This window comes from Aquarana catesbeiana, linkage group LG03 (genome assembly GCF_042186555.1).
Source record: "Aquarana catesbeiana isolate 2022-GZ linkage group LG03, ASM4218655v1, whole genome shotgun sequence".
NCBI classification, from domain to species: domain Eukaryota; kingdom Metazoa; phylum Chordata; class Amphibia; order Anura; family Ranidae; genus Aquarana; species Aquarana catesbeiana.
The window spans coordinates 634833099-635121456 of NC_133326.1; the positions used below are offsets into that span (position 1 = coordinate 634833099).

General features: G+C 44.3%; 2 protein-coding genes and 8 non-coding genes across 11 annotated transcripts; 8 read left to right on the forward strand and 2 right to left on the reverse strand.

The window, feature by feature from the left end:
* Positions 1-23175: 23175 nt before the first annotated feature.
* On the forward strand, positions 23176-131088 carry LPAR2 (lysophosphatidic acid receptor 2). Of its 2 annotated transcripts, none has more exons than XM_073622510.1 (3): positions 23176-23317; positions 81403-82155; positions 128130-131088. In XM_073622510.1, the coding sequence occupies exons 1-3, from the start codon at positions 23311-23313 to the stop codon at positions 128426-128428; spliced, it is 1059 nt and encodes a 352-aa protein (XP_073478611.1). In that variant the 5' UTR covers positions 23176-23310; the 3' UTR covers positions 128429-131088. The 2 variants fall into 2 exon arrangements, with proteins under 2 accessions (XP_073478611.1, XP_073478612.1); XM_073622511.1 differs by lacking the exon at positions 23176-23317 and adding an exon at positions 65437-65629.
* Positions 131089-145381: 14293 nt separating this feature from the next.
* Positions 145382-167513, forward strand: UBL5 (ubiquitin like 5). Its single transcript, XM_073622512.1, has 5 exons — positions 145382-145533; positions 150173-150236; positions 164491-164574; positions 164689-164726; positions 167227-167513. Exons 2-5 carry the CDS (start codon positions 150181-150183, stop codon positions 167268-167270), a joined length of 222 nt encoding a protein of 73 aa, XP_073478613.1. The 5' UTR covers positions 145382-145533; positions 150173-150180; the 3' UTR covers positions 167271-167513.
* Positions 167514-228150: 60637 nt separating this feature from the next.
* Positions 228151-228222, forward strand: TRNAH-GUG (transfer RNA histidin (anticodon GUG)). Its single transcript has one exon. It is a non-coding gene; the product is annotated as a tRNA-His (tRNA).
* A 2523-nt stretch (positions 228223-230745) lies between these two features.
* TRNAV-CAC (transfer RNA valine (anticodon CAC)) lies at positions 230746-230818 on the forward strand. Its single transcript has one exon. It is a non-coding gene; the product is annotated as a tRNA-Val (tRNA).
* A 10544-nt stretch (positions 230819-241362) lies between these two features.
* Positions 241363-241434, forward strand: TRNAH-GUG (transfer RNA histidin (anticodon GUG)). The gene has a single exon. It is a non-coding gene; the product is annotated as a tRNA-His (tRNA).
* A 986-nt stretch (positions 241435-242420) lies between these two features.
* TRNAV-CAC (transfer RNA valine (anticodon CAC)) lies at positions 242421-242493 on the forward strand. Its single transcript has one exon. It is a non-coding gene; the product is annotated as a tRNA-Val (tRNA).
* Positions 242494-259322: 16829 nt separating this feature from the next.
* On the forward strand, positions 259323-259394 carry TRNAH-GUG (transfer RNA histidin (anticodon GUG)). The gene has a single exon. It is a non-coding gene; the product is annotated as a tRNA-His (tRNA).
* A 10909-nt stretch (positions 259395-270303) lies between these two features.
* Positions 270304-270375, forward strand: TRNAE-UUC (transfer RNA glutamic acid (anticodon UUC)). Its single transcript has one exon. It is a non-coding gene; the product is annotated as a tRNA-Glu (tRNA).
* Positions 270376-270694: 319 nt separating this feature from the next.
* TRNAM-CAU (transfer RNA methionine (anticodon CAU)) lies at positions 270695-270767 on the reverse strand. Its single transcript has one exon. It is a non-coding gene; the product is annotated as a tRNA-Met (tRNA).
* A 2919-nt stretch (positions 270768-273686) lies between these two features.
* On the reverse strand, positions 273687-273759 carry TRNAK-UUU (transfer RNA lysine (anticodon UUU)). Its single transcript has one exon. It is a non-coding gene; the product is annotated as a tRNA-Lys (tRNA).
* Between the last annotated feature and the right edge of the window lie 14599 nt (positions 273760-288358).

A 288358-nucleotide genomic window follows, 5' to 3' on the forward strand; every position in this document is an offset into this window, starting at 1 on the left:
GCCACCTTCTGAGCATGCCCCCTCAGGGATTGGCTGGGATCTCATAACATATTTAAACGTCTCACTTTGCCTGCTCCGCTCCTACCGTATGTTCTGGATCTTTTCAGAAAGCAAGAAGAAGCAGTCGAGTATGCAGCCTGTGTGATCAGCCCAGATACTCCACTGATTACAGAGGTGCACAAAAAGAACTAAATTTACCTGACAGACTAGCACCTAACTAGGAGGGTGCTACATAATTTGAAAATGCATTTCTAAAATGTCAAATCGCACATCAGCGTGTTCAGGTGCCATTCATTTCAATGGCACCGAAAACTGTGGTGCGATTCTACCGTGATTGTTGCGTGACAAATCGCAATTACGCAAACCAATTTATGCGATGTGTGTCACCCATAAAAGGTCTTCTTTTGGGCGACATGCGTCAAACTATATGTTTTGTGCAATTGCAGCATGATCTGTCGCATGACAATTGCGGCAGAATCGCACCGCGTTTTTAGGTGCCATTGAAATGAATGGCACCTGAACATGCTGATGTGCAATTTGACATAATTTGTATTGTTTTCTGGATAATTTGTACAAACAAGAGGTTATCATACAGAATGTGTCAAATAATGCTTATATGGCGTGTCCTGGCCATGGAAGAGTGAAGACGTACTTCCTCTCGCTCAGTCTCACCGCCGCACCTCATCACCGCAAAGGGAGAGCAATCTTACCCCATCCGCCGCTGTAGATGTCGCAGAGGAACCGGACATCCTCACAGCCTTTGAGGAACGACCGCACGCGACAAGGACAGCTTGATTTGTTCCTCTCCAGACCCAGTGGGAGAAGCCGCGAGGCTTTAAAGATGGCGCCGACAACGATGGCCGCAAAAATCCCCAAAGCCTCACAACACACCGCTCCACGCGGGAATCAGACGGCAGGCTCACCCATACCATCCCCTGCATCGGTGAGTGAATCGATCCCCCCGACCTCCCCAGAAGCTCCCTCCACACCAGATAGTGACTTAGAAGCCCCTGACCCCCTGGATGGACCTGACATCAGACGCCATATTTGGTCCTTACCCACTAAAGCAGACCTAGAACGCTTTGCTGACAGGGTAGAGAAGGCCCTGAAGGAAGACATAGCACAACTTAAGGCTGACACAACTCACTTAGGGGGCAGAGTGGAATCCTTGAAGCAGAGGTTAGAGGAAACACTTCCAGTTATTACCATGCTGCAAGATAAATGTGCTACACAAAGTCATCAGATTGAGGCCTTACTCCGTCAGTTGGACGACATGGAGAATCGCAGCCGCAGAGCGAATATAAGAATCAGAGGCCTACCTGAAGCAACTGGGGCTAAAGACATTATTCCTACACTGGAAGGGATCTTTAGAGAGATTTTAGAACTGCCTGCCACAGCTACCATTGAAATTGATCGGGCACACAGAGCCCTGAAGGCCCCCTCCCAAGATGTTAACAACCCAAGGGACATTATATGTAAACTGCACAGATATACACTTAAGGACCGTATCATGCAGAAAATGAGGGGAAAGCCATACTTCGACTTTGATTGCGCACGTTTGGCCTTTTACCAGGACATCTCGAGGCGCACTTTGCTACAACGCAGATCTCTTCGCCCTCTATTGACAGCTATCCAAGATGCGGGTCTAAAATACCGTTGGGGCTTTCCCTTTTTTCTTCAAGTCACAAAGGAGGACAGAACCGTGACTCTCCGTACCAAAGATGATCTACCGAACTTTCTGTCCTCTCTGGACCTAGATCCAGTGGACTTTCCGGATTGGAGGAGCTCGCTAGAATTCCCTACGGCCAAACTACCAACACTCCAACCATGGCAACCCGCCAGACGCAAGAGCCGCAGACGGGATCGCAGACGGGATTGCAGAAGACATCAGTCCGATACCTCCACTGGCCATGACTTCACTAAGGACTAGTGGCACTATCTCCAGAGATAAGAAAGAGTATCACTCAAAAGATGCATTTGAGACACTAGTCCATAGATGATGTGGAGCTGAGTTCATTTTTGATAATCTCGCTCTCTAATTAAACCACGTTTAGCTGTATGACGCACTGTTCTGCAGGCGCTGTTTGCACTTTAATTACCCACGATAGATCCCTTTATTCCCTATTCCTCAAAAATTCCCCTCCACAACAGGTAACATACCTGCTCCCCCCATATATTGTCAGATGCGGTGAGAGGAGTTGGAGGCCGCTCCGACCTCGTTCGTTGTTGGTCCACGTTTCCCCCCGTAGGCCACCCTTCTAGTTTTAGGGTATTGTTCCTTTTTGGGATATGGAGTTGTGGTCTGTACCCCCCTCCCCTAAGGGGGACGGGGTCCTAGACACGACTCATAGATGTTATCAATGTTCAAGCGGCTATGACCGCTTTGGTTTTACATTTATCTCACGTTTCTCTTTTTTCCTCCTTTCCTTTATCCCTGCTCTCCTTTTTCCCCTCCCATCCCTTCACAGGAACAATAGGTTGCCTCGTTGTCCACGCTGGGCGTATCGTCGAGTTCCGCACCGCACCATCACTCCTTCCACTTCATGGCCACTCTACAGGTAAGCTCTTATAATGTTAGGGGACTCTGCTCTCCACATAAACGGAGTAAACTTTGGAGAGAACTCAAACGTTTGAGGCGGTAGTGAAAGGTGTCTCTGACACTTTGAGCTACTACTTCAGAGAGAATTTGACGGAAGAAGTGAGTGAGAGGGTTGTGTGGGAGGCCCACAAGGCTGTAGCACATGGAGAATTGATCTCTCAGGGATCTAGACTAAAAAAAGAACGGCAGGCTGACTTTCTGAGACTATACACTGCGCTCCAAAAGGCGGAACTTCAGCACAAAGCGAATGGGAACCCTGAAGCGTTAAAGCAACTTACTGATTTGCGGGAGCAGTTCCGTCATTTTCTAGATAGACAGACCAAGCAACAGCTCCGTTATACGTCGCATAAATATTATGAGCATGGTAACAAATGTGGACGAATGTTAGCACGGGCACTTAGAAAACGACAGGCTCAGTCATGTATACATAAACTACAATTGGGGAGACAGTGGTTCAATCCTCCAAGATCGCCTCAGGCTTTAGAGACTATTAAGCCAAATTATACAACTTAGACTCAGAGACCCCCTCTACTGCGACAGAAACCAGACAACATGCGATACAAAAATATTTGTCCTCAGCCGGTCTCCCACCACTCACAGAAGACCAGTCCTCAGCTTTAGAAATCCCAATTACGGTGGCGGAGATTGGGGCAATGGTGGAGTCCTTGCCCAATGGGAAAAGTCCTGGCCCAGACGGGTTCAATAAAGACTACTATAAGTCCTTCTTTCCCTTGTTAGCTACACCTATATGTAAATACTTTAATGCCATAGCAGGAGGGGCTGTAATCCCTTCGGAAGCGTTACTGGCACACATTACGGTGATACCAAAGGAGGGCAAGGATCCCGCCGTCCGTCAGAGCTACCGCCCCATTTGCCTCCTTAATTTAGATATAAAACTCCTAGCAAAAATTTTAGCTAATAGACTCAAACACATTGTACCAAACATTGTCCATCCCGACCAGACAGGCTTCATAACCGGTAGAGAGGCCAGAGACAACTCCCTTAGAGCAATACAACTTATACATTGGGCACACACCCCTCCAGATCCACAACCTTACTTGATTTTATCCACTGACACAGAAAAAGCGTTCGACCGTGTTGATTGGTCATATCTGACAGCGGTACTTACATCATTAGGATTAGGCCCACGAATGCTGACATCCATATTAGCATTATACGCTACACCTTGCGCACAGGTCAAAGTTAATGGGACTCTCTCGTCTCACTTCCCCATTGGCAACGGCACGAGGCAAGGGTGTCCTCTTTCACCCCTACTGTTCGCCTTAGTACTGGAACCTCTTCTCCGATCTGTGAGATCCAATCAGAACATCAAGGGACTAAAGGTGGGAAATATGGAGCACAAGCTATCGGCATATGCCGATGACATTTTGTTCCACCTATCAGACCCCCTGATCTCGCTGCCTAACCTAATGCAGGAACTGAAGATCTTTGGATCAATATCTAATTTTAAAATCAACCTCTCTAAATCAGAGAATCTGTCTATATGCTTATCTCCCCAATTGACAACAAACCTTCAGGCGGCCTTTCCCTTCACTTGGACCTCGTCCCATTTAAAATACTTAGGCATACGACTAACTGATCGTTTTGACACCCTGTATATGACCAACTACCCACAACTTTTGTCCACGGTGAAGGACGACCTCTCACGGTGGACGCTGACTGCCTTTACGTGGCTCGGTCGCGTAAATATCATAAAAATGAATGTTTTACCCCGCATACTGTTTTTTTTACAGATGCTACAGATCCCCCTACCCAGAACATTTTTTGACCAGCTGGCCAAAATGCTCTCAAATTTCATCTGGAACTCACGAAAGCCCAGGATAGCTCTGCGCCTGTTAAATCGTCCAAAGCGAGCGGGAGGTCTAGGTATCCCAGACATAAAACGCTATTATCGCGCTGTAGCCCTTCAGAGAATCCTGAACTGGCGTTTCCATACAGAATCCAAACTCTGGGTCATCTTAGAGAAGTGCCTGGCTGGTAGAAATTTGGCTTACGCTCCGTGGTTGACGCGGGAGTGTAGGGGGCTTTCTGAATCAACTTCCCCACTGACGACTCAGGTGCTGTCGGTCTGGGACAAAACAAATCTATTGCTGAAATTAGCTCCCCCTATATCCCCGCTGGCTCCGCTGGGTGGATTCCAATGGTTCCCTCCAGGTGAACAAATGGCATTTTTTGAGCCATGGCTAGATGATGGGAACGCTAGCTGCGGTAAATTCATGAAGGATGGTAAACTCATGAGCTATGAAAGCTTACCAGTAGGAAACAAGGGCCCACAACTCAATTTTTGGAGATACAGGCAGTTGCACCACTTCTTTGAGAAACATATCCATCTGATTAGAGACCCGTCTACACCCACTTCTTATGAACGTCTCTTCACAGATGAAGAGTCAGTTCCTCACATGGTGTCAGAACTGTACCAACTATTGGGAGAGGCGGACCCCCACCTGAAACCCACATACATTCGTAAGTGGGAAGCTGATCTAGGACATGAACTTACAGATACACAACTACACCATCTTTATTATATGACACATTCATCCTCCGTAGACTCCCGTACTAAAGAAACGAATTATAAAATAATGTCTCGCTGGTACCGTGTGCCAGCAGATTTAGCCCGCATTTACCCCTCGGTATCGGATCGCTGTTGGCGAGGTTGTGGGCACAGGGGAACTCTTTTACATATATGGTGGACCTGCCTCATAATTAAGCCCTTTTGGGAAGATGTAAAAGAACAGATTAAAAACTATATTAGGACTGGAGGTTCCTTTCTCTCCCCAGCACTTCATATTGCATATACCCGCATCTTCACTTAGACAATATAAAAAAAGTGTACTACCACACCTGCTGAATGCAGCCAGACGACTACTCCCAATTTATTGGAAGAAGTCCAACATCCCTACAAGGGAGCAGGGGATTGCAGGGGTGAATGCAATACGCGAGGCTGAGGAGTGGATAGCGACTTGCCGAGGTTTGCGGGAGAAATACCTAGCAATATGGGCACCCTGGAATGACTTTTCCCCAGACCCACGCTGGGTCCCTTCCAGCTTAGATGCAGCTTTATTAGAGTTAGCAGATCCCTCACTAAAAGCTCGTAGATCAACAAGTGCTGAGAAGTAGAGATACCAGAATTTGAGTAGCTGTTGTGGACTGGCCCTAACTGATGTGACGGATGCCTGTACTGTGGTGCGCCTGGCGTGGACACGGACAACACATCTCGAAAGATCATGGGTATGTCTAGCTTGTTCCATCCTGCTCCCCCCTTTCCCTCCCTCCCCACTTTCTTTCTTAATTCTTTTCTGTTTATCCGTTTTATTTTATAACAGTGGATTGTTTTATTGACACTAAGTTGACGGACAGTGAGACCCCCACGTGAAGCTGCCCCTTGGGTAGCGTAATTACAATAGTCCCTATCTGACATGCATACTGTTATCACTTAACGGTCCCTCCATGCGGGATGAGGGTGGAGGGTGGTTTGATGGAGGCCTTAGGGCCCCCCCCCTTCGCCTCACCCGTGGGCCAAAGGATAAGTTATTTGATGGTTAGATAAATGACTTACCTTTCCAGCTCAAAACTAACTCATGCTCTCAAAAAGGGTTCCAGTGAGCTGATAGATTATATGGCGGTTTTAGTAGCCTTAAAAATACTAGAGGGTCTCCCCGTCCGACACACGTTACTAGACTACTTGATACGTGGTCTGAGATAGTAACATTTTGACCATATTTTGACCTACATGAATCAAGTGGTTCATATGTATACACTCGACCCTGCTAGGTCGATTCCACAAACGTTTATTTCTCATGGATATGTCTTGTTCCTCCTTTTTTTCTTTTGTTTTCTGTTCGTGCTTGTTTATGTCAAATAATAATAAAATAATGATTACAAAAAAAAAATAACGCTTATATTGGAAGAATGATAAATACAGTATGTGCGGTTCATCTGATTTGACATTTTGACAGCGGGTTTTGAAATCACGGGCAGAATCGCGGCGATTCTACCTGCGATATAAAACGCCTATGTGTGAATGGAGTCTCACTCATTTACCTGTGTGTGTACTCTGATCTGTCCTGCTAGAAAGCTGGGCTGTGTGTAGGTATAATTAAAAAACCCAAAACGCTAACATTGTATATTTGGACCCTTTTAGTCTGGTAATATACCAATAAATATATATATATATATATATATATATATATATATATATATTTAATAAGTTAAAAAAAACTGTTGATCCTGACAAAAATCTAGTCATCTGATAACTTTCCCTTAGCAGGGGAACAGTGTAACTGATAACAGTGCTGCACATTGTTCCCAACTCTCTCTGAGACTACAGGACATGATATGTAGAAAAGGAGATGGGTGGAGTTCTGTAGTCATATCTTGTTTCTGTTGTCCTGATAGTGTGCAGTGAGTGTTGTCACACTAGAACTTTTTTGTACTAATGTACAGTACTGTGCAAAAGTTTTAGGCAGGTGTGAAAAAATGCTGTAAAGTAAGAATATCAAGTCAAGTGTATGATTAACCAATTATACCAAGTAGATGAAAAGTCAGACTCCAAAATTGCACTGAAAATCGCGCAACTTTGGAGTTGGCTAGTGTGAACCGAGCCTTAGCCTAGGTGAGAAACAGCCAAACTCTGCTACTAAGGTGAGGTTGTGGAAGACGGTTTCATGTCCCAGGTCAGTGGTCCATTAGGGGCGCACGGACGCCGCCCCCCCATCCATGCGTCCGGCCCCCTAATCGACATGCAGGGCGCCAGACGCATGGATTGCAATGAGGGGGGTGGTTTTTTTTTTTTTTTTTGAAGCACATGATTAGAGCCAGAGGCTTTATTAGGCTTCAAAAAAGGGTGGGCTCAGAGCACAGAGCACTGCGCTCCAAGCCCATCCAGTTCTGTGACAATAGTGAATAATATTCGCTATTTTCACACTGATTCTCCTCCCGGCCAATCAGGAAGCGGTTCTGAGACCCGTTTCCTGATTGGCCTAAAGGAGAAGCATTCTGATCGGCCACCGAGGAGGAGGGAGGAGACAGAAGCCGCCATGATGCCTGCGGAGAAGAGCAGGGGAAGCCGCACGTGATGTAGAGGAAGAGAGCAGGGGAAGGAGAAGCCGCTTGTGATGCCCATGATGCTGAGGAGGAGAGCAGGGGAAGGAGAAGCCACCTATGATGCCCATGATGCCGAAGAGGAGAGCAGGGGAATGAGAAGCCGCTTGTGATGCCGAAGAGGAGAGAAGGGGAAGGAGAAGCCACCTGTGATGCCCATGATGCCAAGGAGGAGAGCAGGGGAAGGAAACGCCATCACCCGAGTGAAGCGCTGCCCGCCATAGATGAGGTAAGTGCTCTGGTACTGCTGATGACCCCACCGGCTGACCGGACCGGAGGGTGAGCACTGTTTGCCCCCCCAAAAAATTTACCACCAGCTGCCACTGTCACAGGTCATGTACCATGGTAAGACTAAGCACAGCAACAAGACATATGGTAGTTATGCTGCATCAGCAAGGTCTTTCCCAGGCAAAGATTTTAAAGCAGACTGCAGTTTCAAGATGTGGTGGAGAAGCTCTTTTAACCACATCAGCCCCGGAAGGATTTACCCCCTTCCTGACCAGAGCACTTTTTCCAATTTGGCACTGCGTCGCTTTAACTGCTAATTGCGCGGTCATGCAATGCTGTACCCAAACTAAATTTGCGTCCTTTTCTTCCCACAAATAGAGCTTTCTTTTGATGGTATTTGATCACCTCTGCCGTTTTTATTTTTTGCGCTATACACGGAAAAAGACCGAAAATTTTGAAAAAAAATGATATTTTCTACTTTTTGTTCTAAAAAAAATCCAATAAACTCAATTTTAGTCATACATTTAGGCCAAAATGTATTTGACCACATGTCTTTGGTAAAAAAAATGTCAATAAGTGTATATTTATTGGTTTGCGCAAAAGTTATAGCGCCTACAAACTAGGGTACATTTTCTGGAATTTACACAGCCTTTAATTTATGACTGCCTATGTCGTTTCTTGAGGTGCTAAAATGGCAGGGCAGTACAAAAGCCCCACAAATGACCCCATTTTGGAAAGTAGACACCCCAAGGAAATTGCTGAAAGGCATGTTGAGCCCATTGAATATTCATTTTTTTTGTCCCAAGTGATTGAATAATGACAAAAAAAAAAATTACAAAAAGTTGTCACTAAATGATATATTGCTCACACAGGCCATGGGTATATGTGGAATTGCACCCCAAAATACATTTAGCTGCTTCTCCTGAGTATGGGGATACCACATGTGTGGGACTTTTTGGGAGCCTAGCCGCATACGGGGCCCCGAAAACCAATCACTGCCTTCAGGATTTCTAAGGGCGTACATTTTTGATTTTACTCCTCACTACCTATCACAGTTTTGAAGGCCATAAAATGCCCAGATGGCACAAACCCCCCCCCCCCCAAATGACCCCATTTTGGAAAGTAGACACCCCAAGCTATTTGCTGAGAGGCATGTTGAGTCCATGGAATATTTTATATTTTGACACAAGTTGCGGGAAAGTGACAATTTATTTATTTATTTATTTATTTTTTGCACAAAGTTGTCACTAAATGATATATTGCTCACACAGGTCATGGGCATATGTGGAATTGCACCCCAAAATACATTCTGCTGCTTCTCCTGAGTATGGGGATACCACATGTGTGGGACTTTTTAGGAGCCTAGCTGCGTACGGGGCCCCGAAAACCAATCACTGCCTTCAGGATTTCTAAGGGTGTACATTTTTGATTTCACTCTTCACTGCCTATCACAGTTTTGGAGGTCATGGAATGCCCAGGTGGCACAAACCCCCCCCAAATGACCCCATTTTGGAAAGTAGACACCCCAAGCTATTTGCTGAGAGGCATGGTGAGTATTTTGCAGCTCTCATTTGTTTTTGAAAATGAAGAAAGACAAAAAAAAAATTTTTTTTTCTTTTTTTAATTTTCAAAACTTTGTGACAAAAAGTGAGGTCTGCAAAATACTCACTATACCGCTCAGCAAATAGCTTTGGGTGTCTACTTTCCAAAATGGGGTCATTTGGGGGGGGTTTTGTGCCACCTGGGCATTCCATGGCCTCCGAGACTGTGATAGGCAGTGAAGAGTGAAATCAAAAATTTACGCCCTTAGAAAGCCTGAAGGCGGTGCTTGGTTTTCGGGGTCCTGTACGCGGCTAGGCTCCCAAAAAGTCTCACACATGTGGTATCCCCGTACTCAGGAGAAGCAACAGAATGTATTTTGGGGTGTAATTTCACATATTCCCATGGCATGTTTGAGCAATATATCATTTAGTGACAACTTTGCGCAAAAAAAAAAAAAAAAATTTGTCTCTTTCCCGCAACTTGTGTCACAATATAAAATATTCCATGGACTCGACATGCCTCTCAGCAAATAGCTTGGGGTGTCTACTTTCCAAAATGGGGTCATTTGGGGGGGTTTGAACTGTCCTGGCATTTTATGCACAACATTTAGAAGCTTATGTCACACATCACCCACTCTTCTAACCACTTGAAGACAAAGCCCTTTCTGACACTTTTTGATTACATGAAAAAATTATTTTTTTTTGCAAGAAAATTACTTTGAACCCCCACACATTATATATTTTTTTAAAGCAAATGCCCTACAGATTAAAATGGTGGGTGTTTCATTTTTTTTTTTCACACAGTATTTGCGCAGCGATTTTTCAAACGCATTTTTTGGGGAAAAAACACACTTTTTTACATTTTAATGCACTAAAACACACTATATTGCCCAAATGTTTGATGAAATAAAAAAGATGATCTTAGGCCGAGTACATGGATACCAAACATGACATGCTTTACAATTGCGCACAAACGTGCAGTGGCAACAAAATAAATACATTTTTAAAAGCCTTTAAAAGCCTTTACAGGTTACCACTTTAGATTTACAGAGGAGGTCTACTGCTAAAATTACTGCCCTCGATCTGACCGTCGTGGTGATACCTCACATGCATGGTGCAATTGCTGTTTACATTTGACGCCAGACCGACGCTTGCGTTCGCCTTAGCGCGAGAGCAGGGGGGACAGGGGTGCTTTTTTTTTTTTTTTTTTTTTTCTTTATTATTTTTTTGCTTTTTTATCTTATTTTAAAACTGTTCCTTTCATTTTTTTTTTTTTTTAATCATTTTTATTGTTATCTCAGGGAATGTAAATATCCCCTATGATAGCAATAGGTAGTGACAGGTACTCTTTTTTTAAAAAATTGGGGTCTATTAGACCCTAGATTTCTCCTCTGCCCTCAAAGCATCTGACCACACCAAGATCGGTGTGATAAAATGCTTCCCCAATTTCCCAATGGCGCTATTTACATCCGGCGAAATCTAAGTCATAAAATGCTCGTAGCTTCCGGTTTCTTAGGCCATAGAGATGTTTGGAGCCACTCTGGTCTCTGATCAGCTCTATGGTCAGCTGGCTGAATCACCGGCTGCATTCTCAGGTTCCCTGTTGAGACAGGAGAGCCAGAGAAAAACATGGAAGACGGTGGGGGGGGGGTCATTCTCTCCCACTGCTTGTAAAAGCAGTCTAGAGGCTAATTAGCCACTAGGATTGCTTTTACATGAAAGCCGACCGCTGGCTGAAAAGAATGATACCAAGATGATACCTAAACCTGCAAGCATCATTCTGGTATAACCACTCAAAGTCGTGAATGGTGTACCTGAAGACAAAAAAAAGGTTAACAATAAAGCACAGTAAACGGTAAAGTATAAAAAATTGCATACCTGAAAAGCAAACCATGATAAAACATAATAACAATGAAACATTGCAGAATAGAATACAGTAAAAAAGAGCAGAACAATAGAGAGAGAGAATAGAGAGAGAACAATAAAACGACAACTATTATTTTTTATTTTATATTTTTGTTTGTGTTTTTTTTTTTTTTTTACACTTTTTTTGTAACTGTAACTTTTATAACTGTAACCGGTTCCAGGTTCGGGTCTCTCAAAATGCAATGGCATCTTGGGAGACCCTGTGAAAGTGTGCCTAGTCTGTGCAATGCTGTACTCTACGCTAATACTCAACTAGTGAATGGTAGCGTTCAAAACATTCACCAATGCAAAGACCAGGATTGTCAGGACAGGAGGGACAATAATAGAGGGTGTCACGCCTATATCCGCGCTTGCTGCAGACACAACATCTTTTTTGGGGGGGTTCGTTGGGTAGGGGTACTCGGGAGGACATAAAAATGCCTCTCATGCAGCCGACTGCATTTGGTTGGGGATGTGAATGGGGGAAGTACGGGCGCTGCAGAAGTGGTGGGTTCCCAATTAGGATTGGCGAATGCAGCAGGAAGGGCATTATGGGCACGACGGGCCTGTATTTGTCTTCTTGGTGGCAGCGGGACACTACTTGTGCTTGCCACCTCACCAGCTTGAACTGCACTTATGGGACTCGCCACGTCACCAAGTGTTACTGCAGTGCTGGTTTGACTACGACCGGGGTGTACTAGTCCGCTGGCGCTTGCCAGTTCACCAAAACGCTACCAAAAAAACTGTTAACGATCGCAGGGATCAGGCCTGACTCTGCGAACGCTGCAGTTATGCGTTTAGTGTTTTGTAAGTGACAGTGATCGATCGATACTGCACTTGGGTGGGCTGGGCTGGGCTGGGCTGGGCTGGGCCGGGTGGAGGGGCAAAACGCAGGTGCTAGCAGGTATCTGGGCTGATCCCGCTAACACTACGTTTTTGGGAACCCTAAACTGCTGGGGACGCCAGTATAGATCTGATCGGATCAGATCAGATATTAATCAGTTCAGATACTATACCACTAAGGGAGCTGTACAGTGCGTGCGTGGGTGTTAGCGGTACTGGCACTAACCTGACGCTGCCTGGGGCTGGTGCTTGCCAGTTCACCAAAACGCTACCAAAAAAACTGTTAGCGATCGCAGGGATCAGGCCTGACTCTGCAAACGCTGCAGTTATGTGTTTAGTGTTTTGTAAGTGACAGTGATCGATCGATACTGCACTTGGGTGGGCTGGGCTGGGCCGGGCAGAGGGGCAAAACGCAGGTGCTAGCAGGTATCTGGGCTGATCCCGCTAACACTGCGTTTTTGGGAACCCTAAACTGCTGGGGACGCTAGTATAGATCTGATCGGATCAGATATTGATCCGTTCAGATACTATACCACTAAGGGAGGCGTATGCTGCGTGCGTGGGTGTTAGCGGTACTGGCGCTAATCTGACACTGCCTGGGGCGACGCATATCACCGCCGGGCGATCAGGGGGCTAAACCTTTATTAGGTAATAAACGGCGGGTGCCCTGACATTATAAAAAATAAACGAACTAACCAGCGTCAACCGTAACAGTTATACGGTGATCAGTGGTGAAAGGGTTAACTAGGGGGCAATCAAGGGGTTTAAACATTTATTAGATAGTATATGGGGGTCCCTGTCGCTATAAAACGCTGACGGTGAACCTAAATATTTACGTCCCTAACTAGCGTCACCAGCGTCACTAATACAGCGATCAGAAAAATGATCGCTTAGCGACACTGGTGACGGGGGGTGATCAAGGGGTTAAAACTTTATTAGGGGGGGTTAGGGGGGTATCCTAGACCTAAAGGGGGCCTAACACTCACTGCCCTAACACTGTAACTGTCACAAACTGACACCAATACAGTAATCAGAAAAAAAAAAAAAAAACCTGCTTGGTGTCAGTTTGTGACAGGGGGGGGGTGATTGGGGGGGGATCGGGGGGCGATCAGGGGGGGGATCGGGGTGTTTTGTGTGCCTGGCATGTTCTACTGTGTGTGTGTGTTTGGTGCACTCACATTACAGTCTTCTCTCCTCGGCCCGGAACGGAAAATACCGAGCCGAGGAGAGATGACATCATTTCCTCTGCCTCTGTGTACAATACAGAGGCAGGGAAATGATCCCATTGGCTGAGAGCGATCGCGAGGGGGGGGCCACGAATGGATGGCCTCCCCCTCACCACCGATTGCCGGGGGTGATTTGCCGACCGCCGCAGGCACCGGGGGGGGGTCCGATCGGACCCCCCACCCGCGGGCAGGCAAGTCCTTTTGCCTGCCCGTGCCGCTCTGTCGACGTACATCGTCGTGCGGCGGTCGGCAACTGGTTAAAGAAGCACAAACAAAACAGGCAGCATTGAGGAAAACAGATGCAGTAGTTGACCAAGGAAACTCAATGCAGAAGATGAAAGACACATTATGCTTACTTCCCTTCGACTTCGACATCGGAAGATGTCCAGCAGTGCTATCAGCACAGAGCTGGCGGAAATCAGTGGGACTCAGGTACACCCATCAATCCAGAAAACTCTGGCCAAAAGTGGTCTTCATGGAAGAATTGCGGCCAAAAAGTCATACATCCGACATGGAAACAAGATTAAGCGACTCAACCAAGCATGAAAACATAGGAACTGGGGAGCAGAAAAAAGGCAGCGGGTGCTCTGGACTGATGAGTCCAAATGTGAAATATTTGGCTGTAGCAGGAGGCAATTTGTTGGTGAAGGGCTGGAGAGTGGTACAATAATGAGTGTCTGCGGGCAACTGTGAAGCATGGTGGAGGGTCCTAGCAAGGTTGGGGCTGCATTTCTGCAAAAGGAGTTGGAGATTTGGTCAGGATCAGTGGTGTCCTCAAAGCTGAGAATACAAGCAGATACTTATCCATCATGCCATACCATCAAGGAGGAGTGAGATTGGCCCTAAATTTATTCTGCAGCGGAACGACCCCAAACATACAGCCAATGTCAATAAGCACTATCTTTAGTGTAAACAAGAACAAGGAGTCCTGGAAGTGATGATTTGGCCCCCCACAGAGCCCTGATCTCAACATCATAGTCTGTCTGGGATTACATAAAGAGACAGAAGGATCTGAGGCAGCCTACATCCACAGAAGATCTGTGGTTAGTTCTCCAAGATGTTTGGAACAACCTACCTGCCGAATTCCTACAAAAGTGTGTGCAAGTGTACCTAGAAGAAGTGATCCTGTTTGGAAGGCAAAGGATTTCTCTTCTGTTCATTTATTTTCCATTTTGTTAATTGATAAGAATAAACTATTAACATTTCTATTTCTGAAAGCATTAAAAACGTATGCAAAGTAGTGTACACACATTCGTAGAACTTTTATCAAATTCAATAGTAGCAACATAGGCGTGCGCAGGGGGTGTGTCGGGTGTGCCTGGGCACACCCTAATCACCCTGTGTGGTGCAGATTTCCCCTGCTGATAGTTCACCAAAGCCCCTAAACAGGGCTCCTTAAAAGAATTGTAAAAAAAAAATAAAAACCTACTGACACCATCCACTGCCCTACTGAAACCAACCTCTGCCCTACTGACAAGTCCCCTGCTCTACTAACACTGTCCATGTTTTATTACATTTGAGGTGCACACCGTAATGCAATAGGCTGCGCACACCTATGAGTAGCAACATGCAACCATTATCTTGGTAATCATCAAGTTTAAATCTGACACAAATGTTACACCTTAACCGCTTGCTGAGCGTCTCACGTAGGCGTAGGGCGAAAGAGCAGCTCCCCTGTGCCGGACCACATATCTAGTACGTGATCCAGCTCTTCCGGGTAGGGGACACGCACGCATGCCACCGCTGCACCACCTGGGATTAGTCACAGCACAAGCCGATCAGCAGGTGCCGGCCAAAGGATGACCGCCGGCACTCGCTGATCGGCGAGGAGGAAGACCAGGACAGAGCTCTGTCAATGTAAACGACACAGAGCTCTGTCCTGTCAGCGGGGTTGTGCCTGTTTTTGTATCCCTGCAAAGCAGGGAATAAAAACCAGCACATCCCTTAGTAAAAGCAGCTCACAGTACACACATAAACACTGGTTAGGCACACAGTTAACACTTTGATCGCCCCAGATGTTAACCCCTTCCCAGCCAGTGTTATTAGTACAGTGACAGTGCATATTTTTAACACTGATCACTGTATTAGTGTCATTGGTTCCCACAAAGTGTCAGATTGCCTGCCATACCATCGCAGTCTTGCTATAAATTGCTGATCGTCACCATTACTAGTTTAAAAATAAATAAAAAATTCCATAAATCTATCCCATAGTTTGTAGATGCTATAACTTTCGTGCAAACCACTTAATATACGCTAATTGGGATTTTTTTTTACCAAAAACATGTAGCAAAATACATACTGGCCTAAATTTATGAAATTTTTTTTTTATTGGATATGTTTTATAGCAGAAAGTAAAAAATATTTTTAATTATCGGTTATTTTTTATTTATAGCACAAAAAATAAAAAACCCAGTGGTGATCAAATACCATCAAAAGAAAGCTCTTTTTGTGTGAAAAAAAATTGATATAATTTTAATTTGGGTACGGTGTTGCATGACCGCGCAATTATCAGTCAAAGTAACTCAGTGCCAAAAAAGGAAAAAATGGCCTGGTCAGGAAGAGGGGGTAAATCTTCCGGACGTGAAGTGGTTATAAATGCTTTGTTTATCTGTGATTGACCCAGAGGACATCCCCCATGCTGCTGATAAAGGGTATAGTATATTGATCCCCCAGTATATTAGTTTTAGATCAGTTTAATTTTTAGTTTTTATACGAATATTTGTAAGTTATTTTTACTGTGTACTGTAAGTAAACCTTGAATCCGGATTTGACTTGTGCAGTAATTCATTTTTTCCTCTAGATGTCCCCAGTCTTCCAGGTTGAATGAAGGCTGGCATCATCCAACCCCACTTCCTTCAAGACCAGCCTGTCATGGACTCGCCCATGGGGGAATCATGCCATCCTGGGCTCAGAACCCTACTGAACTGAATGGCACATACAAGTCATTCCAAGGGTGCCGTTCACTGGAGGAGAACACCCCCACCACCAATAAAGGGAAAGAAACATTGACTTCACCAGACCAGCCAGAAGATCCCTTAGTCCTCTGGATGCCATCTGCTGGAGATAAGTCAAATATGTTGAATATTTAAACATAGGCACCCAAATAAGTCTCTTCCCTTCCTCCTGCGGTGCAGCGCTGGGTGCTCGCTGTCACATGGCGGCGGAGGAGAGTGCTGGGACCGGCGTAACCTCCATCCGCACAGACCTGAAGCCTACATACTCCTTGCACTGGGGGGGCGGCCACGAAAAAGTGAATATGGGAGAGGGGCTGTTATTCAACTTTACTGTAAGGGCTCGTTAACACAGCAGGCGGTAAAAGCAGGTCGTTGAGCTGCGGTATTACCACCTCCCTGACCGCCCACTAGAGCTGCAGAATTAATCGTTAAAAAATCGTGATCTCGATTCAGCCCCCCGACAATCTTTATTGCAGAGTTTGAAGATTTTTTTCATATAACAAGTGGAGAGACTTATCTGCTCACTCAGCTGTCAAAAGAAAACATCCGGGCAGTCTGCCAAGTTTTTTACATGAAACATTGTAACTAACTCTTCCTTCTTAGATCAAAGGGATAAACTTCTGTGTGAAAAAAAAAAATCCAGGCAGTCTGCCAAGTTTTTAAACAATGTGTAAATGCAGGAAGTTTAACCACTTAAAGTCTAAATCTTTTTCTGACACTTGTTTCTTAAAGGATCACTAAAGATAATTTTATTTTTTTTTAAATAACAAACATGTTATACTTACCTCCACTGTGCAGCTTGTTTTGCACAGAGTGGCCCCCAACCTGCTCTTCTGGGGTCCCTCGGTGGCTGTCTCGGCTCCCCCCCACAAGGACTCAACACTTTCAAGCGAGCTCCCTCGCATGGTGTTTAGTTCTTGCGGGCGCGCTCCTGTGATGCATCTGGCGGCCATAGCGGCTCACTGTATCACTCGGCCCCGCCCCCCCGGCGCGCCGCATCATTGGATGTGATTGACAGCAGCGCGAGCCAATGGCTGCGCTGCTTTCAATCCATCCACTGTAACCAATCAACGGCCAGGCTGAGCGGTGAAGAGGATGTCGGGGGTGAGTGCGGGATTTTCGAGGGGTCAGGTAAGTAAAATGGGGTGGCTGGGGGGGCCGGTATTGTCGGATGCTTTTTCACCTTAATGCATAGAATTCATTAAGGTGAATAAACTTTTACCTTTACAACCCCTTTAAGTTAAAATCAAAATTTTTTGCTAGAAAATTACTTGGAACCCCCAAACATTATATATATTTTAGCAGAGACCCTAGGGAATAAAATGGCAATTGCTGCAATATATTGTCACACTGTATTTGCCCAGCGGTCTTTTCAAACGCAATTTTTTGGGAAAAAATACACTTCAATGAATTAAAAAAAAAAAAAAACGGTAAAATTAGCCCAATTTTTTTTTTTTTTATGTGAAAGATGATGTTATGCCGCGAGAATCGTGAGTGAATCGTGATCTATCTTCTAAGCAAAATTCTCGATTCTCATTTTAGCCAGAATGGTGTAGCTCTACCGCCCACCTCAACAAGGAAGTGCAGTCACTCTGAGCTGTACACATGGTGGTTTTACCTCTGAAAAGGCCAATCCATCACACTACAACCACGCTCCTTGCACACGGTTCCAGAGCAGGGGTGGGGGGGGGGGGGCATTCACAGCTGTTCTGCTTTTTCAGGGTTAAAGTGTTACTAAACCCATAAATGTAAAGTCAGTCTGTATATGGAGTAAAGCATGCTTGTTATGCTCACTGTGGAACCGAAGGGGTTAATCCTCTGCATTGTGTAAAAAGACTGTTTGATCCTGTCTTCTCTGATCCTCTCCTTCTTCCACTGTCCCCAATCCATCTCCTGACAGTACAGAGTCTTGGGGGCACTTTGCACATGCTCAGTTTGGTGTGAATTGCTAGAGAGGTTTTTTGTTCTTGGGAGGGTGCATGTGATCAACACTGTCCAGACAGAGGGTCAGGGGTTCTGAAGCATCATAGGACAGTCAGAGGAGAATGAAAACTCCTCCTACAAGCTTTAGCCAGACACTAATAGAAGTCACAAGACTGCTACTGTTATATACTACTGATGAGAAAAGGTATTTAGCAGTTTATATTTACTAAAATAATTGCATTTCCATGTTCTGTGTACTGTAGGAGACCAGATATAGTGAATGCAGGGTCCTGGGTTTAGTAATGCCCTGTACACACGATCGGACATTGTTCGGACATTCCGACAACAAAATCCATGGATTTTTTTCCGACGGATGTTGGATCAAACTTGTCTTGCATACACACGGTCGCACAAAGTTGTCGGAAAATCCGATCATTCTGAACGCGGTGACGTAAAACACGTACGTCGGGACTATAAACGGGGCAGTGGCCAATAGCTTTCCTCTCTTAATTTATTCTGAGCATGCGTGGCACTTTGTGCGTCGGATTTGTGTACACACGATCGGAATTTAACTGATCGGATTTTGTTGTCGGAAAAATTTATAGCCTGCTCTCAAACTTTGTGTGTCGGAAATTCAGACGGAAAAAGTCCGATAGAGCCCACACACGATCAGAATTTCCGACAACACAATCCGATCGCACTAAAATCCGACCGTGTGTACAAGGCATAACACTTTAAAACAGGCAGTGAGGAGGTGACATACCACCTCCAAGTCACCTGTCAGATGCCCTCTGAAAAGCGATTTGCAGGGGCTGCCGATCTTCCCTTAGTGCAGCAACTCCCAACTGCACGGAACTCTAGCAATGATCTTTACAGCCGACTTCCATTGGTCCAGCTTGGCACAATATAACTGTCCATATTAGGTATCCGGATGAAGCGATGGGGAAGCTGACAATCACTGTAATATTCAGTAGCATTATATACTGTACAGCGATCACTGCGATCTTTTCCGAGTCCTCTGTGAGCGTCTTCTCCGCTGAGCACAGGGGGTCACTTGCTCAACACCTTCACCATTCATAGAACTTGTATTTATTTTTTTTCATTGAATACAAGGCATCCTCCTATTGGACAAGGTGGAGACCGTAACATCACCGTGCCTCCTCTCCACCTCATCCAATTAGGGAATGCCTTGCAGTCATTGAAAAAAATACAAGGTGTTCTATAAATGGTGGAGAAGCCAAGCGATCGCCCCCGTCCCCCTTGTTAGGTGTAGAAGCCGCTCACACAAGACCCGGAATATGGCAGTGATCGTTGGATGTAGAGTTGAACACTGTGGTGATTTGAAGCTTCCACAGCGACCCCTCAGGTAATAGGGATCTCCGTACTTCTATTGTGTAAAGCCGTGGAACTATGCGATTAACCTGTTGCTGCGCACGTAACACATATGTCCACATAAAGATTCCAGAAGATTTACCCCCCTTCATGACCAGGTCATTTTTTTCAATACGGCACTACGTTACTTTAAATGACAATTGCGCGGTCATGTGACGCTGTACCTAAATAACGTTTATGTCTTTTTTCCCCACAATTAGGGTTTTGTTTTGGTGGTATTTGATCACCTCTGCATTTTTTATTTTTAGCTCTAGAAACAAAAACAAAAAAACGACAATTTTGAAAACACGCAATATTTTTTACTTTCTGCTATAATACATATCCAATAAAAATTTTTAAAAAAATCGAATTTCTTCATCAATTTTGTCCAATAATCCCAAAAGTTCTAGTGTCTACAAACTATGGGATAGTTTTTATTTTTTATTTACTAGTAATGGCGGCGATCAGCGACTTATAGCGGGACTGTGACAGTGCGGCAGACAGTCGGGACACTAACACTTTTTTTGGGGACCGGTGACAACAAATACAGTGATCAGTGCTAAAAATATGCACTGTCACTTCACTAATGACACTGGCAGGGAAGGGGTTAACATCAGGGGCGATCAAAGGGTTACCTGTGTGCCTAGCCAGTGTTTGTGTACTGGGGGAGAGCGCGCTCACTGTGCACTCCCTGTCAAAGACAGCTCTCCCTCCCCCACTAAGGCTGCATTCACACCTGAGCATTTTGTAACTTTGAAGCTCAAAAACGCTGGAGGGGAAAAAAAATCAATGATTCTCTATGGAGACGGTTCACATCTCTGCTCCAAGTCGCCTGAAGCCAAACGCCTGAAGCGCAAAGCTTTTTTTTGTCACTCAAATCGGGCAGTTGTCATTTTGGATCGAGTAAGGCCCCTTTCACACTATTTTGAAGTCGCACAGATATAAACGGTTCTCATTGGAAATCATGGGGTACGACTTGTTATGCGACTTTGCAGTGCCAAGAAGCAGGACAAGTCGTACCCCATGATTTCTAATGAGTACCGTTCATATCTGTGCGACTTCAAAATAGTCCCTGCACTACTTCGGTCCGACTTTGATGCGACTTGAGGGCCATAGACCTCAAGATTTCACAGGCATTGCTTCAAGTCGTGGCAAAGTCGCAGCACCAGAATGCACCTACACACATCAATAATGCACCGGACCCCAGTACAGTGAAAAAAAACACCAGGAAAACAAAGAAAAAAAGCATGTGGAATGCATCCTGGAAACGCATCAAAAACGCACAGCAACGCATTCAAAATGCGTCAAAAAGGCGCATGCAGAAACTCACCAGGAATGGATCTGTAGGATGTTTCTTGTGGTGTGTACCAGCCCTTGGTACACACCACTCAAGATCCGTTTCTGCATTGCGTGTTTTTGGCACGTTCTTGATGCGTTTCCAGATGTTTTTTTTTCTTCTTTTTTTCCTGTTTTTTTTTTTTTCACTGGGGTGTGGTGCATTTTTTAAGCATTTTTGATGCGTTTCAGTGCATTCCGGTGTGTTTTTGATGCATTTTACTGCATTCCAGTACAGTTCAGTGCAGGAAAATGCAATTTCCTCTACTTTTTTTTTTTTTTCTGGGACTGGAACTGACTGCACTGGTGTGAACTATGCCATTGGAAACCATGTAACCTACTATCCATGCACTTTTGATGCAGAAGAAAATGCACTGTAATGTGAACTGGCCCTTAGAACCATTTTAAGACCCTTTTCACACTGGGGTGCTTTTCAGGCGTTTTAGCGATAAAAATAGCGCCCGTAAAGCGCCTCTCAAGCCCCCCCAGTGTAAAAGCCCGAGTGCTCTCACACTGGGGTGGTGCTTGCGGGACGGGTAAAAAAGTCCTGCAAACAGCATCTTCGGGGCGGTTTGGGATCGCAGTATACACCGCTCTCAAAACGCCCCTGCCCATTGAAATGAATGGGCAGCGCTGCTGAAGTGCCTAAAAAGCACTTCGGCAGCGACTCAACAAGGGCGCTTTTAACCCTTTCTTTGGCCGCTAGCAGGGGTTAAAAGCTCCCTACTATCGGCTGAAAAGTGCCGCTAAAACGACGGTGAAGCGCTGCTAAAACTAGCGGTGCTTTACCGTTAACGCACCCCCCGCCCCAGTGTGAAAGTAGCCTAAGAATGCGTGACTGGCGTTTCTGAAACGCACAGCAAAATGCGTGTTTTCTGTGCGTTTTGTCCAGGTGTGAACGGAGCCGCACTGTTCTGGTGACAACCCAAAATTTGGGATTTTCTTTCATTTCCCATGATAACGGTAAGACCCCATTCACACTTATGCGACTTGTCATGCGACTCTGGACTCTAAAGTCCCATGACTAGTCGCCCCCCTCCTAATGTTTTTCAATGACAACCGTTCAAAGATGTGCAACTTAAAGTCACAGCAACTTTAGAAAGTTTCCTTCACTACTTTGGTCCGAATTTCACGCGACTTGAGTGCCACAGACTGCGATGTAAACCCTGGAAAGTTGCACCCTATTGTCACACCTCCCAACATTCTGAGATGGGAATGAGGGACACCTACTAAGGGCGTGTCCTATGTAGGCATAGGACACGCCCCCCTGCCACACCCCCTTAAAGGAGAATTAACCAAAAAAAGGTTAATTAAATCCACAAGGCGTACTTTTACCACTACTATTCCTTTATATTGGCTTTTGAAATCTACAAAATGCAGCAATTTAGAAATTGGATGAAAGATTTAGCACTGGGGAACAATTTTTGAAAGAAAAAAAAAGTGATTTTTATATACAACTATAAGGATCAGACCAAAATGAGGGACAAATGAGGAGGAATGAGGGACATTGCTCCAAATCAGAGACAGTCCCTCCAAATCAGGGACAGTCCCTCCAAATCAGGGACAGTTGGGAGCTCTGCCTATTGTTATAAATGTGATAGTTGTGCTGCATTATCATTGGTCGAAGCCAAAGTCGTATCCAAGTCGCAGTCATCCACAGTCGCCTATAATTTGCACTCCAAAGTGGCACAGACTTCGGAGTCACACAAGTGTGAATGGAGCCTTAACGGGACAAATGGCTGGAGAGTGAATCTCCCTAATGGAGGGGGGTCACAGACAATAAAAACCTGGCAGGGGTTCCAATCCCTCTCCACTCTGTCCAATACTAAAAACAAAAAAGTTTTGTCTTTATTTATTCTTGGAGTTCAGCTTTCATTCTGCAGACCTCTGCAGGACTTTAGATTGTAAGCTCTTCCGGCAGGAAAGTCCTATTTGTATGTAATCTCTATGAGCTCCCTATGGAGTCCAGTCCTGCAGCTGAGGCCCCGCCCACCCATGCAGCGTGCACAATGTTTAGAGATGCTGAGTGAGGTAGAGGAATGTCCCCCCCTATAAGGAATGATGGTATCCGCCCCCTCTCCATCCCGCTCCGCTCCTGGCACTGTACCATTGTCACACACGAGGGGGGGAGCTCAGTGCACGGCTCTGTAATCTGACTCGTTGTAAAGCGGCTCGGCCCCTCCCACCTCTCCAGCTGATAGTCTCGGAGGAGCGGAGGAGTCCCCGGACTTTTAGTATTGGGATCCCCGGACTAGTGAGCCGAGATGTTCGGTGAGTACTCCGCCTCCAATCACTGTCTATGGGGGGGGGATCGGACATCCGATCGGATCCATCCTCCTCCTCCTCTTCTCTGATACTTTACACTTCTTATTGTTACTTTGTATTGGATGTCTCCTATTCCATCCTATCCGGGCATTGTTATCACTATGGACCGATATTCACCTACACTGATCGATCCAATGTCTCCTGATTGCCTGTAGTGGGAAAATACAATTGTATTATATATTGATCTGGATGTGTGTGATCTATAGAACAATATGATCGGACGATCGGAAACACGATGGGAACTATGCGAAATCACAATTTTTTTTAGTTAATTTTTTTTATACCTGCAATGGTGGCCATACACACATCGATCGATGCGTGATTCCATCAAATCCATCAAACAATGGAGTTCGCCTTAAGCCCGCGTTCACACTTGTGCGCCACACGTGAGTCGCACGCTCAGATTTGTACGGCTCAAAGCGCAAAAAAAATGGTGCAGGACACTTTTTTTTTTTGGCCGCACCGGAATCAGATTGGATGTATGTGTGTGAACGCCCAATGCGATCTGATGCAGACGACAATCGCAATGCGTTTCGCGAGCTGTTTTTGTTGTTAATTTTAACCCCCTCAGCAGATCGCATGGGACGTTTCAGTGCAGTGCGGGAAAAGCACGGGATTGGCTGCGTTTCACCCACATTGCATATAGGGCTGGTTCACGCCGCAAAAAAAAACGCACTCAAGATCCGTTCCGGATGCATTTTTGCATGCGTAAAAACTACATTTACTGTTGCAGAATTGAGAAAAAAAAAATTTCCATCCTGCTTCTACGAATTTTCTGGTCACCGCAGTCAAAGATGAACGTCCACCAGCCGCTTCACACCAGATGCAGTCCAATGCGTTTTTTTTTTTTTTGTCTGCATCAAAAATGCATGGACAGTAAGATTATATAGGTTCCAATGGCATCGTTCACACCCGTTTTCAAAGTATTTTGCTGTGCACCCTGTATTGAATGTCAGCGCGTGTCATAACGCACATCATGATGTGTTCATGGAAAGACGCATAAAGCGGGAACGCAGGGGTGTGAATCCGGTTGTAGACGTCATTCACTTCAGGCGTATTTTCTGCATGGAAGGCAGGTTGTTGCTAGCGTAAAATATGCGTCTAAGTATTTGTGTTTAGATGCCTCTAAACGCACAATTCTTTTATTGATTTTATGCATTTGCATGCGTTTACATGTATTAACAAGTGTACACGTTTAACAGATCATTCACACCGCAATGCATGCACGCTGCCGTCCATTGCATTTTTTATAATGCATTGGCGTGTGCAATGTTTTTTTTTTTTGCCTTGAAGTGCGTTGCACATATGTGCGTGTTTTGCGTGCATTTGAACACTTTGGGGTTTATTTACTAAAACTGGACAGTGCAAAATCTGGTGCAGCTCTACATAGAAACCAATCAGCTTCCAGTTTTTTGTCAAAGCTTAACAAAGAGCTCCAGCCCCCCCCCTCAAAAAAAATACTGTAGCTGCTGACTTTTAATCTAACCTCCCTGGCGGTATGATTATGTCAGATTTTTGATGCTCAAAGCGGTACAATTGTTTTGCATGGAAATTTGGCGTTTTATCTTGTAGGCCTGTAATTAGGAATAACTCACTTAAATATGTCTAAACGAGTCTAGTGGACATCCCGGGTATGATAAAGTTTGAAACACAAAATCATAAATTATAATATAATAAATAATTATAACAAATAATAATAAAAAAAAAAAATATTCAATAATGTAATCAAATCAAAAACACTGAAATTTGCTCAGTTGCAGATTTTTCGCTTTTTTTACTTTCAGTGGTTTTTTTTGTTTTTTTTTTTCTCAGAAACAAGTTTATTATCCCTTTCATGACTAAGCCTATTTCTGACATTTGGTGTTTACAAGTTCAAATCTGTATTTTTTTGCTAGAAAATTACTAAGAACCCCCAAACATTATGTATATTTTTTTTTTTAGCAGAGAGTCTAGAAAATAAAATGGCGATCGTTGTAATATTTTATGTCACACGGTATTTGTGCAGCGGTCTTTTAAACGCAACTTTTTGGGGAAAAAGACACTTTCATGAATTTAAAAAAAACGAAACAGTAAAGTTAGCCCATTATTTTTTTTTTTGTATAATGTGAAAGATGATATTACGCAGAGTAAAGAGATACCAAACATGTCACGCTTTAAAATTACGCACACTCGTGGAATGGCGACAAACTACGGTACCTTAAAAATCTCCATAGGCGACATTTAAAAAAAAAAAATAACAGTTACCAGGTTAGAGTTACAGAGGAGGTCTAGTGCTAGAATTATTGCTCTCGCTCTGACGATCACTGCGATACCTCACGTGTGTGATTTGAACACTGTTTACATATGCGGGCGCGACTTCCGTATGCGTTTTCTTTGCTGCGCGAGCTCGTGGGGAGGGGGGCGCTTTAAAAAATTTTATTATTTTTTATTTCATTTATTTTTATTTTTTTACATTGCGTTTTTAAAAAAAAAAAATAAACTTGATCACTTTTATTGCTATCACAAGGAATGTAAACATCCCTTGTGACAGTAATAGGTGGTGACAGGTACTCTATATGGAGGGATCGGGGGTCTAAAAGACCCCAAATTCCTCCTTTGCGCTTCAAAGTGTTCAGATCGTCAAACGGCAATTCTGAATACTGTATATTTTTTAAAAAATCCATTGGCAGTCGAGTAAACAGGAAGTGACGTCGTGACGTCACTTCCGTGTTTACAGAGAGAAGACTGGCACGAAGCTGTTTCCGGCTTCGTGCCAGTCTGTCTCTAGCTGCCGGAAGTGGCGGATCGAGGATCGGGTCTCCCTGGTGGGACGGGAGGCCCGGTCAGAGCGGCGGGAGGGGGGATGTCCCCTCCTGCTCCTCCGGAATAACAACCGAGCAGCTTTTAGATTCCAGTTTCTACTTTGAGTGTTTGATGATGGATCTCCCCACTAATCACTATCGCTCAATTCTGCGAGTGATTCTAATTTATTATCGCTTTTTTCTAGCTGGTCTAGAACCGCTTTTGATGTAAAGGGACGGTTTTGGTTGCTATGGACAATCTCCAGTTTCCAGGCAGAAAGAACAGTTTTTATAATATAAAACTGCATGCAGGGCATTGGAGAAAGGGACAAAGGGGAGGTGAAATAAATTGATACAGTACTGTAATCTGTAAGGCCCGGTTCACACTGATGCGAGTTCATAACGAATGCGATGCGTCAAAAACACTTTAAATTCGCATGTCATCCCTAAAGTCATTGTTTTCAATGACGGTCGTTCACATACATGCGTTGCGATTCCTCTACGAATGCGATGCGATTTAAAAAAGGGTCTTGTGCGAGTTTACTGCGTTGCGAATTTAGTCTCCATAGACATCAATGTAAATCATTCTTGAATCACATTGATGGTTCACATATGTGCCAATTCCACCACACTACTCCCCACAAAAAACAGGAAGTACACAGGAAGTTAACACCTTTTTATTTTTTTTTACACTGATTCCATTGGCTAGAATATCAATCGCAGCTATGTCCAACTCCTGAAATTCGCGATAAATTCTCACCTCACAAAGGACAAAAAACGGAACAAAGTCACAGCGCATCAGTGTGAACCGGGCCTAAGATTTCAGTGTACTGTATATGTATTGTGTGTTTTTTACTTTTTGAATTTGGCGCCGTTCTCCGTCCCCGTGAGTCACAATGCTCGCAGGGAACGGAGCCCGGCGCTGTGATGAATCGAGCGGATGACGGCTCGCACACACAGCGGGTGACATCGCAGGATGCTGAGGACAAGGTAAGTAACTTTGCCTGGATCCTGCGATGCGATTCCGAGTGTGGCTCGGGGGTTACCGCTTTTGGTACTGAAAATTCACCACGAGCCAGACTCGGGAATACCGCTAAGGAGGTTAAAAGGATAGTTCCCCTTTACGAACAAACTGCCTATGCAGATAAGGGATGTCTGTAGAAAACAAAGCATGCAGCTCTGACTAAAGATGAATAATACCCTTGCTATAGGTGTAGGCCATTTACATACCTTATGAAGCCTGACTGGAATACTTCCAGGACATTGCTGAGTACTCCCAGAACGTGGCTAAGTGAGGCCTAGTCGTCACCGCTCACCTCCACCACCACAGGAGTGAGCTCTTTCTCTGATTCAAACCCCCTCACATGTCCTTTCTCTCCCCTGATGGCAGTAGCTCTGTGCTCAGCAACTTCTGTGTTGGTGGAGGTGAGCAGTGATGACTAGGCCTCACTTAGCCACATCCTGGGAGTACTTAGCCAAGTCCTGGGAGTACATAGCCACGTCCTGGGAGTATTCCAGTCAGGCTTCATAAGGTATATAAATGGCCTACACCGATAGCAAGGACTTTATTCATCTTTAGTGAGAACTGCACAGTTTATTCTTATTTACAGATGTCCCTTATCTGCATAGGCAGTTTTGTGGTAAAGAAAAAACTAAATAAATCAACCCCATTGCGCAGTGCTTAAAAAAAAAAAAAAAAAATAGCGCACGCCGTACATATTTCCAGCAGCGAGCAAATGTGATGCACCGCAACACGCTGGTGTGAACTGCATTCATAAGGAAACTATTCTTTTTTGGTTGCCATGTTTTGGGAATGCGTTTAGAAACGCATCTGGTGTGAATATACACCCAAGATCTGCAGATATATCATGGTGTCCTACTTTGTTTGTACACCACTAAACGCGGTAAATGTAGGTGACGGTGTGTGTTTGGCCCTATTGATTCCTATAGCGGTGCATAGAGAACTGTACGCTTTGTGAATCTAAAGCGGCATTTTTGATGCTTATGTGAATGAGCCCCTAGGTTTCATTCACATGGGCACATGCGTATTTTCTGCGTCTTGCTAGCAAAGCTAACAAAGGATCCTGCATAAAATACGCACCTAATGTACTTGCATTTAGATGCATGCAGTTCTTCTAAAGACTCGCGTACGCACAGCGATATGCATGGCCCTGGACGCAGCGTCTCCTACTTTTTTTTGTCTGCCGCTAAACGCATCCCACATTTTCATTTGTAGACTTAGCTGTGTGTGTGGCCCTATCAATTCCTCCAGTGCTGCGTTTTAGATGCGTACAAAACTATTCGCTGTGTGCATCTATGGGACGTTTTACGATCGTGTGAATGAGCCCCTTATGCATACATCATACGGAATGACAGAGCCCAGCCTCTGCAGATTACATTCACCAGCAGCAGGTCACCCCACCATCCCAGGTTCATGTCGGTGTCACATTCCTAACATGTGTCCGCTATGTTCCCCTCCACACAGCGCCCAATGTTAGCGGCCAATAAGAGAGCCAAGTGACGCTGCAGAGGGGCTGCGCTACTTGCGTCTCTCAACAATGGCCAAGAACAACAGCGGCATGTTTTGTCTCCCGGAGAGACGGCGGTGTCCTGCTAAGATCTGTGCCGGTGGATGTGCTGCTCTCTGGAATATTTTCCGGAATCTTGGAGGGGAGCGGTGTGGTTCTTGGCCTCGAGATGATTTGCTTTCATTGGAAGCGGCTGCCTTCTAAAGAGGAAAAGATTCCTCATCCGTTTAATCGGGGCTAACATGGGAATATCATTTCATAGTTTTGATGATGCTGAACAGGTCCTTGATCGGTGCAGAGCACATCCCGCCTGCTACAGGATTTTTATCCAGCCCACAGCTAGGGTTAGTGGGGTTTAGATCAGTGCTTTGATGTTAAGGAGGACTCTGATGGGGACCCTGATGTAAGGAAGGAATGTGATGGGGGACCCTAGTGTAAGGAAGGAATGTGATGGGGGACCCTGGTGTAAGGAAGGAATGTGATGGGGACCCTGGTGTAAGGAAGGAATGTGATGGGGGACCCTGGTGTAAGGAAGGAATGTGATGGGGACCCTAGTGTAAGGAAGGAATGTGATGGGGGACCCTGGTGTAAGGAAGGAATGTGATGGGGACCCTGGTGTAAGGAAGGAATGTGATGGGGACCCTGGTGTAAGGAAGGAATGTGATGGGGGACCCTGGTGTAAGGAAGGAATGTGATGGGGGACCCTGGTGTAAGGAAGGAATGTGATGGGGACCCTGATGTAAGGAAGGAATGTGATGGGGACCCTGATGTAAGGAAGGAATGTGATGGGGGACCCTGGTGTAAGGAAGGAATGTGATGGGGACCCTGATGTAAGGAAGGCATGTGATGGGGGACCCTGGTGTAAGGAAGGAATGTGATGGGGGACCCTGGTGTAAGGAAGGAATGTGATGGGGGACCCTGGTGTAAGGAAGGAATGTGATGGGGACCCTGATGTAAGGAAGGAATGTGTTGGGGACCCTGATGTAAGGAAGGAATGTGTTGGGGACCCTGATGTAAGGAAGGAATGTGATGGGGACCCTGATGTAAGGAAGGAATGTGTTGGGGACCCTGATGTAAGGAAGGAATGTGATGGGGACCCTGATGTAAGGAAGGAATGTGATGGGGGACCCTGGTGTAAGGAAGGAATGTGATGGGGACCCTGATGTAAGGAAGGAATGTGATGGGGACCCTGATGTAAGGAAGGAATGTGATGGGGACCCTGATGTAAGGAAGGAATGTGATGGGGACCCTGATGTAAGGAAGGAATGTGATGGGGACCCTGATGTAAGGAAGGAATGTGTTGGGGACCCTGATGTAAGGAAGGAATGTGTTGGGGACCCTGATGTAAGGAAGGAATGTCATGGGGACCCTGATGTAAGGAAGGAATGTGTTGGGGACCCTGATGTAAGGAAGGAATGTGATGGGGGACCCTAGTGTAAGGAAGGAATGTGATGGGGACCCTGATGTAAGGAAGGAATGTGATGGGGGACCCTGGTGTAAGGAAGGAATGTGATGGGGGACCCTGGTGTAAGGAAGGAATGTGATGGGGACCCTGGTGTAAGGAAGGAATGTGATGGGGGACCCTGGTGTAAGGAAGGAATGTGATGGGGACCCTGGTGTAAGGAAGGAATGTGATGGGGACCCTGGTGTAAGGAAGGAATGTGATGGGGGACCCTGGTGTAAGGAAGGAATGTGATGGGGACCCTGGTGTAAGGAAGGAATGTGATGGGGACCCTGGTGTAAGGAAGGAATGTGATGGGGGACCCTGGTGTAAGGAAGGAATGTGATGGGGGACCCTGGTGTAAGGAAGGAATGTGATGGGGACCCTGATGTAAGGAAGGAATGTGATGGGGGACCCTGGTGTAAGGAAGGAATGTGATGGGGACCCTGATGTAAGGAAGGCATGTGATGGGGGACCCTGATGTAAGGAAGGAATGTGATGGGGGACCCTGGTGTAAGGAAGGAATGTGATGGGGGACCCTGGTGTAAGGAAGGAATGTGATGGGGACCCTGGTGTAAGGAAGGAATGTGATGGGGACCCTGATGTAAGGAAGGAATGTGATGGGGGACCCTGGTGTAAGGAAGGAATGTGATGGGGGACCCTGATGTAAGGAAGGAATGTGATGGGGACCCTGATGTAAGGAAGGAATGTGATGGGGACCCTGATGTAAGGAAGGAATGTGATGGGGACCCTGATGTAAGGAAGGAATGTGATGGGGACCCTGATGTAAGGAAGGAATGTGATGGGGACCCTGATGTAAGGAAGGAATGTGATGGGGACCCTGATGTAAGGAAGGAATGTGTTGGGGACCCTGATGTAAGGAAGGAATGTGTTGGGGACCCTGATGTAAGGAAGGAATGTGTTGGGGACCCTGATGTAAGGAAGGAATGTGTTGGGGACCCTGATGTAAGGAAGGAATGTGTTGGGGACCCTGATGTAAGGAAGGAATGTGATGGGGGACCCTGGTGTAAGGGAGGAATGTGATGGGGGACCCTGATGTAAGGAAGGAATGTGATGGGGACCCTGATGTAAGGAAGGAATGTGATGGGGGACCCTGGTGTAAGGAAGGAATGTGATGGGGACCCTGGTGTAAGGAAGGAATGTGATGGGGACCCTGATGTAAGAAAAGAATGTGATGGGGACCCTGATGTAAGGAAAATGATGGGGACCCTGATGTAAGGAAGGAATGCCATGGGGACCCTGATGTAAGGAAGGTGATAGGGATCCTGATGTAAGCAAGGAATGTAATGGGGGCCCTGGTGTAAGGAAGGAATGGGATGGGGACCCTGGTGTAAGGAAGAAATGTGACATCGAACCCGATGTAAGGAAGGTGATAGGGACCCTGGTGTAAGAAAGGTGATAGGGACCCTGGTGTAAGGATGGAATGTGATGGGGACCCTGATGTAAGGAAGGTGATAGGGACCCTGATGTAAGCAAGGAATGTGATGGGGACCCTGGTGTAAGGAAGAAATGTGACATCAAACCTGATGTAAGGAAGGTGATAGGGACCCTGGTGTAAGGAAGGTGATAGGGACCCTGGTGTAAGGAAGGTGATAGGGACCCTGGTGTAAGGAAGGAATGTGATGGGGGACCCTGGTGTAAGGAAGGAATGTGATGAGGACCCTGGTGTAAGGAAGGCTCAGATCATGACTTTGGTGTTAAGGAGGGCACTGATGGGGACCCTAATTTAAGGATGGAGACTCTGAAGTAAGGAAGGATACTGATGGTGACTCTGATGTAAGGGGGGGCTCAGATCAGGACTTTGATGATAAGGACTACTCTGATGAAGACCCTAATGTAAGGGGGGGACTCTGATGGAGACTCTGATGTGAGAAGGCCCTCTGTTGGAGACTATGATGTAAGAATGGACACTGATCTATGAGGAGACTCTAATAGAAACTCTGTACAAATGGGCTCTGACTTTAATGGACACTCTTATATAAAGAGGGGCTCTGACATAAAGGGGGCTCAGATGGGTACTCTGATGTAAGGAAGGACTCTGATAGGGACTCTGATGTAAGGAAGGACTCTGATGGGGACTGTGATGTAAGGGGGATTACAGATGGCTACTCTAATGTAAGGGGCGACTCTGATGTAAGGAGGGACTCTGATGGGGACTGTGATGTAAGGGGGATCTCAGATGGCTACTCTAATGTAAGGGGCGACTCTGATGTATGGGGAGGGCTCTAATGGAGACTCTGATGTAATTGGGGACTTTAATAATGACTCTGATGTATGGAAGAACTCTGATGGGGAGTCTGATGTAAGTGGGGAACTCTAATGGGGAGTCTGATGAGGATGTTTGTCTGCTTGTAGTACATATTGCAATTGTGCAACTTTATGTACAACAGACATTGGCACACTTCTTCTGGCGTTATGGTGCGTCTGTAAGTGACAGGAGCAGCACCCACCTCTACTGCTTGTAGCTTGTCATGGTTTTTGGCGCTCAGCTAGAACTAAACTCCCTGAATTGTATACCAGGCCCCCTATAGGAGGCGCTCATTGTCGGGGTTTACGCACCCTTCATCCTCTGACCACAGAGCTGAGAACGCCCTCCTATCATGGTCTCGGTATGTCTGGCACAGAGGAGAAGAGGTCCTCTAATTAGATTTGATGTTCTCGAAGTTTGTAGAATGCGGGAAGTGCATCCAAAGTTTGCTCGGGGGTCTCCCCGCTGACCGCTCTTTTTTTCTGGACTTGCGCAAAGTTTTTGGCTGTGAAGCTGTTGATGACTTTGCTTAAACCTCGGTACAGAGCGTGTTCTGATCTCTGAGTGTCTGGACTGGAACCCATGACATCAGGAGGGGACCGGCCAACAAGGCCGACTGTCTCCACACTCCTACAGTGCTTTGAGGAAGAACCGTATCATCACCCCTGAGGTCAGCCAAGGCCACCTTCTATAGGTCTCCAAAAGATCTACAAGCAACTGTTGTTTTTTTTTTTTATGACCTCACACAAGGACAGTTTATCAGTACAGTGGGGGATCATTTTGTGTATGTTTAGGGCCCCATTCACACTTGCAAATGGGGTTGTTTGCAGTTACCTACTGGAGAGTAAGCAGAGCTCCCTGCAATTAGCGGTGAGCGGGAAGCCCATTGACAGCAATGGAAGGCTGACATTGCACACAGTAAAGCTGGCTATACATTATCAAGTTTTTTTTTTTTGTTCAATTTCCGTTAGATTTACCTTCAACTATGTAGTGCAAGGATCTTCCTGATTGCATACAAATTGAAAGTGTTTAGGTTTGACCTCCATATTATATGGTTTTGGTAAATCTAAAGGAAAATTGTACAAGAAAATTGTATAATATATAGCCAGCTTTATTTGCGGCTGTTCGCATACAATCAGACATGCAGCCATAACTTGCAGATGATCATCCCTGGACACAGACTGCCTGTGTTCCATCAGATTAGGCGACCCGTCAAATGTCGTAACCAAAGTGACGTTCCGTCGCGGCCGTCTTGGTACACCCCGCACTCAGCCGCAGTAAGCCTACACTCTGAAATCGCCACCGAAATCTTGCATTTCACACTTATTTTTACCACTAAACTCAGCTTATATAAATAGTAGCATGAGAGATACGATAGCAGCGGGTGACGTCCGCTAGATAGCTCCTTCCCGGTACGCGTTATGTCCTACTGGACTTCGTCAGCAAGGACCTTTGCTGACGAAGTCCTGTGGGACGTAACACATGCAGGGGAGGAGCTATCTTTGGGTGTTCCAGTCCATTGGAGTGCTGGTTACCATTATCATGTTGAGGATACAGGCTCGTTTGACCTTCTGTTGTTATCTCAGAGGTCCATCGGATCTGGAAAGTGCCCAATTTTTATCAGCTGGTGGAGGTGGTGTCACACAGGAATCTGCAGTATTCATCACTAGGTTTCTTCATCTTCTATACTGGGACTTGTAGTTCCTTTGCATTTTACATTGTGCTCGCCGACTCATTATTTTACCATTGCGCTGCACTTATTTTGTTTTGTATTAATTGATCAGTGTATTCTGACAGTGGAGGATATCTCAATCCACCTCACCTGTGCAAATGGGGGAACACATTAGTATTTTTTTGTTTTCGATTAGCACACAATTAACCGATTCAGGACCGCCCCATGTACATTCACTGCGGCAGGGCGGCCCTTAAAGTGGAGTTCCACACAAAAATGGAACTTCCTCTTTTCTGAACCCTCCCCCCCTCCGGTGTCACATTTGGCACCTTTCAGGGGAGAGGAGGGTGCAGATACCTGTCTAAGACAGGTATTTGCACCCACTTCCGGCATAGACTCCCATGGGAGTCTATGCCTCTTCCTGTCCCTCCGCGCTGTCTCCTGGGAAACACACAGCTCCCAGGAGATAGCGGGGACCAGTTACGATGCGCAGCGCGACTCGCGCATGCATAGTAGGGAACCGGGAAGTGAAGCCGCAACGCTTCACTTCCTGATTCCCTCACCTAGGATGGTGGCGGCAGCTGCCGAGAACCAAGCGGGTTCTCGGCGTCACCTGCCGACATCGCTGGACCCTGGGACAGGTAAGTGGCCATTTATTAAAAGTCAGCAGCTGAAGTATTTGTAGCTGCTGGCTTTTAATATTTTTTTTTTTTGGCGTCTTTAGGTGGACCCCCGCTTTAAGCGCAAAATCACGTACCTGTACATGGTTTCTTTCAAAGGGCTCTGGGGCGCGTGCGCACGCCCCGCCGGAGTCCCTCTCCCACACAGCGGGAGCCAATCCAGCGAACCCGGCAATCATTCAGAGAGAGGCAGAACTGTGGTCTGCCTATGTAAACAAGACAGATCACTGTTCTGCTAGTAAGAAAGACAGAGATCTTGTGTTTCTGCTAAGCAGGAACAGAGATCTCTGTCATTCTTCAGTTAAGCCATTCCCCACACAGTTAGAAAGCACTCCCAGGGAACACAGTTAACCCTTTGATTGGCCCTGATGTTAACCCCTTCCCTGCCAGTATCATTTGTACAGTGACAGTGCATTTTTTTTTTTAGCACTGATTACTGTATTGGTGTCACTGGTCCCCAAAAAGTGTCACTTAGACGCCTTTCACACTGGAGGAGTTTTTCAAGCACTTTAGCGGTAAAAACAGCGCCTGTAAAGCGTCTGAAAAATGCCTCATCTGCAATCCCAGTGTAAAAGCCAGAGTGCTTTCACACTGGGGCGCTGAGCTGGCAGGACGTCAAAAAAAGTCCCACAAGCAGCTTTTTTGAGGCGCTTTAGGAGCAGTGTATACACCGCTCCTAAAGCTCCCCTGCCCATTGAAGTCAATGGGCAATGCCTGCAAAGCGCCGTGGCAGCGGCGCTTTTAACCCTTTATTCGGCCACTAGTGGGGGGGTTAAAAGCCCCCCCGCTAGCGGCCGAAAAGCACCTTTAAAATGATGGTAAAGCGCCGCTAAAACTAGAGGAGCTTTACCGCCGATGCCCCCATGCTGTCAGAGTGAAAGGGCTCTTAGTTTTAGATTTGTCCGCTGCAATGTCGCAGTCCCGCTAAAAAAAAAAAAAAAAAAAAAAATCGCTGATCACTGCCATTACTAGTAAAAAAAATATTTCAAAAAAGTCCCTAATTCTATCGCATAGTTTGTAGACGATATATAACTTTTGCGCAAACCAATCAATATACGCTTATTGAGATTTTTTTTTTTTTTTACCAAAAATATGTAGCAGAATACATATTGGTCTAAATTGATGAAGAAATTAGATATTTTATTTTTTTATTGGATATGTTTTATAGCAGAAAGTAAAAAATATTGATTTTTCAAAATTGTCGTTTTTTTTTTTTGTCTATAGCGCAAAAATAAAAACCGCAGAGATGAAAAAAAATCCCACCAAAAGAAAGCTCTATTTGTGGGGAAAAAAGGACATAAATTTTAATTGGGTACAACGTCGCCCAACCGCGCAAATTGTCAGTTAAAGCAACGCAGTGCAGTATCTCAGGAAGGGGGTAAAACCTTCCGGGGCTGAAGTGGTTAAGGTTAGCTGGAGGGAACACACTGCACACATACACAGTTTAAATGGCCTGGAGCAGCTGCTAGGGGGCGCAATAAAGTAAAATTCAGCCTGTTGTGCGTTTGGGAGGGTGGAGCGGTATGGGGGACCAGAGATTTTTTCTGGAAAGGACCCAAAACAGCAGCAGCTCCTCCAGCAGGAGGAGCTATTGTATGTACCATTTTAGAGCTATGGTATGTACTATCTATTAGGCTATCATGTGCATTGAGAAGCTCAAAAAAGTTTGTTAAGCTACAGTTTTCAGGAGCAAAAACACGGTAAAAAGACAAGCGCGTTCATGCACGTTCCTGCGTTAATGCAGTCTATTGGCCAGAATTCATTAGAATGCATTATCACGTGCTAACGATGAGCGTTCCTGCGCACTAATACACGTTTTTTCACGTTTGAGTGTTTTTTAGACTCAAAAGCTCCTCTCCTGAACGCACAAGTGATGGGGGTTTTTTTTTATTTCTGCCTGTAAACTTTCCAGCCACTAAATTCCTGAAAGCGCCCATAGTGTGCATGGACACATAGACTAACTTGGAGTGGAGTTACCAGGCAGAGAAAGTAAAAGCTCAAAGCCGCTCAAGCACCTGTAGGCGTCATCTTCTAGGAGCTGCAGTGGGCATGAGGCAGCAGGTTGAACAAAAAAAAACTCTCAGCTCCGGTCGGAGCCGCTGTACCATACAAGGTTAGTACAGCGATCTCCCCGCTGAGCTGTTGTGTTCTGATAGGGGGGTGACAACCCCACCCCCAGAACACTCTGATCTGCGCTCTCTGTCATTGGCTGAGAGCACTGATCAGGAGTCGGTCGGCTTCTGGTTTTCCGGCATGCTCGTCCGAAATAAACACGGGTCGGTTTTCTTTAGACTGGCCGATGTCTCCCGTCATTCGACCCGTGTACCCGGCTTAAGGCTGGCCATACATTATACAATTTTCTTGTAGATGTACCAAAAGTATGTAATATGAGCTCAAACCTAAACATTTTTAATTTGTATGCAATCAGGCAGGCCCTTGCACTAGGTGTTGAAGGAAATGTAATAATGTATGGCTGGCCTAACGGCCCATACATACTAGAGCTGCACGATTAATCGTTAAGAATCCAAATCGCAATCTTTTTCCCTTCCCGATCTTCAAAACAGCATGTCACGATTCTTTCGAACACGTGCAGAGAGTTCTCACAGCTGGAAGGAAAAAATAAAAAATAAAAATAAATCCAGGCAGCCTGCCAAGTTTTATCACAACCCACTAATAAGTAGAAAAACAACAGTGTGGGTCCTTAAGCGCTAAAAACTGGCACTCCCTACAGCAATCTTTTATTGCTGGCGCCCATTGAGCGCTGCATGTTTGTCCATTTAATAAGTAGAAACAAAGTATCTTTTCATCAAAGGAAAGAACTCAGGCGTGTAAATGAGGGTGTTTTAACCATTTAAAGACCAAATCTTGTCCGACATTTGTTGCTTACAAGCAGGGGCGTTGGTAGGTGGCAAAAAGACCAGAGGCTTCAGCCCAAAGTCAAAGGCCAGCACAGTGGGGGGTGGGGGGATGGGCGGGTGTTTCTAGTGGTGCTGGGTTTTTTGGCTGGGCGGTAGGCAGGGGCGGACTGACCATTCGGGCACTCGGGCAGTGCCCGAGGGCCCCATGCCACTAAGGGGTCCCATCAGGGTTGCCAGCCTCAATAAAACCAAGGACAGTATGTAAAAATCTGTGTTTTTTTTTTTTTAAATCCCAAGGTTATACAGTAGCTGTCCCGCCTCTCCAGTACCTTTTCAGTGTGTGTATGTGTATTCTGTGTGTGTATATTGTGTGTCTGTGGGTGTATACTGTATGTGTGTGTGTGTGTATACTGTGTGGCCCCATAATCTATTGCCTGGGGGCCCCATAATCTCCTATTGCCCCGGGGCACCATGAGTTGTCAGTCCGCCCCTGACGGTAGGGTTTTGTGGCGGGGGGTATGCTCACTTGCTGGTTGCTGCCGGGCTTACCAGTGCCCATCAATGCTGACCACTAAACTGACACACACTGACCTACCTGACACACACTGACCTACCTGACATACATACACTGACCTACCTGACACACACTGACCTACCTGGCATACACTGACCTACCTGACCCACACTGACCTACCTGACACACGCTGAACTACTTGACCCACACTGACCTACCTGACACATACTGACCTACCTGACATACACTGACCTACCTGACATACATACACTGACCTACCTGACATACATACACTGACCTACCTGACATACATACACTGACCTACCTGACATACATACACTGACCTACCTGACATACATACACTGACATACACTGACCTACGCACTGACCTACCTGACATGCACTGACTTACATGCATTGACCTACCTAACACACACTGACCTACCTGACACACTGACCTACCTGACATACACACACTGACTGACCTACCTGACCAGGAGGAGACAGACTTCATGTGTCCAGGTCCTGCAGCAGCAGCTCAGCCGTGGTGCTGGTGTGCGAGGCAGCCAGAGGAGAGGAGGAGAGCCGAGCGGGGATCGCTGTGGCATGGCACCCGCATTGTAATTCCTGCCTTCTGGAGCCTTCTTCCTGTTCCAGTCACAGTGAGCTGGGAAAGGACTGAGGTTGGAGGAGTGCAGGCTCTGGGAGGCGCCGGGGATGCTGCTCAGGGTGGCGGTGTCTTCTCTCTCTCTCTCTCTCTCTCTCTCTCTCTCTCTCTCTCTCTCTCTCTCTCTCTCTCTCTCTCTCTCTCTCTCTCTCTCGGGCTCTTCCCTGTTTGATCCTGCTGCTCTGCACTCCACGCCGCCACTGGACCAGCGGCGGGACGCTCCAGTCCAGGAGTCGCAGGCCAGGCCCCACAAGCACTAGCGCGGAGGAGGAGGAAGTGCAATCCTCTTCCGCTTTGATTGCTGGACAGTGTGGGCACAGTGGGCAGGAAGGAAGTTGCGGCCGTGACGTCACTGGTTTCTAGCCGCTAGGCGGCTCTGGCAACCACTGACCAAGAGTAGAGTCAGGTGGAGGCAGGGGTGGAGCTGGAGCCGGAGCCGTGCTACCACGGCTCAGTCCGCCGCTGTCCCCTGCATTGTGGACCGGGACAAGAGACTCGGGGCTATGGGCCCCAGACTCGGGGCTGTAGCCCCAATAGCCACCCCCTAGCGACGCCTATGCTTACCAGTAAAAATCATTATTTTCTGCTAGAAAATAACTTGGAACACCCAAACATTATATATATATATATTTTTGCAGAGACCCTAGAGAATAAAATGGTGGTTGTTGCAATATTTTATGTCACACCGTATTTGCGCAGTGGTCTTTCAAACACAATTAAAAAAAAAAAAAAAATACACTTTAATGAATAATAAAAAAATATAAACAGTAAAGTTAGCCCAATTTTTTTGTATAATCTGAAAGATGTTACACCGCGAGAACTGTGAGAGAATCGTGATCTTTATTCCAAGCAAAAAAATCGTGATTCTCATTTTAGCCAAAATCGTTCAGCTCTAGTACACATGATCCGAAAATCGTACGAAGAATACCGCTTTGGAAGTGATCGTACGATAATCGGATCGTTAGTACAGAGCTTTCGAGAGCCGATCACGACAGTTCGTCTGATATTATCCGATTGGACAGACGCGAAATGTTTTTCTCGTACGATACCAGATCGTATGATTTTCGTTTAATCAGTACAGTTGTCGTCCGAAAATACAATAGAAATACACTACAACCGTTTCTGGAGTGATGGGCAGTTACAAAATGTACCCCTGTTACAATGAAGTCTCCCTAGGTTGTTAGAATTGGGGGTCTTAGTTTCCTCTGATGGGGAGGGTTGGGGAGCTGAACTGCAAGTATTATCCTGTAGGATTGCACATGGTGTCTATGAGCTTTATTAATATGTACCCACTTTTGGTGGGAGGGTCGGGACTGTGTATATCTGTTTGGGCAAGTATTGTATGGTGTGTGTGTGTTTTTTTTTTTTTCTGTCTTTTGTTGATGTGCACTGGATTTCTACTGTAACCGGTGGCTGATTTCCGCAATTTGTGGCTGTTGTTGTATGTATACTATAAAACTTAATAAAAAGTATTTTGCAAAAAAAAAAAAAAAAAAAGAAATACACTACAAAACATGACATCACTTCTGATTTTTTTATTCTGTCGTACGAGAATTTTCGTCACTTTAGTAACCTCTCCATTTTCGATATGCGACTAGCATGCAAAAAAAACCAAAAAAAAAACGGACGATCTGTCGTCCGATTTTCGGATCATGTGTACAGGCCATTAGGCTGGGTTCACACCTCTGACAGAAGCGGGTCGTAGCAGGAGTCTGGTGCGTCCCCGTTCTCCTTTTCAGGGACGATTTAGGGCCAAATTTTTGCCTGAAACCAAGCCAAAGACGCACAGCGTTCCTATGCAAGCCGCTCCGCACTCAGCCACAGCGGAGATATGTGAAACGGCTCCATAGAGAGCCAATCACAATCTCCTGTCATGCGAATTGGACGCGGGGAAGCCACATCCACTTCGCATAGGTGTGAACCCAGCCTTAGATGTACTATTCATTAGATGTAGAACTGCATAGTGTCGGAAAATCTTCCTGAGTGTATCGTGGTGCCATTGAGAACGAATGCTGCTGTAAAGCATGAATGCAATGTGTGTTGCATTAATGCAATACGATAGATTGATTGGCCAGTTGTTCAGTATTTACATAAGTAAGTCTTCTATAATCTATAGTGTGTATGTAAGTGAGGGGGAGAAGAGGAAGGAGTGAAGGCAGACACCTCTCTGGGAAATCACAGGCGGTCAGACAGAGTTTTTAAACACATCAGTTCTCTATTTCCTGAGATCTGTCAGCTACTGGTATCTCCATCTGCTTGTATCTTCCAGCTGTTGTGGAACTCTATGGCCCAGCTTGCCTTGATCTTCTGGTTGAATGGTGATTGAGGGAGGATCCATTACCATCCATATATACACACAGCAGGGTTGTATAGGTGTCACTGCCCCTCCCACACTTGTCTGCTCACCATTTGCTGATGATAGAAGTTCTCATGTAAACAGTTTCATTTGTTCCTGGTTATTGCTTTGAATATACACACAGCACAGAGTGAATGCACATCAAAGAATACCACATACATTGCCTGGGGGGGAGGCTCGTTACCAGCAAACCACATTACCATGGTGCTTTGAGTTCATCCCACGCTCGGTAATAGGGAATTGCAGGCAAGCTGCTAGAGATCCTCATATGCACCCCCCACTGGCCTTATTCAGTAGAAATATTCTGTTCTTAAAGTGTTTGTTAATCTTTGTTAACCTAAAAAAAATGGATCCTCTTCCTTTAAAGAGAAGAGAACCTTCCCGAAAAACAACCATCTCTGCCGCATTCCACCAATCAGGCCTGTATGGTAGATTGTGACCAGACGGAAGCCACTCTTCAGTAAAAGGCACATGACAAGCCAACTGGAGTTTGCTAAAAGGCACCTGAAGGACTCTCAGACAAAATTCTCTGGTCTGATGTACCAAAGATTGAACTCTTTGGCCTGAATGGCAAACATCATGTCTGGAGGAAACCAGGCACCGATCATCACCTGGCCAATACCATCCCTACAGTGAAGCATGGTGGTGGCAGCATCATGCTGTGGGGATGTTTTTCAGCTGCAGGAACTGGGAGACTAGTCAGGATCGAGGGAAAGATGAATGCAGCAATGTACAGAGACATCCTTGATGGAAACCTGCTCCAGAGCACTCTGGGCCTCAGACTGGGGCGAAGGTTTATCTTTCAACAGGACAACAACCCTAAGCACACAGCCAGGATAAAAAAGGAGTGACTACGGGACAACTCTGTTAATGTCCTTGAGTGGCCCAGCCAGAGCCCAGAATTGAACCCGATTGAACATCTCTGGAGAGATCTGAAAATGGCTGTGCACCGACACTCCCCATCCAACCTGATGGAGCTTAAGAGGTCCTGCAAAGAAGAATGGGAGAAACTGCCCAAAAATAGGTGTGCCAATCTTGTAGCATCATACCCAAAAAGACTTGAGGCTGTAATTGGTGCCAAAGGTGCTTCACCAAAGTATTGAGCAAAGGCTGTGAATACTTATGTACATGGGATTTTTTTCGTTTTTTTATCTTTAACCACTTCAGCCCCGGAAGGTTTTACCCCCTTCCTGACCAGAGCACTTTTTACAATTCGGCACTGCGTCGCTTTAACTGCTAATTGCGCGGTCATGCAATGCTGTACCCAAACGAAATTTGCGTCCTTTTCTTCCCACAAATAGAGCTTTCTTTTGATAGTATTTGATCACCTCTGCCGTTTTTATTTTTTGCGCTATACACGGAAAAAGACCGAAAATTTTGAAAAAAAATGATATTTTCTACTTTTTGTTCTAAAAAAAATCCAATAAACTCAATTTTAGTCATACATTTAGGCCAAAATGTATTCGGCCACATGTCTTTGGTAAAAAAAATGTCAATAAGTGTATATTTATTGGTTTGCGCAAAAGTTATAGCGTCTACAAACTAGGGTACATTTTCTGGAATTTACACAGCCTTTAATTTATGACTGCCTATGTCGTTTCTTGAGGTGCTAAAATGGCAGGGCAGTACAAAACCCCCACAAATGACCCCATTTTGGAAAGTAGACACCCCAAGGAATTTGCTGAGAGGCATGTTGAGCCCATTGAATATTCATTTTTTTGTCCCAAGTGATTGAACAATGACAAAAAAAAAATTACAAAAAGTTGTCACTAAATGATATATTGCTCACACAGGCCATGGGCATATGTGGAATTGCACCCCAAAATACATTTAGCTGCTTCTCCTGAGTATGGGGATACCACATGTGTGAGACTTTTTGGGAGCCTAGCCGCGTACGGGGCCCCGAAAACCAATCACTGCCTTCAGGATTTCTAAGGGCGTACATTTTTGATTTTACTCCTCACTACCTATCACAGTTTTGAAGGCCATAAAATGCCCAGATGACATAAAACCCCCCCAAATGACCCCATTTTGGAAAGTAGACACCCCAAGCTATTTGCTTTGAGGCATGTTGAGTCCATGGAATGTTTTATATTTTGACACAAGTTGCGGGAAAGTGACAAATTTTTTTTTTTTTTTTTTTTTTTTTTGCACAAAGTTGTCACTAAATGATATATTGCTCACACAGGCCATGGGCATATGTGGAATTGCACCCCAAAATACATTTAGCTGCTTCTCCTGAGTATGGGGATACCACATGTGTGGGACTTTTTGGGAGCCTAGCCGCGTACGGGACCCCGAAAACCAATCACTGCCTTCAGGATTTCTAAGGGCGTACATTTTTGATTTTACTCCTCACTGCCTATCACAGTTTCGGAGGCCATGGAATGCCCAGGTGGCACAAACCCCCCCCAAATGACCCCATTTTGGAAAGTAGACACCCCAAGCTATTTGCTGAGAGGCATGGTGAGTATTTTGCAGCTCTCATTTGTTTTTGAAAATAAAGAAAGACGAGAAAAAAAATTTTTTTTTTTCTTTTTTCAATTTTCAAAACTTTGTGACAAAAAGTGAGGTCTGCAAAATACTCACTATACCTCTCATCAAATAGCTTGGGGTGTCTACTTTCCAAAATGGGGTCATTTGGGGGGTTTTTTTGCCACCTGGGCTTTCCATGGCCTCCGAAACTGTGATAGGCAGTGAAGAGTGAAATCAAAAATTTACGGCCTTAGAAAGCCTGAAGGCGGTGCTTGGTTTTCGGGGTCCCGTACGCGGCTAGGCTCCCAAAAAGTCCCACACATGTGGTATCCCCGTACTCAGGAGAAGCAGCAGAATGTATTTTGGGGTGTAATTTCACATATTCCCATGGCATGTTTGAGCAATATATCATTTAGTGACAACTTTGCGCAAAAAAAAAATAAAAAAAATAAAAAATTGTCTCTTTCCCGCAACTTGTGTCACAATATAAATTATTCCATGGACTCAACATGACTCTCAGCAAATAGCTTGGGGTGTCTACTTTCCAAAATGGGGTCATTTGGGGGGGTTTTGAACTGTCCTGGCATTTTATGCACAACATCTAGAAGCTTATGTCACACATCACCCACACTTCTAACCACTTGAAGACAAAGCCCTTTCTGACACTTATTGTTTACATAAAAAAATAATTTTTTTTTGCAAGAAAATTACTTTGAACCCCCAAACATTATATATTTTTTTTAAAGCAAATGCCCTACAGATTAAAATGGTGGGTGTTTCATTTTTTTTTTTCACACAGTATTTGCGCAGCGATTTTTCAAACGCATTTTTTGGGGAAAAAACACACTTTTTTACATTTTAATGCACTAAAACACACTATATTGCCCAAATGTTTGATGAAATAAAAAAGATGATCTTAGGCCGAGTACATGGATACCAAACATGACATGCTTTAAAATTGCGCACAAACGTGCAGTGGCGACAAACTAAATACATTTTTAAAAGCCTTTAAAAGCCTTTACAGGTTACCACTTTAGATTTACAGAGGAGGTCTACTGCTAAACTTACTGCCCTCGATCTGACCTTCGCGGCGATACCTCACATGCATGGTGCAATTGCTGTTTACATTTGACGCCAGACCGACGCTTGCGTTCGCCTTAGCGCGAGAGCAGGGGGGACAGGGGTGCTTTTTTTTTTTTTTTTTTTTTTTTTTCTTTATTATTATTATTTTTTTATCTTATTTTTAAACTGTTCCTTTCATTTTTTTTTTTTTTTAATCATTTTTATTGTTATCTCAGGGAATGTAAATATCCCCTATCATAGCAATAGGTAGTGACAGGTACTCTTTTTTGCAAAAATTGGGGTCTATTAGACCCTAGATTTCTCCTCTGCCCTCAAAGCATCTGACCACACCAAGATCGGTGTGATAAAATGCTTTCCCAATTTCCCAATGGCGCTGTTTACATCCGGCGAAATCTAAGTCATAAAATGCTCGTAGCTTCCGGTTTCTTAGGCCATAGAGATGTTTGGAGCCACTCTGGTCTCTGATCAGCTCTATGGTCAGCTGGCTGAATCACCGGCTGCATTTTCAGGTTCCCTGTTGAGACAGGAGAGCCAGAGAAAAACACGGAAGACGTTGGGGGGGGAGGGGCATTCCCTCCCACTGCTTGTAAAAGCAGTCTAGAGGCTAATTAGCCGCTAGGATTGCTTTTACATGAAAGCCGACCGCTGGCTGAAAAGAATGATACCAAGATGATACCTAAACCTGCAGGCATCATTCTGGTATAACCACTCAAAGTCGTGAATGGCGTACCTGAAGACAAAAAAATGGTTAACAATAAAGCACAGTAAACGGTAAGGTATAAAAAATTGCATACCTGAAAAGCAAACATGATAAAACATAATAACAATAAAACATTGCAGAATAGAATACAGTAAAAAAGAACAGAACAATAGAGAGAGAGAATAGAGAGAGAAAGAACAATAAAACGACAACTATTTTTTTTTTATTTTATATTTTTGTATGTGTTTTTTTTTTTTTTTTACACTTTTTTTTGTAACTAACTTTTATAACTGTAACCGGTTCCAGGTTCGGGTCTCTCAAAATGCGATGGCATCTTGGGAGACCCTGTGAAAGTGTGCCTAGTCTGTGGAATGCTGTACCCTACGCTAATACTCAACTAGTGCATGGTAGCGTTCAAAACATTCACCAATGCAAAGACCAGGATTGTCAGGACAGGAGGGACAATAATAGTGGGTGTCACGTCTATATCCGCGCTTGCTGCAGACACGACATCTTTTTTGGGGGGGTTCGTTGGGTAGGGGTACTCGGGAGGACATAAAGAAAATGCCTCTCATGCAGCCGACTGCATTTGGTTGGGGATGTGAATGGGGGAAGTACGGGCGCCGCAGAAGCGGTGGGTTCCCAATTAGGATTGGCGAATGCAGCAGGAAGGGCATTATGGGCACGACGGGCCTGTGTTCGTCTTCTTGGTGGCAGCGGGACACTACTTGTGCTTGCCACCTCACCAGCTTGAACTGCACTTATGGGACTCGCCACGTCACCAAGTGTTACTGCAGTGCTGGTTTGACTACGACCGGGGTGTACTAGGCCGCTGGTGCTTGCCAGTTCACCAAAACGCTACCAAAAAAACTGTTAGCGATCGCAGGGATCAGGCCTGACTCTGCGAACGCTGCAGTTATGCGTTTAGTGTTTTGTAAGTGACAGCGATCGATCGATACTGCACTTGGGTGGGCTGGGCTGGGCCGGGCGGAGGGGCAAAACGCAGGTGCTAACAGGTATCTGGGCTGATCCCGCTAACACTGCGTTTGTGGGAACCCTAAACTGCTGGGGACGCTAGTATAGATCTGATCGGATCAGATATTGATCCGATCAGATACTATACCACTAAGGGAGGCGTATGCTGCGTGCGTGGGTGTTAGCGGTACTGGCGCTAACCTGACGCTGCCTGGGGCTGGTGCTTGCCAGTTCACCAAAACGCTACCAGAAAAACTGTTAGCGATCGCAGGGATCAGGCCTGACTCTGCGAACGCTGCAGTTATGTGTTTAGTGTTTTGTAAGTGTCAGTGATCGATCGATACTGCACTTGGGTGGGCTGGGCTGGGCCGGGCGGAGGGGCAAAACGCAGGTGCTAGCAGGTATCTGGGCTGATCCCGCTAACACTGTGTTTGTGGGAACCCTAAACTGCTGGGGACGCTAGTATAGATCTGATCGGATCAGATATTGATCCGATCAGATACTATACCACTAAGGGAGGTGTACGGTGCGTGCGTGGGTGTTAGCGGTACTGGCGCTAATCTGACGCTGCCTGGGGCTGGTGCTTGCCAGTTCACCAAAACGCTACCAAAAAAACTGTTAGCGATCGCAGGGATCAGGCCTGACTATGCGAACGCTGCAGTTATGCGTTTAGTGTTTTGTAAGTGACAGTGATCGATCGATACTGCACTTGGGTGGGCCGGGCAGAGGGGCAAAACGCAGGTGCTAGCGGGTATCTGGGCTGATCCCACTAACACTGCGTTTTTGGGAACCCTAAACTGCTGGGGACGCTAGTATAGATCTGATTGGATCAGATATTGATCCGTACAGATACTATACCACTAAGGGAGGCGTATGCTGCGTGCGTGGGTGTTAGCGGTACTGGCGCTAATCTGACGCTGCCTGGGGCGACGCATATCACCGCCGGGCGATCAGGGGGCTAAACCTTTATTCGGTAATAAACGGCGGGTGCCCTGACACTATAAAAAATAAACAAACTAACCAGCGTCACTCGTAACAGTTATACGGTGATCAGTGGTGAAAGGGTTAACTAGGGGGCAATCAAGGGGTTAAAACCTTTATTAGATAGTATATGGGGGTCCCTGACACTATAAAACGCTGACGGCGAACCTAAATCTTTACGTCTCTAACTATCGTCACCAGCGACACTAATACAGCGATCAGAAAAATGATCGCTTAGTGACACTGGTGACAGGGGGTGATCAAGGGGTTAAAACTTTATTAGGGGGGGTTAGGGGGGTATCCTAGACCTAAAGGGGGGTAATACTCACTGTCCTACCACTGTAACTGTCACAAACTGACACTATGCAGTAATCAGAAAAAAAAAAAAAAAAAATACTGCTAATGTCAGTTTGTGACGGGGGGGGGGTGATTGGGGGGGGATCGGGGGGCGATCGGGGGGGGATCGGGGGTGTAAAGTATGCCTGGCATGTTCTACTGTGTGTGTTTGTGTTGTGTGGACTTACATGTCTTCTCTCCTCGGCGCTGGACGGAAACTGCCAGACCGAGGAGAGATGACATCACATCCTCTGCCTGTGTGAAACTATACACAGGCAGAGGAGGATTCCCATTGGCTGGGAGCGATCGCGAGGGGGGGGCCACGATCGGATGGTCTCCCCCTCGCCTCCCGACGCTCCCAGTCAGATGCCGACCGCCGATGGCACCGGGGGGGGGTCCGATCGGACCCCCCGCCCGCGGGAGGCAGATCACGTACAGGTACGTGATTCTGCCTGCCCGTGCCATTCTGCCGACGTATATATACGTTAGGCGGTCGGCAAGTGGTTAATACATTTTTAAAGACTTCAAACAAACTTTTAACATGTTGTCATTATGGGGTATTGTTTGTAGGATTTTGAGGAAAATAATGAATTTAATCCATTTTGGAATAATAGATGTGCCAAGCTTGTAGAATCATACTCAAAAAGACTTGAGACTGTAATTGGTGCCAAAGGTGCTTCACCAAAGTATTGAACAAAGCCTGTGAATACTTACTGTATGTACATGGGATTTGTTTTCCTTTTTTCATTTTTAATACATTTTCAAAGATTTCAAACAAACGTCTTTCACGTTGTCATTATGGGATATTGTTTGTATAATTTTGAGGAAAATAATTAATTTCATCCATTTTGGAATAAGGCTGTAACATACCAAAATGTGGAAAAAGTGAAGCGCTGTGAATACTTTCCGAATGCACTCTATGGGACGTGCCTTTTCTACACTGTTTTCCAGTGTGATGTGGCCCTAATGCACACAGTGTATCATTTTTATATCTCAAAGGAGTCTGAGAAGACCTGGGACACGTACCCTATGTGATGGGGTCTAGCAAAACCCTTAAAAAAACCCTCTCAAATCTTCTTGGTGATTACAGACAACCAATATGCATCCTACAAGACTTGTGTTCTTACTGTGCACTGTTTGTATCCAGTATTCCTGATTTCCCGAACAGCCCACAGATTCTTTAGTAATCGCCATGTGGCTCTCATGGTAGAAATTCCGTTTTTTTTATTTGGCTGATTCAATGACTGAGTACGGCTTAGTTCTTGTTGCTGTGGATGACACCTTCACTCTTTCTTTATTCCGCATTTAATAAAATTGGAGACTGGCCATAGTGAGACCCCAGCAGGAGTCAGAGAGGGGGATGGAAGCAGGAACAGCCTCCAGCTTAGACTAAAATGACTTCCTGCGGTGCTCAGGGTCCACCAATCTCATCCTGAATACAAATGAATGTGTACTCAACCTGTACCCCTGCGGTGGGTGCGGCTGATTGTCACCATTACTGATTGTTATCAGCACAACAGGATTTAAATGAATAACCCAATACACTGATAATTAATGCTGCTCTCTCATTCCTTAACAAAGGATGCAAGCCGCGTACCTGGATTTTGCAAGAGCCTTTGACACAGTTCCCTACACACACGGTTAATGTGTAAGGTAAAGTCTACAGGCTTGAAAAAATCAGTTTGTAAATGGATGGAAAACTGGCTAAAAGACCGAATTCAGAGAGTAGTGGTTAACCCTTTCAGCCCCGGAAGATTTTACCCCCTTCCTGACCAAAGCACTTTTTGCGATTCGGCACTGCGTCGCTTTAACTGACAATTGCACGGTCGTGCGACGTTGTACCCAAACAAAATTGACGTCCTTTTTTTTCCCACAAATAGAGCTTTCTTTTGGTGGTATTTGATCACCTCTGCGGTTTTTATTTTTTGCGCTATAAACAAAAAAAGAGCGACAATTTTGAAATAAAACGCAATATTTTTTACTTTTTGTTATAATAAATATCCCCAAAAATATATATAAAAAAACATTTTTTTCCCCAGTTTAGGCCGATGTGTATTCTTCTACATATTTTTGGTAAAAAAAAAAATCGCAATAAGCGTATATTGATTGGTTTGCGCAAAAGTTATAGCATCTACAACATAGGGGATAGTTTTATGGCATTCTTATTAATTTTTTTTTTTATTATTCGTAATGGCGGCGAGCTGCGATTTTTATCATGACTGCGACATTATGTCGGACACTTTTGACACTATTTTGGGACCATTGTCATTTATACAGCGATCAGTGCTATAAAAATGCACTGATTTCTGTGTAAATGACACTGGCAGGGAAGGGGTTAACCACTAGGGGGCGATGAAGGGGTTAAGTGTGTCCTAGGGAGTGATTCTAATTGTGGGGGGGAGGGGCTACCTAGGAGATGACAGCGATCGCTGCTCCAGATCACAGGGAGCAGTAGATCTGTCATGACACAAGGCATGACAAGGCGTTCTACCTCTCCACATCGCAATCGCTGGCCACCGGAGAACATTGAGTTCTCGGGACCCGCGGGCATGCTCCCACGGTGTGTGGCAGGCACACGCACCCGAAAGGCAGCAGATTTAAAGGGACGTACCTGTACGCCCATTTGCCTGCCTGTGCCATTCTGCTGACGTACATCTGTGTGAGGCAGTCGGCAAGTGGTTAATGATTCTTACTCTGAATGGTCTGAGGCTATCAATGTTGGGACCCTTAGGGCACTTTCACACTCACAGCGCCTGGGCACTGGCGGTAAAGCACCGCTATTTTTAGCGTCGCTTTACCGTCGTTTTAGCAGTGCTTTTCGGCCGCTAGCTACCAGGCGGAAAAGGGTTAAAAGCGCCGCTTTGCCAGCGCTTCGGTGGCTCTGCCCATTGATTTCAATGGGCAGGGGCGCTGTAAGAGCGGTGTATACACCGCTCCTAAAGCACCTCAAGGAAGCTGCTAGCAGGACTTTTTTTGGTGTCCTGCCAGCACACGGCTCCAGTGTGAAAGCCCTCAGGCTTTCACGTTGGAGTGACAGGAGAGGTGCTTTTGCGCCTGTAAAACGCCGCAGTGTGAAAGGGTTCTTACTTTTTTATTTATTTATAAATCATATAAGGTCTGGGATTAAAAGTACTATTTCAGTATTTGCAGATGACACTAAGCTATGCAGTGGAATAACGTCCTTACAGGATGTCTCCGATTTAAAAGGCGACCTCAGTGCACTGTCTAATTGGGCAACTGTGTGAGGTTGAATGTTGAGAAATGTAAAGTTATGCACTTGGGGGCTAAGAATACACATGCATCATACATGCTAGGGGGAGTACAACTGGGGGAATCTATGGTGGAGAAGGATCTGTGAGCAAAATTCTTTCTTGTATTAAGAGAGGTATGGACCCCAGAGAGAGATAACATTTTGCCCCCCCTGTACAAATCATTAGTAAGACCTCTACTGGAATATGCAGTTCAGTTTTGGGCACCAGTTCTCAAAAAGGATATCGGGGAACTGGAGAAAGTGCAGAGAAGGGCAACCTGATAAGAGGTATGGAGGAGCTCATCTATGAGAAAAGATTAGAGGAACTAAATCTATTCTCTCTTGACAAAAGGAGATTAAGGGGGATATGATTAACATATACAAATACATACGTGGTCTATATAGTGAACTTGGTGTTGAGTTATTCACTTTAAGGTCATCGCAGAGGACAAGAGGGCACTCTTAATGTCCAGAGATGTTCTGGCCAGCTTAGTAGATTGCTTTAAAAAAAGGCCTGGAAAATGTACATAATATAACTGGGTACTAACATTTATAGGTAAAGTTGATCCAGGGAATATCCGATGGCCTCTCGGGGGATCAGGAAGGAATTTTTTTCGCCTGCTGTAGCAAATTGGATCATGCTTTGCTGGGGTTTTTCGCCTTTCTTTGTATCAACCGTCAGTATAGGATTGTGTATATGTGTATGTATGATATTTTTTTTTAATTGGTAGAACTGGATGGACTTGTGTCTTTTTTCAACCTGACTAACTGTCCTGTCTAATAGTTCACGTTAAAAAATGGGGGTTTAGTTTGCACACATTTGCAAATATATGCATAAGGTTAGATATTCTGTAATTTTTTTTTTTTTTTGCTTGAAATGGTAGACTTATGGCTCTGGAACTTTAGGTAGACTTGAATGGAATTTCAATAGAACAGTTGGCCATATACAGTTGTGCTCATAAGTTTACATACACTGGAAGAATTTATGATTTCTTGGGCATTTTTCAGAGAATATGAATGATAACACAAAAACTTTTCTTTCACTCATGAGGTTAGTGTTTGGCTGAAGCCATTTATTATCAGTCAACTGTGTTTGCTCTCTTTAAATTATATTGGCAACAGAAACTACCCAAATGACCCTGATCAAAAGTTTACACACCCTGGTGATTTTGGCCTGATAACATGTATACATGTTGACACAAAGAGGTTTGAATGACTATTAAAGGTAACCATCCTCACCTGTGATCTGTTTGCTTGTAATGCAGTGGTTCTCAATTCCAGTCCTCAGGACCCACCAACAGGCCAGATTTTAAGTATTACCTTGGGGAGAGGCAGACTAGAATACTGCAACCACTGAGCAGCAAATGATATCACCTGTGATGTATTTCAGTTATCTTGCAAACCTAGCCTGTTAGTGGGTCCTGAGGACGGGAGTTGAGAACCACTGTTGTAATTAGTGTGTATAAAAGGTCAATGAGTTTTTGGACTCCTGACAGACCCTTGCATCTTTCATCCAGTGCTGCACTGACGTTTCTGGATTCTGAGTCATGGGGAAAGCAAAAGAATTGTCAAAGGATCTATGGGAAAAGGTAGTTGAACTGTATAAAACAGAAAAGGGATACAAAAAGATATCCAAGGAATTGAGAATCCCAATCAGTAGTGTTCAAACTCTAATCAAGAAGTGGAAAATGAGGGGTTCTGTTGAAACCAAACCACGGTCAGGTAGACCAACTAAAATTTCAGCCACACCTGCCAGGAAAATTGTTCGGCATGCAAAGAAAAACCCACAAATAACTTCAGGCGAAATACAGGACTCTTTGAAAACATGGGGTGTGGCTGTTTCAAGATGCACAATAAGGAGGCACTTGAAGAAAGATGGGCTGCATGGTCGAGCCAGAAGAAAGCCGTTACTACGCAAATGCCACAAAGTATCCCACTTACAATACACCAAACAGCACAGAGACAAGCCTCAAATCTTCTGGTACAAAGTCATTTGGAATGATGTGACCAAAATTGAGCTTTTTGACCACAACCATAAACACTACATTTGGAGAGGAGTCAACAAGGCCTATGATGAAAGGTACACCATTCCTACTGTGAAACATGGAGGTGGATTGCTGATGATTTGGGGATGTGTGAGCTACAAAGGCACAGGAAATTTGGTCAAAACTGATGGCAAGAAGAATGCAGTATGTTATCAAAAAATACTGAAGGAACATTTGCATTCATCAGCCAGGAAGCTGCGCATGGGACATTCCAACATGACAATGATCCAAACACAAGGCCAAATCGACATGTCATTGTCTACAGCAGAATAAAGTGAAGGTTCTGGAGTGGCCATCTCAGTCTCCTGACCTCAATATCATTGAGCCACTCTGGGGAGATCTCAAACGTGCCGTTCATGCAAGACAGCCCAAGAATTTCCAGGAACTGGAGGCTTTTTGCCAAGAGGAACGGGGCAGCTTTACCATCTGAGAAGATAGAGTCTCATCCACAAATACCACAAAAGACTGTCATTGATGTTAAAGGGGGCAATACATGGTATTAAGAACCGGGGTGTGTAAACTTTTGATCAGGGTCATTTGGGTAGTTCCTGTTGTGATTATGATTTAAAAAGAGTAAACACAGTTGAGTGATAATAAATAGCTTCAGCCAAACACCAACCATGAGTGAAAGAAAAGTTTTTGTGTTATCATTCATGTTCTCTGAAAAATGGCCAAGAACTCATAAATTCTGCCAGGATATGTAAACTTATGAGCATATGAGCACAACTGTACATTGGGGGTTGGATTGTGTGCTCAGGAGTGGCATTTGAACAGCCAAAGAAAAGTTCAGGATTGATCTTTACAGCTTGTTGGTTTTCTGCAACAAAAGGGTTCCCCATTTGGCCTGACCTCTAACCTTAACTTAACTCTTTTACTGACCATAACATTTAGCTAGAACTTTTTTTTTTTAACCATTGACTGAATGAAGGGAAGTTTAGAAATTCTGTACATTTTTTTTTTTTTAAATGGTAGACTGATGGCGCTGGCATCTTTAGGTAGACCTGAATGGAATCGCTAATTGAATGGTATCCCAGATGTATTCAACAGGTTTCATGACAATATACTTTTCCTGAACCAATATCACTCGTATAATCAGAATTTTGTTCATCTTCTGTCATTCAGATTCAAACATTGATTTGACCCAAGTAATTATTGGAAATGAATGTTCCGAGAATGAACATTTTCAAACCAATCTCTACTGGTGCAAGGCCAGCTTGGCTGGGCTTATGTACTATCCTTGGTAAGGGCTGTTGAAGGAGTTGAGGAACATCAGATAAGAATGTTGTCTTAGCTCAACCTCTTGTTGTTGTTAATATCAGCGGTGGTCAGTTAGATAAACACAAGAGACAGAGATCTAGGTCTGGTTTTAGTTATCCGATACTTGTTTTTATAGTAGGTCAGGGGATCTTTGTGGAGTTGTGCGTTACTGAAAGATGGGCTGAGCAGGACTTACTGGCACTTATTCTGCACATTCCAATGCTTTGTTCGGCTGTTGGTTTTATAGGATGGCTTCTTAAGCCTCTAATTCTTCCTCCCTGCTGTCAGGGATTTGTCCTGATCTTTTATTATTTCCTGGCTGTAAAACTTGATAACTTCAGCCTGGTTTGGATTAACCAGTAATGGAGTAATATTGTTATCTGTTACTGTTTGTACATTGGAAGACGGGTAAGTAAGGTTATTTTTGATAAGAAATACCCCAACGTGTATATTACTTGGATGGTAGCCATAGGAAGGCAGATTAGTCCCAGAGAACAGTGAGATTGTCCTCAGGGGGGGCATTTGAACTCCAAAGAAAAGTTTAGGCTTGATCTCTGCAGAATGTTGGTTTTCTGCACCAAAAGTGTTCCTCACTTAACCTGACCTCTAACCTTAACTTAACCCTTCGACTGACCCTAACATTTAGCTAAAACTTTTTTTTAGCCATTGATTGATTAAATGAAGAGAAGGTTACAAATTCCATCATTTTTTTTTTTTGTTTAAAATGGTAGATTGATATCTCTGGAACCATAGGTAGATACTTTTTTTGTTCTGTTGGTGTATTATACGAAATGGTATTATCCCAATGGGGCACCAGTTCAAGGGGCTGCTCCCACCAACCAAGGAATTGGCAGAGAGACCTCAGAATGTGAAAGTAAATCTGAAGATCAAATGGTCACGGTATCTGTGCTGATGCTGAGTACTCGTGAAAATGCTCCGATACCCAAAACCGATTTTTTTTATTTATTTATTTTTTACGGTGTGATTTCAGCCCATACAAAATTAATGGGCGCAAATCGCACTGCAAAGAATTGCATGCAATTTCAACAGGAATTTGGTGCGATTCCTGTCCGATACGCATGCGGTTTCCCACACGCTGTGTAAACCCAGGCCTGTCATAGTAATTTCAGCCTGGGTTCACAAAGGAGCGGTGGGGGGAAACGCATGCGCTTTGGACTGGAATCGCACCGCATTCCTGTTCAAAGCGCATGAGATTCTTTGCACTGCAATTTGAACCCATTTGTTTTGTATAGGCTCAAATTTCACTGCAAAGGTATCAGTACTTGGTATCTGCGAGTACTTGACCGAAAGTATCGGTACTCGTACTTGCCGATAAAAATCCGGTATCGGTGCAACCCTACACTAAGGCGTTACTGTCCAAAATAAGGTTTTCCACGTTAATATGTAATAAACACGAGGGTTATGTAACAGAATGTATCTGATACTTTAACAAGTGGTTATTTGAGTTACTGTTGTCTTTCTATGATCTGGTTATTTGAGTTACTGTTGTCTTTCTATGATCTTCAACCATTCTGTCCATTGTCTTCTGACATCAACAAGGCATTTTCCTCCACACATTTTCCGCTCACTGGATATTTTCACTTTTTCAGACCATTCTCTGTAAACCCTAGAGATGGTTGTGCGTGAAAATCCCAGTAGATCAGCAATTTTTGAAATACTCAGACCAGCCCATCTGGCACCAACAACCATGCCACGTTCAAAGTCTCATAAATCCCCTTTCTTCCACATTCTGATGCTCGGTTTGAACATCAGCGAGTCGTCTTTACCACGTCTAGATGCCTAAATGCATTGAGTTACTGCCATGTGATTGGCTGATTGTTACCAAGCAATTGAACAGGTGTGTAAAGTTGCCAGTGAGCGTATATTTGTAAATGTGGGAGACTCAATGGACCACATGGTCTTTCTCTGCAGTCACTCTTTTATGTTCCTCTGTTTAGCATACTTGGATACTCTTCATACAGCTGAATCCTCTATCTCTCGCATTCACCACCTCTTTTACCTGGACACATTCCAGTTAGATTTGGGATTTGCTTTGAATTTGTCTTCACTGCAGCAGTGGGCAGCTTCCAGTCACCCCATTTGAATAGTTAGATGGACCTCTGTCTATCACATTATTGCAGAAACAGATCCCCATGCTTCTCACAAGACACTCTACTTAACCTACAACCAGCAGAGATGACCCAGTGGCAACCCACCTTGATGACCTTTGTCTTGACAGTTGCAAAACAGACAATAGCAAAGGCTTGCTTGTCTGATACGTTATGGATATCTGAAGTTCACTCTCGCATGCAATGGGTCCTAGTCAACGAAAAGCTTACGGCTAAATTGCAAGGAACCATGGCAACATTTTAGAGTTTGGGACCTCTGGGTGTCTTATTTTCTTCTTCTTGCCCTCTAACTTGGCTGGAGTCTCTGGGCTGGACTGAGGTCACCCCTCGACAGTCTCTACCCAACCCCTCCTTTCTTCTCCCCTTTTTTCTGCCCCTCACTTTGATCCTTTTCTTCTTCTCCTTTCTTTCTACCTTTACTATACAATGCTCATTGGCAATACTCTTGCTGGGACCAGGTGCCTACACAGATACGAGCTCTAACATGGTCTGACACCATTAACTGTTTGTTTTTGCTCTTTATACAAATGTTTACGAGGTTGGCAAGCCTTCTTTTGCATTGTATTTGTTCTAGCATGCTTCCGTGTGCAGAGCTGTGTATCTACAAACCTCCCTGTAGTAGAATAGTTTAGATTTGGTTCATGTTTTGGGACCTAAAATGTGTACACTATTTTGTCAAAAGTATTGGGATGCCTGCCTTTACACGCACATGAACTTCAATGGCATCCCAGTCTTAGTCCGTAGGGTTCAATATTGAGTTGGCCCACCCTTTGCAGCTACAGTGCCTTGAAAAAATATTCATACCCCTCTAAATTTTCCACATTGTGTCATGTTACAACCAAAAACGTAAATGTATTTTATTGGGATTTTATGTGATAGACCAACACAAAGTGGCACATAATTGTGAAGTGGAAGGAAAACGATAAATGGTTTTCAATTTTTTTTTTACAAATAAATATGTGAAAAGTGTTGCGTGCATTTGTATTCAGCCCCCTTTACTCTGATACTTCTAACTAAAATCCAGTGAAACCAATTGCCTACAGAAGTCACCTAATTAGTAAATAGAGTCCACCTGTGTGTAATTTAATCTCAATATAAATACAGCTTTTCTGTGAAGCCCTTAGAGGTTTGTTAGAGAACCTTAGTAAACAAACATCATCATGAAGGCCAAGGAACACACCAGACAGGTCAGGGATCGAGTTGTGGAGAGGTTTGAAGCAGAGTTAGGTTTTAAAAAAATATCTCAAGCTTTGAACATCTCACAATCCATCATGCAAATATGGAAAAATATATGGCACAACTGCATACCTACCAAGACATAGGCGGGCAAGGAGAGTATCAATCAGAGAAGCAGCTAAGAGGCCCATGGTAACTCTGGAGGAGCTGCAGAGATGAGAATCTGTCCACAGGACAACTATTAGTCGTGCACTCCACAAATCTGGGCTTTATGGAAGAGTGGCAAGAAGAAGGTCATTGTTGAAAGAAAACCATGTAAGTCCCGTTTGCAGTTTGCGAGAAGCCATGTGGAGGACACAGCAAACATGTGGAAGAAGGGTCTCTGGTCAGATGAGACCAAAATTGAACTTTTTGGCCTACAAGCAGAAAGCTGTGTGGCGGAAAACTAATACTGCACATCACCCTGAACACACCATCCCCACCGTGAAACATGGTGGTGGCAGCATCATGTTGTGGGGATGCTTTTCTTCAGCAGGGACAGGAAAGCTGGTCAGAGTTGATGGGAAGATGGATGGAGCCAAATACAGGGCAATCTTAGAAGAAAACCTGTTAGAGTCTGCATAAGACTTGAGACTGGGGCGGAGGTTCACCTTCCAGCAGGACAACCACCCTAAACATACAGCCAGAGCTACAATGGAATCAATCAGATCAAAGCATATTCATGTGTTAGAATGGTCCAGTCAAAGTCCAGACCTAAGTCCAATTGAGAATCTGTGGCAAGACTTGGAAATTGCTGTTCACAGACGTTCTCCATCCAATCTGACAGAGCCTGAGCTATTTTGCAAAGAAGAATGGGCAAAAATGTCACTCTCTAGATGTGCAAAGCTGGTAGAGACATCACCAAAAAGACTTGCCGCTGTAATTGCAGCGAAAAGTGGTTCTCCAAAGTATTGACTCAGGGGGGCTGAATACAAATGTACACCAAACTTTTCACATATTTATTTGTAAAAAAAATTAAAACCATTTATCATTTTCCTTCCACTTCACAATTATGTGCCACTTTGTGTTGGTCTATCACATAAAATCCCAATAAAATACATTTATATTTTTGGTTGTAACATGACAAAATGTGGAAAATTTCAAGGGGTATGCATACTTTTTTAGGGCACTGTATAACAGCTTTAGCCCTTCTGGGAAGGCTATCCACGAGGTTTAGGAATGTGTCTATGGGAATGTTCCAGAAGTCCATTTGTGAGGACTTGGACTCAGGAACTGATGTTGGACGAGAAGGCCTGTCTCGCAGTCTACACTCTAATTCATCCCAAAGGTGTTCTATCGGGTTGAGGTCAGGACTCTGTGCAGGACAGTCAAGTTCCTTCACCCAAACAATCGCTCAAACATGTCTTTATGGACCTTTCTTTTTTGCACTGGTGCACAGTCATGTTAAAACAGGAAGGGACCATCCTCAAACTGTTACCACAAAGTTGGGAGCATGAAATTGACCAAAATGTCTTGGTATGCTGACGCCTTAAGAGTTCTTTTCTCTGGAACTAAGGGGCCAAGGCCAACCCCTGAAAAGCAACCCCACACCATAATTCCCTCTTCACCAAATGATTTAGACCAGTGCACAAAGCAAGGTCCATAAGCAAATTTGGGGTGGAGGAACTTGACTGCCCTGCACAGAGTCCTGACCTCAACCCGATAGAACACCTTTGGGATGAATTAGAGTGGAAACTGCAAGTCAGGCCTTCTCGTCCAACATCAGTGCCTGACCTGACAAATGCGCTTCTGGAAGAATGGTCAAACATACCCATAGACACACTCCTAAACCTTGTGCACAGCCTTCCCAGAAGAGTTGAAGCTGTTATAGCGGCAAAGGGTGGGCCAACTCAATATTGACCCCTACGGACTAAGACTGGGATACCTTTACAGTTCATGTGTGTGTAAAGGCAAGCGTCCCAATATTTTTGACAATATAGTGCAAAATGTAAAAAAAAAAAAAAAAATACACACATATCTACTGTATACATATTTAAATAGTAAATAATACTGCGCTATCCAAATAAACAAAGTGACCGAAAAGCAGCAATTTTTCTGTGAGACACACACAGCCTTTGGAATACAGTATACATGATGTATACATCTCTGGCATGGGGGCCCAAGTGAGAATAGAGGTAAAAGGGAACCCACTCCCAGAAAAAACAAAACCCCAAAAGTGGTACCTTGGGAGGGGGTGGGAGGAAAAGCAGAACTTCTCTTTTTAGGTGAAGTTCTGCTTTAAAATGAATTCAAATACCCGTTGCCAAAAAAAACATCTCCAAACTTGCTGTGTGCGATGACATCACAATGCCTCCGCTGCACTGAAATCCAAGCAAGGTTGTGTGCCCTGCCCAATTTTCCCCTGTGTACTACAAAATACCTTCAAAGTGCCGACGTATATGATCAGGTGCCGGTCGGTAAGAGGCTAAGGTGACAATTCTGCTCCTTCTCAGTTGCAGCCAGGTGAGGGAGCATTGTCACCATAGAAGAGGAAGTGTGTTACTGGCAGGCTGACCTGGTGAAAATAAAGGGGGGAAAAAAGAAAACTAATGCAGGACACCACATCTAGGGCCTGGAAGTTACATTTTTTGTTCTTAGGGCTAGATGCACTTTAAAGTGAACCTGTGGGGATAATGTGGCACCCGTTATTGACAGACATCTCTAGGTGCCTCCACACCACTTCTTCCCCATATAAAGTGGTATTAACCTCTTGGCACCGGCCGCATGCATATATGCGGCCGCTCAGTGGGTGGGCCTTAATACTGAGTGGGAGCATATATGCGGCCCTGTTAAAACAACTTACCGCGCTGAGAGCGCTCTTCCTGCATGCTCCCAGCACGGTAGCCGACAAGGATCAGTAAGCTACCGATGCATACTTGTGATCGAGAGCTTTCCGATCATGTGACTACTGTGACAGCCAATCACAGCGGTCACATGACCTGAATGCCTGCCTCTGCCTCCCGGCTTTTAGAACTCTTAAAGGGCCGGGAGGTGGTTGGCCCGAAAGGGTTAAACCCAACACAGTGGTGTAGTGGATAGCACTCTCGCCTAGCAGTAAAAAGGGTCGCTGGTTCGATTCCCAACCACGACACTACCTGCCTGGAGATTGCACATTCTCCCTGTGCCTGCGTGGGTTTCCTCCGGGTACTCCGGTTTCCTCCCACAGTAGTACATGAATGTGAGTTGGGGACCTTGGATTGTGGGCTCCTTGAGGGTAGGGACCTATGTGAGTGTGTGATGTATGCGTGGAGCGCTGTGTAAATTGACAGCGTTATATGGGTACCTTTAAATAATAATATAATAGATGGGCATCTTAATGAGACACAATGTACAGGGATAGGGACAATTGTAGACCCACACTCACCCAGGATGGACTGATGTCTTTATTCAGCCTTACTAACTATGTAACATTTTTACTTTCTCCTATATTGAATCATTTAGTATGTGTTCCTTGTTGTTGTTAGTAACTTGAACATTTTCTATAACCGCACAGTTATTGAGATACACGATGACTTCGCTCACACACAAGCAGTTCACTCTGCATTCACCACACACTGCCTTTGTCGTGATTTCAGAGAGCGTTGTGATGTCATAGTGCGCATGTACAGGAGTGATGTCATCGGTTTCTTGTTTTACTGTCCCTAAGCTGACTTACAATGTTGTTAAAAACTTGTAAATAAGCTTATTTGAGATGATTGTATTTCTACCAATGATGAAAGAAAAAAATTGCGTGATCAATAACTATATGAGGAAAGACTGCCTATTTTCAGCAAACTCCTATGGGCAAAGGCCTATTGTGCCTAATGATGAATCCTTCCCTGCTGTTGGCACTCCTACTAACCAAATGTAAGGGCCCTTTCACACTGGGGCGGCGGCGCTTTACCGTCGGTATTCGGCCGCTAGCGGGGCGGTTTTACCCCCCGCTAGCGGCTGAGAAAGGGTTAAAAACCACCGCAAAGCGCCTCTGCAGAGGCGCTTTGCTGGCAGTATAGCCGCGCTGTCCCATTGATTTCAAAGGGCAGGAGCGGTGAAGGAGCAGTATACACTCCGCTCCTTCACCGCTCCGAAGATGCTGCTAGCAGGACTTTTTCCCCCGTCCTGCTAGCGCACCTCTCCAGTGTGAAAGCCCCGAGGGCTTTCACACTGGAGAGACAGCAGCGGCACTTTCAGGTGGGTTTGCAGGCGCTATTATTAGCGCAATAGTGCCTGCAAACCGCTCCAGTGTGAAAGGGGCCTAAGGCCCCTTTCACGAGATAAGCTCGCTCTGATCCACCTGTCCATTTTTCAGGCGAATCTAAGCGGGCCATCCATTGACTCCTATGGGCAGGCGGATGTCAGCGGAGATGTGTCCGCTGACACCCGCCTGCCATGTGATCCGCTCAAGACAGAAGTACGACGATACGTTCGCCATCCGTCTGGTGGATCGGATGGGATCTGATAAAAATGGACATGCTGTCCGTTTTCGTCCGATCTCTCCATAGGAATCAGCGGCGCTCTGACAGGCCCCTCCCCACTCAGTGAGCAGAGACGGACCTGTCATCCGCCGGCTCAGCGGAGATCAACGGAGCGATCGCTAGCTGAGTCCGCTGAGAGGATCCGCCCCATGTGAAAGGGGCCTCTAGGTAGGAGAGGGCGAGGGCAACAACCAGAAATGCATTACAGCACCATAGGGTTTTGGGGGGGCCCCTGGACATTAGAGGGGCAGATTGCTTGCTGGGAATTTTGGGAGGTATGTTTTTACAATTCAATTTTGGAATGTAATTTCCTCAACGAGAAGCACATTCACTGTTAGAAACTCCTTCAAGAAAAAAATTCCATCCCGCTCCTTTAAATTTTATTTTCACTGTGGTCAAAAATAAATGTCCATTTGACCCCATTAAGGATTAGAAAACTAAACAAACGTTCTTAAAATGAAAAATTTCAAACAAAATTCTGCTTCCAGCTGAACTAAACTCTCCCAATCATCATCATGAACTATTTTTAACCCTTATACCTCTTCCACACGAGGCGGATCCGCTCAGCGGAGTCCGGCAGCTCAGCAGGCGATCGCTCCATTGATCTCCGCTGAGCCCGCGGATGACGGGTCCGTCTCTGCTCACTGAGAGGGGAGAGGCTTGTCAGAGCTCCGCTGATTCCTATGGAGAGATCGGATGAAAACGGACAGCATGTGCCAAGACGGATGGTAAACGTATCGCTACAAGTCTGATTTTAGCGGATCGGATGTCAGACGGTTGTCAGTGGACACATCTCCGCTGACATCCGTCTCCCCATAGGAATCAATGGATGGCCCGCTCGGATCTGCCTGAAAAACGGACAGGTGGATCAGAGCGGGCTTGCCGTGTGAAAGGGGCCTTATACTGCTAGCATTAGTAAATGGATAGGAACGTATATACTATATACAATATTTTACTTGTTTTAAATTTCTTCAGTTGCTTTCTGGTTTCTGGCCTAGGCCAAAATGATGTCACATCCCAGAGTCTTTATGGCCATTTTTGTAATTTCTTTATTTATTCTCGTCATATACAACAAACAGGACACAGAGTAGACAGATCGCGTCATGATAAGTGATAAATTAAATTCATGAGAAATCATCAACAGTAAAAGACGTGTTTGTTAACATTTCCTCATTGGCAAAGTCATATAAAATTGAGCTTTAAGTTTCATCAAAAAATACCATCAGATAACGATTGTGAGTAGTTTTATTACTCCATTGTGACGTTATTTGCATGTTTGTTTCTTTCACCTGGAGTAGGGGAGGTTGGGTTTTCTCAGCTAAGCACACTCTTCTGCATGCATGCCTGAGCTAAGGGCAGATGGATTCCAGGAAAAACAATGCTACATTAATTATCTGCCCTTACTCAAGATGGCCACAACTAGAAATGCTAGAGGGTCTGTTTTTCAAGCTCCATGCACACTAGCTTAAAAAAAACGCTCCTAGCAGCAGCATGCTTTCAGGAGGGGTGCTTCTCTCCCACCTGCTGCTATGGATTTTGCAAGGGACCCCACAGCGTTTTTATTTTGGTGTGGGGTTCCCCTCAAAATCCGTACAAGACCCGAAGGTCCTGGTATTGATTGGGGAGGGACCCCTATGCAGTTTTAGGAAAAAAAAATGTTAAGGATGCGACAGCCGTCCCTGTTCCTACAACCTGCTTTCCACTGCTAAACACTGGCAACATGCTGGCACAACAACTACAAAACGGCGGCACAAAAATGCTAATATGAGCATTTTTTTTATCTAGTGTTTTTCAGTCATTTTTTTAAGCTCCTAGTGTGCATGGAGCCTCAGAGTTTATTTAGCGGCAGCTACGAAGCAAAGCTGTCATTAGGTGGGAAACAGCGTTGGATGCAGACCTCTTCTGTTTTTTTTTTAAATGCGGGTTGGCAGAGCGGCATTCATTGACGATGGATCTACAGGGGAACAATTTTTTTTTTTTTATAAAGGACTGGCTCCTGTCTTTATGTACACTATTTTTTTTTTTTGTGCATGAGTAGGGGTACTATGCACCCCTACTCATTCACATGGGGGCGCCACAATCTGGGTTCCCCCAGGGTTGTAGGGAGGAGGCCCTTGTCCCCATCGTCATGGGTACAAGGTGCTATGGGGGGGAGCACCCCTGCCCCAAAGCTTCCCCCATGTTGGTATGGTTCATGGGTGGGTGGGGCTCGCTACTCTCCCACCTTTTCTGGCCTGCCTCTCTGCACACTCAGATAAAGGTCTGCTATGGATTTTGAAGGGGACCCCAGAGCATTTTTTTTTATTTTTCGTGCGGGGTTCCCCTTAATATCAGTACCAGACCTGAAGGACCTGGTATGTATTGGGGAGGACCCCCATGCAGTTAATAAAAAAAAAATTTAATACCGACACTCTTTTGTTCACATTCAGCTGTCAGTGGGGAATCCCGCTGACAGCTGATGAGTCATTGGTTGTTAAGGACGCGGCGCCCACCCCTGCTCCTGCAACCCGCTTTTCACTGATAAACAGTGGCAACACCCTGGCACAACAACTGCAAAACGCTGGCACAAAAATGCTAATATGAGCGTTTTTTTATCCAGTATTTTTCTGTCGCTTTTTTTTTCTTAAGCTCTAATGCCCTGTACACACGATTGGACATTCCGACAACAAAATCCATGTTTTTTTTTCCGACGGATGTTGGCTCAAACTTCACACAAAATTGGTCGGAAATTCCGAACGTCAAGAACACGGTGATGTATAACCCTTACTACGAGCCGAGAAAAATGAAGTTCAGTAGCCATTGCTGCTCTTCTGCTTGATTCCGAGCATGCGTGGCACTTTGTGCGTCGGAATTGTGTACACACGATCGGAATTTACGCAAACGGATTTTGTTGTCGGAAAATTTGAGAACCGAATCTCAAATTTTGTGCAACGGAAATTCCGATTGAAAATGTCCAATGGAGCCTACACACGGTCGGAATTTCCGACAAAAGGCTCCCATCGAACATTTTCCATCGGAAAATCTGACCGTGTGTACGGGGAAGTAGTGAGCATGGAGCCTCACAGTGATTTCTCAACAAAATAAAGCATGGAGACATGGATGGGGAAGTTTGCTTTGTATGCAAAAAATGAATGAAATAGCCTTTTCAGTTTCTGGTGCTCAGACGCAGCAAGGTTCTGCTTTAGGAGGTACTCGTGCTTTAGCAGTATTGTTCTCAGGTTCCCTCTAAACAGTGTTCGCAAGCTTAAAGGGATTATTTCTACCCAAATATGCAGGCTAATCTGGCTTCCTAAGTAAACACACTTGTGCATTTCATGCTTTGTGTCATCCTCCCCTGGCAGGAGTGTGTTAACTGTAACTTGAGTAGGAAGGTATAAGGTATAGTCCTCCAGCAAGGTGAGGTCCTCCTTCCTGTCACACCTTGTTGGTGGTAGGTATTTGGTAGGAGTCATTGCTGGAGTTACAGGTAGTGGCTTGTAGATCAGAAGTCAGACGGTGTGCTGCAGAGGGGGAGGAGAGGCTGCTTTGGACTCATGGAAGCAATAAGGGAACAGAGGGCATCTACGGGCTGACATTGGCAGGAGTGTGTGGAGGTAAGATGTTTGGTCTTCTGGGCTTTGGGATTTACGGGAGACGGACATCTGACTGTAAAAAAAGGAAGCAGTAGATGTCAGGTAAAGGGTAGTACATTTTATGACATAGGTCATTCGGGAGGGGCAGGTATACGAAGGACAGAAATGAATAGAAACTGCAGGGAACAGGTTCAGAAAGCCCCAGCTATATCAGGAACTGAACCTTCTTGTCAGATGAGATCTTATGGAAAAGAGACAACAGGATCATAAAGTAATGTAGGATCAATATAATCTTATATAACCGAAATACGCATGACTTTAGGATGCTGAAACTTCATGAGATGATCCTGAAATAGACTCTACAGAAATGTTTTCGTATTCTGATTGATTTTCTCCTTTTGTTTTTTGGACTGGTTGCCTTTTATTCAGTTTATTACCCAATCGTTGAAGGTGGTGAAGGTGTCATTTACTGTACTGGTTGCAAAAGTCGCAAGGCCAGGCCAGCATAAGTGAAGAGCAGCCTACAGCCAGAGGTTGACTTTTTTTATAAAAACTGTTAGTTAAATAAGGAAAAGATTAGGGGTGCCCATGGACCAACCTGCATGTTTAGAAATCCAGACACAATCTGACTACCCTCAGGCTTCAATTTTGCATGGTGCGGGCATAAACACAACTTAACTCAGCTGACCCTAAAGAAATGTTTTTGCATACTGATTGCTTTTCTCTTTGTTTTCTGTACTGGTTGCCTTTAGTTCATTTTACTATCCAGTTGCTAAAGTTTCTTCCATTTCCTTTACTTTAATTTACCCAGTTTATTTTCTTACTATCCTGCTTGCAAAAGTTGCAAGACCTGGCCACCATAGGAGAACGCCAGCCTACAGCCAGAGGGACGGAGGTTGACTTTTCCGAAAACCAGGCTTATTTAATAAAGAAAGGCTTAGGGGTGCCCGTGGACCTCCCAAGGGTGTTTAGAAATGCAGATGCAATTTGACTACCCTCAGGCATCAACGTTGCATGGTGCCGACCTAAACGCAATTGATTGGATAAGCTGAGCATTCATATTTTATTTAATAGTGGTGGAGGGGTAGGAGTAATGCAGTGTAGGAAGAGGTTGCTAGTAATAAATATTTTAGTGGTGGCGTGGGAATAACAGGAACATGTTTTATAAAACTTATAATTTGCATTCCACCAGGAGTCACATGACCTGGCCAGCATAGAACGCCAGCCTACAGCCAGAGGGACAGAGGTTGGCTTTGCTGAAAACTGGGTTTATTTAATAAAAGCTAAACTTAGAGGTACCCATAGACCTCCAAGGGTGTTAAAAAATGCAGGCACAATGCGGTTCATTTACTAAAACTGGAGAGTGCAAAATCTGGTGCAGCTTTGCATGGTAGCCAATCAGCCTTTAATTTCAGCTCGTTCAGTTAAGCTTTGACAAAAAACCTGGAAGCTGATTGGTTTCTATGCAGAGTTGCACCAGATTTTGCACTTTCCAGTTTTAGCAAATCAACCGACCAATTTGTCTATCATCAGGCATCAATGTTGTATGGGGCAGACCTAAACACAATCGATTGGATCGGCTGAGGATTCGTGTTTAATTCTACTACCGGGTGGAGGGGGAGGAGTAGTGCAGTGCAGGAAGATGTTGCCAGTACCAAATATTCCAGTGGTGGTAGGGGAACAACTCCAGTAGAAGCTTGAACATGGTTTTTCCTAAATTTATAATCGGCACCCAAGAGTGGTTGGTCTATGTGCATCTGTTCACTCATAAATAAGAGGTTGGTGGCAAATACAGCCAACAGGTGACTGCCTTCTACTTTCTATGGGCAGCCCCAGTTTGGCAAATTGAACTGACCACAGTTGAGCTTACCTGCACTCTAGTGGATAGCACTCATATTTTACGAGTTATTCATAAAATGCAGGCCTGGAGCTGGTGATGTCAGTTGGAGCATTTCTGCATACCCCGTGATAGGATGGGAACTTGTTCACATGACCTGTCAAAGTAATTTACTCAACATTTTTATCCTCACATTCATTAAAGACGGGCGAGATGCAAAAGGCCTCCCTTATGTATTCACTTCACCTGTGCTCCCTTGCTCCTCCACAGCCGGTGCTGAATTCAACAATGTTTGGGTCTAGCAGTTGGCTGCTAGGCTTAGACACCATCACAGAGGAGCAGGTCTCATGACCCTTCATACCGGGAAGTGCTGGGTTTACTCATGGAGACGCGAGGAGTTGAGAGCAGCAATGTGACAGGGTATTTTTTTAAAAAGAGGTTCTGATGCACAATGTGTAATATATTCCAATTGTTTGTTTTTTTTAATTTTTTTTTTTTTTTTTTTTTTTTTTACTATAAAAGCAGCAGTGAGGCTTTGGCAGCATTTTTGGGTGCTAATGCATGGTCTAAGGCAAGGGTCTCCAAACTTTCTAAATAAAAGGCAGGTTTATTGTTCAGACTTTAGGGGGACCGGACTGTGGCCAGTGGAATTAGAAAATGTCCTGGCATCAGTGGGAATAAACCGTGTTCTATCTTTGGTATTATGGGGAAGAATAGTGCCCCATTGTTGGTGTCAGTAGATGGAATAGTATAATACCCCATTGTTTGTGCCAGTGCAGGAATTCTTGCCCTGCTGTTTGTGTCAATGGGAGGAATAGTGGCCAGATAAACGTAAGAAAAGGTCTGCATCCAGACAGTTTGGAGACCACTGGTATAAGGCATGATGTATTCTGTATATTTATTACATTGTGGACATTTTGGAATTTCTCTTTTAAGAGATACAACTAAAATGAGAGGTCCCAAAATAAATTATGTATTAAATACTAGTTTGTAGGAAATTTTAGAGAAGGATAACATTTAGAGAAGGGTAAAAGAAGGATCTGTGTTTCTTTAGCAACTAGTTTTAAGCCCATTGCAGGGCATTTACAAAAATTATCCCTTGCAGTGTGCCCATGCTGTAAGGGTAAATTGCTCATTTATATCTAGCAGAACAGTAAAAGGGAATATACTTGCCTGATCCACCACCCCACAACTAGATCGGTCCCTCCAGGTTCTACACCCTCACACTCTAGCAGTCTGCGGTCCTGACGACATCCTTAAGACCAGAGCAAGCTCCATAGCCCTGCTCTGGACATGAGGGCACTAAGGGACGGTCCAGATCATGCCAGGGGAATAGGGGGGGGGTCAGGTAAGAAAAACTGTTTCTCCTCTCCCGTGGACAAAACTATTTTGTTTTTTCTAGGCTACATTCACACTTGATGCTGGCCATCTAGATTTTCAGACGATAATATTCATAAGAAAATTCTTTGTATATTAGATGAATGGACGAATGTCGTTTGAAATTTCACTTGCATTTAACATTCGATTTGAAAATCAAAGTAATTTCGGAACAAAAACCACTTACACTGTCCCAAAATGTGTTCAATCCAGAAAAGTTTTCTATTCTGATCCTTCAAATTTTCCCTTCACTGTGGTCGAAAACGAACGATTTGACCCCTCCAATGAAATCAAACAAATGTTCTTAACTTCTTCACGCGTTCCTCTCGGCGTGTGGACCTTCAAGCCATATGCTTCCCTGTGTAAACCAGTTACCGTGCTGAGAACACGCTCCCTGTGCGCTTCCAGTACAATAGCCCCCGGATACCAGAAAGCTCCCGATGCATACTAGCGATCAGGAGCTTTCCAATCATGTTACCGCTGTGACAGCCAATCACAGCAGTCACAAGAAAATCTATACATGTATGGCCAGCATGAGCATCATGTTATCAAGCGTTTTTTAGTGTTTTTTTGGAGCAGAATTGCATGTTTTTGCAGCTTTGTCAGGAATTTATGTACTTTTTTTGAGCGACAGGAGTTTTGCTACAAGCGGCAGGACACTCAGATGGGAACAGGGGCTCTTAAAGCGGAGTTCCACCCAAAATTAGAACTTCCACTTAATTGCTTCCTTCCCCCTCCAGTGTCACATTCGGCACCTTTCAGGGGGGAGGCGGGAACAGGGACCTGTTTTTGACCCCACTTCTGGGAGACCGGTCCGCAGCCTGATCTCCCGGAAGTTCGGCACCCTCCTCCTTCAGAAAATGATCATACGCTTTGCGCATGCGCAATAGGGAACCGGACATGAAGAAGAGAGGCTTCACTGCCGGGTTCCCTTACCTGGAACGGCCGCGGCTGCACCCGACAGTCGATCCGAAGATCAGCTGGGATGCCGACATCGCGGGCTCCCTGGACAGGTAAGTGTCCATATACCCTGTTTCCCTGAAAATAAGACCTAGCGTGATTGTTGGTGATGGCTGCAATATAAGCCCTACCCCCAAAATAAGCCCTAGTTAAAGGGTAGGGCTTATATTGCAGCTATAACTGACAATCACGCTAGGTCTTATTTTCAGGGTACTAAAAGTCAGCAGCTGCAGTATTTGTAGATGCTGTCTTTTAATTTTTTTTCCCCCAAGGCGGAAACTCCACTTTAAAAACAATAGGTTTTTGCTTGTTGAGCATTTTGTAGTTTGTAGCTCGAAGCTCAAAAATGCACAAGTATGAATGGGGCCTAAACCTTGCAGTGCAGGTGGAGCCCCCAATGCAAAGGATCCTTTTTTTTTTTTTTTTTTTTTTTTTGCTTAGAGCTGGGTTTTACATTTCCCTTTTTTTACCTATATTCAAAAATGACTGCTAGGATGGAGCTGATTGCTATGGACCACGTTTCCTCTCACCTGATTATAGAGCCCCGCTGTGCCCTACTGCTGCAGATGCAGAGCAACAAGCTAGCCAAACCACCATTGAAGTGGATATAAATAGATGGACTGAAAAAGATGATTCACCTCCGTGGTCACAGAGAGGGACAAGAGCGTGTAGATGAAATAAATACTACTCTATGTTCATGTGAGTCAGTTCCTGATTCCAGCATAAAGTATAGACCTGTTGCTGCATTTAGGGTAAGCATGCTATTAAAAAGACACGCATGCATTGTCTGGAATAAACGAGGTTGTATGAAGATAATTGTATAGATTTAAAAGGCAATTTGCTTACAAACTTATCTCTTGTGTGTGAGCTACTAAGTGTTATGGCCTGTCTCCATAAAGATACTCGGGCTAGTATCATCTCATTAAGATTACATAGTAACCAAACAAGGTTCCTGTGTTGTTTTTTTTTTTTTTATAAGCTCATATTTAAAGCAAGCTAATTAAAGATTTAGCTGCCCAGGCGATTGTTCACTTTGCAGATTTTCTTCTCCCTGCCTCTCCTCTCATGGGGTATTATGGCAGGAGTATGAAAATGGGAATTGTCATTCTAATTAAAGTTGGCTATATATACTGGATCGAAGTGTGCTTAATTATGTGCTAGCTAGTGTCAACCCTAAGTTGCAGTTTGCAGAAACGCACTACAGTCCATTTAACATGGTTTCCTACAGTTCACATCTGTTTTTCAGCTGGTGCGCTTTTTAGAAGGGGTCAGGGACTTTTTTTCCTGCAGCAGATTGCTTTTGCGTGTAATAGACTTCAATGGACCCGCGCCAAAAGTGGTACATTTTTGATCCGTTTTTACATGTGTTTTTGCTTTTTTTTAATCTCCATAACAAACTGTGTATAGCTGGTTGTTGGGAAGCTGGCCACCGCGTCCTTTAATTGATGAATCATCTGACAGCTAAATGTAAAAACAAAAATTGCCGGCAATAAAAAAAAAAAAAAAAAAAATTGACAAAAAAAATGTCGGTTCCTGCCCCAATACATACCAGGCCATTTGGGTCTGGTATGTATTTTGAGGGGAGCCCCATACCAATTTTTTTTTTTTTTTTTTAAATTGGCGGATCCCCTGGAAAATCCATACCAGAACCTTATCCAAGCATGCAGCCTGGCAGGTCAGGAAAGGTAGGGGATGAGGGAGCACCCCCCCCCCCCGAACCATTACGTTCCACATTCCCTCAACATGGGGGAGTGCTTTGGGGCAGAGGGACATGTTGACGGGGACAAGGGCCTCATCCCCACAACCGGGGGTGGTACTTTCGGGCAGAGGGACATGTTGACGGGGACAAGGGCCTCATCCCCACAACCGGGGGGTGGTACTTTGGGGCAGAGGGACATGTTGACAGGGACAAGGGCCTCTTCCCCACAACCCTGGCTGGTGGTTGTGGGGGTCTGCGTGCAGGGGACTTATTCAGAATCTGGAAGCTCCCAGATCCCCCAACCCCCCCCCCCCAATTCACCAACAAAGTGTAAAATGTGGGTAAAGACACAACACAAGTTTTTGACAAGTCCTTTATTAAAAAAGAAAAATGTCATTCACAACGCCTGTTGCCACCACCAACCCGAAAAAAAAAAAAAAAGCTCCGCTCGTGCCAAAGGCTCCTGCCATCTGGCTTTTCCCGTCGTCTTGACAGTTCCTAAATAGCTAATAGCCACCAGGTGATGTCGTCAGGTGGTCCAATCCCTTGTGACATCATCAACCGGGGCCTGCTGGGCCGCCAACGTCACTGGGGCCGGGGCCCTTATCTATTTACTAATGCTAGCCGCATAAGGATTAAAAATAATCTATGTTGATTGAGAGAATGAAGTTCCACTTTCAAGAAAAGGACATTTTTGTATTTTTTCTTCTTTTTTTTTTTTTTTATCCCTAACCACAATAAGAAGGAAAGAAATGATGTATGAAACATATTATCTTCTCCCTTTTTGCCCCTCCCCCCTGAAATGTTTCAACTTTTCACTTTTGGAACATGGCACTCTAAAAACATTCTTTGGTGTCTTCTATAACATTTTTAGAATTTGTGGCTTAAAATGAATCTGTTTTAGAGACGTGTTTTAAATGTAAAAAGCATGTTTTAAACTAGTTTAGAGATGACATAATGATTGTAGTAGAGCGTGGTCCCGTGGGACATATGGGGAACATGCTTGGCCAAGGATTCGCTTGTTCAGCAGTGATGTATCCCTGAAAATTATAATGTTGGCAACTCTGCTATGGGGCAACAGAGACGGCCTCAGATAACCTTAGAAGAAAAGTACGGAGGGGAAAAAAAAAAGTTTAGTGTCTATTCATTGAGCTTTTTGAATTATATCCATGTTTAAAGTAAATTTTGATGGGATTTTATACCTTATCTTATAATTGTGATTGTGTGTAGAGATCTGAAGATTAGCCATTATAGGGGGTTTATCCCACTACAATAGTTCTGTCTAAAGCTGGTCCAAATTTTAGACGTTTGTAGAAAATTCATTGGTCAGAACATTCTTTCTTGCCAATTAGTTGAGTCAACTAATTTCACTTGAAAACCTTTAAAATTGCTGTGGAGATGCCCAAAGCTCCACCGGTACTTGAATGCGGTGCTTGGGACGCTTAATCAGGTGTTCCAGACAACCGTCCCCTGAGACCCAATTCAATGTATCTTCTGGAAGAGGTTATCCCGGAGGAAGTGGTGAGAATAGCATTCTCTATTGTTCCAAGCCCGTAAACTCATCCTGCTGGGATGGAAATCAATCTCACCGCCCACAGTCGCCTCATGGATAACACACATGGGGAACACCTTGATCATGGAAAGAGATAGAGATATATAGATAGATAGATAGATAGATGGATAGATATATACCAATACAGGGGAAGCCCAGGTAGATTTGACAGAATCTGGTCGCCATGGCTAGACACCCCTGGACTAAGCCTCAAGGAACTGATGATGTCCAGAGTCATGCAAGGTCTTACGGGAGGAGCCCAATAAGCTTGAAATGTTCAACACCAGCTGAAACATATGAGTGCATGTACCTCAGTATTTTGTGGACCTGAAGGTCCTGATTAAAAGATAAATGTAAAGAGCGCTAAGATGACCACGAAATGTAAATGTAACCATAATGCTAATGCATTGCTTGTACATTGGAAATGGTTTAAACTTGTTCAATAAACACCTTTTTGATTAAAAAAAAAACCTTTAACATTTGGTGCAGATCTCTATTTGAATGGAATCCCAGGTTCCAATAAAATATGTACAATTTTCGCAGATCGCAGTGCAAACTGTGAACTCGCACAGAAATCAGATCGCATAGATGAGAACACCAATCCGATTTTAGTGGGGGGGGGAGTCCTGCGCTTTTTTTCTGCGAATCAAATGCGAGTTTAGCTATACAACTGTATGGCTGAACTCGCACTGCACAGACATCGCATGTGATCGGCACCTGAATGTAATAGATCTTCAGATTGTGTGTAGCATTGCAAAGCAGGAATCGGAGCCTGTGTGTATATAATGAACAGATATGAACGCCCCCCCCCCCCCCCCCCCCCCCCCGGTACGTGTCATTACAATCTATACACAGAAACAAGGTTTTTAAAACATTAACATACATTGGTAAGATGGTTTAGGACAGACTGACTGTCTTCAGTGAATATCTAATAGAATAGTCTTTGAAAAGGCTATAAATTCCCTTTAACAATAATAAAATTAAGAAGCTTTGTCTCTGAGAGCTAATCTGTCACCTCCTTTGTGTAGATGATGTTATCTAGTCAGTCAGGTAACACTGCGGTTAACCTTTCAGTCATTGTCATTTGCATTTATATGGCTTAGATAAGTTATGGCTGGACGTGTGTTGTACTCAGAGACAAGACAATATGAGGCCGGGGACAGGGAGAGTGGCACAGGATGTGGTGGTACCAGTGACGGCTGGTGCTCAAAATTTTTTGGGGGGGTGCAAAAAAACAAAAAAATTCTGAAAAATATTGAAAAAAACCCATCAAATGCAGCCACTGTGCCCCGTCAAATGCAGCCACTGTGCCCCGTCAAATGCAGCCACTGTGCCCCGTCAAATGCATCCACTTGTGCCCTGTCAAATGCAGCCACTTGTGCCCCGTCAAATGCAGGCACGTCAAATGCAGGCACGTGTGCCCCGTCAAATGCAGGCACGTCAAATGCAGGCACGTGTGCCCCGTCAAATGCAGGCACGTCAAATGCAGGCACGTGTGCCCCGTCAAATGCAGGCACGTCAAATGCAGGCACGTGTGCCCCGTCAAATGCAGGCACGTGTGCCCCGTCAAATGCAGGCACGTGTGCCCCGTCAAATGCAGCCACGTCAAATGCAGGCACGTGTGCCCCATCAAATGCAGCCACTTGTGCCCGTCAAATAAAGCCACTGTCAACCCCCCCCCCCCCATTCCCCCCCGCTCGCTGACTGCCCAGCACTTACCTCATCTCGGTGTGGTATCAGGCAATGGGTGACGGCGGTGAGCTGTGGGATATTAGGATGAGCAGCGGGTCAGGCGGCGGCTCCTGTGTCCTCCATTTGTCTCTTCTTCCTTCTGCTAGGTGTCCAATCGGAGCTTTAGACCCGTGCCTCCTGATTGGCTGAGAGGCGGTTCAGTGTTAGAAAAGCGGATATTCATTCGCTTCTCAAGTCCACCTTTTTTTAAGCCTATTAGCCTCTGGCTCTAATCAGGTGCTTCAAAAAAACACCCCCGCCGCTGTAATTCAGGCGCCCGGCATCCGAAAAGGGGCCGGATGCCTGAATAGGGGGTGGCTACAGCGGCCATGGATAGATTCATACAATGCATGAATCTATCCATTCTACACAGAGTGGGTGGCGTAACAGAAAGGGCCGCGCCCGTGCGCCCCTAATGGACGCACCGCCACTGGGTTGTACTAATTGTAGGTTAAGAATTTTCATTAACCTACATACATTTCTCTTTTCATTTAGTAAATATATTACTAAAAATGTTTTATTTTTATATCGGTTTAATAAATTTAGAGCTGTCCTCTGCACAGATCTTTTCATTGACCATAAAATAATGAATCTCTGTTGTGGAGAATAGTACAGGGGGAGATTGTTGGTGATTTAACAAAAGACAACTGGGCAGGGCTGACACCACTCAGTCCACAACAATTCGGTGTGTTGTCAGCCCAATGCAGGGCTTAGGAATTAGGTGCATTGCTGGCAGATCAGTGGGTCTTTTCCTGTATATAAAAGTATAAGACACGGGGAAATGTGAATGTATTGCCAATAAGTGCACCGGATGTTTTTTTCTTATGTTGTCTGGTATAAGCAGAACATAATAATGACAGTGAAGTTGTAGCTTGAAGAATTGTCTGATGCGCTGCTGAAATCAGGACTATGACTTGTGATTATTAAGTCATTTATGGCCCCCCTGGCCTGTTCCCTTTTTTTGGATGTGTAAAAGGTAAGATGTGTAAAATCGGCAGATCCAGGAGACTGATAAATATACTCAGCGGCCACTTTATTAGGTACAACTTGCTAATACTGGGTTGGACCCCCTTTTGCCTTTAGAATTGCCCTAATTCTTCATGGCATAGATTCAACAAGGTGTTGGAAACATTCCTCAGAGATTTTGGTCAATATTGACATTATAGCATTACGCAGTTGCTGCAGATTTGTCATCTGCACATCCATGATGCGAATCTCCCGTTCCACCACATCCCAAAGGTGCTCTATTGGATTGAGATCTGGTGACTGTGGAGGCCATTGGAGTACAGTGACCTCATTGTCATGTTCAAGAAACCAGTGGTGAGATGATTGGAGCTTTGTGACATGGTGCATTATCCTGCTGGAAGGAGCCATCAGAAAATGGGGACACTGTAGTCATAAAGGGATGGACATGGTCAGCAATAATACTCAGGTAGGACGTGGTGTTTAATCGATGCTCAATTGGTACTAAGGGGCCCAAAGTGTGCCGAGAAAATCCCCCCCACCATAAGGCTCCATTCACACTAGCGCGTTTTTTTGATGCATTTTGCAGAAATGCACGGGAATTTTTTAACATGGGTTCCTATGGAACATGTTCACATCAAAGCCTTTTTGTTTCTCTGCATTTTTGGAAAGGGTCAGGGACTTTTTTTCATGCAAAATGCAGCGTTTTGCATGTAATAGAATTCAATGGACAAGCATCAAAAACGCAAGTGCAGCGTTTTTGCAGCGTTTTTGCCATTTTTTTTTTTTTAATTTTTTTTTTTAGACTGTAAAAAAAAAACAAAAGAAAAACAACAAAAGAAAAACGCAAATCGCGGCAAAACGCCGCAAAAACGCTGCTCAAAAACGTGCCAAGCATGAAAAAAAAACCTCCAAAAACGCCCAAAAGCAACATGCATAGGTGTGAATCGAGCCTTACACCACCACCAGTCTGAACCTTTGAAACAAGGCAGGATGGCTCCATGCTTTCATGTTTACGCCAAATCCTGACCCTACCATATAATTGTCGCAGCTGAAATCGAGACTCATTTTCCAATTTTGGTGATCCTGTGCGAATTGTAGCCTCAGTTACCTGTTCTTAGCTGACAGGAGTGGCACCAAGGTTTCAAGGTTCGATGTGTTCTGCATTCAGAGATGGTAATCTGCATACCTTGGTTCTCTTTCTATCATCACAAATGCCAATTCTCCTCTGACATCAACAAGTCATTTTTGTCCACACAACTGCCGCTCACTGGATATTTTCTCTTTTTCAGACCATTCTCTGTAAACCCTAGAGATGGTTGTGTGAAAATCCCAGTAGATCAGCAGTTTTTGAAATGCTCAGACCGGCCCGTTTGGCACCAACAACCATGCCACATTCAAAGTCACTTAAATCCCCTTTCTTCCCCATTCTGATGCTCGGTTTGAACTTCAGCAAGTCATCACCACCATGTCTAGATGCTTAAACGCATAGAGTTTCTGCCATGTAATTGGCTGATTAGCAATTTGTGTTACCAAGCAATTGAACAGGTGTACCTAATAAAGTGGCTGGTAAGTGTATATGCTACTTAATCATTTTGTAGATCACTGAAATCTCATATAAGCGTTAAAACATGCAGGTTTTGTTAAGGGCCTTTTCACATAGGTGGCAGAGCTATGGTTTTGACTAGAGGTCGACCGATATGGGTTTTTCTCTGGCCGATGCCGATATTTAGAAATTGCGGTGGCCGATGGCCGATGGCCGATATGTGATGCCGATTTTTTTGGGCCGATATATTTGGCCGATTTTTTTTTTTTCCCTTTCTTTTTTCCCTTCATCTCATAAAATCTAACAGTTAGACCCCTTTCACACTGGGGAGTTTTTCAGGCGCTTTTGGGCTAAAAATAGCGCCTGTAAAACGGCTCCCCTGCAGTCTCAGTGTGATATCCCGAGTGCTTTCACACTGAGGCGATGCGCTGGCAGGATGTTTAAAAAAAGTCCTGCAAACGGCATCTTTGGAGCGGTGTATACTGCTCCTCCACCACTCCTGCCCATTGAAATGAATGCGCACCGCTGCCGAAGCGCCTGCAAAGCGTTTTGGCAGCGGCGCTTCAGGGGCGCATTTAACCCCTTCCTCGGTCGCTAGCTGGGTTATAAGCGCCCCGCTAGCAGCCGAATAGCGCCTCTAAAATGACGGTAAAGCGCCGCTAAAACTAACAGCGTTTTACCGTCAACGCATGCCTGCTCCAGTGTGAAAGCAGCCTTAAGTAATACAGAAATTTTTTTTCATTTAAACATTAAACAAAACAAACCTTCAATCAGTTCACTTGTATGTATAATTTAGAAAAAAAAAAAAAACTATCTTAAATATTAAATACACAAAAACAGGTAATCAAAACTTTTGGACGAAAAAAAAAATGGGCTAACTTTACTGCTTAGTTTTTTTTTTTTAATTCATTACTGTATTTTTTTTTTTTTAAATTGCGTTTGAAAGACCGCTGCGCAAATACCGCGTGACATAAAATATTGCAACAACCGCTATTTTATTCCCTAGGGTCTCTGATAAAAAAAATATATATAATGTTTGGGGGTTCTAAGTGATTTTCTAGCAGAAAATACAGGATTTTTACCTGTAAGCAACAAGTGTCAGAAAAGATTTAGTCTTTAAATGGTTAAACTGAGAATTCCTACACGGAGTTCAGTCTATTGATAAAAAAGAACTTGAAGAGATACAAATGTATCTTCTTATCAGACTTGGCAGGCTGGCCAGAGGAGGAGAGAAGATAACTTTCAGGCAACTTGCATTGACTCTATTACAGAAGTCATTTGCAAGTCACGGCTGAAGTTACAATCGGCCTTTTTTATCAGCACAATCGGCCGATGCCGATTAAGTAAAAAACGCCAAATATCGGCCGATATATCGGTCGCCCTCTAATTGTCACAGCTGAAATCGAGACTCATCAGACCGGGGAACATTTTTCCAATCTTCTATTGTCCAATTTTGGTGATCCTGTGCGAATTGTAGCCTCAGTTACCTGTTAGCTGACAGGAGTGGCACCAAGGTTTCAAGGTTCGATGTGTTCTGCATTCAGAGATGGTAATCTGCATACCTTGGTTCTCTTTCTATCATCACAAATGCCAATTCTCCTCTGACATCAACAAGTCATTTTCGTCCACACAACTGCCGCTCACTGGATATTTTCTCTTTTTCGGACCATTCTCTGTAAACCCTAGAGATGATTATGTGTGAAAATCTCAGTAGATCAGCAGTTTTTGAAATACTCAGACCGGCCCGTTTGGCACCAACAACCATGCCACGTTCAAAGTCACTTAAATCCCCTTTCTTCCCCATTCTGATGCTCGGTTTGAACTTCAGCAAGTCATCACCACCATGTCTAGATGCTTAAACGCATAGAGTTTCTGCCATGTGATTGGCTGATTAGCAATTTGTGTTACCAAGCAATTGAACAGATGTACCTAATAAAGTGGCTGGTAAGTGTATATGCTACTTAATGATTTTGTAGATCGCTTTAAAATTAAAATTTGCAGGGTTTGTTAAGGGCCTTTTCACATAGGTGGCCGAGCTATGGTTTTGACCCCATTGGTTGCCCACCTGAATTATTACAGGTACTTGTATAGCGCTGTCAATTTACACAGCCTCGTCCCCCCACTACCACAATCTGTCCCTGCTTCTTCTGAGTCCAGTGATGGTCCTCTTCAACCTCTGGACAGCTACTGCAGATGCACAGGAGTTACGTTGTCCTTGACACTTGGATATTTTTTCATCATGCCGAAAATAGAGCTGCGGTGTACATTGCATTGTGCATTCACCTTACAGTATACACAAAAGACAAAAGTTACCAGGAGGTGTGGAAAAGGTTTTAGGGGGGGAAAAAATGCATATTTCTTCTACTGAAACTCATTAACTCCTGATGATTTTTTTTTTTTTTTTTTGCAGGACTTTATTTCTGCTTTAAATAGTATTTGCTTCCCCAACAAATCTTTTATGAATTTCACTCTTTTTACAGTAAGCTTTATCCAAAGCCTACTGGTAATACCCTCCAGAAATTCCTGGAAGAACTGGAACTTCCACCTGTCATCACACCATATGGAACTTATGGACAAGCCATTTACATGTGATGAGATCTCTACACAAATTTCCAGGACCAGATGGACTTCCAAACGGATGCTATAAAAAATGTACTATCTCCTAGTAGCCCCCTTGACTTTATATTTTAATCACTTGGGGAGTAGTGAGTATATCTTACCTACAGAAAATAGGGCCTTTTATTAGTGTAATACCCAAATTAAGTAAAGACTCCGCATAGCTATACAGTTGAGGGAGGACTCTACTGTTGCTGACTGCTGGAGGTTCTATTCATGCTGACTGCTAGGAGATCTATTGTTGCTGGGGGTATATTGTTGTGGGGGATCAATTGGTGCTGGGGGGGGGGTCTATTGCTTGCTGTATGGGTATTTCTTTTACTGTTTTACTTATCAACACATTCCATACAAATTACAAAATTATACTTGTTTCCAGTGACAGCTGGTTCTCAATATTTGGGGGGGGTACTGTAAACCCCCCACAGGAGACGGACGGCTCAGGTGCAGTGACCCCGCTCATCAGCAATGACAGTCCCCTCACCTGTTCACATGCAGATGCACACCATCCACGTCCTCCGGATGAGTCAATCTCCGAACACAGCAACTCCAGCAGTGGCGGCTGGTGGGTCAGTCTGGTGCGTCTCCTCCACTGCATCACGGCAGCCGTGCGTCTCTTCCCTCCTCCTACTAGGCCAATAGGATCGCTTCTCCTTTCGGCCAATCGGGAAATGGGTCTCAGGAACAGTTTCCTAAATTTGCCGGGAGGAGAATCAGTCTGACAATATCAAATATTCATTTGCTGTTGTCACTTGGTGGGCTCAGGGCGCAGTGCTTTGCTCCCGAGCCCACACTTTTTTGAAGCCTATTAGAGCCTCTGGCTCTAATCACGTGCTTAAAAACAAAACAACCCCATTGGAATTCATGCTTCTGGTGTCCCGCATGTAGATTAGGGGGCTGGACGCATGGATAGGGGGGTGGTACACCTGTGACCGTAATGGAGCGGCTGCCACTGCTTGTTTCTGTATTTCCTAAAAGGGGCGATACTGGGAGGTGGGTAGGAGGTGGAACCAAGAGACAGTGCTCAGAGGTGGGTAGGGGGCAAAGACAAGGGGACTCAAAAGTGGAGAGTACCTGCACCTATTCTCTGGGAAAAAAAAAAAAAAAGTCCTGGTTATCACCCTGTCACATACGTTTCTGGTGGAAACTACAAGCAGCCATACTTGCACACAATGCTCAGACATGGTCCACTGTTGTCATGATTAGGAAGCTGCTCCAGAACAATGATGTGCAGATGAAGGTGGAGCTGGTGCACGTAGACAAGAAGTGGCTTAAAGAGGCTGGAGGTGATCAGTAGCACTAAGATGCAAAAAATCTGCAGAAACAATGAACACAGTGTAAAAAAACATGGCAGTTGCCTAAACTAAATGTCATTATTTGGGGTTTACATCTTCTTTAACCTTTTTAATATGGGCATAAGTTTTTTCTGATATATGCATTTTTAAATCAAATTTGTAATGGCCAAGTGTTTAGCAGTCTTTTTACTAGTGTTCCTTTTTTTTTTCTTTTATTTCAGGTTTCTTCGAACCCATCAAAATGAAGCAGTGCTTTTTCAATGAAAGCATCTTATTCTTCTACAATAATAGCGGAAAAGAATTATCGACGATATGGAGACCAAAAGATGCTCTGGTGGTCGGATTGGGACTAACCGTGTGTGTCTTTGTGCTGTTGACCAACACCTTAGTGATAACAGCCATTATAATCAACAAACGCTTTCATTACCCTATCTACTATCTCCTAGGGAATCTGGCGGCCGCTGATTTATTCGCTGGAGTGGCCTACACTTATCTCATGTTCCATACTGGACCACGGACGCTCAGCCTGACTGTGAAAACATGGCTGCTTCGCCAGAGCTTACTGGACACTAGCTTGACAGCCTCTGTGGCCAATCTGTTGGCCATAGCTGTGGAGCGACACCAGACAATATTTACTATGCAGCTGCATAGTAAGATGTCCAACCAGCGGGTTTGCATCCTCATAGCCTGTATATGGCTTGCGGCGCTGTTACTGGGACTTATACCATCTTTCGGCTGGCACTGCGTTTGTGATATCCAGACTTGCTCACGGATGGCCCCCTTGTACAGTCGGAGTTATCTCATCTTTTGGGCGGTATCCAACTTGGTGGCCTTTCTGATTATGATGGTGGTATACATGCATATCTTTATATACGTCAAGAGGAAGATGGTGAGGATGTCTAAGCACACGTCATTCCATCCAAAATACCGGGAGACCATGTACAACTTAATGAAGACAGTGTTCATCATTTTAAGTAAGTACTGCCTTGTGATTGTTGAAGTTAAGTAGAAATAAACCCAAAACCCAATATATGTTGAGCAGGTTATTGACATTTCAAAAGAAACGTTCGATACTTGGACATCTGCAGCTATATTTGAAATAATAGCTGGGGATCCTGCTTAGAAGGTCCTTATTCATATTGTGGTGGGGCGAAGCTGTGCCACTGTTTTAATATGGTGGTCTGGGCCAGGTTTTCCAGGAAACGGGCACACTAATGATGCAGGTGTATGCTGTTTTAGGCTGGGTTCACACTGGTGCGACACGACAGCCGTCCTACTTTGGATCCGACTTTGCCCTGCGACATGAAGCCGGCATGTGTCCGACTTTCAATGAACGGGGATCCGACTTGGATCCCCGCCAATGCCGGCACTGTGTTTGGTATGAATCTTTAGGGGGGAACTCCGCGCCAAATTTTAAATAAAAAACCGGCATGGGTTCCCCCTCCAGAGGCATACCAGGCCCTTGGGTCTGGTATGGACCTTGAGGGGAACCCCCTACGCCGAAAAAACGGCGTGGGGGGTCGCCCCCAATCCATACCAGACCCTTATCCGAGCACGCAGCCCGGCCGGACAGGAATGGGGGTGGGGACGAGCGAGCGCCCCCCCCTCCTGAACCGTACCAGGCCGCATGCCCTCAACATGGGGGGTGGTGCCTTGGGGGAGGGGGGCGCGCTGCGGCCCCCCCACCCCAAAGCACCTTGTCCCCATGTCGATGAGGACAAGGGCCTCTTCCCGACAACCCTGGCCGTTGGTTGTCGGGGTCTGCGGGCGGGGGGCTTATCGGAATCCGGGAGCCCCCTTTAATAAGGGAGCCCCCAGATCCCGGCCCCCCACCCTATGTGAATGAGTATGGGGTACAGCGTACCCCTACCCATTCACCTAGGAAAAAAGTGTCAATTTAAAAAAAAAACACTACACAGATTTTTAAAGCATTTTATTAGACAGCTCCGGGGGTCTTCTTCCGACTTCGGGGGTCTCTCCGGTTCTTCTCCACGCTCTCCGGATCTTCTGCCGGGCTCCTCCGCTCTCTTCTGCTCTTTTGCCGCTCTTTTGCTAAAGCGGAGGAGCCCGGTCTTCAATCTTCTGCCTTCTGCCTTCTGCCTTCTGCCTTCTGCCTTCTGCCTTCTGCCCTCTTCTCCTGATGTTGACACGACGCTCTCCGGGGCTAGAATGCTCTCTGTGCGCTCTGCTCTGACTTATATAGGCGGTGACCCCGCCCCCTTATGCCGTCACAGTCCCTGGGCATGCTGGGACTGTGACGTTTTAGGGGGCGTGGTCATCACCCGATGACCACGCCCCCTAAAACGTCACAGTCCCAGCATGCCCAGGGACTGTGACGGCATAAGGGGGCGGGGTCACCGCCTATATAAGTCAGAGCAGAGCGCACAGAGAGCATTCTAGCCCCGGAGAGCGTCGTGTCAACATCAGGAGAAGAGGGCAGAAGGCAGAAGGCAGAAGGCAGAAGGCAGAAGGCAGAAGGCAGAAGGCAGAAGATTGAAGACCGGGCTCCTCCGCTTTAGCAAAAGAGCGGCAAAAGAGCAGAAGAGAGCGGAGGAGCCCGGCAGAAGATCCGGAGAGCGTGGAGAAGAACCGGAGAGACCCCCGAAGTCGGAAGAAGACCCCCGGAGCTGTCTAATAAAATGCTTTAAAAATCTGTGTAGTGTTTTTTTTTTAAATTGACACTTTTTTCCTAGGTGAATGGGTAGGGGTACGCTGTACCCCATACTCATTCACATAGGGTGGGGGGCCGGGATCTGGGGGCTCCCTTATTAAAGGGGGCTCCCGGATTCCGATAAGCCCCCCGCCCGCAGACCCCGACAACCAACGGCCAGGGTTGTCGGGAAGAGGCCCTTGTCCTCATCAACATGGGGACAAGGTGCTTTGGGGTGGGGGGCCGCAGCGCGCCCCCTCCCCCAAAGCACCAACCCCCCATGTTGAGGGCATGCGGCCTGGTACGGCTCAGGAGGGGGGGGGGGCGCTCGCTCGTCCCCACCCCCATTCCTGTCCGGCCGGGCTGCGTGCTCGGATAAGGGTCTGGTATGGATTGGGGGGGACCCCCACGCCGTTTTTATCGGCGTAGGGGGTTCCCCTCAAGGTCCATACCAGACCCAAGGGCCTGGTATGCTCTTGGAGGGGGAACCCATGCCGGTTTTTTATTTAAAATTTGGCGCGGAGTTCCCCCTCAAGAACATCTGAGCACAAGTCGCGTGCCAAAGTCGGATCATGCAAGACGGCAATCCGACTTTGATCCGACTTCAATGATAGTCAATAGACTGAAGTAGGATCAAAGTCGGACCAAAGTAGTACAGGGAGCATTTCTAAAGTCGGAACGACTTGTGTCGGACCAGTTAGGACGGCTCCCATAGGGAAACATTAAATTTCACACGTCATGCGACATGAGCTCCCAATGTCGGAGCGTTTGTCGGACCAGTGTGAACCCAGCCTTAATCTTGGAGCAAAAGTTAGAACTCAGGGCCCACCCTCCTGAAAGGGTCAGTGTGTAAAGGGAGCTGTGAGAGGCGCATGTCTGCATCGTACTGTCCAGGTCAGGACAGACAGGCCCGAGCCTGTGAAGGATGTAGCCACTGTTTGGCTGACAATTCTTCACCTGGCCTATACGATTTTTCAGTCAGTTTGTTGAGGGCCACCAACAGCTTGAATTTTGAAATTCAAACAGAGTATGGCCAGCTTTAAAGTGGCCATTTCAACCCACACAATGCAGTTTTGGTCCCTTGTTGTCACCATTAGGAAATGCTATGCAGCCTTTGCAAGAGTGCATGTAGTCAGCAAGTGGCTGCAAAGAGACTGCAAGCGATCAGTAGCACCGAGATGCAACAAAGGATGAAAAAAGGGCGAAAGAAGCATTATAATTAGGCGAAATGGCAATTACCTATGATATTTAATGATAGTAAGCTAAATGTTAGAGTTTACATCTACTTGTTTAGATTTTTTTATAGCTGCTTCCATCTACCTGGGGTGTTGGCATGCATGATAATAGGTTCAATTAAAAGTTACGAAGGTGTGGTGGGTGTATTATCCCGCTAGTCACCTTAGATTTCTCCTGGAGATTAATGTGATTCAAACACCAAAAGACAACTCTGTGCTTTACTTCATTATGTGTAATGGAGCCTTGTGTATGTTTGTATATTGTCACTGTTGAGATTATTGGACAGTTTACATTTGTCAAGGTGTATCTAAACCCAGGAACAGGTATGTTATATATTACAGCTTACCAGTAAGATGAGGTGGTCGTATTAGTTTTCTCTTTTTTTAAAGCCAATCTTCAGGATCATAGTCATAGGCGTGCGCAGGGGGTGTGCCAGGTGTGCCTGGGCACACCCTAATCACTAAAGGGTTGATTTACTAAAACCAGAGAGTGCAAAATCTGGTGCAACTGCTACCAACTTTGGTTCAATTAAGCTTTGACAAAAAAAAAAACTGGAAGCTGATTGGTTTCTATGTAGAGCTGTGCCAGATTTTGCACTCTCCAGTTTTAGTAAATCAACCCATATGTGCGGTGACAATTCCCCCTACTGCCCGGGCTTCCTCCCCTTTTGTTGCCCCCCCCCCAGCCCCACAGTGATTCTGGCTTCTCTCCCCCTGGCTGCTGTGGGGGATGTTTCAGGATGGAGAGCGGGGAAAGGGGCTAGTAAATATGTAATGTACCAGCCCCTTCCTTTTCTAAATTAACACAGTGAACACACGCTCACTGTGTCCATTCATAGCTGAAGCATAGTAAACATTTTTTTTTACTATGCTTCAGTTTGTGAATGAACAGGAAGCCACTTAGCACAGAACACTTCCCATTCATTCACTGCCATGTTCAGCTGAGGCTACAGAGAAAGGCATGTGTGTTTGAGCTTTGGGGTGCACACCCTAATGCAATAGGCTGCACACACCTATGATCATAGTAATCCCCTTTCTCCCTCTCACTGAATGCTAGTTTCAAAAAAAAAAACTTCCTAAATACCCTTTTTAACTTACCTTAAGGCCCCTTTCACACGGGCTGTCCAATCAGGTCCGCCTGTCAGTTTTGCAGGTGGACCTGATCGGACCCTCCAGTCTCTTCTATGGAGCAGTGGATGTCAGTGGACACGTGTCTGCTGATACCCGGCGCCATCCGATCCTGTCCGCCAAAAACAGATGGATGGTGGTCCTATTCCCTATATGTCCGGTGGATGTTTCCATTTGATTGCAGAGTGGGACCTGTCATCCGCCTGCTCAGCAGGGATCAGCGGAGAGATCCCCCACTGAGCAAGCGAGTTCCCCTTACCAGAGGTGCTCGTGTGAAAGGGGCCTAACTGCTTCCTGTCCATATATAAACATCCTGGATGGGAAGTGGTCATTAAGGATGAGCTCCGGCGTGTTCGCATGCTGCATGTGCCGAGCCCGCCAGGAAGTCTGCTCTGCGCTGTGCTAATCACAGGCAGTGAGACATTTCCCGATCTCTGCAGCCGCACATCGGGAAATGTCTCACTGCTTGTGATTAGCGCTGTGCAGTGCCTAGTTCCTGGCGGGCTCGGCACGTGCAGCATGCGAACACGCAGGAGCTCATCCTTAGTGGTCATACCAGGATCATGGCAGCAACTGCAACCATGATCCTGGTATTGTTTTTTTTAAAGCAATGGGCTTTCATATAAAAGTGATCCGAGCAGTTAATAGGGCTCTGAATGGGGCCCCCCGCCACTGTTCCCAGGCTCTCCCATTCCACCGCTGCTGCAAGCACTCAGGTCAGCTGTTCACAGAGGAGATCAAGGAACATCGTTCCTCCATCTCCTCTATGTCCTCTGTGACAAATGATGCTGGAAGCGACAAGGATTTAGTGATATTCGGTTTTGGTTCTATGTCTCTGTTTGATTAGCTGCCATGGAGCACAGAGGAGGGATCAAGGGACTAATAGACTCCTGATCTCTCCATAAAGAGTACCTGTCACTGCCCATGCCCAAACTATCACAAGGGGCATTGTTCACCCCTCGTGATAGCAATAATGTTGAATAATAAAAAAAAAAAATGTAAAAGAAAATTTATATTTAAAATTAGAAAAAAAAATTAACGTACTCCTATTTACGCATGAGGAATTGTCCAATTCCTCAAAGCTACCCATAAACCTGAGAGAATAGTCATATGCAAAGGCTAAAATTAACATTTTCAGTGGACATAATTGGGTATTCACTGTGAACATAGCTTCAGCTTATTTAATAAGCTAGAGGAACGTTCCTTTTTCTAACATGAACAGCTTCTATTTTAGTAAATTATCGTAAATGAATGCCAATATCTCTTTTGTGTGCAGTTTTTGAATAGAGGAAATGATCCGGTGAGCACTTCCCCAAAACTTCCCCTAATTACATGAATTACCGCACCTGAAAAGAATTGTCCCATAACCGAAGGTACAACTGTTGCCTGTATGCAAATAAGGGGGTTGGTTTACTAAAACTGGATAGTGCAAAATCTGGTGCAGCTCTTCACGGTAGCCAATCAGCTTCTAACTTCAGCTTGTTCAATTAAGATTTCACAATAAAACCTGGAAGCTGATTGTTTTCTATGCAGAGCTGCACCTGATTTTGCACGCTCCAGTTTTAGTAAATAAACCCCAGAGTGTATCTAAAACCAAAAAGGAAAAAAAAGCATTTATTACAGCTTACTGGTTCTTAGTGAATAAGCTGAGGATTCAGCAGGTGTGCAAACGATGTGTGATAGAGAATACGTATAGATACTGTATACTATCAGCTGAGCACTGAGGTAGCCAGAATGAATACTGGATGTGAATTCTGCCCGGACAGGTCTGTCGATGGTGTTCCGGGAACTTGCCGGGTGTACAGAAATCTGACTATTCCTGTGACCCAGATTTGGGCTTCTCTCCAGTGGAAATGGATGCCTGGCAGGTGGGGTGTGTGAGGAGAAAGGTGAGGTGATCTTACAATGAAATCAGCATGACATTGCTGTACACGGCATGCTTCCTGTTAGTAATCCCGGAGCGGCCCCATCTCCCAGCCTTTTCCGGGTCTGAATGGCTGATGACTAGGGTTGCCACCTCATCTCTTTAAATCCGAACACATATGAATTATACAGGTTCTGAGGCTAATTAAATGCAGATAAGGCACTAAGTGAGTTTAATTACCACCTCAACCAGCCACAGAACCTGTGTAATTTATGTGTGTTCGGTCTTAAAGGGATGAGGTGGCAACCCTACTGATGACAGAAGATTGTCTTGTGAATGCGGCGCTCATGGACGCAGTGGCTGAGGTGGAGAGGAGCTCCTAGACCAGCCTTGTTTAAAAACTGTGTGGAGCTCCCTTCTGAAATTTAATTGTGGATTTTATTCGCAATGACAGCACATCTTATCTATTGCATCTATCTATTGCGCTCAAAGACACGGATACCAGAAGCCTTTCCTGCAAGAAGCGAGGAGGCTGCCATTGCTGACATCTTCTGTTGCCTGGCTGTGGTGCTGGCCCTCTGTCTTCATACTTGTTCTGGGTGGTGACACAGAACATAGAGTACTGATGCCGAAAACTTTTCAGTATGAGGGTCACATTGTATATTTTACAAATATTTGCTGGCCAAAAACAATCCCCATCAGAGTCCCCACCTTAACCCCCACGTTCACACCGGCGTGACGTGCCATTTACAAATCGCACCTGAACTTGCATCTAATGTATTCTATGGCCCTGTCTTAATCTGTCCGATTTAAAAATAGTTCCTGCACTATTTTTCACAATTTCATTTGTGACTTGATTGACATCTGTGCATGAAATTGCACATATATCGGCAAGCTGCAGATGAAATCACACTGTCCTATGGCTTTAAAATCGCGCTGAAGTAGTGCAATTTCAAAGCCGCGTTTAGTGTGAATGGGGACTTGCAACAGGATCCCATTAGTGTCCCTGTTACATCAAGGTCCCCATTAGTGTCCCTCTTACATCAGGGTCCCCATTAGTGTCCCTGTTACATCAGAGTCCCTCCTTACATCAGGGTCCCCATTAGTGTCCCTATTATATCAAGGTCCCCATTAGTGTCCCTGTTACATCAGGGTCCCCATTAGTGTCCCTGTTACATCAGAGTCCCTCCTTACATCAGGGTCCCCATTAGTGTCCCTGTTACATCAGAGTCCCTCCTTACATCAGGGTCCCCATCAGTGTCCCTATTATATCAAGGTCCCCATTAGTGTCCCTGTTGCATCAGAGTCCCCCCTTATATCAGGGTCCCCATCAGTGTCCCTATTATATCAGGGTCTCCAGTAAGGTCTCCCCTTACATCAGGGTCCCGATCAATGTCCCTGTTACATCAGGGTCCCCATTAGAGTTCCCATCAGTGTCCCTGTTACATCAGGGTCACCATTGGAGTCCCCCTTTACATCAGGGTCCCCATCAGTGTCCCTGTTACATCAGAGTCCCCCTTTACATCAGGGTCCCCATCAGTGTCCCTATTATATCAAGGTCCCCATTAGTGTCCCTGTTACATCAGAGTCCCCTCTTACATCAGGGTCCCCATCAATGTCCCTGTTACATCAGGGTCTCCAGTAAGGTCTCCCCTTACATCAGGGTCCCGATCAATGTCCCTGTTACATCAGGGTCCCTGTTACATCAGGGTCCCCATTAGTGTCCCTATTATATCAAGGTCCCCATTAGTGTCCCTGTTACATTAGGGTCCCCATTAGTGTCCCTGTTACATCAGAGTCCCTCCTTACATCAGGGTCCCCATCAGTGTCCCTATTATATCAAGGTCCCCATTAGTGTCCCTGTTACATCAGAGTCCCCTCTTACATCAGGGTCCCCATCAGTGTACCTGTTACATCAGAGTCCCTCCTTACATCAGGGCCCCCATCAGTGTCCCCATCAGTGTCCCTGTTGCATCAGAGTCCCCCCTTATATCAGGGTCCCCATCAGTGTCCCTATTATATCAGGGTCCCCATCAGTGTCCCTATTATATCAGGGTCTCCAGTAAGGTCTCCCCTTACATCAGGGTCCCGATCAATGTCCCTGTTACATCAGGGTCCCCATTAGAGTTCCCATCAGTGTCCCTGTTACATCAGGGTCACCATTGGAGTCCCCCTTTACATCAGGGTCCCCATCAGTGTCCCTGTTACATCAGAGTCCCCCTTTACATCAGGGTCCCCATCAGTGTCCCTATTATATCAAGGTCCCCATTAGTGTCCCTGTTACATCAGAGTCCCCTCTTACTTCAGGGTCCCCATCAATGTCCCTGTTACATCAGGGTCTCCAGTAAGGTCTCCCCTTACATCACGGTCCCGATCAATGTCCCTGTTACATCAGGGTCCCCATTAGAGTCCCCCTTTACATCGGGGTCCCCATCAGTTTCCATGTTACATCAAAGTCCCCCCCTTACATCAGGGTCCCCATTAGAATCCCTGTTACAACAGAGTCCCCTCTTACATCACATTAGAGTTCTTCTTTAAATTAGGGTCTACATTAGGATTCCCCTTTACATCAGAGTCCCCCCTTATATGGGGGAGGGGGGGAGAATGTAGAAGCGTAGTCAATAGGCAGCCTCTCCTGACCTTAGTCTTCCATCTGTACACATTGAGGATTCGCCACTGACTTCAGCTGTGGATCAGATAAAATCATTGCCTGAAGCTGGGCATACACTAATACATTTTCAAATGAATGTTTGTACAAACATTCGTACGTAAATTCTCATTAGCACGTTCGATGACTTTACCAATGTCTTTAGAAGGTAACCCAGTTAAAGTTTCCTTTCCACATTCGATAATGGTGTTGAATGAACAAACAAAAACCACAAAAAAAAAAAACATCCTGCAAATTTTTTTCCTCACTGCGGTTTGAAGCGAACATCGTTTTGGCCCCATTCATTTAGAAAATTGAACAAACATTCTTAAAACAAAAATTTTCAAATACATTTCTACTAGTCTATGGCCAGCTTTTAATGATATTCACACGAGCATTTAGCACACACCGCAAATTGCAGTGACAAGAATCTGTGGGTTCCTGCTGCTGTGATGACCGGGTGTGTGCGAAGATTTGCACATGCTCAGCCCATACAATGCAATGACAGGCTGACAGCGGCCGCAACTAGTCATGATTGTTTGCACAGTCAGCGATTGCGATATATATATATATATATATATTCTATTTTATTCTTTTCTTTAGCAGAAGCCCTAAAGAATAAAATGGTGGGTGTTGCAATTTTTTATGTCACATGCTATTTGCATAGAGGTTTTTCACAATTCTTTTGGGGATAAAAAAAACACTTTAATGAATTTTAATGCAAAAAAAACACAATATATAACCCGATTTTTTTGGTAAAATACAAAAGATGTTACGCTGAGTAAACAGAAACCTAACATGTCACACTTCAAAATTGCGCACTCCTTTATCGTTCTCCCTGAACTTGTGGGACAGACTGCTGACAGCCCACAGGTTTAAGTCCCAACACACCCCATTGGCCCCTCTATTTGGAAATGCATTGTTCACTTCCGGGTCTCCAACCCCAAAATTTTTTGTGGTGGACCAATAAAGGTTTAATGCACATTGCAGATTTTTGTGACCACAGAGGTGCTTTGTCAAAATCAACCTTACAGGAGAAATATAACTTTCCAAATTCAGAACTTTTTCGCTTTACCCAGATAAGGCATTTCTTGGCGACATTGAATCGCACCTCTGATCTCACCACATTCACCCCAATGGAAAGCCTCTGTAGGAATTTTGATAAACACACTGGTCACATATCACAGATATATAATATCTTGACTTTATCTACCTCAAAACTGTACTATATGCATAAATGGGAGCAAGACATGGATATGGATCTGGACATGGAAGAATGGAGCAAAATAATACAGAATGCATCTAAGTCGCTTGTTAATACCTCCCTGATAGAGGCAAATTATAAAGTAATGATGCGATGGTACATGGTCCCAGAGAGGTTAGCAACCTTCGTCCCAGGGGCGTCCCCCCAGTGCCTCAGAGGATGTAATGTAAACGGCATTACATTACTGCCCCAAAGTGAGGAGATTTTGGATACGCACGTATAATCTTATATACTCCCTCACGCAAGTGAATCTAATTAAATCACCTCTGCACGCGCTGCTGGGACGCCCAGTGGAGGGGGCATCAAAGTCAATGCGTAGACTAATCACATTCATATTTGCGGCGGCCAGGATTTCAATAGCCAAGTCCTGGAGGTCTCACACAGTCCCCTTTTACTTACTAAAAGCCAAACTATCATGGATAATGGTAAATGAACGCCTTACGGCAATCTTGAAGGATAAGATCACTGGATTTAATAAAATATGGGATCCCTGGATAAGGTACCTTACTAATACGTAGGATGCCGGACAATTTTGGCATCCACGGCGTGGCAGGAGCGCATCCACACCACCTCCCCATCCCTTACCCCCTCCTACTGTCTCACTTTCCCCCCTTTTTTCCTTTCTATTTCTCTTTTCTCTTTCTCTTCTCAGGTTCTTTGCTAAGACTGTTTTCCTTTAACGGGTTGATGACTCGTTTTGAACTCAACCCATATAGTTGTGTAAAATATTATATAAGTCGTGTAGTACACATGCTACAATAATACTATAACTTAACAGTAGAGTTCTATACAGTTACTAAAGTCCTCATACTGATAATGAACATTGACACTTCCTTTTCCTAGTCTGGTTCCAGGGTTTAGCTGATAACAGGAACAAAAACGTTAGAAGCAAATAAATAAATATTGAATTGTAGGGACTGCACTTCCGCCTAGTCACAGCAAGCTCCCAGAGGGGTGACGGGCGGAGGAAAACAGTGCCATCTGCATAAGGTATAGTTCCTATGAACCAGGCTGGGACGATGTAACTAAGTTAAAGTACTACCCTGAGAGTTGTTATTCTCCCCTTTTGTTTTGTTTTCCTCCCCCCCCCCCCCTCTTTTTTTTGTTTTTCTTTCCTTAATTTTTTATCACAGTCAATAATATCTGTAGAAGTATGCTAAATAATGTTCCTGGCTTTTGTTTTATTTTCTGTAAATCCAAAACTGAATAAACACTATTGTTTAAAAAAAAAAAAAAAAATTGCGCACTCTTGTGGAATGGTGAAAAACTACGATACTTAAAAATCTCCATAGGCGACGCTTTAAAAATTTTTCACAGGTTACTAGTTTAGCGTTACAGAGGAGGTCTAGCGCTAGAATTATTACTCTTGCTATAACGTTGTGGCAAAACATAACATCTGTGGTGTGAACACTGATATATATATATATATAATATGTGTGTGTGTGTGTGATGTACGTATATAAGACCCCAGATCTCTCCTCTACCCTGGGAAGCACGAGATTTTAAAAAATAGATCTCATGCTTTTCAAAAAAAAGTGTTTACATCTAACCTAACCGAAAGTGACTTAAATGGCATCACATGCGGTCTTCTAGACCAGTGATCTCCAAACTGAGGCCCGGTGGCCGGATGCAGCCCTTTGCTTTTTTTGGGGCACTGATACAAGACACTATTCCTTCCACTGACACCATCAGTGGGGCACTATTCCTCCCACTGACACCAACGGTGGGGTGCTATTCCTTTCCCTAATAGTATTGTTTTTTCCTACTGACACCAGGACAATTTCTACTCCCAATGGCTATGGTTTGGCCCCCCTAAAGTCTGAAGGACAATAAACTAGCCCTGTGATTAGAAAGTTTGGAGACCCTTATCCTAGACCATCGAGCTGTATGATAACCCAGCGACACCGTTATATCAGATACTGGGCTCCCCGACCTCACGGGATAGTCTGAAGAGGCATCGGTGGGTGGGGGGGACATCCCTTCCCGCCACCTTTAAAAGCAATCCAGCGGCTAATTAGCAGCTAGGTTTGCTTTTAGATGAAAGATCATCTCCGCCTGAAAAAAAAAATACCGGGGTTATGGCATACAACTGCAGCCATAACCCCAGTATAACCACTTGAAACCAATCACGTACATGATTTGGTGACAAGTGGATATACAGTAAAAGTGTTTTGTTTGGTAAGTGTGCAGAAGCTAAACACCTAGTGTACAGGAGGCAGTGCGGGAGCATAAAGAAGAACAAACAGGAATAAGCAGGCCAGGTATGAGATGGGGACGGGCCAAGGCACGCTGTAATGTAGAAATGAGCACCAAGCCCCAGGCTCCACTTTTCTTATCGTTTACTTTTTTTTTAACATCCGTCTATCTTGCATTCATTTGTATGTAATATGATATGTGTGTCAAAGATTAAAGTTAGTGGATGTTTCCAGAGTTTCTCAACCATCAGACTGCAATTCAATGCCAGGGGTCACCAAGCTGAGGACAGGTCAAGATGATTCAGTAATATGAAGCAGATTGGGACTTACATGGTTGGATCAGCTGAGATCTGATCGGTTTTCCTAGTTCTGTCTATAGCCAGGTCATTCACACAAGCCTCCTGGGTTTGGTTATTTAAATTCAGCAGAAAATATCTGGGAAGTATGAAGAAACTTTGGGCCTCATGCACATATAGTGCATCTGGAAATTATTCACAGCGCTTCACTTTTTCCACATTTTGTTATGTTACAGCCTTATTACAAAATGGATTCAATTCATTATTTTCCCTTAAAATTCTACAAACAAAACCCCATAGTGACAATGTGAAAGAAGTTTGTTTGAAATCTTTGCAAATTTACAGCCTTTGCCATGACACTCAAAATTGAGCTCAGGTGCATCCTATTTCCATTGATCATCCTTGGGATGTTTCTACAACTTGATCTGGAGTCCACCTTTTGGTAAATTCAGTTGATTGGACATGATTTGGAAAGGCGCAAACTTGTCTATATAAGGCCCCACAGTTAACAGTGCATGTCAGAGCACAAACCAAGCCACGAAGTCTAAGGAATTGTCTGTAGACCTTTGAGACAGGATTGAATCGAGGCACAGATCTTGGGAAGGGTACGAAAAACTTTCTGCAGCATTGAAGGTTCCAATGAGCACAGTGGCCTCCATCATCCATAATGGAAGAAGTTTGGAACCACCAGGTCTCTTCCTAGATTGGCCTGCCTGGCCAAACTAAGCGAATGGAGGAGAAGGGCTTTAGTTAGGGAGGTGACCAAGAACCCGATGGTCACTCTGACAGAGCTCCAGTATTTCTCTGTGGAGAGAGGAGAACCTTCTAGAAGAACAACCATCTCTGCAGCACTCCACCAATCAGCCTGTATGGTAGAGTGGCCAGACAGAAGACACTCCTCAGTAAAAGGCACATGACAGCCCGCCTGGAGTTTGCCAAAAGGCACCTGAAGGACTCTTAGACCATGAGAAACTACATTTTCTGGTCTGATGAATCAAAGATTGAACTCTTTGGCCTGAATGGCAAGCGTCATGTCTGGAGGAAACCAGGCACCGCTCATCACCTGGCCAATACCACTCCTACAGTGAAGCATGGTGGTGGCAGCATCATGCTGTGGGGATGTTTTTCAGCGGCAGGAACTGGGAGACTAGTCAGGGTCGAGGGAAAGATGAATGCAGCAATGTCAAGAGACATCCTGGATGAAAACATGCTCCAGAGCGCTCTGGACCTCAGACTGGGACGAAGGTTTGTCTTCCAACAGGACAACGACCCTAAGCACACAGCCAAGATAACAAAGTAGTGGCTAGGGGACAACTCTGTGAATGTCCTTGAGTGGCCCAGCCAGAGCCCAGACTTGAAACCGATTGAGCATCTCTGGAGAGATCTGAAAATGGCTGTGTACCAACGCGCCCCATCCAACCTGAGGGGGAGCTTGAGATGTCCTGCAAAGAAGAATGGGAGAAACTGCCCAAAAATAGGTGTGCCAAGCTTGTAGCATCATACTCAAAAAGACTTGAGGCTGTAATTGGTGCCAAAGGTGCTTCAACAAAGTATTGAGCAAAGGCTGTGATACTTATGTACATGGGATATTTTTCATTTTTTATTTTTATTAAATTTGCAAAGATTCCAAAGAAACTTCTTTCACGTTGTCATTATAGGGTATTGTTTGTAGAATTTTGAGAAAAATAATGAATTTAATCCATTTTGGAATAAGGCTGTAACGTAACAAAATGTGGAAAAAGTGAAGCACTGTGAATACTTTCCGGATACACTGTAGATGCATAAAATCCCAACACTTTCCGGAACCCGGAGAGCTGCACGTGCTGCATATAGCTTTCAATATAAGTGAAAGGCTGCCTACAGCTGTGGTCAGGCAAACGGAGATGGCTTCTGCATTGGCATTTATCCACAGCATTTCTCCTTATATGTGTGCATGCATGGATAAATGCTAATGCAGAAACCAACCGCATTTACCTGAGCCTGGCCGCATATAGCCATTCACTTAAAGCGATAGTAAAGGAAAAAGAAAAGATAACAAGCATCTCTATACTTACTTGTTCTGTGCAATGGAATTACACAGAGCGGCCCTGAACCTCCTCTTCTTTGGTCCAGCTCCTGGCTCCTCCTCTCTGTCCAGTGCCCCCAGGGGGAACCTGCTTCACACAGGGGCACGTGTGCATGCTCGCTCCCAAGCCCCACTGCTTTGTCCATTGGCACAGACAAGAACACAGAAAACCTTGAGGCTGTAGAATCACTTTAAAGGGATGCCAAGATTTGGCGGGAAGGAGCTAACAAACCTGACTACATTAATGCAAACCATTACTTTATAAGAAATAAAGTTGGTAGTACTTGCCTTACTCCTTGGTCTGCCTCAACGCTCTGTTCCTCCGCAGGTCTGAAACCTACACCGTCAGTTTGCAGTCCATCTTGTACATGCGCTTTATCACATTAGACTCATCCTCTTGGGGGAAAAAAAACCTTTCCCCTGAGATCACCTGAAATCTAGAAAGATCTTCGGATGAAAGGAAGATAATGGTAGGTAATGTTGAATGGCGCATGCACGAGATGAGGCTCATACGTCACGCATCATACAACCTTATACTGTACTTAAGTTTTCCCCCAAGATCTCCCAGTATAGAAAGGAGACCTCCCTAGAAGACACTGGTGACATAGCTTTTCCAGGGGCACCAGTGGGGCTCTGCCTACATCACCAGTGTCTCACTATACAATGAAGTGGAAATCAATTCACTGTAATGTTAGTTGCACGCTATTTCAATTTTTCGCTTTGGTGGGGGAAGATTCACTTTAAAGACAAACTATAGCTAAGTTTTTTTTTTTCTTCTGATAGATGCCTATATACGAGGTGTGTCCAGAAAGTCATGAGAATGATATTTGAAAAATTATTTTTATTGCAAATATTTTACAATTGAACATTGTCCCCTGGTGAGTGTACACAACGTTCCCAGCGAGTTTTCCATTCTTTATAGCAGGGTTCTCTAAACTGTGGCCCTTTGCTAGCCTTTATCGGGCCCTTGGGGCACTATTCCTCCCACTGATATGAGGCATTATTTATTCCACTGATACCAATGATTGGATACTATTCCTCCTACTAATAGGGGCACTACTCCTTGTACTGACTCCAACCCTGGGATCATATTTATTCTCACTGATGCTGGGCCCGGGGCATTTTCTGGACATAATCCGGCACTCCTAAAACCTGAAGGACAATAAACTGGCCATTTGTTTGAGTTTGGAGACCCCTGCTTTATAGCATCCCTGGAAGTCTTCATGTGGCATGGCGTTCAGAGCCTGCATAACGGCTCTTTGGATGTTATCCACACTACCAAAATGGTGTACTTTCTTAGGTTCAGATCCTGAATCACGATTTCATGAACAATTGACTTGGTAATTCCCGTTTCCTCTGCAATCATTCTCATAGCGAGCCATCGGTCGAAAACAGAACAGAATGTGGATGCAGTGAGGTCTGTTCTCAACCGTGACCGATGGCTCACTATGAGAATGATTGCAGAGGAAACGGGAATTATCGAGCCAATTGTTCATGAAATCGTGACTCAGGATTTGAACATAAGTACAACATTTTGGTAGTGTGGAGAACATCCAAAGATCCTACTTGAAGACTTCCAGGGATTCTATAAAGAATAGAAAAATCACGGGGAGCGTTGTGTACACTCACAAGGTGCATACTTTTGAAGTACACAATGTTCAATTATAAAATTTTTCAATAATTAATTTTTTTTTTTTTTTTTTTTTTTAAATATCATTCTCATTTAATTACTTTCTGGACACACCTCGTATATCGCATATTTGAATTAGTACCAGCAAATTGGGTCATCATCACATCTCATCCCTATTTGTGTCACAGAAATACCATTGAAAATAATCGGTGGAACTTTTTGGGTGCTACAGAAATATATCACACGCATTACTTTATAAAAATAATCTTTTTATTGTCGCATTTATGCATATCTAAAAAAGTTTAAAAAGAACAAGAAAAAGGCAGAGCTTTGGCATGCCATTAACAATAATTGCTTAGTGTTCAACAATAAATTATAGCAATTAAAATGTCCACATGTTGCCCTTAATGCCCCACCCATCCGTAGTTTACAAATCTGAAAAAAGGACTCTTCAGTTATGCCAAGCTGGGTGTGATGATGGGTTGGGGTGGCATTTGACACATTTCTCAAATCTCCTGATCTGCTTCATCAGAAACTGTAGCAGCTCTATGTACAGTATGTGCTGAGCCATGCTTTAGGCTGGGTTCACACTGGTGAGACATGACAGCCGTCCTACTTTGGATCCGACTTTGCCCTGCGACATGAAGCCGGCATGTCTCCGACTTTCAATGAACGGGGATCCGACTTGGATCCCAGCCAATGCCTGGCACTGTGTTTGGTATGAATCTTTAGGGGGAACTCTGCGCCAAATTTTAAATAAAAAACCGGCATGGGTTCCCCCTCCAAGAGCATACCAGGCCCTTGGGTCTGGTATGGACCTTAAGGGGAACTCCCTACGCCGAAAAAACGGCGTGGGGGTCCCCCCAAATCCATACCAGACCCTTATCCGAGCACGCAGCCCGACCGGACAGGAATGGGGGTGGGGACGAGCGAGCGCCCCCCCCTCCTGAACCGTACCAGGCCGCATGCCCTCAACATGGGGGTTGGTGCCTTGGGGGAGAGGGGGGCACGCTGCGGCCCCCCCACCCCACAAAGCACCTTGTCCCCATGTTGATGAGGACAAGGGCCTCTTCCCGACAACCCTGGCCGTTGGTTGTCAGGGTCTGCGGGCGGAGGACTTATCGGAATCTGGGAGCCCATCCCGGCCCCCCACCCTATGTGAATGAGTATGGGGTACATAGTACCCCTACCCATTCACCTAGGGAAAAGTGTCAATAAAAAAAACACACACTACACAGGTTTCAAGATTAATTTATTGGGCAGCTCCGGTATCTTCTTCCGACTTTGGGGGGGGAGGGGGTATCTTCTTTCGACTTCTCCCGGTGTTCCGCCTCTTCTCCCGGGCCCCGCCGCTATCTTCTTCCAGCTCTATTGCCAGCGAGGGGCCCGGTCTGCTGCCGCTGTCTTGTCGCCGCTGTCTCGCCGCTTCTTCTCTTCATCTCTTCTTCCAATGTTGACACGACGCTCTCTCCGGCTAGAATGCTCTCTGTGCGCTCTGCTCTGACTTATATAGGCGGTGACCCCGCCTCCTTATGCCGTCACAGTCCCTGGGCATGCTGGGACTGTGACGGAATAAGGGGGCGTGGTCATCGGGTGATGACCACGCCCCCTAAAACGTCACAGTCCCAGCATACCCAGGGACTGTGACGGCATAAGGGGGCGGGGTCACCGCCTATACAAGTCAGAGCGGAGCGCCCAGAGTGCATTCTAGCCCCAGAGAGCGTCGTGTCAACATCAGGAGAAGAGGGCAGAAGATTGAAGACCGGGCTCCTCCGCTTTAGCAAAAGAGCAGAAAATAGCGGAGGAGCCCAGCAGAAGATCCGGAGAGCACGGAGAAGAACCGGAGGGACCCCCGAAGAGAAGAAGGCAGCAGACCGGGCTCCTCTGCTATAGCAAAAGAGCAGAAGATAGCAGAGGAGCCCGGCAGAAGACCCGGAGAGCGTGGAGAAGAACCGGAGAGACCCCCGAAGTCGGAAGAAGACCCCCGGAGCTGTCTAATAAATTACTTTAAAAATCTGTGTAGTGTTTTTTTTTGTAATTGACACTTTTTCCCTAGGTGAATGGGTAGGGGTACGATGTACCCCATACTCATTCACATAGGGTGGGGGGCCGGGATCTGGGGACCCCCTTATTAAATGGGGCTCCCAGATTCCGATAAGCGCCCCGCCCGCAGACCCCGACAACCAACGGCCAGGGTTGTCGGGAAGAGGCCCTTGTCCTCATCAACATGGGGACAAGGTGCTTTGGGGTGGGGGGGCCCGCAGCGCGCCCCTCTCCCCCAAGGCACCAACCCCCCCATGTTGAGGGCATGCGGCCTGGTACGGTTCAGGAGGGGGGGGGGGCGCTCGCTCGTCCCCACCCCCATTCCTGTCCGGCCGGGCTGCGTGCTCGGATAAGGGTCTGGTATGGATTGGGGGGGACCCCCACGCCGTTTTTTTCGGCGTAGGGGGTTCCCCTTAAGGTCCATACCAGACCTAAGGGCCTGGTATGCTCTTGGGGGGGAACCCATGCCGGTTTTTTATTTAAAATTTGGCGCGGAGTTCCCCCTCAAGATCATCTGAGCACAAGTCGCTTGCCGAAGTCAGATCATGCGAGACGGCGATCCGACTTTGATCCGACTTCAATGATAGTCAATAGGCTGAAGTAGGATCAAAGTCGGATCAAAGTAGTACAGGGAGCATTTCTAAAGTCGGAACGACTTGTGTCGGACCAGTTAGGACGGCTCCCATAGGGAAACATTGGATTTTACACGTCATGCGACATGAGCTCCCAATGTCGGAGCGTTTGTCGGACCAGTGTGAACCCAGCCTTAGACAAGTCAAGTGGCCAATCCCATTAAATCCTAATAGCCCATAGAGGTGGAAAGGGGTAGAACTAATCTTGCCACCTTTTCTGGGAAAAATTCCTGCCATGTGATCTCTTTCCCAATACTCCATCAAAGTGTGCCTGTCCCAGAACAAGCAAGGGGGGGGGGGCAAGTTTGTATTATCATGATGTGATTTAAAATAAATAAATATAAATGAAATAAGTAGTAAAGAGAAATACCCTACAAAATCAGATTAAAAAAACCCTTTTCAATATTTTGGTAAATTTGTCAAATTTTTTTTTTTTTTTTTTTTAGTATTGTGTTTTTTGATGTTATTTTTCAAAGAGATATTTTACAAGTGAGAAAAAAAAATGAATAAAAATAGCAGCTTTAGTAAATTTAACACTGGGCTGCTGATTGTGTTTAGTGTGTCCTAAAGCCTCATTCACAGGAGAGGCACACTCTACTGCCGTCCGTGGTAGATTGCTTTTCAGAGGGCTGTAGAGCACTGGCTGCCAGGCATTCAGGAGGCTATACTGTTTTATTTTATTTTCTATTGAAATCCTGCACCGCAATGGTGATCCAAGCATTTGTCTTATGCCCCGTACACACGGTTGGACTTTGTTCGGACATTCCGTCAACAAAATCCTAGGATTTTTTCCGACGGATGTTGGCTCAAACTTGTCTTGCATACACACGGTCACACAAAGTTGTCGGAAAATCCGATTGTTCTGAACGCGGTGACGTAAAACACGTACGTTGGGACTATAAACGGGGCAGTGGCCAATAGCTTTCATCTCTTTATTTATTCTGAGCATGCGTGGCACTTTGTCGGTCGGATTTGTGTACACACGATCGGAATTTCCGACAACGGATTTTGTTGTCGGAAAATTTTATATCCTGCTCTCAAACTTTGTGTGTCGGAAAATCCGATGGAAGCCTACACACGGTCGGAATTTCCGACAACAAGGTCCTATCACACATTTTCCGTCGGAAAATCCGACCGTGTGTACGGGGCATTACGGTTTCAGCGCAGCCCCATTCACTTGAATGGGTTGTGTTTGGCTGCGGGATTGCCTGCCAAGTGTGACATGCTGTATATTTCTTACCATGAAATAAAGCATCACGGGCAAGGCAATAAGTACTACCCCTCCGGCCACCATTGCACTGTTTAGCTGCATGAACCAATTGCCTACTGAATATCGGGTGGTATTGGCCAGTTAAATTAAAACCTTCTGTCATTCACCCTGTGTGTACAACAGCCGGTCCGACTGAAACTGGCCATTCGGCCGGCTTCTGTCAAAGGGGCATGACCAAAAAAGGCCTGCCGATCGGCATCTGATCAGGGCTCTCAGCCGATAGCTTGGAGCGCTGACCGGTGTGTTCTGGTGGCGGGAGCCTTACCGCTGTGTTGAAAAAAAAAAAAAAAAATGAATCATTTGTACTAGGCTTAAGTGTTTGAAGTTGCTGTTTTGACTCTTTTATTTTCCAATTATGCAAAGTATCTGCATTGGTATGGAAAGCACATAGTAAAGACAAAAATAAAAAGGACAATTAATAATAAAGAAAATAAATAAACAAATTAAATGGGCAAACTCGATGGACTACTCAGTCTTTTTCTGCTGTCACTTTTCTGTGTTTCTATGGTTCTTCCTCTGGTTCTTCTCTCTCTGCTGTCTTCTTCCTCTGCCGGTTCTTCCTTCAGTTCTTCTCCTGACGATAGCTCCCGCTGTTGTGTTCCCTCCCATAACTGCACAATTCTGGCCAAAATGAGAATCACCATTTTTTGGCTTAGAATAAAAAGATCACGATTCTCGCAGCGTAAAATCTTTCACATTATACAAAAAAAAAATGGGCTAACTTTACTGGTTCGTTTTTGTTTTTTTTTTTATTATTCATTAAAGTTTAATTTTTTCCCAAAACATTGCATTTGAACAACAGTGTGACATAAAATATAGCAACAAACACCATTTTATTCTCTCTCTCTCTCTCTCTCTCTCTCTCTCTCTCTCGATCTCTCTCTCTCTCTCGATCTCTCTCGATCTCTCTCTCTCTCTCTCGATCTCTCTCTCTCTCTCGATCTCTCTCGATCTCTCGATCTCTCTCTCTCTCTCGATCTCTCTCTCTCGATCTCTCTCTCTCGATCTCTCTCTCTCGATCTCTCTCAATCTCTCTCTCTCTCTCTCGATCTCTCTCAATCTCTCTCTCTCTCTCTCTCTCTCCCAACAAATGTCAGAAAAATTAGTGTTTAAGTGGTTAAACCTCCCTCATTTACACTCCAAAGTGTATTCCTTGGATGTAAAGGACAAATGCTTACAATGTTTATACTTAAGCTCCACTGCTAAAGAATGTTGTGATTCTTGGCAGACTGCCTTTTTTTTTTTTTTTTTCCTTCTTTTGATGGCTGTTGGCTTCACCAGAGCAGAGAGAATTCTCTGCATAGAATCGGGAAATACTTTGTCAAGATCGCAAGGGGGAAGAATTCGCAATAACGATTAATCGTGCAGCTCTAACATGGGGCATGGCCATCCAGTGACGTCATCTGGAGGCCCCGCCCCTTGTGACGTCACCGCCCGGGCACAGGAACGTTTTCCAAATTTCACACTGCACAGAGTAGCATTGATGTGAACTAGCATCGTTAAAAACATTGATTTATTTTTTTGTCTTGGCTTGGATACTTCTTGTAGTGCGACACCTCTTAACCGCTTTCTTGGTAAATGAGGGATTGGCAGCATGTCTTTGGGTAAGGGGTGAGCAGATTTTCCTTGGACTTATTTATAGGCTGTGAAATCAGTGATTCCATAGTGTTTGGTTGGAGCAGGTGTGATTAGGTGAAAAGTTTGCAATTGATAAGGAAAGTCTGAGATATGGGAAAGGGCTGTGAGGCCGTACAGGGAGGGGGATGGGAATCGCCACATGCGTAGAAGGCAGAAAATACTTTGTTTAGTGCAGGTGTTCAGATTGTGAAATGTATAGAGGTGGAAGGTAGCCGTGTCCTCAGCTTTTTACGTGATTCTCCTCTTACATGCCAGCATAGAGGCTCATTCACACCAAATGTATTAAACTGCATTGATCAATGCATGCTCAGCACAAGGACACTGATAGAAGAGCTCTTCTCTATGTGCCCCCTTCTTATCATACAAGTATGAGGCAGAAGAATACACCATCTTTGTTTTAGTACAACACATTACAGTGCACATCAGCACGTCACAATATGGTGGTTGGGCATGGAGTTAAAAGCTTATTTCACTTTTCCAACAAAAGTTTTTATGTGTTCAAGCATCCCCAGTAGATTAAAAATCACTGCGCAGGTTTTAAAAAGGGGCTTCTTTTAAATGTCGTACCTGTAGGATGTGTGTGGGCGTGGCCTCTCCCAAGCCTGCCAGAAAAACTCCTGGTGTGGGTGACCCATCCGCCCTGCCTAGATGCCAGGCTGTGCCATAGATCATTCTGTGAAAACTCCACTAACTTCGCTTTTATGTTATTAAGAGTTAGTACAGAGTTGGTACATGTAGTTCTCCTCCCGTCAGGGGAAAAATAAGAATCATAAAAGGAAAAAAAGGAAGGCCTCCACATAGCGCAGATCAAAACAACGTATAGTATTTCATAATAAAAAATTGGTACAAACATCACTCAAGATGCGTACATAAAATGTAATCACAGGAACTAGTAAAACAGGCGCAGTGTATGGTGCCTAGCAGACATGTACCAGGAATATTGTGGTTGAGTCCTTGTTCCCTGGATTGCAGTCCGATCGAATTGCTGCAAGTCAGGGCCGGTACAAGGGGGGGGCGGAAGGGGCGGATGCCCTGGGCGGGACTATTTAATGGAGGAAGAGGGGCGCAATAGAAGCGCCAGTGAACCGGTGTTGTAAAAATTCCTGCTACCTATGCACAGTTTACAACACCGGCCGCGCGAAAATTGATCATTTTTAACATGTGCCGAGTGCTCTCCTGCACCCGGCACAAGCCTGAGACCAGCCCCGCCCCGCCTCTCACTTCCCTATCAGGGTTTCTATCCCACATTGGAGGATCTACCCGTCAATCGCCGACAGCTGGCGCCTGATGGGTAGATCGAGATGCATGCAGAGCAGCGCAGCAAGCATCTGTAAGAAATGTTCTCTCTCTCATGTCACGCTGCTCCCCGGCGGCCCCTCCTCTCTTCTCGTCCTTCCCTATTTGCACCCTCGAAAGGGGTCTAAATATTCAACTTCACAAAAATCACTTTTAAATATCTTTTGAGTAGTTTTTTTGCACTTTCCAGCACAACCATTTATTATGCTCACCTTTGCCCTAGGTGTATATCTAGGGCACATTAAATGTTTTTAGCGCTGCACTTTTCCCCCCAACTATAGCATTGTGTATAAGTCACAAGTACCGGTAGGCCTGCTTGCCTTAAGGGAAAGGGACCTGCTATTAGCTATAGTGTCTGACCAGTTGTATGGGGTTTGACATGACATGCAGGAGACAGATCTTGCATACGGGGGGGACGGATCTTGCATACGGGGGGGACGGATCTTGCATACGGGGGGGACGGATCTTGCATACGGGGGGGACGGATCTTGCATACGGGGGGGACGGATCTTGCATACGGGGGGGACGGATCTTGCGTACGGGGGACGGATCTTGCGTACGGGGGACGGATCTTGCGTATGGGGGACGGATCTCCTGTAGATGAGATCCAACCCTATAGATAAAAACCTGTCCCCTGCAGATAAAATCGGTCCTCTTTAAATAATAATTGTGGCCTGCAGATAAGATCTGTGCCCCCGTAGATGAGATCTGTGTCCCCTGTAGATGAGATCTGTGTCCCCTGTAGATGAGATCTGTGTCCCCTGTAGATGAGATCTGTGTCCCCTGTAGATGAGATCTGTGTCCCCTGTAGATGAGATCTGTGCCCCCGTAGATGAGATCTGTGCCCCCGTAGATGAGATCTGTGCCCTGTATCCGTTGTGTCTGTATTACAATAATATAAGTAAGTGACAATGCAGACAAGTCACCAAGGGACAGAGACACTCCGTACCAGCCAGACCCTGACTAGTTATTGCTGCTGAAGACTGGATACATTGTACTGTTCTTGTCGTCACAGAGAACAAACAAGAGGAATGTTACATTGTCTTTAAATATGCAGCCTGTTACTACTTTAATATATTTCCAAGGATATGTTATTATACCGTGCCTTATGGGGCCCCTAAGAGGGCATTGGGCTCACTATGGATAAGATTTGTCTTTAATGTATGACTAAAGGCAAAACTATTTAGGTTTGGATTTAGTGGAGAGGGGATAGAACCCCTGTCAGGCTTTTAGTGTCTGTGTCCCCATTAGGGAGCTACGGTCACATTATACACTTTTATTTTATAACATCAGCATTGTAATAACAATACAAACAATAGTTATTTTTGGCAATCCAATATAAACTTAGGAAATCTCCTTTCATGTTCTGAGATCTGCCTGTCTGCTGGCCATCTAGTTCCACAACTTCCTTTGCCTGCATGCTTTGCAGGTTCTCTGCTGTTTACATTCCATTTCTGAGGACTACATATCCCATGGTACCTTGCTGCCTGCAAGCAGTGATTCCTGTACTGAGTCTGCCTCATGAAACTCCTCCTCTCAGCACCTCTGTAGTTCCGAATGCAGGCTCTGTGAAATGTGTGACAGATGACTATTACATGGAGCATTTACCAATCCTCATATGAAATATGGAACAGCAAATATGTAAAATGTGAAAGCCACCTCTATAATGCCTAATTTAGAATGCATGTTTCAGAAATGCACTACAGCTGTCAGGTCAGAGCAATATATTGATGGTGACGGACATGGCAAGAAACAGCGTGTCTTCCAGGAACATTTTGTATAGAATTCAAGGATGACGGGACAAGGAAATGAAGGAAGGGTTAGACATGCATACAATATGGGAGACATACGTGGACATAAATCGCGGTCTCAGCTGCTCTATCTCACATTGTTGTGAAGCCGGCTCCCCCCAGTGACTCGATGGGCCCTATAAAGGAGGCTCTCACTACAATCTCCTCCGATAAGACAAAAATGCAGAGCTGGGGAACAGTCACGCTACACAAATCTGTTCATTCAGCAAGATTCCGACTCCACTGCAACATTGAGGAAACGTTAAAGTGAACCTGACTATGGCCTACCTAAACAATGCATTCCATTTGTGTCCAATCAGGCAGGCTCTCCCATGGGAGATCTAAAAGAGTTTGTACAGTTAGGTTGGAACGTGTATGGTGAGGCCCCCCCGTTCACATCTCGCGATTTAGGATTGCGGGCAGAATCTCTGCGATCCCAAATTGCGTGGCAATCGAAGCACAACGTGCTGCACATGTTTGGGTGCCATTATCCTTCAATGGCACCCCAAACATGATGTGACTCTGTTGCGTCCTGAAAGCATCGCACGGCAGTTGCAGCAAACCGCACCTTTCAAAATCGCCTGAAGCTTCTCACCCGAAAAGGAGCAGGAGCTTCTTTTCAGGGGAGAAAAGCGTATAGGTTAGTCTATCCAAGTGAATGGGCTGCCCTATGTGACCCGCAACACCATGTGACAGTCGCCTGTCAAGAACGCTTGTTCCCGTTATGCCAAAGTGTGAAGGCAGCCTCAGACTTTGAGAGCCTTTTATTTTGATGCACCTGGAATGTAGTATGTAGCTGATTTAAAGTATTATTATTATTATACAGGATTTATATAGCGCCAACAGTTTACACAGTGCTTTACAATATAAAAGGGAGACAATACAGTTATAATATAATAAAATACAAGAGAATTGAGAGGGCCCTGCTCAGAAGAGCTTACAATCTAATAGGGTGGGGCAGGTGGTACAAAAGGCTGTAACTGGGGAATGAGCTGATGGAAGTGGTAAAAGATTAGTTAGAGAAGTTATAAGCTTTCCTGAAGAGATAAGTTTTCAGGAACCACCTGAAAGTAGCAAGAGTAGGGGATAGCCAGATAGGTGGAGGTAGCGAGTTTCAGAGGATGGGTGAGGCTCTGGAGGAATCCTGGAGACGAGCATGTCCTTTAACCACTTGCCGTAATTAACCCATTTTAAAACCTCCTGGACTTCAGGTAGTTAAAACAAGTTCATGGCTGCAGCTGCGGCTTTGAGCTTGATATCACTTTTTTTTTTTTCTGCCTGCTATTGGCGGTTCAGTAAAAGTGATCCAGGTGGCTCTACGGCCGCTCAATCACTTTTAGTGCTCTTCCAGGCGGGCCCCTAGCTGCTCATCTGAACTGTCCCAATACAGCTGGATGGAGCTGCAGCATTTTAACCAATCTTGCCTATTGAGTTTAATGAGGCAACCGTGTGCAATGCGCGCAATTGGGGTAGTTTGGCATTACAGGGTTGAATCAGGTGGGAACGCCTCCTCACCACATGTCAAATGCTCTTTAAAAAGCAGCCTGCACACAGATCGCTTTTCAGAGGACACTGCGTGCCCTCCATTTCAGCTAATCAAGCACAATATTTGCTTGATTAGCTACAGCGGAGACATGGGGGGGGGGGGGGGGGGATTGACAATAGTGTAAGTAAAGTGAAAAAATGAAAGCTGCTGCTTTAGGCATGAGCTTATTTTAAAGTGATTGTAAACCTTTTTTTTTTTTTTTTTTTTAAATGACAAACTTTCTACTTTTTCTGTGTAATGGTTTTGCTTAGAGCATCCCTGATCCTCTTCTTGGGTCCCATGCCGGCGCTCCAGTCTCCCCTCCCCCCCCCCCTCAGCTTGCTATGGGGGGCACTCGTGCGTGCTCTCTCCAGAGCACAGCTTGGCCCTGCCTCCCCCCCCTTGGCTGTGATCGACCTGCAGCTCCTGCCATTGTCTCTGTGCCAATGAGTAGGGAGAGAGCCAATGGTCTCATGCACATCGCAAATAACAAACTTTCTACTTTCTTTCTGTGCAATGGTTTTGCTTAGAGCATCCCTGAGCCTCCTCTTCTTGGGTCCCATGCTGGCGCTCCTGTCCCACCCCCCCTTTAGTTTGCTATGGGGGGCACTCGTGCGTGCTCGCTCCAGAGCACAGCTTCGCCCTGCCCCCCCCCCCCACTGGCTGTGATCGACCTGCAGCAGGAGCTACTGGATCCCGCCGCTGTCTCTGTGCCAATGAGTAGGGAGAGAGGCAGTGGTCTCATGCACATCGCTGGATCGAGATCAGGCTCAGGTAAGTACAAGTGGGAAATTGGGGGGGCTACATGCAGAAGGTTTTTTACCTTACCATAAAACCCATTGGGATAAAAAACCTTCAGCCTTTAAAGCCACCCGAAGTCCATGCTATTTATATACAGCCTACGGACAGAAAGTGGTTGGACTGAAAAATGTGAATTTACAACATAACTTCCTTTAAAAGTACAAATTGACCTTTACAACACGTTCTGCCGGGAATATAGTTTTTGCATTCTTCTGTTATATTTAAATAGGTTTTATTTCCGCAAGCTTCTTCACGTTTTGATGCACAATGCTAGTCCTTTCCATTCTCTTCACATTGTGCTGATTGTGAACTGTACACCCAGGTGGACTGCTGGGAAGCTTCTATGGTATTCGGGACGGCTGATGTACCTGGGGAGCAAAATACTAGTTCTAGGCTGTCTGTTCCGAGTCATTGACCTGAGAGCAGGAGGCAGATTAGGGGACAGCCAGGAAACAAGCATTGTTAGAAGCTCCTGCATTTCACTCCAAAGACATGCTGGTAGGTTAATTGGATCCTGTCTAAATTGTCCCTAATATGTATGAATGTGAGTTAGGGACCTTAGATTGTAAGCTCCTTGAGGGTAGGGATTGATGTGAATGCACAATGTATATGTAAAGCACTGCATAAATTGACGGCGCTATATAAGTACCTGAAATAAAAATAAAAATAACATTTCTGTTAGGCTGGGTTCACACTATGTGCGGGCAGGGGGTCCGGTGTGTCCCCATTCACTGTTTCAAGTCTGAATTTTTGGCTGAATTTGGACCTGAAATGGAGCCAAAGATGTAGCCCTTTGCTAGCCTTTATCCAGCCTGACACTACTCCATCCAATGACACTAATGATGGAGCATAATTCTTGTCGCTGACACCAACAATGGGGCACTATTCCTTCCACTGACACCATCAAATGGGGAACTATTCCTCCTATTGACACCAACAATGGGGCATAGTTTCTTCCATTGAGACCATAAATGCGGCATAATTCCTTCCATTGATACCAACATTGGGCTACTTTACCTCCCACTGATACCAATGGAAGGGCAAAATTCCTCCAACTGACACCAACGAAAGGGGCAGAATTCTTTCCATTGACACCAACGATGGGGCGCTATCCCTGCAACTGACGCAAACAATAGGGCACTATTCCTTCAACTGACATCAACGATGGGGTGCTAGTCACCAAAGATATGCCAGGGCATTTTCTACTCCCACTGGCCCTAGTCAGGCCTCCCTAAAGTAAACTGGCCTTTTGTTTAGAATGTTTGGAGACCACTGTTTTTAAAGAGGAAGTAAACTTCCTCTGCTGACATTTACCTATAGGTGAGCCTATAATAAAGCTTACCGTTTAGGAGATATTTACATTACATACAGCCAGTGACATCACTGGCACATGCATTTTGAAGGAACGGCCACTAGTGCCGTTCCTTCCGAGCCCTGTGCCGTAAATGGCGGCTGCGCGGGAGTGAAGTCATCGCAGCTCCAGCCAATCACAGAGCTGGAGCCCACAAACCCGGAAGCAAAGCAGGTGACAGTGGAACGGCTGCAGCGCTGACATTGTGGCGCTGGAACAGCTTAGTTTTTAGGTAAGTTTTACATAATGTGCTAGTATGCAATGCATACTAGCACATTATGACTTTACCTTGCAGGAAGAAAAAAATAAAATGTCCAGTGGTATACAAGTATACCTTTTTGTTAAAAATCATACTTCACCTGAACCCACAGAGCTTGTGATAGGGTTGCCATTATTATTATGCCAGGGAAAATGTAGACAAATGTGTCACTCATGGATCAATTATGAATGGTTGGCCCTGAACAGAGACCATATGTGTCACTACTTGAGCGATTGCGCGTGAGCAGCCGCTAATAGCTGCGGGAGAAGTCAGCCTCCAATTGCTTTCAGTGGGGCTTCCCACCTGCAGCTAATCGCAGGGAAGCCCCGCTGGTTCTCCTGCATCTAATCACAATTTGCCCCATTCGCAACTCTTCCACCAGGGACTGCATTGGACAGCTATTCCAGCACAGTCCCATCACAGGTAAAGACAAAATGCCTTTTCTCCTACCTGGCCCGTTCACAGTTCTGCGTTGCGGTGGTGTGGTACAGCATGCATTACTGGGGGGCGATACGTAGCCTCCTCACTGCCTGTATTAACCCTAAAAAGCACACTTGAATAGGTTGTATACTGTGCACAGTACCACTGGGGAGGAGTATATTTTTTCCTAAGGCCACATTAGGCCCGTGGTACAACCCAGTCTGCAGCTTAAAGGGGAACTAAACCCTCCTGTCCTTTTCAGGTAAAGAAGATGCCATCTTAGCTTCTGTTCGATCTACAACTGCCATGGTGCTGCATACAGTATGTGATCAGTTATGATACCAGCCATTTGATGGTTTGACAGTTTGGTTGGGAGCACAAGCAAAATGACAGTTATCGTTCCTGGCATTTTTTTTTAGGGCCAGCTCACACACGCTTTTTTTCTGCAGTAAAAATGCATGCACAGTGTTTTCCATGTATTCCAAGCCTCATCGAAGCCCCACTGAAGCCCCACCAAAGCCTGATTGAAGCCCCACCAAAGCCTGATTGAAGCCCCACCAAAGCCTGATTGAAGCCCCACCAAAGCCTGATTGAAGCCCCACCAAAGCCTGATTGAAGCCCCACTGAAGCACCAAGCAAAAGCAAGGTGTAAACTGGACTATAAGCTAACCATTTTATTTAGTGACCGGAGCTTTGACTGACATTCAGAGAGCTTTATCAAAGCCTGTCCAAAGCCTTGTTTAGAAGCAAGTGTAAACTAGCCCTTAAGAGGGGCAATTGGGGTGCAGTAAGAATATCTCAACCACCTACTTTTACTGCTTCTGACCCCAAGTGTCCTAAGCTCAGTGCCTTGGAATGGTGACTCAGGTTTTCTGATGGATTCTTCTATACTATACCAGTAGAGAATATGGGAGGGTACAGGTGACATCATTGCCTGATGTAAAGCCAAGCCCAAGTGTGTCGTCATAGAAGGTACAGCCATATATTATTACTATAGACTCTCAGCAACACCTTGACGTTCCTTCACTTCTCCATAATATGAAGTCTGCTCTCCATCCTTCATCATCCCACCCGATTACAGATATGGTTCTTTGTTTCTCAAAAAACTCAGAAGCATCTGAATCTGGCCTGAGACCAAATAGTTTTACAGAATATTCACATGAATAATGTGCCATGTCTACATTCTATATTAAGATTAAGCATAGGTCGTAGTTCTAAGTTTAGATTCTTGAAAGCGGACTTGGTGTCAGATGGATTCTCTTCCCATGTTAAGTGCAAGTGCTAAGTGATGTGTCAGGGTAACACGTCCAGGTATTTATTACCTCTCAGAGCTGAGAGTACTCCCCTGACCATGCCTTCATCTTCCTTTCTTCCTGAAATCTTTGTTCATGCATCATCTAGGGTCAGACTTTTTTCTTTCTTTTTTTTATTTTTTTTTTTTATAAATCTTTTTATTTATTTCCTTAATAAACAAGCAGACAAAACCAAACAAAACAACACATCATACAAATTGTGCCAAAATATAGATGCACGTTCAGGATCCAATCACATTGCATAGCATCCATCAATTCAAAGATAGGAAATAAAAATTTAAAAAAGTAGGGATGCAACGATACCATTTTTTTTTTTTTTACGAGTACCGATACTTTTTTTTTTTTTAGTACTTGCTGATATGTTTTCACTTCAGCTGTCAACAATGATACAAAGCATTGAAAAGTACAAAACAAATAAATAGATTTTTTTTTTAATTTTGCGGTTTTTCAATGTGAAATGTGTTAATATATGTTAATATATGTGTGTAAAAATATTCACTTACAAAGCAAATAAAAAAAGTTTTAATTGTTTATAAAATAGACGTGAAAACAAAAAAGCAGGAAAATAATTAAATAGAGGAGAATAGGGAGTTAATTAAGACTGATTAGAGTAAATGAAGGGTTTATAAGGGGTTAAACAGAGGAACATTTGTTCATCCCTTTGATCTGCAGATGAATAAACTGAAAGATACAAAAAAACAATGTGTCTTTTTATTTTAGTGTTTCAGCAGCTGAGCAATGTTGTTAATAAACATCGCCTGCTGCTTTTTTTTTTTTTTTTTGACAGTTACCTGACTTCTTTAACACTTCAGATGTCAACAGGGGAGACCCACTGACCGCTCTAAAAACCTAGTCTGAAAGTACCAATTTCAGGTACCGGTGCATTTGCACGAGTACCGATACTTGTGTACTCAGTATCGGCACCAATACCGATACTAGTATCAATGCAACCCTAAAAAAAAGTAATAAAATAATTAACGAAAAGGTATTTTAACTGAGCTGCGATCTAAGCCTTATCATTTGTCAAATTAAATATCAATCCACATCTAATATAGCAAAAGTAAACTTTAGTCCCTTTTATCCACAGTGGCCCCGAGCATCCTGTATATAGAAATATCTATATTATAATCAATAACCCCCATGGGCATTAGATGCCGTATACGGCTTGTCCAGCCACTTTGCCCACACTTTGTTATACTTACTTGGACAGCCCCTGTTAATGTAGGTATCTCTATACAGTGAATTAAATTATTATTAATAAATTATTATTTAACTGTTTCCAGTATAAAAGCGTAGGAGAAGAGGGTTTCTTCCAGTGTAAAGCAATAGTTTTTCTTGCATAAAATAATGTAGTATTAACAAACCCTCGCTCAGATACTGTAGGGAGAAAAGCCTCCAACAGACCCAACATACATACAGACATTGGGAACGGCAGAGGAGCAGAAGTAATAGAGTTCAACAAATCCACCACTTCCACCCAAAAAATGACTATCTATGGACAGGTCCAGAGGAAGTGTGTGAAATCCCCCTGAGCCGCTCCACACCGCCAGCACTCAGAAGAGCACACAGGATTTATCTTTTGAAGTCTGAGTGGCGTAATATTTGCTCTATGTACCAATTTAAATTGGATCATAAGGTGTCTCATGGATACCAGAGAGGGAAATCCCACTCACTCCTACAATTTTCCATGTCCAGATCCGGTATGTCTCGCATCCACCTAACTCTAATGCCCCGTACACACGGTCCGATTTTCCAGCCGAAAATGTTCGATGGGAGCTTGTTTTTGGAAATTCCGATCATGTGTACACAATTCCGACGCACAAAGTTCCACGCATGCTCGGAATCAAGCAGAAGAGCCGCACTGGCTATTGAACTTCATTTTTCTTGGCTCGTTGTACGTGTTGTACTGCACCGCATTCTTGACGTTCGGAATTTCCGACAAGATTTGTGTGACCGTGTGTATGCAAGACAAGTTTGAGCCAACATCAGGCGGAAAAAATCCATGGATTTTGTTGTCGGAATGTCTGATTGTGTGTACGGGGCATAACTCCTTACCGTGTCTTGCTACACACTACACTTCAGACACCTGCTGACGGCTTCCAGTTCCTCTTTAGGCCTCTCCGGCAGATGGGTTAACCCCTTCAGGACCAAAGTTCAAAAGATGAGATGGAGACTGTGATGTCACTGCTCCTCTCCACCTCATCCAATCAGAAAATGCCTTTCATTGAAAAAAAAAATGCCATTTTATGAATGGCAGAGGTGCAGAGTGAGCGACCCTCTTTGTCAGTGTGCAGAGGAAAAGCTACTCGCACAGGATCTGGAAAATTGTGGATCTTACTATTTGCAGCGCCAGCTACTACAGTGATTCATGGCATCCCCTTCAGGTATCGGATATGCATAAAAGTACAAAATTACTGCGCTTCCCAATAGCCCAAGCTGCAGTTCTAATTTCTAGGTAACAAAAATACATATAACAAGATAATCAACAGAACCGCACTAACAAATAAATTATAAGGATGTGAATAGACCACAAATTACAAAAAATATTGAAAAACTGATATCGCAAAATACAGCAAGTTTATAAATAGAAAACACACAGTGTATAATCCAACCCAAATTGTGATATCTAGAAACCATATGTGACTTAAAAAAAATGGATAATAAATAAGTGAATAAATAATAGTGACTAAAATAAGAAAAAGTCCTTGAGATCAGTTAAATCCACAAATAGTGATTAAAAGTTCATCAGCAAGCACCCAGTGAAAAATCCACCACCTGTAAAAATACGCGCTTACCAAAGGTAAGCTTTAACCCAGCTTATATTGGAGATCCACCCAGCGGGGACAACACCATCAGTCTCATCACATAGGAAGGACAACCGGAACTCTCCGTCCAGAGAAAACCGAATGGTCAGCAAGGGAAACCCAAGGAAATGAAAGATGCATTCTCCATAGTGTGAATCAGTATAAACAATTTATTAAAATAAAGGGTAATTGCACTTACTACAGATTGTACGGTTAAAAACATGTAACCATGAAACAGCCGGCCGGCCTGCATACACCCGTTCACAGTGGGATAGAAACGATGACGTCAGCGCGTCTGCCTTCCGACGTACGTTTCGTCCTAATGGACGTGGTCATAGGAACGATATGCATACTTAAAGGGGTTGTAAACCCTCATGATTTTTCACCTTAATGTATTCTATGCATTAAGGGAAAACTTTCTTTGCTACAGCTGCCCCCAGAGCCCCCTTTATCTTACCTGAACCTGTCGGTTCCAGTGATGAGTACGAGCCCAGCGGCTCCAGCCACTGTCTCTATCCTCATTGGATAGATTGATAGTAGAGCTGCACGATTCTGGCCAAAATGAGAATCACAATTTTTTTTGCTTAGAATAAAGATCACGGTTCTTTCACGATTCTCAGTGTAACATCTTTCACATTCTACAAAAAAATTGGGATAACTTTGCTTATTTTTTTTTTTCAATGTATTTTTCCTAAAATGCATTTTTGAAAGACTGCTGCGCAAATACAGTGTGACATAAAATATTGCAACAACCGCCATTTTATTCTCTAGGGCCTCTGCTAAAAAAAATATATACCGTATTTATCAGCATATAACACACACCTTAATTTTAAGAGGGAAAAAAAATGTACATTTTAAATAAAGAATTTTGAAGCAAAATAAGGGTCAGTGCCCATCATTGCAGCATGATAAGTGCCCATCTGCAGCCTTGCCCATCATTGCAGCATGATCAGTGCCCATCTGCAGCCTTGCCAATCATTGCAGTATGATCAGTGCCCATCTGCAGCCTTGCCAATCATTGCAGTCTGATCAGTGCCCATCTGCAGCCTTGCCCAATCATTGCAGTCTGATCAGTGCCCATCTGCAGCCTTGCCCAATCATTGCAGTCTGATCAGTGCCCATCTGCAGCCTTGCCCATCATTGCAGTCTGATCAGTGCCCATCTGCAGCCTTGCCAATCATTGCAGTCTGATCAGTGCCCATCTGCAGCCTTGCCAATCATTGCAGTCTGATCAGTGCCCATCTGCAGCCTTGTTATTGCCAAAATAGAGAGCTGTGTACTTGGCTCGGCTCGCAGTCCTGCCCAGTCCCATCCCTTGGCCCGGCTCTTATGATTGACATAACACCGGTCCAATGGCGGGATGTCAATGCTAGGAGGCGGGACTGGGCATGACTGCGTGCAGAGCCGAGTACACAGGAGATTCGTCTCTGTCTATTTCGCGCTCGTTCCCTCCTTCCCCTCCGAGGCAGCCGTTCAGCGTATAACACGCTCGCATGATTTTCCCCTGATTTTAAGGGGGGAAAAGTGTGTGTTATACGCCGATAAATACGGTATATAATGTTTGGGGGGTTCTAAGTATCCTAGCAAAAATGATTTTAACTTGTAAGCAACAAGTGTCAAAAAAGGTTTAGTCTTTAACCACTTCAGCCCTGGACCATTTTGCTGGCCAAAGACCAGAGCGTTTTTTGCGATTCGGCACTGCGTCGCTTTAACTGACAATTGCGCGGTCGTGCGACATGGCTCCCAAAACAAAATTGACATCCTTTTTTTTGTTGTTTTTGCTTTCTTTTGGTGGTATTTGATCACCTCTGCGTTTTTTATTTTTTGCGCTGTAAACAAAAAAAGGGCAACAATTTAAAAAAAAAAACGCAATATTTTTTACTTTTTGCTATAATAAATATCCCCAAAAAAATATATAAACCTTTTTTTTCCCTCAGTTTAGCCGATACGTATTCTATATATTTTTGGTAAAAAAAAAAATCGCAATAAACGTTTGGTTTGCGCAAAAGTTATAGCATCTACAAAATAGGGGATAGTTTTATGGCATTTTTATTTAATTTTTTTTTTTTTTACTAGTAATGGCAGCGATCTGCGATTTTTATCATGACTGCGACATTATGGCGGACACATCGGACACTTTTGGCACTATTTTGGGACCATTCACATTTATACAGCGATCAGTGCGATTAAAAATGCACTGATTACTGTGTAAATGTGTCTGGCAGTGAAGGGGTTAACCACTAGGGGGTGCTGTAGGGGTTAAGTGTGTCCTAGGGAGTGATTCTAACTGGGGGGTGGGCTGTGTGTGACACGGCACTGATCACCGCTCCCGATACATCAGCATTTCCCTGTTCTTCCTCTCCGTGAGACGATCGCGGGTATCCCTGCAGACATTGAGTCCGCGGGACCCGCGATCACACTCACGGAGCTCGCGGCGGGCACGCGCGCCCACAGTGCCGCGTCTTAAAGGGCAACGTACAGGTAATATGCCTGTAAGTGCCCTTCTGCCGACGTATATCAGCGTGAGCCGGTCGGCAAGGGGTTAAGTGGTTAAACTGACTTACTTTACAGATGGAAGTTCATCCCTTTTGATCTAAAGAACAAAATGTTACAATGTTTATAGTTATTGGCCTAAACTGATGAAGAATTTTTTTGGGGGGGGGGGGGTGTATTATAGTAAAAAATATTTTTTTTCTTTTTTCAAAATTGTCAGTCTTTTTTTGTTCATAAAAATACAAAAAATAGAAACTGTAGAGGTGATGAAATACCACCAAAAGAAATCTCTATTTGTGGGGAAAAAAAGCACGTCAATTTTTGTGTACAACGTCGCACGACCGCGCAATTGTCAGTTAAAGCAACGCCATGCCGTATCGCAAAAAAATGGCCTGGTCATTTAAGGGGGAAAATCTTCTGGGGCTGAAGTGGTTAAAAAAAAAAAATCCCCCTATAGTTTGCAATGATCAAACTACTGCAGGTCAATGCAGGCCATAGACAATGGAGTGCCGGAGGTTGTGTAGACGGTTCTCTTATTCTTAGACAACTGTGTAAACAGGAAAAAAGTCCCAGCAGGGGATCCCATCCCACTTCACTCCATCCATAATGGAAATTCTGTTTTTGCTCGGAGTTTACTATAGTAGTGTTTTATGGTACCCATCCAGATGATATCCTATGATAGATAGAGATGTCCTGCATCCTCAAATGTAAGCATTATGATGGATCTGTGTTTATATGGAATGAAATGCTGACTATGGTATTCTGTACAATGTCTGGGTTATAAAACAGAGTTGTGGCTGGTCTGCTTAGCGTATGTAGATGTGTAGGGATGCTATAAGCTGAAACATCTGGATTTTCGGAGCCTTTCTGCCTGTTAAGGATGGAATGACTGAAATGTTTGCACAGCTGGAGTCCTTTATACAAGTGTGAGTCAGTGTCACATCGCGGTGACACACGGGGACGCTCCCTGCAGGCTAGGCTGGACTCATGAGACATCCAGCTGCCACTGAATAAAGCCGTTTTATAGGAGAATATACAGCCATCGTATTACATTTCCATCATTTGGGTCTCACTTATAAATACTATTAAACTTTTAGTATATTTAATTGTTACCTGACCTTGTGAAGCCACCACCTCACTCGCATTACAGACTCTAGCTGTTTTGGCTGGGCTGTTGGCTGAACGTTTATGTTGTATTGTTAGTAGAGTCTTGTATTGGGATAGCCATTCATTATTGCAGAAAATTTTGAGCTTAAACAAGCCATAGATGATGCAGTTTTCTTTCCTGCAACCTTGGACTACCAGACCAAGGTAAAGGGGTTCCTAAATGGGACCCTGCTGGCTGACGCGTTTTTCGAAGGACCAACCTTCTACTTCTTCAGAGCCTGCTTACAAATGACCATTTTGTAACCAGCCGAGATTCATTCCTTCTATGGGGCAGGTTGGTTGTACTGAAGTCTATCCATCAATCATTGTGTTTTTGGAAAAGAAGAAAGAAATGGCTGCACATCCAGAACTCCCAATTGCCTTTTATTGTTCACAAAGATAACACCAAGGACACCAAACTGTGGTCACGTAGACATGTTTCACACATACATCTTGTGCTTAATCATTACTGATAAGTAATGATTAAGCACAAGATGTATGTGTGAAATGCATCTACGTGACCACAATTTGGTGTCCTTGGTGTTAATGCATTTCACACATACATCTTGTGCTTAATCATTACTTGTGCTTAATCAGTAATGATTAAGCACAAGATGTATGTGTGAAACGCGTCTACGTGACCACAGTTTGGTGTCCTTGGTGTTATCTTTGTGAACAATAAAAGGCAATCAGGAGTTCTGGATGTGCAGCCATTTCTTTCTTCTTTTCCAAGAACACAATGATTGATGGATAGACTTCAGTACAACCAACCTGCCCCATAGATGGAATAAACCTCGGCTGGTTACAAATGGTTATTTGTAACCAGGCTCTGAAGAAGGTTGGTCCTTCGAAAAATGCGTCAGCCAGCAGGGTCCCATTTAGGAACCCCTTTACCTTGGTCTGGTAGTCCAAGCGATTTGAGAGAGACTAGCCACCCATGTGGCTTGATGAGCAAGTTTACAAGTCTAAAAATATCTGATAAAACCAAAAAAAGTTTACTCACAAACATAAATAATTTGTTGGATAACGCACTAGAGCAGTGCGCCCCCTTTCTTTTTACTTATAAACTGTATATAGCTGAGGTTACATACAGTATACCGTACGGTGTTCCAGGTTTAAGCCGAAACTTGTGACATCATCAGCCCGCCTCATTGCTAGAATACATCACTTTCTCGAATTGCCTGAGCACCAATCAGATACTCTATTGAATTCCGGTTATGAGACAGGAAGGTCTCGGCTCGCACCTGGAACACAGTGTGGTATGCTGTATGTAGCCTTAGCTATATACAGTTTATATCGCACATCCAGCGGCCTCATGTGTTAGTAAGGGACATTGGGGTTGATTTACTAAAACTGGAGAGTGCAAAATCCGGTGCAACTCTGCATAGAAACCAGTCGGCTTCCAGGTTTTATTGTTGAAACTTAACTGAACAAGCTGAAGTTATAAGCTGATTGGTTCCTATGCAGAGTTGCACCAGATTTTGCACTTTCCAGTTTTAGTAAATCAACCCCATAGTTCGTTTGGACCAGCTTGGCCCAAACAAACTATGTAAAATGTAGCAAAAGCTGGAGTTCAGCTTTGACCTTCTCTAAAGAAAAAATACAAACATAAATCACTTTATATAGTCTAAAGGACATTGTTTGGGCATTAATTGGAATTCCACTGCTTGCACGTCAATGCTTGGGAAAGACTGCGACTTAGAAATGCTCACAGATGAGGAATATGAAGTCACGCTAATACCAAATGTTCTCCATGCTTCATTATGTCTAGCTCCAGGGAATGTATACACAGAGTACATCTGTATGAGTTTTTCAGTGGTGGTGGCAGGCTCCTTTGTTTACATTCTGCCATGTTTCTAAAACTTAGCCAGTTAGGACCTCACCAACCATGAAAAAAACCATGAAAAGATGCCCCCTGCCTTGTAAAGGGAATCCTTCACATTATGAAGAGCTTTAAAAAGGATCACTAAGGGTTTGTTCACACATGTGGCAAGGGGTGGCTGTAAAACCAGGTGGTTACATTGTACTTTTACTGCCCGACAACCACCCACCTGAACCAGGGCATGCATCCGCTAAGGGCTGTACATATGTTATAGCACAAATGCATAGTGACCAACAGTCCCGATTTGCCCAGGACATTTATGGCATTCAGACCCATGTCCCGGTCTGAGCATGTCCAAGGCAAAATCCAGGAAAATAGGGTTTGTCCCGGGCAGGACTGTGTCAAGGGTCTGATTCCCCAGAAAAACTCTGCTCTGCTGTCACCCCGGTGTGGTGTGCAGATAGTCGCTGTGTCATCCAGGCCTTGCTGGATGGGCTGGGAGTCGGGAGATTCCCAGTTGGGAGGATTGTAAGAGCAAACTGCAGATACCTATTGGCTGAGGAGGTAGCAAGAGGCAGGCTGCACCGCGTCCCAGCCAATGGGTGTGCTGTCCGGGCTTCCAGTGTTGTGGCATTGAGCTGCCCTGCAAACTGCATGAGGTGAGGAAGAAAAGGCTTTATTATGCCCGAACAGTAATTGAAAGTTTCTCCTTCTCTCTTTCTCTGTCCCTCTTTCCTTCTCTCTTTCTCTGTCCCTCTTTCCTTCTCTCTTTCTCTCTTTCTCTTTCTTTTTTTTTTTTCTCTCTCCCTCCAACCCTCTTTCTCCTTTTTTTTTTTTTTTTTTTTTTTTCTGTATATATTACCACATTCCCCACTATGTAAGCATCTCACTCTATTTAACCACACCCCTTTAAGCCACTCCCAATATTTTGCATAATTAAGATTACGCCCATTTATCGCTTTGCATGCCACATGTTTTATCACCTGCTAGGCCACGCCTACAAGTGAGTGCCCCACCCCTAATTAAAATGATACTCCGCCTACATCAAAAAAGTGTCCCTAAAAATGTTTTGAGAATCTTGGCAACTATACAAGTGTAGCATTCAGTGGCTGTTACAGCTGCCAAACATAGGCCCATGCAAGTCTATGGGGCTACTGTATGTTGTTCAATATCGTGATTGAGGGCAGTGGTGCAGCACCTACAGGGTTAAATCTGAGGGTGAGGAGGCAGTATGTTGCCTCCTCACCGCCTGTCAAACACCCTCTAAATAGTGAGTTTTTATTTTATTTTTTTTTTTTTTTGCTGCACATGTGAATGAGCCCTTAGCTCACCCATAGATGTGCAGATCTCCCACTGAGGACGATAGATGGTGAGAGACTTGCATGTCCTCAGCTGGGCTCTTTCATTTACTTGGGCAGTAATTGGTCACAAGGAACATGCAATGAAAGGATTAGAGAACATCCTATTCCAGCTGTCCTTTATCTAATGCTGGTTACAAAAAAACCAAGTAAAACATCCAACTGGTTGCTATAAACAATACAAACACTTTTACTTTTTACACTCCACTGAGTTGCAATGGACACTATTTTTGAAAAGTGTCTGAACATATTAAAGCTGATCTGCAGGTAAACAGCTAAATACACAAAATGCATATATTGTTGTACCTGCCAATGTGTTTGTATATCTGTCCATTCTGTCCAGAGATTTACACAGCTCTGTCAGACAGCCAGAGATGTGACCTGAACTTTTCCTGTTACGGCTTCAATTTCACTTACAGGTCTCCTCCCCACCCACACCCAGTGACTGGACAGTGAAAGAAGAAGCAATAGTCTGATAAATTCATATCTTTGTCACTCTGCTCTCTCCTTCTATCAGCGTATTATTTTCCTTGCAGCACACCTGATCTTTCACTGAGCGTATTTTCCGTGTTTTTATGGCCATGTTTTTTCATAAATTTCTTTGTGACTTACGTGCTTGCTGTTTGATATTATTATCTCTGTTGTAAATATTGATAGATTTATTTGGCTTGGTTTACACTTGCGGTTGGGGGGGCAGCAAAAACATGCAGCTGTAGAGTTCGGCGGACAGTATGGCACATGAATGCAACCCATTCAAGTGAAAATGGGCATCAAGGAGACAATTTGACACCACCTCACTGCCTCTCAACACCCTCTAAAGAGCAATCCACTGCAGAAAAATTGTTGAAAAAGGTTACTTTAGGAAGTCTAAATCCCCTGTATCTGATAACATCTATTTCAGGGGTCGGTCAAGCCGTTGAACACAGCCCTGCTTTGCCGGTCATTTCCCTCAGCCTCTAGCACAGTACTGGATGGAGGGTGGGAGCAAGAGCTGCCTCAATTAACTTTTCGAGTTAACCAGCAAGTGACTGGTTGCACGGATGCCGGTCGATCCTAGCAACCAATCACTAGCTTGTTAATGTGAAAACTTAACTCCGGCAGCGTCCGCTCCCACCCTCCATCCAGTAGTGTGCTGCCTCCCGCTCTCCACTCTGCTGTACACATGTGTAAGGTAGGAGAGTGCTACCTACTGTTTGTGTGGGGAGAGGCAAAGGACACTACAGTGGGGGGGGGGGGGGTGTGGAGGGCACAGGACACTGCTATGGGGGGGCAGAGGACACTACAGTGGTGAAGATGGGTAATATGGATGGGGTAGAGGGCACTACTGTGGGGGAGTGGGGAGCAGAGGACACTGCTATGGGGGACATAGGACACTACAGGGGGAGGGCGTGATCTGAAGGGGGCAAAGACATTGCTATCGGGTTGGGAGCATAGGACACAAAAGGGGGGGGGGTGATGTGAAGGGGGCAGAGGATATTACTGTTGGGGGGGGGGGGGCAAGGACACTACTGTGGGAGGGGCAAAGGATACTACTATGGGGGGGGAATACTACTGTGGGGAGGGCTGATATGAAGGGGGGGCGGTGGATACTACTGTGGGGGAAGTGATGTGAAGGGCAGTGGATACTACTGTGGGGGGGAGTGATGTGAAGGGGCAGAGGACACTACTGTGACACACTATGTGTTCTTCATGCCATCTTTTTTATTGGGGGCTTGATATTTTATTTTTTCAAAAAAAATGCACCCCACCCCTTCCCGGGGATCTTTGATTTCCTTCATGTTGTCCAGGTAGATCTCAACCCCATGAAAGGTTGCCTGCCCCTGATCTCTTATCTCTATGGCATCTTAATGCTGAACTACAGCCCAAAAAAAAATTCTATATGGTATAACATTATCGTGGAGGTTTACCAACACTTCCTGGGATTTAAAAGTATATGGCCAAAAATAGATCATCATACTTTGTTAATGAGCTTGTTGGACATTCCATTTCAAGAACAAGTAGTAGTTATTTACACTCAACTGGACTTGTTCTGTAATGTTGAAGACATTACAGAACAAGTTCAGTTGAATATGACTATTTCTAGATATAGTGAACTGGATAAATGAGAACCTTCAAAGATACATGGAAGCCAATATGGATCCTCCTGTCCCCTATTTGACTATAACAGCCTCCACCATTGTGGTAAGGTTTCACGAGAATGTGTGCCCATTCTACCAAAAGAGCATTGTGGGGTCAAGTACTGGTCCTGGACGAGAAGACCTAGCTGGCATTCATCCCAGATGTGCTCAGTAAAAATGAGGTTTGGGCTCTGTGCACACCACTCTGCAAACCATGTCTTTATGAAGCGGGTCTTGTGCACAGAGGTAAGGTCTCTCCCTGAACTGTTGCCGCATGGTTCGAAGCAAACAGATGTCTTAGTAAACTATACTCTTCACTGAAACTACCTGAATGCAATAATTTGAAGGGGTGTCGGCATGCTTTTGGCCATATCTGTATCTGATAACATCTATCTCATCTCTGTGACATCTTAATGCTGAACTGTAGTCAACAAAATTTTCTATACTGGATTTCACTATTGGGGAGGTTTCCAACATGTCCTTGCAATCTATAGTTTATGGCCAAAAATGGACTCCTGACCATCACACCTTGTTGATGAGCTTGTTGGACATGTGGACCAAGACCAATGGAGGTACTATCTAGTAGTAGATAGTCACATTAAACTGGACTTGTTCTGTAATGTTGAAGACGTTTCGTAGCTTATCCGAGCCACGTGTTCAAGGACTTGGATAGGCTACGAAAAATCTTCAACGTTACAAAACATGTGACATTGACATTGGATGTGACTAACTTTTACTAGATATACAATGACGCGGAAATATGAGAACCCTCAAAGACACATGGGAGTTTATATGGATCCACCTCTCCTGTTTTGACTATATCAGCCTCCACCATTGTGGTAAGGTTTTCAGGAGAATTTGTGCCCATGCTACCAAGAGTATTCTGGGGTCAGGTACTGATCTTTGACGAGAAGACCTGGCTTGCATTCATCTCAGAGCTGCTCAGGAAGTTTTAGGTCGGGGCTCTGTGTACACCAAATTCGTCAAACCACATCTTTATGAAGCTGGCCTTGTGCACAGAGGCAACGTCTTGCTAGAACAAAAAGGTTCTCCCCGAATTGCTGCCGCATGGTTGGAAGCAAACAGATGTCTTCGTAAACAGTACTAATCACTAAAACTACCTGAATGTAATAATTTGAAGGAGTCTCGGCATGCTTTTGACCTTATAGTGCAAATTCTCTCTACTCTAAACTTATTTTGAGAAGAATTTGAGTTTAACTGTTTTGTCCATCGCAACTCTATTATCTTCATCCTTTTTCTTTTCTGATCTCTACTGGAAAGGCGTCAGATGGAATTAGATTGTCATGAAAATACAAACAATCCTGCCTTCAGCCAATTCTTTACCCTTCTCACTGCAGAACTCCAGCCTTGTTTCAATGCAGTTTGTTCATGGCATTCCTGTATTATGTCTAAGAAGATGTATAAAATGTGTTATTTATGTGTCTGGAGAGGCATGTTTAGCAGTGCAGTCACGACAAGATAGGGACCTTGCTTAGAGCCACTGGAGACATGAAATGCAGAAAGCCTGCAACCTATTATATAAAACATTCCAAGAACTCACTGAATGGCCAAGGTCATTGTAATTATTACGTCTCTAAGAAGAGGCGTTTCTCCATTTCACAGATTTAGGGTGGATTAATTGCATTTAACTCCTTGTCTGCTGGATTTAGGCATACACCCATTTTATATGGCAGAGCTGGCTGCAATCTTATGATATCAGAGAGCAAGTCACTAGGGTGTAACCATTAAACAGGTCTAGTGTCCTATGATCTGGCCTATGATGCTGAGGCTAGAAGCACTATAGCCCATAAATTCAGTCTCTGTTCTTGATTGCACCATCTTTTAATATATATTACTACAGTGTAGTCTGGTTTAAACTTCTATTATGAACGAAAACCAGCCACAGATTGCAGCAGCTGTGAAGGTCCATACACACGATCAGAAAATCAGACAAAAAATCATACCATAATCTGATGGTTAGTACACATCTTTCAAGAGCTGATCACGACAGTTCATGTGAAATTATCTGATGGGACAAGTACAAAAATCTTTGTACAGTTGTCCCAATACAACACAATACATCACTTCCGAATTTTTATTTTGTCGTATGAAAATTTTCGTAACTTTACCTTTTTCGATAGCATGCAAAAAAAAAATAATAATTTGTAGCATTAGACATCAGGTAAACTCTTCCAAGCTGTCAAACTCAGATAAGAAAGCTAAGGCAGGCCATAGATGATGCGATTTTCTCCTGCAACCACAATGTTGATTAGGGAACAGTAAGGCGCCATTCACACCTGGGCGTTTTGAATTGTAGGCAGAATTGCCACGATTCTGCCCATGATTTCAAAACGCTCTGCTAAAATGACAAATCGCACAAGGCAAGTTTCAGATGCCATTCATGTTAATGGCACCTAGAAATGCAGTGCGGTTCTGCCGCGATTGTCGCAATCACGGCAAACCTCATCGTGTGAAGCTTGTCGCCCGAAAAAGGATCAGAAGCTCCTTTACGGCGACAAGCTTTGCGTGATGCGGTTTGCCGGGATTTATTGAGGCAGAACCGCACTGCGCTTTTACGTGCCATTTAAAATTAACAGTATCTGAAATTCGCATTGTGCAATTTGTCATCTTAGCAAAGCGGTTTGAATTCTGCCTGTGATTCAAAACGCTCAGGTGTGAATGCAGCCGCCTTAGTGTTTGTTCCTGCAACAGTATTGATGGGGAAATCCCTCCCATGGAGCTAGGGATGGGGAGCTGTCCCTACCAGAAGAACACAATGATTGCTAGCGGCTATAGCTGCTGGCAATAATCACATGCTAGAAGTCCAACATGGTTGTACCCAAGGCAATCGATGGATCCACTTGAGTGCAATCAACCTCCCCAAAACCTCCCCATAGATAGTTCAAATCTCAGCCAGGTTCAGCAGGGACCAGCTAAGATTTGAACCATCTATGGCCGGCTTAAATGAAGGGGAAGAGATCAACCTTTAATTACTAATCATGCATATCATTCATATTTTTAAACCGAGTTGTGAATGCTTCTCATAAAAACTGTGACCAAAAAAGTATTTACATGTTTCCAACAATGCGTAAATAAGCTTGAAAACGAGCTTACCTCGGTAGTTTTACACACCGAGGAGTAGCTCATCCTCAAAGTTCACAGCAGAAGCACTGAAGTTGCCTATGAGTTTACATTTAAAGTTTTGAAGGCTGATTGGAGAGAGACGCAAACAGGGTAAACTGAGCTGCCAAGGGAAAGTCTTCATGGGCTACAGTTGTGAACTTTGAGAATGAATTGCTGCACAGTACCTGCAGCTACAAAAGCGGTCTGTAAGAGCTTGCTGTAAAGCTCATTTACTGCTTGTTAAGAATAGTTAAATTCACGAATGTCCACAGCCTGGCCACTGGTTCACTTTAAGGGCCTATAAACGTAATTGTTGTGTACTAGCGCTGATGTTGGTCTTAAGATTTCCACTTTTAACCCCCCAGCTTAAGTGCTGAAACATTGAAAGAACTGGTGCATCCTGGTTTTTACTACTACCGGAGGTCTTTTTTTTTTTTTTTTTTCAATGGAATATGGCATGTAACAAAACAGAACCACTAGATCCACTGCTATTATGTAATGAACTGTGTAATAATGAATAACTGTGTAAATAATGTGTAGTTAGCATCCCATCCTTGGTGCCCAATCATAAGCATGGAATGTTAGACACCAGAATAGTGAACTACAATTCTCTATAAATACGACCGACCTGCTTGGGTCTCCATGTTAGTGTTATCCTTCTGTTTGGGTTCTGCTAGTAGTATGACTGTGTTTTTTGTTTTCTTGTTTTTTTTGGAATTCTGTATTATAATTCCCCTAACTTACTTCCCTACCTGTCTGTCTTTATTTCATAGGCGCCTTTGTGATCTGCTGGACACCAGGGCAAGTGATCCTCCTTCTGGATGGATTAGGCTGCAAATCTTGTGATGTGTTGACCGTGGAAAAGTATTTCCTTCTTCTTGCTGAAATCAACTCCGTCATCAACCCTATTGTCTACTCTTACAGAGACAATGAGATGAGAGCAACCTTCAAACAGATCCTCTGCTTATGTTGTAACCGAGGCTCCAAATACACAACTTCCGTCAAGTCTACAAACACAGAGAGGAGAATACTGGCTGACAATGGACATCTGGTTAGGGACTCTACACTTTAGAAATGTCTGTTGTTGGCTCTCACTGGACTGAACCTAAAAGCAGACTTGCCACTATGGTGCCATGGATCTGGAACTGACTCCATCAATAACCAAAAAAAATGGGCTGCAAGGCCGGACTTTTATATTTTATGTGAAGCATGACCAAATTACACCACCAGTATCTTTCTATAAGAAAATACAATGTCTGGGTCCTGGATTGTGTACACTGGTACTAAATGATGGTTCTTCTGACCTGTATTTGTACCTTCAAAGCTAAGGTACCACAATTTGGACCAGTTTGTCATTATGAACGATAGGATGCCACATGTTGTCAAGCTTCGGATACCATGAGAAGAAGTTGGCAGCAGGAACCATTCAGCCAGTGACTATATTGAGATGTCTACAGAACAATGAGATGCTGTTTACAAGGCTTATGAAAGCCCTAAAGAGAGAAAAATGAGCCTTAAATCGAAAGTTGGTTGCTAAGAGGGAAAACTCTGGGACATATTGTAATGTGTTAAAATTTTAGGAACAATGATTTCTGGAAAGACTATAGTTTGAAATACAAATATATATATATCATTTTTTTTTCAATAAGTTTTTTTGTATTGGCGTGAATATGGTTTACAAACAGTCACATGGAGTATACAAGGACAATGTATATCTTTAAAGGTTTCCAGCCCAACTTGCTACTTGAAACATAGCCTACAGCACCCGTCCCTTTAAGACTAGAAGGTGCAATTCCAAAATTCATTATATTGTGCCACTTGCAGGGTAAACCTGTTACTAGTGTTGAACCATTGTGAGGCAACAGTGCTTAACCACTTGCCGCCCAGCCACAGTAGTTTTACTGTAGTTGAACTGCACAGGCGGGCTGGATGACGTTCCTATACGTTGCTGGCTTGCCTTTGAGTTTGGAGCTCACATGCACATCTCCCCCTGCCGACCTGTGCTATGATTGGACACAGCACAAGTTTGGCAGCTGATTTCTGCCAATGATTTTGGGTGAAGTCAGCTGATCAGCTGTGGCCAATCACACAAAAACGAAGAAATCTGTGTAGTGTGAACAGCGATCTGGCTGTTTCTTCTTCCTGCAAAGCAGGGAGAAAAAATAGCCAGATAGTAAAGTTAAAAGCTACACATAACATACATTGTTAGGCACACAGTTAACCCCTTGATTGCCCCTAGATGTTAACCCCTTCCAAGCTAGTGTCATTAATACAATGTCAGTATACAGTATTATCACTGAATTAATCACTAGGGATGTCGGTGTCAGTGACCCTAACTAGGATACGTTTTATAACAGAAAGTAGAAAATCTCTTTTTTTTTTTTGGTCTTTTTAATAAAAAAAGTGGTGATCAAATACCACCAAAAGAGAGCTCTATTTGTGTGGACAAAATGATACAAATTTCACATGTGTACACTGTGTTGTATGACCGCACAATTTCCAGTTAAAATGCCCAGGTCATGAAGGGGTAAAACTTTCCAGAGGTCAACTGGTTAATTTAGCACAGAATACTACATTCTTTTTCTTGGATCCCTTGGATTCACGTTAAAAAAAAAAAAAAAAAGGCAAGAGTTAGCCCACCAATGAGAGGACAACACACCAGTGTTCCTTGAAGTCCTGGGCTTCACATTCCAAGGTGTGGACCGGTGTTTCTCAACTCCAGTCCTCAAAGCACCCCAACAGGTCATGTTTTCAGGCTGTCCATTATTTTGCACAGGTGATTTGATCAGTTTCACTGCCTTGGTAAGTACCACAGCTGTTTCATCTGAGGGAAATCCTGAAAACATGACTTGTTGGGGACTGGAGTTGAAAAACACTGGTGTAGACATTAAAGGAGTTGTAAGGGTTCGTATTTTTTCACCTTAATGCATCCCCCTAACCCCCACCCCCCCCACCCACCCCCCCGGTTTACTTACCTGAACCCTCAAACTTGTCCCACAGGGATGTGCCGTCTCTCTGCTAGGGGGTTCTCGTGTTGATTGGATAGATTGATAGCAGCGCAGCCATTGGCTCCCACTGCTGTCAATCAAATCCAATGACGTGGCCGCCGTGGGGCAGGGCCGAGTCATACATTCGGCGGCTATGGATGCCGAATGCTGGACTCGGAAGCGCGCCCGCAAGGTAACCCCCTGGGAGAGTGCTTCTCCCACGGGGGTTATCTGATGTGGGGAGGAGCCACCGAGGGACCCCAGAGGTTCGGGGCCAAAACGAGCTGCACAGTGGAGGCAAGTATGATACGTTTGTTATTTTAAAAAAATACATAAAAATGAACCTTTAGTGTCACTTTGTTTGTCCACACCAGTCTGAAGACATTACACAAGGCGTTGTCTGGTAAAATTAAGCAGCATAACTCTGGATATACTGGATATAATAAAGGATTGTGGGGTGATTTGAGCTCCTTTAAGTGGAAGAGGACACATGTTTGTCAAGTCAAGCATCTTTTTTTACTTCAAGTTTTGGGAGGATGAGAAATTTTGAACAACCGGATCTAATGTTTGAAATGACCCCCTTTTTTTTAATTGTGATACGCAAAGTGGACTCCCAGATGGACCAGTAATACCATGACTAACCTAAAAAGAAACATTTATTGTATATAAAAGATATGCTTAAATATGTATATAAACATATATTTTGTCTCTGACTTCTATATAAATGTTTTTTGTGGTTACAGAAGTTCTCTTTTTTTTTTTTTTTCCTGATTTTGAACATGTTTATTGAAAATTTAGTTGAACAAACATGGCGGCTCTTACAACCAGTGGTCCCCGTCCATGTAGTTAATGAACCACATGTGGTTTGATATAGCAGCTTCTTTATCTGTTTTTCAGCTGCAAATTTTTAGTTTTCATGAGGTCCTCAAGAAATCAAGCTTCAACCGCTTGCCGACCATATAACTTATATATACAGTGCGGCGGCAAGGTGGCTCTGCTGCGCAGAATCACATACCTAGTACATGATCCTGCACTTCCGGGTCTGGGGCGCGCCGCTTCTGATGATTATACACAGCGGGAGCTGATCGGCAGGTACCGCAGACTTGATGTCAGCCGGCCCCTGCCGATCATTAGGCAGAAAGCCAGAACGGCGATCTGCCTATGTAAAGTCAGATCGCCGTTCTGGGGGGCATGGATCAATGCCTTCCCCTAGTAAAAGCACCTTCCCCACTGTACACACTGGTCAGGCACACAGTTAACCCTTTGATCACCCCTGATGTTAACCCCTTCCCAGCCAGTGTCAGAGTGACAATGCATATTTTTAGTATTGATTACTGTATTAGTGTCACTGGTCCCCAAAAAGTGTCAGTGTCTGATTTGTCCTCTGCAATATCGCAGTCCCGCTATAGGTCGCTGATCGCCGCCATTACCAGTAAAAAATAAAGTATCCATAAATCTATCCCGTAATTTGTAGACTCTATAACTTTTGCGCAAACCAATCAATATACGGTTATTGGGAATTCGATTTTTCTATTGGTTATGTGTTATAGCAGAAAGTAAAAAATGTTGTTGTTTTTTTTTCTAAATTGTCGGTCTTTTTTTTTTTTTTTTTTCTTTTTGTTTATAACGCAAAAAAATAAAATAAAATGCAGAGGCGATCAAATACCACCAAAATAAAGCTCTATTTGTGGGTAAAAAAATGACAAATTTTATTTGGGTACTGTGTTGCACGACTGCGCAATTGTCAGTTAAAGTAACTCAGTGCCATAGCGCAAAAAATGGCCGGGTGGTTAATTGCCCATTTATTCCTCACTTTTGAAGGCTTCTTTCCTGCCAAACTCTTCAGCACTAATATCTCTCTGACCAGGTACTGGTGGTTGTATCTCAGGGAAAGGTGTTGAAGGTCCGTCCACATACTGGTAGTAGAAGAGAGCGCTGGCTACCAGGGCCACATAAATGATGGTACAGCTGGCTGAACAGATTGTAGAATTTTGCACATTGCCTGTTATTATTTGTTTCTCTTAAACCTCCACACCTACATTGTAGATTTAATACCTGACTGCTGGCAGATTTACCATGTAAGTGTCAGAGCTGTCAATGTTTTATTGTGTCTGTGACCCAATTAAGGGCATTTCCTCTCACTTCCTTCTGGGCAGGATGTAAGAAGAACTCTCTAATCTGGACAGGTGGCACTTCAGATCACAAAGTGGTCCTAACTTTTTTTTTTTTTTTTTAAGAAGAAAAAAAATTGGACAAATCAGAAACTTTAAAGGTCTGACCAGTCACAACATACAGCAGCAATATAGTTGTTCAAAAATGCTTCACCCAAAATAATTAAGGCTCCATTCACTTTCCCTTTTCTGATTGCACGGCAAACCGCTCAAAAAAATGTGGGCTTTGCCGCGCGTTTTGGAAACGTGTTGCAAACGCGCATCATGCATGTGTTGCCTTTAAATGTTATGGCACCTAAATGCGGGTAATGGGCTCACGTTTGCCTCATTTTTTTTTGGCAAAATCACCAAAAAGCGCCACATTCCGTTCCAAAAAAAGTACAGGGGCTACTTTGGGGCATTTATCACATTCAAGTAAATAGTCTGCCCTATGCATAATCCATGTTGGGGCCAGTTCACACCATAGAAACGCAGTCCGGATGCGTTCCAGGTGCTTTTCTGCATGCGTGTTTTTGATGCATAACAGTGCGTTTTTGATGCATTCCAGTGCTTTTTTTTTTTTTTTTTCCCTCTCTTTTTTTCTTAACCTTAAGGGCCGGTCCACACCACATGCAGTCCAGTGCATTTTTTTTCTGCATCAAAAACGCATAGAAAGTAGGTTATATGGTTTTCAATGGCATAGTTCACACCAGTGCTGGCAGTTCCAGTGCGTTCCATTTCCAGAAAAAAAAGTAGAACATGCTGCATTTTTCCTGCACTGGACTGTAAAAACGCTGTAAAAAGTAACAAAAACTCATGGAAATGCACTGGAACACCCATGTTCTTATTAAAGGTTAAGGAAAAAAATGGGGGAAAAATGCACTGGACTGCATCAAAAAGCACATGGAAAAAAGCATCTGGAGGGCATCCAGACTGCGTTTCTATGGTGTGAACTGGCCCTAAATAAGGATAAGTGTGTTGCAGTGTGTTTTTGGTGCATTCCGGTGCGTTCCAGTGCATTTTTGATGCATTTTACAGCGTTCCAGTGCAGGAAAAATCCAGCATGTTCTACTTTTTTTTCTGGAACTGCAAGCACTGGTGTAAACTATGCCATTGAAAACCATATACCCTATTTTCCATGCGTTTTTGATGCAGGAAAAAAAACGCACTGGACTGCATGTGGTGTGAACTGGCCCTTAAAGCATGAAAAATGCACAAAAACACAAGCTCATGTTCCGGCTATTCACAGATGTGAATGGGGCCTTAAATGCAGTGATTGAATTTTGGTAGAGAGGAGCAGTCTAGGAGACTGATGTCATCATTCTGATACAGGCATCAGGGATGGTTTTCTCTTGACCTATAATCGCTTAGACCAGGGGTCTCCAAACTTTTTACACAAAGGGCCAGTTTACTGTCCTTCAAACTTTGGGTGGCCGGACTGTGGCCAGTGGGAGAAGAAAACAACCTGGTGTCAGGGGGGGGTAAACCATGCCCCATCATTGGTATTAGGGGGAGTAATAGTGCCCCATCTTTGGTATCAATGGGAAGAATAGTGTCTCATCATTGGTGTCAGTGGAAGGCATAGTGCCCCATCATTGGTGTCAGTGGAAGGCATAGTGCCCCATCATTGGTGTCAGTGGGAGGAATAATGTGCATCGTTTGTATCAGCGGGAGGAATAGTGCCCCATCATTGGTGTCAGTGGGAGGAAAAGTGCCCTGTTGATGTCAGTGGGAGGACTAGTACACCATCGTTAGTGTCAGTGGTAGGAATCGTGCCCCATCATTGGTATCAATGGGACGAATAGTGCCCCATTGTTGGTGTCGGTAGCAGAAACGATGCCCCACTGTTGCTGATAGTGGGAGGAATAATGCCCCAAGGACCGGATAGAAGCAAGCAAAGGTCCACACTTTGGAGACCACTGACTTGGACTGTACATTGTATCTTTGTAGAAGAAAGCCGGCAGCAGAGTGGCTGATCTGTGTGAAACATTGAAGAACATATAGGCTTTTACACAGGCACCAGGAGGAGGTAAATGCTTCCCTTGAATGATACCTGAACAAAGATGGTTCTAACGTTTGAGGAAAGTGGTTCCCATCCTCAGTCTGCAAGTACCCTCAACAAGGGAATTTCCCTTAGGTAAAATAGCTCAAGCCATTGACATTGGTTTAAAACACCTGTGCAAAGTGAAGGAAATCTTGAAAACGTGACCTGTTAGGCCTCGCTCACAGCTGTGCTGGTGTGGCTGTGTGTCCCAGAATGCAGACAGTGTGAGTTCAGAGATGCACCCACATGGATGGCAGATTGGGCGTCTGTACAGTTACTTTGTCCCAATAGACATGAATGGGACTGGTGACCAGCAGATGATGCTCAGAACTCCTGCAGAGGTGGCCCTTCTCCTGGGTGTACGCTTAGATATGGCCACGTGAACAAGGCCTTGGAGGTACTTGTAGACAAAGGAGTAAGGAGGATGACCACATTGTCAGAGGACACACTGTGAACTAATACTAACCGTTTGCCGACCATATCACTTATATATACAACAGCAAGGCGGCTCTGCTGCTCCAGATCACGTACTAGGTAGGCGATCGGGCACTTCCAGGTAGCGGGCGCACACGCCACCGGCGACCCGGCTGTACTGAGATTATACACAGAAGATGCCGATCAGTGGGTGCTGGCCAATGGATGACCACCGATCACCTAGGACAGTGGTTCTCAACCCTGTCCTCCAGTACCCCCAACAGATCATGTTTGCAGGTTTTCCTTCATCTTGCACAGGTGATTTAAATCCGAGTCAATGCCTTGGTATTTTGGACAGCTATTTTATCTAAGAGAAATTCCCAAAACATGGCCTGTTGTTGGTACTTAAGGACTGAGGTTGAGAACCACTGGTCTAGGAGACACATCAGACAGGGTTCTCCCTATGTAATCAAGACATTGCTCTGTCCTGTCAGCGGGGAAGTGATGGATTTTCTTTCCCCCACAAAGCAGGGAATAAAATCCATCACTTCCCTTAGTAAAAGCACCTCACACAGTATACCAAAACACTGGTTAGGCACACATTTAACCCTTTGATCGCCCTAGATGTTTAACGCCTTCCCAGCCAGTGCCATTAGTACAGTGACGGTGCATATTTTTTAGCACTGATTCCCAGTGTCAGTTTGCCCTCCACAATATCGCAATCCTGCTATAAGTCGCTGATCACCGCCATTACTAGTTAAAAAAAAAATCAGTATATATACACCGTTGTTTGTAGATGCAAAAACTTTTGCGCACACCAAACAATATGCGCTTATTGGGGTTTCTTTTTGTTACCAAAAATATGTAGCAGAATACATATTGGCCTAAATTTATGAAGAAATGTGATTTATAAAAAAAAATTATTGGATGTGTTTTGTAGCAGAAAGTAAAAAGTATTGGGGTTTTTTTTTCAAAATTGTAAAAAAAAAAATGTAAAAAAAAAATAAAAATCGCAGAGGTGATCAAATACCACCAAATGAAAGCTCTATGGGAAAAAAAGAATATGAATTATTTTTGGTAGAGCGTCGCACGGCTGCACGCAGTGCCGTATCGCAAAAAATGGCCTAGTCATGAAGGGGGGGTAAACCTTCGGGAGGTCAAGTGGTTAATTGTATGCCAAAAATTGTATGCACCAGAACAAGTTTATGATATTTATCAACTATAAAAATGTTGGCGCTAAATTACCATGCGCTACGTAATCAGTACAGGAAAACAAACTTGAAAATGAACTTGTGTTTCCTACTCACTGGATATGTATACAAGTATTCCGTACCTGTCATACATTCTCCATAGGAATTCAAACTACGTTCAGATAGTATTACAGTTTTGTCTAATAAAAGTCCATCAATTGTGAAATTGTACCCCTTAGTGGGGAATCTGGGTACTGCACATTAGATGTAACTTCTGGCATGCCAAATTCAAATAAAACCCCCTTAGTGGGGAATCTGGGTACTGCACACTAGATGTAACTTCTGGCATGCCAAATTCAAATAAAACAGCCAGCCAAACTAATTGGAATGAAAGTTGAACTCCAGGCGCAAAAACTTTTATGCAAGATATTTTTCAACAGCCACAAAGAATATTAGTCCACTTTGCCTTTACAGTCCCAGTTATTACCTTGTAGAAGTAGCAGTGAAAATCATCCCTGTGCTGTACATAGTCTGTGCAGAGAGCAGAGCTGTGGGAGGGACCCAGAAGACCCCGCCCACTACAGACTGCCTGCAGAAAACTACAGGAGGGGGCGGAGACAAGACCAGTCACCCTGCACAAGGAGAGAGAGCAGCAGTGACTGGTCTTTATTACAGGAAGCTCCTACACAGAGGTAAAATCTCACCCTAGATTGATGCAAAGATCTGGAAGAAATACACAAAGCACATCAAAATTCAAGGAAGAACACATGTCTTTTGTATATAGACCATATCTACTTATCCATAGAGTTCAGCTTTGGGCCGTATGATGTCTATCGGGGGCCTCCTTATTTAACCACTTGCCTACTGGGCCCTTTTACCCCCCTTCCTGCCCAGACCATTTTTCAGCTTTCGGCGCTGTCACATTTTAAATGACAATTGCGTGGTCATGCAACACATTTTTATCATTTTTTCTCACACAAATAGAGCTTTCTTTTGGTGGTATTTAATCACCACTGGGTTTTTTTTTTATTTGTTAAATAAACGAATAAAGTCCGAACATTTTTTTTAAAAAAATAAAAATTTCACAGTTGGTTATAAAATTTTGCAAACAGGTAATTTTTCTCCTTCACTGATGGGCACTGAGGAGGAGGCATTGGTGAGGCTGCACTGATGAGGAGGCACTGATAGGTGGCACTGATGAGACTGCACTGATAGGCAGCACTGATGGGCACTGATAGGTGACACTGATAAGGAGGCACTGATGGGCACTGATTGGCAGCACTGGTGGGCACTAGAGCTGCACAATTCTGGATAAAATGAGAATCACAATTTTTTTGCTTAGCATAAAAATCACGATTCTCGGCGTAACATCATCTTTCAAACTATACAAAAAAATTGACTAACTTTACTGTTTTTTTTTAAAAAAAAGTAAAGTGTATTTTTTCCTAAAAAGACTGCTTTCCTTGAAAGACCGCTGCGCAAATACAGTGTGACATACAATATTGCAACGACCGCCATTTTATTTTCTAGGGTCTCTGCTAAAAATATATATATATAATGTTTGGGGGTTCTAAATAATTTTCTAGCAAAAAATACTGATTTTAACAAGTGTCAGAAAAGGCCTTATGCCCTGTACACACGGTCGGATTTTCCGACAGAAAATGTGTGATAGGACCTTGTTGTCGGAAATTCCGACCGTGTGTAGGCTCCATCACACATTTTCCATCGGATTTTCCGACACACAAAGTTTGAGAGCAGGCTATAAAATTTTCCGACAACAAAATCCGTTGTCGGAAATTCCGATCGTGTGTACACAAATCCGACGCACAAAGTGCCACGCATGCTCAGAATAAATAAAGAGATGAAAGCTATTGGCCACTGCCCCGTTTATAGTCCCGACGTACGTGTTTTACGTCACCATGTTCAGAACGATCGCATTTTCCGACAACTTTGTGTGACCGTGTGTATGCAAGACAAGTTTGAGCCAACATCCGTCGGAAAAAATCCTAGGATTTTGTTGTCGGAATGTCCGAACAAAGTCCGACCGTGTGTACGGGGCATTAGTCTGTAAAGTGGAGTTCCAGCCATTTCCGTGTTTATTAAAAGTCAGCAGCTACAAAAAGTGTAGCTGCTGACTATTAATAAACACGCACTCACCTATTCCACGATCCAGCAAAGCAGCCACCCGAAGCCTTGGTTCTCCCCCTCTTCTCTTCCTGGCGCTGGCATCACAAGTGTGGGCACCCTGCTGTGACAGCTTGCGGCTTCACATCCTGGTGCGCACTGCGCATGCACGAGTTATGATGCGTGTCCTGAATGGCCGGGCAATGTTCTGGGACCTGTGACGCGTCCCAGAAGATTGCAGGGAGGGAGGGGCTGCCTAGGTGGCCCGAGCAGAAGTGGGAGTTGGGTATCTGTCAAAACTAGGTTCCCACTCCCCCCCCCCCCCTAAAAAAAATGATATGCCAAATGTAGGGGGTCAGGAGTGCTTAAAGTGGAAGTTGAATGGAATGTCGGATTAAGATCGTGAGGGGGGTTGAATCGAGATCATGATTTTTTTAATGATTAATCATGCAGTTCTAGTGGGCACAGATTGGCAGCACTGATGGGCACTGATTGGCAGCACTGTTGGGACTACACTGATAATCAAGACACTGATAATCAGCGCCCTGTCCTAGAACTCAGCAGTCATTCGGCTATAGCGCGGTCGGTAATTGGTAAAGTGTATGTAAATCCCACATCCATGTATTAGTACCTTCTGCATCATGCCTCGCTGTGCGCTCCTTCAGTTGGCTGTTGGGTGGCTTATCAGGTCTATTCCATAGGAAGCCCAAAGCCAGGAGCTTGTAGCTGTCAGTGTACAGCAGAAAGTAATGTTACTGACATAGTCTCCAGGTAAGAAACTGTAAAAAAAAAAATTGCTTAAGAAAACCATATACAGCGAGAAACGGTGTCAATCATAGGGAAAACTGAACTCATGGGGAGTAGAAGTCCTCCCTTGAAGTGGAAGGGTTGACTGCTTGAGGACTCTAAAGGACAGGCCGCTGCAAGTGTGTATGGGAGCACCATTTTCCGAGGGAGCGCAGGATCGGATAAGTAGAAGTACTTTTACTGTCCCCTAGACCAAGGGTCCCCAAACTTTCTAAACAAAGGGCCAGTTTACTGTCCTTCAAGCTTTAGGGGGGCCAGACTATGACCAGTGGGAGTAGAAAATGCCCTGGCATCAGTGGGAGTAAACAATGCCCCATCTTTGGTTTTAGTGGGAGGAATAGTACCCCATTGTTGGTGTCAGTGGGAAAAATAATGCCCCATCAATGGTGTCAGTGGGAAGAATTGTGCCCCATCAATGGTGTCAGTAGGAGGAATAATGCCCCATCAATGGTGTCAGTGGGAAGAATTGTGCCCCATCAATGGTGTCAGTAGGAGGAATAATGCCCCATCAATGGTGTCAGTAGGAGGAATAATGCCCCATCAATGGTGTCAGTAGGAGAAATAATGCCCCATCATTGGTGTCAGTGGGAAGAATTGTACCCCTTCATTGGTGTCAGTGGGAGGAATAATGATCCATCAATGGTGTCAATGGGAGGAATTGTACCCCTTCATTGGTGTCAGTAGGAGGAATAATGACCCATCAATGGTGTCAGTAGGAGGAATAATGATCCATCAATGGTGTCAGTAGGAGGAATAATGACCCATCAATGGTGTCAGTAGGAGGAATAATGACCCATCAATGGTGTCAATGGGAGGAATTGTACCCCTTCATTGGTGTCAGTGGAAGGAATAATGCTCCATCAATGGTGTCAGTAGGAGGAATAATGACCCATCAATGGTGTCAGTGGGAGGAATAATGACCCATCAATGGTGTCAGTGGGAGGAATAATGACCCATCAATGGTGTCAGTGGGAGGAATAATGATCCATCAATGGTGTCAATGGGAGGAATTGTACCCCTTCATTGGTGTCAGTGGGAGGAATAATGATCCATCAATGGTGTCAGTGGGAGGAATAATGATCCATCAATGGTGTCAGTGGGAGGAATAATGACCCATCAATGGTGTCAGTGGGAGGAATAATGATCCATCAATGGTGCCAATGGGAGGAATTGTACCCCATTCATTGGTATCAGCTGGAGGAAAAGTGATAAAGGCAAGCAAAGGGCCACATCTGGCCCTCGGACCACAGTTTGGAGACCACTGCCGTAGACTAAACTTTTAACCCATCCAAGCCCAGTCCTACTGTGAGGGAGGGCTTTTATTCTTCCCAAATAAGGGCTGGAAAGATAGATGTAGCATCTACATAAATGATAATTCCAGCAGTATAAAAGATTGTAGCACTTCAGAATTTAATGTTTTAGTAATAATTACATCATTTTATCCCAGAGAAAGGGACCCTAAAGCATGGCAAAACGATTTTTTTAGCATTGGATTGAGTAGAGAAAAGCTAGACCCCCTGCCAAGTTTTTATTGTGGTCTGTGACCCTGCTGGGAGGACTGGCCAACTCTTTCCAAGGGTTTAAGTTTCCCAATTTGTCTTGTCTTGTTTGCAAGTTCTGGAAATTCCACCAGGTGGACGTTTCGGTCTCGTTCCATGTCAGTATCAGGTGGAAGGACCTTCAGGTGGCTCTTTGAGCTATAGGCAGTCCCCAAGTCCCCATTGTTTACGTTGGGCCTGTTAGTGATCGATTGCTGTGCTGACCATACCTCAGTTGGACTACAAGTCCCATCATGCCTCTGGGAGTCTTGCTTTCAACTGTCAGCCTTGTAATGCCTCATGGAACTTGTAGTTCCGCAACAGCTGGAGGGCCTCAGGTTGGAGACCCCTTATTACTTTCTGTATCCCTCACTGGACTTCAAGAAACAGAATTAAGGCTCCATTCACACTTGTAGAAGAGAGGCTCCCATCATATCATATAGAGCAGGGATCCTCAAACTACGGCCCTCCAGCTGTTGGGGAACTACACATCCCATGAGGCATTGTAAAACTCTGACATCACAGACATGACTAGGCATGATGGGAATTGTAGTTCTTGAACAACTGGAGGGCCGTAGTTTGAAGACCCTTGATATAGAGCGTGGTGGTCCCATCCCTATCAATAGGAACAAAGAAAATAACCCCCTCAATTGGGACTTTGACAGACCACCCACTCAGAAATGGATAAAATATAATCTTTAATAAAGTAGCGTAAAAAAATATAAAATCCACATCAGACAAAAATGCACAATATATGTTACATGGAAAAGCGAATGAATGCTGTACACATAATCGTCATACAATGTAAATGCCCAAATGCCCCATTCACACTTGTACCACTTTGGAGGGCAACTTTGGATGGGGGCAACCTAGATGTGACTTGTTGTCCCTCTGCAAAGTCAGACCCGCTGTTGTACCACTGCTGCATGTAAAATATTTAGGTACAACTTTCATGCAACTTTTGAGGGTTAACAGTCTATGGCCCTCAAGTTGCAGTAGTGCATAAGTTCATGAAGTACTTTAAGTCGCACATACATTCACCGGCCACTTTATTAGGTACCCCTTGCTAGTACCGGGTTGGACCCCCTTTTGCCTTCAGACCTGCCTTAATTCTTTATGGCATAGATTCAACAAGGTGTTGGAAACATTCCTCAGAGATTTTGGTCCATATTGACATGATAGCATCACACAGTTGCTGCAGATTTGTCGGCTGCACATCCATGATGCGAATCTCCCGTTCCACCACATCCCAAAGGTGCTCTATTGGATTGAGATCTGGTGACTGTGGAGGCCATTGGAGTACAGAGACCTCATTGTCATGTTCAAGAAACCAGTGGTGAGATGATTTGAGCTTTGTGACATGGTGCATTATCCTGCTGGAAGGAGCCATCAGAAGAGTACACTGTAGTCATAAAGGGATGGACATGGTCAGCAATAATACTCAGGTAGGCCATGGAGTTTAAAAGATGATCAGCTGATACCAAGGGGCCCAAAGGGTGCCAAGAAAATATCCCCCCCCCCCACAACATTACACCACCAGCCTGAACTGTTCATACAAGGCAGGATGGATCCATGTTTTCATGTTATTTACACCAAATTCTGACCCCACCATCTGAATGTCAGAACTGAAATTGAGACTCATCAGACCAGGCAACATTTTTCCAATATTCTATTGTCCAATTTTGGTGAGCCTGTGCGAATTGTAGCGTCAGTTTCTTGTACTTATCTGACAGGAGTGGCACCTGGCGTGGTCTTCTGCTGCTGTAGCCCATCTGCTTCAAGGTTCGATTTGTGTGTTCAGAGATGTATTCTGCATACCTTGGTTGTAATGAGTGGTTATTTGAGTTACTGTTCTCTTTCTATCATCACACACCAGTCTGCCCATTCTTCTCCACCCTCTGATATCAACAAGGCATTTTCCTCCACACAACTGCCACTCACTGGATATTTTCTCTTTTTTGGACCATTCTCTGTAAACCCTAGAGATGGTTGTGTGTGAAAATCCCAGTAGATCAGAAGTTATTGAAATACTCAGACAGCCTGTCTGGCATCAACAACCATGCCACGTTCAAAGTCACTTAAATCCCCTTTCCTCCCCATTCTGATGCATGGTTTGAACTTCAGCAAGTCGTCTTCACCGCGTCTAGATGTCTAAATGCACTGAGTTGCTGCCATGTGATTGACTGATTAGCAATTTGTGTTATCAAGCAATTAAACAGGTGTACCTAATAAAGTGGCCGGTGAGTGTATATGAATGGTTATCATTGGAGAACATGGGGTACCACTTGTCATGCGGCTTTGATGTCCAAAGTCACAAAAGTGTGAATGGGGTGTTTTGCTGTGTCCAAAAATTCTATTATCTTCCTCCTGTAAGTTATTGATCCCACGAACTCCCATGTGATGGAGATGAACCAAGGTAGACATGCTTGAAGTCCATCCTGAACATGGATACAGTGGAGGAGTGAGCGTAGCCACCCAGGGACAGGAAGTCTGTTATTTGTCAATTAATGTGAAAGTAATGGGAAAAAAACGAACGCAGCCACCACATCGAAGGACTTATAAGCTCTAATATATATACAGTACATCTTCGGGTTTAGATATGCTTCAAGACCCCATTCATGCCTGAGTTTGCACCTTGAATTTGTCTATGCAAGTCGCAATGAAATCCAAAAAAGTCGCTGCAGCTTGAGACGCTATGAATTGAACGGTTCCATTGCTGGCAATGGGGTGAGACTCGTCTGTCAAATCGCAGCCGTGTGAACCAGGGCTTAAAGCGGAACTTCAGTCATTTTTTCATCTTTCCATCTATTAAATCTTCTGCTCTTGTTGCTGTTTTAACTTTGAATAGTAAAACATTTTTTTTTTCTGCCAGTAAATACCTTATACAGCCCACTTCCTGTTTCTTGCCTGGTCATTAGCCTAGGCTTATGACATCATACCTCCCAACTTCTTGAGATGGGAACGAGGGACACCTATTAGCAAATGTATGTAGGCATAGGACACGCCCCCTGCCACACCCCCTTAAAGGAGAATTATACAAAAATAATGATTAGTTAAACCCAGAAGTGTTTTTTTTTTTACCACTACTATTCCTTTATATTGGCTTTTGAAACAAATGCAGCAACTTAGAAATTGGGTGAAAGGTTTAGCACTGGGAAACATCTTTTTAAAGATAAAAAATGCATGTTATATACAACTATATAGATCATACCAAAATGAGGAGCACATGAGGAGGAAAGAGGGACAGAGGGACATTGCTCCAAATCAGGGACAGTCGGGAGCTATGTGACATCATGCACAGCTCTCTCTCTCACTCTCATGAGAGTTTGCCAGGAAGGGAGGAGGGGATGAGTCATAAGAGGGCCAATGAGAGCTGCAGAGCTGGAGGTCCAGGAAGTGAACAGGCAGCAGCTTCAGCTGCCCACAGTTAAAATGGCTGCAGTCAGACTCAGTGGAGGGAGATTTCTGCAGCATATTTGGCAAGCACAGAATCACAGTACAGTGGAACCTCGGATTGCGAGTGACGCGTTTTACAATATGAGCTATTTTTAAAAAAAATGCTGACTCGATTTGCGAGCGCTGTCTCGCAAGATGGGCAGGATTCAAGCCTCTGGGGTGTGCAGTACCGCATGTGGCCAGAGGTGCAGGGGCGCCTGGTGATGCTCGGAGACGCTCGGAGACACTGTGAGTGTCAGAGTGTCTCAGAGCGGTCTCCGGCGCCCCCACATCTCTGGCCACATGCGGTACCGCATACACCAGTAGTGGCACTGGAACGCATTATCTGAGTTTCCATTGATTCCTATGGGGAAACTTGCTTTGATATACGAGTGCTTTGGATTACAAGCATGCTTCTGGAACGAATTATGCTCGTAATCCAAAGTACTACAGTATATATAAAATAATATGCAAAGTGGTTGGAGGGAAGCTTCAGAATGGCAAAGATGTTTTTATTACAAATTGTGTGAGCAGACTGCAGTTCCTCTTTAAAGTGCCATCTATGAAAGATTTTAGGGTCTGGGTTTCCGTCATTTCACAGGCACACGCAAGTTTGGAGTCTTGACATGTTTGGTGTCTATTTACTCCACACATACCCCATCTTTTATATTTTCCCACAAAATTGGGTAGTAAGTAGTTTGTGTCCATTAAAATTTGTTTTAGTGTATTTTTTTCCTTGAAAATATGCGTTTGATAAGAAGCTGCGCAAATATTGCCCTACACAAAGAATTGAAACTGCCCCCATTTTATTCTCCAGGGCCTCTGCTTTCACAAAACATGTCATGTTTGGGGTTTCTGAGTTATTTTCTAGCCAAAAAGAAACAGCTTTTTTTCTATTCTTTTGTTTTTATTTTTTTGGGTGTTTTTGTTGTTGCATCATGTTTCTGCTGAGCTGTCCTATAAGAATGGAGATTACCGTGCGAACCCGGTGACCGAACGTAACAATGACAGAGTATTGTTTTCAATGACTGATCGCTTCTGAGTCACTGTGAAACTCATTACATGGAAACTGGCAGGTGTGATTACAACTGCTTACTGGAAAATAAAAAAACAACCTTTAAAGAGACCCTGTCACCAGTGGAAAAAATTGCTGGTGAAAGTACAGAAATCAAGTGTCTCAAAGTCTTACTTGCAGCATCAATGACCTCCTAGAGGGGGATAACTAGACAGAGATGCAACTACAATGTGACGGCTCTCTTTGGTATGTGAGCGCCCTCTGGTGTACATTCCAGGAACAGCTCGGCAGTTCTACAGACACAAGCCCACAGCCAACCATAGAGCGGTCCTCCAATAGAGCAGAACACCTGCCGCACTGATCACAGAGGACAAGGGTGCCGCCCAGCGCGCCTCTATTCCGGCGGATGTTACCATAGAGTCGTACTGCCTGGCGAAGGGATTCATCTGCTTGGTGTTTGAGGTGGAGGACCGGTAAGAGAATGAAATATACAATGTATACAGATACAGAGGATGATGTTATGTGGGGGGCACAGTATAGATCATTATAATATAATAAGTCTCAGTGCTGTCACTGATAAATGAGCCTTTATTTATACATGGTGGCTCAGTAATAATGGGGTTCTCTTCTTGGGGCTCCTCTGCTGAGGTCCCATGAATTACCAGACTCACCAGGGTGCATCCTCCTCACCAGAGCACTGCCTAAGTGGCCAATCACAAGACATGGTTGCTGTCACATGGGGGTGACCAAGTGGGATCCTGTGTGGATGGTCCCTGGATTGTGGACTGAGTCCTGCAGGATCCAGCTGGGTGCCGAGTATTGGAACGTTCCATGCTGCAGGACTGCGATTATGGGTGGAGCCAACGACTGCCCTACGCTGTCGGCATAGTTCTGGTGTCAGATACAGGCAGGGGAGGAGTGAGTGCTCAGGAAGCAACCAGTGACAGTTTACTGCTGCTGTCACCAACAAGCGAAGTATTATTATGGTAACTGATCTGAATGATCCTGTGTGGGGGGCTGTCATATATTGAAGAGGGGTTTTGGAGGCTGTAGCAGAGAGGTAGGTGTACGGTTTTCTATTGCAAGGAAGTAACCATCTTAAAGTGGGAGTAAACCGCAAAACAAACAAAAAACGGAGCCCCTGTAGTATAATGTTGTCATGGTGTGCTAGTATGCATCACATACTAGCACATTATGACAGATCTACCCTAAAACTGATCCCTCCAGTGACACGCTGTCATCCTTGACAAAGGTTCCATCTTTAACCGCTCTTCCTTTCTGATTCCTGGGTTCCGGCTGTTTGACTGAGCTCCGACAACGGAAGTCACAGCCGCGGCAAAGCTCTCTGTGGACAGCGTGCCATCCATTGAGAGCGCATGCACCAGTGACGTCACCGGCTGCTACACATGTAAATATCTCATAAACGATGCACATTTGGGAGATATTGAAGTGACTGTAAAGTCTGTTTTTTTTTTTTTTTCTAAATAGCAAACATGTTATACTTTCCCCCTCTGTGCAGTTGGTTTTGAGTGGCCCTGATCCTCCTCTTCTGGGGTCCCTCTGCGGTGCTCTTGGTGGCTCCTCCTCTTCTCGAGTGCCCCGACGGAGAAGCACTTTCCCTGGGGGCAATCGTGCGGGTATGCTCCCGTGTCCTGCTGCTGCGTGCATTGACACAGACAGCAGGACCCGGCGCCGCCCCCCCCCCCCCGACTCCCGCGTCATTGGATTTGATTGACAGTGGCGGGAGCCAATGGCTGCTGCTGCTTTCAATCGATCCAGTGAGGGCCCGAGACACCGGCTGGAGCTGCTGTGCTCCTCCCCGTCGCTGGAAACACTGGGTTCAGGTAAGTAAAAAGGGGGCTCTGGGGGGCAGCTGCAGCACAGAAGGTTTTTCACCTTAATGGATAGAATCCATTAAGGTGAAAAACCCTGAGGGTTTACAGCCCCTTTAAAGTAGTTGTAAAGTCAGAAGGTTTTTTTATCTTAATGCATTAAGACAAAAAGCCTTCTGTGTGCAGCAGCCCCCCTAATACTTACATGAGCCCATTTCCATCCAGCGATGTTGCAGGAGTGTCTCGACTGCCCAAGACTCTGTCTCCTTATTGGCTGAGACAGCAACGTGATGCCATTGGCTCCTGTTGCTGTCAATCAAATTCAGTGAGCCAATGAGGAGAGAGAGGAATCGTGGCCATGCCACGGCTCCCTGTCTAAATGGACATAGGGAGCTGCGGCTCGGCTCAGGTGCCCCCATAGCAAGCTGCTTGCTGTGGGGGCACTCAACAGGAGGGAAAGACCCAAGAAGAGGAGGATTTGGGCTGCTCTGTGCAAAATTACTACACCGAGCAAGTAAGTATGACATGTTTGTTATTTTTAACAAAAAAAAAAAACGAGACTTTACAATCACTTTAACTGTACCTACAGGTAAGCCTTATTCTAAGCTTACCTGTAGGTATAAATAAAAAAGCAGACCTTACTACCGCTTTAAAGCAGAATGAAAAAAACTCAAATACTTACCTCTGCTTCAACAATCCATTACTTGTGATGTTCCTCACTGGCATCTTCTCCCATGTGCTAGCCTGCAACTGTCTTGATTGACCAGCAGTAGGATGACATCACTCCAGTGCATGTGCAGGAGTGCGGTACACAGACATTGTGCCAGAATGTGAACTGAGCTGCGCATGCACTGGAGTGTCTTTATTCTGTGTACAGAAAAGCATATGTAATAAAAGTTTCATTTGCAAAAAAAAAAAATATATATTGATCCTTTGTCCTGAGGTTTATGTGTGTCTTGAGACGCTTGCCTTGGTTTCTGCTGAGATGAATGAACTCCTGTGCAGACACAGGAGTGATGTCATCCCAGCACAGCCAAAGATTGGTATACAGAAGAAGACTGACAAAAGATGTTGGCAGCAGGTGAGGGAGGTGAGTATAGATCCACATTATGGAGTATTTTGTTGGTATACGGCTTGCAGCTTATGTGTGCAGTGTGTACCGCGAGAAGGCTCAGACCCTCTTTAATTATACCCAATATTCGGTGTAATAATTTTCTCTCTTCAGTGGACCATCAGACCCTTTTTGTGTAAACATAGCAAAACTATAAGCCTTGAAGTGATGATTTTTTGATGATACCTGTCAATTGGGTTGATTTACTAAAACTGAAACAAAACTAAAACTGTGAAAACATTTGTTGATTTTAAAGAGAAGCATTTTTTCTTGAGCTTTACATGTGCTTGTTTTTAATGCAAAAGCGATTGAAAAACTCCTCAGTGTGAAAGGGCCTATGGGGGTTGAATTACTAAACCTGGAGAGTGCAAAATCTGGTGCAGCTCTGCATGGTGGCCAATCAGCTTCTAACTTCAGCTTGTGCAATTAAGCTTTGACAAAAATAAACTTGGAAGCTGATTGGTTTCTTTGCAGATCTGCTCCAGATTTTACACTCTCCAGTTTTAGTAAATCAATCCCTACAGGCCCTTTCACACTGAGGAGTTTTTCAAGCGCTTTTGCATTAAAAACAAGCACATGTAAAGCTCAAGAAAAAATGCTGCCCTTTAAAATCACCCGATTTTGCAGCTGCAAATTTGCCGCAATTTCAGGGAATGCCTGTGTAAACTTGAGGTCCATGGACCTCAACTCACAGCAAAGTCGGATTAAAATAGTACAGGGATTACTTTAAAGTTGGTGCGACTTGAAGTCGCACAGATCTGAATGGTTATCATTGGGAATCATGGGGTATGACTTGTCATGTGACTCTGATGTCCAAAGTCGCAGGAAAAGTTGCACAAGTTTGAAAGGGACCTAAGCATTTTTGGTGCAGTTTTTCTGAGTAACGTCCTTTAAAAACTGCACCGCAAGTGCTCTACACAGGGGTTTGAGGAAACAAAGGGTCAGAGTAGTGGATGAAGTGAGGGGAAAGAATTTGCAGGATGCTTATTGTGCCTTCTGTTAAGTGAACCTGTTCCTTTACCTACTATGACAAGGTGCAGGCTCGCTTTCAAGAGAATTCATCTTCTTGCCCATTCAAGGTAACATGACAGGTTCTCTAGTGAGAACAACCCCCCAATCCCATCCTGCTTTTTACATTTCTCTACGCTCCTCTACTGCTCCATTAATTTGCCAGAGACCTTATTAAAGCGGAGTTCTGCTTAAAAAAAATAAAAAATTAATTAATGTTAATAATCGGACACTTACCTGTCCCAGGGTTCAGCGACGTGGGGGAACGAAGCCCCACTCATCTCCCCCTCCTCTCTGCGGCGCTGGCATTGCAACTGTGTGCTTCACAGCCGGGCACCCACTGCGCATGTGCGAGCTGCGCCGCACGCCGTGACTGACCGGGCAATCATCTGGGACCTGTGACGTGTCCCAGATGATTGCCAAGAGGGAGGGGGAGGGGGTGATCTCCCTTCCGGTGCCGCGGTGCGCCTGGAGGAAGTGGGTGCTGGGACCCTCTAAAAATAGGGTATCCGCTCCCCCTCTCCAAAAAAAATGACATGCCCAATGTGGCATGTCATGGGGTCACCTCCCTTAAAGAGGAAGTTCCATTTTTGGTTGAAACTCCGCTTTAAATCCCCAGTTCTTCCATGCATGGGGGGGCATGTGATCACCTCCCAGGATGCAGTGCTCTGGCCTAAGCAGCTAACTGTCACAAGAAGTAAGAGTTGAACCCTTTATTTAGGTTTAGACATACAGTTCAGACGAAGGGCTAGGAATGAGAATCTCAGTTTGTGTGAGGTTATTACAAGAGTTCCTGTTACTTTGCCCTGAATGGGCTGGTGCTGTCCACTGCTAACTTCCCTGTGTTGGATTATAAGACTCTCTGGATGATGTCATCTGTAAACGCATTAGCGTGCTCAGCATCTTTACTTTTACATTTTTACTGGGTTCAGGCAATGAGCACTGACGATGTAATCCTACAAGTACATACTTGGCGGGACTTGGGGTATAGAAGCTCCTTAGTCCTGATCATGTGCAGACCTAAGACTGGGGGAGTACAGGGTTAATCCATTGCCATTATCAAAGCTTGTATGTTTCGGGATTAGTGTGTCTTTGCTGTTTTCTGTCTCGGCATTTGATTATTAAATATCTTCTTTTTTTTTTTTCCCCCCCCATTGCTAGGTCTCACCATGATTGAGGTGGTGTGTAATGACCGTTTGGGAAAGAAAGTCCGGGTAAAATGCAAGTATCCTTATCAAAGTCGTTATTTGAAGCATTTGAAATGGGATTTCAGTCTAAAATGTAAATCTCGCCTTTGATTTCTATGTATTTATATATCGGGTTTCTTCTTATACTTTTTTTTAATTCTCTACATTAAAAAAAGAAAAAAAAAAGTATACCTATTCATCCTGCCAGTTCACACATCTACTTTCTACTGTTTTTGAGCAGATAATTGTCTACTCAGAAGAATGGCAGTTGCTCTTACCCTTGTCAGCTCTCTGCAGCTAATTCATATTCATGAATGGCACGTGCACATTGGACACTTCCTCCCAGGGGTGTAGACATTTAAAAAAAAAAAACTACTTGTCCAAAGGACTAAGTCGGGAGTCCCAATCTACTTTTCCTGATAAAAAAAATGAATAAATAAAATTTAACCAAAACCATATTTAAATCTGAGGTGCTTTTAGTAATATCTGGGGCCTTTGAAAACAAAAAGGGGCTTTATGGTGACTTAAACTTTTAGTGTTTTTAACATTGCACTGTTTATCTCCTACTCCCCTCCATGCTGTCTCCAGCACAGCACCTGGGGAAGAGAGAGACCTTAGAGTGAAGAGCAATAATTGGGTGCTCGTCAAGAAAGGGGAGTTTCGGGCTGTCCTAAAGTGGTAAACACAAATGTCCCCAATAGTTTGAACATCCTTGTCTGTAGGCGATTAGCCTACTGTGTTTTTTTGTTTTTTTTATCATGAAAACTTTTTAAAATTTTTTTGCTTTGCTTTTTTAGTAGCGGCCACGTGTCCTTCCATCTTTCCTTATCCCGAGCTAAGGGAGCCGAGTAGGAGGTGCCACAGATCCCCTCTGATGTATCTAAGATACGTCAGATGAAGGGAGGAAGTCAAGACCAGGCAGGATCAACCAGGTACTGTAGAAGATGGAAAGGGACAATTGACAAAGCAAAAGCACTATGCTACAGCTTGTTCCTTAAAGAGATAGGAGCATCATTTTTTGGGGGGCTTCGCACACAGAAGCACTTGAGTGCTCAGTACAAGTGCATGCTGTGCAGCCAAATCAAGCTCCGGTGTCCGCTCCCTTAAAGGATAAGTTCATCTTTTAAAGAAAAACAATAAATGCACTTTTTTTTTTTTTTTTTTTGCAGGTAAATTTACTTTAAAGTGTAAGTTCAGTCAAAAACTAACTCTATACCTGCACTCTGCCACATTATAAACCTAATCTATCTAATCCTGTAAAGCAAAAATCGCTGTACTTAACTCTTCTGCAGCCGATCTGGTCTCCAGTGGCGGATGCTGTGTGCAGGAGAGGACCGACAATGGCTGGGAAGTGACATTACCAATAGAGTTACTATGAGGCTTTCGTTGTCTGCTGCCTCCTCTGCACCTGCCTTCACAGAAAAGCTGCCGCTGACAGCTCAGTGTAAGATTGGACACCGAAGCGGCTGCAGAAAAGGTAAGTACAGCAATTTTTTTTTTGCTTTACAGAGCTAGATAGATTAGGTTTAGTGTTTAAAATATATTTATTAACATTTTCATAGAAAACATAGTGAACAACATAAAGTTTCACAATCCATGGACAGTCACAAACAAACATGTAATGAGAGTCAGCCCAATGGCTATCGGTCACAGCTTGACTCCCGTTCTCTAGTAGTGTTAAGCTAGAGTGAAGGACCGTCCTTTGGTACAAGAGGTGGTTCTGGCTAGTAAGCCTTGAAGTTCATGGTATAGGTGAACACATGTAGATTGTAGAGAGTAAAAGAGAAAAACTCAGTTTGGAGAAAGGAGAGAGAGAGAGGGGAAGAAGAAGAAAGGGGGGATGGAAGGGATGGGTCGGGGAGAGACAGGGAATAAGATAGTGAGAGGGAGAAGTAGAGAGAGAGGCATAAGGAGGGAAGGTTAAGGGAGAGTGAAGGAGCTGCTGAGGAAACGTTTTCTAGAGGAAGTAAATGTTTAGAGTATAGGGTGGCGTGTCAATGGCTGCATGGGCCAGTGTGCCTCGGGGACAAGGTTCTCGTTAGGAGACTCTTGGTGGGTTCGATAGTATGTTCATGAGGGTGTCTGAGGTGGAGAAGCGGAGCCAGACAGACCACAGCATCCTGTACTTTTCATACATGTCATTGTCTAGGGCCAGCATCTCCTCCATTCTCATGGTATCGTTCATGGTCGAAACCCATCGTGACAAGGGAGGAGTGGTGGTTGTCTTTCAATATGATGGAATGAGCTGTCTCGCTGAGGACATAAAAAAACGTAGTAGGTTCAGTTTCTGTGTTATAGACCCGGGTAATATGGAGAGGAGAGCAATCTTTGGGGAAGTCGGTAACGTTTCATTATAAATTTTATTGTGACATTCAAATACCTGAGTCCAGAAGGGGCGGATCCTCTCACAGTCCCACCAGACGTGTAGGTAAGTCCCAGTAGAGGCGTTGCAACGCCAGCAGGATGCTGAAGAAAATGGAAAAATTTTGTGCAAAGTGGCAGGGTCCCTGTACCACCTGGATAGGATCTTGTCATTCTTTTCCTGAGAATAGCAAGATATCGTTCATTTATTTGTAAAGTGGAACGAGGTCTGCCAATCCGGTCTGGAGATGTCCTCGCCCAAGTCTGCAGACCACATCCTGGTATAATGTGGCAGGTGGTCGTGTGTTAGGCCTTGTAATAGGCCGTATAGGGATGAAAGAAGGTGCCTGGGTGTTTCAGGGAGGGAGCATAGGTCCTCCAAAACTGGATTGGGGACGGTGTATTTGGGAGGAGGCTTGTAGGTGTTTAGTGAATGTGGACATATGCAGAGTAGTGAGCCAGTCACAGGATCCTTCTGGTAGGACCGGTGTCCCCTGTATATGATGTACAAAAGAATGCGCTTGAGGCCAATCAGTACGTTTGAGACGTATCTTCGGGAGAGTGAGCAGTTTGTATTTGACTCTGGGAAGCCCACGGTTCCACATGAATCTGATCGCCAGGGAGCGTAAAGAGGTGAAGAAAGATTTGGGGATTATGACAGGGATCATCTGAAAGAGGTATAGGAGTTTGGGCAGAGTGTCCATTTTAAGAGTATTAATCCGCCCGAACCACGGCAAGGGGGATCCCCCCCCATTCCTCTAGGTCTTTCCGTATGTCGGAGAGTAACGGGACATAGTTCAGTGAAAATAGGTTGGCGAGATTAGAGGGGATGGTAACCTCCCAGGTATGATATCTCTTTTGTTTGTCATTGAAAAGAGAAGTTTGATTTCAAAAGGGACAGCGTATGGGCAGGGAGGGAGATGTTGAGGGCTTCCGTTTTGGTTATATTAAGTTTAAAGTTGCTAAAGGAGCCGAATCGTCGGAATTCCAGGAAGAGAGATGGTAATGAGATATGTGGATTTTGTATATAGACTAAGAGGTCATCCGCATATAGTGATAGCTTGTGGTGGTAGGAGGGCGTTTGTATGCCCCGGATGGAGATGTTCTGGCGTATAGCACATGCTAGGTGTTCTATGATGATAACAAACAATAAGGGGGAAAGGGGGCAGCCCTGCCGTGTACCATTCGAGATGTCAAATGGTTCCGATGCAGTGCCGTTTACTAGACTGAGGCAGAGGGCTGGGAGTACAATGACATTACTTTAGTGATAAAGCTTGGTCCTATGCCTAGTTGTTCAAGTGAAAGCCATAAGAATCGCCAATTAACCCTATGAAATGCCTTCTCAGCGTCAAAGGATAAAAGGCAGGCTTTCAGGTCTTTGCGCTGTATAAAGGATATGAGGTGGATCGTTTTAGTGGTGTTGTCCCTTGCCTCTCGGCCGGGGACAAACCCTACCTGGTCAGTATGGATCACTCCTGGGAGAAGGGGGGACAAGCGGGTAGCCAATATCTTTGCGAACAATTTAAGGTCTATGTTGAGCAAGGATATAGGTCTATAGCTACTACAATGGGATGGATCTTTGCCCGGCTTTGGTATTATGGAGATGTTGGCAGATAGTAACCCTTTAGAGGGTAAATTCGAGTCATCAATAGAGTTGAAAGCTTTTGCCAAAAGTGGTGCTATCCATCTGGTCCAGGGCATTTGCCTGTTTTCAGGTCTTTGATGGCTTGTAAAAATTTGGATGTGGCTAAAGGTTTTTCGAGCTCTAGGGAGTCTGATGTATCAATGGTGGGTAACGCTGTTTTTGTAATGTAGTCATGCATATCTTCGCGAGAGGGAACGTTCTGGGTGTGTGGGACTGTACGTGATAGGTTGTAAAGTTGTGAATAATATTGTCGAAAGAAGGCGGAAATACCTGATGTATTGAACGTCTTGTCCTGGTTGGGTTGGGTAGCAAAAGGGAATGGAGTGACGAGGGGGTCTAGGGTGAAGGGCCCGCGCCAGAGGTTTACTGCATTTGTTTGCCAGGGAGTAGTAGTGGTTAGGCGCTCTATCTCTAGCGGTCAGGGAGTGTGAGTCCAGGAGCTGGAGTAGATCTCAATGGGCATTGGATAGTTGTACAAAGATGGTGGGGTCGAGGTCTTGTTGATGGAGGGATTCAAGTTCCGCGATAGTGGAAAGGAGGCGGTGTATATCGTTTTTGAGGCGAGAGCCATGCTGTATAAGTACACCCCGTACCACGCATTTTAACGTCTCCCATTGATTAAGGGGGAAGGTAGTGTCCCAGGAGTGGTCCGACATGAAGTTCTTAATGGCTTTAGAAACCTCGGCCATGCAAACAGAGTCTCATAGTAAGTTGTCATTGAGTCTCCAGTGAGTGCCTCTGCGGGTCGTCGGGGGTCGTGCTAGTGTCAAGTAGACAGGGGCATGGTCGGACCAGAGCAAGTGACCTATGGATGCTTGGAGGGGAGTGTCTAACAGAGATTGTGAGATTAAAAAGTGGTCAAGTCTACTATAGGAGTTGTGTGCTGCAGGGTAATGGCTGTAATCCCTCTCTGTGGGATGCTGGACACGCCAGACATCCACCAGATGGGAGGAGTGTAGCAGGGATTTTATACGTGTTAATGTCGAGAAGGGAACAGAGGACTTACCCAAGGATGTGTCTGCGGACAGGGACAAGGTGACATTGAGATCTCCACCGAGGATGAAGCAGGGACCCCCGAAAGAGGATAGTCTGGTGAGGACCGATGAGAGGAACCGAGCCTGACTCACATTGGGAACGTATATGTTAGCCACTGTAAAGAGAAAATTGTTTAGTTTCAGTTTTAAAAAGATGAAAGACCTGCCACAGTAATAAGGGAGTCTAATACTTCCGGGTTGAAGGATTTATGGAAAGCAACGGAAACCCCTTTAGATTTGGCCTGGGGGTTAGTACTATGGTACCATTGTGGGTAATATCTGTTGCGTAGGGTGGGTATGGAGCCCGTGCGAAAATGTGTTTCTTGCAACAGCAAGATTTTAGAATGCATTTTATGGAAATGATAGAGTATCTGGCTCCGCTTCTCCGGTGTGTTAACCACTTCAATACCAGGCACTTGGACACCTTCCTGCCCAGGTCAATTTTCAGCTTTCAGCGCTGTCGCAATTTGAATGACAATTGCGCGGTCATGCAACACTGTACCCAAACTAAATTTTTATCATTTTGTTCCCACAAATAGAGCTTTCTTTTGGTGGTATTTAATCACCTCTGTGTTTTTTTTATTTTTCGCTCAACAAATAAAAAAAGACTGAAAATTATGGAAAAAAAACAAGTTTTTCTTTGTTTCTGTTAAATTTTTTTGTAAATAAGTACGTTTTCTTCACTGACGGGCACTGATATGGCGGCACTGATATGGCGGCACTGATATGGCGGCACCAATGAGGTGGCACTGACTGGGCAATGATGATGGGCACTAATAGGCGGCACTGGGCACTGATAGGTGGCACTGGTATGCGGCACTGGTGGGCACTCATAGGTGGCACTGATGGGCACTCATAGGTGGCACTGATGGGCACTCATAGGTGGCACTGATGGGCACTCATAGGTGGCACTGATGGGCACTCATAGGTGGCACTGATGGGCACTCATAGGTGGCACTGATGGGCACTCATAGGTGGCACTGATGGGCACTCATGGGTGGCACTGATGGGTACTTATGGGTGGCACTGATAGGTGGGCACTGGGCACTGATAGGTGGCACCGATGGACACTGATGGGTGGCATTGCTGGGAATCACTGAAATATAATGGTGCCAGTCAGTGCCCATTTGTGGGCACTGATTGGCACAGATCTGGCATAATTTGCACAGGTGGATGGCCATGGGGTACATACCTTGCCATCCACATGTTGCCTGCTTCCCTGGTGGTCCTGGCGGCTTACCTGGTGGTCTAGTGCGGGCATCCGAGGGGGGGCTACGCTGATAAACAATGAGCGCAGACCCCCCCCCCCCCCCGTCAGGAGAGCCGCCGATCGGCACTCCTCTACTCGCGTCTGTCAGACGCGAGTGAGGAGAAGCAGATCGACGGCTTTTCCTATTGACATCGTGATCAGCCATGATTGGACACCTCCGGAGGCTCTTTGCCAAGATCGGTAGAGCAGGGTGTCAGACTGACACATCACTCCACCGATCGCCGCGATGCGCGCCCCCACAGGCGCGCGGTAGCGGCATTTTATCCTGCTGGACGTCATATGACGCCCAGTCAAGATAACTGAACCACTCTGTGGGAAGTGGTTAAACCCTCTGCAATTAAAAGATGCTAATGCAATTGGTCTGTCAGTAGCCATAAGGGGGTTTAGGTAGGCGTGGAATGAGATAGGCCTGTCCAAAGTCTCATGAGTCAGCAGCCCCTGGCAAAGGCAATAGGGTCAAGAGAGGTATAGGAGAGAGGGAGGAGAAGGGGGAAGAAAAGAGAAAGAAAGGGGGGAGGGTGAAAGAGAGGTGACACAAGTCAGAGGAACCACATAAAAACAATTGTCATAGACATAACCACATTTACTCAATTGGAAGTTGTTAGTGGAGACAGTATAGCAATTACATTTAGTGATAATGGGGGTGGAACCAACAGGTCAAATTTAGCAAAAATTGAGCAATAACAAAAAAGGCCACTAGGTGGCTCCAAAAGACTAATAGTAAGGAATAAAAAAAAAACTATCAAAGTACACAGCTGTGTACTCCTCAGTGCTCATAATGGCACTGAGGAAAAAAGAAAAAGCCCATAAGGGGGGTGCGGGACAAGACTACAGGGCCGAGCAGCTCCCTGTACCCTGGCTACACGGGGGATAACCACAAAAATCATAACCAACCATTGGACAGCGTAATAATGAAACCTCAATGTGTAGTCAGGATTATGAACAGGATGAAGGAAAATCAGCATAACAAGTAGTACATAAATGAACTAGAGGTTAATATATAGCGGTAGTCCTTGGTGGAGGATGTCAGCCTAACATATACATGTATTTCAGGCGTTCAAAGAGGCAATATACATAACCTATGATGTGTGGAGGCACACAGGTGAATGGATCAACCAAGGCAACCTAAAAAAGAATTGTGAGGGGGAGATCAATAAGAAGGGGAAAAGGCATGTATGGAACACAGGTATCAGTCCAGATCACTGGACAAGTGAACTTTAAGTAGATGAATATATGAAGTCAAAAACCATCATTAAAAAAAGTGATGTCAGTGAATTCAGCCTACATAGGCTACGGGGTGTCACAAGGATGATCCCTGGAGGAAGAAAAAGCCAGAAAGGTAATCTAGTTAGAGTTCAATCGTTGGGATCCTGCTGGAGTGTAGATCTGGGGTTACGTTTGTGGCCCTGTTTCTGCCATTGCGGGGTAAAGGGTAGACCCGGGGTAGTTGGAGAGAACGGCCATTCTGGCAGGGCAACTTGCAGCAGTTCCAGTGTACTGAGGAATGAGGGTAGGTCTCCCATAGTGCGGAAGATGGCAGTTTTACCCTCGTGGTGTACTTGGAGATGGAACGGCAATCGCCATTGGTATTTCATCTGCCTTGATTGCAGAAGCTGCGTAAGTGGCTTCAATGCTTTCCTCATTGCCAGCGTCTGGTGGGAGAGGTCAGGGGGAAGCATCACAGGGGTGTCATTGAAGAGGATCGTGTGTTGTGTGCTGGCAGCCCTCATTATTTTCTCCTTAATTTTGTAGAAATGGACCTGACATAGGGTGTTGCGTACAAAGAAGGGGTCAGTGGTTCGGGGACCTGAGGTTCGGTGCACACGATCCAATTCGATGGGGTCATCCTTGGGGTGTTGTAGCAGTTGATTAAAGATGGCCGTCACGGCCGCAGGCAGATTTTTGGGGTCTACAGATTCAGGGATCCCCCCGTATGCGTATGTTGTTTCGATGATTGCGATTTTTGATATCGTCTTGTTGGTAGGGAAACATGACCGTGCGGGTATTGAGAATTCTGTCATGTGCCTGTACAGAGTCTCTGAGGCTGTCTGCAGTGGTTTCTAGGTCTTCAAAGCGTGCCTCTATGTCCTTTTTAAGGTCAGAGATCTCTTTTTTATGTGCCTTTTCAATCCTGTGCACACAGTGCTCAAAGTCAGCTTTAGTGGGCAGTGATCTGATGTAACTGTGGAGGGATCTGATCTGAGTCTCCATGTCCCAGCCCTCCCCTGAGCCCAGGGAGACATTGGAACGGCTCCTGGTAAGCCTGGAGGTAAAGTCAGGGTCCTCGGGGAGGGAAAGTTGGCTGTGTGGGCTCACCTGAGTGTGCAGGGCCGAGTCAGAGCGTGCTGGGGATGGCAGGTCCGGTGCCATCTTGGATTCTCGGGGCGGCGCTGTGAAGCAGACCGAGATCAGGCGAAATAGTCCTCCAAATCGCCCCCCTGACGGTTTCCAATGGTGCCCTTAGGTGCCTTGGACTTATCTTTCCCCATTGGTGTCTGTTGAGCTGATTTTCGGACCGTTATGAGGTCTGTGGAGCCGAGGGATCCGGGAGCTGTGTGCAAGCACGTCTTACAGCTCCATGCGTCAGGCCACGCCCCATAAATAGATTAGGTTTAGAAGAGTGTGTCGGAGAGCAGGTTTGGAGTTAGTTTTTGCCTGAACTTACACTTTAATCTGTCTGCCAGTACATCATACGGCCAGGCAGTTTGCTACCACAGCGCTCAACAGTGCTGTGGAGGTTCATTGAGAGCTACAAGCCAAAAGCCGCAAAGGATGTCGGTACTTATAGTTGATTCATCCAGAGAACTCGAATGATACAACCGTGTGGGTGGAGCAACACATGGCCACGCCCTTTTTTAGTTTTTTGGGGGTTTTTTAGAAAAAAAAAAAAGGACAGCTGGTATGGGGAACTTCTCCACACACTGCTGTCACACAGAGGGCTCAGATCGTCAAGCAGCTGCAGGAGTGGGAACATATTACATGTTCAACCCTAAAAACAGAACGTGTAACCTTTTCCTAAAGGTGAACTTAATCTTTAACCCTTTCACTGTCAGAGCCGTTTTTGCACATGTTTAAAAAATCACTGTAGGCCTAAAGATTACATAAAATAGTGGTAGTTCCAATTATGAATGTCACATGATATTACAGCAAAGGTAAAAAACACACTAACGTTAATTTTAGGGGGCACAAAAACGCAATAAATTACCCAATTTTTTTGGTAAAATTATAAAAGACGAGATTGCACTGAGTAAATGGATACCCAACATGTCAAACCTTAAATTTGAGTCTGCCAATGAAATGGCGACCAATCTCCCCTATAGTTAATCAGTTTAACGTTATGGATGAGGCATGCTGCTAGAATTGTTCCTCTCACTCTGGCGTGCATGGCATATGTAACATGCGTATCACACATTTTCATGCGTAGGCGCCCCATGTATGCATTTGTTTGTACGTGCGTATATGTGGCGGGCCTCAACATTTTTGGGGGGGGATTTTATGTGCTTGGGTGTAACTTTTATTTTTTTACTATTTTTTTTTTTTAGGCTGGTGCCTAGGAGACCCCTGTCTCCTAGGCACCAGCATGCTCATTCAACAGGGCATGTCTGTTTAGAAGGTCGGACTAGCTCCCTATCCTCCTAGCCTCAGTCTTCAGGTAAGAGGGAGTGATGTACCATCATTTTTTCCTCTAGCACTGTTTACGGCTTGGAAATGACTCGCATGCAGCCAACATACCCTCCCGCAGTGACAAATCTGATGCAAAGGTTCACACCCACCCACTGCACGGAGTTTAATAAAGAAGAATGAAACACAAAAGAAAACATTTCATCTATTGTAGCTTACTAATTCTTAGATGTTGTGGCTGCATTTGTTTTCTTTTTTAGGCTGTCTTTCTTTTATTCTGGTGATCCAGCCAAGTAAGTTTGTTGTTTTTCAAAAGAACAAGCTGTCCTGCAGATGTTTCAGTTACAGGAATGAGACCAACCATTTACCACTGACAGGGGTGATTACAATAATCGTTTTTTATTTATATAAGACCTTTAGGCTATGTTTCCACTATTGCGTCCCCAAAGTTGCGCGATTTACACTGCGACTTTGCTATGCGATTTTTGGTGCGATGTCATGTGACTGGTGAAAACCGTGTGAGAACAAGTCTCACCGAAGTCGGAACAAAGTAGTGCAAAAACCTTTTTTGGAGTCACTGCGACTTGAGTCGCACCAATTAGAACGGGGACCATTGAAATACATGGGTTTTGACTTGTCATGCGACTTCACATGTGTCAAGTCGCACAACAACTCGCAGTAGTGGAAACAGAGCCTTATCCCAAAAGGAAAAAAACGGTTTGCAGTAACTGCCTATAAAGTGTCAGCTGGAGCGTGGCTTCAATTTGTTAGTGTATCTAATTCTGCTAGTACATTTAAAGTGATATTAAAGTGGTTGTATACCTGCAGGTGAAAAAAAAACCTGTAAGGCAAAGGCATAATGAGCTAGTATGCGGCGCATACTAGCTCATTATGAAATTCTTACCTTAGAGCAGTGGTTCTGAACTCCTGTTCTCAGGGCCCACTAACAGACCAGGTTTGCAAGATAACTGAAATACATCACAGGTGATAAAATTTGCTGCTCAGTGATTGCAGAATTCTAGTCTGCATCTCCCCAAGGTAATACATAAAACCTGGCCTGTTAGTGGGTCCTGAGGACAGGAGTTTAGAACCACTGCCTTAGAAGGCGTCGGTATCTAATCCCGGTCCATGCCACGGGAGCTGACATTTTGCCCTTGGCATGTCTTCCGGGTTCGCGGCTCCAGCGCTGTGAATGGCCGGAGCTGTGATGACGCCACTCTTGCGCATGAGTTCTCTTTCCAGCAAGGTCTGGCAGCGTCTGCCGAACCTTCAGCTGGGCATTCACGGGGCATGCACCACTGACGTCAGCGGCTGCATGCAAGGTGAGCGGTTTAGGAGATATTCATTTTATGTACAGGTAAGCCTTATTAAAGAATAGATAAATATAAATTGTGTATAATAATAATAAATATAATATTTCATTGTGGATTTTTAGCAGTTTGAATATTCTGCATATTCAGTGCATCCAGAAAGCATTCACAGAGCTTTCATTTTTTCCACAATTTATGTTACAGCCTTATCCCAAAATGGATTACATTTATTATTTTTCTCAAAATTCTACAAACAATACCCCATAATGACAACGTGAAAGAAGTTTGTTTCAAATATTTGCAAATTTATAAAAAAGAAAAAAAAAAAAAAAAATCACTTTCCGGATGCACTATACAAAGTTCAAAGTCATAGTAGTCTATTTGTGATTATTAACCTTTTACAACTTTAAAGTGTATCCATAGTTTTTCTAGTTTGGAATATAGTGGGGAAAGGTTAGAACCCCTGTGAGTTTTTTTTTCTGCTATCTGGGGCTCCCTTAAAGTGGAGTTCCACCCAAAAGTCGAACTTCCGCTCATTTGGTGCCACATTTGGCACCTTTCGGGGGGGGGGGGGGGAGAGACAGGATATCCTGTTCCCACTTGATTGACAGGTATCATGTTCCCACTTCTGGGAGCCGCGGCTATTGACGTCACCACTTGGCTCCCTCCACTTCTCCCTATCCCCGGGCCAGTGAGAGAGAGGAGCGGAGCCTCGCGCATGCGCAGTAGGGTTCCCGGCGTGAAGCCGCAAGCCTACACTGCTGGGGTTCCCTTGCCCGCAATGGAGGCGGCAGCACCCGACAGCAGATGAAAACATCAGGTGCGGTGCCGACATCGCTGGACTCCAGGACAGGTAAGTGTCCGATTATTAATAGCCAGCAGCTGCAGTATGTGTAGCTGCTGGCTTTTAATTTTTGCAGTGGTGGGCGGACCACCGCTTTTAAAGAGATTTCTCCTCACTTGTGTGTCTGTGTTGTCAGAAGAGGAAGTGAGGGGAATTCTCTTTAACGGAACACCAGATAGAAGTAAAACCTGACCGTTCTGTTTTCTCCTTTGTATAAAAAATGAAATATACCTGTTCATCCTGTCAGTTCACACATCAACTTTCTGCTTTTTTCAGCCAACAATTGCCAACCCAAGAGAATGGCAGTTACGTTTCCCCTTTGCTAATTAGTATTCATGAATGACGCATGGACATGGGGGACACTTCCTCCTAAGCACCAACATGTTCATTCATGAGCAAGTGATTTCGCGCTTCAAATCTATCGCATTCAAAATTACATGTGTATACATCTGTATAAATAAATAATATCTTACAGGCATAAAATAGTAGTGCAAAAACAGTAAAGTGCTCCGTATAGGAAAGTGATCATCCAAAGTGCTGATGTGCTTAAATAAATCAAGGGTTTATAAAGTGCTTCTTCACTGGGACCATATAGTGGAGGGAAGAGGTGATGGTGATGTTGAAAATTGAAGGGATCCGGTGGAACCGGGCTCTCTAGACTCTCACCTTAAATAAGGTAAATAAAGGCATCAATCAGGCTCTTAATTAGATGTTGTATGGTGCCGTTCAGGTGGGGACCTCTCTGGTGGTGCAGTGGTATTCTCAATATAGAGCACCTAACAGTTAGAAAAAACAGGGGGGGGGGGGAAGAGGGGGATTGCCCACCTGGGCTCCACCGCTCGGGAGGAATAAAAAGGAAGGGGAGAGAAAGAGACCTCCAATGGTGTAGTATATTGAGTAGGAATGTTGTTTATTCAAAATAAGAAATGGACTCTTACATTTAAAAAGGTTAAAAACAGCATGAAAGCATAAACAAGCTGAGGAGCGGCGTCTGAGGCGCCTCCTTACTGACTTCCGGTTTCGTCTGCTCTCTGCCACGCCCTACGCGTTACGTCACCGCTCGTGACTTCAACTGGGGACAGTTGAAGTCACGAGCGGTGACGTAACGCGTATGGTCCCAGTGAAGAAGCACTTTATAAACTTTTGATTTATTTAAGCACATCAGCACTTTGGATGATCACTTTCCTATACGGAGCACTTTACTGTTTTTGCACTACTATTTTATGCCTGTAAGATATTATTTATTTATACAGATGTATACACATGTAATTTTGAATGTGATAGATTTGAAGCGCGAAATCACTTTATCATTTTAATTTTGCTGAGTGTAAGTGAACACTTCAGATTTTGCTGCAGTTCACAGAGACATCATCACTATTCATATGCTTTTCACCATTTGTATTATTTTCTATTTCAAGTCATCTTATATTGATTTAGTACGGTACTCATTTTAGCGCGAGGGACTACACCACACATTCATGAGCAAGATCCAAACAGGGCATGGCTGAGAATTCCAGAACAATAACTCAATAACTGACTGTGAAACTAATGGGCTTAGCTTGTAGGGACGCACCGATAAATCGGCCACCGAAAATATGGTTATCAGCGTTTTGCCAATAGAAAAAAAAAAGCTGCCAATAATGGCCACTGAAAAACACATGTGATTTTTATAGGTCATGTGACTCAAACACGCAACACAGGTGCATTATTGATGTGTTTTTGCACATTTCAATGGGGGGGTGCATTACACCGCAACGGACCAGTGTGAAGACAAACATGGACTTTAAAGAGGTGCATTTTTATTGTACTTTTATTTATTTATTTTAAATGCAAAAGCGCTTTAAAAACGATTAATTCAAAAGTCGAATGTAATAGATTTCAGCCTAGTGCATCCTGCAATTTTTGGTTTCGGTCCAGAGTTTTCATTTCGGTGTATCACTACTAGATTGTACTGCGCTGTGTAATGAAAGCCCTGTACAGCAAACCCATGGTCTGGCTTGGTGGAAAACTAGTGGTAATGTTCTGCTGTGTGATGTAAATTCCATACAGTCAAAACTTCAGAATAATTTCCATGCAATAAGTGGGAAAGTGAGGTTTTTGTTTTTTTCTAGTGGCTTTTTTGCTAAAGTCTTTTCAATAAAGATGTGATGCAGCTGTCTGTGGCTTTGAAACAATTGGTTCCAGTGACTCCTTGACTTCCTGCCCAGCTCAGAAGACACCATCAAGGATCTGAAGAAACTGATTGCAGCTCAGACAGGCACACGGTGGGACAAAATAGTGCTAAAGAAATGGTGAGCACAGGGGAACATCATGTATATAATGTGTATGCTGGGACCTAGCGCAAATTGTGTTTGAAGTGTCATATCTTACACCTGTTATAAAAAAGTGTTGTATCTTGATTTCAGGTACACAATATTTAAGGACCACGTGACACTCGGTGACTGTATCCTTTTATACATAATGTGGTTGTATGGATGAAGTACAAATATGCCAAACCTTTTGGTTGTTGGAGAATCAGGAGAGTATAGCATATGAAGAACATTTACTGCCAACTTGAAATTGGAGCCTTTCTGGCTTCTGCTTCCTGTTAAGGTGGGTCAGTCGGGGACTTCAGAGTAGTGGGAAGTATGGGAATTTTTTTTTTATTTTTTTTTTTTTACCATACTTACCTAGATGGATGCAGCATCGGTTCGATGCTACATTTGTCCTCTGCCGGCTCTAAGCACTGGCAGCAGTGATGGCTGTGGGCAGAATGACTCCTAAAAGGTGGGACCGCAGGGGTCCGTATGGGACACTGACTCGATCCAGACTGCGATCTGCCATTTAGTGATGCCTGGTCTATTCACATACCCAGTTCCTCAGTACAGACACATACCTTACAGGACTTGTGTGACGATAGGCTACTATGTGCAACACTGTTGCCTGGGGGTTTGCCTATGTCCTATAGGAAGTGAAAGCCAGCTGAAGAGATTCCTGGAGCCCCATGATCACAACAGATCGGAACAAATTATTAGAAGAGGTACAGTCAGGTCCATAAATATTGGGACATCGACACAATTCTAATCTTTTTGGCTCTGTACACCACCACAATGGATTTGAAATGAACAAGATGTGCTTTAACTGCAGACTTTCAGATTTAATTTTAAGGTATTTACATCCATATCAGGTGGACGGTGTAGGAATTACAACAGTTTGTATATGTGCCTCCCACTTTTTAAGGGACCAAAAGTAATAGGACAGATTAACAATCATCCATCAAACTTTCACTTTTTAATACTTGGTTGCAAATCCTTTGCAGTCAATTACAGCCTGAAGTCTGGAACGCATAGACATCACCAGACGCTGGGTTTCATCCCTGGTGATGCTCTGCCAGGCCTCTACTGCAACTGTCTTCAGTTCCTGCTTGTTCTTGGGGCATTTTCCCTTCAGTTTTGTCTTCAGCAAGTGAAATGCATGCTCAATCGGATTCAGGTCAGGTGATTGACTTGGCCATTGCTTAACATTCCACTTCTTTCCCTTAAAAAAGTCTTTGGTTGCTTTCGCAGTATGCTTCGGGTCATTGTCCATCTGCACTGTGAAGCACCATCCATTGAGTTCTGAAGCATTTTGCTGAATATGAGCATATAATATTGCCCGAAACATTTCAGAATTCATCCTGCTGCTTTTGTCAGCAGTCACATCATCAATAAATACAAGAGAACCAGTTCCATTGGCAGCCATACATGCCCACGCCATGACACTACCACCACCATGCTTCACTGATGAGGTGGTATGCTTTGGATCGTGAGCAGTTCCTTTCCTTCTCCATACTCTTTTCTTCCCATCACTCTGGTACAAGTTGATCTTGGTCTCATCTGTCTATAGGATATTGTTCCAGAACTGTGAAGGTTTTTTTAGATGTTGTTTGGCAAACTCTAATCTGGCTTTCCTGTTTTTGAGGCTCACCAATGGTTTACATCTTGTGGTGAACCCTCTGTATTTACTCTGGTGAAGTGTTGATTGTTGACTTTGACACACATACACCTACCTCCTGGAGAGTGTTCTTGATCTGGCCAACTGTTGTGAAGGGTGTTTTCTTCACCAGGCAAAGAATTCTTCGGTCATCCACCACAGTTGTTTTACGTGGTCTTCTGGGTCTTTGCTGAGCTCACCGGTGCGTTCTTTATTTTTAAGGATGTTCCAAACAGTTGATTTGGCCACACCTAATGTTTTTGCTATCTCTCTGATGGGTTTGTTTTGTTTTTTCAGCCTAATGATGGCTTGCTTCACTGATAGTGACAGCTCTGTGGCTCTCATATTGAGAGTTGACAACAACAGATTCCAAATGCAAATAGCACACTTGAAATGAACTCTGGACCTTTTATCTGCTCCTTGTAAATGGGGGAATAACACACACCTGGCCATGGAACAACTGAGCAGCCAATTGTCCCATTACTTTTGGTCCCTTAAAAAGTGGGAGGCACATATACAAACTGTTGTAATTCCTACACTGTTTACCTGATTTGGATGTAAATACCCTCAAATTAAAGCTGAAAGTCTGCAGTTAAAGCACATCTTGTTCATTTCATTTCAAATCCATTGTGGTGTATAGAGCCAAAAAGATTAGAATTGTGTCAATGTCCCAATATTTATGGACCTGACTGTATGTATATGAAGCCTGCTTTTATAAGGTTTTGTGTATTCCCAAATTATTTACAGATGAGGCAATGTGAGTGCTTTTTTTCCTCTCATATTCAAGCCTGCTTTGATGTTGTTTGGCCTGGTCTGCAGCTCCAATTTCCCTTTATTCGTTTCAGACTGAAAAGTTTGGATGGGGAGCCCTGTTGAAGTCCCTGATTCTGCTTTTAATATTTCCTCTCTAGTTTTTATTCTTTCATATTTTTGTTTATAAAGCATTACTATGCATTGTGTAGGCTATTTTTCCCTTAACATTGACTGTTCAGATGAAATCCACGATGGAATGAACCTGGAATTATACTACCAGTAACTCTGGCACCTTGCCGCACTTTTTTTTCCTATGATGGAATATACCGTTTCCTGCTTCTTCACTGCTCAGATTGGTGAAATTTTACTTTGTCACCATAAAGACTGTATTCTTTAGATTCCAGCGATCTGAGAATTGTTTTCATTTATTTTTTTCTCTCCCCGTTTTTACCCAAAAAAAAGCAAACAAAAAGAAAACAGCCATAATAAAGATGAACCATTGGCTAATGTATTAATTGAAAGTTAATCCTGGTTTTGGTCAGGTATTTGTGCATTTTGTTTAAAATAAAAACAAAATACCGTCATTTTGTATGACGCAAAAAAGTCTATAGTCGTTTTAATAAACAGCTAGACGAGTAGTGGCCAACTTTCTTCATATGGAAGCCTCAAAGGTTGGCCCTTGACATCGCCAATGGGCCACACATAAAATGAAATGAGTATTCAGTCTCAGAGACAACAGACACACAACAAGAAATAAGTACTATGGGCACGATACAAAAGATGGTCAGAGACTGGACATATGATACAAGAGATGGTCAGAGACTGGAAACATGATACAAGGGATGGTCAGAGACTGAAAACATGATACAAGGGATGGTCAGAGACTGGAAATATGATACAAGGGATGGTCAGAGACTGGAAATATGATACAAGGGATGGTCAGAGACTGGAAATATGTTACGGAGGGATGGTCAGAGACTGGAAATATGATACAAGAGATGGTCAGAGACTGGAAATATGATACAAGAGATGGTCAGAGACTGGAAATATGACACAAGGGATGGTCAGAGACTGGAAATATGTTACGAGGGATGGTCAGAGACTGGAAATATGATACAAGAGATGGTCAGAGACTGGAAATATGACACAAGGGATGGTCAGAGACTGGAAATATGACACAAGGGATGGTCAGAGACTGGAAATATGATACAAGGGATGGTCGGAGACTGGAAATATGATACAAGGGATGGTCAGAGACTGGAAACATGATACAAGGGATGGTCATAGACTGGAAACATGATACAAGGGATGGTCATAGACTGGAAACATGATACAAGGGATGGTCATAGACTGGAAACATGATACAAGAGATGGTCATAGACTGGAAACATGATACAAGGGATGGTCAGAGACTGGAAATATGATACAAGGGATGGTCAGAGACTGGAAACATGATACAAGGGATGGTCATAGACTGGAAACATGATACAAGAGATGGTCATAGACTGGAAACATGATACAAGGGATGGTCAGAGACTGGAAATATGATACAAGGGATGGTCAGAGACTGGAAATATGATACAAGGGATGGTCATAGAATGGAAACATGATACAAGGGATGGTCAGAGACCGGAAACATGATACAAGGGATGGTCAGAGACCGGAAACATGATACAAGGGATGGTCAGAGACCGGAAACATGATACAAGGGATGGTCAGAGACCTGAAACATGATACAAGGGATGGTCAGAGACCTGAAACATGATACAAGGGATGGTCAGAGACCTGAAACATGATACAAGGGATGGTCAGAGACCTGAAACATGATACAAGAGATGGTCAGAAACTGGAAATATGATACAAGGGATGGTCAGGGACTGCGGGCATGGCACAAGGAAATGGTCAGGGACTGCGGGCACGGCACAAGGAAATGGTCAGGGACAGCGGGCACGACACGAGGAGATGGTCAGGGGCTACAGACATGCTGCAGGACACTGTTAGATATAGAAGCTGTAGCCTGAGATATGCTTCGAGAGTCAAAGACTGGAGACACATTGTAAACAATCTAGAAACATCTGCTATATCAGGACAATAGGGAAACGCAGATTTTCGTCAGCAGAGGCCCCAAGGGTTGCACAAATAGTGCCAAAGGGCTGCAGGTTGCTTGATATGTTTAAAGTCTGTTCCAATTATCGTTGACAATGTGTGTTCATTAATATGTGATAAGGCTGGAACCACAGTATCAGATCTCAGCAGAAGATTATGGTAAAAGTAATCAAGGAATCTCTATTAGAAATGCACATCCTTTCACTATTAGCCTCGGCTCACACTATTGCGATGCGGGAACCGGCGCAATTCCAGTGAAGGTTCTTGCATCTCCCTCACTACAAACTGCTGCTGGTGTCAATACAAAGTTAATGACACCCCCAGATCGGTTTGCAGATCTCAGTGTGAACTGTGAATTTGGATAGGAATCGGATCGTATGGTTGTAAACACCCACGCGATACGATTCCAGTTTGGGGAAAAAAAAGTTCCTACAGCATTTTCGTGCGAATGCTATGCGAGTTCAGCCATACAAACGGTATGGCTTAATTTGCATCGCACAGACAACGGATGTGATCTGCACTGTGGTGCAAATCACGTGCGATGCCTTTGTTGACAATAGCGTTAACCCAGGCTCAGAGTATTTTAAACTCTCCTTGTGGAAGAGCCAGAACTGTTCACAATTATTAAAGTATGACTAAGGGCCAGTTCACACCATAGAAACGCAGTCTGGATGCTTTTCTGCATGCGTGGTTTTGATGCAGTCCAGTGCTTTTTTTTTTTTTTCTTCTTAACCTTAAATAAGGATATGCATTCCAGTGTGTTTTTGATGCGTTTTACAGCATTCCAGTACAGTGCAGGAAAAATGCAGCATGTTCTACTTTTTTTTTTTCTGGAACTGCAAGCACTGGTGTGAACTATGCCATTGAAAACTATATAACCTACTTTCCATGCGTTTTTGATGCAGAAAAAAAAAAAACACACTGGACTGCATGTGGTGTGAACTGGCCCTAAAGGCAAAACTTTTTATTTTCATTTTGGATGGAGTGTAGAGGTATTAGAGCACCTAGCGGGTGTTTATTTCTGTCTCTGCCCCCATTGGAGAGATTCGCCCTCTCTATTTTCCCCCTTTTTTTTTTTTTTTTTTTCCATTATCCTTAAAAGTGACAACCAGGGATTCCCTCACTTTGAAGGGATTTACTCTCCCTTCTTATTTTGGTTATGGGATAAGAAATGAAGGGAAATCTCCCCAATGTGGAACATATGTCAAAAAATACAGGGTTATAACTCTCCCTTACTCTATCCAAAATGGGGGGGCGGGTTGAACAAAAAAAAAACCCCTGATGGATCCCTGCATCAACACAGGCTATGTTGATGTAAGGATCTCTCCTGCTGTGGTATTGTACTCTGACAGGGGTCATTAGACAGGCTTATGTTGAACAGACAGCTGTACACGGCCTGAAAGTTTCAGCCAATGAATGCCAGGCTTAAGGCCGGCCATAGACAGTTGGAATGTCGGCTGGTTCAGCAGGTAGAGGCCAAGATTCAAACATGTATGGCATGTACAGTATGAGCGGTCTGAATGTACCAAGTTGATGGAACAATCAACTTGGGTACAACCAGCCTGCCAGATCTTACATGTGATTATCACTAGCAGCTGGTATGGCCGCTAGCAATAATCACTGTCTTCTCACGATGGGGGCAGCTTTGGTCCTTTTGGCCATGCAATTTCCCTGCAGTTCCTGCACCCGCGCTGCATTTTTACATGTGTGGGGGCGCCATTCAGAATGAATGGCAGCCCTGCGCATTTTCTCACAGCAATGCATTTTCACTGCAGGTGGGTGCGGGAATTGCGATACCCGCATAGATGTGAACCAAGCCTTAAGGAAGATGCACACTCCTTCAGTTGGGTGTTGGGCAGCCAGTCAAGTGTGTCCGTGCCTCCTGCAGACCTGATAGGCAACCCATGGTCAACTGAAGCAACGCACATGCAGACTGACTACGCTACTGCTAATTTCAACAAGGCTGCTTAGCGTTGTCAGCCTACCACACCAAGTGCTACTATTGTCAGGATCTCCAGACAAACATTGCAACAGATTCTCAAAACAATTGCTTTAAAAAAAAACTGTATACAGAGAGTCATGGTGTCAAACATAAAAAAATAGGTTTTGGATTTACATACACAAAGGGGTTGATTTACTAAAGTGGGAGAGTGCAAAATCTGGTGCAACTGTGCGTGACAGCCAATCAGCATGTTCAGATATGCTTTGAGAAAAAGACCTGGAAGATGATTGGTTCCTATGCAGAGATGCACCAGATTTTGCACTCTCCAGTTTTAGTAAATCAACCCCAAAGTGTTCGTAATATATACATGACTGGACTAAATAGGGGTTTTGTTTGTCTTTGCACTTTAACACATTGAAAATACAAAATTTTGGAAATTGCAGTTCACCAACAGTCCTCCTCCAAATCGACACAGAACAATTTAGCAAAGAAGAACAGAAAAGATTTGTAGGATCCAGATATGCAAAGCTGAAGTGACCTGACTTAAAGTACTCCCACATGTAACTGCAGCCAAAAAGTGATTCGATCAAGTATTGGTTCAGATATTCAAAGTATCTAAAGTCAATTTTTTGTTTTCTCTCTGAAAGGAGTAGGAAAGAGTTAGAACTCCTGTTTGTTTTTTTTACAATCAGCAGGAAGATGCACCCTCTCTATTCATCCTCATCATTATCACCAGGACTGAAAGAGAAATCCAAAACTGTCACAGGAAAAGAGAGGAAGTCTAGTCACCTGTCCCAGTGATAACTGTCTGAGAGGAGATTTCCATTTCTTTGGAGAGATTCTCATTTCCTGTTGTGTTGAGCCTCAAGACAGGAAATGAAGGAAAACCCCTCCAATGGGCCACAGCAAAAAAAAAGCTTGTAGCAATTTTAGATATTCACTAATCCATTTATAACTAAAAAAAACAAGACTTGGCTCTAGATATACTTTACAATTTTTATATAGGAAATATATGAATTAGCTTAGCGTTGCTGCATGTTTATAATTACATTACCATGCTGCATTGCTAAGGTAGTACCTTCAGCATTATTAAAATGTCTTCCTACTAATGAGGATGTGGTTTACAAACTGCCAACAACACTTTTGTTATTATCAGCAAAACCCATACATTTAGTTCTGGTGGTTTGTGTGTTTAAAATGTTCTCGTAAGGCTTTCATCAAACGTGTTGCTTATTTAAAGTGAAAGTGAAGTTTGGTGAGGTGAGCATTTGCCATAATCTGCAAGTTTGCACAGCATACCTGCAGATTATAACACACAAATACCTCCTGTGCTGTTCTTATCAATGATGTGTCCAGGCAGCTGTCAGGGTTGCCACCTGTATGGTTTTCTCCCGGACAGTCCAGTTTTTGAATGATGTGTTCGGATTTACTTCTGACCCAGACACATCATTCACATGGACTGCACCGAGAGTGACATGTCTCCCTTCTCCCTGACAGCAGCTTGGTTCAGCAGAGTGTCAGTGTATCAAAGCTTCTCCCCTCCTCCTCCTCCTCGTTCTGTACACACACGAGGAGGAGGGGGGAGCAGGGATGTGCTGATATCAGGTCTGTAGAAAGTTTTTATTATGCTCTGTAAATATAGGAGGGAGGGGGAGAGAGTGGCTGGAAAGGAGGACAAGGTAGAAAATATGTGGAGTGATCGAGGGGTTAGGAGGATATGTGCTGGGGGGCTTTGGCGGGATGTTGTTGATGTTACGCCGCAAAAATCGTGATCTATCTTCTAAGCAAAAAAATTGTGATTCTCATTTTAGCCAGAATCGTGCAGCTCTAGCACAGAGGCTGCATATGATGGGCACAGAGGCTGCATATGATGAGCACTGTGCGCATCATACGGGCACTGTGCCCATCATACAGCCACTGTGCCCATCATATGGGCACAGAGGCTGCATATGATGGGCACAGAGGCTGCATATGATGAGCACTGTGCGCATCATACAGCCACTGTGCCCATCATATGGGCACAGAGGCTGCATATGATGGGCACAGAGGCTGCATCTTATGGGGCACAGTGGCTGCATTTTATGGGGCACAGTGGCTGCATTTTATGGGGCACAGTGAGGCTGCAATTGATGTTTTTTTTTCAGTTTGTTTCCGACCCCTGCGCACACAAAAAAAAAAATTTTGAGCTCCAGCCGCCACTGCCCCCCAGCACATATCTAACTCTCCCCACCCCCCTGCTCGCACTAGCCCTCTCCCCAGGACATATCTGACCCCTGCATTCCGTGCAGAACCCTCACAATTCAGCCATTACTACTCTCTTTCAGGCAACCAAAAGTGTCCCAGGTCTTTTACAATCTTATAGCTTATACCCCCCCAAAAAAAATGCCACCGCTAAAGTGTTCAGGTTTGGCTTGAAGTAAAGGTGGCAACCCTACTCTCACTGCTACATCTCCTGCCACTGTCATCTCCTCTGCCAATTCTTTCCTGTCCCTTGGTGATCCGTTTCAGCCATTAGGGGCCAATGATGATGTAAATCTTGCAATGCGCACAGGAATTGCAACATCCCTGTCACCTCATTACAACAAGCCAAGCGTGTACAGTGCACAGAGAATGTGCCAGTGTACACAAAGATTAAAATATGGCTAGGGTAAAAAGGAAGAAAGGAATTTTGCATGTCTCTTCTGCTAAAAATCCCTACCACATAGCAATTTTTTATTTGTAGAGTTTAAAAGAGAAGTTTTTTTTTTTTTTAAATCATACTATCACTGATTGCTCAGTGCTCCATGAGCAGAGAGCTGGTGAGTGTCAGCTCTCTGCTCTGCCGGCAGATCACCGCCCCCCCCCCCCAACTAACACTCATGGGAGCGCTGGGCTGTGGAGGGGGCAGAAACGGCTGGCTCAGGCTCACGCGGCTCGCTGAGAGCCTGAGCCGGGTGCCGGTCCAGGCATCTGAGTGGATCCTGGTCATATGGTCACGATTTTTCAACCAGCCTGAAATGGCTCTGTGATGTCGGCCGACAGCGGACTTCAGCCCGATGTCTGCTGAAAATGGGTCACTGGTGCAGAACAGACTGCACTCCTGTGATTCATAGAAGTACAGCCAAAAAAGCTTTAGCTGTACTTATTCTTTAATTCCCCTTTGATCTTTGAGTATAATATTTTGTACAAATGTTATTTGTTGAGTGTATTTACTCAAAATGCAATTAAGTCCATTTTCTCCAAGGGTTTTCCAGGACAGCCATGAGACCTAGGGCTCCTCCAACCAGGACAGGAAACACATTAACCCCCACTAGATAAAAGGGTGGTCCTGCAGGCCCCATGCCAGTATTAGCGTTTCCTCCGGACAGGGGGTAACCTGGTTCCCCTAGGTCTCATGAGCGTGGCTCTTGTGGTGTTTTGGGGTGGTAATCCTACCTTTTTCTTAAGTCCCAGAGCGGCACATCCACCAGGGGAGTAAGTTTGTGGCTAATGTCCCTGCTTCTCAGTGCATGGGGAATGTCAGCTCTGCGGTGTACGTTGGTGCTCCGGTCTGTGAGCCGCATGGCAGCAGTCGGCTTGTCTCTCCCTGTTAAACAGCGTGGCTGGAGTGTGCAGGGGAAGAATGGAAGCCACGCACGAGGGGCGTAACTTATACGTTCCAAGCTGGCCCACAGGAAGTACCCGGTGGGGTCACTTCCGGGGGCGTATGATGTCATCAGCAGGCGCCGGAGACGCTAGTTCCTGTCTCTAAAACGTTGCGAACAGGGACGCTGGGAGGCTCGTGTTTTAAAAAAGTGAAACCCGGCAGAGGCTGCGGACCACTACAGAGGTGGGATGGACTCCTCTGCGATACCTGCACAGGCAGAGGAAGCAGGCCCTAAAACCAGCACCTCACGGGTAAGCCTGGAGTGTATTTTACTTGCTTGCACATCCTGTGTATTCTCCCCCTTGTAACCAGTAGGGACTAGGTGAAGGGAGCACATTTTTCCTTTCCTCCTGCATGGGGTGTTGTGGACTGTATGGGCATAAAATTCATTGGGGTCATTTGTTCTCTTGCAGGCCAAGACTCAGGAAAAGGCCCAAGCGCAGCCACCAAAAAGGAAATGTGCGGTTTGCGGAAACAAATTGAGCTCCTCGTGGAGAAAAGCAGTTTGCCGCACCTGTATAGACAGCCTAGTTAAGGATGACCCGGTAGTCTCCTGTCAAAAAATGCTGACTTCTGTTAGCTTACGTCTATGTTTAGCTTGTTTGAAAACTCTAATTCAGCCGGTTCTAGCGCTCCACAGCAGAGTGCGGAGAGTGAAGACGCTGAAGCCGGATCTGCCCATTCTTCTCCAGGAGAATCAGGGTCAGATACAGGCCCCAGGGATGGAGAAGGGGCTCCAGGTATAAGTTATCATTGGATGACTTATGAAAGGCTATCTATACGACACTTGATATAGAAGAGTAGAAGGTACAATTGTCTAAACATAACCTTATGTACAAAGGTTTGCATAAGAAAAAGGCTAGAGTTTTTCCCGTGCCTAGTTCCCTTCTTGATACTATCAAGCTGGAGTGGGAAAATCCAGAGAGAAAATCTTTCTTTTCCAGTAACCTAAAAAGAAGGTTTCCATTTGAAGAGGACACAGCGCAGCCATGAAACAAAAATGCTAAGTTAAACGCACTTCTTTCAAAAGTTTCAAAAAACTCAGGCCTAGCGTTTGATGATATGGGCATGCTTAGGGATCTGATGGATAAAAGAGGAGATATCCTTCATCGCATAGCCTGGGACTCAGCCATTGGGAATCTTAAACCAGCTCTGGCCTCCACTTGTGTAGCCAGAAATTTAGAAGTATGGTTGACACAAATACAAAGATCTACAGTGGGGACGGAAAGTATTCAGACCCCCCCCCCCCTTAAATTTTTCACTCTTTGTTATATTGCAGCCATTTGCTAAAATCATTTAAGTTCATTTTTTTACTCATTAATGTATACACAGCACCCTATATTGACAGAAACCACAGAATCGTTGACATTTTTGCAGATTTATTAAAAAAGAAAAACTGAAATATCACATGTTCCTAAGTATTCAGACCCTTTGCTCAGTATTTAGTAGAAGCACCCTTTTGATCTAATACAGCCATGAGTCTTTTTGGGAAAGATGCAACAAGTTTTTCACACCTGGATTTGGGGATCCTCTGCCATTCCTCCTTGCAGATCCTCTCCAGTTCTGTCAGGTTGGATGGTAAACGGTGGACAGCCATTTTTATGTCTCTCCAGAGATGCTCAATTGAGTTTAAGTCAGAGCTCTGGCTGGGCCATTCAAGAACAGTCACAGATTTGTTGTGAAGCCACACCTTAGTTATTTTAGCTGAGTGCTTAGGGTCATTGTCTAGTTGGAAGGTAAACCTTCAGCCCAGTCTGAGGTCCTGAGCAGTCAGGAGAAGGTTTTCGTCCATGATATCCTTGTACTTGGCTGCTTTCATCTTTCCCTTGATTGCAACCAGTCGTCCTGTCCCTGCAGCTGAAAAACACCCCCACAGCATGATGCTGCCACCAACATGCATCACTGTTGGGACTGTATTGAACAGGTGATGAGCAGTGCCTGGTTTTCTCCACACATACCGCTTCGAATTAAGGCCAAAAAGTTCTATCTTGGTCACATCAGACCAGAGAATCTTATTTCTCACCATCTTGGAGTCCTTCAGGTGTTTTTTAGCAAACTCCATGCAGGCTTTCTTGTGTCTTGCACTGAGGAGAGGCTTCCGTCGGGCCACTCTGCCATAAAGCCCCGACTGGTGGAGGGCTGCAGTGATGGTTGACTTTCTACAACTTTCTCCCATTTTCCGACTGCATCTCTGGAGCTCAGCCACAGTGATCTTTGGGTTCTTCTTTACCTCTCTCACCAAGGCTCTTCTCCCCGATAGCTCAGTTTGGCTGGACGGCCGGCTCTAGGAAGGGTTCTGGTCATCCCAAACGTCTTCCATTTAAGGATTATGGAGGCCACTGTGCTCTTATGCAGCGTACACACGGTCGGACTTTTCGACCGGACTTTTCCGATCGATGACGACGGACCAAATCCGGAGGACAATCCGATCGTGTGTGGGCTTCACCGGACCTTCAGCGGACTTTTCCAGTCGCAAATCTGCCGGACTTTAGATTTGGAACATGCTTCAAATCTTTACGTCGTAACTCCGCCGGACCCAGAAATCCACTCGTCTGTCTGCTTGTCCGACGGACAAAGCCTGATGCTAGGGCAGCTATTGGCTACTGGCTATCAACTTCCTTATTTTAGTCCGGTGTACGTCATCACGTATGAATCCGTCGGACTTTGGTGTGATCGTGTGTAGGCAAGTCAGTTCATTAAAAAGTCAGTCGAAAGTCCGCTGGAAAGTCTGTCGGACCAGTCCGGTCGAAAAGTCCGCCCGTGTGTACGCGGCCTTAGGAACCTTAAGTGCAGCAGAAATTTTTTTGTAACCTTGGCCAGATCTGTGCCCTGCCACAATTCTGTCTCTGAGCTCTTCAGGCAGCTTCTTTGACCTCATGATTCTCATTTGCTCTGACATGCACTGTGAGCTGTAAGGTCTTATATAGACAGGTGTGTGGCTTTCCTAATCAAGTCAGTATAATCAAACACAGCTGGACTCAAATGAAGGTGTAGAACCATCTCAAGGATGATCAGAAGAAATGGACAGCACCTGAGTTAAATATATGAGTGTCACAGCAAAGGGTCTGAATACTTGGGACAATGTGATATTTCAGTTTTTCTTTTTTAATAAATCTGCAGAAATGTCAACAATTCTGTGTTTTTCTGTCAATATGGCGTGCTGTGTATACATTAATGAGGAAAAAAAATGAAATTAAATGATTTTAGCAAATGGCTGCAATATATTATAGATTAAAAAATTTAAGGGGGTCTGAATACTTTCTGTCCCCACTGTATATGTGTATAAACCTTGTGAGCTGCCGGAACTAAAACCTCAACAACCTAAAATAACTATACTAGGATATAAAGATATGTGGCGCTATTCCATCAATCAGTAACAAATTAAAAATGTGAGATGAAGTAGGCAGAATAAGCTCCACCTCATATAATAAATGCCAGGAAAAAGTAAATAATAGCCTAGGAATAAATGTCACCATACAGGAGTGAATCAAAAAAAGAAAAAAAGGGGAGAATCAGTTCTGCAATATGAAAAAAATTTGAATAAATGAATATCTGCAATTGAATCCAAATTGACTCAGTGAAATAAATACATTGGTCACCCCCATCAGGTGAAAAAATAGTGAATCAGTGAATATGATAAGCTGACTTCCCAAATTGAATGCTCACAACCAGAAATCATACACAAGTGATAACCAGTAACTCACAAGTAATCACTGGAGATAGAAGAAATTCTAGTGCTGATAGCGAAATAAGTTAAGTGGCTCTATAACGTGAGCTGAGAATTAAAAATATTAAAGTGACATAAAGTGCAAGAAAATTCCTAAGATCAGCAAAAAATATATTCATATAATGCGCAATATAAAATGAATACCCAAATAAATAGTGCAATCATGCCATAATACACTAGTAAAATAAATAAGGTATTAAATAATAATGTATATTGAATTAATTTAAATGAATAAAAAATCAATTACAATAGGACAGCTAATCCCACCACAGAGATGCTGTCCCAAACGGTGACAATAGTGCAATATAGTCCATTCAAAAGGTGCAGTAGTGATGGGTGATTTCCACAAAAAAGTCTTTAAACACAGTGCAAAAATGTGCAGTGACTGCTACTCTTCTTCTATGCACGTTCTAGTGCATCTCCCAGGTGTTTCCCCCAGCCTCTCACCTCCAGCAGCGGCCCCCAATGGGCCAAGTAGAGCGGGTGGATATTTCTAGGAGAGGATGTGTTTCCTGCAGCGTATCTTTAAACATCAAATGGGTCTGTCTCTCTGCAACTCATTCCACAGCTCCCAGCACTCTCAGCGGTCCCAGCGGTTGATTAAGAACAAAGGAGAGGTCTCATGGTGCAGTATTAAAAACACATTTATTGAAAAAACGTAGTAACTTACATTTAAAATGACAGCAATCAGTAGATGTGAACAAAGCTTCCGGGTTCGGCCGTCCCCGAGAAGCGTCGGCACCTGACTCCTCAGGGTAGGAGGAGTCAGGTGCCGACGCTTCTCGGGGACGGCCGAACCCGGAAGCTTTGTTCACATCTACTGATTGCTGTCAATTTAAATGTAAGTTACTACGTTTTTTCAATAAATGTGTTTTTAATACTGCACCATGAGACCTCTCCTTTGTTCTTAATCAACCGCTGGGACCGCTGAGAGTGCTGGGAGCTGTGGGATGAGTTGCAGAGAGACAGACCCATTTGATGTTTAAAGATACGCTGCAGGAAACACATCCTCTCCTAGAAATATCCACCCGCTCTACTTGGCCCATTGGGGGCCGCTGCTGGCGGTGAGAGGCTGGGGGAAACACCTGGGAGATGCACTAGAACGTGCATAGAAGAAGAGTAGAAGTCACTGCACATTTTTGCACTGTGTTTAAAGACTTTTTTGTGGAAATCACCCATCACTACTGCACCTTTTGAATGGACTATATTGCACTATTGTCACCGTTTGGGACAGCATCTCTGTGGTGGGATTAGCTGTCCTATTGTAATTGATTTTTTATTCATTTAAATTAATTCAATATACATTATTATTTAATACCTTATTTATTTTACTAGTGTATTATGGCATGATTGCACTATTTATTTGGGTATTCATTTTATATTGCGCATTATATGAATATATTTTTTGCTGATCTTAGGAATTTTCTTGCACTTTATGTCACTTTAATATTTTTAATTCTCAGCTCACGTTGTAGAGCCACTTAACTTATTTCGCTATCAGCACTAGAATTTCTTCTATCTCCAGTGATTACTTGTGAGTTACTGGTTATCACTTGTGTATGATTTCTGGTTGTGAGCATTCAATTTGGGAAGTCAGCTTATCATATTCACTGATTCACTATTTTTTCACCTGATGGGGGTGACCAATGTATTTATTTCACTGAGTCAATTTGGATTCAATTGCAGATATTCATTTATTCAAATTTTTTTCATATTGCAGAACTGATTCTCCCCTTTTTTTCTTTTTTTGATTCACTCCTGTATGGTGACATTTATTCCTAGGCTATTATTTACTTTTTCCTGGCATTTATTATATGAGGTGGAGCTTATTCTGCCTACTTCATCTCACATTTTTAATTTGTTACTGATTGATGGAATAGCGCCACATATCTTTATTTAATATTCTATTTTGGGGGAACTGAGTGGACCTATCTATGTTGGTGGCTCTCTATCGGGTATTTTACCGTCAGTTTCAAAATTCTCTTACTCACATTGTGGTTTTGCGCACTGGTTCTTACACATTCATTTCTGTATACTAGGATATAGCTGCCAGCACTCACCACTTCCTCAAAATGTGACAATGCAAACATATATAACAATGTGCGGCACTAAAATGAACATGTGACACCCTTTAGGTATGCCTACCTGACTGTCCCGAAATGACCTAAATGGACTAATATGTAGAGCTCAGATGAGGACTTTCTTAGTGTGTTCTTATTATTTGTATGTTCTGTTTTGTTTTACACTCTTTTATATTTTATTTTATGCAAAATATCAAAATAAAGATTACATATAAAAAAAAAAAAAATTAACATGTGACAGAGCAGCAAATATATACAATATACTAAAACTCTAAAAAATAAAATAAAAAGATAATGTAATATTATATAAAATATATCCCCAATTACAGTGCAAGTGCTCAGTAATAAAAATAAATACCGTATTTATCGGCGTATAACACGCACTTTTTCCCCTTAAAATCAGGGGGAAATTGTGGGTGCGTGTTATATGCTGATCCCCACTGATTGTAAGTGGAGGAGCGAGCGCCGCCGATAGCTATACATAGCCGAGTTTACTCGGCTATCCTCGGCTAGTTCCGCTCACAGTCCCGCCCAGTCCCGCCCTGTGATGGACATAACACAGGGACTGGGCGTGACTGTGAGCGGAGCTATCCGAGCCTAGCCGAGTACACTCGGCTATGTATGTATATGGGTGGCACTCGGCTCCGCTCACAGTCACGCCCTGTCCCGCCATTGGACCTGTGTTATGTCCATCATAGGGCGGGACTGGGCGGGACTACGAGAAGAGCCGACATACACAGGACCGGCTCTGTGTATCTCGGCGACGCCATTTTCAAATTGCAGTGACACTGACATGTCACTGCAGTTTAACTGCAGCATGGGCAAGGCTGCAAATGACACTGACAAGGCTGCAGATGGACACTGACAAGGCTGCAAATGACACTGGCAAGGCTGCAAAGGCTGCAAATGACACTGGACAAGCATGCAAATGGACGCTGTGCAAGGTTGCAGATGGACACTGATGAGGCTGCATTGATGGGCATTTAAATGTAAGTTTTTTTCCTTAAGATTCCCTCCTAAACTTGGGGTGTGTGTTATACGCCGGTGCGTGTTATACGCCAATAAATACGGTAAATAAAGTGCTCAGTGTGTATATACACAGTCCTCAATATTAATTTGCAAACACACAAAAATAGTCCATAGGAATATCAAAGGAATAAGTGAAACAAATGGTGTCTTCATGCAATGTGCACTCTCCCCCTTCAGGTGTGCCCTAAAAAACAAGCCTGTAGTAAATGGTAACAGCTTAGATGGTCATCATCCATATAATGGCTGGTTAGTGGTAAGCATAGATCCCATATTCACGCCACATCCTGGTAAGAACGCTGATCAATAAAGCCACAACTTCCGTCTGGTATTTCAAAGATCACCTGTATTCCGGTCTGCAGTCCCGCCGTACGACGTTTATCCACAGCACTTCCTAGTTCCTTGTGCATCAGTCAGCCAGACTCCTCTTACTGGTTTCATCACACTTCGTGACTTCCTCTGGGAGATATGATCATCGTATCTCCCAGAGAAAGTCACAAGGTGTGACAAAACCGGTAGGAGGAGTCTGGCTTACTGATACACAAGGTACTAGGACAGGGAAACACTGTACGCCGGGACTACAGACCGGAATACAAGTGATCTTTGAAATACCAGACAGAAGTTGTGGCTTTATTGATCAGCGTTCCTACCAGGATGTGGAGTGAATATGGGAACTATGCTTACCACTAACCAGCCATTATATGGATGATGACCATCTAAGCTGTTACCATTTACTACAGGCTTGTTTTTAAAACCCTTAAGGTGAGGGCACACCTGAAGGGGGAGAGTGTACATTGCATGAAAACACCATTTGTTTCACTTATTACTTTGATTTTCCCATAGACTATTTTTGTGTGTTTGCAAATTAATATTGAGGACTGTGTATATACACACTGAGCACTTGCACTTTATTTTTATTGCTGAGCACTTGCACTTATTGGGGATATATTATATAATATTACATTACCTTTTTATTTTATTTTTTAGAGTTTTAGTATATTGTATATATTTGCTACTCTGTCACATGTTCATTTTAGCGCCGCACATTGGTTATATATGATACAAATACAAACACACCTGTTGTCAGGTACCTCTAGCGAACAGATTCTAAAATCTTTCACTCTCCTCTTTCATGCAGTGGTGTTTTTGGCTGATTCTTCCGCAGAGTCGGTAAGAATGACAGCTAGGACCTCAGCCTTAGTGAATTCAGCCAGAACAAGCCTATGGCTTAAAACCTGGTCAGGTGATGCTGCCTCAAAGTTGTGCCTATGTGGTCTTCCCTTAACAGGCGATCATCTTTTTGGCCCAGGTCTGCAAGAGGCGCTGGAACACACAGCCGATAGATTAAAGGCCTTTCCAGAGAATAAGAAAAAGCTGACAGCCGGAAAGTATTTTTCGTGGCCAAAGTAGGCAGCAAGGTCCTAGAGAAAGGGACAATAGGCCCAAAAAGCATTGGACAGGGCACAAGGGCAGAGGTAGAGGGGGCGTCTTGTTTAACCCTCCTCAACAACCCGCTAAGCCACAGTGACTCATGTCTCCCAGTGGGAGTAAAATTTAGAGCTTTTCTCCCACAGTGGGCAGTAGTCACCTCGAGTCCATTCATCCTGGACCCAGTGACCAATGGGCACAGGCTGTTATTTTCTTAAATAAAGTAAGTAATAGATGCGCAACCAAAAATGGGAAAAGGGCTGACATGTATAAAGGACACAAAGAAAGACAAAAAAAGGGAGACAAAATAAATGTGAAATATGTGCACCTTGGTGATCAAATTGAAGCAAATTAATTAAAAAAAATTTAATTATTGTGAAGGTCTAGATGAGTCTCCTGAACTGAAACAAAAAGGGGAACAGTGCTAGCAAAAACACAAAAAGAAGTCCATGGTGCATTCAATACAGTTCATATGGAAATAGATTATTCTGGTGAGGAGCCCCAATACATCCTTTTCTGCAAATGGTACCACAGGATAGTTAAAGAATGAATAAAGGAGGCCGGGAGGCTGCTTACCAGAACTGTAGGACCCCTATTAAGGAGGTCTAATAGGCACAGACATTAGGGAACAGTCAGTCACAGGCGGCAACTTCAAACGTCCTCCTGGATCCTCTCATCCACCAGTACAACCAGACTCGAATTTGTTCCGTGGGACCCACGTTCAGCAAGTAGAAATAGGGGGTTCCAAGGGGTAAATCAAAGGAACAAAAAGGAGGGCTTCATGGTGCAGTAAATTTTAAAAGTTTTCTTTTATTGTGACACTGCACACAGACATAGAAAAAAGCAGGCACTTCAGAGCGAAAGAGACCCAGCCGCGGCTCACGCCAGCCGGCTGATGCGCGGTGACTTCTAATCCTCTAGCTCCACCCGACGCTGTGTTTCACCGTATTAGGCATCGACAGGGAAAGGAGGCTGTTATTTTCTTGCCAGCCACCAGAGCGATTATTGGTCCTTCCCTCCCCAAGATCGGGTACATGCGAGGGCCCTGGGTCTCCAATTTGGAGACTTGATAGATCAAAAGGTCCTGATCCCGGTTCCCCGGTCAGATCAGGGCAATGGATTTTATTCCCATATATTTGTCATCAGAACACCGTCAGGAAAATATCGGCTTATCCTGAACCTCCGGTCTCTAAACCGTTCGATCACGTGCAAGCTCTTTCGTATGGAGACGGTGTTCTCAATCAAAAACCTGCTTTACCCAAACTGCTTCATGGCCACTTTGGATTTGAGGGATGCCTATCTGCACATCCCTATTCATCCAGCCTTCCAAAGATTTTTGAGACTAGCGGTCAAGATGGGAACAGAGATTCGGCACTTTCAATTTCAAGCCCTCCCTATTGGTCTGTCCTCAGCCCCACACATCTTTACAAAGGTGTTGGGGAAGGCGCTGGCTCTGCTAAGGTTAAAGGCGATAACTATTATCCCTTACCTGGACGACCTCCTAGTGGTGGCGATGTCTGGATCTCCAGACCATACAGGACTTCCTTCAATCTCTAGGCTGGTAAATAAACAAAGAGAAATCTTCCTTAATTCCAGCCCAGAAAGTGACATATCTGGGATACGAATTTTTCTCAGTACACCAAAAAGTTTTTCTTTTGCAGGAGAAAGTCTTAAGAATGATGCAAACAATGTCAGCCTTGCAGACCAATCAGTCAGTCTCGCTGAGAGAAATTTCAAGAGCAGTGGGTCTTGCTTTCCCGCAGTGCCATGGGCAAGATTTCATCAACGCCCATTACAGCTGTTTCTACTAGGGAACTGGGACAGAGACGCAAGTTCCTTGGTATCAAGGGTCTTGTTACCCTCCAGGGTAAAAAAAGCTTGTGGTGGTGGAGGTGGAGGACGCACCTGCACCTAACAAGAGGTCTTTTCCGATATCCCAGAGGATCACAACGGATGCGAGTTCCTGTGGATGGGGAGCCCATCTCAGCAACACAATGGCACAGGGAGAATGGTCCTCAGAGGAAGCAAGAGCTTCATCGAATCAGAGAGCTTCTAGTGGTTCAGAGAGCCTTGTAGGCATTTCAGACGGAAATCAGGGGTCATAATCTCCATATTCTATCCGACAATATCGCTACTGTTCCGTACCTCAACAAACAGGGAGGTACGAGGAGTTGGATACTTCAATCTATCGCCCAGGAGATTTTTATCATGGGCAGAAAGGAATTTAGACTCAATTACAGCAGTGCACCTGAAGGGGACACAAAACTGTCTGGCAGATTATCTCAGCCGCTACCGGGTATGGCAAGACAATTGGCCCCTTCATCCTGAAATCTTTGCCGGTCTCACCGACAGATGGGGATGTCTGAAGCGGACCTCTTCGCAGATCAGAACAATCGCAAGACAGGGAAGTTATTTTCTCTGAACCCAGCAGATCAATTATTGGGGATCGATGCTCTGGGGAATTCATGGCCATTCGGCTTCTGTTACGCCTTCTCGCCGATCAGGCTGATTCCGGAAATCCATCCGGAAGTTTCTTCTAGAAGAAACAGATCTTATCCTAATAGCCCCTTTTTGGCCCAAGAGGCCATGGTTTTCCCTGTTACAGACTCTGGCCTCAGAGCCTCCACTGAGTCTTCCAAAGAGACAAGACTTATTATCGCAGGGTCCAGTGACGCAGTGAAGAAAAGATGCTAAGCGCTCAGGGTTCTCTGACAAAGTAGTCAAGACCCTGGTAAATTGCAGAAAACCAGTCACTAGAGCCATATATTTGAAGGTCTGGAAGAAATTTAACTCATGGTTATCTGAAAATCAAAGATTAACTCGTGATGTTCCTTCAATTTTTGAATTTTTTCAAGAGGGCGTCGACAAAGGTCTTTCAGTTAGTACTTTAAAGGTACAGGCAGCAGCTATCAGTGTTTTTCTCCAATTTTCTCTCTTGGAAAATCCCACTATAGCTAGATTCTTTAAATCAATTTCAAGGTCCAGGCCAGTAGTGGTTAGAAGTTGTCCAACCTGTGAGCTGTCCCTGGTTCTTCAAAATCTGGTAGAATTCCCTTTTGAGCCCCTAGAGCAGTGGTTCACAACCTGGAGGTTGAATGATGATTTGCAGGGGTCACCGAATCCTGGGCTGTTCCTAAAGCCTGCACCACTCTCCCAGCCTTTTCGCAGCCGCCCTGTGGGGCTGTCCCTGGAGCCTGTTGCCACCTAGCTGGACTTTTCCTGGAGCCCACGGCTGCCCACTTAGCCTCTTCGCAGCCGCCCATTCAGTTCATGGCATGGGTGGGGCAGAGACTAGAGGTCAGCTGACTGGTGAGGAATATGAAGTGGGAGGGGCTGGAGAAGACCCTATCTCCGGATTTTGGCCTAGGTGTCACTACTACGAGACACCACAGAGCTGGAGACACAGTGAAGCCAGAGATACAGTGAGTAACACTACCTGTGATTAGAGTTGCCATTAAAAGTTCCCACTACAGTTCTCAGATCAGCAGATGACCTTGATTAAGAGCACCTAAGTTTGCTGATCAGAACTCCCCCCAGCACTGCCACTGATCCCACCCCCCACCAGCACTGTCACTCATCCCATTCCTAACCCCACCCCCCACCAAGAAGTAAGAGAAGGAATAAAAATAGAGAATACGTGGAAGGTAGGGGAAACAAGGGGGAGGAACAAAGAAAAAGAGAGAGAAAGAATAAGAGAAAGAACAAGAAAGACAGCTAGAAAGAGGGCTAGGGGGAAAAAACAAGAAATTAGGATAGAGATAGATAAAAGGGAAAGAAAGGAGAACAAAGAAAGAGTGGTACATCTTAAAATGTATCATAAGGGGTTTTAATACAATAATGTCATTTTACTGTTAGGGGTCCCTACAACTTGGGAAATGTTATCAAGGGGTCACAGCATAGAGGGTTGAGAACCACAGCCCTAGAGGATATTTCAGTTAAGTTACTTACCTTAAAAACAATTTCCTTGTGGCAATTATCTCAGTTCATAGGGTAAGTGAGTTACGGGCCCTATCAGTGAAGGAGCCTTTCCTCACAATTTTTGAGGATCGGGTTGTTTTGAAAACTGATCCAGGATTTCTGCCTAAAGTGGCCAGTACATTCCACAGATCCCAGGACATTGTACTGCCAACCTTTTGTAGTTTGCCAAAGGGCGACCAAGAAAGAATATTTAGTTTTTTAGACGTGAGAAGAATTCTTCTCGTCTATCTTGAGGTCATCAGATAAAAGATAAAGCAAACTATTTCTGAAACTTACAAAATTAGGGAAGTTCCTCTGCCTTTTGTCACTGCGCACTCGACAAGAGTCTTGTCTGCATCTCACCGGAACAAATTTGCCTGCCACATGGTCCAGTTTTTCGACCTTCATTAAACATTATCACCTAGATCTCCTATCTGCTCAGGAGCAGGCATTTGGTCGTAATGTCCTTCAAGCAGTTGTCCCTCCCTCTGGTAAGTTCTGGCTCATTGTCTCATGGCTGTCCTGGAAGACGCTTAGAGAAAAGCTGAGTTAGACTTACCGGTAACTCCTTTTCTGAGAGTCTTCCAGGACAGCCGGATTCCCACCCAGTTTTGTCTTGAAGTTATGTGTATTATGCATATGTTTTACAGGGACGTCCTACGGTTCTCGAGAATACTGACATGGGGTCCGGAGGGCCGCCCTTTTATCTGGTGGGGGTTAACGTGTTTCCTGTCCTGGTAGGAGCCTTAGGTCTCATGGCTGTCTTGGAAGACTCTCAGAAAAGTAGTTACCGGTAAGTCTAACTCAGCTTTTATGTTGTATTGCATGTAGAGGGGAGCAAATGGGATTTGCCTCACCAAGGTTTGACCTGGATTGTACTGATTTGCTTTGTGCAGATTGACATTTCTGTGGTGTTTTTTTACTTTCTTTGGGGTCTTTGACATTTTTTCCCATTCTGCCTTGTTTGTCCTCCCCTGCATCTGCCTGCTATCTTTTCCCAGACTGGTCCTCTATTCCCATCTACAATGCCTACTTTTCAACTAACCTGACTAGAGATGTGAGATGTCTGTACTAGGGCTGCAACTAACAATTATTTTCATAATTGATTAGTTGGCCGATTATTGTTCCGATTAATCGGTTAATAACCTTAAAAGTGTGGTGTATAATTTAGTTAATATGCAAAGTAAAAAAAAATGCAATTTATTCTTAATCATCTATATGCAGTGGTAAATATAAATAACCAACTATATGGTTAGAGAGCAAAATCTCTAATCCACTCTGAGAATAACAGGCAGAAGAGATATACTGTATATGCTATTAGAGGAGATATACTGTACATACTATTTGAGGAGATATATTATGTATATATTATTAGAGGTTGAATCTGGTAAATATCATCAGACTCAGATCTTTTTTTATTTAACCACTTCAATACAGGGCACTTATACACCTTCCTGCCAAGACCAATTTTCAGCTTTCAGCACCGTCGCAGTTTGAATGACAATTGCGCGGTCATCCATCACTGTACCTAGACTAAATTTTTATCATTTTGTTCCCACAAATAGAGCTTTCTTTTGGTGGTATTTGATCACCTCTGCGGTTTTTATTTTTTGCTAAACAAATAAAAAAAGACTGAAAATTAGTGGGATCAAATCGACGTTCATTTTCAACCACAATGACAGGAAAATTTAGAAATAATAGAAAACTTCTTGGTCAAAGGAATTTTCAGACAGTGTATGTGGTTTTTGTTCAGAAATTACATTAATTTTAAAACAGAATGTTAAAAGCAAGTGAAAATTTCAAACAACATTCTTTCATTCAGCGAATGTACAAAGATTTTTCGTATGAATATTCTCGTCTGAAAATTAATCCGTGTGGCCAGCATAAGGCTCGGTACACACCTATGCAGTTTGCTTTTGATCTGTTTCTACAGTGTTTTTTGCTGTGCGTTAAGAGCAAGGTAAAGAAAACTTCTGCCTTTATAACCACTCACTTCCTGCCCAGGACTAAATGTCCCATAAGGCATTGCTGCTCACACATTCACAAGTTCTCAGGCACTTACTGACATGTATGAATGATGTACTGAGCTGTATGTGTGCTGCACTGTATTTCCTGATATGTAAACAAATAATGCATTCTGTATGCAAGCCAACTAATTGGCTGACCGATTAATCAATTATGAAAATAGTAATAATCAATAATCATAACCAATTAGTTGTCGATTAATCGATTAGTTGTTTCAGCCCTAGTCTGTACATTTGGAAACCATGTGAAAAAAACTTTTTATTGAAATTGTGAAAAAAAAAAAAAAAATTAGTGTGGAATAGTTTTGTTACACTAGGAAGGTGAATGCGGTGTATATAAAAGTATTATGCTTGAGATAAAAGTACAGCTTATTCAGTAAATAAACAAAATTTGCTTTTTAAAGTTGTATTTTTTATTACAAATGGAATAACATGGACTACATATGTTAAGAACATTTCAACTATACATGAGAACAAGTCACCCCCCCCCCCCACACACACACACAATAATTTAATTCCTGCCAATATACTATTTCAGTTATTGACAATGCTGATCCAGAAGCATATATTGCTCTTATAAGAGCTTGATGAATGTTCTCCTGATTTTCAGGGATTAGGGGATTGTGTATTTTTGTGAGGCCGTGGTTTGTAACATTTCCTTACTTGAAGATGCTGCTGGTGAAGAAACACTTTGTGATCATCTAGAAGCAGTAGAAAGAGTGTTTCTGGAAAGAGAACACTGGAGGGAAAAGCTACTTGCAATTTCATTATGATCCTCATCATTTCATAAAGTATATTATAATGACTTTAGGGCACCTCTGGCATGCCAGGATGTGTTCTTTCATCCTTGTAGCACTTGGAAAATAATATTTCTTCTCACGATATTTGCAAATTGCAGCTTTGTTTTAAGCAGAAGTTGCACTGTGAAAAAGATGTTGGTCTATTTACTGAGCAGTAACATTATGCTGTGATGGTGGAGAACATTATTAGGAATCATTTAAAGTTAAAAGAGATAAACTAATTTGTCATACAAATTACCTGTCAATTAATGCCTGAGAGGACAGAAACCATCATCTACTGTACCCCAACAATCACACAACTGTAGGCGGTACAAGGTGGAGCCCACAAGCAAACTCTACTGGGGCCTTTCCTCTGCATTGCCCCCTGCTGGCAGAAATGCATGTTTCTCCTGTTTGAGAACTGCATTGAGAAGTACAGTGTTACTTGAACTGTATTCCAGGATTTGCTTGTCTTCAGCTGAGTGAACTTGCAATAATTTAAGAATTTACATAAAGTCTCAAAATCTTTCATTAATGTCTTCGTGTTATATAGTTTGAATACAATGTCATAGATATATTACTTATCATTGTAAAGAAACATATTCCACACTTCTTTTTTTCTCCAAAAACAGACAAAAAGCTGCTCTGGAAAAAAAAAAACAATTTTTTTTTTCTGGGCCTTCCCATCTCTAAACCTCACATACACTGGAGGGATGGTTAGTATCTGTTTTTTTTTTAAATATCTTTTTGTTTTTTCAGGGAATGTGCAATATTGTTCATACAATGCAGTATTCAGCTAGCAGGTAATCTTTTGTTTTTTTTCCGAAGATCATTGGCACGATTACTTTTCAGCTGCACTGAAAGGGGCCCATTGCTTATAGGGCTTAATGACACATAAGAACAGTGACTCCAGTAGGCAAAGAAAATATATGCCGGGATTAGAATATAAAGTGAAAAAATATTCACTTCAATCATCCAATTACATGCAAGAAAAAATGCTGTTTAGTTTTTTTATTTTTATTTCCTTGCACATGATTCAAAGTGAGCCCTTATTTTCTAAGCTGAACTTTCACTTTGAGTGGGCAGTCGCTTTTCCTTTAGTAGATAAATTTTTCCATAAGAGTCTGCAAACCAGGCTCCTGCAGTCCATACCAGTTGGGAGCTGGCAGAAGTGTCAATGGACTATGAGTGTGGTTTGGGGCCAGGATGGGGGGGGGTCACATTTGCACCATGTTACACAATAAATATGGGTCTAACATGATGCAAAAGGTGGGGTCTCAAACTGGCGGGCCCTCCAGCTGTTGAGAAACTACAAGTCCCATGAGGCATTGCAAGGCTGACAGTTACAAACATGACTGTCGGGCAGAGGCATGATGGGACTTATAGTTCCGCAACAGCTGGAGGGCCGCCAGCGTGAGACCCCATAGCACCGCTGTCTCCCAGCCCTTTAAGTGGATGTAAATACCGGAAGGTGGCATGTGATTGCAAGTCACAGCGGTAACATGATTGAAAAACTCCTGATCGCAAGTATGCATTGGGAGCTTTCTGGTACCCGCTCGTTACTGTGCTGGGAGTGGGTTCAGCACAGTAAAGTGTTTACCTAGGGCTGCATATATATGCGGCCACTCTGCGTTAAAACCCACCCACCAAGAGGCTGCATATATCTGCTATGAGCTATGAGATTCTAGCTAGCTATGTACTCTTGTAGGGGACATCACACTAATCACTGAAGCATTTACTCAGAAATGTGACTGGCAGTTGGGGTTGAGTGATAGATCCCAACTGTACTGTCCTGTGTGTATTTTTCCAAACGTTGCAGGTGGTCTATTGCGACCAGGCAAATATTTAGACTTTCAGGATTTGGTTACAAAAAATTATTTCTTTGGTGTCGTAGTGTACCGGACATTACAAGCAAAGATGATCTTCTAAGTTCGGGACACCTGGAACAGTCCGATGAATGTATAATAGATTAGCGTAGACCGGCTACATTTTATTTCATAAGATGTGGCTGTATAAAAAAAGAGATATAACCCTTTTATTGACATTTTGAGAAGAAAAAAAAAAAACAAAATAAAGTAAAAAAAACAAAAAAAAGTTTACATTATGTTCAAATTGTACTCACAACACATGATCACAGCATTCATTTTATTTAATTTTGTCATTTTTTCTCCACTGTAAAAGAAAAAGTCAGAACACCTTTGTAAATTTTTGGCAGGAATTATCCTATTAATTAGTCATGATGCGTACAATTTGTAAGCAAATCCTACAATTAAAGCCATTTTTGGACTTCTGGGCTGCATGCTAGTCCTTGGATAGGAAACTGAAGTAACTCCGTTTCACTGCAAGGGAAGGTACAGCCTACTAAGCTCTAGAATGCATCCCATGAGATAGAGAAAGGCTTCTTACATATGTATTTTACCTCCCGACAAATTGCTTTGCTTTTCTTTGTGATATCACCAAATCATCTCTGTCTATCAATTTGCTGTTCTTAGAAATTTCGGTCTTCCTGTCTTGCTGTTACGTTATGGCCATTACACTTGCAATGTAGAGAATTAATATGCGTGAATGTTGTACAGATTAAGCTATGACATTCTAGCTAGCTTGCCTACTCTGTGTTGGGGATATCACACTGCATCTGTAATATATGGCCTTATATTTTTCTTCTGTTTTAAAGCAGACCTTCCATCAACAGGCCCCTGCCCCAACACAAGTGACTTTGAAAAGCCAATTCTTGGAGACCTGCCATGATCAAATCCTTTATCAACTAATTCCACATTCTCTGCAGCACTAATTAAGATTATGTCCTAAAATCTCATTTACACACACCAGCATTTTACCCCACTTTTACATCTCCTGCTAATAACCGTGATGAATGCTGATGAATCTAGGCATACAGGTGTGACCAAATCCAGCTGTTTTTTTTTTTATAAAAATGCCCCTTACTCCAGCATCTATATAAATAGTTATGTTGTTATTGAATTACCTATAATTTAAAGGAGCAGAAGACCAAACTTACCGTAAAATATAAAAACAATGCAGTGAAAATAACCTTTGCAGCTGGAACCAATACTGTCATCAGGATAAAGTTAATGTAAGGACCTTGATCTGCAAAATAAAATAAGTTTTGGTCAAAAAATTGTTCCTGAAGATCATCATTTACTGTATGTCCATACATGCATGCTGAGGTTCACAATTTGTCTTTTAATTTCCAATACTTTTATTCAGAATTACATACAGAGAACATAGTACAGTAAATCATAATGGTTACAAGGCCACTAAGCTTCCATATATGTAATATAATTACAGAATAGAATGCCCGGGGGTCAAATCCATACAAGAGCTCAAATATCTTACCTCCGTTGGAACAGAAAATAAAGTGCAGCTAAGGCCCATATGCAGTTATGCCAATAAATAAATAAATAATAATACAAGCTCTAACTATTATCAAAAAATTACTAAGGTTCCAGAATCTATTGCACAATAAACCTTCAAGTCTAGTAACAGAGCCTAAGGCAAGGGACCGGTCAAACTGTACAGCTCACCTACTATACACAGGGTCATATATAACCTCTGATAAAGGAAGAATGACGTTGTCATCCTTGTATACATGAGTGGATGTCCCACTAGGTCCAACAAGGACTTTCTGTAACCCAAGAAATAGGCAGAAACAAGATAGTAAAGAACAGGGAGAAATAGAAAAGAGAGAAGTTAGAAGTACGAAGTACCGAATGCCAACCCTCTAATCCAGGGGCACAACCTAAATGGAAGTAGCCCGGGAAACATCAGTCAGGTATTTAATCCAGAAAATTCTGTATAATAATATTTTGCATTCTGCTAAACCATCAGGCTTTTAGTATAGCATTGAAGTACAAAACACTGTTAATGTATAATGCTTGAAACCAGCATCCTAGTGTTGCCTATACTATTTGCTAAGCAGGCGGACTAGTAGGCTTTTTAACACATCTTTTAAAAGTGTCTATTTATAAAACATTTGCGTTGCAAATGTTGAGACATTTATGCAAGCGTAACAAATAATTCCCATAATAGTTTCCATCTCGCCTATCGCTGGGAAAATTGAACATTCCCTAGCATTCAATTCCAAGAAAAAAGCAGTTATGAGAATATTAGCCAATAGGAAAAATAGCATAACACTGTAGGCTAAGAACTTTTAACCAGCAGGGGAAATTACTTAATTCCTGCCTGGTAAAACGCTAGAGAGATTTACTCTCATTTCCTGTCCTGCCACTAACAGAGCCCCAGATAGCAGTTAGATCTGACGGGGGTTTATAATCTTTCCTGATTCTATCCAAAACAAAGAAAAGACGTTTTGGCTGGGTGTGCTTTAACATGCTTTCCAAAACACACAAAATCATGAGGTATTTGTATTTGGCCAAAATACATAAGCTTACCACCCGTGAAAGGGGTTCTCATTTTACAAGAGTGCTAAAAATAACAAAGCTATTCATCCGTTGCCTGAGCTTGGCCTAAGACCACATGCTTACCATTGTGGACAACTGTTATTAGCAATCAAAGGGTTACCAGAGTGACCAATAAGTACTTAATGTTGATGATTTTCTATGTGGCCACATGGCCACTTCCCCTGTCTTACTCTAGGTTCATAGTTGCGACTGTTGGGGGGGAAGAAGTTGTGGCATGACTTTAAGTGATACTGGACTTCAAGTCCCATCACTCCTTTTAGCTCTTCCCCCTACTGTAGTTGGAGCCACAGCTGATTAATTTGTCAGTCGACAACCTTGAGGGACAGGGCTAAAAATATGTGTGAAGGTAACAACATCTTCAAGCATAATTGAATTGAATGAACATATTGAAATTTAGGAGCCCCTAGAATTGCCAGGAAAACAATTTGTATTCTGTATCACAGGAGGAGCTGCCTTTGAGTTGGACCTTAGAGTGACAGGAGGACCCTTAATGGTTTTGCTATGAGGGCTTCATCACACAGTTATGGGCCTGGGTTCAAGGATAAAAAAAAAACACACCTCTTCAGAAGCTTTACGTAGTAGTTTACATAGTTTTACATAGTTGGTGAGGTTGAAAAAAGATCATCAAAAGTTCATCAAGTCCAACCTGTGTGTGCGCTTTTATGTCAATATTACATACCACATACCTGTATGTTGTGGTCATTTAGGTGCTTATCTAATAGTTTTTTGAAAATTTTCTATGCTCCCTGCTGAAACCACTGCTCGTGGAAGAGTTTTCCACATCCTTACCACTCTCACAGTAAAGAACCCTCTACGCAGTTTAAGGTTAAACCGCATTTCTTCTAATTTTAGTGAATGGCTGTGTGTCTTTTTTTAAATTCCCTTTCGCAGAAAATTTTTATCCCTATTGTGGAGTCACCAGTATGGTATTTGTACATTGAAATCATATCTCAAGCATCTCTTCTCCAGAGAGAATAAGTTCAGTGCTCGCAACCTTTCCTCATAACTAAGATCCTCCAGTCCCTTTATTAGCTTTGTTGCCCTTTTCTTTACTCTCTCCAGTTCCAGCACAATCCTTCCTGAGGAAGCTGACTTCAAGTAAGCACTGATTTATGGACACCAGTCTTTTCTTAAATATTTCCAAAATGAATACTAATATAAAAGTCTGGTTTCCTGCCTTGAAATGTTGGACAATAGACTGCCTCTTCCTATCTAGCTCTTCTCTCTACAGGTCTAGCCCCTTATCGACACTCACTGACCAGTTAGGAGGAAATAGCATTTTAGAGTGCTGTGGATTTGTGGAGTTTGTCGTGCCTGTAAAAAAACTGTGGAAGGTAGATTAAGGAATTCCAGTAGCTTGGAAAAACCCACAGGTGAACTTTAAGGTGAAAATGATTATTCTTCTATGAGTTTGGCTTTGGTGATCAAATTTGAAAGGTGATAGTAAATTTGACAGAAGTTGGATATGTTCTGACCCCCTGCACATTGGTTTGTGGAATCAGAACCTCCCACTTTAAAAGCTAACTTATGAGGTGAGAGGGTGTCCAGGAAAGTTTACTAGACTCTGAGGACCCTGGCTGGACACAAGACACCAGTGACTCTCTTCTACATTTAGTCACTGACCCTATACCTTAGTCACCTTCTGTTTTAAGTCGAACCCTCGCCTCTGTTCTTGCTACTACTCCCTTTTGGGCTGGAGGTCAGAGTGTCATTAAGACTTTTGGGACAATAGAATTTTCCCTTCTCTTTATTTTTCTTTTAGTAAAATTTTGTGATGTCCTGGGTGGAAACACTGGAGTTGATTTGCTAAAACTGGAGAGTGCAAAATGTAGTTCATGGTAGCCAATCGGCTTCTAACTTCAGCTTGTTCAAATAAGCTTTGACAAAAAAATCGGGAAGTTGATTGGTTTCTATGCAGAGCTGCACCAGATTTTGCACTCCCCAATTTTACTAAATCAACCCCACTCAGTCTAATAACATACATGAGTGCAGTATTCTTATGTCCGTTTACTTACTCTGTTTTTTTTTTTTTTTTTCTTTGTAACTTGTTTAATGTAAGTTTTATTCTACCGGTTTGATTTTTCTGTTTGTGCATATACATGGATGTACCTACTTGTTGCTTTAATATGTAGTAGAGCTGCACAATTAATTGTTAAAAGATTGTGATTTTGATTCAACCCCCCTCACGATCTCTATTGCAGAGTTTCCAAATTCTTTCATGTAACAAGTGTACAGGCTTCTCAGACTCAGCTGTCAAAAGAAAAAAAACTGGGCAGTCTGCCAAGTTTTTAACAACATTGTCTGTGCTAGTAGATAACTAGAAACATTGTAACTCTTCCTTCTTAGATAAAAGGGATAAACTTCTGTGTGTAAATGCAGGAAGTTTAACCACTTAAAGTCTAAACCTTTTTCTGACACTTGTTTCTTACAAAGTTAAAATCAGTAGTTTTTGCTAGAACATTACTTGGAACCCCCAAACATTATATATATTTTTTAGCAGAGACCCTAGGGAATAAAATGGCAATTGTTGCAATATTTTATATCATTTACACAGTGGTCTTTCAAACGCAATTTTTTGGGAAAAAATACACTTCAATGAATTAAAAAAGAAACGGTAAAGTTAGCCCAATTTTTTTGTTTAATGTGAAAGATGATGTTACGCCACGAGAATCATGATGTATCTTCTAAGCAAAAAAATCGTGATTCTCATTTTAGCCAGAATCGTGCAGCTCTAGTATGTAGTGAATTTACAGGCTTTGATACTCCGGTGCTGTGACAATTCCCTTTGTATATGCTGTGTGTTGGACAGTACTTTGCCTCTGTATTGGCTTGACAAGTGTAATTTGTATGTGCATTTTCTTTTTCAATAAACATAGTTTAACCACTTGCCGACCGCCTAACGCAGATATACTGCGGCAGAATGGCACGGGCAGGCAAAATCACGTACCTGGTACCCAAGGTGGTCGGCATCGTTAGGGGAGCTATCTGTGCTGAGGGTGAGGCCACTCATTCGTGGCCACCCCCTCGCGATCGCTCCCAACGAATTAAAATCTTCTGCTGCTGTAATGTAAACAGCGGCAGAGGAAGTGATGTCATCTCTCCTCGTGCCGGTCCTTTCGTTCCCGCGCCGAGGAGAGAAGACATCCAAGTAAGTGCACCAACACTACACATTACAGTAGAACACTCTAGGCACACATTTCATTCATCACCCCCCTGCACCCCCTGTCACAGTGACACCAATAGCAGTTTTTTTATTTTTTCTGATTACTGCATTGGTGTCAGTTTGTGACAGTTATAAGTGGTAGGGCAGTTAGTGTTAGGCCCCTTTAGGTCTAGGGTACCCCCCCAATAAAGTTTTAACCCCTTGATGACCCCCCCATCGCCAGTGTCACTAAGCAATCATTTTTTTGATTGCTGTAATTAGTGTCACAGGTGACGCTAGTTAGGGAGGTAAGTATTTAGGTTCGCCGTCAGCATTTTATAGCGTCAGGGACCCCCATATACGACCTAATAAAAGGTTTTAACCCCCTGATTGCCCCCTAGTTAACCCTTTCACCACTGATCACCATATAACTGTTATGGGTGACGCTGGTTAGCTAGTTGATTTTTTATCGTGTCAGGGCACCCGCCGTTTATTACCTAATAATGGTTTAAACCCCTGATCACCCGCCGGGTGATACAAGTTAGGTTTTAGGGTCAGATAGGGTCTGCATCACCCCAGGCAGCATCAGGTTAGTGCCAGTACCGCTAACACCCACGCACGCAGCATACACTTCCCTTAGTGGTATAGTATCTGAATGGATCAATATCTGATCTGATCAGATCTATACTAGCGTCCCCAGCAGTTTAGGGTTCCCAAAAACGCAGTGTTAGCGGGATCAGCCCAGATACCTGCTAGCACCTGCGTTTTGCCCCTCCGCCCAGCCCAACCCACCCCACCCAAGTGTAGTATCGATCAATCACTGTCACTTACAAAACACTAAACACATAACTGCAGCGTTCGCAGAGTCAGGCCTGATTCCTGCGATCGCTAACAGTTTTTTTGGTAGCGTTTGAATAAGTCGCTAACAGTCAGGCGCTTTTTTTACCTGTGAGTCTCACTACTGTACCACTAAATTTAGAGCCCAAAATGGCAAATCGAAGGTACACTAGTGAAGGGGCCTACACGTTTCTGAGCATGACAGATAGTGAAGAGGAAGTCACTCATCTGTCAGATTCAGGATCAGAATACGATCCTGTAGACGACAGCGGCTCCATGACAGATAGCTCTGACGACGGAGTTGTGGTCCCTACCAAGGTCAGGCGTACGCGACCCCAATCTTCTTCTGCTGTTGTTGAGGTGCAGGAACCGCAGGTCCCTTGTATAGAGCAGAGCAGTACTAGTGCTGCTATTCCTTCTGGTGAACTGGCAAGCACCAGCGGCCTAGTACACCCCGGTGAAGGCCAAAAACCAGCACGGCAAGCACAAGTAGTGTCCCGCTGCCACCAAGAAGAAGACAAACACAGGCCCATCGTGCCCATAGTGCCCTTCCTGCTGCATTCGCCAAACCTAATTGGGAACCCACAACGTCTGCAGCACCCGTACTTCCCCGATTCACATCCCCAACCAAATGCAGTCGGCTGCATGAGAGGCATTTTCTTTATGTCCTCCAGAGTACCCCTACCCAACGAACCCCCCAAAAAAGATGTCTTGTCTGCAGCAAGCGCGGATATAGGCATGACACCCTCTATTATTGTCCCTCCTGTCCTGACAATCCTGGTCTTTGCATTGGTGAATGTTTTGAACGCTACCATACACTAGTTGAGTATTAGCGTAGGGTACAGCATTGCACAGACTGGGCACACTTTCACAGGGTCTCCCAAGATGCCATCGCATTTTGAGAGACCCGAACCTGGAACTGGTTACAGTTATAAAAGTTACAGTTAGAGAAAAAAGTGTAAAAAAAAAAAGTCAAAAAACAAAAAAATATATAAAATAAAAAAAGAAAATAGTTGTCGTTTTTATTGTCCTCTCTCTCTCTATTCTTTCTCTATTGTTCTCCTCTTTTTTACTGTATTCTATTCTTTATGTTTTATTGTTATTATGTTTTATCATGTTTACTTTTCAGGTATGCAGTGTTTTATACTTTACTGTTTACTGTGTTTTATTGTTAACCATTTTTTTGTTTTCAGGTACGCCATTCAGCTGCAGTGCGGATTTATTTATCTTGACAGCAACAGTGTTTGCTCCCACGATACATAAAGCCGTGACTCCAGCGCTGTCGGAGGTGATATATGCCGAAGCATGAGGGCAGCAGGTGCAGAGGAGTGATTTGCTCCTAACTTTTGGGGCGGATGCCCCCATGCTTTGGCATATATAAATGGTGCATGTATGCCCATCATTAGAAGTGGGTGGATGAAGAGAGGTATTCTAATGGTCAGGGCCGGATTAACATAGGGGCTGATGGAGCTGCAGCTCCAGGCCCCTGCCTTAAAATCGGCCCTCACAGCCAGCAATATAAGCCTGGTTTCTCCTGTCGATAAACTTCTATGGGACAGGAGAAGCTGTGTGTAAATGTAGGGGTGTCTGGCTGCATCTGTGTTGGCTCACTGTGTTTATTAGTGTCACAGTGCACAGTTCCCCCCCTACACGAATGGCTCTGCCTTCCCCCTCCCTCTCTCCTCTCTCTGTGTGCAGTGAAGGAGCCGTGTGGGCTGGGAAATTGTGAACAGAGCAACTGCAGCCGGCAGATAGAAGGTGAACTGAACAGATATGTGAGTGATGAGCTTCCAACCATCCAAGTGTGAGCTCAGTGACTGGACTCTTATCTCCCTTCTCTCCCCCTCTTTTACCTTTATCTTCAGCAATGGCTCTTATAACTGCAGTCCATATGTAGACTTGGCTCCTTGTGCTTTTAGGTTGGTTCGCACTGCTTTGCTGTGTTTTGGCCCATTGCTGGTGTATCCGCAGTTTTCCTGCATTTTACCCACAGTCCTATTGATTTCTATTAGGTTGCATGTTTTTTCTGAAAGCGCACCAAAATTCCTGCAAGCTGCATTTTATCTTTGGCGCACTGTCAGAAAATGCAGCAAAAATATGCAACCTGATATAAAGCAATAGGTCTGCAGCTAAAACTTCAGATACACAAGCAGTGCGCCCAAACTGCAGCACACCAGTGTGAGCCCAAAGGCTGTACACACCCCCCTCTGTAGAACTTGGTCTGATCAATACTGCTGGCATTTATTTTACACACAACCATACCATCCCAGATGAGGAGGTGTGGGGGCTCCAGGGATTTGTTTGACTATGCAGGCCCTGTCCCTTCTTTCCATCCTGGAGGGAGTGGCAGGCTGCTGGTGGCAAGTGACACGCTGTATCTGGGGTCAGGCTGCTGGTGGCAAGTGGCACATTGTATCTGATGGCAAGTTGCACACTGTATGTGGTGGCACGTTGCTAGTGGCAGGCTGCTGGTGGCAAGTGACACGCTGTATCTGGTGACAGGCTGTCAGTGGCAAGTGGCACACTGTATCTGGTGACAGGCTGTCGGTGGCAAGTGGCACACTGTATCTGGTGACAGGCTGTCGGTGGCAAGTGGCACACTGTATCTGGTGGCAGGCTGCTGGTGGCAAGTGGCACACTGTATCTGGTGCCAGGCTGCTAGTGGCAAGTGGCACACTATCTGGTGACAGGCTGCAGGTGACAAGTGGCACACTGTATCTGGTGGCAGGCTGCTAGTGGCAAGTGGCACACTGTATCTGGTGGCAGGCTGCTAGTGTCAAGTGGCACACTGTATCTGGTGGCAGGCTGCTGGTTGCAAGTGGCACACTGTATCTGGTGGCAGGCTGCTGGTTGCAAGTGGCACACTGTATCTGGTGGAAGGCTGCTGGTGGCAAGTGACACTGTATCTGGTGGCAGGCTGCTGGTGGCAAGTGGCACACTGTATCTGGTGGCAGGCTGTGGTTGGCAAGTGGCACACTGTATCTGATGGAAGGCTGCTGGTGGCAAGTGGCACACTGTATCTGGTGGCAAGTGGCACACTATCTGGTGGCAAGCTGCTGGTAGTAAGTGGCACACTGTATCTGGTGAAAGGCTGCTGGTGGCAAGTGGCACACTGTATCTGGTGGCAGGCTGTGGTTGGCAAGTGGCACACTGTATCTGATGGAAGGCTGCTGGTGGCAAGTGGCACACTGTATCTGGTGGCAAGTGGCACACTATCTGGTGGCAAGCTGCTGGTAGCAAGTGGCACACTGTATCTGGGGTCAGGCTGCTGGTGGCAAGTGGCACACTGTATCTGGTGGCAAGTGGCACACTATCTGGTGGCAAGCTGCTTTTAGCAAGTGGCACACTGTATCTGGGGTCAGGCTGCTGGTGGCAAGTGGCACATTGCATCTGATGGCAAGTTGCACACTGTATGTGGTGGCACGTTGCTAGTGGCAGGCTGCTGGTGGCAAGTGACACGCTGTATCTGGTGACAGGCTGTCAGTGGCAAGTGGCACACTGTATCTGGTGACAGGCTGTCGGTGGCAAGTGGCACACTGTATCTGGTGACAGGCTGTCGGTGGCAAGTGGCACACTGTATCTGGTGGCAGGCTGCTGGTGGCAAGTGGCACACTGTATCTGGTGCCAGGCTGCTAGTGGCAAGTGGCACACTATCTGGTGACAGGCTGCAGGTGACAAGTGGCACACTGTATCTGGTGGCAGGCTGCTAGTGGCAAGTGGCACACTGTATCTGGTGGCAGGCTGCTAGTGTCAAGTGGTACACTGTATCTGGTGGCAGGCTGCTGGTTGCAAGTGGCACACTGTATCTGGTGGCAGGCTGCTGGTTGCAAGTGGCACACTGTATCTGGTGGCAGGCTGCTGGTTGCAAGTGGCACACTGTATCTGGTGGAAGGCTGCTGGTGGCAAGTGACACTGTATCTGGTGGCAGGCTGCTGGTGGCAAGTGGCACACTGTATCTGGTGGCAGGCTGTGGTTGGCAAGTGGCACACTGTATCTGATGGAAGGCTGCTGGTGGCAAGTGGCACACTGTATCTGGTGGCAAGTGGCACACTATCTGGTGGCAAGCTGCTGGTAGCAAGTGGCACACTGTATCTGGTGAAAGGCTGCTGGTGGCAAGTGGCACACTGTATCTGGTGGCAGGCTGTGGTTGGCAAGTGGCACACTGTATCTGATGGAAGGCTGCTGGTGGCAAGTGGCACACTGTATCTGGTGGCAAGTGGCACACTATCTGGTGGCAAGCTGCTGGTAGCAAGTGGCACACTGTATCTGGTGACAGGCTGTCGGTGGCAAGTGGCACACTGTATCTGGTGGCAGGCTGCTGGTGGCAAGTGGCACACTGTATCTGGTGCCAGGCTGCTAGTGGCAAGTGGCACACTATCTGGTGACAGGCTGCAGGTGACAAGTGGCACACTGTATCTGGTGGCAGGCTGCTAGTGGCAAGTGGCACACTGTATCTGGTGGCAGGCTGCTGGTTGCAAGTGGCACACTGTATCTGGTGGCAGGCTGCTGGTTGCAAGTGGCACACTGTATCTGGTGGAAGGCTGCTGGTGGCAAGTGACACTGTATCTGGTGGCAGGCTGCTGGTGGCAAGTGGCACACTGTATCTGGTGGCAGGCTGTGGTTGGCAAGTGGCACACTGTATCTGATGGAAGGCTGCTGGTGGCAAGTGGCACACTGTATCTGGTGGCAAGTGGCACACTATCTGGTGGCAAGCTGCTGGTAGCAAGTGGCACACTGTATCTGGTGAAAGGCTGCTGGTGGCAAGTGGCACACTGTATCTGGTGGCAGGCTGTGGTTGGCAAGTGGCACACTGTATCTGATGGAAGGCTGCTGGTGGCAAGTGGCACACTGTATCTGGTGGCAAGTGGCACACTATCTGGTGGCAAGCTGCTGGTAGCAAGTGGCACACTGTATCTGGGGTCAGGCTGCTGGTGGCAAGTGGCACACTGTATCTGGTGGCAAGTGGCACACTATCTGGTGGCAAGCTGCTGGTAGCAAGTGGCACACTGTATCTGGGGTCAGGCTGCTGGTGGCAAGTGGCACATTGCATCTGATGGCAAGTTGCACACTGTATGTGGTGGCACGTTGCTAGTGGCAGGCTGCTGGTGGCAAGTGACACGCTGTATCTGGTGACAGGCTGTCAGTGGCAAGTGGCACACTGTATCTGGTGACAGGCTGTCGGTGGCAAGTGGCACACTGTATCTGGTGACAGGCTGTCGGTGGCAAGTGGCACACTGTATCTGGTGGCAGGCTGCTGGTGGCAAGTGGCACACTGTATCTGGTGCCAGGCTGCTAGTGGCAAGTGGCACACTATCTGGTGACAGGCTGCAGGTGACAAGTGGCACACTGTATCTGGTGGCAGGCTGCTAGTGGCAAGTGGCACACTGTATCTGGTGGCAGGCTGCTAGTGTCAAGTGGCACACTGTATCTGGTGGCAGGCTGCTGGTTGCAAGTGGCACACTGTATCTGGTGGCAGGCTGCTGGTTGCAAGTGGCACACTGTATCTGGTGGAAGGCTGCTGGTGGCAAGTGACACTGTATCTGGTGGCAGGCTGCTGGTGGCAAGTGGCACACTGTATCTGGTGGCAGGCTGTGGTTGGCAAGTGGCACACTGTATCTGATGGAAGGCTGCTGGTGGCAAGTGGCACACTGTATCTGGTGGCAAGTGGCACACTATCTGGTGGCAAGCTGCTGGTAGCAAGTGGCACACTGTATCTGGTGAAAGGCTGCTGGTGGCAAGTGGCACACTGTATCTGGTGGCAGGCTGTGGTTGGCAAGTGGCACACTGTATCTGATGGAAGGCTGCTGGTGGCAAGTGGCACACTGTATCTGGTGGCAAGTGGCACACTATCTGGTGGCAAGCTGCTGGTAGCAAGTGGCACACTGTATCTGGTGAAAGGCTGCTGGTGGCAAGTGGCACACTGTATCTGGTGGCAGGCTGCTAGTGCCAAGTGGCACACTGTATCTGGTGGCAGGCTGCTGGTGGCAAGTGGCACACTGTATCTGGTGGCAGGCTGCTGGTGGCAAGTGGCACACTGTATCTGGTGGAAGGCTGCTGGTGGCAAGTGACACTGTATCTGGTGGCAGGCTGCTGGTGGCAAGTGGCACACTGTATCTGGTGGCAGGCTGTGGTTGGCAAGTAGCACACTGTATCTGATGGAAGGCTGCTGGTGGCAAGTGGCACACTGTATCTGGTGGCAAGTGGCACACTATCTGGTGGCAAGCTGCTGGTAGCAAGTGGCACACTGTATCTGGTGAAAGGCTGCTGGTGGCAAGTGGCACACTGTATCTGGTGGCAGGCTGCTAGTGCCAAGTGGCACACCGTATCTGGTGGCAGGCTGCTGGTGGCAAGTGGCACACTGTATCTGGTGGCAGGCTGCTGGTGGCAGGTGGCACACTGTATCTGGTGGAAAGCTGCTGGTGGCAAGTGACACTGTATCTGGTGGCAGGCTGCTGGTGGCAAGTGGCACACTGTATCTGGTGGCAGGCTGTGGTTGGCAAGTGGCACACTGTATCTGATGGAAGGCTGCTGGTGGCAAGTGGCACACTGTATCTGGTGGCAAGTGGCACACTATCTGGTGGCAAGCTGCTGGTAGCAAGTGGCACACTATATCTGGTGAAAGGCTGCTGGTGGCAAGTGGCACACTGTATCTGGTGGCAGGCTGCTAGTGCCAAGTGGCACACTGTATCTGGTGTCAGGCTGCTGGTGGCAAGTGGCACACTGTATCTGGTGGCAGGCTGCTGGTGACAAGTGGCACGCTATCTGGTGGAAGGCTGCTGGTGGCAAGTGACACTGTATCTGGTGGCAGGCTGCTGGTGGCAAGTGGCACACTGTATCTGGTGGCAGGGTGCTTGTGGCAAGTGGCACACTATCTGGTGGCAGGCTGCTGGTGGCAAGTGGCACACTGTATCTGGTGGCAGGGTGCTGGTGGCAAGTGGCACACTATCTGGTGGCAGGCTGCTGGTGGCAAGTGGCACACTGTATCTGGTGGCAGGGTGCTGGTGGCAAGTGGCACACTATCTGGTGGCAGGCTGCTGGTAGCAAGTGATACACTGTATCTGGTGGCAGGCTGCTGGTGGCAAGTGGCACAATGTATATGGTGACAGGCTGGTGGTAGCATGTGAAACACTGTATCTGGTGGCAGGCTGCTGGTGGCAAGTGGCACACTGTATTTGGTGGCAAGTGGCACAATGTATCTGGTGGCAGGCTGCTGGTGGCAAGTGGCACACTGTATCTGGTGACAGGCTGTGGTTGGCAAGTGGCGCACTGTATCTGGTGAAAGGCTGCTGGTGGCAAGTGGCCCACTGTATCTGGTGGCATGCTGCTGATGGCAAGTGGCCCACTGTATCTGGTGGCTGGCTGCTAGTGGCACACTATCTGGTGGCAGGCTGCTGGTGGCAAGTGGCACACTGTATCTGGTGGCAGGCTGCTGGTGGCAAGTGGCACGCTGTATCTGGTGGCAGGCTGCTAGTGGCAAGTAGCACACTGTATCTGTGGCAGGCTGTGGGTAGCAAGTGGCACACTGTATATGGTGGCAGGCTGCTGGTGGCAAGTGACATGCTGCATCTAGCGGCAGGCAACTGTGGAAAGTGATACTCTACATCTGGTGGCAGGCTATGGGTGGCAAGTGACATGCTGCATCTGGTGGCAAGTGACAAGCTCAGGTTCCCACTGATTCTGCATGATGGTGAGTTGAACTATTTCACTATATATTACGATGTAGTAACTGAAATAATGGAATTTGATCATCCTGACACCATATCAAGCATGGTGTCAGGATGATTGATTTTAAGTACTAACACCAGCCATTTGCCTGACAAATCACCTCCAATGCCGATTTCCCTGCCAACCCCGAGACTACATCCTCCACCCTTATCTTTTTTTGGGAAGAGGGGGTTGTCCCTAAATGACAGTTTGGAAATGTGGTCTCCCTATGTTGCTGCTGGTGAGAGACCGCATAGCAGGTGGTATTGGTGGTGTTGCTGCTGCTCAGAGGCTGCACGGCTGGTATTACTGGTGAGAGTATATTAATATATTTAATTCGTTTTAGCGAAAAATTGTTTGTATTTTCATTTTGTTTCCATAAAAAGGCCCACCAAAATCCTCAGCACCAGGCCCATGATGCTCTTAATCTGGCCCTGCTAATGGTGGGCATACCCACCGATCAATCTCTTTTTTTCGTTCAGCCCACAGGCTGCATAAAAAAAGATTACAATATATGCCCAACAAGGACCAGCAACATACTGCTATGTTGCTGGACTTTGAGTGGTTATACCAGAATGATGCCTGCAGGTTTAGGTATCATCTTGGTATCATTCTTTCCAGCCAGCAGTCAGCTTTCATGTAAAATCCTAGCGGCTAATTAGCCTCTAGACTGCTTTTACGAGCAGTGGGAGGAAATGTCCCCCCCCTCCCACCGTCTTCCAAGTTTTTCTGTGGCTCTCCTGTCCCAACAGGGAACCTGAGAATACAGCCGGTGATTCGGCCAGCTGAACATAGAGCTGATCAGAGACCAGAATGGCTCCAATCATCTCTATGGCCTAAGAAACTTGAAGCTACAAGCATTTCATGACATGACATTTCGCCGGATGTAAACAGCGCCATTGGGAAATTGGGAAAGCATTTTATCACACTGATCTTGGTGTGGTCAGATGCTTTGAGGGCAGAGGAGAGATCTAGGATCTAATAAACCCCAATTTTTAAACAAAAGAGTACCTGTCACTACCTATTGCTATCATAGGGGATATTTACATTCCCTGACATAACAATAAAAATGATTAAAAAAAATAAAAAATGAAAGGAACAGTTTAAAAATAAGATAATAAAGAAAAAAAAAAAACACCCCTGTCCCCCCTGCTCTCACGCAAAGGCGAACACAAGCGTTGGTCTGGCGTCAAATGTAAACAGCAATTGCACCAAGCATGTGAGGTATCACTGCGAAGGTCAGATCGAGGGAAGTAATTTTAGCAGTAGACCTCCTCTGTAAATCTAAAGTGGTAACCTGTAAAGGCTTTTAAAGACTTTTATTTCTTTTTTATTTCATCAAACATTTGGGCAATACAGTGGGTTTTAGTGCATTAAAATTTTTAAAAGTGTGTTTTTTCCCCAAAAAAATGCGTTTGAAAAATCGCTGCGCAAATACTGTGTGAAAAAAAAAAATGAAACACCCACCATTTTAATCTGTAGGGCCTTTGCTTTAAAAAAATATATAATGTTTGGGGGTTCAAAGTAATTTTCTTGCAAAAAAAATTATCATATAAACATTAATCATGTAAACAAATAGTGTCAGAAAGGGCTTTGTCAAGTGGTTAGAAGAGTGAGTGATGTGTGACATAAGCTTCTAAATGTTGTGCATAAAATGCCAGGACAGTTCAACCCCCCTCCCAAAAAAATGACCCCATTTTGGAAAGTAGACACCCCAAGCTATTTGCTGAGAGGCATGTTGAGTCCATGGAATATTTTATATTGTGACACAAGTTGCGGGAAAAAGACAATTTTTTTTTTTTTTTTGCACAAAGTTGTCACTAAATGATATATTGCTCAAACATGCCATGGGCATATGTGAAATTACACCCCAAAATACATTCTGCTGCTTCTCCTGAGTACGGGGATACCACATGTGTGAGACTTTTTGGGAGCATAGCTGCGTATGGGACCCCGAAAACCAAGCACCGCCTTCAGGCTTTCTAATGCCCTGTACACACGGTCGGATTTTCCGACGGAAAATGTGTGATAGGACCTTGTTGTCCGAAATTCCGACCGTGTGTGGGCTTCATCACAGATTTTCCATCGGAATTTCCGACACACAAAGTTTGAGAGCTTGCTATAAAGTTTTCCAACAACAAAATCCGTTGTCCGAAATTCCGATCGTGTGTACACAAATCCGACACACAAAGTGCCACGCATGCTCAGAATAAATTAAGAGACGAAAGCTATTGGCTACTGCCCCGTTTATAGTCCCGACGTGCATGTTTTACGCCACCGCGTTCAGAACGATCAGATTTTCCGACAACTTTGTGCGACCATGTGTATGCAAGACAAGTTTGAGCCAATATCCATCAGAAAAAATCCATGGATTTTGTTGTCGGAATGTCCGATCAATGTCCGACCGTGTGTGCAGGGCATAAGGGTGTAAATTTTTTATTTCACTCCTCACTGCCTATCACAGTTTCGGAGGCCATAGAATGCCCAGATGGCACAACCCCCCCACAAATGACCCCATTTTGGAAAGTAGACACCCCACGCTATTTGCTGAGAGGTATGGTGAGTATTTTGCAGACCTCATTTTGTCACAATGTTTTGAAAATTGAAAAAATAAAAAAATAAAAATTTTTCTTGTCTATCTTCATTTTCAAAAACAAATGAGAGCTGCAAAATACTCACTATGCCTCTCAGCAAATAGCTTGGGGTGTCTACTTTATAAAATGGGGTCATTTGGGGGGGTTTTGTGCCATCTTGGCATTTTATGGCCTTCGAAACTATGATAGGTAGCGAGGAGTGAAATCAAAAATTTACGCCCTTAGAAATCCTGAAGGCGGTGATTGGTTTTCTGGGCCCCGTACACACTTAGGCTCCTAAAAAGTCCCACACATGTGGTATCCCCATACTCAGGAGAAGCAGCAAAATGTAATTTGGGGTGTAATTCCACATATGCCCATGGCATGTTTGAGCAATATATCATTTAGTGACAACTTTGTGCAAAAAAAAAAAAAAAAGTTTGTCATTTTCCCGCATCTTGTGTCACAATATAAAATATTCCACGGACTCAACATGCCTCTCAGCAAAAAGCTTGGGGTGTCTACTTTCCAAAATTGGGTCATTTGGGGGGGTTTTGAACTGTCCTGGCATTTTATGGCCTTCAAAACTGTGATAGGTAGTGAGGAGTGAAATAAAAAATTTACGCTCTTAGAAATCCTGAAGGCGGTGCTTGGTTTTCGGGGCCCCGTACGCGGTTAGGCTCCCAAAAAGTCCCACATGTGGTATCCCCATACTCAGGAGAAGTAGCAGAATGTATTTTGGGGTGCAATTCCACATATGCCCACGGCCTGTGTGAGCAATATATCATTTAGTGACAACTTTTTGTAATTTTTTTTTTTTTTGTCATTATTCAATCACTTGGGACAAAAAAAATTAATATTCAATGGGCTCAACATGCCTCTCAGCAATTTCCTTGGGGTGTCTACTTTCCAAAATGGGGTCATTTGGGGGGGGGGTTTGTACTGCCCTGCCATTTTAGTACCTCAAGAAATGAGATAGGCAGTCATAAACTAAAAGCTGTGTAAATTCCAGAAAATGTACCCTAGTTTGTAGACGCTATAACTTTTGCGCAAACCAATAAATATATGCTTATTGACATTTTTTTTTACCAAAGACATGTGGCTGAATGCATTTTGGACTAAATGTATGACTAAAATTTAGTTTATTGGATTTTTTTTATAACAAAAAGTAGAAAATATCTTTTTTTTTCAAAATTTTCGATCTTTTTCCATTTATAGCACAAAAAATAAAAACGTCAGAGGTGATCAAATACCATCAAAAGAAAGCTCTGTTTGTGGGAACAAAAGGATGCAAATTTCGTTTGGGTTCAGCATTGCATGACCGCGCAATTAGCAGTTAAAGTGACGCAGTGCCAAATTGTAAAAAGTGCTCTGGTCAGGAAGGGGGTAAATCCTTCCAGGGCTGAAGTGGTTTAAAAATAAAATTCCTGGCCATGTAAGCAATTGGACAGAGAAAGGAGCCTTACATCAATGCCTAAATATTGTCCAAATATGTCATGACCATATTTGGTCTATTATGTCACCTTAATTCCCCCCCCCACTTCCTTTACATAGTCGATTACTGCTTGGGGAGCTGTCATTCGGATAGTGTTGCTGTCAGGGATCGGTTTGTGTGCAGTGGGTCTTCAAGTGTTTTTATCTTTTGCGAGTCGTCGGTGGGGAGTATCGTCAACATAAGGACAAGGTGCTTTGCCAGGGGGATCCACCCTAGCAAGACACCCCCCATGCTGAGGGCATGTGAACTGGTATGGTTAGGATGGGGGATGCACACAAATCCCTTCTCTATTCCTGGCCTGCTAAGCTGCATGCTTAGAATACATCTAGTATGGATTTTTAGAGTTACCTCCGTTTTTTCTTTTTTTTGCTTGGAGTCCCCCTTCAAATCCTTTCCAGACCTGCAGGTACCTAACACTTTTTTTGTGTGTGTTAAGTACCCCCTTAAAATTCATACCAGATTTAAAAGGGTCTGGTATGCATTTTGCAGGGACTTTGCATTTTTTTCATTCTTGCTGTAGCATGTGCTACAGCAAAAATTTCATTTACAAAGAAAAAAAAACAAATCAGTTTAAATTGCCAGCATTCATTGACGGCACACAAAGCCCTCTAAATTACATAGCAAAAAACAAGGAAGCTGGTAATTCCACTTTTTTTGCTTTGCAAAATGTCAGTGCTGCTTTATTGCAGAGATGTGCCCGTTCAAAGGCAGGATTGAAACCCCCCATCCCCAGTATGGTATTTAAAGTGTAACTAAACCTAGGAGCATGCATTCACTAAATCTGGTCTCACACAGTACACAGAACAAGGAAATGCAATTTATTTTAGTAAATACTGCTAAATAGTTTTTCTCATCAGCAGTTAGAACAGTCTTGTGACTTTTATAGGATAATCAAGGAAGTTTTCATTCTCCCTTGATTGTGCTATGAGGCTGCAGGACCCCTGACCCTCTGTCTGGACAGTGCTGATAGGCCATGTGCTGATCACATGCACCCTTCCAAGAAAAAAAAACTCCTTAGCAATACACACCAAACTGAGTATGTTCAGCCTGACTCCAATAACTCTGTTCTAGAAGCAGCTAGATTGGGGACTGTGGAGGAAGAGGAGGATCAGAGAAGACAGGATCAAGCCTTTTTACACAATACCAAGGATTAACCCCTTAGGTTCCACAGTGAGTATAACAAACATGCTTTACTGCAATGTTTCTCAACTCCAGTCCTCAAGTACCCACAACAGGTCATGTTTTCAAGATTTCTCTCAAATGAAGCGGCCGTGGTAATTAATAAGGCAGTGAAACTGATCAAATCACCTGTGCAAAATAATGGAAAGCCTGAAAACATGACCTGGGGTACTTGAGGACTGGACTTTAGAAACATTGCTTTACTGCATATACAAACTGAGTTTACTGTTGTGGGTTTAGTAACAGTTTAAAGGAATTTGAGTTTAAGTATTTAAAAAAACACTGCTGCTGGCCAAATGAAATTAAAAAGCATTTTTTTTATAATTGGTAAATGTTCCCCAGGGCAGTGCCTACCCCATTACTATTTTTTACACTCTTTTGCATATTATTCCAGAAAATTTGCCTTTTTCAATTTTACAGATTCAGCTCCCATGGATTTGAGGGAGTTTGGGTTTGGCATCCAAATTTCTTTGAAGTTTGGTGAACTCCTGCCAAACCTAACCCAGGGCAGTTTGGCTCATCGCTATAAGTGTTCATACAAATCAGTCATTTCAATTAAACAGCTATGTAGCTACATACACTCATAATGTACAGTATGGTGACCATTTTTACACAGCACTGGAATATGGCAGTGGCCTTCTCTCCATGCCAGGTGTCATTTACAAAAACAAGTAGCCAAGGGCAGTATTTTCCCCCTTGCTTGTGCTTTTCTGGAAATAAAAGAAGAGGATTGAGAAGAATTATTACAGAAGGAGGATACTTTACCCATAGTATCATATCCAGCTACAGAAAGTGTCATTCGGATCGTGTCATTAGAGTATCTGCTTTGTAGTTTATACCATCCAGAGTCAAGTTTCTGCACATTATGAAGCATGATGGAGGCATTCTCAGGAAAGAATGAAATATCTCTAATCCTTCCCCCCATCCCATACGGCTTTCCTGAGCAATTCTGGAAAAATCCCTCTGAAGCCAGCGAACAATTCTCCCCGCTGAAGAACAGGATAAGACCTCCATTATGCTGCCACTTAAATGATGGATCAAAGCCATTCCAGTCTTCTCTGTCGATAAAATACATTGTGGGCAGCAGTACAGAACTTCCGGCTGTGGTGTTGATCAGGTCATAGAATCCTTTTAGTTGCATGCTTGCCTGGTCCATGCCTAGAATCACAAAGTATATATGTAGATTGAGGACACATGCTTTTGTTTATTTCTTTTAAACCTTACAGACTGAAAAAGAAGAGATTACAATGGAACGGAGGATCAAATGTTAAACTTATGGGGGTCCCATCAGAAAAAAAAAACTATTTTGAACGTAATTCTCACAGCACAGCATAAGCATGAACGATACTCTAAAACATGGATGTTGTGGAACATGAATGGATAAGAAAAAACTGTGCTATTGAATAAAGTAAATAACAAGCTGCAACTTAAAGTGATATACAACACCAATAAACGTATGGAAAAAATGAAGTTGCGCTAAAAATTGAAAAATAACCAGTGAACTAAACAACATAAATATGTGTGACATGCGCAGTAAAGATAGGATACAAAAAAAACACCTATAAATGAATAATAATGAGATAATAAAACAGTTGGTACCAAACAAAAAACTATTTGCAAATGACCAATCAAATTAAACTGCGAAATAAGCCATGTGGGTGAATAAATCCGAACATATGAATATGAGATTGTATATTTAAACAGTCTATACCAGATGTTGAAGCTGATGGAACATATAGGGCACCTAGTGAGAGGTCTTCAAGGGACACAGACTGTGAATCCACCACCACACAGAGTCAAGGCTTACCAGCTATATAAGCTAGATGAGCTTATCACCCAACCCTGGGTATAACTATCTCCCGCTGTTGGAGGGGGCTAGTAGACAGGGCGTTCACCACAGATCAGCTCAGACGAGATGTCGGTACACATGTGTCCGTGTTTAGCCAACACTCACTGCTTGAGAGGCTTGCTGCTGTATCCAGGACCGGAACGATCTCAATGGAGGTATGTAACCCAGAAAGAAAAACAAAAAAGCTCCTCCATCGGTAAAACTAGATTTATTACTAAAAAGATTGGTCACACAAAAAACAATCTCAGTAGCATATATTCAAGATAAAAAAACACACGCCTGTGCAAAGCGGGACGTGACAAAGGCACGGTGACGTCAGTGCGTCGCTCACCACAAAGGACGTCGTCACGGGGTGCGGGCGGTGTCCTGATGCACCGCTTTAAATACTAAAAACAAAAAACCAAGCCTCGGTCTGAGTCCCAAGTCCCTGGTACGATACCACCATCTTGACTATGGGAAAGCAAAAATAGACCTGAAATGTAAAAAGACTAAGGGCAACGAAAAAGGGAATAGAAGCCGTAATATTGATTTTAAGCAGCCTCCAATTGTACCTCTTAGATTCGGGTCGAACCAGAGGTAAAGGTAGAGACACGTGCAACACATAAGACACAGAACGTCCAGAAATCCCAACCAGCACAAGAAGGCCAGTAATGGATTGTCACGGATGTCCCCAGCCCTTAATAGTCTGACTGGACGTCAAAACCAAAAAGAGTGGGTAAATTGAGACTGGCACACATGTAATAAATCAGTCAACCATATTTAAAATATTCTAGGCTGCACTCAGGTCATATGAATATAGACCTTAAAGCCACCCTAACAAACAGAAAATTAACATTAAGTATGAACCAATGATAGTAAAAAAGTAAAAATATGAAAAATACAAAAACGAGAAAAATGTAAAAATAAATAAAAATAAAACCGGGTATAAGGGAAGCACAGCCACCCGGCTCAAGTTCACAAACAAGAGGAGACAGCACCAGATTGGACTAAAGTGGTTGAACAATAATATAATATTCCTAGTGGATATGCTACAATAAACCAGTCACCTAGGAATTGTCCATAAATGAATTGACATCAACATCAATGTTCAAGCCAAAAGGGGTATAACATTTAATCTTATGCACCCACGCCATTTCCAATTTAGATATACTTCTGACAAGACAGCTTCCCCTCCATTGGTGGCTATATTTGTCTATCCCCAAAAAGATGGTATTCGTGGGGTCCCTATTGTGTACCATAAAATAATGTTTGGACACAATGTTTAGTGAAGCCCCTGTGTATATTATTTATGTGCTAATTAAGACACACTTGCAGGGGTCTTTTGGTCCTGCCCACGTACTGTAATCCACATGGGCACTGGAGCATGTATACCACTCCCACTGTGGAACAGGTAATAAAGGGTTCAATGTTGAAAATCTTGGAGGTGCAACTGGACTTAAAGCTATTAGTCCTCCTTGCTCTACACCCATTTAAAGAGCAAACCTGACATTTTCTGCACTCGTAATAACCAGTGAGTTCTGAAAAAAATGTTAGTCTGTTCGTGGGAGGATTCAAAACATTTGGAGCCAATTTATCCCTCAAAGAGGGAGCACCCCGAAATACAACTTGGGATCTATCTGGCAAAAGAGTATTCAGTATCCTGTCATGTTTAAGGATATGCCAATGTTTCCTCATTATGTGTTTAATACTTGAATGCTGACACGAAAAGTTGGTAATGAAGGGGATTCTGAAGGCATTACTATCTGAGCTATGTGTCCTCTCTTTCAAGAGATCGACTCTGTCTACACTTTTCACCTGATTCAAAGTGTTTGTAAGAGACTCAAGTGAGTAACCTTTATCCACAAATTTCTGGGTGAGAATGTCAGCTTGTGCCAAAAAAACTTTCTGTTCAGTACAATTACGTCTTAGTCTCATGTACTGACTCTTAGGCACAGATTTTAACCAGGAAGCGTGATAACAGCTATCATATGGAATGAAGGAATTTCTGTCAGTGGGTTTGAAAAAAGTAGAAGTTCTATAACTATCCCCACTGACAGAAATTGTGAGATCCAAAAAATTGATTTTATCACGGCTAGCTTCAAAATTGAGATGGATCTCTCTATTGTTATTGTTCAATGAATGTATAAAATCTGAGAGGTCAGTCTCAGTATCGTCCCATAGGAGGAGGATGTCATCTATGTAACGCACCCACAAGGCCACTTGAGGTCTTGGCTGGCATAGACAACATCCTCCTCCCATTTCGCCATGAAGAGGTTCGCCAAACTGGGGGGCATATTTAGACCCCATGGCGACACCTCTATCCTGGCGAAAAAATTGGCCACCAAACCAAAAAAAAATTATGAGTGGCAGCGTATTCCAATAACTCCAAAACCTGTTCCTGAGGTAGATTAGAATCCCTCTCTAGATAAAATGCTACCGCCTCTAAACCTAAATGATGGGGTATCACGGTGTAAAGGGAGGTAACATCATCGGTCACCAACCACATCCCCTCTCAGGGTTTTTTTATCTGATAACAGGTTGATGTCATGACGCGTATCCTTGACAAATTATGGCATCATACGAACTAAAGGTTGTAAAAAGAAGTCTATATACTTGCCCTCCCGGGAAGTGATGGAATCAATCCCACTAACAATGGGACATCCCGGGGGCAAGTAAGACTCTTATGTACCTTTGGTAGGTAATATATAATGGGTATCCTAGGTGCTTTAGGTACCAAGAAAGCCCTTTCTTTTTTGTTTAGGATTTTTGAATCAAAACCTCTAATGACAATTTGTTCTAGTAACAACTTATACCTCTCACCCGGATTAGAGGGTAGTTCATTTCCTGCATGTAGTCATTCTTATCTAAGATGACAATCCCTCCCCCCCTTTATCCGCAGGACAGATAATCAAGTTTTTATTGACACATAGGGAATCAATACCCAATTCTATATCTTTTTTGTTCCTAACAACTTTGATTTGCATCTCATGCAAATCTTTTAGGACCAAATCAAGAAAATAATTTTAATGAAGGGGGTAAACTTTTGGGGGGATTAAATAATGAGGAATTGGAAAGACCAGAATGAGAAAAACCCATAGCGTTTGTCCGAGAGGGGTTAAAAGGGTTTGATGCCATATACCTCTGAACATGGAGTTTACGGACATATCGATGAATGTCCATATAGGTCTGGAATTTGCTCAGATTGCAAGACGAAGCAAACTTCAGACCCTTGTCTAAAACTCTTATTTCCGGGTCTGTCAGGCTCTGCATGCTCAGATTGAAAATACCAATTCTTATCAAGTCCTATCAAGTGCGCCTCCCCCCTCTAGTTACTCTCTTAGTTCTACCAACCTTTTGATTCCTTGGTTTGGCCTGGGAAAACCCCAATTCTGTTGTCCATAACCTTTGGTGTGGTTAGAATCTCGATAGTCACTAGAGTAGGGGCCATGTAACCATCTTGGAAACCCCCATTGTCTCCGACATTAGTCATCGACTGATGGAAGGCTTCATTGGCACCACCCATTTCTCTTAGTGGCAAAAAGCTATTCTGAGTGGAAATATTATACTCGGATTCATAGTCTCCGTTGTAGTGCACTACTTGGTTGTCATCATAAGCATAGGGTTGGTAATGTCCTTGATTACGAGGGTAAGTATAGATAAACTGACGATTGTCATAATACCCAGGTTTAGGGTCATTAGCAGGGCCCCTCCCACAAGATGGAGGTGGACCCTGTGTCCAACCACATTCTTGAGTCCATGGAGGGCCTAGATTGTTGGTAGATTGTTGACCACGTCCATTGGGGCGGAAAGGAGGGATGGCATTCTGGTGGTAAGAATTACCTCTTCCAGAATTACCAGAATTAGGATAGAAGGGGCTTTTACCACCTCCCACCGGAGGGGGGACACCAGACCCTCTAGCAGGTGATCGAGCATGTCCCGCACGCAAGGGTGTATGGTTAAGCTGTCCACCTAATGGCCTACCTGGTATTTGATTTACAACCTGAGGAGTAGTGTCCATGGCAGAATTACCAGCGGCAATTTGTTCCATCAGGAGTTTTTTCTGCCATTCAAAGACAGTTTGAGATTGATAATCTCCAATATCCCGGTTATATTTCTTTTTCTTTTTAATTTTTTGCTCTCTCTCCTATTTTTCAAGTAGCTTGAGCAAATTCCTGGATCTCTCTATATATTCATCACCTGTTTTAAGAGGGATTCATTTCTCTTTAATACATTTGATTTCATCATCTAATCTTCCCAGTTTACTAGTTTTTCCTTAAAAAGCTCACTCCTGCTTCATTGAAATATTTGTACCACTCCTCGAGTTCCACCTCTCCCCTCTGGGGCACACTTCCCACCTCAAACTGCGAGGCACCATATGGTTTTTAATATAAGTCTTAAAGGAAAGCAATGTCCCATTGGGTGTGGATTTCGGAAATGGTGAGGTTTTTGAGCCTCAAAAACAGATCACCCAAATCTCCATCACCCTCCTTAAAAGACTCAAAAATGCCCTCAGCGTTAACTACTCTAGTGGCTCTAAAATCAAAGATAGCCATTGAATCTTAAAAAGCTCACTCCTGCTTCATTGAAATATTTGTACCACTCCTCGAGTTCCACCTCTCCCCTCTGGGGGCACAATTCCCACCTCAAACTGCGAGGCACCATATGGTTTTTAATATAAGTCTCAAGGAAAGAAATGTCCCATTGGGTGTGGATTTCGGAAATGGTGAGGTTTTTGAGCCTCATAAACAGACCACCCAAATCTCCATCATTCTCCTTAAAAGACTCAAAAACATCCTCAGTGTTAAAGTGGGGTTCCACCAAAAAAACAAAAATACCTGTAAAAATTCTAAAAAAAAACCCCAAAAAAATTTGGATATTTTTTTTTTTTTCACTTACCTCTAAATGCCTGTTGCTAGGTGGTCCCTCGTAGTCTGCCTGTTCCTTTGCCTGGGCTGGTGACATCACTTCCCCCCAGGCACAGGAAGGGCTCCGCTCTGCTCCCTCCCTCCTGTCAATCATCTGGGACCCAATACAGGTCCCAGGTGATTGAGCGGCCAATCACGGCGCGCGGCGCCGCTCGCGCATGCGCAGTGGGTGCCAGGCTGTGAAGCCACAGCCCGGCGCCCACAGTTGAATGGCCGGCGCCGACGAGCGGAGGGGGGGGACGAGCGGGGCTTCGATCCCCCGCATCGCTGGGCCCAGGGACAGGTAAGTGTCCAATTAAAAGTCAGCAGCTGCAGTATTTGTAGCTGCTGACTTTTAATTTTTTTTTTTTTTGACGGCCCCCCTGGGTGGAACTCCTCTTTAACTACTCTAGTGGCTCTAAAATCAAAGATATCCATTGAAGAAATCAAAAGTGAAGATATAAATAATAAATATGTGAAACAAGCACGTGAAGTGATCTGACAATAGCAGCAATAATATGTATAATAAACAGGAATGGATAAGAAGAAAACTGCGCTATTGAATAAAGTAAATAACAAGCTGCAACTTAAAGTGATATACAACACCAATAAACGTATGGAAAAAATGAAGCTGTGCTAAAAATTAAAAATAACCTGTGAACTAAACAACATAAATGTGTGTGACACACGCGCAGTGAAGATAGGATACAAAAAGTCCACCTATAAATGAATAATAATGAGGTAATAAAACTGTTGGTACCAAACAAAAAATATTTGCAAATGTTCAATCAAATTTAACTGTGAAATAAGCCATGTAGGTGAATAAATCCGAACATATGAATATGAGATTGGATATATAAACAGTCTATATCAGATGTTGAAGCTGATGGAACATATAGAACACCTAGTGACAGGTCTTCAAGGGACACAGACTGTAAATCCACCACCACACAGAGTCAAAGCTTACAGCTATATATAAGCTAGATGAGCTTATCACCCAACCCTGGGTATAACGATCTCACGCTGTTGGAGGGGGCTAGTAGATAGGGCGTTCACCACAGATCAGCTCAGACGAGATGTCAGTCCACATGTGTTCGTGTTTAGCCAACACTCACAGCTTGAGCGGCTTGCTGTTGTATCCAGGACTGGAATGATCTCAATGGAGGTATGTAGCCCAGAAAGAAAAACAAAAACAAAAAAGCTCCTCCATCGGTAAAACCAGATTTATTAATAAAAAGATTGGTCACACAAAAGACTCAACCTCAGTAGCATATAAACAGCGGCCGGCAATATATACTGACGTCACCGCGCCTTTGTCACATCCCGCTTTGCACGGGCGTGTGTTTTTTTATCTTGTTTATATTGCTGTCCGGCGTTTATATGCTACTGATGGAGGAGCTTTTTTGTTTTTGTTTTTCTTTCTGGGCTACATACCTCCATTGAGATTGTTCCAGTCCTGGATACAGCAGCAAGCTTCTCAAGCGGTGTGGACAAACACGGACATGTGGACCGACATCTCGTCAGGGCGTTCACCACAGATCAGCTCAATCTACTAGCCCCCTCCAACAGCGGGAAATCATTATACCCAGGGTTGGGTGATAAGCTCATCTAGGTTATATAGCTGTGCGGTGGTGGATTCACAGTCTGTGTCCCTTGAAGACTTGTCACTAGGTGTCCTATATGTTCCATCAGCTTCAACATCTGATATAGTCTATGGTATGTTGGTGAAGGAATATAAATAGCCGCCCCTAATATCCTCTCCCACCACTGCGCCAAAGAAAAAATATTGTGTACTACAAAATATATGATGAAAAGCTGCCACTTAAATAAAATGTGTAGAATATCCAAAATCACAACCTAAAACTATAATAGAAAAATAGGCAGAGATAGTGGTGCTAATAAGTGTGACATATAACTGTGAATCAAAGAGTGCTAGAACAATGACTCTATAGTTATAAATAATGATGAAAATTCCATGAGGAAGTCAGAGTGACGAAACATGTCAGGGGTATGGCTACACAGCAATCTATCGCACTGACGTGAGACGCCGCTTGCTGAGGAATTATACACCAATACCGGTCAGCAGGACCATAGAGAGTGGGGTAAGAGATACATCACAGGCACACACTTCAGGTCCGCCGTGACCGCAGTGCACCGCTGAGCCACCATTTGTTTTGTTTGCTGTGGATTCACTTTTAAGGCTTACCATTTTCGTTTTAAATGTGAGTGTAAACATTGAAGTGTTTTTGATGTGATTTTATTAAACTGGTTGAAACGTTATCACGCTATGTGGAGCACTTTATTCATTTGTTTTTTACATATGGAGCTTTTCTGATTTGAGTCACGGATTATCGTTTGCAACCCAGGTGTGGTTCAATTGCATTCTTTGCTAAACACGAGAGTGGGAGGCAACACAAGCTGGTGAGTGCGCTCTTCAGAGGGAGAGGTATCACTAAAACGTTGGTATGGTGGAAGATTAGAAGATTAAGAGTATAAGAAGATTGAAGTTTTTCTTTATTTGTTTTGCCAACTTACATTTATGGACTATATTATTATTATATAGACTTTTTTTCACTTGGGTGTTTTATATTTATATATATTTTTATCATTATTTATAACTATAGAGTCATTGTTCTAGCATTCTTTGATTTACAGTTATATGTCACACTTATTAGCGCCACTATATCTGATATAGACTGTTTATATATCCAATCACATATTCATATGTTCGGATTTATTCACCCACATGGCTTATTTCACAGTTTAATTTGATTGGACATTTGCTAATTTTTTTGGTTTGGTACCAACTGTTTTATTATCTCATTATTATTCATTTATAGGTGGACTTTTTGTTTCCTATCTTCACTGCGCGTGTGTCACACATATTAATGTTGTTTAGTTCACAGGTTATTTTTCATTTTTAGCACAGCTTCATTTTTTTCCATATGTTGTGGAACATGTTTGTCTTCTCTGAGGAAGGGAAGGCTCTTTTTGATGAATAGAGTGCTGATTGTTAGTGACTCCTGGGTTCCTCTGATGAGATATACTACCAGTCTTTCAATATAATTAATTTTTTTATTCTCTTTCTTCCCCTCCCTACCTCCCAGCCTGGGCTTTCTCGACCATCCTATCCTTCCTTCTTTTTCACGTATATTTAAAATGGGTTTGGTGGTGCCTGTTTCTTAGGGTATCCAGTGCTACGATAATTCCCAGTCCTATATGGACATGGGGGGGGGTTATATCTCATAGGTACAGTCTAAATGCTCAATGTTGCATTTTGGTGTCTCGATTTTACCTATTGCCTGGATGTACTTATGCTATGTTTACTGGTATACCGCTGTTTCTTTATTAATGTCTTGTTAACATGGAACTGCCTTTCTACTGAAAATAAAATATTTGAAAAAAAAGAAAAGATTTTTTGTTCTGGCCGAGTCATTATGTCTGATTTTAGGTATTGCTGTGTACGCTAGAGTGAGAAAAATTCAGGACCCATATTTACAGGTAACTCTAAATTAGTGAGCTGTAAAGATTTAAAGCATTCGCTATGGAAATTCTAGGTATTGTAATTAGTCATTGGTTTCCTGACACACGTGATTTTTAGATTTGGTGTCTATTTGCTCAACTCAGTCTCACTTTTGATATTTTACAGAAAATTTGGAATTTTAATGTGTGTATGTGTGCACTAAAATTTATTTATTTTTTTTTACTGAAATTATACTGTACATCTGGTATATGGTTATACATCTAGCACATGGTTGCATTAATATTGCACAACATAAAAAAACTACCATATTTGCATTCTATAGGTCCTTTGTGTTCAGAAAATATATAATCTTTTGGCGTTTAAGTGCATTTTGATATAAAAAGTGTACATTTAAGCATGGGTGTGAAAATTGCAAAATAAAATTAAAAAAAGGCTCTGGCAGCAAAGGGTTAAAGGCAGATCTCTGTTTCCTGTAGGTATGGTGGAGAATCCTAACATAATTAAATCCTATGTTACAGTAATAACTAAACGACCTCATTAAAACTATTTGACAAACTCATAGCTTTAACTATTGGGAATGTGTTTCTCTATATTTTCAGAAATATGAGCACAGGATAATAAACTAAAAGCAATATATATATATATATATATATATATATCGGCCGATTTTGTACTGACTGATCCACTATTTTACTGCAGATCTTGTTGTAATTGTTTAAATCAGTGATGGATAATGATTTACCTATTATTGATTGTGTTTTATATATATATATATATATATATATATATATCTTTTTATAGATGAACTATTCTATCAAGCATATTGTCATATAGTGAAGGATTTTTCCCACTTGTTTCCAAAGTCGTTCCATTTTTTGTAACTGATTTAATTACTAGTGATAAGGAATGTTTTTTTTGTATGATACAATTGATTCCAGCTGAAATTGTTTGAATAATTGGTAGCCCTCACAAGCTACATATATATAGACCTTTGTATATGTATGATCAGTTGTAGGTATGAGGTCGTGAAGAACGGCGATATGATTGTTAGCCCGAAACGTCACCTGAAAATGCCTGATATGATGTAACTTTTTACCAAAAGATTTTCACTTTTTGATGCAGCAATCCTCTTCTATTTTTTATATTTTAGTCCCTGGGAAGGACTAGATTGCTTGCACAACACTTTCAAAAGACCGTTCAGTGCACCTCACCCAGTGACTGCTTTATATATTCCCATGTGAGAGAGCACCGGTCTGGATTGCTGGAATCTGGAGGAACGATGGCTACAGGTGGATCTTATTCTTACACAGATGAAGATGCAGCCCGCATCTACAAGGGCACCACAGGATCACAAAATTTTCTCGTGGACAGTTCATCTTTACAGCTGACACGGAAACTGGAGGTTTTACAAAAATCTGTTTCTTTGGAACTACATGAAGTGACATTGGCGGAGTACTACAGGTCGCAATTAATATCTCGAGGACTTAGGGTACGCATTGTCCCCACCCTTTTTGCCCAGAATGAGGAATACAAGAAGCGCTTCACACAGATCATTAATAAATGCTCCTTTGATTTAATTTTCTTATCGGTGGAATTCCTCCAACAGAAGCGTACCGCCGTTTCCCAAGAAATTACTGATTTAGAAAATCAACTATCTGAATCACTGGGACAGCAGGATTTGGAGGATAAACTGGCAATACACAAAACAACAACTGAAACGAGGAAGCGTACTAAAATGGACAGAAACCGGGATGATTACATCAATAATCGTGTCTATAATTGGACTGAACCAAATCGCTTCCTCGTCATATTTAAAAACACAAGACAAAACCAACAGCTATCTACTTCTGATTCTTCCATTACCTCTTCTGGATCATCTACCTTCACCGAGGGGATCTTTTTTGGATCGTGGCCCCCCAAAATCAAAAGCAGGAGGCAAGGAGGCAAGAAGCGCCAACGGCGTTACAACAACCAGAGTGATTGCCACCAGGAACCAACAGAGGACTTAATCTCTAATGCGGTACATAATATTTCTACTATGTCCTTTAATGCTACAGAAATTCGGGTCCTGAATAAGAGCCTGAACTTCTGTCCCAAAGAAAAAATGGATGTGTTTAGATTAAAACAGGATTTGTATCATTTATATAGAAATGTACGGTTAAAAGCTTTTTATTCAACTCGGCCTCTGATGAACAGTGGCGGCTCACTGGCATTATCAATTTCCAATTTGGAATTAAGAAATAAAAGTACCTTTGTACCTCCTACTTCTTGTGCTGCCGCAGAGCTGTTCATCAATAGAGTTGAGACGGATATCAAGCTGTTTTTGAATGATTAATCTAAAAGAGACCATATACAGAACAATCTGCATCAGGAAGAAATCGCCGTATTGTCTTCCCTTTCAAACAAAAAAGAGATTACAATAAAGCCGGCGGATAAGGGCGGCTCCATAGTCATTATGAACACCGCCAAATAGGAGGGAGAGATATACAGGCAGTTGGCTGACACTCAAATCTATAAACGATTGGATAGTAATCCCACCATACGGGTTGCCAATAAAATAAAAAAAGTGATTAAACAGGCTGCTCAGACAGGATTAATAGATAATAATACCCAAACTTTTCTAATTTCAGATTTTCCCATTACTCCTATTTTTTATGTATTACCCAAATACATAAAGACCCCCAAAATCCCCCGGGTCGCCCAATCGTTTCCAGTATTAATTCTATCACAATGCCATTAGCGAAATATTTAGATAAATGTCTGACTCTGTTAGTTCTGAATACCCGATCATATATTCACGATACCCAAGATTTTTTAGAAAAAATAGAGACCCTTAATCTACCACCAGGGGTATGTTAGTCACCTGGGATGTAGCAAATCTTATACAGCTATCCCTCATACAGTAGGTATCGAAGCATGTAAACGGTTGTTAAGTAAATCTAAACAATATGATTCAAATCAAATTGAATTCATTTTAGAATTACTCAAAATTGTTTTGGAAGAAATTTTTTTTCTCTTTAAAGACACGTACTACTTACAACTGACTGGTACTGCGATGGGTTCTAATGTCAACCCCCCATATGCCAATTCATTTATGGACATGCTGGAACATGCATTCATCTATCATTGCAAATTATTTGAAGACAATTGCATGGCATGGTTTAGATTTATTGATGACGCATTTGGCATATGGGTGGGCGACCGAGACTCGTTATGGCTATTTAATGAATATTTAAATCAATTAATTCCTGGCTTAAAGTTCAATATGTCGGTTTCGACTGAGATGACACAGTTTTTAGACACTCTATTATATATACAAGATGGTCAGATTATCAGTGATCGCTATCGAAAACCAACTGAGTGTAACCAATTATTACATTTTCCAGCTTCCACCCTCCAGGTGTATTTAAATCAATACCAAGGAGCCAGTTAAAACGAATATCCAGAATCACCCATAAATCTATTCATAGGGAGGATAGACTGGATGAAATGGAAGGCAGACTCCGGCAACGTGGTTACCCTGGTGATGTGATACACCAGGAACGGATTAATTTACATAAAAATAAAAGAATTAACACGGACCGCAGACTCCCTTTCATTTCCCAGTATCATCCTTTTTCCAATAAGGTGAACAACATCATTAGAAAACACTGGTCTATATTAAATAGAAATTATCCCACTGTCCCTGAATTAAAACATGCACCGATACCATCATATTGCAAGGGGAGTACCATACACAGTAGATTGGTTAAATCTGACCAATTTCGTACTCCTACTCCCCGGGTGACATTTCTGGGTCCACCAAATCTAGGTTAATTCCCGTGCCTCTCTTGTATTCAATGTTCCAGTATGATAAAAGGTAAAAGTTTTAGCCGTCCGCATAAAGGATACAATATCACCATTAGAGATTATTTTACTTGTCAATCCACTTATGTAGTATATATTATTAAATGTCCATGTGGACTGGTTTATGTAGGTGAAACTACACAAAAGGTAAAACATAGGATTTTCACTTTTTGATGCAGCAATCAGCAATCCTCTTCTATTTTTTATATTTTAGTCCCTGGGAAGGACTAGATTGCTTGCACAACACTTCCAAAAGACCATTCAGTACACCTCACCCAGTGACTGCTATATATATATATATATATATATATGTATATATATATATATATATATATATATATATATATATATATATATATATAATTTTTTTATTCTGCCAAAAAACAAATATGTATTGTGCTGCAAAGAGCAGAAGGGAAGAAAATGTTCTTACCACAAAGGGTTAAAAGCCAAAGAGTCCGGTAAAGGTTATACGCAGCCATCGTCTCACACGGCTGATCTTCATGTACGGAAGTGTGAGTAAGTACATGACTATACAGATATAAACCCACTAGCTACTCCTTACTACACCTTATATAGAAAACGTCACATGATAAATAGCAAGTCCAGCAAATAAAGGTCTGAACAATTTAAATGATTAGTGCACTTTAAGTCATAACCTGAGAAATAAGATTAGAAAAAAATCTTTAACCTGTTAGTAGACTGTAAGCTATTATAAGCAGAATCATCTCAACCCTTTTGTACTGAAATGTATTGTAACTGCACTGTCTCCTTTTATATTGTAAAACACTGCGCAAACTGTTGGCGCTCTAAAAATCCTGTATAATAATAACTGTAAACAAAAGAAAACAGGTTTAAAATATAAAAGTATAGAAAACTTTCACAGATTGAGGAAAAAGGTATCTTGTAAATTAATTAATTAATCTTAATTGAATCCCAAACCCCGGCTTCTCCCTTTTCCTCTTCTCTCCAGCACACCATCCCCCTGGGACTTGTAGTCCCATACAGTTCTCCACTTAATAGAAGCTGTCTCCTGGCTTCTACATCCCTCCATAATTTCCTTTCCCAGGCTGCACTGCAGCCAATCACAGTGTCTCTGTATCCTGAGCTTGGGAAACGTGTGTGGGCCGCTCAGGCTGGATAGGAAAGGAGTATGTAATCGGTGCATCCGCAGCTGCTCCTAGAGTGCAGACAGGGGGTGGAGCCCGTTCTGGCTCCTGCAAAGGTTCATGAAAGGGTGGGTAACCCCTGGAAGTCACACATCTATGGTGTCCTACTGCAGTGAATGGAGTGGCAACCTCAGCCTGGACTCCAGCCAGGCCACGCCACCAATGCATTTCACCCCGCCCCCGGAGCTTAGTCATGGTGATCATTTGTATCCTGGGCGGTGGTCGGGCTCTCCTTTGGCCATGGCTGCAAGAGAAGCCTGGCACAGTCTCTGGCTGGCTCTCTCACCCCTCCCTGTGATGCCACTCTGCCCATTCATGGCCAGGGATGGAGAGATAACAGCTATTGCGTGTGGGTGGCTTTCAGGAGAAGTTCTTAAAAAATTAAAAGTCAGCAGTTACAAATACTGTAGATACTGGCTTTTGCTGTTGGGGCACTTGCATGTCCAGGCATCCAGCGGTGTCCTCAACCCAAGTCAATTCTTAAATCAGCTCTCGGGTGCTGGAGCCGCCATCTTGCAGCTTCACAGCCGGTTTCCTACTGCACATGTGTGAATCACGCTGTGGTTTGTGAATGGGCCGGCTGTGGGCGGAGCCGAACTTCTGTGGGAGTGGGTATCTGTGAAAAGCAGGTACCCGCTCCTCCCAAAGTGGAAGCTCTGCTTGTCTGCCTCCCCCCCTCGGCTGCCACATTTGGCACCTTTTTTTTAGGGGGGGGGCAGACAAGCAGAGCTTCCACTTTTGGGTGGAGCTCCACTTTAATATAATTTAAATTAAACAATAATAGCCAGAAAAGAAACTGAAATTTGACATTGAAATTTGTAGTGTAGAAGTGACCAGTACATTGGTGGTCAGCGTAGAATTAACCCATATAATGGTGGTCAGTTTAGAAGTGACCATTACATTGGTGGTTAGTGTAGAAGTGGCCATTACATTGGTAGCCCGTGTAGAAATGACCAATACATTGGGGGTCAGTGTAGGCAGGAGATCTGTCTACAACTGATTTCTTCTCAAGGACCCCATAGCAATTCCAGGAAAAAGCTATACATTTCCATTTTTGGGATTACGTTTTTTTTTGGTGGTTTACCTCTTTAATGTACAATTTTTTTTACTAGTGCAAATGATCCGATACCTGAAAACGATATTCATTTCTTTCAGCTGTCAGCAGGATTTCCCCACTGACAGCTGAATGAGTCAACGAAGTCCAAATTGGAGCTGTCAAAAGAAAAAAAAAACAGCCAGGCAATGTTTATCAACAACATTGTTTAGCTGCTAAAGCAGAAAGATAAAAAGATTGTTTCTTTTTGTATCCTTATGTTTATTCATCTACAGATCAAAGGGATGAACTTCAATCTGTACATGACATGTCAACTAAAAAAAATGTTTTAATAAATGATCCTCTGTTTTAACCCCTTATTAACCCTTTATTCACTTTAATCAGCCTTAATTAACTTCTTACTCTCCTTCTCCATGTCATTTTTATTTTCCTGCTGATTTTTTTTGTTCACTTCTATTTTATAAACTATTAATAATTAAAGCTTTTTTTTGTTTGCTTTGTTCGTTAATATGTTTACACCTGTAACATATTAACATGTTTCACATTTTTTTTTAAAAAAGCGCAAAGTTTAAAAAAATAAATTTTGATTGTAAATAACTTTTCAATGCTTTGCTTTGTACCAATGCTGGAAAGCTGAAGTGTAAGTATCGGTGAGTCCTAAAAAAAAGCATTGGTACCCGTAAAAAAAAAAAAATGGTATCATTTCCTAGTTTCTGCACGAAAAGATGTGTTGAACAGAAGAAGCAATGACATCATTTTAAAGGATTTAAAGAGCCCTAAACAGCCACCTATTAGCCAGTTAGCCAAACAGCTAGCCGTGATCGTATAGTGGTTAGTACTCTGTGTTGTGGCCGCAGCAACCCCGGTTCGAATCCGGGTCACGGCAGTTGAGCTTGCGCATTTTTTTTCTTAATATATTAGTACAAATTGTCTGTTGCAGGTAGTTAGTTGATTTTCACAAACCAAGGATGAAGATTTTTTTTTCACAATTAATACATTGTGTATCCAAACCTCGGTAATACCCCCAGCAGGGCTTATCTGCATTATTTCCTTCACCATGCACTGTCATGTTAACTAGCCATCCTGGCTCTGGCGGCAAACCAACACAGGATTGCTAAAGAGAGAACTCACCTGCTCCTAAGGTGGAGGAGCTTCATATCTGTAAAGTATGAAGAATGACATAGGCTTTTGTTGCCAATCAACAATTCTCCACACTAATTTTTTTTTTAATGCTCCCCGTCATTGTACCTACTTCTACATTAACCACTTGTCCCCAAATCGCGTACCTGGTATGTCATCGGGATCGGCTTCGATTGGGTCACCGCTATGGCAACCCGGAAGCTATGAATAGGAAATCCTATGTTGTCCTCTACAACTACTATATTCTAAATAGCCAAGAATGCTTAAAATATTTTTTTAAATATCTAAAAAAAATCTATAATATTGCATTTAAACATTATAGGGTGCACTCATTACACTGGCATTGTTGGTTTTCTAGGAAATCAGTTTTCCTTCAGCATATTAGCTTTTAAATGCAATTATCCCTATTGTTTACCATGATACCCTAAATATATGCTTTTATTCTATTTTCCCTTTTTATGGCATATTCATTTTTTTCATATATGGTGTAGATGATAGGCTCAGCAATGGCATGCAATGCCAAGCTGCTGCTAATAAAGCAAACAGAATATTGGCATGCATTAAAAGGGGGATCAACCCAAGAGATAAAACGATAAATCTCCCACTCTACAAGACTCTGGTCCGGCCGCACCTGGAGTATGCTGTCCAGTTCTGGGCACCAGTCCTCAAGAAGGATGTACTGGAAATGGAGCGAGTACAAAGAAGGGCAACAAAGTTAATAAAGGGTCTGGAGGATCTTAGTTATGAGGAAAGGTTGCAAGCACTGAACTTATTCTCTCTGGAGAAGAGACGCTTGAGAGGGGATATGATTTCAATTTATAAATACCGTATTGGTGACCCCACAAGAGGGATAAAACTTTTTCGCAGAAGAGAGTTTAATAAGACACGTGGCCACTCATTACAATTATTGCCCCGTACACACGGTCGGACTTTGTTCGGACATTCCGATAACAAAATCCTAGGATTTTTTTCTGACGGATGTTGGCTCAAACTTGTCTTGCATACACACGGTCACACAAAGTTGTCGGAAAATCCGATCGTTCTAAACGCGGTGACGTAAAACACGTACGGCGGGACTATAAACGGGGCAGTGGCCAATAGCTTTCATCTCTTTATTTATTCTAAACATGCGTGGCACTTTGTCCATCGGATTTGTGTACACACGATTGGAATTTCCGACAACGGATTTTGTTGTCGGAAAATTTTATCTCCTGCTCTCCAACTTTGTGTGTCGGAAAATCCGATGGAAAATGTCCGATGGAGCCCACACACGGTCGGAATTTCCGACAACACGCTCCGATCAGACATTTTCCATCGGAAAATCCGACCGTGTGTACGGGGCATTAGAAGAAAAGAGGTTTAACCTTGAACTACGTAGAGGGTTCTTTACTGTAAGAGCGGCAAGGATGTGGAATTCCCTTCCACAGGCGGTGGTCTCAGCAGGGAGCATTGATAGTTTCAAGAAACTATTAGAGAATCACCTGAATGACCGCAACATACAGGGATATACAATGTAATACTGACACATAATCACACACATAGGTTGGACTTGATGGACTTGTGTCTTTTTTCAACCTCACCTACTATGTAACTATGTGAATGTTATAATTTTTATGAAAACCACTTATAAAGGCCTCTATATAATTTGTGTTTCAGCCCTGATGAAGGGGTCCTTAAAACCCCTGAAACTCATTGACTTTTAATGTTACATGATACTAAATAAAAACTTCTCTGGATATCAGTTCCCGAGTCTGGTGTTTTTCCCCATGTGCTTTTACTTTTACTTCCCTAGTTCTATCGTCTTACATAATTTTGTACAATCATTTTGTTTTGCTGATATAAAGTGGAAAAAAAATGCAATATGTTATCCCCATAGAAAAAAAAATGTTCCCTAATTTACAAATATGGAAAGATGGTAAAAGTTTGGAGAGAATGCACAAACAGGTGACATTTGAAAGCAATGGAATGAGAAACAATGTGTGTGTGTGGGCAAAACATTCAAAAATCAAAAACCATTAAACCATAAATATTGGTATATTGCCTCAACGTAAAGTAACCTTTAAATTTTTGTTCTCAAACCCTTTGTAGTACAATAGTACAATCCAAGGAGATAAGTGTCTGCACTTTTATCTATCTATAACAATTTAAATAAAATGTGTATATATTGATTTATTATATAACACAAACAGATACTTACAGAGCTTGTTAGACATACATAGAGGTAGAGTACAAAAAGTCTCCAGCTATCCTAGGGGAGGGCTTTATGTGAGTTTCCGTAGTGTAGTGGTTATCACGTTCGCCTCACACGCGAAAGGTCCCCGGTTCGAAACCGGGCGGAAACATTCTCAATGGTTTTTCTTTTAGCTTTTAAGGCTTGTTATAACTGGTATCTATTTCCTCAACATTTTACATTTGTGTACACTGAAATGAATTGGATTTTTTTTTTTTTAAACTGAAGTTAACGATTTGATAGAAAGTTGTGCTAATACTGCAAGACATAAAAAATAAAAAATTGCAACTGCCAGTATTTTAACCTATAGGTCTTTTGCATTTAGAAAATATATAATATTTTGGAGTTTAACCACTTACGCATGTTATACGTTGGTTGTTTGAAGAGGGATATCGTTATGGCAGCAGCTACCTACCATAACCCCGGTATCCTCTTATTTAGTGAGCGGTCCGATTTCAGATAAAAGTGGTCTCTGTGGCAGATTCACCGCGAGAACACTTATCGGCGGCAGGAAAGGGCCCCTCCCGCCGCACTCCAGTGCCCTCTGCCGCCGGCAGCGATTGCATCCTGATGGCCCCCACCCGTCTCCATACCACTGCAGGGCGGAAGCGACGTCAAAATGTCACTTCCGCTCATAGCTCTTAAGAGGCATTTTTTCAGATTTTTCTCAAAACCTTTTTTTTTTAATTGCATTTTAGTGTAAATATGAGATCTGAGGTTTTTTTGACCCCAGATCTCATATTCAAGAGGTCCTGTCATGCTTTTTTTCTATTAAAAGGGCTGTTTACATTCCTTGTAATAGGACTAAAAGTGAATTTTTTTTTTTTTTTTTTTTATTTTTTTTTTTTAAAGAACAGAGTAAAAATAAAAAGGTAAAATAAGAAAAAAATATATAATCATTTTTAAACGCAAAAGCGAACGCATACGTGAGTAGCGCCCATATATGAAAACAGTGTTCAAACCACACATGTGAGGTATCGCCACAATTGTAATAGGGCGTACACACGGTCGGACTTTGTTCGGACATTCCGACAACAAAATCCTAGGATTTTTTCCGACGGATGTTGGCTCAAACTTTTTTGTCTACACACGGTCGCACAAAGTTGTCGGAATTTCCGATTGCCAACCACGCGGTCACTTACACCACGTACGACGAGACTAGAAAAGGCCAGTTCAGAACCAAGCGCGGCACCCTTTGGGCTCCTTTTGCTAATCTCGTGTTAGTAAAAGTTTGGTGAGAGACGATTCGCGCTTTTTCAGACTCGTGGCTTTCAGATCGTTTTCTGCCGTTCAGTTTGTGCTTGTGGGTTTGTATCTGCTCTTCAGTGCGTGCAGTAAGTTCGTATCGGAGTTTTCTGTGCGATCTTGCCCGCTCGTTGCTGTTTTTCAGGTCGCTCTTCACAGGCCTTGCTGTTCTTCAGTGCGTTCTGTTACTTCGTTCTGAGCAGCCGACCGTTTTCTAGCCATGTTTCGTATGCGTACTCCTCGTAGAGTTCGTGCTGTGCGGGGGCTTGGTGTTGGGGTCCTGACCTTGACACAAGTCCAGTCCATGAACAGGGTGGGGAGGAGTTCATGGACCAAGAATTGGTTGCTGCAGCGTGACCAGTTCTCTCATATGCCTTTGCTCCGTGAGATCCGTGAGAATAATCCTGATGATTTCAGGAACTTTCTCAGGATGACGGACCCCGTGTTTCACCATTTGTCGGGTTCGCTGACTCCCTATATCAGCAGGCAGGATACCTGCATGAGGCAAGCCATCACTCCGGAGCAGAGGTTGGTCGCTACCCTGCGGTATTTGGCGACAGGGAGAAGCCTGCAGGACTTGAAGTTCTCGACAGGCATCTCCCCCCAGGCTCTGGGTATCATCATCCCAGAGACCTGTTCTGCCATCATCCAGGTCCTACAGAAGGAGTATATGAAGGTAGGATTTTTATCCTTTTATATCACATTTTATTGTATTGAATGTTTGATAATATCTTGTATTTCATTCCTCATTCCCTAATTACCATGATTGTAATATGCTGTGAATGTCCCCTTTGTCCTCATGCATGCTGGATTTTTATGTAATTAATATTTTAGGTCGTTCATACATATTTGCCCTTCACTAACCTCCCCAGCATGGTGTCTCCTGGCCTATATTCACCTCATGTAGTCACTTAACAATGTATTTTATCAGCTCCATAGTAGTGCTTTACCCCAAACACCCCCTAAAATGTTTGGAAATTTTTGATTTAAATTCAGGCAGAGTGCCAGAGGTTTTTTTTTGTGGTGTCCCCAAATAATTTTTAGTAACCCTCCCTACCCCAACTGCTAAGTCAGCTGATCCCAATTCTCTATCCTCAATCATCTATCTGCTGACTTTGCCAAACCCATACACACTATACCCACCTCTTTAGTGCTCAGATTTATGGATGAATTCCCCAAAGCATGCAGTGCAAGGGCCTGCCTGTATACTTTCCAATGGTACTGTTTAAAGTTTTTGTATCCTATTATTATCTTGATAGGTAATAGCAGAATGTCCAAATGTCCTCAAATGTGTACAGTGTGTATTTATATCTTTGTATTATGACACTTCTTACCTGTCCAGTGGGCTGCCAATAGTGTAACTAAGGACGGGCTGTTCAAAGTAATACCCATTATTTAGGCATTCATCTCTCAATGAAGTGAAGAGGGTTACCTGTCCAAGATTTACACACACCCCTTATAATGTTAGAAATGGCCAATGAGAGGGGGGGGGGGAATATGATAGGTGTACCTTATACTTTGCCTTGTTAAATTCCCCTTACTAAATGCTATCTTGAGGTTGCCCCATAATGTTTGTGTCTAATCTGCTTGCCATGTTTCTGTTAAAAAATAGTAATGTTTATTGTTTTTTCCTCAACAGTTTCCTTCCACGCCACAGGAATGGCAGACTGTGGCCTCCCACTTTGCCCAGCGGTGGGACTTTCCTAACTGCGGAGGGGCAATTGATGGGAAACATGTCCACATCGTCCCACCACCCAACTCGGGGTCGTACTATTATAATTACAAGGGGTTCAATAGTATAGTGATGTTGGCGGTGGTGTCGGCCAATTACGACTTCTTGTATGTGGACGTGGGGAAGAATGGCTGGATGTCCGATGGTGGAGTCATCGCCCAGACGGAGTTCTACAGGCGTCTCCAGAATGGCAGCTTGGACTTGCCAGCTCCAGAGGACAATGTTGAAGGACTCCCATTTGTGTTCGTTGCTGATGAAGCGTTTGCGCTGGGGGACCACCTGATGCGGCCATTCCCAATGAGGACCCTCACCCCGGAACAGAGGGTTTTTAATTACCGGTTGGCCAGAGCCTGAAGAGTGGTGGAGAACACATTTGGAATCCTGGCCAGCCGGTTCCGCCTATTTATGACACCCATCCATATGGCGGAGTATAAACTGAACCATATTATACTTGCGTGATGTGTTCTCCATAACTTTTTAAGGAAACATTCGGCCAACTATGCTGGCTCAGTTGGGCCTGAGGCCGGAATCATACATCAAACCACACTGACGGCGCTTGAAAGCGGCCGTCCTGGCTTGCCCTCCCTGAGTGCCCGTGATGTCCGGTTACGCTACCTGGAGTTCTTTGCGGGTAGGGGGGCTATCAATATGCCAGAAAATCTGTGAAGCCTTTTTATAATAAAAAAAAAAGAAATTCTTGGTGGACATTTACTGCTTGTGTTTGTTTTAGCTGACCCTGACAGAAATGTGTTGAGTCCAGAAAATGTCGTGATTGTGTAACCTTAAACAAAGCACTGTTGGCTGTTATTTCCTAAATGCAAAAACACATTTCACTACAAGTGCACTTGCAACTGCACTGAAACTGCACTTGTAGTGCAAAGAGGATTTGCCCTTAGGAAATAACACCCATTTTTGCAGAAAACAGCAATTACATCACCCCAAAAGTGTTGTATTGTAGTGTTGAGACAATAATCCACACATTCTTGAGTAAGCAACTTTTTTATACCTGCACAATCACATGTGCATTTACCAAAGGTTTTTAAAACAAACCAACATGTTTGTTGTATAACAATTTTTGCAGTAGCATTATCAAAAATCGAAATGTCCATTTCAGATAAAACAGGCCTGTGTAAAACCAACAAGAAAGCCAAAAAACTTGAACTTACAAAGTTCACATTAGGTAAAACCTGAAGGCTATATCAAACATCAGTATTTAGGAACTGGGTTTGATATAGCGTTCAGATGGGGGGAAATCACCCCTGGAAAAGCCAAATTTGGAAGATGCACACCAATTTACGAATGTCAACATGTGCTATCTGCCATCAGGGGGGATCAAGGGACGTGTTTTGGGGGAGCAAGCCCTTCCTCAACGCTACTTTATAATTGAGGAAGGGGTTGCACCCCCAAAACGCGTCCATTGATCTCCCGTGATGGCAGATAGCACATGTTGGCACACTGTGTGCATCCTCCAAATTTGGCTTTTCAAAACATTGCAAAAAAATTTAAAAGATTGGACTACAATCCAAAAAGTGATTTTGTGGGGTTTTAAATTTTACATCAATGATGTTATTATTTTTTTTAATAACATCATTGATTTTTTGCTGTATGTTTTGCAGTTCGACATTACACCCCATGATCTCCCCGATCAGGATCTGGGCACTTTCTGATGTGAAACGTTCTGGACACACAACATCACGATCACCTAAAAAGAGAGAAAGAAAACAAAAACAGGTCTCAAAAATCTGCCACCATCCATCTCTTTTACCTGAGCCTGTGGTCGCAGACACTCACCTGTTGTGGTGCCAATCTCCACCACATCTTCTTCTTCCTCCTGCTCTTCTTGGGTTGGTGTTAGTTCCCCTTCTTCCAGAGGTGGAGGGTCTATGGTCTCCTCGGATGAGGGGTGTCCTCCGAGTCTTTTCTCCCCTATGTAAAACAAAAATGGTATAATTAGCACACAGATATTTGATGGCAGAACTAGAAATAGGAAACATTGCTTGGAAGTGGGGTACAATTGTCTATTTTAGCCGAGTTCCAAGATGTATTTTTTTTATTGGCCTTTGTCAAGCTGCAATACTTTACCTGTTTAGTACAAGCTTCACATATGGAGACCCCCCTATAGTATACACTGGAGCACCTGTGTGGCCCCCTAATAAAAATGGTGTTCTTGTGTCCCACACTAGTGCTCCAGTGTCCAGATGTGAAAACAGCTGCTGAGTGTCCTCTCCTTACACAGAATCTAGTTTGCATTTCATTCTAGTAACAAACCCATCTACACAAACAACTATTTGGCATCCAAGTAGGCCCAAAAAAAATGTGGGAAAATGCATACGGCCTAAACAATGGTGTTTTAGAGGCCGAAAGAAAAATGTTTGATACGAACGAATAATGGGCCCATGAACATTAAAGTTGCCCTTTTAAACTGTACAATTAAGAAAAGCATATGGAGCAGCACGAACGCAATAAAGACAGAAAGAATAGGAACACAGCACAACTACTTACTTTTTTGCAGCACTCTCTGGATCTTTCGGTACTGCTCTGGCTCTCTTAACCTCAGGTCCGACCACCGCTTCCTGAGCTGATCTTTCGATCGTCGTACCCCGAAATTCTTGTGAAGGCTTTTGACCACTTTCGCCATGATCTTTGCCTTTCTGATGTTGGGGTTGGGGTAAGGCTCATACTTTCCGTCATAGTCGGACTTCTTCATGATGTCGACCATCTCCAACATCTCCCCAAAGGACATATTTGTGGCCTTAAAACGTCTCCTTCTGGATCGTGACGTGTCCGGATCCGGGCTTTCCTCCTCCTCCTCGTTCCTGCAATTAGCACGCACCTGCTCTAACTCCACCATGTGCTCTTCACCCACTGCGCCGAACGAAAAGGGGCGGGGAATAGACTAGAAAGAACATCAGGGTCGGGCGGAGTTACACGCATGCGCAGTGTGTATAAAGCGTAACACGTGTGCGTATTACGTGCGATCTGTGAGCGGAGGAAGGAGCATTGGACGCGCCGATCGTAAGAACGAAGGTAAGAGACAAACTTGTGCCTATACTGCTTCTACATTGAAGCCTATATTGTAACAAGATTAGGAGAGTTTTGTCTGACATTAGGCTTTGTCTTGTGTTGTGTCTTGCAGTGAACATGGATATCTTAGTGAAAGACAATGACTTCATGTCAGTATTCATAGATATGTTAAGGGAGCTGCCATGTCTGTGGGAGATTACCCACCCCCATTACAAGAACCAAGCAAAGAGGAAGGCAGCACTGGAGCAATTGTGTGAAATTGTGAAGCAGGTGATCCCCACGTCAGAATTCACCTATTTAAAGATCTTAATTGGTGGCCTGAGGAGTACATATCTAAGGGAGCGCAATAAAGTCCAGGATTCACAGAGATCTGGAGCAGCAGATGACATCTATGTCCCCAGGATGTTGTACTACGACAGGCTGTATTTTCTGGCAGGCCAGACTGAACCCAGGCCATCCCTCTCCAGTCTTCCTTCCACGCTTCCTTCCCCCCCCGGCTGAGGCTTCTGACGCCCAACCTGGGCCTTCCAGGCAACATGTGGAGGAGCCCAGATTGAGCCAGGTATAGCATTCCTCTAAATATTTCTGCTTGTCCAATCAATGATGTTAACTAGATGTTAGTTTGGAGTACTAATTTAGGATTGTGATTGATGAAGCAAAACATTACAACCATGTCCCTTTTTCATACACAGGGAAGTCTCAGCCAGGAGGTGGCCGGGCCGAGCCGGCTGGCTGATCTGCAGGTCCCTCCACCCCCCCTGAAAAGAGAAAGTGGCAGTAGGAGGAGTGCCCTAGAGGAGGCTACCAGAGGACTCTTTTGGAGGGCTACAGAGGTCCTGGGAGCACGACAGACCGTGGAGGAGGACATTGCTGCCATCATTGCATATAAAATGCAGAGGATGGAGGAGGGCCAACAAGTCTTGTGTGAGGCGCTCATATTGGAGGCTCTTAACAAAGGTATGAGGGGCCAAATGACAGCTCAGACACACCTTTGCGATGGTCCTCCTCCTCCTGCAGGTCCTCCTCCTCGTCCTCCCTCTCCTCCAGGTCCTCCCAGTCCTCCTCCTCCTCCTGCCACATCTCCAACTGCACAGCCACAGCCCGGAATGAAGCGTGAAAGGAAGACCAGAAAGTGAGGACCCTGGATCCAGTCTGGTCGGCCAAAAAATGCAGCCTCTTGTGGTACCACAGCCTGGGGACACACATGTCATCTGCTGCTATCCGGATCTCTGCGAATTCTGGACCAGACTGCCCTCCCTTACATATGGACTCCTCAGGCCACCAATTTTTATGTTCAAGAATTGATGTCTGCCGTGGGGGTCCCAGGCTTCTCTAATTTCTCCTGTTGATCCAGTGTTGACTTCCTCTTTGTTTGGTTCTGAGCCCTTAATAAAGGATTTTTGTTTTGAATTATACTCTCCTATGTGTTTTACTTCAAAAAGGACAGTTGGTTTGTGAGGATTCAGGTACATTTCAAATATACAATGTGAAATGAACAAGGGACACCAACACCAAACAATCTCCTTGAGATTAAATAATAAAAGATATCAATGGTGTTGGGGTAACTTGACACACAAAACACACACAAAAATATTCTGGAGTAAAAATAAAAATAACATTGAACAAAGATCAGCCTTGGAAAAAATCCAAACATTAAAAAAAATAAAAGGCTTAAAATCCCCCAAAAAATTAAATAATAAAAAAAATTCTGTCAGATGTGACAACTAATAACAATATATTCAGGGAATCCCAATAAAAAAACAAAAATAAAACTTTGTGAGAAGTGTGTGTGAATATGAGCAGCAAAACGACTTAATTCTTGTCACATTATAAAGAAGAAGAGAGTGCGCTGTATTAAACCATTTTGAACATTGCAGCGTGACGAAAGTGCTGTATCCATTGCGAATGCTAAGTTTACCAGAACGAGCTGTCCCGTCTTGGAATTTCTTCTGAGCATGCGTGGCACTTTGTGCGTCGGAACAAGCCACACACGGTCGGAATTGACGCGATCGGATTTTGTTGTTGGAAAATTTTATCTCCTGCTCTCCAACTTTGTGTGTCGGAAAATCCTATGAAAAATGTCCGATGGAGCCTACACACGGTCGGAATTTCCGACAACACGCTCCGATCAGACATTTTCCATCGGAAAATCCGACCGTGTGTACGGGGCATTAGAGCGAGAGCAATAATTCTAGCCTAAGACCTCCTCTGCAACTTAAAACATGCAACCTGTAGATTTTTTTAAACATCGCCTATAGAGATTTTTAAGAGTAAACGTTTGCCGCCATTCCACAAACGGGCGCAATTTTGAAGTGTGACATGTTGGGTGTCAATTTACTTGGCGTAACATCATTTTTCACAAGATTAAAACAAAAATTGGGCTAACTTTACTGTTGTCTTTATTTTTTTAATTCAAAAAAGTGTATTTTTTCCAAAAAAAGTGCACTTGGAAGACCGCTGCGCAAATACGGTGTGACAGAAAGTATTGCAATGACCACCATTTTATTCTCTAGGGTGTTAGGAAAAAAAAATATATATATATAATGTTTGGGGGTTCTAAGTAGTTTTTTTAGCAAAAAAAAACTGTTTTTAACTTGTAAACAACAAATCTCAGAAAGAGGCTCAGGGCTGAAGTGTATTAATTAATCTTACGGTAATCTAATCCCAAACCCCTGGCTTCTCCCTTTTCCTCTTCTCTCCTGCACACCATCCCTCCATAGTTTCCTTTCCCTGGCTGCACTTTAGCCAATCAGTGTCTCTGTATTCTGGGCGGTAGTCAGGCTCTCCTTTGGCCATGGCTGCAAGAGAAGCCTGGCACAGTCTCTGGCTGGCTCTCTCACCCCTCCCTGTGATGCCACTCTGCCCATTCATGGCCAGGGATGGAGAGAACAGCTTTTGCAGCCAGGGTGGCTTTCAGGAGAAGTTCCGCCCCCCTCAAAATAAAAAAAAAGTAAAACTCAGCAGTTACAAATATTGTAGCTGCTGGCTTTTGCTATTGGGGCACTTACATGTCCAGGCATCCAGCAGTGTCCTCACCCAAGCCGATTCTTAAATTGGCTCTCGGGTGCTGGAGCCGCCATCTTGGCTAAGGGAAGCCAGCAGTGAAACCTTGCTGCTAAAAAAAAAAAAAGTTTTTTTATTAAACGATCCTCTGTTTAACCCCTTATTAACCCTTTTATTTACTGTAATCAGCCTTAAAGCGGTGTTGCGCCCAAAAAAAGAAAAATGAAAAGCCAGCAGCTACACATACTGCAGCTGCTGGCTTTTAATAATAGGACACTTACATCAGCTGTCGGGCGCTGCGGCCACCATTGCGGGTGAGGGTACCTGGCAGTGTAGCCCTACGGCTTCACGCCGGGAACCCTACTGCGCATGTGCGAGGCCCCGCTCCTCTCTCCTACTGGACCGGCGACAGAGGGAGGAGGAGGGGGGAGGAGGGAGGTGATGTCACAGGCCGCGGCCTGGACTGCCGGAAGTGGGAACAGGAAAACTGTCAAGGACAGGTATCCTATCCCCCCCTCCCCCCGAAAGGTACCAATTGTGGCACCGGAGGGGAAGAGGAGACAAATGAGCGAAAGTTCCACTTTTGGGTGGAGCTCCGCTTTAATAACTTCTTATTCTCTTTCTCCATGTAATTATTTTCCTGATGATTATTTTTTTGTTCACTTCTATTTTATAAAACTATTAATTAAAACTTTTGTTTGCTTTGTTCGTTAATATTTTTACACCTGTAACCAGGGCCGCTATCAGGAGGGGGTACAGCCGTCACAACTGTAAGGGGACCGAAGAAGGCAAGACGGGTGAAGGGGATCTATGCTGTGCATTACAGAAATGATTTCACAGCTTCTGCTGTTCTCGTGTCATTGAGCTCAAACATCAAGCTCTTTACTGCCACCTCTGGATACTATGTGTATGTGCACCCCTCATGTGATTTGTACTGTGCTTCTCGGGAACATGTCAGCTTTGTGAAAACGGGCTGGGACCAGGTAGGGAGAAATCCTTTACAAGTATGGGCTGTGAGGGAAAGGGAGGGGGGTTGTTTGTGTACAGGGAGGGGCCAGAGCCTTGTGTGTTTACAGGTTTGTGTACGTGAGGGGCTGCCATATGTGCAGTGTGTGTGTGTGGGGGGGGGGTGTGGCTGACATATATATGCAGGTGTGTGTATGGGGGGGGCTGAGTGCGTACAGGTAAGGTGGCCCGTGTGCTGATTCAGTAGGATGGCCCGTGGGCAAGCCCTGGGAAATGTTGGTGGTCAGGCTCGGGTGGGGGGGCCAGGCCTTAATCTGTGTAAGGGGCCCAAAAATTTCTAAAGGCTGCCCTGCCTGTAACATATATTATCACGTTTCACATTGAAAAAAAGCGCAAAGCTAAAAAAAAAAAAAAACACATTTATTTTGATTGTAAATAACTTTTCAATGCTTTGTGCCAATGGTGACAGCTGAAGTGTAAACATAACAGTTGCTGTGGGTATCGGTAATTGGTATCGGCGGGTCCTAAAAAAAGTATTGGTACTTGTAAAAAAAAAAAAAAAAAATGGTATTGGTGCTTTCCTATTTTTTGCAGTGTGAGTATTAGTGTTGAAGAAGCAATGACATCATTTTTACGGGTTTAAAGAGCCCTAAACAGTTGATTTTAACCAGTTAGCCAAACAGCTAGCCGTGATCGTATAGTGGTTAGTACTCTGTGTTGTGGCCGCAGCAACCCCGGTTCGAATCCGGGTCACGGCAGTTGAGCTTGCACATTTTTTTTTCTTAATACATTAGTACAAATTTGTCTGTTGCAGGCAGTTAGTTGATTTTCACAAACCAAAGATGAAGATTTTTTTTTTCACAATTAATACAGTGTGTATCCAAACCTCTCTAAGACACTGGCATCACACAGCATTGTTGGTTTTCTAGGAAACCTGTTTTCTTTCATCATATTAGCCATTAATGTAATTTTATCTCCATTGTTTACCATGATACCCTAAATATATCCTTTTATTCTATTTTCCCTTTTTATGGTATATGATTTTTTTTTTCATATATGGTGAATGTTATAAATTTTTATGAAAGAACCACTTATAAATGCCTCTATATAATTTGTGTTTCAGCCCTGATGAAGGGGTCCTTGAAACCCCTGAAACTCATTGACCTTTATGTTACACGATACTAAATAAAAACTTCTCTGGATATCAATTCACGAGTCTGGTGTTTTTCCCCACAAGCTTCTACTTTTCCTTCCCAGGTTCTATCCTCTTACACAATTTTGTACAGACAATCATTTTGTTTTGCTGATATAAAATGGAAAAATATAGCAAATTGTTACCCCCATGGGAAAAAATGTTCCCTAATTTACAAATATAACAAGATGGTAAAAGTTTGGAGAGAATGCATGAACAGGTGACATTTGAAAGCAATGGAATGAGAAACAATGTGTGTGTGTGGGCAAAAAAAAATTCAAAAATCCAAAACAATTATACCATAAATATTGGTATATTGCCTCAACGTAAAGTAACTTTTGCATTTTTTTTTCTCAAACCCTTTGTAGTACAATCCAAGGGAATACCTGGCTGCACTTTTATCTACTTATAACAATTTAAATAACACACACACACCTCTATGTTTAATGAACAACCTAGGAGAGAAACAGATACTTACAAAGCTTGTTAGACATACATAGAGGTAGTGTTCAAAAAACTATCCTAGCTATCCTAGGGGAGGTCCTTATGTGAGTTTCCGTAGTGTAGTGGTTATCACGTTCGCCTCACACGCGAAAGGTCCCCGGTTCGAAACCGGGCGGAAACATGTTTTTTTTTTCCTTAGCTTTTAGGCACATGCAATTTTAAGGCTTGATATAACTGGTATCTATGATATAACTGGTATCTATTTCCTTGACATTTTACTCTAAAATTAATTGGAATTTTTTTTTAACTGAAGTTCTATATTTGATAGAAAGTTAAGCCAATACTGTGAGACATGAAAAAAAAAAAAAAGCATAAAAAAAAAGCAACTGCCATTTTATCCTATAGGTCTTTTGCATTTAGAAAATATATAATATTTTGGGGTTTAAGTGCATTTTCATGCAAACATAAAAAAAAAGCATTTTAGCATGCGAGTAAAAAAAAAAAGGCTCTGACAGCAAATGTTCAGAGGCAATCCCCTCACCTTTGCTGCAGATGTCCAACACACCTAAATCCTATGCCACAGTAATAAAGAGGAAAATGTTATACTTACCTGACGGTAATTTTGAGCTGTCCTGTGTCTTATGCTATCTCAAAAACTTGAATTAGCCCTCTCAGTTCTTATCTTGGGCTACAGTATGATTGGTGTCTAATCAGAATATGATAGAAGAGGTTTTTTAACCAATTCATCCCCCTTAATGACCAGGCAATTTTTTGCGATACGGCACTGCTTTGTTTTAACTGACAATTGCGCGGTCAGGCGACATTGTACCCAAACAAAATTGACGTCCTTTTTTCCCATAAATAGAGCTTTCTTTTGGTGGTATTTGATCATTTATTATTTTTTGCGCTATAAACACAAAAAGCGATTTTGAAAAAACCCAATATTTTTTACTTTTTGCTATAATAAATATCCAAAAAAATAAAATGTAAAAAACTAATTTCATCATCAGTTTAGGCCAATATGTATTCTTCTACATATTTTTGGTAAAAAAAATCGCAATAAGCGTATATTGATTGATTTCTGCAAAAGTTATAGCGTCTACAAAATAGGGGATATATTTATGGCATTTTTATTATTCATTTTTTTTTTTTTATTAATAATGCCGGTGATCAGTGATTTTTAGCGGGACTGCAACATTGCAGCGGACAGATCGGACACTTTTGACACTTTTTTGGCATCAGTAACATTTTTATAGCGATCACAACTAAAAATAGCCACTGATTACTGTATAAATGACACTGGCAAGGGTAGGGTTAACACTAGGGGGCGCCACTACTATTTGCGCTGGCGATAGAGCCACTGACAGCGCTGCTCAGATCTAGTGGGGAGTGTCACAGACCTAGCCAGAACAGAGGCTGTTGGAGAGGACTGTATGCAAGCCTGTTGCCCACCGATTATGGGCCCTAGCATTTGGGGGAATGGTGCTCTCTGTGAGCTGTATGCCTGGGGACCCTGGGGTTGGTGTTACTTTGGATTCAGCTCCATGTCCCCCCAAAACACACAGACTCTGGAACCCTTTATATGCCATATTAGAATGATAAGACTGAATTATACTGTTGGGACACATCCTGTGAGGAGATGCTAATGTCATCATCTCCACTCACCTGTCTGATGTCAGCTATAATGGGTTTAATGTAAATTAGTTTAGTCTAGGTTCTAAAGGTATTCAACTCATTGTTGTTTGTTCTAATTAACCCTGTGTTGATGTTTATGGTAATGTGTGTTAATTGAATGAGCTGATCACATTGTCCTCTATACAATGTAGGAGACGGGACGACTCCTATTGGAGCTCATGTTAATTAGGTTAATTAGGTTATGTTTGTATTGTTAATTGTAATTAGCTCCAGCTATTGTGTTTATATTCCTGTGTGAAGCTCGGTGACCACAAGTCTGGGCAAAAGGTCATGTCTCAGCCACCTAGGCTGTATAAAGGATGAGATAATTAGCTCATGTTAATTAGGTTACGTTTGTATTTAGAGTAATCTTCGCCTGTGTATATAAGACTGTATTCTGGTTCTGAATAAAGTGAGTCCATGTTAGCAGTGAAGCAAGTGTCGCCTTGTTTTCTGCTCAGAAAGAGGTTGGAATATCTGATATCTGTATACAGACTGGGAGGAAGTGGTATATGACGGAAGCACTCAAGCGGAGTGTGGGGCGTTCCGTGACAGGGAGGTTGTGGCACTGATGACTGAGGGCCTGGAAGAAAAAGTATCCTTTTATGCGGACGACATGTTGATATATTTGGCGGACCCCCAGTCGTCACTCCCTACTCTATTATTATATTATATTATATATATTATATTATATATTATATTATTATTATTCAGCGCTTTGAGCACTTTTCTGGCTTCCAAGTAAACTGGGACAAATCCCTGTTGTTTATGCTAGACTAATCCTCCCCAATTACACTACCACCTCATGTCCATTACAAGTTGTACAGTCAGGTCCATAAATATTGTGACATTGACACAATTCTAATCTTTTTGGCTCTATACACCACCACAATGGATTTGAAATGAAACGAACAAGATGTGCTTTAACTGCAGACTTTCAGCTTTAATTTGAGGGTATTTACATCCAACTCAGGTGAATGGTGTAGGAATTATAACAGTTTGTATATGTGCCTCCCACTTTTTAAGGGACCAAAAGTAATGGGACAATTGGCTGCTCAGCTGTTCCATGGCCAGGTGTGTGTTATTCCCTCATTATCCCATTTACAATGAGCAGGTGAAAGGTCCAGAGTTCATTTCAAGTGTGCTATTTGCATCTGGAATCTGTTGCTGTCAACTCTCAAAGATCCAAAGAGCTGTCACTATCAGTGAAGCAAGTCATCATTAGGCTGAAAAAACAAAACAACCCCATCAGAGAGATAGCAAAAACATTAGGTGTGGCCAAATCAACTGTTTGAAACATCCTTAAAAAAAAAGAACGCACCGTGAGCTCAGCAACACCAAAAGACCCAGAAGACCACGGAAAACAACTGTGGTGGATGACCGAAGAATTCTCTCCCTGATGAAGAAAACACCCTTCACAACAGTTGGCCAGATCAAGAACACTCTCCAGGAGGTAGGTGTATGTGTGTCAAAGTCAACAATCAAGAGAAGACTTCACCAGAGTGAATACAGAGGGTTCACCACAAGATGTAAACCATTGGTGAGCCTCAAAAACAGGAAGGCCAGATTAGAGTTTGCCAAACAACATCTAAAAAAGCCTTCACAGTTCTGGAACAACATCCTATGGACAGATGAGACCAAGATCAACTTGTACCAGAGTGATGGGAAGAGAAGAGTATGGAGAAGGAAAGGAACTGCTCATGATCCAAAGCAGACCACCTCATCAGTGAAGCATGGTGGTGGTAGTGTCATGGCGTGGGCATGTATGGCTGCCAATGGAACTGGTTCTCTTGTATTTATTGATGATGTGATGCTAACAAAAGCAGCAGGATGAATTCTGAAGTGTTTTGGGCAATATTATCTGCTCATATTCAGCAAAATGCTTCAGAACTCATTGGAGGGCCCTTCACAGTGCAGATGGACAATGACCCGAAGCATACTGCGAAAGCAACCAAAGAGTTTTTTAAGGGAAAGAAGTGGAATGTTATGCAATGGCCAAGTCAATCACCTGATCTGAATCCGATTGAGCATGCATTTCACTTGCTGAAGACAAAACTGAAGGGAAAATGCCCCAAGACAGTTGCAGTAGAGGCCTGGCAGAGCATCACCAGGGATGAAACCCAGCGTCTGGTGATGTCTATGCGTTCCAGACTTCAGGCTGTAATTGACTGCAAAGGATTTGCAACCAAGTATTAAAAAGTGAAAGTTTAATGGATGATTGTTAATCTGTCCCATTACTTTTGGTCCCTTAAAAAGTGGGAGGCACATATACAAACTGTTGTAATTCCTACATCATTCACCTGATTTGGATGTAAATACCCTCAAATTAAAGCTGAAAGTCTGCAGTTAAAGCATATCTTGTTCATTTCATTTCTAATCCATTGTGGTGGTGTATAGAGCCAAAAAGATTAGAAATGTGTCGATGTCCCAATATTTATGGACCTGACTGTACATACCTTTTGCTATCTAGGTATTGAGATACAACAGCCTATCTCCTCATGCACCAAAATTAATTTAGATCCACTCATTAATATAATGAGGAATATGCTTAAGACCTGGGCCAATCTTCCCCTGACGCTGTTGGGTAGAATAAATATTTTTAAAATTATCTTTTTACCACGCTTTCTATATATTCTGAGTAACTCCCCAATATACATCCCCAAAAACAAATTTAAGGAAATTAACACGATTCCTATTAAATTTATTTGGGGGGAGGGGTAGCTATAATAGCAAAAGACACCCTATAAATACCTAATTTGGAGGGGGATTGGCGCTCCCTTGCCTTCAAACTTATTATGTGGCCTCACAGCTGACCCATGCACACTGGTGGTTCTACCCCGAAGAGAACAATGTGGCAACAGCATTGGAGGCAGCCATCCTTACTTCCTATGGATCTTTTTTTTTTTTTTTAACATTCAATTTTTTATTTAGTTATCAGAACATAAAATAACAAATAAATACATTAAGAAAAGTATAACAGGACTCACACTATTACAGTTACATAATATAGCGAATGCATTTTTGATAAATACATTAAGTCAGTATAATAATCATGAATAATCCTTCAAATTCATATCTTTAATTCAGTTTCTAGCTAGTACCATATATACTCGAGTATAAGTCGAGGTTTTCAGCCTTTTTTTTAGGCTGAAAGTGCCCCCCTCGACTTATACTCGAGTCACCACCGTCTGCCTACATGATCAGCGTGTGATAATACAGTTCGGAGGCTATTCCAGCTTTCAAAAGCCACGCCTCCTCCTAGTCTGTGATAGGCTGAACACTCCATTTCCCAGCAGTCAGTGTACAGCCTATCACGGCCATTCTTTCATCCTCATCCGTGGTATGAGAATGAGAGAATGTCCGTGATAGGCTGACCGCTGACTGCTGGGAAATGGAGTGTTTTGCCTATCACAGATGAGGAGGAGGCACGGCTTTTGAACAGTGGAATGGCCGCCGAATGGTATTATCACACGCTGATCGGAGGATGGAGATTGCCACAGGGAGGATGGAGATCGCCACACGGAGGCTGCACAGGACACAGGTAGGCTGCACAGGGACACATGCACATGTACAGGACACAGGGACACATGCACATGTACAGGACACAGGACACAGGGACACATGCACATGTACAGTACACAGGGACACAGGACACATGCACATGCACGTGTACAGGAAACAGGACACAGGGACACAGGACACATGCACATGTACATGTACAGGACACAGGACACAGGGACACAGGACACATGCACATGCACATGTACAGGACACAGGGACACATGCACATATACACAGGACACAGGACACATGCACATGCACAGGATACAGGTAGGCTGCACAGGACAGATGCACAGGAGACAGTGAGGCATGCAGCTGCAGATGGGCATTGTTGACCCTCTTTTTCCACTTACAGTAGCTGCTGCATTTCTCACCCTCGTCTTATACTCGGTTCAATACGTTTTTCTCAGTTTTTTGTGGTAAATTAGGAGCCTCGACTTATATTCGGGTCGACTTATACTCGAGTATATACGGTAAACCGCCAAGAATAAACCTATTCACCCCTAGGGGAGCAAACTGTGAACAGGTCTATTCTAACTTGAATAAACAAAAGAGAGAACAGGATGTTCAATCAGGAAATGAAAGCAGCATAAGTCTCTACAAGGAATAAGTGATACCAACAGGCTACCTAGTGGTAGTTAAGACTGAGCGTACAAGTCTTTTAGTACTGTAGATGCTTTAGGATGTATGATCCATACATACCAGTGCTTCTTAAAGTGAATTACGTTATAATTTTTAAGTGCTAACAGTAATTCATAGTACGCCTGGGTGTTGACTGTAAGAATGACATCACACAGGTTAGGGGCCTCAATTGATTTCCACATTTTCGTTATGGTAAGTCTAGCCGCTATAAGAATATTCGCCACTAATATTCTGTATTGAAATGGGAAAGTGTCAAGGTTGATACCTAAAAGGGCCATAGCAGGTGATAGTTTTAACAAGTTGCCTGTGAGAGAGGCAATAAAGGTGGATATCGAGTTCCTGAAACTGGTCAGATTTTTAGAACTCCATAAAATGTGGAATAAGGAACCAACTTGATCCGTACAACGCCAGCATAGTGGTGATGTAGATGGATATATTTTAGCTAATTTGTAAGGAGTTAGGTACTATCTATTCAATATTTTCTGAGAGTTGTCCCAATGCTCTAAGCTGGATGTTGCAGTTTGGTTTATTCTCATTGCATTGTACCAACATTCGTCCGAAAAGGATTGTCCTAAATCTTTTTCCCATTTATACATATTAGGGTTTTTCTCATATTTAGGACACTGAGAAAAAAAATTTATAGAAGAAAGCTATACTTTTATGTTTTACAGGTTTTTTAATGTTAGTGAGGTGTGACCAAATTAAAGATGGAATTTCAAAATCTTGATGTGGATTAAAGCTTTGCAGATGGTTAAGCTTATTTAACTTATCATCAATCATGGCTTTGTATCCTGAGGGAAGGTGTACGTAAAAGTTAAAGCCCTCAGCAATCCATTTGTTCATCGAGAGTCGGCCTCTACAGTAGTCAAGGGCTCTGAGTGTTATAGGTATCTTTTGTAAATGACCTAGAGCATGGAAGTTTGAGACAAGAAACTTCCATGCTAACAGGGTAGCTTTAATGGAAAGCAGTTTAGGAACTATGGCCTTAGGGAATATCATGTAAGCCACTGACAGGGCAAATAAATCATTTCCCTTGGTGATTTCTCTTTCAATGGATAACCACAGCTTATCATCATTTGGGAAGAACCAGTATTTCATTTGATCCAAAAGTGTTGCGTAGTAGTATTTATGCATAACAGGTAAGTTCATACCCCCTTTGTTTTTAGAAGATGTTGAAATAGAGAAAGCTACCCTTGGTTTTTTGTTATTCCAGACCAGGTTTCCCAATTTAGTATTTACAATCTTGAAAAAGCTTGAAGGTATTGGAATAGGTATGGCTCTAAAAAGGTAGAGTATCTTGGGTAGGGTTTGCATTTTAAATGCTGCAATTTTGCCTATCCAGGATAGGTGCGTCTGTTTTATATTTTGAAAATCTTTAAAAATCAAGTCTAATAACTTAAATAAATAAATAATAAATAAAAATTAGCTGCATATAGTTTTTTTGCGGGAAATGTAAGGTTGATACCTAGATAGGTGAGCGAATATGCATCCCAATTATAATTATGTTTTTCTTTGAGGATGGTAGAGGTATCGTTAGATATATTCATAGGTAGGGCAAAGCTTTTCCTATTGTTAATTTTGTAATAAGATACTTTACTAAAGGAGTTAAGTATTGATTGTAGCACATGCAGGGATTTGTTGGGACTAGTTAAAGATAGAATGATGTCATCGGCAAATATCCCAATTTTATGTATTCTATCACCTATCTTAATTCCTAAAATATTTTCATTGGACCTAATGGTTTCCGCTAAGGGTTCAATTACCAAAGAAAATATAATGGGTGAGAGTGGGCAACCCTGTCTGGTGCCATTCGTGAGGTTAAAAGTCTTAGACAACATCCCCGAGGTGAAAACTTTTGCTGATGGTTGTGTATAAAGTAGCATAATTGCTTCATGGATAAATCCTGAAAATCCAAACTTCTCAAGAGTCCTGGAGATATAGTTCCAATGCACTCTATCGAATGCCTTCTCTGCGTCCAGACCTAGGAGCAGAGAAAGCGTTCGTGTGTTCTCAACGTAGTTAATCAAATTGATCATCCTTCTCGTGCTGTCCGGGGCTTGACGACCCTTAACAAAGCCTACTCGGTCAGAGTTGACTAGGTAAGGGGTAATTTCTAACAAACGATTGGCCAATGTTTTGGCATAAATTTTAATGTCTGATTCAAGCAACGAGATTGGTCGTTAGTTTAAAGGAGATGTCAAGTCTTTGTCAGATTTCGGGAGAGTAATTATTACCGCTTCAAATAGTTCTTTCAGGCAACATTTGTCTGTAGCTATGCAATTAAACAGGTTTGTTAAGTGCGGAGCTAAAATATTAATGAATGTTTTGATATATTTGTTCAATTTATGCAGCGGAAGGTCTTTTATAACTTTCTTGGTTTCCATTAACAATATGGGTTGATTTAGTGCGTCAAGTGTATTAGAGTCAATTTTGGGTAAGTTCACTTTGTCTAAGAATAATGTAATGTCTTTTAACGTTGCTTGGATAGTATCCTTGTCATTTTTTTAAGTTGTATAAATCTCCATAATAATCTGAGAAAGCATCTGCTATTTCTTGTGGGTTTATTAAAGCTTTCCCAGATTTATGATAAATTAGGCGGTGACTTAGTACAGAAGCCATCAATTTGCCTGCCCTATTATTTTGGGAGTAATAATTCAATTTCAGTCGTTTGAGGTATTTGTCATGGTTAGTTAATAAAGTTGTCCTAAGCTCATTCCTTTTGTTGTTGAGTTTATGTAATAAGTTAGAATTTTCTGGAGATTGCTTATGTTCTTTTTCAAGACTAGATATATCTTTTAAAAGGGTATCAACAAATTTTAGCCTTTCTCTTTTATCCCTAGATGCTATCTGGATAAGGACACTTCCTATGAATCTTTTCAAAATCTAATACATCGTCTCTCCACTAGGGGAAGGGAGGGTACGAAAGTTCTCTCTATGATCCTACGGATATTCAAACTTTCAAAGCTACTGCCATCCAGTACGAATATTACGAAGTCCCCTAATGCCCCCTTATGAGGTAACCCATGTCTACCAGAATTATTCCACAGAACAGACAGTGGGTTCTGGTTCAAGCGGGGTTAGATTGATTTCACACCTCCAAGACGACCACTGCTTTGCTAAAGAAGAAAGGGGTAAGGGGTGTACTCACTTTTGTGAGATACTGTATATTTTTTTAGCAGAGACCCTAGAGAAAAAACTGGCGATCACTGCAATAGTTTATGTCACACTGTATTAGCGCAGCGTTCAAATGCAATTTTTTTTAAATAAATACACTTTCATAAATGAAAAAAAAAAAAACAGTAAAGTTAGCCAATTTTTTTTGTATAATGTGAAAGATGATGTTAGACCTAGTAATACCTAACATGTCATGCTTTAAAATTGCGCACACTCGTGGAATGGCGACAAACTACAATACTTAAAAATCTCCATAGGCGACGCTTTCAAAATTTCTACAGGTTACCAGTTTAGAGTTACAGAAGAGGTCTGGTGTTACAATTATTGCTCTCGCTCTATCGATCGTGGTGATACCTCACATACGTGGTTTGAACACCGTTTACATTCGAGGGCATGGCTCACGTATGCGTTCGCTTCTGCGCTCAAGAACGGAGGGATGGGGTGCTTTATATATATATATATATATATATATATATTATATATATATATATATTATATATATATATATATATATATATATATATATATATATATATATATATATATATATATTTTTTTTTACACTGAAAAATTGAAACAAATTTTTCTGATCATTTTTATTGCTGTTACAAGGAATGTAAACATCCCTTGTGACAGGTATTCTTTAGAGAGAGATCTGGGGTCTATAAGACCCTAAACAATCCTTTGCACTTAAAAGAATTCAAAACGCCATATTTGGCTGTTTTGAATGCTGTAATTTTTTTAAATTTAGCGCTTTTAAGTCTTTAGTAATCGGGAAGTGATGTCATGACATCGCTTCCAGGTTACTAGATCAAAGACCCAAACAAAGATGATTCCGGCTTTGTTCGGGTCTCCAGCCAGCCAGGGAATGTGCCGGCTGGTTGTTTAGGCCTCTTGGTGGGACAAGAGAGCCCATTTTTCACCTGCAAAAAGATGTGCATTTATTATTTTTTTAAAAAATGGCGAACTTATCCTTTAAACTGTCATCTACGGATACAAAGCAGGCTGTCATAAATCACATTACTACATTGCAGTTGCAACATTGGTGAAAAGACACAAGCCTATGGTGTTAAAATCCTTAGCAGGATATCTCTTAAAGTGATTGTAAAGTTTCCTTTTTTTTTTTTAAATAACAAACATGTCATACTTACCTCCACTGTGCAGTTCATTTTGCACAATGTGGCCCGGATCCTTGACTTCTGGGGTCCCTCGGTGGCTCCTCCCCGCATTAGATAACCCCCTAGGAGAAGCGCTCTCCCACAGGGTTACCTTGCGGGTGCACTCACGAGTCCAGCATTTGCGTCCATAGACTCCAAATGCTGGCCCCTGGCCCCGCCCCCCGCGTCATTGGATTTGATTGACAGCGGCGGGAGCCAATGGCTACGCTGCTATCAATCTACCCAATCAAGAGCCGAGAACCCCGGGCAGAGGAAGAGTGCGTCTCCGACGTAGGAAAGTAAAACTGGGGGTTGGGGGGCCGGTCACTGCCAGGTGTTTTTTTCACCTTAATGCATAGGATTATGCATTAAGTTTAATTTTTGTCTCATCCGTCCACAGAATATTTGCCTAAAAGTCTTGGGGATAATCAAGATGTTTTTTGGTAAATGTGAGATGAGCCTTTGTGTTCTTTTTGGTCAGCAGTGACATTGGCCTTGGAACTCTCCCATGGATGCCATTTTTGCCCAGTCTCTTTCTTATTGTTGAATCCTGAACACTGATCTTACCCGAGGCAAGTGAGGCCTGCAGTTCTTTAAATTTTGTTCTGGGTTCTTTTATGACCTCCTGGCTGAATTGTTGTCATGCTCTTGGAGTAATTTTTGTAGGCCGGCCACTCCTGGGAAGGTTCACCACTGTTCCAAGTTATCTCCATTTGTGGATAACGACTCTTCCCGGGGTTCACTGGAGTTCCAAAGCCTTAGGCCTCATGTACACTGCTGCTGGTAAACGGACGTTTAGGAGCACTTGGGCATTTTTTTCAGCTGCCCCCGAACTCTCCTCTATGTTATCTGATCAGTACATGTACACAGGGTCATTTATAGTCGTTTCTAGGCAGTTGAGTTTAGAAGCCTTTTTTGAACGGAAAAAAATGGGTTCAGGACAGACGATCAGAGGCATTTGAAATGCCAAATGCTTGTAACTTCTTGTAAACTCATGTAAAAGCTGTAACCTGAGTTTAGGCACGTTTATAAGTATTCCTGAAGAGGAACATGGAAGATATGGGAGAAACACAATTTTCACCACATGCTGCTGCCAGCAAAGGGGGGGGGGGGGGCAGACAGACAGAGAGAGGCAGAGAGAGAGAGAGAGAGAGACAGGCAGAGAGAGAAAGAGAGACCGGTAGAGAGAGAGAGAGAGACTGGCACAGACAGAGAGAGAGAGGCTTGCAGAGAGAGAGACAGGCACAGACAGAGAGAGAGAGACTGGCAGAGAGAGAATGAGAGAGAGAGACTGGCAGAGAGAGAGAGACTGGCAGAGAGAGAGGGCTAGAGAGACAGGCACAGACAGAGAGAGAGGGAGAGAGAGAGAGACAGGCAGAGACAGAGAGAGAGAGAGGCAGAGACGGAAAGAGAGAGAGAGAGATACAGACAGAGAGAAAGAGAGAGACAGAGACAGAGAGAGAGACTGGAAGAGAGAGAGACTGGCAGAGAGGGATAGAAAGACAGGCACAGACAGAGAGAGAGACACTGGCAGAGAGAGAAAGGCAGAGACAGAGAGAGAGAGGCAGAGACAGAGAGAGAGAGGCAGAGACAGAGACACAGGCACAGACAGAGAGAAAGACAGAGAGACAGACAGACAGAGAGAGAGAGACTGACAGAGAGAGACAGACAGAGAATATATAGTTAAAGCACACTGGACTCTCTTCTCTCACAGAATGACTGAAATAGTTAATAATCTACATATTTTTCCTGCATTGCGGACATTTGGGAGGGTCTCCGGAGGTTATCTTTAAAAAAGCTTCTAACCTCAACTGCTGATAACTGCTGCTAAACTCAGTATGTAAAAGCTGGTAAATGGAGGCTCATCGGCTGTCAGAAGAGGTTTTCAACTGCCCCATGTACATGAGGCCTTAGCAATGGCTTTGAAAAGATTCATAAACCGATACATGTACATTACCTTGTTTCTAATCTGTTCTTGAATTTGTTTAGATTGTGGCATGATGTGTGGCTTTTTGTGATCTGTTAGCGTGCTTCATTTTGTCAGACAGCTTCTATTTATGTGATTTCTTGATTCAACAGGTCTGGCAGTAATCAAGTCTGGGTGTGGCAAGTGCAATTTAACTCAGCTTTCCAAAAAATTGTGGTTAATCACAGTTCATTCAAAATTCAGCATGGGAGGGGGCAATTACTTTTTCACATAGGGCCAGGCAGGTTTGAACAGCTTTTTTCCCTTAATAAATGAAATAATAATTTAAAAAAATGCATCTTGGATTTACTCGGGTTATCTTTGTGTAATATGAAAATTTGTTTGATGATCTGAATCATTTAAGTGTGAGAAATATGCAAAAAAAAAAAATCAGGAAAGGGGCAAATACTTTTTTACACAACTGTATTTCTTTCACCTTTTATGGGCAACTTGCTCAGCACTCACCTGCCCCTCCAGTGCCGTTATCCTCCCTGACCAAAATTCTGCAAAATCTCATTATGAGTAACGTGTGTTCTCGCTTGCACCCCTTTATAGTGAGGGGACTGGGTTATCTATTCCTTCAGATTATTGGCTTTTGCAAATCAGTTGACCAGGAGCAAAGGCTAAGCAGTGCATTATGAATTGTACCCTATTTTTGGCATGAACTCAACAGCCAATAGTTTAGAATGCAGTTCTATCGTATATCCTAGACAACCACCTCAAATCCAAGACTACAGTCAATCATATTAGAATTATCCCAGTCCATGCTTGTCACCATTCCGCTGATAGTAGAAGGTCTCTGAGGATTAGGGATGAGCTTCGAGTTCGAGTCGAACTCATGTTCGACTCGAACATTGGTTGTTCGCAAGTTCGCCGAACAGCGAACAATTTGGGGTGTTCGTGGCAAATTCGAATGCCGCGGAACACCCTTTAAAAGTCTATGGGAGAAATCAAAAGTGCTAATTTTAAAGGCTAATATGCAAGTTATTGTCATAAAAAGTGTTTGGGGACCTGGGTCCTGCCCCAGGGGACATGGATCAATGCAAAAAAAAGTTTTAAAAACGGCCGTTTTTTCAGGAGCAGTGATTTTAATAATGCTTAAAGTCAATCAATAAAAGTGTAATATCCCTTTAAATTTCGTACCTGGGGGGTGTCTATAGTATGCCTGTAAAGGGGCGCATGTTTCCCGTGTTTAGAACAATCTGACAGCAAAATGACATTTCGAAGCAAAAAACTCATTTAAAACTACCCGCGGCTATTGCATTGCCGACAATACACATAGAAGTTCATTGATAAAAACGGCATGGGAATTCCCCAAAGGGGAACCCCGAACCAAAATTAAAAAAAAAAAAATGACGTGGGAGTCCCCCTAAATTCCATACCAGGCCCTTCAGGTCTGATATGGATATTAAGGGGAACCCCGGCCAAAATTAAAAAAAAAAAATGACGTGGGGTTCCCCCTAAATTCCATACCAGACCCTTCAGGTCTGGTATGGATTTTAAGGGGAACCCCGCGCCAAAAAAAAAAAAAAAACGGCGTGGGGTCCCCCCAAAAATCCATACCAGACCCTTATCCGAGCACGCAACCTGGCAGGCCGCAGGAAAAGAGGGGGGGACGAGAGTGCGGCCCCCCCTCCCTCCTGAACCGTACCAGGCCACATGCCCTCAACATTGGGAGGGTGCTTTGGGGTAGCCCCCCAAAACACCTTGTCCCCATGTTGATGAGGACAAGGGCCTCATCCCCACAACCCTGGCCGGTGGTTGTGGGGGTCTGCGGGCGGGGGGCTTATCGGAATCTGGAAGCCCCCTTTAACAAGGTGACCCCCAGATCCCGGCCCCCCCCCTGTGTGAAATGGTAAGGGGGTACTTACCCCTACCATTTCACGAAAAAGTGTCAAAAATGTTAAAAATGACAAGAGACAGTTTTTGACAATTCCTTTATTTAAATGCTTCTTCTTTCTTCTATCTTCCTTCATCTTCTGGTTCTTCTGGCTCTTCTGGTTCTTCCTCCGGCGTTCTCGTCCAGCATCTCCTCCGCGGCGTCTTCTATCTTCTTCTCCTCGGGCCGCTCCGCACCCATGGCATGGGGGAGAGGCTCCCGCTCTTCTCTTCTTCTTTTCTTCTCTTCTTCTCTTCTTCATTTTCTTCTCCAGGCCGCTCCGCAATCCATGCTGGCATGGAGGGAGGCTCCCGCTGTGTGACGGCGCTCCTCGTCTGACAGTTCTTAAATAACGGGGGGGGCGGGGCCACCCGGTGACCCCGCCCCCCTCTGATGCACGGGACATGACGGGACTTCCCTGTGGCATTCCCCGTGACGTCACAGGGAAGTCCCGTCAAGTCACCGTGCGTCAGAGTGGGGCGGGGTCACCGGGTGGCCCCGCCCCCCCCGTTATTTAAGAACTGTCAGACGAGGAGCGCCGTCACACAGCGGGAGCCTCCCTCCATGCCAGCATGGATTGCGGAGCGGCCCGGAGAAGAAAATGAAGAAGAGAAGAAGAGAAGAAAAGAAGAAGAGAAGAGCGGGAGCCTCCCCCCCATGCCATGGGTGCGGAGCGGCCCGAGGAGAAGAAGATAGAAGACGCCGCGGAGGAGATGCTGGACGAGAACGCCGGAGGAAGAACCAGAAGAGCCAGAAGAACCAGAAGAACCAGAAGATGAAGGAAGATAGAAGAAAGAAGAAACATTTAAATAAAGGAATTGTCAAAAACTGTCTCTTGTCATTTTTAACATTTTTGACACTTTTTTCGTGAAATGGTAGGGGTACTTATGTACCCCCTTACCATTTCACACAGGGGGGGGCCGGGATCTGGGGGTCACCTTGTTAAAGGGGGCTTCCAGATTCCGATAAGCCCCCCACCCGCAGACCCCCACAACCACCGGCCAGGGTTGTGGGGATGAGGCCCTTGTCCTCATCAACATGGGGACAAGGTGTTTTGGGGGGCTACCCCAAAGCACCCTCCCAATGTTGAGGGCATGTGGCCTGGTACGGTTCAGGAGGGAGGGGGGGCCGCACTCTCGTCCCCCCCTCTTTTCCTGCGGCCTGCCAGGTTGCGTGCTCGGATAAGGGTCTGGTATGGATTTTTGGGGGGACCCCACGCCGTTTTTTTTTGTTTTTTTTGGCGCGGGGTTCCCCTTAAAATCCATACCAGACCTGAAGGGTCTGGTATGGAATTTAGGGGGAACCCCACGTCATTTTTTTTTTTAAATTTTGGCCGGGGTTCCCCTTAATATCCATACCAGACCTGAAGGGCCTGGTATGGAATTTAGGAGGACTCCCACGTCATTTTTTTTTTTAAATTTTGGTTTGGGGTTCCCCTTTGGGGAATTCCCATGCCGTTTTTATCAATGAACTTCTATGTGTATTGTCGGCAATGCAATAGCCGCGGGTAGTTTTAAATAAGTTTTTTCCTTCAAAATGTCATTTTGCTGTCAGACTGTTCTAAACACAGGAAACATGCGTCCCTTTACAGGCATACTATAGACACCCCCCAGGTACGAAATTTAAAGGGATATTACACTTTTATTGTTTGACTTTAAGCATTATTAAAATCACTGCTCCTGAAAAAACGGCCGTTTTTAAAACTTTTTTTTGCATTGATCCATGTCCCCTGGGGCAGGACCCAGGTCCCCAAACACTTTTTATGACAATAACTTGCATATTAGCCTTTAAAATTAGCACTTTTGTTTATTCATGTTCGTGTCCCATAGACTTTAACGGTGTTCGCGTGTTCGAACGAACTTTTTTCCTGTTCGCATGTTCTGGTGCGAACCGAACAGGGGGGTGTTCGGCTCATCCCTACTGAGGATTAGTCAAATGCCTTTATATTTACATACCGATTCACTGGGACGTCCAAGGATTCCTCCAATTTTCCATTGCATTTTCAGCTTATTTCTTTGCCTTTTGGAACCTCAACTACCCCAAGAATATTTTCCAAGGCACTGTTATGAGTCATCCCATGATGTAAGAGAATGGATTGAGAGCATTTCATTACCCAAATGGCATTCTCCTCCACGCTCAAGTTCTTCATAAAATGGAACCCCTAATGACATTGGCGCAATCACACTTGCAAAATCTGATCTAGCAGATCTTCTTAGCAGTGAGATGATAATTGAGTAGGAAAAGTCCTTAAAGGAAACCATATTTTACTTGATAACTAAGAAATGGTGTATACCAGATGTAGAACCCATGGCATCTCTGGCTGTAGTTTCTGATGCTTCTAGATCTCAGCATTGATTTGCCCTTTGGGGATGTCTCTAGAATCAAACCTACTATCGCAAAACCAGTTTTTCCATCACTGCTCATGGAAGTTAGGCCTGTTGGCAAAGATATTGAAAGCAGTATAGAAATGTTTAAAAATAATCATGGAGATGTTCCTAAAATCAAGGAAGTTATCAGCCAATGAGACTTATCAAAGAAAACAGTCCTGATGGCAAAGGTATTGAAAGGAAGAAATTAACCGGCAAAAGGCTGTACACTGGCAGTACACGAGTGTACGCTATGCTTGTGTAAACTCGAGCATGCGCACAGGTGTAAATCTCTGAACATACAAAAGCCAAGTTCAGGGATTCATGCTTGTGTGCATGCTCAAGTTTATACAAGCAAGGAATATATTTGTGTACAGCTATTCATTACAATGGGTGGCTGTCTCCTCTGGGTATGTATTATGCCCATAATTTACATGGGATGCTTGATAGTGTCTGTGTGCACGAGGATATAGTTTTAACCCTGCAGAGGCAAGTGTGTAATAGGCTCCTGTGCTTATGTCACATTGCAGCAGAGGCAGTGACATCATTATAGGAGATTTAAAGAATTATAACCAACCAGTCAATCAGCTAGCCGTGATCGTATAGTGGTTAGTACTCTGTGTTGTGGCCGCAGCAACCCCGGTTCGAATCCGGGTCACGGCAGTTGAGCTTGCCAATGCTCATTTTTTTCTCCTCCTAATAGATTAGTAGTTATTGCCTGTTAGGGTTAATTATTTGATTGACACGAACCAGTTTCTTTACAGTTAGTACAGTGTGTGTCTAAACTCTTTCAATAGCCCCAACAGGTTCTTCATCAGAATCTCGGTAGTGGTAACACATTTATTTGCTTGCTCCCTTTTCTACTGAGTGAGGCGACTGGGTTATCTAAATACGAAAAAGTGTTTTTTTTTCTACATCACTTAAAGTTTAAAGCGTAAATGTTATTGTGCTGAAGAAACAGTGCTTCCTAAGTGCACACAAAGCAAAATGCTCACTGTTCCCTGTATTTCCTTATAAAGCCTCTTCGGTGCCCCTTTCTGACTTAATTTCACCTTTCCCTAGTGGTCAAAAATCAGATCCTATTCTGCCTCCTCTCCCAATAGTCTACTACTCCAACTCTGCCTACTCTTCCAGTGGTCTATGACCAGCTCCCACCCTGCCTCTTATTCGAGGTGCCTATGCTCTGTTCCCCTTTATATCAGTGATCCGTGACCAGTTTCCCAATGCCTCTTCTTGGAGTGATCCAAAAGTAGTTCCTGCTTTGCATCTTCTTCTATTGTTCTATGACCAGCTTTCCCTCTGCCTTTACAGTAATCCATAAGCAGCTCTTGTTCTGCCCATTTGTCAATTAATCAATGACCAATTACCACTCTGCTTTCTCTTCCAGTGGTCCATGACCAGCTCACACTCTACCTCTTCCTACAGTGGTCCATGGCCAGCTCACACTCTACCTCTTCCTACAGTGGTCCATGACCAGCTCACACTCTACCTTTTCCTACAGTGGTCCATGGCCAGCTCCCATTCTGCCTCTTATCTCAGTAGTCCATAACTGCCTCTAATTCTGCTTTATCTCCCAGAGATTTACGACCAGCTCACACTCTACCTTTTCTCCCAATGGTCTCTGACCAGCTACCTTATGACCTGTTCTTCACTAGTCCATAAATGCCTCCAACTTTACCTCTTCTTGCAGTGATTCATTACCAGCTCCCAGGGCTGGTGCAAGGATTTTTGACACCCTAGGTGAAACCTCATTTTGCTTTCCCATTGGTTCCACCCTGACTCCACCTCCTTTGCCATGCCCATGTATACAGGTAGTATATGGACAGGCTAGGGTAGTATATAGACAGGCTAGGGCAGTATATAGACTGGCTAGGGTAGTATATGGACAGGCTAGGGTAGTTTACAGACAGGCTAGGGTAGTATACAGACAGGCTAGGGTAGTATACAGACAGGCTAGGGTAGTATATAGACAGGCTAGGGCAGTATATAGACAGGCTAGGGCAGAATATAGACAGGCTAGGGTATTATATAGACAGGCTAGGGTAGTATACGGACAGGCTAGGGTAGTATACGGACAGGCTAGGGTAGTATAGAGACAGGCTAGGGTAGTATAGAGACAGGCTAGGGTAGTAGGTGGACAGGCTAGGGTAGTATACGGACAGGCTAGGGCAGTATCTGGACAGGCTAGGGTAGTATATAGACAGGCTAGGGTAGTATATAGACAGGCTAGGGTAGTATACGGACAGGCTAGGATAGTATACGAACAGGCTAGGGTAGTATACGAACAGGCTAGGGCAGTATCTGGACAGGCTAGGGCAGTATCTGGACAGGCTAGGGCAGTATACGGACAGGCTAGGGTAGTCAATGATCATCATCATTATCATTATGATAATCACACAGTACAGGTTCTGTGGCTCAAAGCATTTGTATTATGTGATTATCATCATGATGATAATGATGATCACATTTGATTGCTCCCTGCTGTATATTAGAACATGGTCAGGGCATGAGGAAAGGTGTGTGTGTGTGCTGTCATGACTGTACCTTTCCTGTGACTTCTGCTGCCGGCAATCCCTCTGTGTGCACTGCTTGGCTGGCTGCGGGGCTGCTAGATGGACATCACATTGACTCTGCTACCACTGTGCCTGCATGAATTGCTTCCAGTTCCAGCCAGCTGTCCCAGCCTGCCAGTCCTCTTTTTCTGCCTAATTTCCCCAGCACTTACTTGCTGCAGGAATAGGGTTGCCACCTTTCCTGCAAGCCAATCCCGAACATTTTTGTACCCATAAAATATGCTTACAATGCTGAGCCACAAGTAAGTCTCTCACAGACATGCATAAACCTCAGAACAATAATTAAAAAATAAAACTCTTCCAATACATATGATTTGTGGACTGAATGCAAAAAACTGATTCCTCTATCCACACAAATTAGGTGGATTGAGGAATTTCCTCTCTCCTTAGGGGGAGGGGGCCAGAGGATCTGGCCATTTCTGCTTAGTGCTCAGTGTGATGAATCAACAGATCGCCCGACTCTGTGGAGGGGCAGAGATGCCGCTGACTGGGGGGGGGGGAGGTTAGTAGAGTGTTCCTCCTGCCCGGGACAGTTAGCCACAGTTCAGTGTGAATAAATGTGTCCGGGTTTCATGCAGTCTGAAACCCGGACACATGGTCCAAAACCCAGGCTGTCCGGGTGAATCCTGGACAGGTGGCAACCCTATGCAGGAATCAGGCAGTGTGCAGGAAAAGCAGAATCACTTCACCAGGGCAGCAGCAGGGACTGAGAGTGCCGGGACTTTCTATCTCAACAAAAGTGGCTGGTAGTGATAGTGTAAGTCCACAGGTGGCTGAAATAGAAAAAAAAGTCCCCCTCTGCAGTATCTATCAGTGGCTCTGCCCCACACACACGCCCCCTCCCCCTTTACCCGAAGACAGGATGGGACTGAGACAGCGGAGAGCACACGGAGCAGGAGCCCAGTGTCCTGCCAGTACAGGGAACAGCCCCTCCGGGAGAGCCGTGCAGCATGGAAAGTCCCACAACATCCCGTTCCCCAGAGGCAAACTAAAGCTTCCATGCTGTGCCCTCTATTCTATGGGGCACAGGGTGGAAGTTTTAGTTTGCCTATTGGAGGGACAGACGGGTATTTTAAAAATCCAAATCCCCAGTGGCTGGGGATCCGGATTTTGCCGCCCCCCTACCCTGGTGCCCTAGGCAGCTGCCTGACCTGCCTATTACTAGCGCCGGCCCTGCCAGCTCCATATCTGCTTATTATTCCAGCAGTGCATAAACAGCTCCTCTCTGCCTCTTCCACTGAACCATGACCAGTTCCTCCTCTGCCCCTTTTACCAGTGGTCCATGAGTAGCTCCTACTTTGCTTCTTCTCCCAGTAGTCCATGACAAACTGATGCTTTACCTCTTCTTCCAGTCTAAGACCAGCTCCCACTCTACCCCTTCTCTCAGTAGTTCATGTTGCCTTTCACATTGCTTCCTCTCCTAGTTGTCCACGATCAGTTCATGCCGTACCTCCTCTCCCAATTGTCTGTGACTAGCTCATTCACATCCTCTTGGTAGCCCTGAACTGCAACTCAGTTTATAACATTTGTATCTGTAGTGATGTAGTAGTGGGTGGATATTTAATTAGTTATTATTAGTATGATGCAAATCATTTCCAGCAGCAACCCAAGTTTTTTTTTCCGGATTTTTGTTTGATTTTCTGTCTTAATCATTCAAATGAATGGGCTGAAATTGCACTGCACCAGGATCGCATGTGAATCGCACAAGCATGTACAATGTGTTTCTGTGCCATTCATGGTGTGAAGCAGCCCTTAGGGGACTGCTAGGGATTAGGGATGAGCTTCGAGTTCGAGTCGAACTCATGTTCGACTCGAACATTGGCTGTTCGCAAGTTCACCGAACAGCGAACAATTTGGGGTGTTCGCGGCAAATTCGAATGCCGCGGAACACCCTTTAAAAGTCTATGGAAGAAATCAAAAGTGCTAATTTTAAAGGCTAATATGCAAGTTATTGTCATGAAAAGTGTTTGGGGACCTGGGTCCTGCCCCAGGGGACATGGATCAATGCAAAAAAAAGTTTTAAAAACGGCCGTTTTTTCAGGAGCAGTGATTTTAATAATGCTTAAAGTCAATCAATAAAAGTGTAATATCCCTTTAAATTTCGTACCTGGGGGGTGTCTATAGTGTGCCTGTAAAGGGGCGCATGTTTCCTGTGTTTAGAACAGTCTGACAGCAAAATGACATTTTGAAGGAAAAAACTCATTTAAAACTACCCGCGGCTATTGCATTGCCGACAATACACATAGAAGTTCATTGATAAAAACGGCATGGGAATTCCCCAAAGGGGAACCCCGAACCAAAATTAAAAAAAAAAAATGACGTGGGGGTTCCTTCTTTTTCCCGCAGGAAAAGAGGGGGGGACGAGAGTGCGGCCCCCCCTCCCTCCTGAACCGTACCAGGCCACATGCCCTCAACATTGGGAGGGTGCTTTGGGGTAGCCCCCCAAAACACCTTGTCCCCATGTTGATGAGGACAAGGGCCTCATCCCCACAACCCTGGCCGGTGGTTGTGGGGGTCTGCGGGCGGGGGGCTTATCGGAATCTGGAAGCCCCCTTTAACAAGGTGACCCCCAGATCCCGGCCCCCCCCCTGTGTGAAATGGTAAGGGGGTACATAAGTACCCCTACCATTTCACGAAAAAAGTGTCAAAAATGTTAAAAATGACAAGAGACAGTTTTTGACAATTCCTTTATTTAAATGCTTCTTCTATCTTCCTTCATCTTCTGGTTCTTCTGGCTCTTCTGGCTCTTCTGGCTCTTCTGGTTCTTCCTCCGGCGTTCTCGTCCAGCATCTCCTCCGCGGCGTCTTCTATCTTCTTCTCCTCGGGCCGCTCCGCACCCATGGCATGGGGGGGAGGCTCCCGCTCTTCTCTTCTTCTCTTCTTCTTTTCTTCTCTTCTTCTCTTCTTCATTTTCTTCTCCGGGCCGCTCCGCAATCCATGCTGGCATGGAGGGAGGCTCCCGCTGTGTGACGGCGCTCCTCGTCTGACAGTTCTTAAATAACGGGGGGGCGGGGCCACCCAGTGACCCCGCCCCCCTCTGACGCACGGTGACTTGACGGGACTTCCCTGTGACGTCACGGGGAATGCCACAGGGAAGTCCCGTCAAGTCACCGTGCGTCAGAGGGAGGCGGGGCCCCGCCCCCCCGTTATTTAAGAACTGTCAGACGAGGAGCGCCGTCACACAGCGGGAGCCTCCCTCCATGCCAGCATGGATTGCGGAGCGGCCCGGAGAAGAAAATGAAGAAGAGAAGAAGAGAAGAAGAGAAGAAGAGAAGAAGAGAAGAAAAGAAGAGAAGAAGAGAAGAAGAGAAGAGCGGGAGCCTCCCCCCCATGCCATGGGTGCGGAGCGGCCCGAGGAGAAGAAGACAGAAGACGCCGCGGAGGAGATGCTGGACGAGAACGCCGGAGGAAGAACCAGAAGAACCAGAAGAGCCAGAAGAACCAGAAGATGAAGGAAGATAGAAGAAAGAAGAAGCATTTAAATAAAGGAATTGTCAAAAACTGTCTCTTGTCATTTTTAACATTTTTGACACTTTTTTTGTGAAATGGTAGGGGTACTTATGTACCCCCTTACCATTTCAAACAGGGGGGGGGCCGGGATCTGGGGGTCACCTTGTTAAAGGGGGCTTCCAGATTCCGATAAGCCCCCCGCCCGCAGACCCCCACAACCACCGGCCAGGATTGTGGGGATGAGGCCCTTGTCCTCATCAACATGGGGACAAGGTGTTTTGGGGGGCTACCCCAAAGCACCCTCCCAATGTTGAGGGCATGTGGCCTGGTACGGTTCAGGAGGGAGGGGGGGCCGCACTCTCGTCCCCCCCTCTTTTCCTGCGGCCTGCCAGGTTGCGTGCTCGGATAAGGGTCTGGTATGGATTTTTGGGGGGACCCCACGCCGTTTTTTTTTTTTTTTTTTGGCGCGGGGTTCCCCTTAAAATCCATACCAGACCTGAAGGGTCTGGTATGGAATTTAGGGGGGACCCCACGTCATTTTTTTTTTTTAATTTTGGCCGGGGTTCCCCTTAATATCCATACCAGACCTGAAGGGCCTGGTATGGAATTTAGGAGGACTCCCACGTCATTTTTTTTTTAAAATTTTGGTTCGGGGTTCCGCGGGTAGTTTTAAATGAGTTTTTTCCTTCAAAATGTCATTTTGCTGTCAGACTGTTCTAAACACAGGAAACATGCACCCCTTTACAGGCATACTATAGACACCCCCCAGGTACGAAATTTAAAGGGATATTACACTTTTATTGTTTGACTTTAAGCATTATTAAAATCACTGCTCCTGAAAAAACGGCCGTTTTTAAAACTTTTTTTTGCATTGATCCATGTCCCCTGGGGCAGGACCCAGGTCCCCAAACACTTTTTATGACAATAACTTGCATATAAGCCTTTAAAATTAGCACTTTTGATTATTCATGTTCGTGTCCCATAGACTTTAACGGTGTTCGCATGTTCGAACGAACTTTTTTCCTGTTCGCATGTTCTGGTGCGAACCGAACAGGGGGGTGTTCGGCTCATCCCTACTAGGGATACGGACTAAGCAAGTGTCCCCATGGAACTTGTTCCCCCTACAACCAACCCCTCCTTTCCTTCCTGATGGTTTTCTCTGGTCCTGGGATGTCTCTTTCCACACCACCTCACATCCTGGTCACTGATAAGAAGGCACAAAATACAGCTATTGCCAGAAGATAATCACTGCTTTGATCCTGGGCAGTTTAAAGGATATATAAAGGTTCATTAAAAAAAAAAAAAAAAAAGTCATACTTACCTCCTTTGTGCAGTTGATTTTGCGGCCCGATCCTCTTCTTCTGGGGTCCCTCAGCGGCGCTCCTGGCTCCTCCTCTTCTTGAGTGTCCCGTTGGAGAGCCGCTCTCCCTCGGGGCACTCGCGCGGTTACGCTCCCGTGTCCTGCTGCTGCGTCCATTGACCCAGACAGCAGGACTCGGCCCTGCCCCCCGGCTCCTGCGTCATTGGATTTGATTGACAGCAGCGGGAGCAAATAGCTACGCTACTATCAATCTATCCAGTCAGGACCCGAGACACCAGCTGGAGCTGGTGTGTTTGTCCCCATCACTGGAAAGACTGGGTTCAGGTAAGTAAAAGGGGGGCTCTGGGGGGCTGCATCACAGGAGGTTTTTCACCTTAATGCATAGAATGCATTAAGGTGAAAACCCCTGAGGGTTTACTACCCCTTTAAAATGCACATAAACCTTTAGGGCCCTTTCACACCAAACACAGCTGGATGCATTTTTAACCACTTGCCGCCTGCCATATAGCAGAATGACAGCGGCAAAGTGGTTTCAATATCCTGACTGGGCGTCATATGCATAGCTGCCAACTGTCCCGAATTTCCCGGGACATTCCCGGGACTTGGACTTCATTCCCGGATTTGTGGTGTCCCGGGAAATGTCCCGAAAAATTCGGTTCCGGTTTTTGAAACCGCCGCCGCCGCCGCCGCCGCCGCTAGAGGTCGGCGGCCGGCGGAGACATTGTCTCCGCCGGCCGCCATTTTGTTGAAGTTCAGGAAGACAGCTGGGGGGAGGCTAGACGAAGCTTCTGCGTCGCCGCCCACCCCCTGCCCCGCTCCGCCTCGGCCCGCCTCGGCCCGCCCCGCTCCGCCTCGGCCCGCCTACCCCCCGCCCCGCTGCCAGTCTGATATGGAAAGGGGCGGGGGTTCTAGGTGGGGGGTGAGCGCGCGCACCGCTGTGGGACACGATGTGAGTGGGGGGGGCACTGGGGAAACCTGATGTGAGTGGGGGGGGCACTGGGGAAACCTGATGTGAGTGGGGGGGGGCACTGGGGAAACCTGATGTGAGTGGGGGGGCACTGGGGACACCTGATGTGAGGGGGGGGCACTGGGGACACCTGATGTGAGGGGGGGGCACTGGGGACACCTGATGTGAGGGGGGGGCACTGGGGACACCTGATGTGAGTGGGGGGGGCACTGGGGACACCTGATGTGAGTGTGGGGGGGCACTGGGGACACCTGATGTGAGTGTGGGGGGGCACTGGGGACACCTGATGTGAGTGGGGGGGGCACTGGGGACACCTGATGTGAGGGGGGGGGCACTGGGGACACCTGATGTGAGGGGGGGGGGCACTGGGGACACCTGATGTGAGTGTGTGGGGGCACTGGGGACACCTGATGTGAGTGGGGGGGGGCACTGGGGACACCTGATGTGAGGGGGGGGCACTGGGGACACCTGATGTGAGGGGGGGGGCACTGGGGACACCTGATGTGAGGGGGGGCACTGGGGACACCTGATGTGAGTGGGGGGGGCACTGGGGACACCTGATGTGAGTGGGGGGGGCACTGGGGACACCTGATGTGAGTGGGGGGGCACTGGGGACACCTGATGTGAGTGGGGGGGGCACTGGGGACACCTGATGTGAGTGGGGGGGCACTGGGGACACCTGATGTGAGGGAGGGGGCACTGGGGACACCTGATGTGAGGGGGGGCACTGGGGACACCTGATGTGAGGGGGGGCTCTGCCGGGGACTCCTGGTGTGAGGGGTGCTCCCTTGGGGACTCCTGATGTGAGGGGGGCTCCACCGGGGACACCTGATGTGAGGGGGAGCTCCGCCGGGGACTCCTGGTGTGAGGGGGGCTCCCTTGGGGACTCCTGATGTGAGGGGGGCTCCGCCGGGGACACCTGATGTGAGGGGGAGCTCCGCCGGGGAGTCCTGGTGTGAGGGGGGCTCCCTTGGGGACTCCTGATGTGAGGGGGAGCTCCGCCGGGGACTCCTGGTGTGAGGGGGGGCTCCGCCGGGGACACCTGATGTGAGGGGGGGCTCTGCCGGGGACTCCTGATGTGAGGGGGGGCTCCGCCGGGGACTCCTGATGTGAGGGGGGCTCCGCTGGGGGCACCTGATGCAAGGACGGACTCTGCTCGGACATCTGAAGCAAGGACGGACGGCTGGTGGCAGGCGACGTGGCTGGTGACACGCTCAGGGATCCCACTGATTCTGCATTATGGTGAGTTGAATGATTTCATTTTATATTACAATATAATAATAGAAATAATGCACTTCAATCATCCTGACACTATAACAACCATGGTGCCGGGATGATTGAAGCATTAACACCAGGTGTTTGGAGTATCTTTATCTGCTGATTGTTAAACTTTCTAGAATACACATATTTCTATTGTGTAGGATCTGGGGCTGCTGTCCCGTCATTTCCCTCTCTCTCCCCCTCTCTCCCCCTCTCTCCCCCTCTCTCCCCCTCTCTCCCCTCTCTCCCCCTCTCTCCCCCTCTCCATCCCTCATTCATTTCAGACTCTAACCACACCCTCTAGAGCCACGCCCATTTAAGCCACGCCCACAATTTCGCGTAAACCACGCCCATTGTCCGGCGCGGCGCGCTTCGCGCGCCGCACTTGTCTATTTTTGCCAGGCCACGCCTGCTGACGAATGCCCCGCCCCCTAATTATTGGACAGCTCCGCCTACAGCCACAAAAGTGTCCCACATTTTTTTTTTACAATGTTGGCAACTATGCATATGACGTCCGCAGGATATTGGGGCGCGCATCGTGGCGATCGTTGTTGCGGGGTGTCAGTCTGACGCCCCGCAACACCGATCCAGGTAAAGAGTCTCTGACGGAGACTCTTTACCACGTGATCAGCCGTGTCCAATCACGGCTGATCACCATGTAAATAGGAAGAGCCGGTGATCGGCTTTTCCTCACTCGCGTCTGACAGGTGTGAGTAGAGGAGAGCCTATCAGCTGCTCTCCTGACAGGGGGGGTCTGTGCTGATTGTTTATCAGCACAGCCCCACCTCGGATCCTACCCAGGACCACCAGGGAAGCCGCCCAGGACCACCAGGGAAGCCATCCCCCAGGGAAATACTAATCTGTGATCAGGCACCTGCCAATCAATGCCCAGGCAGCTGCCAATCAGTGCTCATTCACAATGCCTACCACTGCCAGTGCCACCAGGGATGCGTATCACTGCTGCGTATCAGTGCCCAGCAGTGCCGCCTATCAGTGCCCATCAGAACCCATCTTTGCAGCCTTTCAGTGCCCATCAGTGTCGCCTATCAGTGCCCATCAGTGCCCACCAGTGCCACCCATGAGTGCCCATCAGTGCCGCCTATCAATGCCCATCAGTGCCCATCAGTGCTGCATATCAGTGCCACCCATCAGTGCCGCCTACCAGTGCCCATCAGTGCCGCATATCAGTATATCAGTGCCCATCAGTGCCCTCTCATTGTTTGGGTACAGTGTTGTATGACCGCGCAATTGTCATTCAAAGTGCGACAGCACTGAAAGCTGAAAATTGGTCTGGGCAGGAAGGTGTATAAGTGCCCTGAATTGAAGTGGTTAACTGAACTCCAACTGTATAGACATGCCACAATTAAGGTAATCCTATGAGCATAATTCACATCAGTGCAGTGCGGTTAAAAATAAAGTAGAGCATGCTGCATTTTTCCGCACCGCAAATGCAGGGAACGCACTACAAACACGCTTCAAACGAATCCCACCCATTCTGCACCTGGCTCTTTAAACCAAGAAAGCCAAGGCCAAAAATGTATAGCAAAATGCACTGCATTCAAGCACGTGTCAAGTGCATGTCGCTTCCAATGCATGCAAACATACAGTCAAACATGCGCAGTTATGTGCAGTTTCTGGTGGGAATAGGACCTAACCAGATTATTAGAAGAGGAGCATTCACAGGCAGAAAAATAAAGACACCAATGGCGCATACTTAGAGGATCTTTTCAGCAGAAAAAAACGTGGAAATGTGCATAAACGCATCTAACTGCACATAAACGTGTGCATAAATGTATTCCGTTGGCCAGAATAAATTAACATGTTGGCAAGTAGAGTGCATTTATGCTCACAGACCAAATACACATAAAGATTGTAACATTAGAAGTGTCTTTTCTGCAAAATTCTGGTAAAAAAAAAATGCTTATTTTCATAAACCCCTGCACCTATAGAAGTTATAAACTAGCCACAGGCTGAATATGGAGCTTGCATGCTTTCAAGATCTCCCATATGGTCTAGCGGTTAGGATTCCTGGTTTTCACCCAGGCGGCCCGGGTTCGACTCCCGGTATGGGAAAGACTAGCTTTTTTTTTTTCCTCTTATATTACTTTAATTATACATTCATTATGTGAATAAATACGTTTCATTATTAAAATAAATATGATGTTGCTCTCAGTAAATAATTTATTTTATTTGAGAAATCATCTATAAGTCAAGGTGTTAACGATCTGATAATTTATTTAAAATGAAGTTTCTAAGAAAAAGCAAAAAAAGAAAAATACGTCTAGAATGCACTGTCCTTTTAAATTACATTTAGCAGTAAGGAATATATGATGTACAGGTCATTTCTTTAAAATAAGTAACATTGAATAGGCGGGAAAGAAAAAAATTCGTGTGCCCCGTGTGAGGATCGAACTCACGACCTTCAGATTATGAGACTGACACGCTACCTACTGCGCTAACGAGGCAGCTCTGTTTCCTGAATCTCTGTACACATCCACAGCTATATAGACAGTCTTCTGTCCTCATCCTGATGCATGCAGTATACATCCTCTCTGAAATACACTATTTGTGTGCTGTGATCCATTACCATTCCTCATCTGCTCCCTACATATTAATGCTCCCAAACCTTCTTCTACTCCAGTAAATCGTATACCTTATAATTTCTATCCTTTAGCCTTCAGCCTGCTTTTCTGTGACATTTAACTCTTTCACCACCAGCAGAATATCCTTGTTTGCTAACCATGTCATCATGAAATCTTGCCCTGGTCTAACAAACTATGTGCCAGCTCTAATAATGTATAAAGTAATGGGAGACATGCTGGTACATGTAGTCCTCCCAGTACAGGGAGGGAGGGAATACTGGGATCCTGCTTGGCCAAATACCCCACCTCATCCTAAAAAACTTGGCACCAGAAAATACAGACACAGTGCCCCGAGACACTGCCAGAGAATAGGCTGGGAGCTGGACCACCCGATGCCCCGCACACCCTGACCATCATATCAACCCGATGCACCACACACCCTGACCTTGACCATCATGTCCACCCGGCACCCCGTACACCCTGACCATCATGTCCACCAGATGCACCACACACCCTGACCATCATGTCCACCAGATGCACCACACACCCTGACCATCATGTCCACCAGATGCACCACACACCCTGACCATCATGTCCACCAGATGCACCACACACCCTGACCATCATGTCCAGCCAGTGCCCTGCACACCCTGACCAACATAGTAGAATAGTCTCCTTTGTAGTGGAACTGTAAGGAAAAGATAGGTATTAAGGTATAAGTAAATAAGTAAAAGCTGGGCTTTTATAAAACAAAGAGTAGCAATGGGCTTTTATATACTAAAGCATTGATAGGGTTTTTTTTATGAAAAAAATAAATAAGTAAATATATAGAAAAAGTTGACCCAGGCATTTAGAAAATAAATAAATAAAATAGAGCTGGACTTTTTAATAAAGTAAATAGATAACTTACATTCATACATAAATAAATTTAGACTTTTTAACCACTTGCCGACCAGCTCATGTACATTTACTGTGGCAAGTCAGCTTTCCTGCACAAACCCAGTGCCCGCACACCCTGACCGTCTTGTCCACCCAGTGCCCCACACACCCTGACCCTGACCATCGTATCCACCCAGCACCCCGGACACCCTGACCCTGACCATCGTGTAGATCACCATCATTACTAGTAAAAAAATAAAAAAATAAAATAAAAGTCCCTGACCATCATATCCACCCGATGCACCACACACCTTGACCCTGACCATCGTGTCCACCCGGCACCTCGTACACCCTGACCATCATGTCCACCCGGTGCCTCGCACACTCTGACCATCATATCCACCCAGTGCCCTGCACACCCTGACCATCATATCCACCCAGTGCCCCGCACACCCTGACCATCATATCCACCCAGTGCCCTGAACACTCTGACCATCATGTCCACCCAGTGCCCTGCACACCCTGACCATCATGTCCAGCCAGTGCCCTGAACACTCTGACCATCATATCCACCCAGTGCCCTGAACACTCTGACCATCATGTCCACCCAGTGCCCTGCACACCCTGACCATCATGTCCACCCGGTGCCTCGCACACTCTGACCATCATATCCACCCAGTGCCCTGCACACCCTGACCATCATATCCACCCAATGCACCGCACACCCTGACCATCATGTCCACCCAGTGCCCCGCACATCCTGACCATCATATCCACCCAGTGCCCTGAACACTCTGACCATCATGTCCACCCAGTGCCCTGCACACCCTAACCATCATGGTCCACCCAGTGCCCTGTACACCCTGACCATTGCATCCACCCAGTGCCTCCCTGACCCTGAGCATTGTGCCCACCCAGTGCACTGTACACCCTGACCCTGCCCATCGTGTCTATTCATTGCCCCGCACTTCCTGACTATCATGTCCATCCAGTTCCCCGTACACCCTGACCATTGTGTCCGCCCAGTGCCACACACAACCTGACCCTGATCATTGTGTCTAGTCTACCCGGTGCGCTGCACACCCTGCCCCTGACCATCGTGTCCACCTGGTGCCCTACACAATCTGACCCTGACCATCATGTCCACCTGGTGCTCAGTACACTCTGACCATCATATCCACCAGGTGCCACACACAACCTGACCCTGATCATTGTGTCTAGTCTACCCGGTGCACTGCACACCCTGCCCCTGACCAATGTGTTCACCTGGTGCCCTGCACAACCCAACCCTGATCATCATGTCCACCCAGTGTCCTGCACATCCTGACCATTGTGCCCACCTGATGTGCCCCACACTCCTTGACCCTGACCATTGTGTCCACCCAGTGAAATTTGAGCTTTAGGCACATTTTTACTGCCCCCCCCCTCCCCCAACTGCTCCCTCTTAGGGGTAGCGGACGGGGTGTACATAAAATATATCCCTACAGTCCACAGAACACAACCCATTCACTCAGCAGTTGTAGCGTGGCAGGGCAGATTTTTAGAATTTAAAACATAAAGTCCCCTCACTGCAAACCCTCTAAAGTGCAATCCAAAACAGATTGTTTTTCAAAGGGCAGCACATGGCAAGCCCTTAGTGCTTTCAAGTGAAACCTTTGTTTATGGGACCTGTCAATTATCACTTATTAAGTTCCATGTACAGTGTTTGATCACTTTAGTATATTTAATAAAACAGATCCCAGATCCAGCATTGCATATAATCACATAATAATAGCAAAACTGGTGTCCTGTTTCCCAGCAAACTAGTGAGTTAGGTTGTATGTTGAAGTCACAGAAGCAGTGCAGGGCATAGAGAAGAATTGCTCACTTATATTCCCATAGTGTACCGTAAAACATAGTTAGATTCTAGAAAATAAAAATACACGCCCGAACAGGGACTTGAACCCTGGACCCTCAGATTAAAAGTCTGATGCTCTACCGACTGAGCTATCCGGGCGCTCTGAGAGAAGAGGAAAATAAAGCGATGAAATGGGAGAATAACACTGCCAGTGAAAACTTTTTTTACTGTAAGATGACATTAGTAGGGATGAGCTTCGAGTTCGAGTCGAACTCATGTTCGACTCGAACATTGGCTGTTCGCAAGTTCACCAAACAGCGAACAATTTGGGGTGTTCGCGGCAAATTCGAATGCCGCGGAACACCCTTTAAAAGTCTATGGGAGAAATCAAAAGTGCTAATTTTAAAGGCTAATATGCAAGTTATTGTCATAAAAAGTGTTTGGGGACCTGGGTCCTGCCCCAGGGGACATGGATCAATGCAAAAAAAAGTTTTAAAAACGGCCGTTTTTTCAGGAGCAGTGATTTTAATAATGCTTAAAGTCAATCAATAAAAGTGTAATATCCCTTTAAATTTCGTACCTGGCGGGTGTCTATAGTGTGCCTGTAAAGGGGCGCATGTTTCCTGTGTTTAGAACAGTCTGACAGCAAAATGACATTTTGAAGGAAAAAACTCATTTAAAACTACTCGCGGCTATTGCATTGCCGACAATACACATAGAAGTTCATTGATAAAAACGGCATGGGAATTCCCCAAAGGGGAACCCCGAACCAAAATTTAAAAAAAAAAATGACGTGGGAGTCCCCCTAAATTCCATACCAGGCCCTTCAGGTCTGGTATGGATATTAAGGGGAACCCCGGCCAAAATTTAAAAAAAAAAATGACGTGGGGTTCCCCCTAAATTCCATACCAGACCCTTCAGGTCTGGTATGGATTTTAAGGGGAACCCCGCGCCAAAAAAAAAAAAAAAAACGGCGTGGGGTCCCCCCAAAAATCCATACCAGACCCTTATCCGAGCACGCAACCTGGCAGGCCGCAGGAAAAGAGGGGGGGACGAGAGTGCGGCCCCCCCTCCCTCCTGAACCGTACCAGGCCACATGCCCTCAACATTGGGAGGGTGCTTTGGGGTAGCCCCCCAAAACACCTTGTCCCCATGTTGATGAGGACAAGGGCCTCATCCCCACAACCCTGGCCGGTGGTTGTGGGGGTCTGCGGGCAGAGGGCTTATCGGAATCTGGAAGCCCCCTTTAACAAGGTGACCCCCAGATCCCGGCCCCCCCCCTGTGTGAAATGGTAAGGGGGTACATAAGTACCCCTACCATTTCACGAAGAAAGTGTCAAAAATGTTAAAAATGACAAGAGACAGTTTTTGACAATTCCTTTATTTAAATGCTTCTTCTTTCTTCTATCTTCCTTCATCTTCTGGTTCTTCTGGTTCTTCTGGCTCTTCTGGTTCTTCCTCCGGCGTTCTCGTCCAGCATCTCCTCCGCGGCGTCTTCTATCTTCTTCTCCTCGGGCCGCTCCGCACCCATGGCATGGGGGGGAGGCTCCCGCTCTTCTCTTCTTCTTTTCTTCTCTTCTTCTCTTCTTCTTTTCTTCTTTTCTTCTCCGGGCCGCTCCGCAATCCATGCTGGCATGGAGGGAGGCTCCCGCTGTGTGACGGCGCTCCTCGTCTGACAGTTCTTAAATAACGGGGGGGGCGGGGCCACCCGGTGACCCCGCCCCCCTCTGACGCACGGTGACTTGACGGGACTTCCCTGTGACGTCACGGGGAATGCCACAGGGAAGTCCCGTCAAGTCACCGTGCGTCAGAGGGGGGCGGGGTCACCGGGTGGCCCCGCCCCCCCATTATTTAAGAACTGTCAGACGAGGAGCGCCGTCACACAGCGGGAGCCTCCCTCCATGCCAGCATGGATTGCGGAGCGGCCCGGAGAAGAAAAGAAGAAAAGAAGAAGAGAAGAAGAGAAGAAAAGAAGAAGAGAAGAGCGGGAGCCTCCCCCCCATGCCATGGGTGCGGAGCGGCCCGAGGAGAAGAAGACAGAAGACGCCGTGGAGGAGATGCTGGACGAGAACGCCGGAGGAAGAACCAGAAGAGCCAGAAGAACCAGAAGAACCAGAAGATGAAGGAAGATAGAAGAAAGAAGAAGCATTTAAATAAAGGAATTGTCAAAAACTGTCTCTTGTCATTTTTAACATTTTTGACACTTTCTTCGTGAAATGGTAGGGGTACTTATGTACCCCCTTACCATTTCACACAGGGGGGGGGGCGGGATCTGGGGGTCACCTTGTTAAAGGGGGCTTCCAGATTCCGATAAGCCCCCCGCCCGCAGACCCCCACAACCACCGGCCAGGGTTGTGGGGATGAGGCCCTTGTCCTCATCAACATGGGGACAAGGTGTTTTGGGGGGCTACCCCAAAGCACCCTCCCAATGTTGAGGGCATGTGGCCTGGTACGGTTCAGGAGGGAGGGGGGGCCGCACTCTCGTCCCCCCCTCTTTTCCTGCGGCCTGCCAGGTTGCGTGCTCGGATAAGGGTCTGGTATGGATTTTTGGGGGGACCCCACGCCGTTTTTTTTTTTTTTTGGCGCGGGGTTCCCCTTAAAATCCATACCAGACCTGAAGGGTCTGGTATGGAATTTAGGGGGAACCCCATGTCATTTTTTTTTTTTAATTTTGGCCGGGGTTCCCCTTAATATCCATACCAGACCTGAAGGGCCTGGTATGGAATTTAGGAGGACTCCCACGTCATTTTTTTTTTTTAATTTTGGTTCGGGGTTCCCCTTTGGGGAATTCCCATGCCGTTTTTATCAATGAACTTCTATGTGTATTGTCGGCAATGCAATAGCCGCGAGTAGTTTTAAATGAGTTTTTTCCTTCAAAATGTCATTTTGCTGTCAGACTGTTCTAAACACAGGAAACATGCGCCCCTTTACAGGCATACTATAGACACCCCCAGGTACGAAATTTAAAGGGATATTACACTTTTATTGTTTGACTTTAAGCATTATTAAAATCACTGCTCCTGAAAAAACGGCCGTTTTTAAAACTTTTTTTTGCATTGATCCATGTCCCCTGGGGCAGGACCCAGGTCCCCAAACACTTTTTATGACAATAACTTTCATATAAGCCTTTAAAATTAGCACTTTTGATTATTCATGTTCGTGTCCCATAGACTTTAACGGTGGTCGCATGTTCGAACGAACTTTTTTCCTGATCGCATGTTCTGGTGCGAACCGAACAGGGGGGTGTTCGGCTCATCCCTAGACATTAGTTATATGCGATTGTATACACTGACAGAGGTAACACCTGTACTTCTGATCCTTATGAACTGCCGCTTCATAGAGAGGGCTGCAAAAATCATTAGCATTAAAAAAAAGAACTACCATCTGCATGTTTCATAGACTATAATACAATACATGTAGCTACAATCCACACATCTTTTATTTACTACTGCTATTTTATTTATTTAGGCAAAGTCTACCAAAACTTTTCTTCATGGATAGAATAGGGGAAAATGAAATATTTTACTGTTATATTACTCAGACCCTCTATGAAATACTTACATTTTTTATTATTTTATTTATTTGTATTTAATTGATTGTATTCGTTTTTTTTAATTATTTAATTATTTTTAATGAAAAAAATCATGGTAGAAATAGCTAGATGGAAAATTGGTGGTTTAGAGATTCGTGCTTCAAACTTGCACAGCAGTTTTCAAAGACAAAAACATGCACGCCCAACGTGGGGCTCGAACCCACGACCCTGAGATTAAGAGTCTCATGCTCTACCGACTGAGCTAGCCGGGCAGTTATGTAAACAGCCCTCTGATCAGAAAAACTCTGCTCAGTATAACAGTCTCCTTAGTAGTAGATAGAATTATAAGGAAAATATAGGTATTTATAAGTAAAAGCTGGACTTTTATAAAACAAAGAGTATCAATGGTCTTTTATATACTAAAACATTGATGGGGTTTTTTTTTTATGAATAAAATAAATAAGTAAATATATAGAAAAAGTTGACCCAGGCATTTAGAAAATAAATAAATAAAATAGAGCTGGACTTTTTAATAAAGTAAATAGATAACTTACATTCATACATAAATAAATTTAGACTTTTTAACCACTTGCTGACCAGCTCAGGTACATTTACTGCCCTGACCATCATATCCACCCAGCAGCCCAGGCACCCTGACGCTGACCATTGTGTAGATCGCCACCATTACTAGTAAAAAAATTAAAAGATAAAATAAAAGTCCATAAATCTGTCCCGTACTTTGTAGACACGATAACTTTTGCACAAACCAATCAATATACACTTATTGCGATTTTTTTTCCAAAAATATGTAGAAGAATACATATTGGCCTAAATTTATGAAGACATTTTTTTTTACATTTTTTTTGTATATGTATTATAGCAAAAAAGTAAAAAAATATTGTTTTTTTTCAAAATTGTCGCTCTTTTTTTTTTGTTTATAGGGCAAACAATAAAAACAGCAGAGGTGATCAAATACCACCAGAAAAAAAAAAGCTCTATTTGTGGGGAAAAAAAAGGGCACAGCGTCGTATCGGAAAAAATGGCCTGGTCATTACGGGGGCAAATCCTTCCGGGGCTGAAGTGGTGAAAAAATAGGTGAATAAAATACTGCTGGGTTTTTATAAAGTAAATACATATAAAACAAATTAGAAAAAAATATAGTAGAGCTAGGCTTTTATAAAATATATAAACAAATGCATAAAGAAGGGCTGGGCTTTTCAAAAATAAATTCAGCAGCAGACCTAAGCCAAAACTGGCCAACTAAGCCAAAAGGCCAACTGCAGAAGGTTGCAGCTCATAGCACAAGGTGTTGTCAGCACAAAGTTGCTTTCTGGATCAAAGTATAGGGAGTGGCGCTGTGTTAGGAGTAGGGTTGTCCCGATACCGATACTAGTATCGGTATCGGCACCGATACCGAGCATTTGCCCAAGTACTTGTACTCGGGCAAATGCTCCCGATGCTTCCCCCGATACCTGGAAGACAGCTGTGATCGGCGCGTGGGGGAGTTAAAAGCTTCTCCCCCAGCGGCTTTCACCAGCTTTAGTGACATACAGCGGTGATCGCTCACAGCTGACTGTCACTGCATCCTCCTCCGTGCCCCCTCCTTTCCTCTGTGCCTCTCCGCTGTCCCCCTCCGTTCTACTCTCCTTATCTGTCCCCTCCATTCCTCTCTCCTTATCTGTCTCCCTCCGTTCTCCCCCTCCGTTCCTCAGTCCCCCTCCTCCTTCCTTTGTGTATGGATAGAGTCAGCTGACTCTGTCCATTCACAATAACTGAAACATTGTAATCTCCTGTGATTAGGATGTGTCAGTTTATGAATGGAGAGAAGCTGCTGTCTTCTCTCCATTCATTCTCAGTGCAGCTGAGGCTGCAGAGAAAGGGACTGGGGAATCTCTATCCTCTGTCTCTTTCTCTGTCTCAAGGGGGAGATATCAGAGGTCTGTTAAGACCTCTGATATCTCACCAAAGCCCCCCAAAAGGGCTGATTAAAAAAAAAACAAAAAAAAAACCAATAAAGAATAAAAAAAAATAATATTGTAAAAAATAAAAGTTGTAAATAAAAAAAAAAAAAAAACACACACATACACCGTTCACCCCCCCCCCCCCCAAAAAAAAAAGCAAGCACTGTTAAAAAAAAAAAACAAAAAAAAAAAAAAAAAAACACTGTCACGTGACATTTTAAAAAAAAGTATCGGTAATCGGTATCGGCGAGTACTTGAAAGAAAGTATCGGTACTTGTACTCGATCCTAAAAAAGTGGTATCGGGACAACCCTAGTGGACAATTATTGTTTTCGGCACTTTATCACTTTATATTTATTCATGTGAAGATGCATTTATGTCATTTAGTGATGCTGCTTAATATTTGCGATTTTTTGCACATATAGTATTAATTTTCACCTGTTTAAGGTGTTTTCACGAACACAAGGATATATATATATTTTTTTTTTTTCTGTAAGTAATTTTTGGATCATACCAAAAAATTTCTTATTCTTTACACTTTTATTTTTTACACTTGTACTTCTTGCTAAATTTTATCTATACTCCTAACACAGCGCCACTCCCTATACTTTGATCTATATTCTTGGGGGATCACATAGGTGTCCCCTTCCTACCTAGGGGGGCTGCAGGTGTCAGTCAGTCTATGAGCGTGGCTTCGTTGATATATTTACAAAGTTGCTTTCCTCTGCAGAGTTTGTGTTTCCTGCTAGAGACATTTCAATGCTGGTCTGCGGATCAAGGCATTGGAATGTAGGGGGTGGGAGGTGTACTTCTTCATATGCAAACCAGATCTTATTTGCATATCAATATCAGGAGACACCTCTAAGCTGAGCAATAGGGATGAGCCGAACACCCCCCTGTTCGGTTCGCACCAGAACATGCGAACAGGAAAAAAGTTCGTTCGAACATGCGAACACCGTTAAAGTCTATGGGACACGAACATGAATAATCAAAAGTGCTAATTTTAAAGGCTTATATGAAAGTTATTGTCATAAAAAGTGTTTGGGGACCTGGGTCCTGCCCCAGGGGACATGGATCAATGCAAAAAAAAGTTTTAAAAACGGCCGTTTTTTCAGGAGCAGTGATTTTAATAATGCTTAAAGTCAAACAATAAAAGTGTAATATCCCTTTAAATTTCGTACCTGGGGGGTGTCTATAGTATGCCTGTAAAGGGGCGCATGTTTCCTGTGTTTAGAACAGTCTGACAGCAAAATGACATTTTGAAGGAAAAAACTCATTTAAAACTACCCGCGGCTATTGCATTGCCGACAATACACATAGAAGTTCATTGATAAAAACGGCATGGGAATTCCCCAAAGGGGAACCCCGAACCAAAATTAAAAAAAAAAAATGACGTGGGAGTCCTCCTAAATTCCATACCAGGCCCTTCAGGTCTGGTATGGATATTAAGGGGAACCCCGGCCAAAATTTAAAAAAAAAAATGACGTGGGGTTCCCCCTAAATTCCATACCAGACCCTTCAGGTCTGGTATGGATTTTAAGGGGAACCCCGCGCCAAAAAAAAAAAAAAAAACGGCGTGGGGTCCCCCCAAAAATCCATACCAGACCCTTATCCGAGCACGCAACCTGGCAGGCCGCAGGAAAAGAGGGGGGGACGAGAGTGCGGCCCCCCCTCCCTCCTGAACCGTACCAGGCCACATGCCCTCAACATTGGGAGGGTGCTTTGGGGTAGCCCCCCAAAACACCTTGTCCCCATTTTCTTCTCCGGGCCACTCCGCAATCCATGCTGGCATGGAGGGAGGCTCCCGCTGTGTGACGGCGCTCCTCGTCTGACAGTTCTTAAATAACGGGGGGGGCGGGGCCACCCGGTGACCCCGCCCCCCTCTGACGCACGGTGACTTGACGGGACTTCCCTGTGGCATTCCCCGTGACGTCACAGGGGAGTCCCGTCAAGTCACCGTGCGTCAGAGGGGGGCGGGGTCACTGGGTGGCCCCGCCCCCCCGTTATTTAAGAACTGTCAGACGAGGAGCGCCGTCACACAGCGGGAGCCTCCCTCCATGGCAGCATGGATTGCAGAGCGGCCTGGAGAAGAAAAGAAGAAGAGAAGAAGAGAAGAAAAGAAGAAGAGAAGAGCGGGAGCCTCCCCCCCATGCCATGGGTGCGGAGCGGCCCGAGGAGAAGAAGATAGAAGACGCCGCGGAGGAGATGCTGGATGAGAACGCCGGAGGAAGAACCAGAAGAGCCAGAAGAACCAGAAGAACCAGAAGATGAAGGAAGATAGAAGAAAGAAGAAGCATTTAAATAAAGGAATTGTCAAAAACTGTCTCTTGTCATTTTTAACATTTTTGACACTTTTTTCGTGAAATGGTAGGGGTACTTATGTACCCCCTTACCATTTCACACAGGGGGGGGGCCGGGATCTGGGGGTCACCTTGTTAAAGGGGGCTTCCAGATTCCGATAAGCCCCCCGCCCGCAGACCCCCACAACCACCGGCCAGGGTTGTGGGGATGAGGCCCTTGTCCTCATCAACATGGGGACAAGGTGTTTTGGGGGGCTACCCCAAAGCACCCTCCCAATGTTGAGGGCATGTGGCCTGGTACGGTTCAGGAGGGAGGGGGGGCTGCACTCTCGTCCCCCCCTCTTTTCCTGCGGCCTGCCAGGTTGCGTGCTCGGATAAGGGTCTGGTATGGATTTTTGGGGGGACCCCACGCCGTTTTTTTTTTTTTTTTTGGCGCGGGGTTCCCCTTAAAATCCATACCAGACCTGAAGGGTCTGGTATGGAATTTAGGGGGGAACCCCACGTCATTTTTTTTTTAAATTTTGGCCGGGGTTCCCCTTAATATCCATACCAGACCTGAAGGGCCTGGTATGGAATTTAGGGGGACTCCCACGTCATTTTTTTTTTTAATTTTGGTTCGGGGTTCCCCTTTGGGGAATTCCCATGCCGTTTTTATCAACTTTGTAGACATAAGTTTTTATCAACTTTGTACTTTGTAGACACGATAACTTTTGCACAAACCAATCAATATACACTTATTGCGATTTTTTTTCCAAAAATATGTAGAAGAATACATATTGGCCTAAATTTATGAAGACATTTTTTTTTACATTTTTTTTTGTATATGTATTATAGCAAAAAAGTAAAAAAATATTGTTTTTTTTCAAAATTGTCGCTCTTTTTTTTTTGTTTATAGGGCAAACAATAAAAACAGCAGAGGTGATCAAATACCACCAGAAAAAAAAAAGCTCTATTTGTGGGGAAAAAAAAGGGCGCAGCGTCGTATCGGAAAAAATGGCCTGGTCATTACGGGGGCAAATCCTTCCGGGGCTGAAGTGGTGAAAAAATAGGTGAATAAAATACTGCTGGGTTTTTATAAAGTAAATACATATAAAACAAATTAGAAAAAAATATAGTAGAGCTAGGCTTTTATAAAATATATAAACAAATGCATAAAGAAGGGCTGGGCTTTTCAAAAATAAATTCAGCAGCAGACCTAAGCCAAAACTGGCCAACTAAGCCAAAAGGCCAACTGCAGAAGGTTGCAGCTCATAGCACAAGGTGTTGTCAGCACAAAGTTGCTTTCTGGATCAAAGTATAGGGAGTGGCGCTGTGTTAGGAGTATAGATAAAATTTAGCAAGAAGTACAAGTGTAAAAAATAAAAGTGTAAAGAATAAGAAATTTTTTGGTATGATCCAAAAATTACTTACAGAAAAAAAAAAAATATATATACCGTATTTATCGGCGTATAACACGCACTTTTTTCCCCTTAAAATCAGGGGAAAGTCGCAGGTGCGTGTTATACGCCGATACCCTGCGATCCTGAGCTGTCAAAATTTCAAAATCGCCGACCGCGATTTGAAAATGGCGCCGCCGGCGCCGAAATACACAGAGCCGGTCCTCGGCTCTTTCTGGCGGCTCTCGTTTACTTTCGGCTCCACTCGTAGTCCCGAGCGGAGCTATCCGAACCTACTCGGATAGCTCCGCTCGGGACTACGAGTGGAGCCGAAAGTAAACGAGAGCCGCCGGAAAGAGCCGAGGACCGGCTCTGTGTATTTTGGCGCCGGCGGCGCCATTTTCAAATCGCGGTCGGCGATTTTGAAGCACAAGGAGCAGGGACCGCTGATCAAAGACTGCACTGGGGCAAGGCTGCACTGGGGAAGGCTGCACTGGGGAAGGCTGCACTGGGGAAGGCTGCACTGACAAGGCTGCACTGACATGGCTGCACTGACAAGGCTGCACTGACATGGCTGCACTGACATGGCTGCACTGACATGGCTGCACTGACAAGGCTGCACTGACAAGGCTGCACTGGGGAAGGCTGCACTGACAAGGCTGCACTGGGGAAGGCTGCACTGACATGGCTGCACTGGGGCAAGGCTGCACTGAGAAGGCTGCAATGATGGGCATTTAAATGTAAGTTTTTTTTCCCTTCAACTTCCCTCCTAAAAGTTTTTTTTTCCTTAAAATTCCCTCCTAAATTGGGGTGCGTGTTATACGCCGGTGCGTGTTATATGCCGATAAATACGGTATATCCTTGTGTTAGTGAAAACACCTTAAACAGGTGAAAATTAATACTATATGTGCAAAAAATCGCAAATATTAAGCAGCATCACTAAATGACATAAATGCATCTTCACATGAATAAATATAAAGTGATAAAGTGCCGAAAACAATAATTGTCCACCAATAATGTGAAAATATGCAATAATTATACGCAATAAAAATCATTAATATTGTGTCAAAAATCGCAGCTAAAAATCAAAAAACCATATGTTGTTTGGTGCAAAAAAGTCATAGCAATTGTGCAGAAAATTCTTCTTAAGTGATAAAGTGCCGTGCTGTAACACCTGGTGGTCCCCCCAATGTGGTTGCACTCACCGGAGCGCTCCACCCCTGCAGGGGTACGAGCGTGTGATGTTAGTCCTGTCACTCCAGTCCTATAGATGTCAGTTTCCTTCCACGCGTCCCATTTCCAAAAAGCAGCTGTATACACAGAGAGGTGGGGACTTCTGTCCCTTGGTATTAAAAGTCCCCACTGGATATCCGCTTGCATACTACGTTGGGTCTCAACATCTATATCGCAATTTTCCACTTTTCATTCACATCTGTTGTACAAATCCTGTACACCTACACTGCTAAATGCTTGCATTCAATGCAGCATTTAGCAGTGTAGGTGTACAGCTGTAGGTAGCTGTAGGTAGGTGTATACAGCTGCTTTTTGGAAATGGGACACGTGGAAGGAAACTGACATCTATAGGACTGGAGTGACAGGACTAACATCACACGCTCGTACCCTGCAGGGGTGGAGCGCTCCGGTGAGTGCAACCACATTGAGGGGACCACCAGGTGTTACAGCACGGCACTTTATCACTTAAGAAGAATTTTCTGCACAATTGCTATGAACTTTTTTGCACCAAACAACATATGGTTTTTTTGATTTTTAGCTGCGATTTTTGACACAATATTAATGATTTTTATTGCGTATAATTATTGCATATTTACACATTATTGGTGGACAATAGGGTTGTCCGATACCGATACTAGTATCGGTATCGGCACCGATACCGAGCATTTGCCCAAGTACTTGTACTCGGGCAAATGCTCCCGATGCTTCCCCCGATACCTGGAAGACAGCTGTGATCGGCGCGTGGGGGAGTTAAAAGCTTCTCCCCCAGCGGCTTTCACCAGCTTTAGTGACATACAGCGGTGATCGCTCACAGCTGACTGTCACTGCATCCTCCTCCGTGCCCCCTCCTTTCCTCTGTGCCTCTCCGCTGTCCCCCCTCCGTTCTGCTCTCCTTATCTGTCCCCTCCATTCCTCTCTCCTTATCTGTCTCCCTCCGTTCTCCCCCTCCGTTCCTCAGTCCCCCTCCTCCTTCCTTTGTGTATGGATAGAGTCAGCTGACTCTGTCCATTCACAATAACTGAAACATTGTAATCTCCTGTGATTACGATGTGTCAGTTTATGAATGGAGAGAAGCTGCTGTCTTCTCTCCATTCATTCTCAGTGCAGCTGAGGCTGCAGAGAAAGGGACTGGGGAATCTCTATCCTCTGTCTCTTTCTCTGTCTCAAGGGGGAGATATCAGAGGTCTGTTAAGACCCCTGATATCTCACCAAAGCCCCCCAAAAGGGCTGATTAAAAAAAAAACAAAAAAAAAAAAAATAAAGAATAAAAAAAATATTATTGTAAAAAATAAAAGTTGTAAATAAAAAAAAAAAAAAAAACACACACATACACCGTTCACCCCCCCCCCCCCCCAAAAAAAAAAAAGCAAGCACTGTTAAAAAAAAAAAACAAAAAAAAAAAACAAAAAACACTGTCACGTGACATTTTAAAAAAAAGTATCGGTAATCGGTATCGGCGAGTACTTGAAAGAAAGTATCGGTACTTGTACTCGATCCTAAAAAAGTGGTATCGGGACAACCCTAGTGGACAATTATTGTTTTCGGCACTTTATCACTTTATATTTATTCATGTGAAGATGCATTTATGTCATTTAGTGATGCTGCTTAATATTTGCGATTTTTTGCACATATAGTATTAATTTTCACCTGTTTAAGGTGTTTTCACGAACACAAGGATATATATATATTTTTTTTTTTCTGTAAGTAATTTTTGGATCATACCAAAAAATTTCTTATTCTTTACACTTTTATTTTTTACACTTGTACTTCTTGCTAAATTTTATCTATACTCCTAACACAGCGCCACTCCCTATACTTTGATCTATATTCTTGGGGGATCACATAGGTGTCCCCTTCCTACCTAGGGGGGCTGCAGGTGTCAGTCAGTCTATGAGCGTGGCTTCGTTGATATATTTACAAAGTTGCTTTCCTCTGCAGAGTTTGTGTTTCCTGCTAGAGACGTTTCAATGCTGGTCTGCAGATCAAGGCATTGGAATGTAGGGGGTGGGAGGTGTACTTCTTCATATGCAAACCAGATCTTATTTGCATATCAATATCAGGAGACACCTCTAAGCTGAGCAATAGGGATGAGCCGAACACCCCCCTGTTCGGTTCGCACCAGAACATGCGAACAGGAAAAAAGTTCGTTCGAACATGCGAACACCGTTAAAGTCTATGGGACACGAACATGAATAATCAAAAGTGCTAATTTTAAAGGCTTATATGAAAGTTATTGTCATAAAAAGTGTTTGGGGACCTGGGTCCTGCCCCAGGGGACATGGATCAATGCAAAAAAAAGTTTTAAAAACGGCCGTTTTTTCAGGAGCAGTGATTTTAATAATGCTTAAAGTCAAACAATAAAAGTGTAATATCCCTTTAAATTTCGTACCTGGGGGGTGTCTATAGTATGCCTGTAAAGGGGCGCATGTTTCCTGTGTTTAGAACAGTCTGACAGCAAAATGACATTTTGAAGGAAAAAACTCATTTAAAACTACCCGCGGCTATTGCATTGCCGACAATACACATAGAAGTTCATTGATAAAAACGGCATGGGAATTCCCCAAAGGGGAACCCCGAACCAAAATTAAAAAAAAAAAATGACGTGGGAGTCCTCCTAAATTCCATACCAGGCCCTTCAGGTCTGGTATGGATATTAAGGGGAACCCCGGCCAAAATAAAAAAAAAAAATGACGTGGGGTTCCCCCTAAATTCCATACCAGACCCTTCAGGTCTGGTATGGATTTTAAGGGGAACCCCGCGCCAAAAAAAAAAAAAAAAACGGCGTGGGGTCCCCCCAAAAATCCATACCAGACCCTTATCCGAGCACGCAACCTGGCAGGCCGCAGGAAAAGAGGGGGGGACGAGAGTGCGGCCCCCCCTCCCTCCTGAACCGTACCAGGCCACATGCCCTCAACATTGGGAGGGTGCTTTGGGTAGCCCCCCAAAACACCTTGTCCCCCATGTTGATGAGGACAAGGGCCTCATCCCCACAACCCTGGCCGGTGGTTGTGGGGGTCTGCGGGCGGAGGGCTTATCGGAATCTGGAAGCCCCCTTTAACAAGGTGACCACCAGATCCCGGCCCCCCCCCGTGTGAAATGGTAAGGGGGTACATAAGTACCCCTACCATTTCACGAAGAAAGTGTCAAAAATGTTAAAAATGACAAGAGACAGTTTTTGACAATTCCTTTATTTAAATGCTTCTTCTTTCTTCTATCTTCCTTCATCTTCTGGTTCTTCTGGTTCTTCTGGCTCTTCTGGTTCTTCCTCCGGCGTTCTCGTCCAGCATCTCCTCCGCGGCGTCTTCTGTCTTCTTCTCCTCGGGCCGCTCCGCACCCATGGTATGGGGGGGAGGCTCCCGCTCTTCTCTTCTTCTTTTCTTCTCTTCTTCTCTTCTTCATTTTCTTCTCCGGGCCACTCCGCAATCCATGCTGGCATGGAGGGAGGCTCCCGCTGTGTGACAGCGCTCCTCGTCTGACAGTTCTTAAATAACGGGGGGGAGTGGGGCCACCCGGTGACCCGGCCCCCCTCTGACGCACGGTGACTTGACGGGACTTCCCTGTGGCATTCCCCGTGACGTCACAGGGGAAGTCCCGTCAAGTCACCGTGCGTCAGAGGGGGGGCGGGGTCACCGGGTGGGCCCCGCCCCCCCCGTTATTTAAGAACTGTCAGACGAGGAGCGCCGTCACACAGCGGGAGCCTCCCTCCATGCAGCATGGATTGCGGAGCGGCCTGGAGAAGAAAAGAAGAAGAGAAGAAGAGAAGAAAAGAAGAAGAGAAGAGCGGGAGCCTCCCCCCCATGCCATGGGTGCGGAGCGGCCCGAGGAGAAGAAGATAGAAGACGCCGCGGAGGAGATGCTGGACGAGAACGCCGGAGGAAGAACCAGAAGAGCCAGAAGAACCAGAAGATGAAGGAAGATAGAAGAAAGAAGAAGCATTTAAATAAAGGAATTGTCAAAACTGTCTCTTGTCATTTTTAACATTTTTGACACTTTTTTCGTGAAATGGTAGGGGTACTTATGTACCCCCTTACCATTTCACACAGGGGGGGGGCCGGGATCTGGGGGTCACCTTGTTAAAGGGGGCTTCCAGATTCCGATAAGCCCCCCGCCCGCAGACCCCCACAACCACCGGCCAGGGTTGTGGGGATGAGGCCCTTGTCCTCATCAACATGGGGACAAGGTGTTTTGGGGGGCTACCCCAAAGCACCCTCCCAATGTTGAGGGCATGTGGCCTGGTACGGTTCAGGAGGGAGGGGGGGCCGCACTCTCGTCCCCCCTCTTTTCCTGCGGCCTGCCAGGTTGCGTGCTCGGATAAGGGTCTGGTATGGATTCTTGGGGGGACCCCACGCCGTTTTTT

Bases quoted from the DNA above. Each gene is read 5' to 3' on its own strand.
- LPAR2 (XM_073622510.1), top strand. The intron at 82,156-128,129 runs GTAAGTACTGCC...TTTATTTCATAG, and splicing joins GACAGTGTTCATCATTTTAA to GCGCCTTTGTGATCTGCTGG.
- UBL5 (XM_073622512.1), top strand. From the start codon at position 150,181: ATGATTGAGGTGGTGTGTAATGACCGTTTGGGAAAGAAAGTCCGGGTA. The intron at 164,575-164,688 runs GTGAGCACAGGG...TCTTGATTTCAG, and splicing joins AAAATAGTGCTAAAGAAATG to GTACACAATATTTAAGGACC. The intron at 164,727-167,226 runs GTATCCTTTTAT...TTGACTGTTCAG, and splicing joins CCACGTGACACTCGGTGACT to ATGAAATCCACGATGGAATG.